The sequence below is a fragment of the Mixophyes fleayi genome, chromosome 2 (genome assembly GCF_038048845.1).
Source record: "Mixophyes fleayi isolate aMixFle1 chromosome 2, aMixFle1.hap1, whole genome shotgun sequence".
Taxonomy (NCBI): Eukaryota; Metazoa; Chordata; class Amphibia; order Anura; family Limnodynastidae; genus Mixophyes; species Mixophyes fleayi.
Genome location: NC_134403.1, coordinates 364,807,453 through 365,046,139, shown reverse-complemented (window position 1 = coordinate 365,046,139; position 238,687 = coordinate 364,807,453). Strand labels below are relative to the sequence as shown.

The window sequence follows — 238,687 nt, the reverse complement described above, 5'->3', positions numbered from 1 at the left end:
CGAAATATGTGGATAAAAACAGATAGGAGAGAAATTGACAGAAATTATTTAAAATAAGAGGACCCTTCAGTGAATGCCGCTTAATAATCTGGGTAACAGGGGCTGAAAAATATGAGTATTAGTAGGACAGTATTGAAATGGGACTAAATTGTCCACATCTGTGAATGTGGAAAATAACACATATGTAGTAACAATTTTTTATAAAGTGAGAGGTAGCATTGATATAAAGGCAGGAGTAATATAGGCTACAAGTCAAAGGTAAATATCCCTATTTGACACAATAGTAATGTATACATCATAGGTTCCTAATGACACAGAAGTCCTGTATAACATATTGGTTCTAAAATATGCAAAATGTGTAGGCAATCTAGATTGATATCTAATAATTTGAAATGATCCATCTAAAGTTGCCCATTCCTGTAGATATATGAAAAATAAGAACCAAGTACAGGTCTAGCACATAGCACACATAATCAGGGCCACCATCGGGGGTACGGCCAGTACTGCTGTGGGGGGCCCGGACAGACCTCTCCGTCTGTCCAGACTCCCTGGACTGTCCAGGCCCTGCAGTCACAGACCGTGCCTCCCCCTTTTTTTTTTTTTTTTTTTAACTTACCTTTTCCGCGATGCAGCAGCTCTGCCTCCCAGACTCTGATAGGCTGGGAGCGCGCCGCAGTGTATCAGTGACCAGGAGGCAGAACTGCAGCATCGCGGAGGAGAAGGTAAGTAAATAAGGTATTATTTTTTTTGAGGGGTGTGGGAAGAGCCCGGGGCACCATAACTGTGGAGGGAGAGGGAGAGCCTGGGGGACCTGATCTGTGGAGAGAGAGGGGGACCTTAATTGTGGAAGGGAGGTTGAGGGGGACCTTAATTGTGGAAGGGGGTTGAGGGGGACCTTAATTGTGAAAGGGGAGAGGGAGACCTTAATTGTGGAAGGGGTGGACCTTAATTGTGGAGGGGGACCTTAATTGTGGAAGGGGGGTTGAGGGGGACCTTAATTGTGGAGGGGAAGGGAGAGGGGAACCTTAACTGTGATTGGGGGGCAGAGGGGGACCTTAACTGTGATTGGGGGCAGAGGGGGACCTTAACCGGGTGTGGTAGAGGGGGATATTTAGCCATGGGGGGGGGGGAGAGAGGGGGACTTTAACCGTGGGACTGGAGAGAGGGGGACATTTACTGTGATGAGGGAGTGGAGGGGAATGTACTGTGATGAGGGATAGGGGGCGCATGTATGGCGAAGATGGAGGGGTGCATATTAATGGGGAGGGGGGCACATGTATGGGGAGGGGGGGCCTCGCCAGGTGAATTAGTACTGTGCCCCACAGTTTCTGAAGGCAGCCCTGCACATAATCAGTGCTGAATTCAATCTGCCAATGCTTCTCTGACTTGTGTTGTTAATGTACTCATGCAGTCAAAAACTACAAAATTCTGACTGAAAATAAAAAATCCTCATATAGTCATGTAGTTCTCTATATAATTCAGCTGTAACACTCATAAGACCAGAGGTTGTGAAATCGCAACTGCGAGATCTAAGGTAAGAGATCTCATCTGGTCAAACAGCCCTCTATATAACATGGCTTAGCCTCAATAATATTAGCAGTATCAATGATTGTGCTGAATGAAACTAATAAGCTCAAGAGGGAATAATAGCCCAGTGATGTTAGAGCAAAGTCGCATAGAGAGGCAAAGAAAAGCCGATAAACGGAGAACTCTCTGTGTCGGCAATCACTTCCGGGATGTGACGTCACTCATGACGTCACAAAACCCGACGTACGTTTTGCCAGATTGATTTTACGAGGGTTAACCCAATCAGCTGTCCGAGATTTCTATTTATGCAGGAGATAGCCAATGATATGCTGTTTAAAGCAACTGACAAGTCTGACAGCCATTAGGAGAAGGATGAGCTAGAAGAGCCCTGATGGTACAAAAAATGAATCACAGCATAAGCTGTTGCTAGGTTGATTTTACCATTCATGTTACAGAGCCAATACTGTTTATTGTGCATAAGAAATAATGCTGACAGTATAAGGGAAGATAATAATTATTGTAAATTAAATATTATTGTTCTTGGAGGATGTTTTGGTACCATTCTTTATTTATGGCTGTGTTCTTAGGCAAAATTGTGAGTAATCCCACTCCCACCAGTGCAGAGCTTGCTCGGGAATGGCAGCAGGCAGGTGTGAGTGCATCTGCATGCAAACTGAGGCAAAGACTTTTGGAGGATGGCCTGGTGTCAACAAGAAAAGAAGTCACTTCTCTCCAGGAAAAACATCAGAGACAGACTGATATTCTGCCAAAGGTACAGGGATTAGACTGCTGAGGACTGGGGTAAACTAATTGTCTCTGTTGAATCCCCTTTCAGATTGTTTGGGGCATCTGGAAAAACGATTGTCCAGAGATGGAAAGGTGAGCGCTACCATCAGTCCTATGTCATGCCAACAGTAAAGCATCCTGAGACCATTCAGGTGTGGGGTTACTTCTCAGCCAAGGGAGTGGGCTCACTCACAATTTTGCCTAAGAACCCAGCCATGAATAAAGAATGGTACCAAAACATCCTCCAAGAGCAACTTCTCCCAACCATCCAAGAACAGTTTGATGACGAACAATACCTTTTCCAACATGATGGAGCCCCTTGCCATAAGGCAAAAGTGATAACTAAGTGGCTCGGGGACCAAAACATTGAAATATTGGGTCCATGGCCAGAAAACTCCCCAGACCTTAATCCCATTGAGAACTTGTAGTCAATACTAAAGAGGCGGGTGGACAAAACAAAAAACCCATAAATTCTGACAAACTCCAAGCATTGATTGGGCAAGAATGGGCGGGCATCAGTCAGTATGTGGCACAGAAGTTGATTGACAGCATGCCAGGGCTGTAACAACCTGCCTCCTGGACTTTTGGACTTTATTATTTGTATTTCTTTTTATGTGTTGCTGCAGTACCTCTATTCACCAGAGGTGCTGTAATTGTGCCTTACTTGTTTGTATCAGGGTTTAACCTGCCCTGTAATTATTCCTTGCACCTGGGTGTGTCCCTTCTTAAACCTGTCTCTCCCAGCATTCATTGCTGGTTATTGTTGTCACATCCTGAGGTTATACTCTGTGGTCACTTCCTCCTGTTGTGCTCCTGGATTTATGCTGCTGGAGATCTTTCTCAACATACATTCTGCTGACCTGTTTCTTATGTGAACCTGGGACTTACCTGTGCATTTCCCTGTACATGCTGCCTGGAATCTTTCCTCCCCTCCCATTTACCTGCAACTGCTGTATATCTGGTAATTTCTGCAAGCTCATTATTTCATCATCTGTTCATACTCTCCAGCAATAAACATTGTTTTGTTTTTTCACCCTATCCATGGCTCCTTAGCTGTATTTCTACATTGATTCGTGACAAGGGCGAATTACATAGGTCTTCAAAAAGAACGTTGAACACTGCAAATATTGACGCTTTGCATAAACTTAATGTAATTGTCAATAAAATCCTTTAACATTTATGAAATGCTTGTAATTTTACTTCAGTATACCACAGCAACATCTGACAAAAAGGACTAAAAGCATTGAAGCAGCAAACTTTGTGAAAACCAATATTTGTGTCATTCTCAAAACTTTTGACCATGACTGTACTGTGTAGCACAAATCATTATAGTTTATCGTAGCCATTTCCAGTAATACAATACCCATTTATCACTTTCACAAAATCCATGTTTTTCATATTGTTGGTTAGGATATCCATATGCACAGATAGGTGTTTGCATGAATATGATAAAGGAGACTTTGTAGTTTGGCAACTCATTCATAGAGAATTGTTTCAAAGTAGTTCCTGAACCAGTTCATCAAACTGCTTCTAAAGTTTCACAATTTGCAAAAAAAATCTGTAATTCTTTAGATGTATTAAAGAATTGGAGCTAAAGTACAGCAAATAAATAGGTTTAACAATGATCAAGCCAGTTTGAACAAGTTCAAGCTTAAATAGCAATGCTGTATAATATTTTGAAAGTTTTTTCGTAAGATTGGCAAATTCAAACTTTAAATTTAAACTTGAGACACCGTAATGTTCTCTGTGCAATTACAAAAACATTAACGGGGAGATTCAATTAGGACAAAACATGCACAATGTCTCTCCGGAAAGGCCTGGCGACAGCTTGCGCATATTTTTTTCGTAAAATATCTGCTGATTTCTGCTTGAGCCCCATAGAGCTGCGAGCAAAAATGAGCGGATATTTTTACCATGCTAACGATAAAATGAGCAGATCAGGAACATCGGAACCAATTGAATCTCCCCCATAATATACTAAGCATAGACGATTAATCTCAAACATGGAAAAAAGGCAACATTTTATAATTTATTTTAGTCTTTAAGCTGCAAACATGGACTTCAAAGATATACACCATGAAAATCAACCAAAGCTCGAGATCATCAAAGTGAGCTGTTTTCATTGAGTGACTCAAATCCTGTGCGCATTGTCTCAGCTTTTACCATTTTTGGTTTAAGATTTCTTTTACATTAACAATGGGATTTGTTGTCTTGGCTCTCAGTATCTTCCTCTGACACCCGAGTTTCTTGTGGATCAGTATCTCGAACTGCAGAAGTGTCCACAGGACCTAAGTAAAGTAAAGTATAGTATTATTATATTTTATTTATACAGTATAAAGCCAATAGAATACTTGTTTGCATAGGTATAGGTATTAGTAGGTGGAAGAGGTAAGTTATATTGCCATTCTAGAACAATGGGACACACTTGGAGGGAGGAAGACTTGTAGGTAACACAAGAAATAACTTTACTCAAAGACTTATAGTTCCATTGAATAGATTACTCGTACAGTATAAGAATTGAAGATTAAAGTGATAAACATCTGGGGCCTGATTCATTAGTGATCTTATCTTGTGCAAAAGTTAAGATGCTTATTTTAAGAAGAAACGGGGAGAGAAGAGTGAAGTTAAGATGGATTTTCATCTTAACTTAAGAAATTCTTCACTTACGCAGTGGATTTTGCTTCTTATCTCTCTTTTCTGGGCATGCACAAAGTGGATTTGCTTAAATTAAGCAAAAAAAACGGCAGATAAGATCACCAATGAATCAGACCCCTGGTTATTGCTAAGACAGAGATAGAAAACAGCAAGAATAAGAAACTCTGACTGCCCCTCTCACTACCCTCAAAACAGACCCACACCAAAGAGGGCAGATAGAAAAGACTTTTGCGGACTTATGCAGCGGAAAAGAACCTACAGATCAGCATAATTTTGCTTCTAACATTTAGACATAATCGGCCTGATTCAACTTCGGACGTAAGTACCTTTGCGTGTCGTATCTTCGTATCTGAGCTTGCTTTGTACATGCTCAGAAATTAACTTTACGCCAGTGAACACAATTGCTCCCAATTCAAGTACAAACTAAAATGACTGTTCTGACTGACTACGATTTGAAGGTCGGAACAGGGGAGGGAAGTGGTGGACGTGTGTAGGCAATGTATAGTAAGGGCATGCCGTGGTTGAGCACACGCACATTCTTCCGATTCAAGCTCTGAGCATCTCTCAGGTACGTGTCTTTTTTAGCCGTATCACTTGCACCAGCTTCAGGGCAGGTGTAAGTGCTGAGTGATAGTGATAACTAACATGTATTCATGACACAACATGTGTTTGCAAGTATGAGAAACTGTAAAAATGCAGTTTATGTACAGAATGCTTGAAGAGCATCCTGATTATGTATTTCATGTTTAAAAAAACATTAAAATGTATTTTTTTTACTGAATATTCTATTAAGAGCAGTTAATGTATTTAATAGATTTTCATATGGAAAAGTTTTTTGTGATCCGCTTGTACTTTAATACAGGTATATGTTGTGTTCAATTTAAGTCTGATTTTTAAAAAAATGTAAATTGCGTTCACATTGTGTTCCAAGATGAATCAGGCTCAATATTTAACTTAAATTGCTTTAAATAACATATGTATAAATGGTTCTATAATTGGGTTCCATGTCCATATTTAACTCAGGCTATGTTCAGTGAGTGGGTAATGTCACCCCAGACCTGTTTGTAGGTTCCAGTTACCGCCTGCAATGTTAGAGCAGAGTGCAGGGCTGGGCTGCTAAGTCCTCCAAACAGGAAACAAAGGAAGAGACATGGGGCAAATGTGGGTGACGGGGACCCAGAAGAGAGTTTTTGCAGCCTGTCCCCGCACTCACTGACTGATGTTATCACTTTAATACTCAGGAAAATTTCTGTGTTATGAGAAATAAAAAGCTTCATAGTGTTCATTATATTGGACGTCACCTCATATTATCTGTTTTATTATTAGCACTACAACTTGTAATAATAATAGCCCACAAATTACTCCACTTACTTTGTGTACAGCACTGATATTTCCACAAGTGAAAGAATCCCAGAGTAAGCAATAAAGTTGCGAAAACCACAATTCTCAGCCACCAAATGTAACGTACGTAGATATAATCTAGAAAGAAAATGATTATTAATAATGAAAGTGGACCTGTCATTCAGGTATGCACAATCTAACATAGTACAGCCTGTGTAAAAGCCTAATTGCAATGTACAATCGTTATTATACATACCATTCTTGAGAAAAAACAAGCTATAAAATTGTGTCCTTCTTTCTCTGTGACATAAATGCCATACAGAAGTTCCTGTGACACTGATATCATGTGATCATTCAGAGCCAATGTGGTGAAAGCTGGCAGTTTGATGATGTCATGGGGAGTTTGTCACAGGGGTTATTTAATTAACCAAAATGATCACTTTAATTTAAAATTAAAGTGAGAAATGAATGTATGTGTAATAACATAAATGTAATACAAGATGTTAAGATGGTCTCTTGTATACTAAGTTCCACGACTGTCTCAGCAGTGCTTACCCGTGTCCCTGTGATCCACACCACTTTAGACCTGTTTTTCTGCTTGCTTCAACTCATTTTATAATAATTTGCTGAGTGCTTCCAAATTCTCCTGGTGACCTCCCCTTTTTACTTATTTAAATATTATGGTCGTAAATCTGCAATATAGGCTTTGTGATTATGCCCTTCACAATGTACACAACGTGTGCCCTGCTACTTACATATTTTAAAAATTCACTCCAGGAGCAAATATGTATCATAGATTTCACTTTCATTATGGTGACATCTCCATTATAACTTACACCATGTACATAACATTGATTATCGCAGGGTCACTCTTAGGGCTAGATTTACTAAGCTGCGGGTTTGAAAAAGTGTGGATGTTGCCTATAGCAACCAATCAGATTCTAGCTTTCATTTATTTAGTACGTTCTACAAAATGACAGCTAGAATCTAATTGGTTGCTATAGGCAACATCCCCACTTTTTCAAACCCGCAGCTTAGTAAATCTAGCCCTTAGACTTCATGCTATGGTCACTATAATTTCCACCCTTTCTCCCATTGAGGAAATTGTTATTGGGGGAAAAAAAGCATTGGCTGTGTTGATGTTGGCTGTACTACCTGGTCTTTGGGTATACAAACTATTGTTCTATTGTTTGATTATCCTGTGCAACATAATATTGTCTCCCCTTCTGCATAAACCTTTTTTCCCTGTTACCAATGTGCTCTTCTGTGCACACTGTCCTCCCTTCCAGTGCTCCTCAGTACATTGATACAGGATGATGTACTTGCTGATTGTGTCACTCATACCAGGAGGGATTAGGGCGTGCCTCAGCAGCTATGTTAACATGGCAGTCTGAGCATTGGGTTTCCAGATCATTGAGTGCCTTACAGTGTCTAGCGTTCTTGGTGATGACCTACAGTGTACTGAATTCCTGGCTTGTCCTTGACCACAATTACTGATGTTTCGTAGTGTCCATATGTGTTTAATGTTTGGCATTAACCGTGACTGTGCCTGCTAACACACCTTTGTTCTTAATATGTAAAGAATCCTTGGCTTCAATCCTGACTGAGGCTACAGATCATTTTCTGGCTGTTCTGTGTATCGAACCTTGACTACATCTACAGATAACATCTGGGTATTAACCCTGACCACAGCTACTTATACTCTTCAGATTCCACTGGCTGCTTAATCCTTGGCATTGACCCCAATTTTATCTACAAACTTGTCATCTCTGTACATAGCTTGTGCTTCACCAGGACCTGTCTGACCTCCTCTGTCCACAGTGAGGAACTATGACTCCCCTCAACATAGCCCTTTACCCTGATCAGGAGAACCACCTGCTGAGAACAACCCTCCATAGGAAAATCCAACTCTACTCTGATAGCAGTTCATTACAACATTCTTGAAAGTGAGTGTTGTACAGTGATATTGACAGACTGTGTATGAGCAACAACATCAGTGTGCCCCACTGTGTTGGCCGACTCAAGTTGGCATGTACACAGTGGAGGTTTTCTGCCAGGGGTGATGACATCATCACCCCTGGCCAACGTACAGCATCCACATATGTATTTGTGGTGAATCCTCACAAACTCCTGGTTGCTTGGAAAGTCGGGAAATTAAGGGTCTGGACTATAAAAAGCCAGACCCGAGACCCCCACGCTCTCTCTGCCACTGATGCTGGATCTTTTTCAATGTGAAAAATTGTTTTAAAATAATATGTGGCACTACTGGTCCCAGCAAGCCCTTGTAACCATTGATTTATTGGGTAAGCTGGTGCTGTAGAACTTACTTACAACCAATATTTCCTAATACTATTTATTGGCAATGTTCTTACCTTTATTCTTGATGCTATTTGTGATCTCATGTCTGACTTATTATCAATTTATATTTCACACTCCTCTTCCAGTTGCACACTTTCTATTATTCACCTTGGTTTACTAAAAACCTTTCTACTTTTTAGTGAATATTATGTATAACTGTTTACTCCTTTTTCACTCCTGCTTGGCATCTGTTTACAGGTGCCACCCCCTCACTGTCCAGTCCTACTTGATTTATGCACCCCCATGCAATCCCTCCACTCTCTTCCCTCATACCACATAGCTTCTTATCTCTCATCATGCCTCTATGCATTCTTAATGCACTTTCCTCCTACTTACCTCCACCTCCCCTTTCTGAAACATCTCAGGTTAACCATTTCCTTCATTACTTACTAACACAACCCCATTTCACACGTGCCTCTACCTACCTAATGCTCTGCGCCAGGCAGCATCCTTTACTACACAAGCTGGAACAACCTCACACTTACATATCACCTTACTTCATCATCTTTCTCATCCACCTCCTCCTGGCTGCTGGTGACATCTCCCTGAACCTGGGCGCCTCAAAATCTCCCCTATTAACTCGTGCTCCTTATTACACCATATATCTCCAACACTTCCAACCTCATGAACATCTGCTTCCTTCGCTCCCATTTCCCTGCACACTCTGGAATGCTAGGTATTTCTACAATTAACTCACATCTATCAATGACTTATTCCATTCCAATTCCTTCAGCCCCTTTACCATTACTGAAACTTATCTTGCCCTCAATTACACTGCTTCCCTTGCATCTCTCCTATGCATGTGTCCCCTTCACTCTCACTTAAAGTCATTCCACCATAACTCTCTTTCTACTCCTTTTTCATCAACATACCCCCCCACCCCACACACATACAAACACACACACACACACGTTCTCCTGCGAGGCCCATTCTCCTGATTCATCATTAGCAGACTGGCTTCCTTACGTCCTACCCACTGACCTACCTACTTTCATTTTTGGGGACCTCAACATCCCCATTCACAACTCTTCTCACACTGCCACCTCTAAACTCCTCTCAATTACTTCGTCCTTTAGTCTCGACCAGTGGAAGTTATCTCCCACCCATTGCAATGGAAACTTCTTGGACCTCATGCACTTCCATCTCTGTTCTGTTCCAGTTCCTCCACCTAATCCATCCTGCTCACCAACCTCAACCTCTTTACCTTCTGCCTCACATTGCCTCCAGCACCCCTTCACCGAAATCTGTGCGTACATTATGAGACATACACATCCTTGACCAATCCTCAATTCAACCTCACAGTCTTTTTCTACAACACTACTCTCACCACAGCCATAGACGTAGCAGCTCCAGCCATCTCACATTGAATGAGGTGATCCAAACCCCAATTTTAGCAGTCCAAACAGACCCGCCCCCTGTAAAAGTGCACCCATACCACTGAGTGGCATTGGATACAATCTTTCTCCTCTGCCATCACTATTGCCCCCTCCTTCTTCTTTTGCTTCTTCCCTCCTTTATCTTCCTTTAGTGCACCTACTTCAAAGGCAAAATTTACATTATCCATCAAGAAATCTCCTGTTGTCAGATCCAACACCCCACACTCACCTTCTCTTCCACTCTCCTATCCACTCTTAATTTATTCTCTCCCTTTGCTGAGCATTAGATTTTTGAACTCCTCACTTTCTCTTCCCCCTTAACCTGTCCCCTTGGCCCCATTCCATCCAAAGTCCTCCATCCCCTCACCCCTAACACTTGCCCACATCTAGCTCATCTCTTCAACCTGTCCCACCCAACCTTCCCTTACATCTTCAAGCATGCTTTAATCTCTCCACTACTCAAGAAACCATTTCTTGACACTACAGGGTAAATGTATCAAGCTGCGTGTTTCCAGCGGGTTTGAAAAATGGAAATGTTGCCTGTAGCAACCAATTAAAATCTAGTTATCATTTATTTAGGGAATTCTACAAAATGAAAGATAAAATCTGATAGGGTGCTATAGGCAACATCTCCACTTTTCAAACCAACTGGAAACTCGCAGCTTAATACATTTACCCCTATATTATTGCCCTGTCTTTCTTCTCCCCTTTGCTTCCAAACTATTTGAGAGGCTTATATGACCATTTAACCCACTCTCACTCTCCCCTCAACCTCTACACGCCACCAAACTGCCCTTACTAAAATAATCAACCTTCTGCTCATAGCATAGTCAGACTAATTTCTCCATAATCATTCTCCTTCACCCCTTTGTCACTTCTGATACAGTCAACCACCCTCTTCCCCTGCAATCTCCATTGGCTTTTGGAGCATTGAGCCTCCCGGTTTACCTACACTTCAGTGGCTCTATTTCTGGCACATTTTCCCCTCCAATTCTTCTATCTGTTGAGGTCACTCAAGACACTTGTTGACCTTCTGCTTTTCTCTCTTTTTCCTATTTTCTCCTTCATCCTCCACTACCATCTCTATGAGAATGACACTTAAATCTACCTCTCCATTTGGATGTTCCAACTGTACTCAAAACTCAATAAATCGAAAACTGAGCTCATCATCTACTCCCCCTTCTAGTATCCTTCACAGTTGAAAACATCACGCTCTCCCCAGTCCCTCAGGCCATTTCTTTTGGTGTTATCCTTTACTTCATACTGAGCTTTATTCCACACATTCAGTCCCTTGTGTTGTCTTTTCACCACCTCCTTAAAAATAATGCCAGAATACACCCTTTTCTCACTTAGGATGTTACCAAAACACTTATTTACCAAAACACTTATTTACATCGTCTGCCTCCCTCTGCAAATCCATACATGGGGTCTCCATATTCTCCACAATCCAATGCAAGCATCTCAGCCTTCCTAACCATCACCAGCACTTCCTCTGCCTACATCTCTGACCTCATCACAAGATATTTATCTGACCATATCTCCTCTCTCATACCTACCTCTCACTCCTGCTTCAAATACTCCTCCAATGCTTATCCCCACTTATCGAACTCCCTACCCTACCTGACCAGACTCTTCACCAACCTTCAAGTGCTTTCTTAAAACCCGTCTTCACCATAAACTATCTTGCCTGATACAACTCACTTTTTGCACTACCAGCTGCCATTCTGTCCTTCTGGCTTCTAATGTCTCAGCATTGCCCTTTCTATCTAGACTGGAAGCTATCAAGAGTAGGACCCCTCTATTATCACTGCCAATCTTGTATGTCTTTGTTCGGTGTTGTATGATTTGTTTTTTGTATTTTTTGTTATACTGACTGTCCGGCACTGCAGAGTTTTATGATGCCTTATTAAGAAACAGTGATGATAACTGTACAACAGCTTTTCTTCATATGAAACATCCAATCCTGTTTGCAATTGCCTGTGATATGCTTACACCGATGTACTGGTTCTGATACAGGTCACATCTCATTGTTAGTTAGGAGAACACTTACTGTATCTACCAGGTACTGAGATGGATTTCTCCTGGGAATACATAAATGTAGGGTGAGAAACAACACAGGTGACTGATGTCACATTGTCTCTCTTCTCACAGTATGTACTGATCACTGTCCAGGTCTGATCCGGATTTTCAGCACTTGTTGTGGTTATATCATGTGAATGTGGGATCCAGGAGATTTCTGCAGCTGGATACCCCCCAATGGCTCTGCACTCAGGAGACCCCTCACTGTTTAATTCCAGGGTCACAGAGGGCTCAGCTGGAAAAATAAAGATCTGTGTTACATGTACAGATTAATGCAAAATTTTCATCAAATGGTTAAAATATTAGGGAAATATATCTATTTATGTATAAATATTTCCTAGAGGGCTCCAATAATATCCCAGCAGCCCAGATTTCATCAAAAGGACAAACCACCCTCCTAGATACCGACAATACAAAAAAAGATAAAACAATAGGCGCTAGATATGAGTCATATATATAGTCCCAAAAACACCTCAAAAGGCCATACATGAACAAATGGGGAAATGTCTCTGGCTTCTGATTCCTCTTTTTTTTCTTCTTTTTACCTTTTCATCCTCATCAGATAGCCATACCAATAGGAAAAAGGGAAATATAACAATAGTGAAGTATGTCCGAGCAGGGTTACATAAGGATCCAAAGCACAAATACCTCACCAAGTGGGGAAAAAAAGGGGGACCACCCCAATCTTTATAAGTGTAGATATAGATAAGGTAAATCACCATAGGTTTCAATACCCCCTTTATGGATAGATGCTTGCATCAAACTTGGATAATAGAGGTATAATTAACATCCTTTCAGAACGAATATTCACACCAGTGGATTTGAATCTTCTCTTATATCCTTTTCCGGATCATATGCACTGCTCGTGAAGAAGTCCGTAATTGTGAATATTCGTATATATATATATATATATATATATATATATATATATATATATATATATATATATATATATACATACATATATATAGTCTATAAATGTTATATATTTGTTTTTATTATTACTTTTTTAGATGTGATTGATCATCAAATATCCATAACTATTAACTGTACTGCACAGGATTGTTTTGTTATCTGAATTAGTGTGGTTGCTTGTAGGAAAAATGTTTTTATACATATGTTATTCATGTATTAGTTCTGTATAAGAAACTTTGTTTAAGTCATTATAATCTGCTCATGTCAAATATGGCCGCCTTAATTAATATTCATATATTTATATTGGGAATGGGCTGATAGCCCATTCTATATATGGTATAACAAATCGTTAGATTGGCAGCTAAATATATTTAATTATAATTCATATTTAGGATCTATTAGGGATTGGAGATTCCTTGTCTAATTGTTATGCACTGTATTGAAATCGCGGCTATTTTGCTAGCCGAGCATTAGGAATCTCCTACTGAGCATGCACAAAATGGTGGCCGCCATTACTATAAATATGCAGCATTTGTTTCTGTTTGCAAATCCTCCTGATGAAGTCTATGATAAACGAAACGCGTCGAGGTTTGTTCTATATACTGTGAATAGTTCTTCTCCTTCCAATTTGGTTTGTTTTTAACTCGATTGGATCATCATTATTCTAAGTGGTGGTTCCTGATCAAGGGAGCAAGGAATATGAACTGTTGCACATAGTGATTTTGTATCTGGATTACAGATAAGCTTATCAATTTTTAACTTTGTGTGAGTGTGAAATTTATATGAGAACCTATATTAAATCTGGTTTTAAAGAAAATACTACACTATATGGTATCTTCATTCTTTCGCCTTCTCTGTAAACGGAGTGAATTGAATGTATCTCTGTGGTAACAAGATTCAGTACAGATAAGCAAACATTTATTTTATCTCTGGTATGCACATATACCTGTGGTCTGGTGTGACATAATTCACTTATTGGTAGAAAATGACTATACTGTCTTTGGTATCCTAGCAGTTTACCTGATACATACAGTGCACTGATAAATGCTCTGGAAACTAGGCCTGATGCAGGACTCACACTTGATTTTGTGACTGCAACTATCAGGACCTCCCAGAACATTAAAAAAGGGTTGAAGATCAGGGACCTAGAAAGCAAACTGTTTAACTCTTCAGCATCCAAGAACTTGCCTCACCAATTATTGACCTTTACAGCGACATATTGGATTATGAAATTAATATGTCGGAGTCTGCTATTGAAGCTATTCCCCCTGAATGGATAAAACCACCTCACAATTCAACTTCAAATGGCAAAAAGAAGAATCAAATATCTCATGGTCTACATTATGCATTCCTCTGTGCCTTTTTGTTAGAATTATGATTGATTTATATTCTCATAATCTCATGGCTGGGCAAGGTCATTGCCATCAGAATGAATACCGTCCCCAAGCTTCTATATTGTTTCCAAACCCTACCAGTCAGAGTCGCACACACCGAACTCACAGCCATCCAAAAACGAGGGGGCAGAGTATTCTGAGATCTTAAAATATATTACTGGACAACCCAACTAATACAATTTGTGACTTCCTTCACCTCACGTGCTTCCCTATATTGGCTGGACATAGAAACCAATTGCCTCATGCTAGACTCCCCTTTTTGCATCTGGGATCCCCCAAACCTAACAGAACAAACCTCATCATTTATTCCCAACCATGAATTGCCCAGTTAAGATCTGGGTGATCTGCAAACCCCCTCTTATCTATTCAATCATCTGGGGTAACCTAGACTTCCCACCAGGCCTCTCCCACACCTATTCCTACTTGTGGCTTAGGTCAGGAATTTGGTTTGTCTGTGATCTCTTGGATAGGAAGATTTCGCTCTCCCTTGAAGACCTACAATATAGCCAAACCTCCATCCAAAATGTTTCAAATACTTTCAACTGAGATATTACATAGGGATTCTCCCAGGGGGTGAGGTTTCCAGAGACCTGACTGCATTTGAGGAACTGTGTATCTCCTCAGCTCTTACAAAAATAATTATTTCTTTATGGAATCATTCTGAAGTTTTCGAAGGCAGGTACAAGAGAGAGAGAGTGGGAAGGGAGTCAAGTGCCCCACCCCCAAGGAGGATTATTGGGTGGTAATCAAAGAAAATGCCACCAGCTCAATTTTTAAACTTATCAGAGAAAATGCATATGAAGTTTACTGTAGATGGTAATTTACTCTTGACAAGCTAGCCATTATATACTGTTCTTCTTCTCTGCATTGTTGCTGGGAATACGGTCACCCAGGCACTTTCCTACTTATCTCGTGGTCTTACCCCAAGAGTTCCCCATTCTGGGACAAGTCCTCTTCTCCTTGCTCCTCCCATGTCATGTCCATAAGGACCCTTGGTCCTTTCTCCTTTGATATCCCCCACAGGATGCTGACAGGTCTGCAAACTGAGCCTATCAGATCCTGACTGTGGCCATATGCTTAAGACTTGAAATCTCAGAGAAACACCCTGTGTTTTTTCCCTGAAGTCCTACATATTATTTATGACCCATATGTAGAACATAACTTACCATCTACATGATAAGGACAAAAAAATTACATCAGGTCTGGGTCTTTCTTCAAAGCCAACCCTAACAGTGGACTTTGAGCTCATAAGTATTCAACCTCCCTCTCCGACCCTGTACTTACTCTGCCATCCCATCACTCACTCTAGTCGGAATTCTACATCTTAACACCATAGATTACATTACAGAGTTCTACCCCACTCACCTCTTAAAATATCATCTCCACACCCTTGGACACCTAGTTGATGACCACTGAACCCCCCAAAAACCCTACCCCCATCTCCCACACATGTAATCAACACAAGACTTGTTTCTGTTTTTTTATTCTTTTACCCTCCTGATGGTTTTGTTAAACTTAAATCTTCTTACATTTAGATTTGCCTTTGATAGTAATTTTTCTTCACAAATCTTAGAAGCCTGTACTGATCAATGTTTGTTCTCTGCTTGCATAAGGCCAAATGTCACCAGAGAAGTGTGCAAAAATTCCGCTCCAAAGTATGATATGAGGTGAATATTCCACAGAACAATTTTCACTCTTTTCCAGTTGATTTTATGCAAGACATAGAAACCCAAGATGATTTCTAATATATTTATTAATTTACATTAGGGTTGATTATATTCCTTATTCCTTAGAAAATTAGTTGCAATGGTATGATACCACAACTAATTTTTTATACACATATTATTTACAGAAATGTATACGTATGTTAACATTGCTTGTGCATTATAAGAGATACAAATTGTTACTTACAGAATACTTGCAATGTAGTTACATTGATGAATGTCCCACTATAAGCAGTTGCAGTTTCACACCTGTAGTTTCCTCCATCAGATATTTGAGCGCTATCAATTGTCAGTGATAAATCACTGTATTTAATTCTTGCACTACAGTTGTTGTATAATGAATCATTTAAATTGTATGATGAGAATAAACATTTATAATTATTTAGAAGATGAATCTTCCATATGAGCGCCACCATGGTGTGTGTGACATCACCTTCACATTGCAGAACAACAGAACTACTGATTCTTGCAGACATCACAAATCCAACTGAAAAACATGAAATAATACACACATATTAGTTGAGTCACTGTTTGTTTAATGTAAGCATCATCTGATTCTGGCTTTGCAAATGGTGAGTGACTGCAGTATGGGCCTTATGTGGAGTTGGATACAATATATGCCAAAAACGTACCGTATATACTCGAGTATAAGTCGACCCGAATATAAGCCGAGGCACCTAATTTTACTACATAAAAGTGGGAAAACGTATTGACTCGAGTATAAGCCTAGGGTGGAAAATGGCGCTAATTTAAAAACCTAAATAAAAATGATAGGTTCAATCTATGAAATAATTTTTAGCTATATAAAATGATTGGGGAGAGAGAGAGAGAGAGAGAGAGAGAGAGAGCCGAGGACCGGACACCAGGTAAGTTCACCCGTGTATAAGCCGAGTGCCCTTTTTCAGCATACAAAAGTATGCTGAAAAACTCGGCTTATACACGAGTATATACGGTAGGTATAAATTGCATCTGTGAAAATTTGCATAGTACGCAAATTGTGGAGATTAGAGTAAGATACGTGTAGAATATGCTAAAACATATAATACCCACAGTCCTAGACAAAGACTGAATTATCTAGGGGGATAGGGACCACCAAAAATGCCCCCCCTAGGAAAATCCAGCCGTGTGCTGAAACCACTTGGACCTTTCTCACACCTCAGAAGAAGAGAGGACCTGGGGGTAAATGTATCAAGCTGAGAGTTTTCTGGCAGGCTTGAAAATTTAAGATGTTGCCTATAGCAACCAATCAAATTCTAGCTATCACTTTGTAGAATGTACTAAATAAATGACAGCTAGAATCTGATTGGCTTTTCAAACCCGCCGGAAAACTCTCAGCTTGATACATTTTCCCCCTGTTCTCTACAGAGCCCAGGATTTTCATTCCCCTGATTTTGCAGTTTTTTTTCTTAAATTATGATTTTGTTTTTTTAATGCTGGGGAAACATATCTTTCCCCCAATGGTGAAAAAGGCACAACTGATCTTAAGAGATGTATCTAAAGATAGAGAGCTGCAGCGGGCAGATACGTATGCAGTAAGGAAAATCACATTTTGCTCTTAAGAGTTGGACGCACATCCAAACTGTACACGAGGCCATATATGTGGCCTCTTTGCGCTAACATTGAGCAAGGGACTTTGTTTATATTATTGGAAAAGTACTTGTTTGTATTACCTCAAAGTGTGTGTCTTGTTGCCTCACAATATTGGAACACATTTAAATTGTGCAACCTTCATTTCAACCTGCTCTTTTAGATACCTTGTCCTACAAAATGATATTTTGTTTTTGTGGATAGAGTGCATAGACTAACATATAATTGTACCTGTCATGCAGCAGTGAGGAAAATCCTTCCCCTTCCACCTAAGCGCATCCATCATCAATTGCAAATCCACAAGCAGCCTCTAAAGGGAAAGGGCCCCGGTCCCTGAAGCCATAAGGGGCTTCGGGTCCCCCTTTGCTGAGACTAGGGGGGTGGGAGGGCCTTGAATCACTGACCCCCAAAGACATAAGTCCCCTTAGGGGCAAGGGCCTTCAGGCTCACCTTTACCTCAATAATTGGGTGGGCCCCTTCCCCCCCTAGGTAGGCCGAAGCTTTCCATAGGGGAAATGACTCTTCAGTTCCCCCATAGGGAGGGAACCTCCAAAATCTTGGGGAGCCGGTGGCCCGTAAGGATTTATACCTAAAACCCTCAAGACGTAAGATAAGAAAACACACAAACTAAAAATGTGGATTAAGTGTAAAAAAATATAAAGTGCCTGTTGGCCCCAACCTAATGTCTGGTGGAGTTAAAAGGACTGCAAAGACATAGTTTGATGAGTTCGGTGTGGAAGAACGTGACTGGCCCTCACAGAGCCCTGACCTCAACCCCATCGAACACCTTTGGGATGAACTGGAACGGAGATTGTGAGCCAGGCCTTCTCGTCCAACATCAGTGCCTGACCTCATAAATGCTCTACAGAATGAATGGGTACAAATTCCCACAGAAACTCCAACATCTTGTGAAAAGCCTTCCAAGAAGTGTGGTAGCTGTTATCACTGCAGAATGGAGACCAACTCCAAATTAAAATATATTTATTTGAATACAATGTAATTATAGTCCCTGTTGGTGTAATGGTCAAGTGTCTGAATTCTTTTGTCCTTATAGTGCATGTCTCTTTTACAGACATTTTGAGTGCATATGAGTCCACTTCTAAATAGTTAGAATTACATTAAAAAAACATTAGGGTAATACTAGGACTTTATTATAAACTAAAATCATTCATCTACCTATTTTCTTGAGTGTCCCTCCATTTTTTCAGACAGACACATATGTACGTGTCTACATAACATATGCTTTTAATAAAATTAATTTCTAACACTAGTTAAAGCATGCGAATGGGTATGGGCATGGAACACATTGGTTCCAATGAGCCCCATACCCAATAGCAATTGAACTTGCAGTCAGGGCATTTGCATTGTGGTGCTGTTTTTTGGACAGTGCCTGCTCCTTTTACTTGCAATTACCCCAAGTGAATACACTGGGGCAGTGCCGTAACTAGAAATTTTGGTGCCCTGGGCGAGACACACACCGGCGCCCCTCATCTAAGTGGGAGTGGGATTTGACAAGTGGGTGTAGCCAACCTAATGTGGGTGTGTCTAGCACTTTACTGAAAGAATTCTTATATATATATATATATATATATATATATATATATATATATATATATATGCACACACTGTGGTGGGATTCCAATAAATTAACAACTGACTGTCTGCCCTAATGACCATTTCAAGTATGGGAAAAAATATATAGCGATAGGTATTATAATATTTTATGCAGTTAATATGTGTAGGTTTAAGTGAGTTTAATATATTGTGACAAAAATTGTGATATGTTATCATTGTCTCTCAAACAAACATGAGAGAGAGAGAGAGAGAGAGAGAAAGAGAGAGACTTCAGCCCTTTAACTTGCGTTCCAAATGCCGAACTTCCTGTCAGTGGAATGCACATGCGTTCCACTGCGGGACGGACTTAAGGGTTGAAGCTTTAAACTCTTGTAAGTAAATGTCTCTCTCTCTCTCTTCAGCCCTTAAGCGGAACTTAAGGGCTGAAGGTATGGAGGCAGGTAACGGGCGGCTGCTGCGCCTCCTTGGCCTTGCGCCCTGGGCGATGGCACCGCCTGCACCACCCTCGTTATGGCACTGCACTGCGGTACCACACCATCTCTGACCTCAAGTGGAGTTTAACTGAACACCAGTGATAAACCAGTCTTAATATGCTCAAAAGGGACACCCCAGAGGACATCACCAAAAAGACTGGAAGAACGGTGCTTTTGTCTTTAAGTATGTAAAGTGTTCTTTGAAGAGTAGTATAGTTGTAAAATGCTCTGTTTAGGGCAGTAATAATTTTAAAAGTGTTTGAATAACTTTCTAACCAAATTAAGAGCATGGGGCTACCGATTGCTCACGTTCTATGGTGTATTTTTGTTTTACATTTACAGAAAAGGAATTATCTCCTCTGCGGCAAAATTGGAAATAACTTAAATGAGATTTCTTGACTTCCTCTGGATGTAGAATGTAAGAATGTCAGAGATGAGAAGTGAGCCACCCTTTTTGCTGGTTTTAGTTTTGACAAAACCAGATTAGTGTTCTGTTATTGGTTTTCAATTTCAGCAAAAACAAAGCTTGATGAGAAATGCTAAAAAAAACACATAAAATGATGTTATTTTGAACTGTTTTTTTATTCCTATGTTCGTACTTTTTAAGTACTATTTGGAGAGACTTTTCTATTATTTGAGTGATCTCCAACACAATTTCTTGCATTACATTCTGCTTTCTTGGTGGAAGCAGCCATTTAGTGTAGTAGTCCCACAGTATATACATTTGTGACTGTGTTACTCTCTATGTATAATCTTTTCCTATCTTTTTCATATCATCAGAAATATTTAAAAAATCAGCATTATAAAAGCATATTTATTCCAGTCACTTACATTCCCATTACACTTTCCAATTCGCCCACTGTTTCAATTCATTACACTATTTAAGGTATATGAGGGTAATGGCAATATGCCCAAACACTAAATGAATGCAGAATGAATTCTAAAGAAGAAAAACACCCCCGAAATCCCAGAACTGCATAAAACAACAGATCCATGATCAACATTATACACCGTTCCAGTGTATGACAAACTATACAAACAAATGAACCTCCCTACAGTAGTAGTTCATGCTTCTAGTATACCATTACACACAGAGACTCAAGTATGGATACAATTTTGAAAAAATCAGAATCCTGGGACGACAGCAACCAAATTTCACAAGATTCCATATCCAATCGTGTAAAAATGTCATTTTGCTTTGTTTGCACAAACTGAGGAGTGTGGGCAATTTAGAACAAAATAAGTTAATTAAAAAAAGAAAATGCTGTTTGTCGGAGAAGTGTGTTTGCTGGATCACTCAACATCTGTACAGTACCCCGTGTAAAAAAAAAGAATACACAAAATGTGACAGTGAGTCTTCCTCAAAATCTTCACCCTAGAATAGCGCAAGACAACATGGGCTGGTTTTGACTATGACAAGGGAGCTACCAGACTGGAGTCCCAGGCTGGTTAGAGCAAGTCTGTTGCCCTGTGGCATGGAAGGGACATGAAAAACAGTGTGCCATCCCCTTCCTTGAGTCTATCAGCATTGTACTAAAAAATGCTGGAGCTCTTCCTGACTGCCACTAAATTATCATATTGGTTTTTTTTCTTAATTGCATTAGGTTTTGTTACTCTTCTGGTATAATGAGCAGGGGCCTTGATCTGTGTTGATAATGACCTGGCACCCACAGTTGTACTTCTGAGGTCCAAACACGCACACACACACACACACACAGGCATCTATCTAGCACTGACCAGGCTGCGGCTGGATTTCACACTAGCAGAGGCATCTTGAATTGGATTTGGGAATGCAATGAGTTGATCAGTGTGGTTGAGAGGCGATGGTCATTGGCTGTGCGCAGTGAGTAGGAGTGAGTGTGAATAGAGAGGAGGTTGGAGATATAAGATGCAGTTGAGTTGGAGAAGGCCTTGTAAGTAATGGTGATCAGCAGCAAGGACCTTTCAAGTGTGTAAAAATAAATAAATATAAAAAACAGCATCCCTGCTGTGACAGGACCGGGCCACACTGCCAGGATAACATTTCCCCCCAGCCCGTCAACCTGCAGGGTTCAATGGACTTTCACCCTGGGCCAGTTCTTAAATTTCGCTCGGCGGCCCGGGGAAGAGCTTTTTGCTGACACATGGGGGATGAAGAAAGAAGGGACAGGAACTGCTAGAAGCCTTGGCATGTCACAAAAGCGTGGGAGCATTTAATACCAGGAGGGACTGGGTGCTATGCTAGATCTGGAGGTGAGGAAGGCCAATTGATATCCATTGACTTCGAAAGGACTGATCCAGACATATTTATAAGGACACAGCAGGGGAGCCACTGTGGATGGACAGCTCAGTAAGGGTAGAGTCTGAGTCAAGATATTTCTTACATGCTTCTATACGTTTCTCATGCTGAAGCACCTGTACATCTATAGTGACCTTATCGTTTGCACCTACAACGAAACCGAATAGATTTCAACTTTACATCGATATCAACAAGTATGTGAGAAAACTCACTTTGAAACGACATTTTTCTAGGAAGGATCATGCTGTGACATCTAATTATGAGAATAATTCCAAATCTGGTTTAAAAATGTCCTCTAAGTTTTATATAATTGAACCTAAAAGTAGTTCTTTAAATATATTTGAAGAACTGGTTATTCAGGATTTATGCCAACAGGACTATAGAAGTCCGTCCTATAGGAATCTAGCCAAATTAGAAAGAGGCTCTTAAAAATTTACACGGTAACAAAAACTTTTAGTTAAAAAGCAGGCAGACAAAGGGGGAGGTGTGGTGCTTCTCAACAGAACAGATTATATAAAAGAGGCTAAGAGACTCTTAGAGGACAAATTCTCTTATATTGTATTACGTGGGGATCCCACAAATGAATATGTCCATTTGTTAAAAGAAATTCTTTTTTTTTAAATGAAATACATAAATCATGATGTTCTTAATGTGTACTGTAATACAAATTTACAGTTTCTCTTACTTCCAAATACATGTTCTGGCACACATATATGTGTCGTTCATCTCTATCTATCAGATGTCCTGTAGCTCGTGCAAGTGATACGGCTAAAGAAACACGTACCTAAGAGATAGCCAAAGCTGGAATCAGATTAATGTGCTCTACTTTGCCTAGGTTAGTCCTCCACTTCCTACCCCCATTCCGCCGTTCAAATCATAGGCAGTGAATTGCATGTAATTGGACATTCCTAGAAGAATTAGGCTCTAAGTGAGCAATTTGATAAGTTGGATGAGAACGTTGATAGGACAGTGTACTTAAGACCTAGGAAATGTAGAGTTTGTATGAGGAAAGAGTGGTCAAAAGTGTCAAATGCAGCAGAGGTCCAGGAGAATTAGAAGTGAGTAATAGCCTATATAGCAGTGATCAAAGGAGAAATAAAGAAGATGATATTAAATGTGTGAGCTTTTATTTTCTGTTGACAGGATGAGGATGTTACAGTTACGGAATACAGATAGGAAAAAAAGTTAATGACTGTTAATTATTCTAATTGTGGCAGGATGGACCACCTATGCCACCCTGTCTGTTGTTGCTGGGAACCGGCTTGGCTTACTTTAACACCGTTCCCATTTGTCATCCCAAATGCGCCCTCTTGCTGCAGTAGGAGGGGCTTACAAATGTTGCCACCACTGGACTCCTTACCGGCATCCAGTACCAGGTTTCTTCTGGGTAACTGATGTTGCGAGTGTACCCCGTTACTATTGTACCTGGGCTGGTACTCCTGACCTCTTACTATGGATCAAGGTTGCTGTGGATAGATCCCCCTGGCCTATCACACTGACCAGGACTGCTGGGTAGCAGGCAGAGCGGTGGTACCGGAAAAGCTTGGTCCAAACCTCAGAAACAGCCGGGAATGGATTCGATTTTGGGTCTAATCTTTAGGTCACAGGATTTTCAGCATGGAAGATATTTTCAAGCAGGTCTTTGAAGCAAGTGATGTTTATTTGCAGTCACACTAAATGGAGGTACCAGTGCTCAGGCCAAAGGCCCTCTGGGCATTTGACACTTCATCAAAAAACTTAGCATTTCCTGCTATCAGACTCCCTTCCCACATATGCCTAATTGAAGATTTCCTCTAGCAACCATACAAACCCAAACAATGAAACTTCCATACAAAACACATCCCAATGTAACACATACTTGCCAACTCTCCTGGAATGTCGAGGAGCCACCTGCATACTGGAACTTACTTGTCAAAATGAAGCAATTAACGGTGAATCGCGTCATTTTGGCCCCGCCCCGCCCAACAAAATTACGTTTTTGCTGCAGTGGTGTGGCCAAAATGATGTGATTGACCACGCCCCGCCCCCTCCCACACTCCAACCACGCCCCCTGCCGGAATTCACTTTTTAAAGGTTGGCAAGTATGATGTAACAGGATAACTGCATTTCAAATTATACATTGGTGCCTGCACCTCTGATTGAAATACATTTCTACAATAAATTATTTTCACATGATCCAGCCACAAATAAGCTATTTATCAGTGATCCAGTCACACTAATCTAATTGAAGTGTTATTAGAAGTCACCTCATATTTCCGGATTTCTGAGATCTGCAGCCTTGTGGTTTCATGTAGTCACAGAACTCCTTAGTGACGCCCACTATTCTCATTTACACAATGGGATACATTATCAAAATATGTATTGTTGTTTTTTCTTTCTATCGCTGGCTGAGTTTTACTTTCAATTGGATCTGAAATTCTGGCAAGGTGCATGAGTGTGCCTACAGATGCAAGCAAAAGCATTTTTGCATTGCTAAAATTTTACCCAGTACCTCATCGCTACCTTTAGTTTACAACACATCTCTGCTTTAGTACCATTTTTACACACTTTTTATACATATGTCAGCTAACCTGAAGCAGAAATATTTATTGTTATTACAAGAAAACATAACTTTGAACAGGTTACATGTTAAAATTATTAAAATCATCTAAATAATAAAAAAAAATGTTAACAAACATGTTTGTGAAAAGACAACTTACCTGTCACAGGAAACTGTATTACAAAGGCGACCAGCAGCTTAAATATAAAGCATACACAGCCCTCAACAGAACGAGTCATCTTGCAAGAACTCAATACTTGTATGATGAATGACTAGCTGACCATCTCTGCAGAATCATATTTCCTGCATGCATAGTAAATTACAACAAATGACCCACCACATAAAACTGCATTTTCACAGGAAGCTAGCATTGTGCTTGAGTATTTGTTTTCAGCAGTCACACTAATTGGAGGTACCAGTGCTGATGAAATCAGAAGAACAACTTTTAATATAAAACAGTGCTGTTTTTATAAACATTTGAGTGCCGCCTCACTGGATAAGCCAGCCCCCTTGAGGTCTGAGTTATTTTTTTGAATCAGGATGCAATTTGATTACCCAAACAAGGATTTACATGCAATTCAAAGCTAACAATATTTACACTTATCTGTGATATCCTATAACTTGATGTGATTTCCTGCATCACTTGCTGTTTACAATGTTCAAAAAGGTTTGAACACTCTGGACAAAAGGCCACACAGTAACGACCCACTGCTGGGCCTTCGGCCTGAGCAGGCATTTGACACCTCATCAAAAAACTTAGTTAGCATTTCCTGCTATCAGAATCCCTCCCCACATATGACTAACTGGAGATTTCCTCTAGTAATCTTACAATCTCAAACAATGACACTTCCATACAAAACACATCCCAATGTAACAGGATAAGTGCGTTTCAAATTATACATTGGTGCCTGCATCTCTGATTGAAATGCATTTCTACAATAAATTATGTCCACATGATCCAGCCACAAATAAGTTACTTATAAGTGATCCAGTCACACTCCTCCACCCTTGTCCATGCGACAACCAGCGTGCCATGTCCCAACGATTTGGCTCCTGGTCCGCAGATCTTGGGGCTACCAAGGGTGACCCGAAGGTTTCGGCTCTTCCTGCCGAGACTGTCCATCCGCATTGCTGTGAGCCTTTCCTTGCTTGTGAATTATGTCAAAGTCATAAATTTGAAGGGCAATGTTCCAGCGCAACTGTCGGCCATTATCCCCTGAGGTGTGTTGTAGCCACTTTAAAGGATTATGATCAGTCACCACAGTAAAATGTCGTCCATACAAATAAGGTTGAAGTTTTTTCAGTGCCCACATAATGGCCAAACATTCCTTCTCTATTGTGGCATACCCCACCTCCCGCTTTAACAGTTTTCTGCTCAAATAGGCCACAGGGTGCTCCTGCCCATCTGGCCCCACCTGGCTAAGTACTGCTCCCAGTCCATCAGTTTGCACAATAAAGTCCTTGTCATAATTGGGCGGCAACAGTATTGGAGCACGAACCAGGGCTTCCTTTAATGACTGAACTGCCAGCTCACAAGCGGGTATCCAGTCAACTATTTGAGGGAATGTGATGGAATTCCCCCAACTGTAATGCTCTAACAATATTGGTGGTGTTATCAGAAGTCACATATCCTCAGGAGAGTCCAAGCAGGATAAGCCATGTTGCAATGACATTCCTTAGTTTTTCAAACAAATTGTCAGCGGTATTACTTCTGACTTGCGCCTTGTCTCGTCTCTGATAACCACCTCTCACTCCCGCCTTCAAGACTTGTCCCATACTGCTCCCCACTTATGGAATTCCCTACCACACTCAGTCAGACTTTCTCACGGCCTTCAAATCTTTAGATGCTCTTTGAAAACCCATTTTTTTTTTAGAGGTGACCTTATCCTCGATATTCACACTAATACACCCTCACAACTATCCCAATCTCCACTCTGAGCCACACTCGCTCCTCTTGTTTCAGCTGTGCCCTCTTCCCTTTAGGATGTAAGCTCTCTAATGAGCAGGGTCCTCCATACCCTTTGTTTTCATGTCTCCATTCATTTTGTATTCCTTGTCTGTTCTTGTTTTACGTATGTCTTGTTTTATGTATGTCCTTGTTTTCCCTACTGTACGGCGCTGTGGAGCACTGAGGTGCCTGACAAATGTACGATAATAATAATAATAATAATAGTAATAATAATAAAAATAATATGCCTCTTAGTAAAGCAGATGATACACAGAGTAGCCTGCCTCTGAAAATTGTGGCGTACTTGGGTACATGCTGCTGCTGTTCCGGTTGGTGAAGGCGACTCACCAACCCAGTGGGCTGTAACAGTCATATAATGTTTAGTTTGCCCACTTCCTCTTGACCACATATCTGTGGTTAAGTGTACAGTGGGTAGAATTACATTTTGTAGCCCAATAATTACATTTTTTCTTACCTTTTGGTAGAGGTGAGAAATAGCTTTTCTAGTAAAATGGTGTCGTGATGGAATTTGGTAACCTCAAGTAAATGTCTAACACCAGCTGCATTAATAGTGGATATTGGATGCAGATCTAATACAAGCATAGTCACCATGGTGTCTGTGATCCGCTTTGCGACTGGGTGACAGCTTTCATACTTGCTAAGGGTTGTTTAACAGTCAATTGTTGTAAACTACTAGTAGACTTATTCTTGGTCTGCTTTTGGGTTGAAAATCCACCCCCAGCAGCAGCAGTGGGCCTAACACTCAAGGATTCTTCTGAGGAGTCCTGGATAGAGGAGGAGTCATCTCGCATTAGCAGCTTGGATGCAGGACTAACTCCAATCACTTGTGAGGATATTGATGATGAAGGTGTTGGGGGAGTAGATTGCAGGTGCTGGGATCTAGATGAGAGAAGGGAGGTAGATGATGCTGGACTGCTTGCTGTTATTTTTTTAGCATAAGTTTCTGATTTTCCCAACAGCTTTCCATGAACTCGCTTGAAATGCCGTAACATGGATGAAGATCCTAGATGGTTAATGTCACTACCTCTACTGAGTGTGGCTTTACAATGCTACAAATGGCTACACAGCTGTTGTCAGAATGTGGGTAAAAATAATTCCACACATAAGAGGTGGATTTTTTTGGTCTGACAATGGCCTTCTTATCAATGTCAAGAACTGCTGCAGTCTTTGCTTGAAAGTGTATGAAATTAATATTGTGACCTGTGAGGTGGTCAAAATTAACTGCAAATGACTTGAAATAAGTGTTATTGAGGTTAATAATAATGTAGGAAGAAAAAACAAGCAAACTTATGTGATTTTAACATATTATAGCTATTTTTCTAAAAAATACAGATCCAAAACCAAAACCAAAACACACAAGGGCGGTTTTGCCAAAACCAAAACCAAAACACGAAGTTAATCCAGATCCAAAACCAAAACCAGAAAACGGGGGTCAGTGAACATCTCTAGTTAAAATTATTAAAATCATCTAAATAATAAAAAAAAAATGTTAACAAACATGTTTGTGAAAAGACAACTCACCTGTCACAGGAAACTGTATTAAAAAGGCTACCAGCAGCTTAAATATAAAGCATTCACAGCCCTTAACACAACGAGCCATCTTGCAAGAACTCAATTCTTGTATGATTAATGACTAGCTGACCATCTCTGCAGAGTTATATTTCCTGCATGCATAGAAAAAAACACCGAATGACCCACCACATACACGTACATTTTCACAGGAAGCGAGCATTGTGCTTGAGTATTTGTATTCAGCAGTACTTGGAACAAGTTAAATGTGTCACTTGTTTTCTAAATCTACCCTTTTTCTTTAAACTGAACAATAATACAAAGCGCTTTAACACCTAAATGGCATCCTTCCCAAATTACGTATCTGGACATCAAAATAACCAAAGATAAAGATGATTTGTACAACACAAATTTTTAAACTAAATTAGCTGAGATACGTTCAGATCTTAAAAGCCTGCAATTGAAAAACTTCCCTTGGGTGAGGACAATTAACTTAATTAAAAGAAACGTCCTACCCAAAATATTATATTTCATGTAGACTCTACCTATTCTTATCCCACCCAAGTTCTTCAAAGACATTCAGAAAGATGTCAGGGGCTTTGTCTGGGGAGGAAGGAAACATGGATTTAAACATAAGATACTTTATAGAGGTAAACTTGGACTCCAGACTTACCACCTATACTACACCCAACAATTACACCAAACTTGATGTGGAGCGGTGAGAGAGGAAGATCAGTCTTGCAGCAGCATTTATGATGTATTGAAGTGTGGATATATAGGTGTCAGGAATGCCAGATAGCAGGAGGTTGCAATAGTCAAGACGGGAGTTGATGAAAGAATAGATAAGAGTTTTGGTAGCATGTTGAGTAAGAAAAGGGCCTATTCTGGCAGTGTTTTTAAGGTGGAGTCAATAGGACTGAGAGAGAATCTTGAAGTCAAGTGTGACACCAAGGCAGCGGGCTTGGGAGACTGAGGAATTTGTGGTGTTATTGACAGTGAGGGAGATTTCAGGGGAGGTGTGACTCTGGCAGAAGGGAAGTGATAAGTTCTGTTTTGGACATGTTGAGCTTTAGGTAGCGTTGAGACATCCATGTGGAGATAGCAGAAAGACAGTTGGTTACACAAGATAATATAAAAGGAGAGAGGTCAGGGGAAGAGATATAGATTTGGGTATCATCAGCGTAGAGGTGGTATTGGAGGCCAAATGAGTAAATTAGTGACCCAAGAGAAGAGGTGTACAATAAAAAAAATAAAGGGCCAAGAACAGAGCCTTGTGGGACCCCAACAGATAGTGGGAGTGGGGGGGAGAGTGTACCAGAAGTAGAAATATTAAAGGAGTGGTTTGATAGGTAGAAAGTTAATCAGGAAAGAACTGTGTCACGAAGGCCAATGGAGTGAAAATGTGTATGAGGAGAGCGTGATCAACAGTGTCATATGCAGCAGAGAGGTCCAGGAGAATAAGTAAGGATAAATGACCCTTAGACTTTGCAGTAAGTAGATCTTTGATCACTTTTATGAGAGCAGTTTCAGTGGAATGTTGGTGGCAGAAGCCTGATTGCAGAAAGTCAAAAATGGAATGAAAGGAGAGAAAGTGAGACAGGCGTTTGTAGACTAATCACTCAAGTAGTTTGGAGGCAAAGGGGAGGAGAGAAATAGGGCGGTAGTTGGAGAGAGAGGCTGGATCAAGAGATGGTTTCTTTAGAAATGGTGAGATGAGTGCATGTTTAAAGGAGGATTGAAATGTGTCAGAGGAGAGAGACAGGTTGAAGAGGTGAGATAGAGGTGGGCATGCAGTGAAGGAGAGGGACAGGTTGGGAGAGAATAGGGTCGAGGGGACAGGTTGTATGGTGAGATAATGAGATGAGTGCTGAGACTCCATCTTCAATTACTGGAGAGAATGAATTAAGGGTGGATTGGGGAGTGTAGGTAAAGCAGGGAAGAGTGTGTGGAATTTGGTATGAGGAAATATCTTGTCGAATCGTGTCAATTTTGACTTGGAAATAGGTGGCAAAATCATGGGCTCTGAGTGAGGAATGGAGGAGGAGATGCAGTTGGGCAGAGAAGTGAGTTCAAAGTGGCAAAGAGGCGACATGGGTTAGTAGACTGGGTGGATGTTAAAGATTTGAAGAATGTTTGCTGTAAGATGAAAGGATGAATTTATAGTGAAGGAAATCAGGATAGGAACGAGATTTTCTCCTGTGGCGCTCTGCAATGCGGCAGCACTTTTAGAGGTAGCGGGACTGTCTGGTGTGCCATGGTTAGGGTTTGGATCATGTGGTAGCTGGAACTGCATTGTCTAGGGCTGAAGTGAGTGTGTTGTTGTAGAAAGAGGCAGCTTGATTAGGACAGTACAATGCAGTCATTTGAGAAAATAGTTGTTGTAGTGAAAATGAGAAGTCGATTGGGTTAAGAGTACTTAGGTGTTGTTGTGTATGTGTGGATTTGGGTGCATGGGGGAGGGCAAGAGGTAAGGTGAGGCTTAAGGAAAGGAGGCTGTGGTCGGAGAGTGGAGACGGAGCAGTAGCAGAAGAAGACAAGGTCAAGGGAGTGTCCATCACAGTGGGTAGGAAATGAGGTCCATTGGAAGAGACCAAAGGAGGAAGTAAGTGAACGAAGTTTAGTGCCAGAAAAGACACTGGGATTATCAATGGGAATGTTGAAATCGCCTAGTATGAGAGTAGGCAGATCAAAGGATAGGAAATAAGTGAACCATTTTGGGAAACGGTACCGGGGAAGGGGGGGGGGGAAGCGATAAATTACAGCAACGCGAAGGTGGGGAGGATAAAATAGACCGATAGTGTGGACTTCAAAGGAAGAGAATGAGAGGGAGGGTTTAGAGGGTATGACTTGGAAGGTGCAGCTTGGAGAAAATAGAATGTCTACTCCAAGACATTTTCTGTTTCCGGGTGTGAGAGTGTGACAACATCCCCCATTGGACAAAGCAGCAGGGGATGTAGTGTTAGAGAAGGTGAGCCAAGTATCTGTAACGGCAAGGAGGTTGAGGGATTTAGAAATTAATAGATCATGGATGGAAGTTTGTTACAAACAGATTTGGCATTCCATAGTGCACAGGAGAATGGAAGAGAGGGTAGTGGAGAAATGTGAATATGGTTGGCTGGATTGCAAGCGTGGGGTGGATGGAAAGGTTTTGGGTGGAGCGAGGAGCGTGAGTAGCTAGTGGGGATTGTACAGGCCCAGTGTTAGGTGAGATATCACCAGCAACCATGGAAAGTAGCAGGTTGAGAGAAAGAACTTGCAAGGAGGATTTGTGGGTGTGATGTTTATTTCTGTTTATGTAGGCTGGTGAGTGTGGTGGGTGCAGGAAACAAAATAGTACAGACTAGTGAGAAGGGGAAGTAGTGAAGGGGAAATCATAATCAGGGAGGGAGAAATAGGATGATGGAGAAACAAGAGGAGTTTGAAGAGAATTATGGTGACGGTAAATAGGATTGCTTATAAATTGCTTATTAAAACAAGTGTTTTAGGAGAAAAATTGAGAGTTGAAATTAATGAAGAGGGCGCTAATAAACTGATAGTAAGAAAGACTTTGAAGATACTGTTTTTACTTCTCCAGCAGGAACATTCCAATCACAGCCAGCAAGCCCACAAGTGGAGGCATTTCTATGGGGTAACTTCCCAAAGCAGGAAGTGGACCTGTTATATGCCCGGTGGACAAATAAACCCATTTGCTCAAAATTAAATAAGCTACATTTTCCCATATTGTAGGGAGAATCACCAAGTAGACAAGAAGGCCTGGCCGAGAGACTTCCAGACAATAACTGTTTACTAACCCAAGTTGGTAGAGAAGAAAGTTATACCCACAATGGGCCTTTTATTCACTCCATACTTTATCTTATTCCTTAGTATAACAATAACCTTAAGTTAATATTTACACCCATAAGATGGAATTTCCCTGTGTGCACTTCAGGTTTTTTTCCCAGGTTTTCATCAAATAATCTTTCATCTTTTCCGCCTTGAGAGGGGCCCCTTTATCAGATATAAATAGGGTTTCACATAACCTGGCATTGAGAGAATCTTTTGTCCGTAGCGTAATTGGAACACCAGTGTTTCTCTACTCTGTTATGCAGATGTAAGCACCGGCATGCAGTGGCTGAGATCAGGAATCATACAATAACCAACTAGTTCAGTTATATTATTATTTTTTATATGCTTTATTCATTTTGAAAACTGAAAATATATTTACTGGGAAGATTGTAGTGAGCACATTAACTACAACATGCTCCAGAATATAGGTGTGAAAAGTAGACTACAAACACCATTATTGATTAAATAAGCTATAAAACGATGCCCTTTGCTCAATTTTCTTATGTCAATGAAGATTTATGTAAGATCATGTGACTAATGTCACGTGACCAGTCAGAGCCCATCAGGAGCCTGTGTGGAAAAGTGGTAGACTTGGTACAGCTTGATCTTTTCCAGGAGCACAGTGAGCATGCTCCTGTCAGTACATGGGCTGACCACACTGTCCTTAATACCCCAGACTAGTTATACCTGCCCAGAAGATGGCTGACTTCACACAGATATGTCAAAGGGTGAAAAATTAAACACAAAAATACAAAGATCATGAGAATGGTAGTCTTTATTGGTTTAAAAAATGTATTGAATATCATTACATTCACAAGAGACAAAATATGGTGTTAAGAGAATAAATGTTTGGTTATATATATATATTCACATACGCACAAATACATATACTGATGTGTTAATCAGTATACCTATATATTTTATATACATATGTAAAAGGAGAAGAGTTGTCCAACATTTCTAACCTACCTGGTGTATTACAACTCAAAGTAATATAGAGATAGGTAGGTAATCCCAAATTGGCTTATATTATTCCTACAATCCCCTATGTTTTTATTCCTTATTTCAATTTGATTTATTTAAATGCACTACACTGCTTTTATTGGGCTTTACATCGTTTTATTTCTATAGTTTGGATATGTATGTAATTAACACAAGAAACAATCAACATTAAGCACTGCAGGCCTCATTTAATAATGTAATTTTTTTCCAATGAAGAGAGATCTTCTTAATTGTGTCATTATTGTTATAATGTCATTATACCTTCTAATCGGCCACACCCACTATTTAACACAAGTTTACAAAAATAACATTTATTCTTCGTGAATTCAACATTTCTTTAACAAAATTCAAAATAAATGAAATATCAGAAGATATGTGAGAGTGTGTAAGACACAGTAAATAGTACATAACATAATATATATGTTGTCTGTTCTAATATCTGTATAATGTATGTTTCAGTAAGAAGTCCTAATTAATATCTATTCAAAAGTTGCTATATTGTTGTGCAGACCTTTACTATATACTGTAATAATGTACAATTTGTATGCTAAATTCTGCAGATCTGAAGAATATTGCCCGGTGTCAGGGGCGCACATATAGCAAGAGCTGCTGCGCATACGGCCGCGCATGCGCAGCAGCTCCATTTTGGCGACACTGCACTGAACTGCAGCTGCGGCGCTGTCAAAGAAGCATCCGCGGCGGTGCTGTATTGTACAGTGCTGCTATGTAGGGACACTGTTCTTCGCGGAGGGGTTTCTGGAGAAACAGAAACCCCCCCTGCGTGCGCCCCTGGGTGTCACCTATGACAATTTATTGGATTTCTAAACAACTTGCAGCAAATGGGAGACTTATGAAAACTGATTGGTTGATAAGTGTCATCGCAACTCTTTCCTGTGCCCCAGTTTTCATAAATGTACAAAAAATAAGATGACGGCAGCACAAATATAAATCTCATTAAAAAAAAAACGACTTATGTAGTGTTACAGCAGATAGAAAAATAGATAATTTGGTATTACAATCTAGCATATAATACCTAATAATGTAATATAAAATGGCACAAAAGTTTAATATAGGGCATCATATATTAGCATGCTAGCATATAACAGCATGTTATATTAACATTGGACAATATAAAATGCATACCAATAAGTCTATACAAATAAATACACACATTATAACACAGGTCAATAAACATAACATTTGCATAATCACGTAAAGCAGTTAAATTGCTTCATAGAAACAGTTTTGATGCAGGAGTTTGGGGGAGGACACGTTGAATGAACCAGTGAGGGAGAAAAGGAGAGATTACAGGATTAAATAGAACTACAGGAGAAGAAAACAGAAAATGGAGTAGAGAGAGACAGAGAGTCGTCAGTCAGTCCAATAGACTTATTCAGCATGTCAGGATTAAGTTACCCTTTTAATTTACTGACAATCAAATACAAGTAGAGACTACAGGACAAGTAGAACTGGCTCTCTTTAGAAGTTTGTGTTACTTTGCACTTGAAATCCTTTTAAAAAACGAAGCTCGCCATTGTTGGGATAAAGTCACCCTCCAAAAATGCTTGGAAAAAAATTTAATACCAAAGAACTTAAGAGTTTCTCCCTCAGATGAGGTTTCCCTTTTAGATTAATTGAATGAAATTCTGGGTCATTGCTCATATTAACTTATCCATTATATATTTAATATATAGTGGTAATCCTTATGGTTTATATTAATTACACCTGTGTGTATGTTCTTTCTGCAACTCAACTATCTCTTCTGACCAACTTGTCATTGTCAACCACTAAAATCCATCCTAAAAACTGCCAATTCATTTGGAGTCATACTCTTGTTGGGGTCTCTGTGCAGAGGATTTCCTTTCTGGGCAGAGCGGATCGTAGAACAAGGACTTCGGGATGTCGCACATTAAGGAAGTGTCTTCTATTGCAGTTATCTTTCTTGGAGCTTGATTCTTTTCTTTTTGTTGCCAAAATTTGTTGGATTGTCTAAAAACCAGAAGAATCATTCAATTTAAAATGCTGAAAACAAAGAAACAAGTCTAAGGGCTAGATTTACTAAACTGCGGGTTTGAGAAAGTGGAGATGTTGCCTATAGCAACCAATCAGATTCTAGATTTCATTTATTTAGTACATTCTACAAAATGAAACCTAGAATCTCCACTTTTTCAAACCCGCAGCTTAGTAAATATACCCCTAAGAGTTCACATAGTTGGTCCCTACCAGAAACATATGTTAATCACCTTAAAAAAATGTTTACTTTCTCTTTACGCCAAACTGATCTGAATTTTAATATTTAGTCATTCTTTAGAAAAGACCAAAGAGAACATTCACCTTGGTGAAATGAAGGCTTAGCTCAAAAGCACTGATGTTTGTCAATACTAGTCTATAAAAACGATAAACTTTGATAGAAACTATAGATTGCAAGACCTACATTACCAAAACAATTACAAGGATTATACCACCACAAAATGTTATTCATTTGATCTATTTCAATAATTAAACACTATTGCATTTGTAGACTTTTTAAATGCATGTAACGTGCAGCTGTTACAAAGAGCAAGTGAGAGTATTTTTAAAAACAATGTATAAACAATGTATAAAAGAATGTATAAAAGAAGGCTAAAATATGCCTCTCTCATCCGTTCCCCTGAACAAGGTAGCAAATTGCTAACAGCAAGACATGATATTACAGCCACAAGACCTAATTGCTGCTTTTTCCCAGTAGAGACTCATACACACAGATAGAGGTCTACCGGGATAAAATTTAGAGGTCATCACAGTGGATTGGGATATCCCTCGTCTAACCAGTGCTTACTGCAGCTAGTTACATTGGGAATTAAGAAGGAACAAATTTTGACCTTGTCAGCCAGGGGACACAACAGTAAATATAAAAAAAAAGGTGTCAGGTGCAAAAGATCAAATGAGACAATATGAGTGGTGTACACTACTATAGGTCTTCAGCTGGTCTGGCAAAGTCAACATTACAAATGTAGAAAGGATGTTGATTCAGCGCTCCCTATACCTAAGGATCTGTATATATTGCAGCCACAAGGGGACCGGAGGGGAAAAGGGGATGGGGAGGGGGAAGGATAGAGGGTAGCTCAACCCTTAGACAAAGTATTGATAATAGTAGTTGGTCCCTGGGCGCATAGACAATGTATCTTGTGTAAAACAATTTAATAAATCATTGATAATATAATCAAACAGTGCTGTACATAACCACATATATAACAGTAGAAATGGACTTTAAATGTTATATCAATATGATCCCCTAATAGGTATCAACCATAGGTAACACCTATACAAAGCCAATATTGGACCTAGTACATGTGTGATAGTTATATAACAGCTGGTAGCCAAATGAGCTGGCCGTGTGTACAAAAACACTGTATAGTAGTCCAAAACAATGCCTTATATTATATTAGTCACACACAATGTCCAAATATAATTTCCATAAGTTCATCCCTCCTGAGTGAGGATATATAACAAATAAAAATGATGATGAAAAACGGTGAATGATCCCCAAATAGGTAGAGTTCAGTTCCGAAACAAATCCTGGTATATGAGTGTTATAAGCCAGATAGGTCCATCGGGTGAGCCCAATTAGGAGACTGGTTGAAGGACTTACCCTTAGTGAAGCAGATTGCGAATCACAGAGTTGTGGATAGTCCTAACCTGATAACGCTCCTTTGTGTGTTGGGCCCGTTGCCGTGGCGATGTTCCTCATGTCCTGTTGTCTGGCGGAAGTGTCCGTCTCAGAGTGAGTGTTCTTGCGCATGCGCATGCGACTGTACTATCCCCGCTCGTAGCGGTGGTTGAATGTGTTTGTTCTCAGCAGTAACTGCGGATAGCTGCACCGCTGAGTTGTTGTGTGGCTTCAATCCAACGCGTTTCACCTTTGGGGCTTCCGCTACGAGCGGGGATAGTACAGTCGCATGCGCATGCGCAAGAACACTCACTCTGAGACGGACACTTCCGCCAGACAACAGGACATGAGGAACATCGCCACGGCAACGGGCCCAACACACAAAGGAGCGTTATCAGGTTAGGACTATCCACAACTCTGTGATTCGCAATCTGCTTCACTAAGGGTAAGTCCTTCAACCAGTCTCCTAATTGGGCTCACCCGATGGACCTATCTGGCTTATAACACTCATATACCAGGATTTGTTTCGGAACTGAACTCTACCTATTTGGGGATCATTCACCGTTTTTCATCATCATTTTTATTTGTTATATATCCTCACTCAGGAGGGATGAACTTATGGAAATTATATTTGGACATTGTGTGTGACTAATATAATATAAGGCATTGTTTTGGACTACTATACAGTGTTTTTGTACACACGGCCAGCTCATTTGGCTACCAGCTGTTATATAACTATCACACATGTACTAGGTCCAATATTGGCTTTGTATAGGTGTTACCTATGGTTGATACCTATTAGGGGATCATATTGATATAACATTTAAAGTCCATTTCTACTGTTATATATGTGGTTATGTACAGCACTGTTTGATTATATTATCAATGATTTATTAAATTGTTTTACACAAGATACATTGTCTATGCGCCCAGGGACCAACTACTATTATCAACATTACAAATGTGTTTAAAATTAATGAGGTGTTTCAAATATTATTGAATGTATCACATACATGTAGGTGTGATGGGTAATATTTCATCAACATCATCTATTTATTTATATAGGGCCAGTAATTCCGCAGCGCTGTACAGAGAACTCATCTGCATCAGTCCCTGCCCTATTGGAGCTTACAATCTAAATCCCCTAACATACACACCCACACAGACCGAGAGAGACAAAGGGCAATTTGATAGCAGCCAATTAACCTACCAGTATGTTTTTGGAGTGTGGGAGGAAACCGGAGCACCCGGAGGAAACCCATGAAAACATGAAGAGAACATACAAACTCCACACAGATAAGGCCATGGTCGGAAATCAAACTCATGACCCCAGTGCTGTGAGGCAGAAGTGTTAACCACTAAGCCATCGTGCTGCCCGGTGCACGGTGGCTATGTGTCAAAAAAGCATGTTAGTGAAATGAAAACGGGTGTTGATCCTACTTTCTAGTACAGTGGTGGCCAACCTGTGGCTCTTTGAGCTTTGAAATATGGCTCCTGGGAGCAGCAACAAAGTCTGGTTGTCCAGATGGAAAACATTCAGCTGCTCGACTGACTATGAGAAGCCGCATCTTGTGACCTCTTCTGTGTAATGCAGGAAGCTCACAGTGTCACAGGCAATCTTATCAGTGAAGGAGGAGGACAGAGTGTAGTGCGCTCTTTCTCCTTCCTCCACACGGCCAAGTAAGGGGCATGTGAGATCTGATAGCATGTGAAGAGGCTGAAGGAGATGTGATGGCATTTAGGAAGATCTGATGGAATGTGTGTAGACATGTTGGGAGGTTTGACTGGCATGAATGGAGTATGTGGGGAACTTGGATGCCATGTATGGGGAATTTGGGTAGATCTGGTGGCATGTGGGGAGGCTGATGGGCATGTAAGGGGCATGTGGGGAGGTCTGATGACATGTATGAGAAATGTGGGTTGATCTATTGGCATGTGGGAAGATCTGATAACGGGTAAGAGGCATGTGTTGAAATCTGGTGGCACGTGGGGAGGTCCGATTTGCGTGTGGAGAGGTATAATGGCATGTAGGGAGCTCTAATGAGCATATTAAGGACATGTGGGGAGGTTGATGGCAATTGGAGAGGTCTGATAGGCATGTGGGTATATCTGACAGGCATTTCAGGGCAAGTTGGGAGGCTGATTTGCATGTGGGGAGATCCAATGGGCACGTAAAGAAGTAAAAGGGGCACGTTAAGAGGTCAGAGGGATTGTAGATGCAGTACTTGTGTGAGCCGCTGTGAAGAGACTATTAGTAGCTCTTTGAACCCTCCTCTAATGATTTGACGATCGTTCTGATCATTTTGGCAATGTTGGATATTTTCTTTTTTTTGCTTAGCAAGATATTGTAAATTATGTTATATTTTCAATGTATATGTGTATGGTATATATGCGCATGTTTATACTGGGTATATGTATATGCGCAAACATATGAAAGGTAAAGTTGGCTCTTTGCATTACCTATACATTTTTTGGCTCTTGGTTTCTGACTGGTTGGTCACCTCTGTACTAGTAGAAAGGTGTGAGCATATGATGGTTCACGAATAGTGAATGGTGGGTTACCACAGCAGTCACAAATAATTAGGCTAGAGCAGGTTATAATATATTAGAATTTTTTCTTTTGAGATTTGAAAAGACTTTAATTTATCATGTTTTGTTCCTAAATACATTGATATATCTATAATGTTTGAATAGAAAACTATGTTCATCATCATCACCATTTATTTATATAGCGCCACTAATTCCGCAGCGCCGTACAGAGAACTCACTCACATCAGTCCCTGCCCCATTGGGGCTTACAGTCTAAATTCCCTATCATACACACACACACAGACACAGACTAGGGTCAATTTGTTAGCAGCCAATAAACCTACCAGTATGTTTTTGGAGTGTGGGAGGAAACCGGAGCACCCGTAGGAAATCCACGCAAACACGGGGAGAACATACAAACTCCACAAAGATAAGGCCATAGTTGGGAATTGAACTCATGAACCCAGTGCTGTAAGGCAGAAGTGCTAACCACTTAGTCAACGTGCTACCTAATGTTGAATGTTGAGCAATCTCAATGCAAATTAAAAATGTTGATTATGGGCACATACGACACATCACAGATCATTATCATCTGTGGTCTCCCAGCCTTTCTGTAACCACCAGTCTCCATCTGTCAGAATTGGGGACAATACAGCATGAGCCCCTGATTCAGAGCACTATTACTAATGTGGCTAAACCCTTAGAATATTTCATTGTTGCTTTTTTATACTGACTGAGCGGCTAAAAAGATCACTTTCAACTAAGGGCTTAATTTAGAATTAGGAATAAACCCTGGTATGTACACATTCGCACCTGGACAGTTATTTGCATGCAGGCGCCCTTCCAACTAAATCTATCCACCCTCCTGCAGTGCAACATGATTTGGCCAAGGTGCAAAACATGATCCTTGAGAAGACGTCTAGTAGAGACACAGGTCCACAGCACTGTGAATGGTGAGTGCTTCCTGGCAGTGATTAGCTGGCTGGATACGGGGTAGATACAGGTATGGTGACCAGGGAAGGTCAACACAATACTATCAGCATCCAGTTAGGATAGATTAGGGTGCATGCACACAAGCTCTATTTCAGGCTGTTAATGATCCACTTTCCAGCAGGTAACTTCTACTTCATTGTTCATTACCTGATGGGAAATGTATACAAACACTACAGACCTTGCATGCATGTAAAGCCAGATTAAATACAACTATCAGACTGGTAAGGCAGCCATAGGCATAAATTTAAAGCCTGCATTTATCATCATTAAAATTTATATGTAATTACTGTTCATCAATATTTCCCCTTTAGGTCAGGGCTGTACAAAGTTGCATATAGCAACACAAATATTCTGCAACTTGTTACAAAGTATCTGATATTTCAGACCCAACACAATTATACTTACTTTCTACGTAATCTGTAGTGTGCAAAGCAAAAAACTAGTCCTAGCACCAATACTGCAACAAATAATGCAACAAAGATGATGACTAAAGAGGTAACTATAGAATATTGAAGTTCATCCAAAATATGCTTTGCAGTCTGTGAGTCACCTAGAAGAATAAAAGAGACATAGGCAATTAGGACACAACATAATGCTGTATAATCAGTGTGAGAATATGCTGCATTGTCTCTATCTTTTGTCTCTTGCTGGATAATAAAAATGACTCCTAAAGTCATTGAATAAATAGGAAATTCACACTAAAATGGGAAAAGCACCACCACTGCCCGTTTCCATCAGGTAAGTGGTAGCAGGAGAGAGGGCGCCCTCTGCTGGACCATAACAGGAATTGGTGGAACACGCCTCACCGGGCTGTTGTCAGAGCACATGTAAGATTTAATATTTTATCTCACTTCCTTTCACCCAAAATGAAACATTTGCCCTCTTTTTTAATAGGACATGTATATTGTCAGATATGTAGAAAATTACAATATTATCTACATAATCATAACCTGACATATATAACATGACACTCTCACAAAATAAAAACAACTGGGATATATGAACTTTGTTCCATATAGCGGAACGTTTCACATGTACCTCTGTATGCAATGCAGTGGAGGTGGGCAGTTGTAGGGCTCCATTTAATTCAGTGATTGGAGACCTACTTCGCACATAAAAGGTACAATTGAGTTTTATAGGCATTGATGCGCTAAGTAGAATTCCGTTCTTTGAATCAAGTGCTGGAGGAGGAGGATAGGTTGCCCCCAGAAACCATAAGCTTGGAGATCAGCTAGCTGATCCGTGGGAGAGCCGTGAATAGTCCTGAGTCTACAAATCTTACAAAAAACTGTAAGTGGCTTTAATTCATTTTAATAAATATTTCCGTTCTTGATCTATTCTGGCACTGCTGTTTTGCAAATATATCGAAAGTAGTAATCTACCCCCAAACTGTAAGTGCATTATTGTACAACATTTATAATTCTTTGATCTAGTTGAGGAAATCAGTCTTTTACCAATTGTTCTTCAGTCTACTGCACCTTATATCTCTAACCTCCTCTCCATTCACACTCCCGCCCGCTCCCTGCGCTTGGCCAATGATCGCCTCCTCTCCTCCACTCTGATCACCTCTTCCCAGTCTAGAATCAAAGACTTCTCCCGTGCTGCCCCCCTTCACTGGAATGACCTCCCTCGCTCCATCCGTCTCTCACCCAATCTGTGCTCTTTCAAATGGGCACTTAAAACTCACCTGTTCCTTAAGGCCTACTAACCATCCACTTAACCTTCATCTCTTCTGCTCGTTCTCCCCTGGCCCCTCTTTTCTCTCCTCCTTTGCTTCACTGGCCCCCTTTTGTGCCTGATTTTGTCTACCCTCCCTTAGGATGTAAGCTCGTATGAGCAGGGCCCCTCTCCCCTCCCGTCTCCATACCTGTTCTTCCGCTCCGTCTCTACTGTATTTACCTGCCTGGAGTTTCTGAAGTATTGGTACTTTGTGTTTATTGGTCTGTACTGTTTCACCCTGTATAGTCTACTGTTTGTACTGTATACGGCGTTGCGGAAACCTTGTGGCGCCCAACAAATAAACGATAATAATAATAATTGCGACATAGGTGAGGGTAAGCAGTTCGAATTGTATTCTGGAGGTGATGGGGCCAGTGGTGGACTTTTTAGAGAGGCACAGCAGAATAGGAACGGTGGGAGAGCAAGATTAATTGTGACATTGCATTCAGGACAGACTGCAGGAGGACAGGCAGGCCACAGAAGAGATTGCTGTAATCAAGGCGGGAGTTGAGGGTCTTGGTGACATCCATGGAGAGGAAAGAGTGAACCTTGGCATTGTTGCAAAGTTGGAGGCGACAGGTACTGGATGTGAGGAGAGAAGTTGAGGGACCCTAGGCGGCATGCATGGGGAACACAGGTGAAAGTAACATTACTATTTGTAAGAGAAACGGGAGAAAGGTATGTGACATTGGGCGGTGGAACGATGACAAGATCAGCTTAGGTTAGGGAGAGCTTGAAGTATCTTTCAGCCATCCAAGTGGAGATGGCAGAGAGGCAGTTTGACACACAGGAGAAGAGAGGTCACTGGATGAAATGTAGGTTAGAAACTTCACAAACAGTAGCCTTTATGGTTGGCACCTTTATAGAAATAAACATTACCTTTGTGGTTTATATGGCAGGTGATTAAGTCGGAGGATATTGAAGACATGTAGTAGTGAAGTGTACTTGTGACCGTGGTAATATTGTTAGTTGTGTTCACCTTGTCTTCTCTACTAATGATATTCTCCTCATTGTCCCAGGTAATTACAGGTCTCTGCCTTCCTGATGCGCTGCACTGTGTGATAATAACTTCATCCAATCCTTCTGTTGGATTCTTGTGGTTTCCTGGAAAAATATCAGTAAAAGGGAAATTATAATGAAACAATATTCTATTTTCTTGAAACAATATTTATTTTGATTTTTTTATTGAAAGATTTTCCACACATAAAACAGGTTGGTACAACTACAGCACATACCTTCCAGTATAAGCTAGCAAAATATGCACTACAGCAACAATATTGTAACAAGGTTGTGGATGGGTAAGTAAATAATAAAAAAATAGAAATAACTAAAAATAGTAAATGTAAATGATAAATTGCAAATAGCGATAACATGTTTCTTACAGCGCGTGTCTCCCATTCTCCATTTAACACGGCAAGCATTTGTTAGTTATGCTTTGTTCAAACTGTGTGAGGGTCGAACCCAAATTGACCCCCCTTTACCACCAGAACAGCCAGAATTTTTCATGCCATTGATTCAAGAAGATGCTGGAAACATTCCTTAGATATTAAAGTCCATGTTGACATGAGATCATCACGTTGCTGCTGCAGAATTGTCCACTGCACATTCATGCTGCAATTCGCCCGTTCCACCAAAAATGTGCTCTATTGGATTGAGATCCGTTAACTGTGGAAGCCATTGGAGTGCACCAAACTCATAGTCATGGAGCCAGCTTGAGGTGACACGTGCTTTCCGTGACATAGCATGCTATTTTTATGGCAGTGGCATGGGTAGACTGTGGCCAAAAAGGGATGCACATGGTCTGCAACAATATTCAGGTAGGCTGTGGCATCTACAGGATGCTCAGTTGGTATCAAGAAGCCTAATGCGTGCTAAGAAAACATTCCACACACTATTCCCTTACCACCACCATCCTGTACCGTTGACACAAATAAGGATGAATCCATGGATTCATGTCATCTACGCCAAATTCTGACCTTACCATCTGCATGTCATAGCAGAAATCGAGACTCACAGAGCAGGCAACATTTTTCCAATCTTCATCTGACCAGATTTGGCGAGCCTGTGCCCACTGTAGCTCAGTTTCCTGTTCTTAGCTGACAGATGTGGAACCGGGTGTGGTCTTCTGCTGATGCAGTCCATCCACTTCAGGTTCGATGTGCTGTGTGTTCAGAGATGCTCTTCTGCATACCACTGATGTAACGCATGTTTATTTGAGTTACTGTCGCCTTCCTGTCAGCTTCAACCAGTCTGGCCATTCTCCTCTGACCTCTCTCATTAACAAGACATTTACGCCCACATGACTGCAGCTCAGTTTCTTGTTTTGTGCATCATTCTATGTAACCTCTAGAGACTGCTGTGCGTGAAAATCCCAGGAGATCATCAGATCCGGAGATCTCAAACCACCCTGACATTCACCAACAACCATTCATTGGTCAAAGTCACATTTCTGAACAACAGAAAATGGTCTGAACAACAACAACTGAACCTCTTGACCATGTCTGCTTGCTTCTATGGATCGAGTTGCTGCCACATGATTGGCAGATTAGATATTTTTCTTACAGGTGTCCATATGTACCTATTAAAGTTGTCACTGAATATTTACATATATATGTAAATATAGTAACCAGCTTACGGGAACAGGTGCCATGTCCTGGGGAGTGGGTGGTAGTGTAAAGCAGCCGAAAAGTCACACAAGCCCAAGGATTCCTCAGCCAGTTTTATTACACAAAAAAATAAAGAAAACTTCAAAATAAATACCTTGCCTGTCCGGCACATCTAAACACATGTCGTTCCTGACTATCAAAACTAAACAATAACATAAGAGGTTCCAACATGTATAGTTTACTCACAGCAAGTATCAGGCTCTCTCTCTTGATAATCTGCAGTCCCTTCCCCCAGACAGGGCAGAGAGGATGTCTAGCCGGTCTGTTCATTTAACACCTTCACACAGGTGCAAGTACTAATCAGCCTACTTAAATCTTATATCAGTGTTATGAACTTTATAATGTTAAAATCAGGACAATCATCATAAAAGACTGTAAATGATAGACCTGTAGCGATACTTATTTTAAATAATGCAAATATTTAATGTTGATTAAAAGATGGGTACTCCTTTGTCTGATATTTTAAAGGGAATGTCCACATCAAACAAAAACTGTAACTACGTAACATCAGTTTAGTTATCCATTAAGCTGGATACTGAAGGACTGAACATCGAAATGCAGTTCAAACAGCACCTTGTGTTTCCCTCCCAACAGCGGGGGAAGGGGAGCCATACACAGGAACTGGATGTACAGAGGCACTGGAGTTTTTGGACGCCACAGGGCTTCACTAGTTGCATTATGGGACACACCTTAGTAAATACCTGTGACTAACCAAAAGGTTGGCAATTACTGCAGAAAGTCAGAAATATTATCCATTGTTACTCACCCTGGATTCCCCTCTTCTTCCTTCTTGCTCCCTGTAACTGGAAAGTGCAGGCTGGTTGTATAGATCCATCCTTCGGCACAAACGTCAATATCTGTGTGTTGCCCTCAGTAGACCGACGTGCCATCATCTCAGTGGCATTTAGGATAATGAGATGTTTTCCATTGGACAAACATATAATTTCATTGCCTGCAGCTAAAGGGAAATAGAAATAGGAAAGCACACATCATTTTAGACCACTGCAGAATGCAAAATGAAATTATATAACCTGTTCCTAACCATCTACCTCCAACTGGATCCATAGTAATGCCATCACAAGCAGTGCCATGTGAGGTGAATGAGCATATGCAATTCATTTGCTTTGAGTTGTCTCCATCCAGCAGAAAAACATACATGTGGGATAATGCACCCCCTACTGTGAATTATATGGACATGAAAAGTCTTTAAGGGTACCAAAGAACAATATGAACAGTTTTTGCTCACTTGACCCATAAGGGTTTGAATATTAGACCTTTACATAAACCATCTCTGACATCTCCATCTCCTACTTGTTTGCACTGATGAGGCCTCTAGGGCCCTGATTCATTAAGGATCTTAACTTGAGAAACTTCTTATTTCAGTCTCCTGGACAAAACCATGTTACAATGCAAGGGGTGCAAATTAGTTTTCTGTTTTGCACATAAGTTAAATACTGACTGTTTTTTCATGTAGCACACAAATACTTGATAGCTTATTTGTACACTGAAATGTAAAGTTGATATTTGTGTGCTACATGAAACAACAGTCAGTATTTAACTTATGTGCAAAACAGAATACTAATTTTCACCCCTTGCATTGTAACATGGTTTTGTCCAGGAGACTGAAATAAGAAGTTTCTCAAGCTAAGATCCTTAATGAATCAGGTCCCAGGACTGAACTTTAAGAAGACATCATTAATCATTTTCTTCCATAAAGCATTACTCCCCAGATAATACCACTCTTATCGCCCAGCAACTTTGGAAGAGTTTACTCAAGCTATTAAAGTTCAAAAAACAACTAATACCATAACCCAGATGGCTTCTTTACAGCGTCCTATAAAAAAAATTGCAGAAACCTTGGCTCCCACCTTCACTCCAAGTTTAACGTTGTGCTTCAGGGAGCTGCTTTCTCCAAATCCATGTTGGAAACCAAGAAAGTTGTTATACATAATGAGAGCAGACCCCCATGATTGTGGGAGTTATACACCCATTTCACTGCTTAACAATAATATTAACTTTATGCCAAGATCCTGGCTCATAGGGTCCTCCCAGCAATGGTTCCCTATGACCACGTAGGATTTGTTTCAGGGCATCAGGACATAGATAATACAGACATCATACAAATCATTAATGAGCAAAACACCAGTGGTCATTGCATCCCTAGACGCAGAGAAAGCATTTGATAGAATATCTTGAAAATGTATGTTCTAAACTCTGAGAGCCTATGGTATCTCAAGTAAAATCCTCAGGGGAATCACAGCTTTCTCTGCTTCTCCATTGGCTAGGGTAAACATCAACGCAATTCCATATGATACATTCTCTATATCTAACGGGACCGGACAATTTTGTCCCCTGTCAGTTTTGGTCTTCATTCTTGCAACAGAATCTCTTCCAGCATTGGTCAGGCACTGACAATCAATACTTGGGGTGCAGGTGAGTGGCACACTATTTGTTGATGAGATCCTCCTGTCTCTCACCCATCCCTAAACCTTCATTCCTGCCCTATATGAATTGATAGAGGTATAGTTATACAGTGACCTTTCTGGCTACAGAATCAACTTTCCATATCAGAGGCGATGTTCATGCATAGCCCACGGCATATCAAAAGAACACTAGAGCCAATACTACACTTAAGTTGCAGAAACATACAATAAGATCCCTGGGTGTATTTAGCACTTCCTTCTATGAATACCTATATCAGTAAAATGACCCTCAATTAATCAGCAAAATCATATCACGGGGTAAATGTAACAATATGCGGGTTCTTCAACACCCGCGTGTTCAGCCTCTTCCGCGATTAAATTTCAAGCGGCGCTGCATTGTAAAGGGTTAACTTCCCTTTACAATGCAGCGCCGCTTGAAATTTAATCGCGGAAGAGGCTGAACACGCGGGTGTTGAAGAACCCGCATATTGATACATTTACCCCCAGATCTCTTTATCTGGAAAAATACACATTATATCATAGCTGGGAAGGACAATTAAAATAAAAATGAAATGAATCCCCAAATTACTATACTTATTCAGACAGTGTCGGTTAAAGTTCCAATTTCAATATTTAAAGAATTGCAATCTGTTTTTCTTAAATTCAAATGGAATTATAAGCCCCTAGAACCTCTGTCTGTGCTCAAGAAACCCAGGAATAAGGAAGAATTTAGATTGAATTATTTAGCTTTACACCTGAGCTAAGTCCTCACATTTGTCCCACCCACTATTGCATGGTTAGACATTGAATCTAAACTTTTCAGATTAATTTTTTTTGCGTCTAGCTGGGAACTACTTAAAAAGAGTAGACTGATCTTTATTTAGCAGAGGGGCCTGTTACCACGCACAGTATGATACACTAGGTATAATGCCAATAATAATAATAATTGAAATAGACAGGACAAATAAAGAAAAATAAAGTTAAATATTTGTGACAATGACAATATTTGTCAATATGAGGGCCCAAGTAACCCACTATCTGTAAATTAGAGGAAAACCATGTGCTAGGTAGCCAGAGATCCTTTTAGGCCAATACAGAAGATAAAGGCTATGTCACGAACGCCCAGCCTTTCCCAGATGCAGCTGGCCGTGACTGGCGTCACCTTAGTCACTTAGCAATGAATACACCTTTTCTGCCACCACAAAGGATTTATTATGGTGTCCTTACGTTCAGCAGAACCACTTATTAATGATTCACACTTAAATCACATACACATGTAGCATGAGTCTCTCTGGACTTCGTAAGTTCACAAAGAATCACAGAGAACACGTTAGATTAAATGTATTTAATCTGAAAAATGTTTCCAAGGCTTAGTTACAAAAAATTAATAACAAGACATACAATAAGTTGCTCAAGTAAGTTTCAGAAAATAAAATAGGAAATAAAACCAGAGTCACTACTTACTAGTTAAGACTTAGCGTGAGTGTGAGGGAACACAATTGAGAAAATGGAACATTTCAGTCTTGATAGATCCCCTCATGAAAATGCACACGTTACTGTCTAAGGCAGAAGATTTTAAACATTTTTCCAAATAGCTCCCCCCATTTGGAGTTTAGCTGTCAATAAGGACAGATTGATTTCCCAAATGTCACAGGGGTTTCGAAGTGAGCTAGGGATCTCCTGAGATCTGGAATGTTCACAGCGCCTGACTTCTCACCTCTGCTCGCTCGGCTTGGCTGGTCAGGTCCACATCCTCTGCATACCAAAAAAACTCCTCAGAGATGCTTATCTAAAAAGATTATTGACACTTGCATAGGTTCAGACTCATGTTATTATCAAAGCACACATTGAGATAACATTACAAGGTTACATACAATATACATTGTCATATCTGATTATTAAGGGAAAGTAACAATACATAATCGTCACAGGCTACTTATGCATATATGTAGGAAATATTAACTTCAAAGAACATACCTTCATATTTCATGTTTTGGGAAATCAGTGTGTCACTCTGTATTTAGGGGCAAAAAACATCCAATATTTGTGAAATATAATTAGCCACTGTAGAAAAACCACAGTAGTCACGTGTCTTTCGGTAATATTTTATATTGTTGTAATTCCATCATATTTGATATGCAAATGTGTGGGAGGTTATGACTGGCTTATTGAAGGGGGAGTTATGTCTCTGGGATATGTCTGAGAAAAGTTATGGAGGGTCAAACATGTTGGACTTATTTTGGACAAACCATAACTGACACCCAGGGGACATTTCCTCCACCACACTAGCATATACACTGCCCCTTGATTATCATCCCAGTGAAACCTGAGGGTATAAACCCTCCCAGCGCTGAAGTCCATTTAAAGATGGCTGCCGCACGAGTAGCCAAGAGCTGACAATTTACCCTCTCACACACAGGGTATTTAAGCAGGTTTAGCTCGGGAGGACATTTAGAGGAGCAGTGTATATGCTAGTGTGGTGGAGTTACATCACCGGTGCCGGGCACCGTATGTATATGATTAATTTTATTAATGTCTGACAAATTGAAAAATGTAATTAAAATGTCCCGCAACGCCGGTAGAGTAATACTTGGCGCTGCATCACTGAGGGGTTAAACCTCGGTGCTATGTGCGGGGGGTGTACAAGCATATTTAATTAAATGAATATTTAATGTATGTGAGCGCTGCAGTACTGGTAGTTAACCGGCACGCAGCGCCAAAAAGAGTAACTCAAAGTCAGTAAAATGTAAAATATAACGTATATAATAAAAATGTACTTACACAGTCTTCTGCAGCCTGAGTTTTCAGCCCCGGCAGCCAGCTTGAAGAAGCTGCTGAGGGGTTTGCAGACTAACCTCCTGGATTCAAATCAATCCAGGAGATGCAGGGCCGCCTGGGGATACCAGCAGGCTGAGCCGCATACTGGCGCCCAGAGAGCTCCAGGAGCAGCAGGCCAGGGACTGCTGTCCTGGGATCTGGTCCATCTCCCTCTGGTACTATTTTTCACAATAGGGAGGACCAGACCTCGATGCAGAGTCCTAGGAAGCATGTTAGGCAGGAGATTTATCTGGCACCAGGGGAGGAGAGGTGGCTGAGCCCCCCTCTCCCTTGCAGCTCATGGATAGGGGGAGTACATTCAGGAGGGCCTCTAGCAGCAATGTAGAGAGGATTAATCCATCCAGGCTTTCACACACAGGCTGCATGAATAAGCCTGGATTGGTTAAAGGGCAGGAGGCTGAAATACCTCCTGCCTGGTTAGGTCTCTAAAACTGTATAAAAAGAGCCCTGTTTGACCACGTATTTTATTATTCCATATCTACTTCTGGACGATCACTGGTAGATCTAACTAGTGAGAAACGGTCCTTATTAGGACCTCTGGCGCTAATATAACACCACTGCTTCAAGATCCTGCTTTGACGCCTACTTATCTATGCTGTAATTCCTGTGACCTACAATTTAGACTAATCTAATCCGTTATCTGGCTGTTCTGAGGTTTGGACCCAGCATCTAGTAACAACGCTCTGCTTGCTACCCTGCAGCTCTGGCTAGTGTGATAGGCAGGGGGAACCATCCACAGCAACCCTGATCTGAAGGAAGAGATTAGGTGTACCAGCCCAGGTGTACCAGCAAGATGGTACACTAGCATCTAGTGTTACTCTGAAAAAGCTGTTCTAGGTGCCGATGATGAAGCTTACTAGTGGCAGCAGGCCCCTCCTACTGCATTTAGAAAAGAGCAAATGGGATACTGAAAGGGGACGGTGGCAAGGCAAGCCGGTCCCCAGCAACACGACAGGGTGGTATATAAAGTCCATCCTGTCACATGACTATATTGCATTTATTTTTTGCATGTAATTTATTATAGCTTATTTTTTGATATATATAAATGCCCTGCATCTTTGTATATTAAATCTAAAATGTAATAAGTTTTGTCCTTGATACTCTAATGAATCCATTTGCCTTTTATGAGGAATAATGCATGTTAACTCTTTGAATGCTGGTGTGTGAATTGTTAATCCATCTGACTAACAAGTCTAGTGTGCGCCTGCGTGTAAAACAAAGTTTTGATGTGTTAACCCTTTGATTGCTGGTGTGTGCAGTGCTAACTAGTGCATAACAAGGGGCATAGGGTGTGCCAGCTGGTACATTTGTGTGACATTATATTGGGCTACTATTGCCCAGATACAATAGATAGTGGCAGGTCATAGGTGTGTATGGGTTTGAGAGCACTGTTTGAGGGCTATTCAGCAAATCTGTAACCTGTGTGATAGGTGAGGGAAAGACTGAATGCTGGAATCGTGTGTAACCCCTTACAGTAATCATCCAAGTCAGGGACTCAGGAAGCGCGTTCTGGCAGATTGGTGGCATAGCCAGGGTATAGTTTTAATTTTTTAGAGCATTAAGTGCATGGTCTAAGAACTGGTAGTATCCTATCAAGGAATACAACAATTTTACAAGGACAAAACTCAGGGCTTATTATTTTTTTATTACGACATACGTACAAAACAGTTTTCTCTTTCTCTTGTAATTCTATCTTTTATTTTGCAATGTGACTGAGGGAACTGAAGTTGCTTATAAAAGACAAGATAAAGCCTCTGTGAGCGGAGAGGTCTAGATGGTACCAATAAAAACAAAAAAGGTGCTGATCTATATATTAGTGGAAGAAAACACAAGACAGCGAGGTGTCACAGTACCTGAGCAGTGGACTAGAACAGCACCAGAAGAGCCTGCAGTGGACATTGTTCAAGGACTACCTGAAGCAGAGCATGCCAACAATCACTGTTCTCAGGGCGCTTGGGACACTTTTTTGTCAATGATTCTCCAACAGATGTGTGATCCTAATATGCCTATACAGTTTATTTTACAAGAAAGACAGGCAAGAGAGAACTTCAACTAGAGTTGGCATGGCTCCATAGGCATGGGGAACAAGGCTGTAAGTCATACTTGCTAACTATGGAGATCTCTCCTCTAAGAGGGGAGATAGCACTGCTGCATGTAGCACACAAATATCAACTTTAAATTTCAGTGTACAAATAAGCTATTAAGTATTTGTGTGCTACATGAAAAAAAAGACAGTATCTAACTTATGTGCAAAATAATAAACTCATTTTCCCCCCTTGCATTGTAACATTGTTTTGTCCAGAAAACATGATCAGTTTCTTGCCTAAGTTCCTTAATGAATCAGGCCCATAATGAGGAGCTCAGGGATGCACAGCACATCATATATGATTACCAGACCAGACATATATGATTACCAGACCAGACATATATGGTTACCAGACCAGACATATATGGTTACCAGACCAGACAGGCACTTTCATTAGTCACACGAATTACAGTAGGTGGAACTAGGGAGTTTTGTACTTCCACTCTTCCCCTCTGGAAGGTTTTATGTCAGGCCCGTCCTCACCACACACAAGGCCATGACTACATAATAACTGCAGTTACAGGGAATAAGGTGTGAAGACAATCAGCATTAGAAAGGCTGCTGAGCAATGTATAGATTGTTATTAGGTTATATAAAGAACGGGGAAGTGGAAACCAGGAACAGGGTTATGAAGGACAATGAATCCGATGCTGTATGTTAGAGAGGAGTCTTGTGTGTAGGAGGCTCCACTGCATTGTACGCAAATAACTTCCTCCTACTGCCCAGAGCCTGTTAAATTCCGATTAGTGGATTGAAGCCCCGCCCCTTGCACAGATACTTATTATATTTTCTTTTACAATTCTGCATTTTGCAATTCTTTTACAGTTTTTGCATAGGTCACATGCATCCTGCATAGTACATGCTACAGACATGTAACATACCGGAGAAGTCATTGCAGAGCAGTCACGTCTAATCCACCCGAGTTACACGACGGGCGGTGTCAGATAATCCTGGATACACTCTACACACACAGCACATACACCGTACACTGTACATACACCGTACATACATTGTACATACATGCACACAGACAGCTGCACTCACTTGTGGTTGCTGACAGCACTAAGGATAAGAGGATCAGTGATATCATCTGTATACAGGATGTAATGTTCTCCTAATAGTTACTGTTATATCTTCTCTGTATACGGAACACACTGTGGGCTGGTAATAGAAAGTGTATTTGTGCATGAGACTAGCCAATCATAGATGAACAGCGCAGCATCTTGTGGACAACTCCGTGTCTGTGATATTTTCACTTTCGTTTTTGTTATTCGAATATATACGGTAAAAGTTGCTGCGGGACAGACTGATAAATAGCATATAACATGGCTGGGTAATGTCCTCCTCAGTCTAATAAGAAGCCTGGGTGTTATTTGTATCACCACAGAGGTTAAGATGGGAGAGGGTAGGCACTATAATGCTACCAGAAATTGGGGGGTCTGATTTTTTCATTATCACTTTCTTTCAGGCTGCTCACTTGCTGTACACAGACTGCTAGCAAAATAACCCTATTGAACTGACTTCATTTGCCTGATTGATTAGATTACTGCCACTTATCTCACAGACTTCTCTGGCTCTAGCAGCAACAGGATATGTCACAGGTCAGACAGATCAGTTTAACAGAATTGATATATATCCTAAGACCTGTTAATTAAGTAGCTAGTCCTCTGAATAAAATAACAAGTTGAAGTCTACAGAAGTGAATCTAGCATTAGCAGACAAGTGATTTGCAGTCTATGGGGCATATTCAAAACTTTTTTTTTTGCGCCGCGAACAAACTATTACCGTTAATACGGTAATAGATAGCTGGATTTCAGCTCGCGGCTCAGGGAGCTGCAAGCTGAAATCCAGCGAGTAAATTACCGTATTAACTTTTTTTCCGCGCACGATTACCGTAATACAGTTTCTGCCCAGAATTGAATACGCCCCTATAATTGATAGCTAGATGCTGTACCAAACAAGAATGCTGTGCTTATAATCTGATGATCCTGCGATATAGGGAATCAGGTTACATGCCTGAAAAGTCCAGCATTGGCAGACCAATAACCTATGGAATGTACTTTGTGGCTGGATGCTGTACCGGTAAGTCAAATAAATCTTTTCAGCTAAATATCTACACTCTAGGTGGAGTTTGTGACTTATACAGAGCTTACTAGATACACTATGTCAGGATGAGGGCCTCAATAAAATATCAAATTGATAAATAGAAATAATAAAACATAATTTTCCTTCGAATAAATGTTTTGGCTTTTTTACTTTAAAACATTTGGTCAAGTAGCCTATTAGGAGGTAATTAGGTTCAGCAGACATTCTGTCAGGAAGCTAATCGAGATATGCAGACCACATCCATGCATTTGTCTTTGATCCTTTGTTTTTTATTTAGAGGAGATGTAACCACTAAGGGGCATATTCAATTAGCTTTTTGATTCGCGGTAACGCGCGTTGCCGCGAAAAGTGCGCGTTCTTGCGGGTATTACGGTACCGCATTAACGCGGATTTTCGTTCGCAACCCTATGGGCTGCGAACGAAAATCCACGTTATTGCGGTACCGTGTATTACGTTTCGCGGCTGTTCCGGCGCGTTACCGCGAATCTAAAAGCTAATTGAATATGCCCCTAAGTGTAAATTAGGGAAAGCTATAATATAGGTGAGAACCTCATAGACAAATTCAAAACATGAAGTCTGTCTATGCAGGTATACAAAAATATAAACTTCAAAGAACATGCCTTCATCTTTTGGGAAATCAGTGTCCCACTCTGTACTTGGGGGCAAAAACCGCACAAGGGTTGTAAAGTATAAATACTAATTGTACAGGGAGACATCAGTAGTCACATGTCTTTCAGAATGACCTGATAATGTTGTAATTCTATCATATTTGGTATTGACATGTGCATGAGGTTATGACTTGATTATTGAAGGGCTAGTTATGTCTCTGGGATATATCTGAAAAAAAGTAAAGAAAGATCAAATCTTTTGGAATGTTTTGGAGCAAACCATAGTTTACACCAAGGGGACATTTCCGTCTCCCACCTTAGTATCTACACTACTCCTCTGAATGCCGCCCCATTTGAGTTGACTTAAAATGCCTGTATGTGAAGGGACAAATTGTCAGACATTTGGGAAATCAATCAACATTGATAAACTATCATCTTTCTTGGCGCAGATTATACAACTCGTATGTAGTTTATACTCTGAAATTTATCATTATTTTACATGTTATGCTGTTATGTTATGTCATCTTTTCTTTATTGTTTTAATGACCTATAAGCATTGCACTTTTTTGTATATTCAATCTAACATTTAATAAGTGCTGTCCTTTTTGCTCTAAACGAATGTACTGCCTGTTTAGAAGAGGTTGATTGCTTGGCTGTGTTAACCCTTTAAATACCAGTGTGTGAAGTGTTAACTATCTTTGCTATCCGAGCGCAGAGTGTGCACAATTGGGTAATTAAGTCATAGGATTGCTACAGGCCTTATACGTAGCTGGTGGCAGTTGGTGAGAGGTGTGGAAGTGTGAGCCTGTGTGGGGAAAGGGACCAGCTAAATCTGCAGCCTAAGAGATAGGTGAGAGTGAGATTGAGACTGGAATCCAATGTGTTCCCTTACAGTAAGCTTCCTAGTCACGAGTGCGCAGAGGGTGGTTTGAAGTGGGATAGAGATGAGATAATGTTTGACCTTTTGAATATATGATAAAATATTAAATCAGGGAGCTGATAGAGTCGGCTATTCCTGACACACTATTACTAATATGTGCAGTAAAGTGGTATACCTTTGTATTGTTGTGTACTTTTATTGGGATTTAAATTATTTAAGTGCTGACCTATTGATACATGCACTCTGGTCAACATTTTATCCCTTTACATGGCCCAGCACAAAAGTTTACTTCGCTTATGTTAACGTTACCTATTGTTTTTATTTCATATGTTTGTTCAATCTCACTGTTCTTTGATAAACCTTTCAGATGCTATTGATAACGTTTGAAATTGTTTTTCTTTCTATAAACTGGAGCTATATAATATGTTCCTGGGTGGGATCAGGTGGCGGTGGGGCTGGATTAGATTATGCATCATGGCAGAATAATCTAGAATATATTTTTTCTTTTGAGATATATTACGCTGTTTCACAATGTCATGAGTTATAAGGAGGATCATTATCCAGGTACATTTTTAAGATATTTCAAGAGAAAGATGGTTATCCCGGCTCCAAAACTACCGCTACTAATACACGTACTTAGTATTTTTTTTATTACTGTAATGGAGCTTAAATTTGTATCAGAAATTCTCTCCAGACAAGTACTTCAACAGGCAGATTATGGACTATTTCCACACTTGGAAATACTTTAGGAGCTTCCTATTCCTTATTTTGAAATCTGTCAAATAGAAGCAAAGTGGAGCTATTCCAGGCGACAGTGAATAATTATTATTATTTTTAAATTCTGTTAAATTAACATAAATAATCATCAAAAAGACAAAGTGCACAGCAAAATAAAAACTCTCCTGTAATCAGCAAATCCCATCTTGAGAAAGCCATGGATGAAATGGAGGTTCATTACCATTCACTTTTTATGTGCAGTTTTTCTTGTATTTTGTAAACTAAAACACACCATTCTTGATTCTATACTATACATAATACTGTGTTATCCCCTCAGTCTTGTTGTTTTCTGCAACAATGCCTTATTCTTTAAATTAACAATTTGTGTAAGATCGTCACTAATGTCACGTGATCATTCAGACCCCATCAGAAGTCTGTATGGAAAAGTGTTAGACAGTGAGCGTGCTTCTGCCAGTACCTGGGCTGACCACACTGTCCTTAATACTCCGAACTATTTATCCTGCCCAGAAGGTGGCTGACTTCATGCAGACATGTCAAAGGGAGATAAAATAGAATAAAACACAACCACTGGCGTAATACATGGAAATAGAATTGTTTATTTTTTTGAGGTTAAAAAAAGAAAAAAAAGATTCTAAACCCTAAATCTCATTCTATTCACAAAAGAAAAATATGTTGTACAGTACATATACTGTATAGAAACCGCCCACGGAGCAGAAGGGCAATACAGTACATGTTTAATTTCTCACATTTCATAGTGATGATGTCAAAACTAAAACCTTGAATTTTATTAAGATATATTTCCCAGAGTGTACTAAATTACTTTAAAAAGGTAAAAAACCAAATATATATTTATATACAGAAACACATATTTATATCTCCTCACGCCGAGACAGAGAGAGAGAGAGAGAAAGTGTGAGACAGACAGAGAGAGAGGGGGAAGAGAGAGAAAGAGAGGAAGAGAATGAGGAAAAGAGAGGATGAGAGAGAGGGGAAGAGAGGGGGGGGAAGAGCGAGAGAGAGGGGGAAAGAGGGAGAGAGAGAGAGAAAGAGGGGGGAAGAGAGAGAGAGAGGGGGGGGAAGAGAGAGAGAGGGGATGGAGAGAGGAAGAGATGGGGAAGAGAGAGAGAGAGAGGGGGGAAGAGAGAGAGAGGAGGGGAAGAGAGAGAGAGGGGGGAAGAGAGAGAGGGGGAAGAGAGAGAATGGAAGAGATGGGGAAAAGAGAGAGAGAGAGGAAGATAGAGGCAAAGAAAGATAGAGGCAAAGAGAGCAAGAGGGAGAGAACGACAGAGAGAGAGAGGGGGAGAGGGAGAGAGTGAGAAGAAAGAGAGTGAGAAGAGAGAAAGAGAGGGAGGAGAGAGGGGGCGAAGAGAGAGAGGGGGAAGAGAGGTAAAGTGAGAGAGCGAGAAGCAGAGAGGAAGACAAACACAGAGAGAGAGGGAGAGAAGAGAGAGGGAGAAGAGAGAGAGAGGGAGGGAAAAGAGAGGGAGGGAGAAGAGAGAGAGGGAGAAGAGAGGGAGGTAGAAAAGAGAGAGAGGGAGAAGAGAGAAAGGGGAAAAGAGAAAGAGAGGAGGGAAGAGATAGAGAGCGAGTGGGGAAGAGAGGGAGAGGGAGAGGAGGGGGAGAGAGAGAGGAGGGGGAGGGAGAGAGGAAGAGATGGGGAAGAGAGAGAGAGGGGAATATAGAGGCAAAGAGAGAGAGAGGGAGAGAGAAAGATGAGAGACAGAGAGAGGAAGAGGAGAGAGAGGGGGAGAAAGAGAGGAGAGATTGAGTGAGTGAGAAGAGAGAGAGAGAGGGGGAAGAGAGAGAGGGGAGGGAAGGAGAGAGGAAGAGATGGGGAAGAGAGAGAGAGGAAGAGAGAGGGGGGAAGAGAGAGAGGGGAGGGACGGAGAGAGGAAGAGATGGGGAAGAGAGAGAGATGGAGAGAGAGGTAAAGAGAGAGAATGAGAAGCAGAGAGAGGGAGAGAGAGAGGGAAAAGAGAGAGAGGGAGAAGAGAGAGAGGGAAGGAGAAAAGAGAGGGGGAGAGGAGAGAGAGGAGGGGGAGAAGAGAGAGGAGGGGGAGAAGAGAGAGGGAGGGAGAAAAGAGAGAGAGGGGGAGAAGAGAGAGACGGAAGAGAGAGAGTGGGGATGAGAGAGAGAGAGAGCAAGTGGGGAGGTGAGAGTGAGAGGAAGGAAGAGAGAGCGAGAGAGGGGAAGAGAGAGAGGGGAGGGATGGAGAGAGAAGGAGATGGGGAAGAGAGAGAGAGAGGAAGAGAGGGGAGGGAGGGAGAGAGGAAGAGATGGAGGAAGAGAGAGAAAGATAGAGGCAAAGAGAGATAGAGGCAAAGAGAGCGAGAGGCAGAGAGAGAGGGGGGAGAGAATGACAGAGAGAGAGGGGGAGAAATAGATGGAGAGAGGAAGATGAAGAGAGGCGAAGAGAGGGAGACAAGAGAGAGAGGGAGAAGAAAGAGTGTGAGTGAGAAGAGAGAAAGAGAGAGGGAGAAGAGAGAGAGAGAGGGGAAGAGGGAGGAGAGAGAGAGTGGGAGAAGAGAGGGAGGGAGAAAAGAGAGAGGGAGACGAGAGAGAGGAGAAAAGAGAAAGAGGAGGGAAGAGAGCGAGTGGGGCAGAGAGAGAGAGAGAGAGAGAGAGAGGAAGAGTGGGGAAGAGAGAGGGGAATATTGAGGCAAAGAGAGGGAGAGAGGAACATGAAGAGAGGCAGAGATAATAAGAGAAGAGAGGGAGAGAAGAGAGAGGGAGAAGAAAGAGAGAAGAGAGAAGAGAGAAAGAGAGAGAGGGGGGAGAGGGGGAAGAGAGAGGGAGGGAGAGCGGAAGAGATGGGGGAAGAGAGAGAGGAAGAGAGAGAGGTAGAGAGAGAGAACGAGAAGCAGAGAGAGGAAGAGAGAGGGGGAGAAGAGAGAGAGGGAGCAGAGAGAGAGGGAGAAGAGAGAGAGGGAGAAGAGAGGGGGAGAAAGAAAGAGAGAGGAGGAGAAAGAGGGGAAAAAGAGAGAGGGGGAAGAGAGAGAGAGCGAGTGGGGAGGAGAGAGTGAGAGGAAGGAAGAGAGGGAGAGAATAAGAGAGAGCGATAGAGGGGAAGAGATAGATAGGGGAAGAGAGAGCGATAGAGGGTAAGAGAGAGATAGGGGAAGAGAGAGAGGGGAGGGAGGGAGAGAGGAAGAGAGGCAAATAGAGAGAGCGAGAGGCAGAGAAAGAGAGAGGGGGGGGAGAGCGGGAGAGAGAGAGGGAGAGAGGAAGATGAACAGAGTCAGCGAGAGGGAGAGAGAGGGAGAAGAGAGAGAAGAAAGAGAGGGAGGCGAGAGAGGGGGAAGAGAGAGCGAAAGAGGGGGAAGAGAGAGAGAGCGCGAGTGGGGAAGAGAGAGAGCGAGAGAGGAAGAGAGAATGGTGGGAGGGAGATAGGGGGGAGGGAAGGAGGGAGAGATAGGTAAGAGAAAGAGAGAGAGGAAGAGAGATGCAAAGAGAGAGAGCGAGAGGCAGTGAGAGAGAGAGGAAGTGAGAGGCAGAGAGAGGAAGAGAGAGGAAGAGAAAAAAGAGAGAGGGGAGAAGAAAGAGAGAGAGAGGAAGAGATGGGGAAGAGAGAGAGAGAGGAAGAGAGAGGCAAAGAGAGAGAGCGAGAGGCAGACAGAGAGAGGAAGAGAGTGACAGAGAGAGAGGGGGGAGAGAAGACAGAGAGAGGGAGAAGAGAGAGAGAGGTATGTTATTTTAGAAATCAATTCAGCCGATGGATTTGGGTATTGCTAAAAGTGGAGGCTGCAGACCATTGGAAGTGCAAGTGCAAGAAGGCATTTAGAGGATTCCTTTGCAGAGAAGCATTTCTAGCAGCTGAAGATTGGCTTGAACTATTGTTTGACACTTATGAGAGCGACTTCACTTATTGGTGTGCTTATATACGCACTTAGTTTGGGAAATAGAGCGTACAAAGTTTTGTGGTTTTTTTATGTATATTTAAATAGAATGTCCTGCACTTCTAACCTTCCTGTGTACTACAACTCAAAATAATACAGAGATAAGTAGGTTAGAGGCGCAGGACACCTTTCCTCTTATGTAACCATAAGTAGCTTACTTTGTTCCTGCTGTCTCCTGTGTTTCTATTTCATATTTACAATTGATCTATTTAAAAGCACTACAATGATTTTCTTTGGCTTAAGAGAACCGTTTCATTTCATATATTCTGGATATGTATATAATAAATGGAAAAATCAAGATTAGACTCTGCAAAGTTAATTTAATAATATTTCCTTTTCCCCTCTATGTTTAGAAATTTTGGGTCATTATACATTGTATCGGGCCACAGACATTTTTCAACTCTAATTTTCACCCGTCTTGAACATAACATTTCAAAATCTTAACTAACAAAGTTGAGGCTATGAGAGGGTCACTTCTGACTGTAACACAGTAAATATAACATAGGATAATATAAATGTTGTCTGGTCTAATGTCTGTATTATGTGTAAGCACTAAGTCCTATTTAAAATCTATTAAAAGTTGCTGTCTTGTAGTGCACACTATTACTTTATGCTGTAATAATGTGCAGTTTCTATATATTCATTTCTGTAGATCTGCAGAACATTGCCCCATGCCAACAAGGGCTAATTATTGGATTCCTAATTAACAAACAGCAAATGGGGGACCTATGAAAACTGATACACAAGAAAAAATGACCAATTGCTACTGAACATACATAGACAAACATTTATACATATACAATATAAATATAGAAAAATATATTGTGCAAATGTGCATGTGCACATATTATATATCAACATTTTATAAAAATGGTTCATTAGATCTCTTAAACAGATCATTATATATCACATAATTCCGCATATAATACATCGGAATACAATTTAAAATTTCTTAACACACACAGACAGACACAATAGTGTTAATTTTGTTAGCAGCCAATTAACCGACTGGTATGTTTTTGGCGTGTGGGAGGAAAGTGGAGCACCTGGAAGAATCCCACGCAAACACGGGGAGAACATACAAACTCCAATCCTGTTTGTCTTCTGAAAAAAGTCTTCTTTGGCAGTTGCATTTTGTGCTGTTGGTCATTTTGTTTCTGAATGTACCGACTGAAAACCAGAAAGAATTATTCCATTAAAACGCTTTGAAATATAGAAACTAATATACAAGGTCAGAATGTGAAATATCATTTATCACCCTAAATAATATTTAATATCTGCTGAATCCAATCTGATGTACATTCCGCTATTTAGTAGAAAAAAAATAAAAAATAAGGCTATAGAGGAAGGCTTAAGTCAAAAGCACCGGAGTTTGTTAATACTGAGCTATATAAAATGACTAAACATTGTGAGACCTATGTTATTAAATGTTAAATTACCATTTTGTACAAAAAAACGATAATTATTGACATAGATCAAATTAATAAGTACCATTGTGTTTTTATTATTTTTCTAGATGCCATTATAGTGAATCTGTTACCGGGGTGAATGGAATGTTTTGTTTCTCATACATGTACTCTAGAAGGGTAGGGACACATATAATAAAACAATAATGATACATACGGGAGATCCGGGGGAGAAGTAATGTGACATGGGTAAGGGGAGGGCGTGGTGGCATTGTCGCGTCACCATAGCTTAATTACGTGATTAAGCCCTGCCCTCTCCATTCACTGCCGTGGGTTTCAGAAAATGCGGGAGCTTTGCCTACTTTTCCGAAAGTCGAGAGCCTCCAGGGAATTCCGGGAGAGTAGGCAAGTATGTAATAATAATCTTGTCTGAAGGAGGCAGCACATGTCTTACAGCAAGCTAATATGTTCCACCGGCAATCCTAATTCCTGCACATGCTCCCTACATACTAATACACACAGGACGACCAGGACATCTGGTGCACAGAAAGTAGGAGGCAGGCCATTTATTTTATTATATGTGCTCCAAAGACTTATTAAAATTCAAAAAAAAAAAAAAAACAACAAAGAGACAGTAAGGAAAAATCATTAGGAGGTGCAGAGTCCAAATGACCAAAAATCAAATAAAAGTCCAGCTTCCTCCCCCTTTAAATTACATTACTTAGTGGTCTCCTCATTTGCTCCTCCGGCATCTCATGCATGGGCAGACTTGGAGGCTGCCTATCTTTCCATACCCGGCCTGTCTGGCCTCTGGGGAGTTCCCTCTGTTATTCGGAAGGCCCTAACCAAACGTTTTCCAACTCGAGTTTGCGGCTGGGATCTGGGAGACCTGCAAGGGCCATCTCTCTATCTTTCCTAACCCTCTGCACATTATACCCCTTTGGCATAACCCCACCTTCCCTCCGGGAATGTCCAGATCTTTCTCTCGGCTATGGACCAGGGCGGGATTCCGTTTTGCAGGAAGCCTTCTTGAGCGAGGAAGGCCTATATCCTATGACGCCCTCTGTTCCAGAGTCCCTAACTTTCACCCGCCTTTCTACCAATATCTGCAGGTTCGGCACTTCCTCCTGTCACTCCTGTCGGACAATTCACCTCACTCCCCCTCCCAATTTGAATCTCTCTGCCTTTCTTCCCCTTTGCGAAGGGGTATGATCTCGTTTTTGTATAGTCTCCTACTGGGGAAATTGGTGCCTTCCGGGAACGCACATGAGAGGGAGTGGGAGAGGGATCTGGGCCCTCCCCTGGAGGAGGACTGCTGGGAGACCATCAGGCTGAATGTGGCTTCTAGCTCCATCTCCACATTAATTTAGGAAAATGCATACAAAGTTTACTACAGGTGGTATCTCACACCTGACAGGCTCGCAAAGATGTACCAGTCAGCCTCTCCCGATTGCTGGAGAAATTGTGGTCAGCGAGGCACCTTTGTGCACATTTGGTGGTCATGCCCTGTTATTTCCTCCTTCTGGGACAGGGTTTCGAGACTTCTTTCCTCCCTCCTCCAATGCCCTATTAGGAAGAACCCATGGTCCTTCCTACTGTGTTATCCTATACAGGACCTAGACACCCACTCTGCAAAACTTGTTTCACATGTCCTGGCAGCCGCCAGATGCCTGATTGCTAAATTTTGGAAACAGGTGGACCCCCCCCCCCTGAATCTCTTCTCTTAGATCATATATATGGTTCATTGCCAACATGGAAAAAATCACGTCACTACTGCGAGACAAAGAAGACAAATTTCATCAAATTTGGGCCCCCTGGCTTTATGCCTAGGATCCCCGCAGTTTTCTCTTCCTCCAAATAATCTCCCCCCACACAATTCCAGATAACATCGACCCCCTTACTACATTAAAGTGCTCCCATGCAGACCTGATAGCGCTCCCTTCTGAAGGTGAACATGCTTTTCTTAGTATACCCTACACCCCCTTCAATGCCCACTTCCTTTTCCCTCCGCCCTTTACCCATCACTATCTTGTTATATTGCAATACATTTGACTGTTTTGTGAGTGACATTGCTGGATACCTACTCTGCTCTGTGATTATTTCAATCAAAATGCTTGTTGTTTTATGTTTATGTCATTCATACTTTATTATGCAATAAAACTTTGAGTTAAAAAAAAAAATTACATTACTTCAGTTTATTCCTAAAACTCTGCTTGGTTTAGCCATAAGTAGGGCTGAAATAAATTATGAGTGAAGGTACATCAGGACTGTATTATTAGGTGTCATTTTTGTGCATTTAAAGCTTTTTATTATATAGTTTGTAGTAGGAGAAGTTAGCATGCTGAACTTTTAATGGGACACCTTTGGTGGAGAATCCCATCAGCACGGAGTAATGTACAGTAACACACGTCACACAGAAAAACTGACACCTGTAATAAACAGTCCACATGCACAAAGTATGGTTTAAAAGAAAATAAACAGTCACTAAAACATATAGAGCGGGCGGAGGTCCAATTCAGCATGAGCAACAGCAACACAGTATCTGAGGCGATGCGTCTCCGTGGACTATTCCGGAGGCACATTGCGTTGAATTAAATCTCCCACATAGAATTATATAATTAAAGACACGGACAGTGTATCCCCCTACCCAGATCCTCAATTCGCTCCAGTGCTAGACAGCCGGGGCTAGTTTAAGCTACAACAGGGAGACATAGTGAAAACCAGCAACAGGTTGGTCAGCGGTGGACTGATGTTTTTGGAGGTAACTACAATGGATTAAGACTATTAACAAGACTTTTATTCAGTTAATTACACAATATATCATGTCTTTCTTGATCTGGCCCCTTTTATGGTGCAAGCTGCTGCTTATCTGCAAGTGGTGCAATCTTGCAGAGATCTGGGAACATTTGTGGAAATCTAAGAAAAAAGCTGTGTTTGAGCTGCAGAATCACCGCTTCACACTCTGTAAATAACCTCTATAATGTACACGCAAGGACTCTCCTGACCACTCCCCTATGTGACATAATCTTCGTAGACAACCCTCCAGTACGTGTTTAAAAAACAACAAGAGGAGTACAACAGGCAGTTTATTTCTGGCAGCTCCCACTGAACAACGGCTTGACATTTAGTAACTTACCCCGTCTTTTTTGCACTATTATTTGGCGTTTCAGCAGCTTAAAGGAGTGTGTCGCACTCTATATTTAGGTTCTTGCCTGACCTGTAGGGGTAGAAGAGAATAACCTAAATGAATACATAATCTAGTATGACTGTGGGTAATACCGCTACTTTAAGAAAAATAATATTACATGTTATTTTTTAAAGATTCTAAAACATTATTGATCAGTTCCATTTGATTAGACACCATTTGATGTTTCAATACTAGGGTTGTGGGCAACATTGAGATTATGTCACTGTACAATAAGGACAAGTCAAAGAAGCACATAACAGCAGATGACCCAGGCCCGACACCAGTTTGTACTCGCATTAAGAGAATAAAACAAACAAAAACACACAGTATGAAGGTGGAAAGTAGAGTTATTGGAAATTTAAAATGACAAATCTGTCAGATTCTGCAAGGCACACGTGGTAGTCCAATTCTTGCTGAAATATGAGCTTATGGGTGAACCAAGTGAGAACCACCAACTTGGCGCTACTAGGGGGGTATTCAATTGTTGCTTTTAACGCGCTAAAACAAAAAAAAACGAGCGCTCTAAAAATATTAGCGTTAATACGGTAATATGCGCGTAAATACCGTTAATACGGTAGTTTACTCACTGAATTTCATCTTGCAGCTCAGGGAGCTGCGAGATGAAATTTAGCGAGTAATTACCGTATTAACGCTAATATTTTTAGAACGCTCATTTTTTTTGTTTTAGCGCGTTAACGGCAACAATTGAATACCCCCCTAGAGTCCTAAAGGCAAATTCACTAATGTATCACTCACATTGGCTTCTTTCTTGTAGACAAGTAGTTACTACAGTCTGTTACCAAATCCTCTATCCCATCACATGGTCTTCCTACAATCTACTTTAGTTGTGATATAACTCCATACAACACAGCACCTCGTCAATAACGTTTCAATGATTACTAACTATCCAACCCTGAGTCACAATCATATCTAAACCAACCTAGAACTGGTTACTTTGACAACAGCTCTAATGACACTTCTACCAACAAGATGATGCAACTTTAAGTCAACCACAAGGCGAACAGCCCTTCAAACTGCCTCAAGAATAATAATAAAAAAAAACACAATACCAAACCACTTTTGGTACAAAATCAAATAACCAACTTAAGAAAAAGAAAACAAAACAATAAAACCAACACAACTATGAAGAGATCCAGGGAACTATGAAAACCAAGAGGGGAATGGCAGTCACTGACTGTAGTGTAAAAGTTGTGATTAATTTTGGTAAATGGAATTTCCATCTAAACTAAAGTGAACAAAGTAGGCAAAATGCTTGCAAATTAGGTTTGTAATCAACAGACCTGTGCCTGCATCAGTTTCTATAAAAAGGATCTCCCAACATCCCAACCTTCTACAGAAGACAGTAACAAAGTCTTAGAAACTGCATCCTAAAGAGAAACTGCTCGCAGACTTAAGAGAACTGTGAGTTTGAAACAGAATCAGGTGAGTTAGAACACAGAAACAGGTGCACATATATTGGCGCTACACTTAACATCTGATACAATGTTTGGACTAGTGCAGTGGATGTAAAGCTTTTGTTTTGCAGGAAACATTCTGGAAACTCAGCTATTGTCCAATCTGTAGGCAATTTTCTTTGTTGCGGGAGGAGATAGCCAAACTGCAGACTGAGGTATATAGGATGTCTGTATCCTTGAAGCCACCACTGCCTCAGAGAGCTCCCAGAAGACAGGGGCCTGGACTACTGTGAGATCTGAAAGGGGGAAATATCCAGAGGGACACAGGAACATCCCACAAGCTGTGACAATTAAAAAACTCATATGCTGCTCTTACAGGGCTGGAATGTACAAATAATATAGGAAATACACAACATGAGGATATGGGGACTTCTACTAGCTATAGGAATAGGGAAATTAAATCTCCAAAAAGGACTACACTTCTCTTGGGGGGATCCCATCATAAGAGGCATACATCTGGGAAAAGCTACTGAAGTACAGAAACAAGTCAGGTGCTCATCTGGAGTCACAGCTTCAAGGGATAAAGAGCGCATGATAAGAATTGTGAAAGCAACAAGAACAGATGGGGAGGTGGATGTCATTGTCACCTAGGGACAAGTGACCTGGCTAATGCTGAAGTCATGGCAGTAAAAGATGAATTTAGAGAGTTAGGGACTGCTCTAAAGCAGGTGGCCACCACTGTAACTGTTTCAGCAGTAATACCAGTGCAAAGAGGTGAGGACAGAACTTTCTGCATCAGAAACTTCAATGTGTGGTTAAGGAAGTGGTGTTATGAAGGGAGATTTGGATTAATAGACCACAGTCATGCCATTTGGCAAGATAGGGGACTATACAAAAGTGATGGCCTGCACCCAGGGCCGGACTGGGACTAAAAATCAGCCCTGGCATTTCAAGCTACAGGCCCATCTCTGTTGATGAGCAGCACAAAACTGTGTGCCGCTGCGCAGCAGCGGCACCACCGGGGGCATACCCACATTATGTTGGGGGCATGGTCAACATGGGGCATTGATACATACATTATAATAAAACATTACATTTATCAGGCCCTCCCTATCATGCCACCCCCCACCCCAGAAACACATTACAACACCCCCAGCCCACTGCACTTATCTATGCTTCTGATGCTGCTGACATTCATCAGGGTGGGAACTTCCTGTAGAGTGAGCAGTGAAGCTCTTAGTCTCACAAGATTAATAAATCTCATGAGACTTAGAGGTCCTCGGCTTCCTCTGCAGGCTGTGTCCTATCCAGGAACTGGGAGTAGCTATCCGCTCCCTCCTGCTAACCAGAGCTGGATTTAGGCTCAGGGGGCCCTAGGCACTTAAGACAGGGGGCTACTATGATGTAATATGGTTATTAGACACATTTTCAACAAATACACATGCAATACTGTGAGCACTACTATTAGGTGCACACAGTTCTGCCTTCACAAGCAGTACAATGTGAAGCAGTACATACCTCCCAACTGTCCTTGTAGTCAGACCAAATCCTGACTAAGAGGGACATTCACCCACCAAATTCAGGACAGTTGGCAGAATGTCCTGGTCTCTCTTACCTGTCTTGTCATTGTCTCCACTTGTGGCTGCTGGTGTCTTTAGATCAGTTGCTGCTTGTCTGGATCCTGGAATGTTAGGGGCCCTATTTGGGAAAAAAAATGGTTACATGAAATTTAGAAAACTCCAACCAGCAGCGGTGTTAAATCAATATAACACCTATGTTTTAAAATTAGGCCTTACTCAAGCCCCAACATTAAAATGATAGTATTCACATTTGATAAATACATCTATTTCCCTCCAACTAGCCCTGACATTAAAAAGTATATACATGTAATAAATAGACCTATTTCCCTACAACCAGCCCCAACATTAAATAGTATTCCCATTTAATAAATAAACTGCTTTCCCTCCCTCCAAACAACCCCAGCAAGAAATTAAATAGCATTTATATTTAATAAAATTTCCCACAACCCTCTCAGGCATTAAATAATTCATAATTTCATTTAATAAATATACCTAATTTTCCCCAAACAGCCCCACATTCACTTAATAGCACACATTATAGTCATATACTGTCCCCCACACACATTACAGTCATATACTGTCCCCCACACACATTACAGTCATATACTGTCCCCCCACACACATTACAGTCATATACTGTCCCCCACACACATTATAGTCATATACTGTCCCGTCACACACATTATAGTCATATACTGTCCCCCACACACATTATAGTCATATCCTGTCCCACACACACACATTATAGTCATATACTGTCCCACACACACACATTATAGTCATATACTGTCCCCCACACACATTATAGTCATATACTGTCCCCCACACACATTACAGTCATATACTGTCCCCCCACACACATTACAGTCATATACTGTCCCCCACACATACATTACAGTCATATACTGTCCCCCACACACATTACAGTCATATACTGTCCCCCACACACATTACAGTCATATACTGTCCCCCCACACACATTACAGTCATATACTGTCCCCCACACACATTACAGTCATATACTGTCCCCCACACATACATTACAGTCATATACTGTCCCCCCACACACATTATATTCATATACTGTCCCCCCACACACATTATAGTCATATACTGTCCCGTCACACACATTATAGTCATATACTGTCCCCCGACACACATTACAGTCATATACTATCCCCCCACACACATTACAGTCATATACTGTCCCCCCACACACATTACAGTCATATACTGTCCCCCACACATACATTACAGTCATATACTGTCCCCCACACATACATTATAGTCATATACTGTCCCCCACACATACATTACAGTCATATACTGTCCCCCCACACACATAACAGTCATATACTGTCCACCCACACACATTGGCCATTTTTTATTTTTCCCCTCCTACAGCCATTGCCCCCACATTTTCACCCCCAATACCCCCTGCAGACATTGTCACTCACCCCCCCAATCCACCTGCAGACATTGTCACTCACCCCCCCCAATCCCCCTGCAGACATTGTCCCTCACACCCCCCCTGCAGACAATTTCCCTCACACCCCCCTGCAGACATGTCCCTCACACCCCCCCTGCAGACATTTTAAATCACTTCTCCCGTACAGTCTCCCGTGCAGTTATTTTTACTCATCCCCCCTTCCTCCAGTACCTGTCACTATCCCCGGACACACCAACTCACCTCAACACCCCTGGCTGCTCAACAGACCGACGGCTCCTGGACGGCTGCGTGACGTCATGATGTCACATCGCGCGGCCGCGCGGAAGTTAAAAAAAAAAAATGGACTGGAAGCGCAGGGAGTGTGAAGCTGGCTGGTCCCGGAGGAGGGGCCAGCCATCAGCGACTGCCCCCTTCAGAGGATCTTAGACCTGACATAGAGGGGTTTGTGCCCCCTTCGCATGGTAACGTATGTGCTGCCCGGTGGGGGAAAAAAAAGTGCTGCCAGGAGGTGCTGCTGCTCGGGTGGACAGAGCGGCCCATCAAGCCATCGGCCCTTCTGGCATTTGCCAGAAGTGCCAGATGGCCAGTCCGCCCCTGCCTGCACCCATCTTTAAGGGAAACCAAAATACTAAGTGAGAAGTTTGGAAGCTTCATTGGGAACTATTTAAACTAGCAGAGGGGGCAGTGAATTAAACAGGAATAAAACAATCTGCTTCCCAAACCAGGAGGTATCGTTTCTGCAGAATAATAGTGCAGGAAACATAGCCACAGCAACAGAAGACAATGCAGGTCAAAACAAAACAAACATACATAAAGAGAGAGAGATAAACATAGAAGATAGCAACAGAAAATGCACAACAAAACTCTTAGAGCTATGTGAGCTAATGCTAGAATCTTAGGTAATAAAATTCCAGAACTAATTGCTTTAATGAAAAGGGATGACCTGGCTATTGTGACTATTACAGAGTCATGGTGCAAAATCATGACTGGGACTTCATACTGGGATGATTTATAGACCACCAGGTCTGGAAGAGGACCTGGACAGGAAGTTATTGTAGGACATCAATTAAATGGCATTAAAAGGAGGTAATAATAATGGGAGACTTTAATCTACCTGATGTGAACTGGGAGGGGTCTTCTGCAAATTCCACTAGGAGTAGGGACATTCTGAATTCCTTGCAGGGAGTATCCCTCAAGCACATGGTGAGGGAGCCCACCCACAAATAGTACTTAATTCTTATAAATGGTGACAGAATATCTGATGTAAGTGTGGGTGAGAACCTAGGATCCAGTGACCATCAAGCAGTATGGTTTATTATAGAAACAGAGGCCAGCTCATACTACACAAAAACAATGGTGTTAAATTTTAGGAAGGCTGACTCTGTAGAGATATTATTCACTCAGAGGACTGGAAAACAGTGAATGTAGTCCCACTGCACAAAAGTGCAGCCTTACATCAGTAGTAGGGAAATTGATGGAAACATGCTTAAAAGAAAGAGTTGTAGAATATCTCAAATCCAGTAACTTACAGGATTCCAAACAGCATAGATATACTGGGGGGAGATCATGTCAAACAAGACTTTTTTGACTGGGTAACTAAAGTAATAGATCAGGAGGGGGGGGGGGTGTAGATGTAGCTTATCTGGATTTTAGTCAGGCTTTTGACACTGTCCCACATCACAGACTGTTAAATAAACTTGAATGCTCGGGATTGGATTAATGGAGTGCATTCACAGAGGGAAATGTTACCAGTGGAGTATCCCAAGGATCTGTACTTGGACCACTGCTTTTTAATATCTTCATTGGAGGCATTGCAAATGACATTAAAGGGAAAGTATGCCTTTTTTCAGATGACACAAAGATATGCAACAGGGTAGACACACCAGGAGGGGTAAAACAAATGATTGATGATCTAGGTAGATTAGAGGAATGATCAAGAGAGTTGCAACTACAGTTTAATGCCAAAAAATGCAAAATCATGGACATGGGTCTGAAAAATCCAATAGTGTTAAGGGAAAGGGGGGACATGATAGAATATATCAAGGGTTTGAACAATATACAGGAGGAAAACATTCTACAAAGGAAGAGAAGTATTAGAACACGAGGACATGTACTGACACTGGGGGGAAGAGAAGTATTAGAACACGAGGACATGCACTGACACTGGAGGGAAGAGAAGTATTAGAACACGAGGACATGTACTGACACTGGAGGGAAGAGAAGTATTAGAAAACGAGGACATGCACTGACACTGGAGGGAAGAGAAGTATTAGAATACGAGGACATGCACTGACACTGGGGGGAAGAGAAGTATTAGAACACGAGGACATGTACTGACACTGGGGGGAGGACATGTACTGACACTGGGGGGAAGAGAAGTATTAGAACACGAAGACATGTACTGACACTGGAGGGAAGAGAAGTATTAGAACACGAGGACATGTACTGACACTGGAGGGAAGAGAAGTATTAGAACACGAGGACATGCACTGACACTGGAGGGAAGAGAAGTATTAGAACATGAGGACATGCACTGACACTGGAGGGAAGAGAAGTATTAGAACATGAGGACATGCACTGACACTGGAGGGAAGAGAAGTATTAGAACACGAGGACATGCACTGACACTGGGAGGAAGAGAAGTATTAGAACATGAGGACATGCACTGACACTGGAGGGAAGAGAAGTATTAGAACATGAGGACATGCACTGACACTGGTAGGGAAGAGAAGTATTGGAACATGAGGACATGCACTGACACTGGAGGGAAGAGAAGTATTAGAACATGAGGACATGCACTGACACTGGTAGGGAAGAGAAGTATTGGAACATGAGGACATGTACTGACACTGGAGGGAAGTAGGTTCAGAGGAAATATGAGGCAAAACTAGTTTACAGAACGGGTAGTAGATAAGTGGAATAGCCTCCTATCAGAGGTGGTAGAGATTAATACAGTAGAGCAGTTTAAACATGCTTGGGATAGACATAAGAATATCCTTATAAAGAATAAATAGTGTTTAAGGTACCATAGGTTAATAAAAAAAAAATGGGCAGACTAGATGGAGCAAGCGGTTCTTATCTGCCGTCAAATTCTATATTTCTATGTTTCAATAGCCACTGGTAACCCCCCTCTAATACATCATCTCTTACTGTCCCATGGTCAGAAACAGAAATCATAACTTTACTTGTGACATCACAAATTCCTTTCACATACCTACAACAAATAAATAACCCTTAACTTCACTCTATATATGATTGTTTGACCCTCTCCTCTACTCTCTCATGCACGTTATAAGCCCTTATTGTGACTATTCGAAAATGCAGCAAAGATCTTACTGAAGACCAATTGCACTACTCAATACAGACATAAAAATATTTGCTAAACCAGTGTTTCCCATCCCTAGTCCTCAAGTACCCCTAACAGTGCAGATTTTCCAGGTGACCAGTGATATAATTATACCACCTGCGGATCTTTCAAAAAGTTAAGATGCTTATTTTAAGAAGAAACAGGGAGATAAGAGTGAAGTTAAGATGGATTTTCATCTTTAACTTAAGAAATTCTTCACTTACGCAGTGGATTTTTATTGTCATCTCCCTTTTCTGGGCATGCACAGAGTGGATTTGCTTAAGATAAGCAAAAAACGGCAGATAAGATTACTAATGAGTCAGGCCCCAGAAGACTACTCAACCTAGTATCATTCCCTTCTCTAAATAAACCCCATATGTGTTGACATCACTAAATGTGGGCAAACACCTTTGATAAACTCCATTGGGCCTATATAGAACTGTCAGGAAGGGGCTTTAACAAAGCAATCGCTCTAAATTTTTGTTTTCAAAGCTCACAAGATCTCAGGAATCTAAAACATTGCAGAGGTCAGATTAGCCCAACAACGGAAGTAGAGAAAAGGGAGAGAATGATCACAATATTTTACACAATATACTTACTTACCCCGTTTGTTGAGACTCCTCCTGAGCAGCAGAATTGGTAGGCCTAAAAAAAATAAACAAGTTCAGCAATAGTTTGATAACTTTAGTGTGATTGAATATAGGTCAATTTCATATGAAAACAACCTGTTTCAACTTTTATGTGAGGTATGATGGCACCCTACTGTCCTGATTTTGCCAGGGCATTACCGATTTGGTGCCTGGAAAGGGACGAGACTTACATGAAAGTGGGAGGAGTGCTACCTAAAAGTGAGCAAGTCAGGACCTATTTTGCACCAATTTTGTGTGTCTAAATCTGGGGAGGTATCAGGTATGACTCAGAAATAAGGAGAGAGCAGTAGGTAAGTAAGACCTCCATGTACTCCTCTCCACTGTAATATGATCCTGTATTACACATAGAGATGTATGCAGGTATCAGACTGTAATTAATGCTCAGAAGGATATCCTAAACCACTGTGATGACTCCAAAATGTTAATGATATAACAAGTCCAGCAATTTAAATGGAGAAGAATAACACAACATACCAAGATGTCACAAACAAGTTATACAGAGATACAACTGGGAAGAATGTTAGTAATTGTGTCTGTACAGGTTGTAACAGAGATTGTTTCAGTCCCGCATTATGGAACAGAGTCCTGTAACCGGTCACCTGGAGAAAATAGACATTTTGCTAGATAACCCTTCCTTTAATAGGTTTCTTCTAAGGCACCCAAATACCTTGGGCCTGATTCATTAGTGGTCTTATCTGCCGCTTTTTCTTATCTTAAGCAAATCCACTTTGTGCATGCACAGAAAAGGGAGATAAGAAGCAAAATCCACTGCGTAAATGAAAAATTGCTTAAGTTAAGATGAAAATCCATCTTTACTTCACTCTTATTTCCCCGTTTCTTCTTAAAATAAGCATCTTAACTTTTGCACAAGATAAGATCACAAATGAACCAGGCCCCTTGTGACCTAGCCTGGCCAGAATTAACACATTGGTCCATAAAAGGCCACCTCCTTGTGAGACTCTGATGACCATGTTTTTCTTAAACAAGATAATTAACACGTTATAAAGTAGGATGCTGGACTTGGTGTCCTTGTAACATTAATTATAAAGCTAAAACGTTGATGAAAACCTGCAGTTCTGCCCTCTGACCTGATCCACTGAAGGCACCGTGGCCGCAGCACTCTAAGAGACTGGACTCTATGCGGTCTATGTACTGGGGGAAACATCATCATCATCATCATCATTTATTTATATAGCACCACTAATTCCGCAGCGCTGTGCAGAGAACTCCCTCACATCAGTCCCTGCCCCATTGGGGCTTACAGTCTAAATTCCCTAATATACACACACAGACACAGAGACAAACAGACAGAGAGGGAGACAGACAGGGAGAGACTAGGGTTAATTTTGATAGCAGCCAATTAACCTACCAGTATGATTTTGGAGTGAGGGAGGAAACCGGAGCACCCGGAGGAAACCCACGCAAACACAGGGAGAACATACAAACTCCTCACAGATAAGGCCATGGTTGGGAATTGAACTCATGACCCCAGTGCTGAGAGGCGGGTGTGCTAACCACTAGGCCACTGTGCTGCACATGGAGGAAAAAGTGGCGCATTTTCATTTGTTGCTCAATCTGCTGGGGAAAATGCCTGGACGAGTCAGAGAGTGTAGCAGTAATGAGTTTTATCATTCCCATGCCTACTCGCTGCATGCCAAAATCCTCTGTCACGTCAAAGGTGGCAGATATCAGTTCTGCCCCACTCTCTAGTTGCCCTGTCCTGGGGTCACTTTATATACTGCTGCTGTTTATGCTGTCACAATAAACAGAGGAAATGTATTTTGCACATTCGACTTGTGGGTTTTCTTTGTCGGTGAATCACACAGCGCGACAGAGACCCTAGAGAGCAGTGCGACAGGTACAAGTCTCGTCCTTCTACAGGACAGATGATGGGACAATAAGTAGAATTAGAGATATTATGCTAATAAAGTGGACAGATGAGTAATCTCATGTTTGGGGTTTAGTGGTTCTCTCACCGAAGCTGTACAACCAACACATCAGCAACTAAGTCACACACTGGGCCTGATTCATCAAGGTACGCAATCGCATACTCATCTGCTAAATGGGACTTGAGCTACGTAAAACACCACATACGCAGCGCAACAGAGCAGATACGGCACTCAACTCAAGTCAACTCAATCTCAAACTCCAACGCAAATATAAGGGTTTGCGTCACTCAAAGTATGAAACATGAGTTTGTGTACCTTGATGAATCAGGCCCACTGACACAACTGGTAGTAGCTTTGCATTTGTCTACACAGCAATATCAGACACATTATAAGTGGCAGCTGGTTGTGTGCACTTTGCACAAATACATCATTTAATTCAGGTGTGAGTATATGGGTTGTACAATATATTTATGTTCAAGTCTACAAATGACCAGTTCTCACTGACAGGACGGGGCTTTAATAATCTAAACACTGATTTCTTGTTTTCAGAGCTCACAGGATCCCAAAACACTGCAGAGGTTATATTTCTCCAACACTGGAGGTAGAGAAAAGCAGAGCTCACATATAAACTGGGCAATATTATACACTATGTCCTGTCTTACCCCGATTGTGGAGGCTCCTGGAGTGACACAGAAATGTAATCCCTATTTAAAATAATAAAAACAAAAATATTCAGTAATAGTTTGATAACTTTAATAAGTGTAATTCAATATAATCATTTCCAGATAGACACAACCTCAGCTTCAACTAATTGTTACATGAGGTAATTCCCATGTCTGCTCCCTGCCTTCTGTATGTTGAAATTCTCCTCCATATCAAGTTGACAGACATCAGTTCTTTTTTATTTTCCAGTTGCCCTGTCCTGGGGTCACTGTTTATACTGCTGCTGTTTATGCTGCTACAATAAGCAGGGTAAATGTATTTTGCATATTTGTCTTATAGGATTTTTTGGCCTGTAAATCACACAGCGCGACAGAGACCCTAGAGAGCAGCGCGACAGGTACACGTCTTGTCCTTCTACAGGACAGATTATGGGACAATAAGTAGAATTAGAGAAATGTCTAAACATTGAACTATGCTAATACAGTGGATAGTTGAGTAATCTCATGTTTGGGGTTTAGTGGTTGTGGGGAAACTAGGTATTAATATTGCCTCAACCTGTCTGCACCTTGTGTCTCACAAACTGCAGACTATAAAAACATATACTTTTTCTAGCCCTCTGGTTCCCCATATTTCTCAGTCGTATTTAGACTTGTCTATATTCTATTTTGAAAGTAGTAAAATGTCTGACAGCATGTATCGTTATCTTGAAGACTAGTCCATTGTTTCAGTCTAGGCAAAAGGGTTATTGTCCACCAGTCCTGTATGAATGTACATCACACCACAGAGTCTCCTGACTTCGTTTAGCCATGGGTCTCTGTGTGCTAGCATAAGAAAAGGCCCACAGACAGAGCTCTATGTTTAATGGCAGAGGACTGCATTGTGTTTTTAAATGTAAATTTGTCTGGCTCCTGATCTCTCCTGTTTAAACAAACTCTGCTGTATAGCCACAGAACAAACACTGTCCCTAATTAAATCAGGAGTGGCTCATCTGCTATCCCTTTGGCTGGATGTTTACCTGTGAAAAGGTAAACACAGAAAAGGACCAGTCAGACAGGTCCTGAAATTTCTGATGAGGTAATTTTTGGGCTTAATAGAGAGCTCTAGAGGACAGGAAAGTGGCATTCACTACCAAGTGATAGCTGAAATCAGATGGCGTTGAGATATAGATCTCTGCCACTGAGAGGGAAAGGGACAATCGGTCCCCGGAGTACTGCCGTTGCCCTGATCTAGCTCTCCAGGTCTTGGGGAGCTGTGTGTCCGCCGAAAGCAGAGTGACAGTGACTTAGTGCCGCCATCTTTGCTGGTAGCCTTAAAGGAGAGAGAGGGAGAAGCTTGGATTGATAGACAGCAGTCCCTGAAGTGACAAGGATACTGATGAGGTATTTTCATTATACCCTGTATGTTGTCTGTGCCAGACTGTAGTGTTATTTGCTGCAAGTTATTATTTAAATATGTTTATCGCTGTTTTGTGCTACCATTTTGTTAAATAAACTTATTTGTTTAATTTTGGATATTTGCCTGGGGGATTTTGAACCTTGGATAGGTATCGTGTAGGCCAGCTGTGCGGCACAGAAGGTTACGTTAAACCCGGTATCCTCACAGTGGTACTTTCACTGGAGCTGTACAACCAACACATCAGCAACTAAGTCACACACTAACACAACTGGAAGTAGCTTTGGATGTGTCTATACAGCAATATCAGACACACTATAAGTGGCAGCTGGTTGTGTGCACTTTGCACAAATACATCATTTAATTCAGGTGCGAGTTTATGGGTTGTACAATATTTTTATGTTCAAGTCTACAAATGACCAGTTCTCACTGACAGGACGGGGCTTTAATAATCCAAACACTGATTTCTTGTTTTCAGGCCTCACATGATCCCAAAACACTGCAGAGTTATATTTCTCCAACACTGGAGGTAGAGAAAAGGATCACATAGAAACGGGACAATATTATACACACTGCGACTCCTTACCGTAATTCTAGCGCTTCCTGGGGTTCAGCAGGATTGGTAGGCCTATTACAACTAAAAAGAAATATGTTCAGCAATAGTTTGATAGCTATAATCAGTATAATTCAATATAGTAATTTCCATACAGAAGTAACCTCAGTTTCAACTAATTGTTACATGAGCTATAAGATAGTCAGCAAACACCTCCGTATATTCCTCTCTTCTATAATATGGTTCTGCATCAGAGAGTGCGGGAGTCCACAGTTATAAGATACTGTATCACAGAGGAGAGGTGTCTGCAGGTATCAGATACTGCATCACATATAGAGGTGTCTGCAGGTATCAGACACTGTATCACATATAGAGGTGTCTGCAGGTATCAGATACTGCATCACATATAGAGGTGTCTGCAGGTATCAGATACTGCATCACATATAGAGGTGTCTGCAGGTATCAGATACTGTATCACATATAGAGGTGTCTGCAGGTATCAGATACTGCATCACATATAGAGGTGTCTGCAGGTATCAGATACTGCATCACATATAGAGGTGTCTGCAGGTATCAGATACTGTATCACATATAGAGGTGTCTGCAGGTATCAGATACTGCATCACATATAGAGGTGTCTGCAGGTATCAGATACTGTATCACATATAGAGGTGTCTGCAGGTATCAGATACTGTATCACATATAGAGGTGTCTGCAGGTATCAGATACTGTATCACATATAGAGGTGTCTGCAGGTATCAGATACTGTATCACATATAGAGGTGTCTGCAGGTATCAGATACTGTATCACATATAGAGGTGTCTGCAGGTATCAGATACTGTAACTAGCTGTAGTAAATAATGCTCAGAAGAGTGATGTCCTAAACATTTGTGACGACTCCTAAATTGTATTGAAGTCCTTCAGTTTAAATGGAGCAGGATAAGCCACTATACGAAGATAGAACAACCAAGTTATACAGGGATACAACTGGAAGGTATTTTAGTATTTGTGTTTATACTTCAGAGATGGGTACATACGCTGCACCAATAACTGAGCACCGCACTGAGGTGTGAGCAAAAATTAGGGTAGGTGAGCCCTATTATTTCGAAGCACTATGAGCATCACAGGTCCCAGAAGTTGAAAAGTTCCCCTGTCATTTGGCGACTATAAAGGACATGTGAAGCAACTCTCGCAGAATTATCCCCCCTCCCTTACGTATGTTACTGTAATAGCTGCCTATATAAAGGCAGCTGGGCCTGACATATGGAGCCAGATTACTCAGTACTTACCATGCTTTCTTGTATTAAATGGATCCTGTGAGGAGATCCTGGCTCTGCCAGATTACTTGGTGTACTGACCCTATTATTATAATGAGGACGCGCACTTTGTGTGACCTTACGTCTGACTACCAGCTCTGTGTACCAACTAGCCCGAATCAGCAGTAATCTTACTAGTGCACCTTCTACTTGTAAGTTTTCTTGATCTGTATATTATACAGCGCATCAGAGAACATAGAGGGAAATCATAACAGGTAGATAGGAGTATTTATCCAGACTCAACTATAGCTCAAACCCAACACATGAGTTTTACTTACCGTCTATGTAATTTGTAGATTGCGAAGGAAACAGCCACTAGTAGTATTACTGTTACCAATACTGCTGCAATAAAGATTCCTACAATGGAAGGTTGATGTTTATCAAACACCTTCTTTGTAATCTGTGAGTCACCTAGAAGAATAAAAGACACAGACAATTAGAACACAACAGGATGGTACATAATCAGTGTGAGACTATGTTGTGTTGTCTCTAACACTTGTCTTATTTCTGGATAATAACAATTTGCATAAATGAAACTACTCTTAAAGTCATCGCATAAATGGGAAATTCACAGAAAGGAACAAATACAACACCGCTGCCCGTTTCCATCAAGTAAGAGGTAGCAGGAGAGAGGGCGCCCTCTGCTGGATTATAAAAGGAATCGGGGATCCTGCCTAATCGGGTTATCGCAGGAGCACAGGTAAGAGTCTCCATTCTATCTTTCTTACTTTCACCCAAAATTTCTCATTTTTTGGTAATATGACACTATCTACATAATCAAAATCTGACACATATAATGTGGTCCGCTTGCTGCCATAAGTGTAGTGTGCGAACTTTGTCCCATATACTGGAACGTTTTATATGTACCTCTATATATAACGCAGTTGGGTTGGCATTGTGGCTTCAAAAAATGTAAACAAAACAAAATTTGGAACATTCAAAACATTAACCTCAGATTACACTTTGGTATAATGTGCCTAAAATCACATATACATTGGATAGGTTTGGAATCTCTTGTGCTTTGTTTTTTTCACATCTCCTTATCTTGAGATACCCCCATATTTCAATACACCAACAGCCAATCAGGGCAGCTTCCTGACACTCCAACCAATCAGAGGCAAGCAGCTCTGATGGGCTATTCTCGTATAGGCTCCTCATTATTTTGCAACGCAGCTCTGAGCAAGGTCACGACAAGATCTAACCCAGGCTGTATAAAAGTAAAAGTTACCTTCATGTGTTATGTTACAGGTGATTGTGAAGTTGGTGGATAATGAAGACACTGAGAGGTGGATTGTACTTGTGACCGTGGTAATGTTACCAGTTATGTTCTTTTTTTGTTCCGTACTGACATTCTCCTCTTTGTTCCAGATAAGTACAGCTCTCTGCCTTCCTGATGCGCTGCACTGTGTGATAATAACTTCATCCCATCCTTCTGATGAATTCTTGTGGTGTCCTGAAAAGAGGTCAATAAAAGGGATATTATAATGAACTAATATTTTTCATTGCTTGTGACTGGTTCACTTATAAGTAACTTATGATATAAATTTATTGAAAGGAAATAGCGCAGGGCGCTTATTAATATGATTGCAAATGCACTTATTTTTGATATTGTGTTTATGTCGGTAAAGGAGATACCTTTACTTCTGAGACCCGGGGAAGAAATTCATTTGTTTTAGACTTTGCCAGAGGAAATGCATTATTTATCTGATACCTTTGTGGAGGAAGTCTTTTGTGTATCGTAATGTGTTGAAATGACTTATTTGGGGATTTGTATCTTTCTTTGGGAATGTGTATTCTGCAACTATCTGAAGAAAGGACATATGTTAATTTCATGTTAATTATACCTTTTGATGTGTGAGGGTCTAGCACCTGAAGGCATAGGAAGATTTGATTAGACTGCTGTTAGATTTTCTCTGTGTCTGAAACAAGATCTAGGAAATCACAGCAAGTGTTAGGATATCACAGAGTAGTGTAAATATTGTTAGCTTTGCATTCCATGTAAATCCATGTTTGGGTAAACAAATTGCATCCTGATTCTAAAAATAGCTCAGACCTCAAGGGGGCTGGCTTACCCAGTGAGGCTGTGTTCAAATCTGTAGGATGTCAAAGTACAGGAAAATGTCCAAGGAGGACCTCGAGATACTGTGCCAAGCAAAGGAGTTAGAAATTCCTTACACAGCAACAAGGAGCAAAATGAAAAAGGCGCTGAAGGCCTGGAATGCGCAGTACGGGTCAGCAGATGAGGAAGTTGACTGCGACAGTGACCGGGAGGAGACGTTAACTCCAAACCTAGAGGTACCTGCAGTAACATCCCAGAACACAGCACCTGTTTCCAGCGACAGTCACCCCTCACAGAGTGAACCAGTAGCGCCAGTTCAACTGCGTGATGAGGGTAACTTTTCTGTACTAATGCAGCAGCTGGGGTCCCTGGGAGACAAAACAACTGAGGCGGATCGGTTGCTTATCATCAAGTTGTGGGCAATTGGTGGGCACCGCCTCCTGCAGCGGCCCATGAACTGTCATCTGCTGCACCCAGATTGGGCTCTCATCACTTTACTAAATTTAATGACACTGTTGCAGATATAGATGGACATTTTCAGGTGTTCGAAATGTCTTGTAGCCTCCATGACTTGCCCAAACAGGAGTGGGTAAAGTATCTGGTTCTCACGCTACAAGGATGTGCAGTGGAAGCTTATCACGGTGTGGCCCCAAATGAGTGTGCGGATTACAACGTGGTAAAATGGGCAAGCCTTAATCTCTATCTTATTACCCCAGAGACCTACCGGCAGAAGTTATGGGACTTGGCAAAAAGCACCCATATCAGTCATGAGGAGTTTGCCAACCAGTTGCGACACTTGGCAATAAGATGGATTAATGAATCTGACGCCAAGTCCTGGGAAGAATTAGTGGACTTAATTTGCAGAGAGCAATTTCACCGCCGGTGTACACTGGAGGTGTAGGAGTGGGTATTGGACAGTAGCCCAGCAACCTGGCGCAACAGCCAACCCCAAAGGACTGTACAATCAGGGGACACCCTTCTTCTACTCACCCACAAAAGCAAGTACCTAACCCTTCGGGTACCCCTCGCCAGCCACTGCCCCGCCCTGTCCCTGGGAGTTATCAGAGACCATTGGAGACCAGGCTGGAGATGAAGTGCTAAAACTGTGGGAAAACCGGTCATTTAAGGATGGACTGTCAGCCCCAGCACCTCAGACTCGTGCCCCTAATCTGAGTCCTGGGGCTCAGGGGACTTGCTTAACTAGTGAAGGTGAGCCACTAGAGACTGTTTCCACCCCTGCCAGCCCAATGGAGTGTCGCGTGTCTGAAGGTAACTCAGTGGAGTCACTTGTTTGTCCAAAAGTCCCCTCAAAAACATGTGGAGGAACCTGTAGCCTATCCAAGAGGGATGCCTGCAGGGAGCAGGGCTGAGAGACTCAGGGGCATTCATAAATGTAGTGAGCCCTCATCTTATTGATCCTGCAACAGTATTGAAGGGTCGCACTGCCAAAGTTACAGTGGCAGACAGACTGAACAAGGAAGTGCCTGTCGCAAGGATGTATCTGGACTGGGGAGATGGCCAAGAGTTGCGAGATGTTGCCGTTATGGATGGCCTCCCAACTGACGTGATCTGGGGCAACGATGTTGGGGGTGGAATTGTGATCGCATTTCTCAACTCTATTAACCGGAGCCAACCTGATAAATTAGTATTTAGCATCTCACCTGCACAACCCAGCCCAGAGGAAAATAGCACAGCTGCTAGACAATAGCCGTCACCAGCAACCACAGTTTCAGCTAGCCCAGAGGAAAAGACCACATCTGCTATTTCTTCAGGAAACAGCCAGCCCTTTGTCTCTGGAAAGACTACGTCCACTAGCCATGCAACGGACGTTGTCTCTTGTCAATCGTGTGGGGATGCCCGGAGATGCTCCTGTCCCTAGCAGTATGCCAGCTCCAGCAGTGAGTATAGCTGACTACAGTGACCCCCCTTTGACTGACCCCACTTTGACTGACCCTAGTCACTTCAACATAAACCCCCTGCAGCGTATCCTGACTTAGACGATAGTGAGGGCCGCAGGGAAGAGTTCAGGGCAGCTCACCTCTCTGATCCCTCACTAGAAGGCATGAGGCGCCAGGCTGGCGGCAGCCTTCAAGCGTTGGATAAAAAAAGAAAAATGGGCGCTAATAAACCTAATAAACAATGAGATTACAATTATTATGGTTGATAAAGTTGCAGCTCTCAAATCAGGCTCTGGAACCTGTATATCTGAAAAGTCAAAAAGAAAAAAAGGGGAAAGAGAGTCCTAAACTTTTAACAACACTATTATAAAATAAAAATAAACATTTAATACAATATCTGGATTTACAATCCCAAAATAAAACAATTGACATTCACATGAAAAATAAAAAAATATAAGATATAAATCCCAGTTGGTAAAAGGACTGTTATTGGAATGAAAATAAATATCTCAGTCCAGCTCCATACATGAATTAAAAGCCACTTTCAAAAAGACAAATGCAAAACTAATGTGATAGCAATGGATCCTATAAGCAATTGAGACATCAAACCTCAGACGATAGCTAGGTGTAAAACGGAGAGGTCCAATTAGGCACAGCTGGGTGTACAACTGGTAATAATACCACAAAATGAGTATATCTCGAAAACACATCCAAATAAGCACAGCTATGTGTGCACCTGATAGTAGATACATGAAATAAGTATATCTCAAAGACACATTAGTATGTCAATATTAGTGGACGATTGTAAATCCGTATCACATTATATTAATGAAAATATAGGCAAAGTGTCACCACCATCTCATACTGAAGAACAGATTAAACACAGCTGCGTGTGCATATGTCTACGAGAAAAAGAAAATTGATCTCAAAGATTAGAGATGAGCGCACTCGGATTTCCTGAATCCGAGCCCACCCGAACGTTGCCGATCCGAGTCGGATCCGAGACAGATCCGGGTATTGGCGCCAAATGAAAACTTGAAACCGAGGCTCTGAGTCATAATCCCGTTGTTGGATCTCGCGATACTCGGAACCTATAAATTCCCCGCTAGTCGCCGCCATCTTCACTCGGGCATTGATCAGGGTAGAGGGAGGGTGTGTTAGGTGGTCCTCTGTCCTGGTAATCTCGTACTGTGCTGTTTAGTTCTGTGCTGTGCTGTGCTGTGTTCTGCAGTATCAGTCCAGTGGTGCTGTGCTCTGTCAATTTTGAGTTCAGTGGTGCAGCTGGGTCCTGTTCAGTCCAGTGGTCCTGTGTCCTGTGCTCTGTGCTTCTAAGGGCATAGTTATTTCCCCTATATTCCCAAGTGTTTAAAAAATTAAGAAAAAGTAAAACTGCCATTTCTAGTACTACCTTCTTTCTTTCTCTATTTAAAACAAAAACAAAAACTGTCATTTCTATTACTACGTTAATTGTTTGTGCAGTCACAAAAAAGAGGAACTGCGCCCTTAACTGCTATGTTGGTTTTAGACGTCCATCCGGTATCCGCCATCTGTTCCCTGGAATTCGGACCAGTTGAGGGTGTATTTATTATATTGTGGCCCCGGTATCAAATTGGGTACCGGGGCCACCCCACTACGCAGTCCAGATACTTGTTTGGTGGAATTCTGACCAGTTGAGGGTGTATTAATTATATTGTGGCCCCGGTATCAAATTGGGTACCAGGGCCACCCCACTACGCAGTCCAGATACTTGTTTGGTGGAATTCTGACCAGTTGAGGTTGTATTAATTATATTGTGGCCCCGGTATCAAATTGGGTACTGGGGCCACCCCACTACGCAGTCCAGAATTTTTTGGGGGGGAATTCAGACCCGTGGAGGGTTTTTTATTAATTATATTGTGGTGACCACTCCTCTACGCAGTCCAGATACATTTATTGGTGCGATTCATACAAGTTCAGGGTTTTTAATTGATATTGTGGTGACCACTCCTCTACGCAGTCCAGGTACATTTTTTGGTGCGATTCATACCAGTTGATGGTTTTCTTATTATATTGTGGAGACCACTCCTCTACGCAGTCCAGATACATTTATTGGTGCGATTCATACAAGTTCAGGGTTTTTAATTTATATTGTGGTGAGTGACCACTCCTCTACGCAGTCCAGGTACATTTTTTGGTGCGATTCATACCAGTTGATGGTTTTCTTATTATATATATTGTGGTGACCACTCCTCTACGCAGTCCAGATACATTTATTGGTGCGATTCATACCAGTTGATGGTTTTCTTATTATATTGTGGTGACCACTCCTCTACGCAGTCCAGATACATTTATTGGTGCGAATCATACAAGTTTAGGGTTTTTAATTTATATTGTGGTGACCACTCCTCTACGCAGTCCAAGTACATTATTCGGTGCGATTCATACCAGTTGATGGTTTTCTTATTATATTGTGGTGACCACTCCTCTACGCAGTCCAGATACATTTATTGGTGCGATTCATACCAGTTGATGGTTTTCTTATTATATTGTGGTGACCACTCCTCTACGAAGTCCAGATACATTTATTAGTGCGATTCATACAAGTTCAGGGTTTTTAATTTATATTGTGGTGACCACTCCTCTACGCAGTCCAGGTACATTATTCGGTGCGATTCACACCAGTTGATGGTTTTCTTATTATATTGTGGTGACCACTCCTCTACGCAGTCCAGATACAATTATTGGTGCGAATCATACAAGTTCAGGGTTTTTAATTTATATTGTGGTGACCACTCCTCTACGCAGTCCAGATACATTTATTGGTGCAAATCATACAAGTTCAGGGTTTTTAATTTATATTGTGGTGACCACTCCTCTACGCAGTCCAGGTACATTATTCGGTGCGATTCAGACCAGTTGATGGTTTTCTTATTATATTGTGGTGACCACTCCTCTACGCAGTCCAGATACATTTATTGGTGCGATTCATACAAGTTCAGGGTTTTTCATTTATATTGTGGTGACCACTCCTCTACGCAGTCCAGGTACATTTTTTGGTGCGATTCATACCAGTTGATGGTTTTCTTATTATATTGTGGTGACCACTCCTGTACGCAGTCCAGATACATTTATTGGTGCGATTCATACAAGTTCAGGGTTTTTAATTTATATTATGGTGAGTGACCACTCCTCTACGCAGTCCAGGTACATTTTTTGGTGCGATTCATACCAGTTGATGGTTTTCTTATTATATATATTGTGGTGACCACTCCTCTACGCAGTCCAGATACATTTATTGGTGCGAATCATACAAGTTCATGTTTTTTAATTTATATTGTGGTGACCACTCCTCTACGCAGTCCAGGTACATTTTTTGGTGCGATTCATACCAGTTGATGGTTTTCTTATTATATTGTGGTGACCACTCCTCTACGCAGTCCAGATACATTTATTGGTGCGATTCATACAAGTTCAGGGTTTTTAATTTATATTGTGGTGAGTGACCACTCCTCTACACAGTCCAGGTACATTTTTTGGTGCGATTCATACCAGTTGATGGTTTTCTTATTATATATATTGTGGTGACCACTCCTCTACGCAGTCCAGATACATTTATTGGTGCGAATCATACAAGTTCAGGGTTTTTAATTTATATTGTGGTGACCACTCCTCTACGCAGTCCAGGTACATTTTTTGGTGCGATTCATACCAGTTGATGGTTTTCTTATTATATTGTGGTGACCACTCCTCTACGCAGTCCAGGTACATTATTCGGTGCGATTCAGACCAGTTGATGGTTTTCTTATTATATTGTGGTGACCACTCCTCTACGCAGTCCAGATACATTTATTGGTGCGATTCATACAAGTTCAGGGTTTTTCATTTATATTGTGGTGACCACTCCTCTACGCAGTCCAGGTACATTTTTTGGTGCGATTCATACCAGTTGATGGTTTTCTTATTATATTGTGGTGACCACTCCTGTACGCAGTCCAGATACATTTATTGGTGCGATTCATACAAGTTCAGGGTTTTTAATTTATATTATGGTGAGTGACCACTCCTCTACGCAGTCCAGGTACATTTTTTGGTGCGATTCATACCAGTTGATGGTTTTCTTATTATATATATTGTGGTGACCACTCCTCTACGCAGTCCAGATACATTTATTGGTGCGAATCATACAAGTTCATGTTTTTTAATTTATATTGTGGTGACCACTCCTCTACGCAGTCCAGGTACATTTTTTGGTGCGATTCATACCAGTTGATGGTTTTCTTATTATATTGTGGTGACCACTCCTCTACGCAGTCCAGATACATTTATTGGTGCGATTCATACAAGTTCAGGGTTTTTAATTTATATTGTGGTGAGTGACCACTCCTCTACACAGTCCAGGTACATTTTTTGGTGCGATTCATACCAGTTGATGGTTTTCTTATTATATATATTGTGGTGACCACTCCTCTACGCAGTCCAGATACATTTATTGGTGCGAATCATACAAGTTCAGGGTTTTTAATTTATATTGTGGTGACCACTCCTCTACGCAGTCCAGGTACATTATTCGGTGCGATTCAGACCAGTTGATGGTTTTCTTATTATATTGTGGTGACCACTCCTCTACGCAGTCCAGATACATTTATTGGTGCGATTCATACAAGTTCAGGGTTTTTAATTTATATTGTGGTGAGTGACCACTCCTCTACGCAGTCCAGGTACATTTTTTGGTGCGATTCATACAGGTTCAGGGTTTTTAATTTATATTGTGGTGACCACTCCTCTACGCAGTCCAGGTACATTATTCGGTGCGATTCAGACCAGTTGATGGTTTTCTTATTATATTGTGGTGACCACTCCTCTACGCAGTCCAGATACATTTATTGGTGCGATTCATACAAGTTCAGGGTTTTTAATTTATATTGTGGTGACCACTCCTCTACGCAGTCCAGGTACATTTTTTGGTGCGATTCATACAAGTTCAGGGTTTTTAATTTATATTGTGGTGACCACTCCTCTACGCAGTCCAGGTACATTATTCGGTGCGATTCAGACCAGTTGATGGTTTTCTTATTATATTGTGGTGACCACTCCTCTACGCAGTCCAGATACATTTATTGGTGCGATTCATACAAGTTCAGGGTTTTTAATTTATATTCTGGTGAGTGACCACTCCTCTACGCAGTCCAGGTACATTTTTTGGTGCGATTCATACCAGTTGATGGTTTTCTTTTTATATATATTGTGGTGACCACTCCTCTACGCAGTCCAGATACATTTATTGGTGCGAATCATACAAGTTCAGGGTTTTTAATTTATATTGTGGTGACCACTCCTCTACGCAGTCCAGGTACATTATTCGGTGCGATTCAGACCAGTTGATGGTTTTCTTATTATATTGTGGTGACCACTCCTCTACGCAGTCCAGATACATTTATTGGTGCGATTCATACAAGTTCAGGGTTTTTAATTTATATTGCGGTGACCACTCCTCTACGCAGTCCAGGTACATTTATTGGTACGATTCATACAAGTTCAGGGTTTTTAATTTATATTGCGGTGACCACTCCTCTACGCAGTCCAGGTACATTTTTTGGTGCGATTCATACCAGTTGATGGTTTTCTTATTATATTGTGGTGACCACTCCTCTACGCAGTCCAGATACATTTATTGGTGCGATTCATACAAGTTCAGGGTTTTTAATTTATATTGTGGTGAGTGACCACTCCTCTACACAGTCCAGGTACATTTTTTGGTGCGATTCATACCAGATGATGGTTTTCTTATTATATATATTGTGGAGACCACTCCTCTACGCAGTCCAGATACATTTATTGGTGCGAATCATACAAGTTCAGGGTTTTTAATTTATATTGTGGTGACCACTCCTCTACGCAGTCCAGGTACATTATTCGGTGCGATTCAGACCATTTGATGGTTTTCTTATTATATTGTGGTGACCACTCCTCTACGCAGTCCAGATACATTTATTGGTGCGATTCATACAAGTTCAGGGTTTTTAATTTATATTGTGGTGAGTGACCACTCCTCTACACAGTCCAGGTACATTTTTTGGTGCGATTCATACCAGTTGATGGTTTTCTTATTATATATATTGTGGTGACCACTCCTCTACGCAGTCCAGATACATTTATTGGTGCGAATCATACAAGTTCAGGGTTTTTAATTTATATTGTGGTGACCACTCCTCTACGCAGTCCAGGTACATTATTCGGTGCGATTCAGACCAGTTGATGGTTTTCTTATTATATTGTGGTGACCACTCCTCTACGCAGTCCAGATACATTTATTGGTGCGATTCATACAAGTTCAGGGTTTTTAATTTATATTGTGGTGAGTGACCACTCCTCTACGCAGTCCAGGTACATTTTTTGGTGCGATTCATACAAGTTCAGGGTTTTTAATTTATATTGTGGTGACCACTCCTCTACGCAGTCCAGGTACATTATTCGGTGCGATTCAGACCAGTTGATGGTTTTCTTATTATATTGTGGTGACCACTCCTCTACGCAGTCAAGATACATTTATTGGTGCGAATCATACAAGTTCAGGGTTTTTAATTTATATTGTGGTGACCACTCCTCTACGCAGTCCAGGTACATTTATTGGTGCGAATCATACAAGTTCAGGGTTTTTAATTTATATTGTGGTGACCACTCCTCTGCGCAGTCCAGGTACATTTATTGGTGCAAATCATACAAGTTCAGGGTTTTTAATTTATATTGTGGTGACCACTCCTCTATGCAGTCCAGGTACATTATTCGGTGCGATTCAGACCAGTTGATGGTTTTCTTATTATATTGTGGTGACCACTCCTCTACGCAGTCCAGATACATTTATTGGTGCGATTCATACAAGTTCAGGGTTTTTCATTTATATTGTGGTGACCACTCCTCTACGCAGTCCAGGTACATTTTTTGGTGCGATTCATACCAGTTGATGGTTTTCTTATTATATTGTGGTGACCACTCCTGTACGCAGTCCAGATACATTTATTGGTGCGATTCATACAAGTTCAGGGTTTTTAATTTATATTATGGTGAGTGACCACTCCTCTACGCAGTCCAGGTACATTTTTTGGTGCGATTCATACCAGTTGATGGTTTTCTTATTATATATATTGTGGTGACCACTCCTCTACGCAGTCCAGATACATTTATTGGTGCGAATCATACAAGTTCATGGTTTTTAATTTATATTGTGGTGACCACTCCTCTACGCAGTCCAGGTACATTTTTTGGTGCGATTCATACCAGTTGATGGTTTTCTTATTATATTGTGGTGACCACTCCTCTACGCAGTCCAGATACATTTATTGGTGCGATTCATACAAGTTCAGGGTTTTTAATTTATATTGTGGTGAGTGACCACTCCTCTACACAGTCCAGGTACATTTTTTGGTGCGATTCATACCAGTTGATGGTTTTCTTATTATATATATTGTGGTGACCACTCCTCTACGCAGTCCAGATACATTTATTGGTGCGAATCATACAAGTTCAGGGTTTTTAATTTATATTGTGGTGACCACTCCTCTACACAGTCCAGGTACATTATTCGGTGCGATTCAGACCAGTTGATGGTTTTCTTATTATATTGTGGTGACCACTCCTCTACGCAGTCCAGATACATTTATTGGTGCGATTCATACAAGTTCAGGGTTTTTAATTTATATTGTGGTGAGTGACCACTCCTCTACGCAGTCCAGGTACATTTTTTGGTGCGATTCATACAAGTTCAGGGTTTTTAATTTATATTGTGGTGACCACTCCTCTACGCAGTCCAGGTACATTATTCGGTGCGATTCAGACCAGTTGATGGTTTTCTTATTATATTGTGGTGACCACTCCTCTACGCAGTCCAGATACATTTATTGGTGCGATTCATACAAGTTCAGGGTTTTTAATTTATATTGTGGTGACCACTCCTCTACGCAGTCCAGGAACATTTTTTGGTGCGATTCATACCAGTTGATGGTTTTCTTTTTATATATATTGTGGTGACCACTCCTCTACGCAGTCCAGGTACATTTTTTGGTGCGATTCATACAAGTTCAGGGTTTTTAATTTATATTGTGGTGACCACTCCTCTACGCAGTCCAGGTACATTATTCGGTGCGATTCAGACCAGTTGATGGTTTTCTTATTATATTGTGGTGACCACTCCTCTACGCAGTCCAGATACATTTATTGGTGCGATTCATACAAGTTCAGGGTTTTTAATTTATATTCTGGTGAGTGACCACTCCTCTACGCAGTCCAGGTACATTTTTTGGTGCGATTCATACCAGTTGATGGTTTTCTTTTTATATATATTGTGGTGACCACTCCTCTACGCAGTCCAGATACATTTATTGGTGCGAATCATACAAGTTCAGGGTTTTTAATTTATATTGTGGTGACCACTCCTCTACGCAGTCCAGGTACATTATTCGGTGCGATTCAGACCAGTTGATGGTTTTCTTATTATATTGTGGTGACCACTCCTCTACGCAGTCCAGATACATTTATTGGTGCGATTCATACAAGTTCAGGGTTTTTAATTTATATTGCGGTGACCACTCCTCTACGCAGTCCAGGTACATTTATTGGTGCGATTCATACAAGTTCAGGGTTTTTAATTTATATTGCGGTGACCACTCCTCTACGCAGTCCAGGTACATTTTTTGGTGCGATTCATACCAGTTGATGGTTTTCTTATTATATTGTGGTGACCACTCCTCTACGCAGTCCAGATACATTTATTGGTGCGATTCATACAAGTTCAGGGTTTTTAATTTATATTGTGGTGAGTGACCACTCCTCTACACAGTCCAGGTACATTTTTTGGTGCGATTCATACCAGATGATGGTTTTCTTATTATATATATTGTGGAGACCACTCCTCTACGCAGTCCAGATACATTTATTGGTGCGAATCATACAAGTTCAGGGTTTTTAATTTATATTGTGGTGACCACTCCTCTACGCAGTCCAGGTACATTATTCGGTGCGATTCAGACCAGTTGATGGTTTTCTTATTATATTGTGGTGACCACTCCTCTACGCAGTCCAGATACATTTATTGGTGCGATTCATACAAGTTCAGGGTTTTTAATTTATATTGTGGTGAGTGACCACTCCTCTACACAGTCCAGGTACATTTTTTGGTGCGATTCATACCAGTTGATGGTTTTCTTATTATATATATTGTGGTGACCACTCCTCTACGCAGTCCAGATACATTTATTGGTGCGAATCATACAAGTTCAGGGTTTTTAATTTATATTGTGGTGACCACTCCTCTACGCAGTCCAGGTACATTATTCGGTGCGATTCAGACCAGTTGATGGTTTTCTTATTATATTGTGGTGACCACTCCTCTACGCAGTCCAGATACATTTATTGGTGCGATTCATACAAGTTCAGGGTTTTTAATTTATATTGTGGTGAGTGACCACTCCTCTACGCAGTCCAGGTACATTTTTTGGTGCGATTCATACAAGTTCAGGGTTTTTAATTTATATTGTGGTGACCACTCCTCTACGCAGTCCAGGTACATTATTCGGTGCGATTCAGACCAGTTGATGGTTTTCTTATTATATTGTGGTGACCACTCCTCTACGCAGTCAAGATACATTTATTGGTGCGAATCATACAAGTTCAGGGTTTTTAATTTATATTGTGGTGACCACTCCTCTACGCAGTCCAGGTACATTTATTGGTGCGAATCATACAAGTTCAGGGTTTTTAATTTATATTGTGGTGACCACTCCTCTGCGCAGTCCAGGTACATTTATTGGTGCAAATCATACAAGTTCAGGGTTTTTAATTTATATTGTGGTGACCACTCCTCTATGCAGTCCAGGTACATTATTCGGTGCGATTCAGACCAGTTGATGGTTTTCTTATTATATTGTGGTGACCACTCCTCTACGCAGTCCAGATACATTTATTGGTGCGATTCATACAAGTTCAGGGTTTTTCATTTATATTGTGGTGACCACTCCTCTACGCAGTCCAGGTACATTTTTTGGTGCGATTCATACCAGTTGATGGTTTTCTTATTATATTGTGGTGACCACTCCTGTACGCAGTCCAGATACATTTATTGGTGCGATTCATACAAGTTCAGGGTTTTTAATTTATATTATGGTGAGTGACCACTCCTCTACGCAGTCCAGGTACATTTTTTGGTGCGATTCATACCAGTTGATGGTTTTCTTATTATATATATTGTGGTGACCACTCCTCTACGCAGTCCAGATACATTTATTGGTGCGAATCATACAAGTTCATGGTTTTTAATTTATATTGTGGTGACCACTCCTCTACGCAGTCCAGGTACATTTTTTGGTGCGATTCATACCAGTTGATGGTTTTCTTATTATATTGTGGTGACCACTCCTCTACGCAGTCCAGATACATTTATTGGTGCGATTCATACAAGTTCAGGGTTTTTAATTTATATTGTGGTGAGTGACCACTCCTCTACACAGTCCAGGTACATTTTTTGGTGCGATTCATACCAGTTGATGGTTTTCTTATTATATATATTGTGGTGACCACTCCTCTACGCAGTCCAGATACATTTATTGGTGCGAATCATACAAGTTCAGGGTTTTTAATTTATATTGTGGTGACCACTCCTCTACACAGTCCAGGTACATTATTCGGTGCGATTCAGACCAGTTGATGGTTTTCTTATTATATTGTGGTGACCACTCCTCTACGCAGTCCAGATACATTTATTGGTGCGATTCATACAAGTTCAGGGTTTTTAATTTATATTGTGGTGAGTGACCACTCCTCTACGCAGTCCAGGTACATTTTTTGGTGCGATTCATACAAGTTCAGGGTTTTTAATTTATATTGTGGTGACCACTCCTCTACGCAGTCCAGGTACATTATTCGGTGCGATTCAGACCAGTTGATGGTTTTCTTATTATATTGTGGTGACCACTCCTCTACGCAGTCCAGATACATTTATTGGTGCGATTCATACAAGTTCAGGGTTTTTAATTTATATTGTGGTGACCACTCCTCTACGCAGTCCAGGAACATTTTTTGGTGCGATTCATACCAGTTGATGGTTTTCTTTTTATATATATTGTGGTGACCACTCCTCTACGCAGTCCAGATACATTTATTGGTGCGAATCATACAAGTTCAGGGTTTTTAATTTATATTGTGGTGACCACTCCTCTACGCAGTCCAGGTACATTATTCGGTGCGATTCAGACCAGTTGATGGTTTTCTTATTATATTGTGGTGACCACTCCTCTACGCAGTCCAGATACATTTATTGGTGCGATTCATACAAGTTCAGGGTTTTTAATTTATATTGCGGTGACCACTCCTCTACGCAGTCCAGGTACATTTATTGGTGCGATTCATACAAGTTCAGGGTTTTTAATTTATATTGCGGTGACCACTCCTCTACGCAGTCCAGGTACATTTTTTGGTGCGATTCATACCAGTTGATGGTTTTCTTATTATATTGTGGTGACCACTCCTCTACGCAGTCCAGATACATTTATTGGTGCGATTCATACAAGTTCAGGGTTTTTAATTTATATTGTGGTGAGTGACCACTCCTCTACACAGTCCAGGTACATTTTTTGGTGCGATTCATACCAGTTGATGGTTTTCTTATTATATATATTGTGGAGACCACTCCTCTACGCAGTCCAGATACATTTATTGGTGCGAATCATACAAGTTCAGGGTTTTTAATTTATATTGTGGTGACCACTCCTCTACGCAGTCCAGGTACATTATTCGGTGCGATTCAGACCAGTTGATGGTTTTCTTATTATATTGTGGTGACCACTCCTCTACGCAGTCCAGATACATTTATTGGAGCGATTCATACAAGTTCAGGGTTTTTAATTTATATTGTGGTGAGTGACCACTCCTCTACACAGTCCAGGTACATTTTTTGGTGCGATTCATACCAGTTGATGGTTTTCTTATTATATATATTGTGGTGACCACTCCTCTACGCAGTCCAGATACATTTATTGGTGCGAATCATACAAGTTCAGGGTTTTTAATTTATATTGTGGTGACCACTCCTCTACGCAGTCCAGGTACATTATTCGGTGCGATTCAGACCAGTTGATGGTTTTCTTATTATATTGTGGTGACCACTCCTCTCCGCAGTCCAGATACATTTATTGGTGCGATTCATACAAGTTCAGGGTTTTTAATTTATATTGTGGTGAGTGACCACTCCTCTACGCAGTCCAGGTACATTTTTTGGTGCGATTCATACAAGTTCAGGGTTTTTAATTTATATTGTGGTGACCACTCCTCTACGCAGTCCAGGTACATTATTCGGTGCGATTCAGACCAGTTGATGGTTTTCTTATTATATTGTGGTGACCACTCCTGTACGCAGTCCAGATACATTTATTGGTGCGATTCATACAAGTTCAGGGTTTTTAATTTATATTGTGGTGACCACTCCTCTACGCAGTCCAGGTACATTTTTTGGTGCGATTCATACAAGTTCAGGGTTTTTAATTTATATTGTGGTGACCACTCCTCTACGCAGTCCAGGTACATTATTCGGTGCGATTCAGACCAGTTGATGGTTTTCTTATTATATTGTGGTGACCACTCCTCTACGCAGTCCAGATACATTTATTGGTGCGATTCATACAAGTTCAGGGTTTTTAATTTATATTCTGGTGAGTGACCACTCCTCTACGCAGTCCAGGTACATTTTTTGGTGCGATTCATACCAGTTGATGGTTTTCTTTTTATATATATTGTGGTGACCACTCCTCTACGCAGTCCAGATACATTTATTGGTGCGAATCATACAAGTTCAGGGTTTTTAATTTATATTGTGGTGACCACTCCTCTACGCAGTCCAGGTACATTATTCAGAGCGATTCAGACCAGTTGATGGTTTTCTTATTATATTGTGGTGACCACTCCTCTACGCAGTCCAGATACATTTATTGGTGCGATTCATACAAGTTCAGGGTTTTTAATTTATATTGCGGTGACCACTCCTCTACGCAGTCCAGGTACATTTATTGGTGCGATTCATACAAGTTCAGGGTTTTTAATTTATACTGCGGTGACCACTCCTCTACGCAGTCCAGGTACATTTTTTGGTGCGATTCATACCAGTTGATGGTTTTCTTATTATATTGTGGTGACCACTCCTCTACGCAGTCCAGATACATTTATTGGTGCGATTCATACAAGTTCAGGGTTTTTAATTTATATTGTGGTGAGTGACCACTCCTCTACACAGTCCAGGTACATTTTTTGGTGCGATTCATACCAGTTGATGGTTTTCTTATTATATATATTGTGGAGACCACTCCTCTACGCAGTCCAGATACATTTATTGGTGCGAATCATACAAGTTCAGGGTTTTTAATTTATATTGTGGTGACCACTCCTCTACGCAGTCCAGGTACATTATTCAGTGCGATTCAGACCAGTTGATGGTTTTCTTATTATATTGTGGTGACCACTCCTCTACGCAGTCCAGATACATTTATTGGTGCGAATCATACAAGTTCAGGGTTTTTAATTTATATTGTGGTGACCACTCCTCTACGCAGTCCAGGTACATTATTCGGTGCGATTCAGACCAGTTGATGGTTTTCTTATTATATTGTGGTGACCACTCCTCTACGCAGTCCAGATACATTTATTGGTGCGATTCATACAAGTTCAGGGTTTTTAATTTATATTGTGGTGACCACTCCTCTACGCAGTCCAGGTACATTATTCGGTGCGATTCAGACCAGTTGATGGTTTTCTTATTATATTGTGGTGACCACTCCTCTACGCAGTCAAGATACATTTATTGGTGCGAATCATACAAGTTCAGGGTTTTTAATTTATATTGTGGTGACCACTCCTCTACGTAGTCCAGGTACATTATTCGGTGCGATTCAGACCAGTTGATGGTTTTCTTATTATATTGTGGTGACCACTCCTCTACGCAGTCCAGATACATTTATTGGTGCGATTCATACAAGTTCAGGGTTTTTAATTTATATTGTGGTGAGTGACCACTCCTCTACGCAGTCCAGGTACATTTTTTGGTGCGATTCATAGCAGTTGATGGTTTTATTATTATATATATTGTGGTGACCACTCCTCTACGCAGTCCAGATACATTTATTGGTGCGAATCAAACAAGTTCAGGGTTTTTAATTCATATTGTGGTGACCACTCCTCTACGCAGTCCAGGTACATTATTCGGTGCGATTCACACCAGTTGATGGTTTTCTTATTATATTGTGGTGACCACTCCTCTACGCAGTCCAGATACATTTATTGGTGCGAATCATACAAGTTCAGGGTTTTTAATTTATATTGTGGTGACCACTCCTCTACGCAGTCCAGGTACATTTATTGGTGCGAATCATACAAGTTCAGGGTTTTTAATTTATATTGTGGTGACCACTCCTCTGCGCAGTCCAGGTACATTTATTGGTGCAAATCATACAAGTTCAGGGTTTTTAATTTATATTGTGGTGACCACTCCTCTACGCAGTCCAGGTACATTATTCGGTGCGATTCAGACCAGTTGATGGTTTTCTTATTATATTGTGGTGACCACTCCTCTACGCAGTCCAGATACATTTATTGGTGCGATTCATACAAGTTCAGGGTTTTTAATTTATATTGTGGTGACCACTCCTCTACGCAGTCCAGGTACATTTTTTGGTGCGATTCATACCAGTTGATGGTTTTCTTATTATATTGTGGTGACCACTCCTGTACGCAGTCCAGATACATTTATTGGTGCGATTCATACAAGTTCAGGGTTTTTAATTTATATTATGGTGAGTGACCACTCCTCTACGCAGTCCAGGAACATTTTTTGGTGCGATTCATACCAGTTGATGGTTTTCTTATTATATATATTGTGGTGACCACTCCTCTACGCAGTCCAGATACATTTATTGGTGCGAATCATACAAGTTCATGGTTTTTAATTTATATTGTGGTGACCACTCCTCTACGCAGTCCAGGTACATTTTTTGGTGCGATTCATACCAGTTGATGGTTTTCTTATTATATTGTGGTGACCACTCCTCTACGCAGTCCAGATACATTTATTGGTGCGATTCATACAAGTTCAGGGTTTTTAATTTATATTGTGGTGAGTGACCACTCCTCTACACAGTCCAGGTACATTTATTGGTGCAAATCATACAAGTTCAGGGTTTTTAATTTATATTGTGGTGACCACTCCTCTACGCAGTCCAGGTACATTTTTTGGTGCGATTCATACCAGTTGATGGTTTTCTTATTATATATATTGTGGTGACCACTCCTCTACGCAGTCCAGATACATTTATTGGTGCGAATCATACAAGTTCAGGGTTTTCAATTTATATTGTGGTGACCACTCCTCTACGCAGTCCAGGTACATTATTCGGTGCGATTCAGACCAGTTCAGGGTTTTTAATTTATATTGTGGTGACCACTCCTCTACGCAGTCCAGGTACATTATTCGGTGCGATTCAGACCAGTTGATGGTTTTCTTATTATATTGTGGTGACCACTCCTGTACGCAGTCCAGATACATTTATTGGTGCGATTCATACAAGTTCAGGGTTTTTAATTTATATTCTGGTGAGTGACCACTCCTCTACGCAGTCCAGGTACATTTTTTGGTGCGATTCATACCAGTTGATGGTTTTCTTTTTATATATATTGTGGTGACCACTCCTCTACGCAGTCCAGATACATTTATTGGTGCGAATCATACAAGTTCAGGGTTTTTAATTTATATTGTGGTGACCACTCCTCTACGCAGTCCAGGTACATTTTTTGGTGCGATTCATACCAGTTGATGGTTTTCTTATTATATTGTGGTGACCACTCCTCTACGCAGTCCAGATACATTTATTGGTGCGATTCATACAAGTTCAGGGTTTTTAATTTATATTGTGGTGAGTGACCACTCCTCTACACAGTCCAGGTACATTTTTTGGTGCGATTCAGACCAGTTGATGGTTTTCTTATTATATATATTGTGGTGACCACTCCTCTACGCAGTCCAGATACATTTATTGGTGCGAATCATACAAGTTCAGGGTTTTCAATTTATATTGTGGTGACCACTCCTCTTCGCAGTCCAGGTACATTATTCGGTGCGATTCAGACCAGTTGATGGTTTACTTATTATATTGTGGTGACCACTCCTCTACGCAGTCCAGATACATTTATTGGTGCGAATCATACAAGTTTAGGGTTTTTAATTTATATTGTGGTGACCACTCCTCTACGCAGTCCAGGTCCATTTTTCGGTGCGAATTATACAAGTTTAGGGTTTTTAATTTATATTGTGGTGACCCACTCCTCTTCGCAGTCCAGGTACATTATTTGGTGCGATTCAGACCAGTTGATGGTTTACTTATTATATTGTGGTGACCACTCCTCTACGCAGTCCAGATACATTTATTGGTGCGAATCATACAAGTTTAGGGTTTTTAATTTATATTGTGGTGACCACTCCTCTACGCAGTCCAGGTACATTTTTCGGTGCGATTCATACAAGTTTAGGGTTTTTAATTTATATTGTGGTGACCCACTCCTCTACGCAGTCCAGGTACATTTATTGGTGCGATTCATACAAGTTTAGGGTTTTTAATTTATATTGTGGTGACCACTCCTCTACGCAGTCCAGGTACATTTTTCGGTGCGATTCATACAAGTTTAGGGTTTTTAATTTATATTGTGGTGACCCACTCCTCTACGGAGTTCAGGTACATTTTTTGGTGCGATTAAGACCAGTTGATGGTTTTCTTATTATATTGTGGGGACCACTCCACTACGCAGTCCAGAAAGATACCTCGTTGCAACGTTTTGGACTAATAACTATATTGTGAGGTGTTCAGAATACACTGTAAATTAGTGAAAATGATTGTTATTGAATGTTATTGAGGTTAATAATAGCGTAGGAGTGAAAATAAGCCCAAAAACTTGATTTTTGAACTTTTTATGCTTTTTTAAAAAAAAATCCGAATCCAAAACCTTAAATCCGAACCAAAACCTTTCGGCAGGTGTTTTGCAAAACAAATCCGAACCCAAAACATACGAAAATCCGAATCCAAAACACAAAACACGAGACACCAAAAGTCGCCAGTGCACATCCCTATCAAAGATACACTTGCCAGTCATTGAAAATGGAACTCCTCCTTTTTTCCAGATAACCGGTGATAGATGAAAATCCGTCTCAATGTGTGTCCAATATCCAAAGATCAAAGGCTGGTAATACAAAAATAACCTTAGTGTTAAAAGAAAATGATCCGCACCAATCTCACCAACTGGGATTAGAAATAGCCTGACGCATTTCTCGGCACTCTCTCTTCATCAGAGTCATTATGCTATCAGTAGCCAACTCAGATAATCACATGTGACCCGATTCACCAATGGAATGTCCGGTGATCACATGATACTAAGCAACCAATCGAAATAGGTTGAGGAGCAATATATATTGGATTCGGGTTTTGGGGCGAATCTGGTCCTCTATGGCAGATACATAGACGATCTCTTTTTTATTTGGGATGGGAAGCCTCACTCTGTTTCACTGTTTATTTCTCATATCAATTTGAATAACGTTGGCTTGAAATTTACCAGCACTCATCATCCGACTACTATCAATTATCTAGATATTACTCTAAAAATGATCCAGGGCGTAATTGTGACAGATAATTATTCTAAAGAAGTTGATATGCTGAATTTTCTACATTATAAGAGCAGTCACCATAAGCCCTGGTGTGACAACATCCCTAAGGGTCAATTTCTCCGTATCAAGAGAAATTATTCAGATGATAATGATTTCAAAATGCATTCTGTCAAACTTTATAAATCATTTCTTGTACAGGGTTAGCCCAGATTTATCCTGGATAAGACTCTTGTTGAAACAGAAAGGATAGATAGATCGCACTTACAATCTTCCACTAATATTGACATACTAATGTGTCTTTCAGATATACTTATTTTTTGGATATACCATCAGGTGCACACACACAACTGGAATTTATATCTTATATTTTTTTATATGAATGTCAATTGTTTGATTTTGAGTTTGTAAATCCAGATATTGTATTAAATGTTTATTTTTATTCTATAATAGTGTTGTTTTCAAGTTTAGCAAACTCTTTCCCCTTTTTTTCATTTTGACTTTTAGCGTTGGAAGTGGGGGGTGTGACCCGGTGTAAAGGGGGGTTGTACCGTGTAGCTAGGAAGGTAGATGAGGATAGACCAGTCTGGGAACAAGTTCAACTGGTGATACCACGGGGCTTTCGCGCACAACTATGTCAGTTGTCTATGGCGGGACAGCAGGGAAGGGAACGAATACTGAAGTGCCTGACACAGAACTTTTTCTGGCCTGGAATGTCGGATGACGTCCGGGCCTACTGTAAGTCCTGTGATGTGTGTCAGCATCTTGGGCGCCAAAGTGCTTGTGCTCCCCTCAGGTCCTTGCCAATAATTGGGGAACCTTTTCAGCAAGTGGCTGTGGGCATAGTAGGTCCCCTGCCTGTGCAGAGGCTGTAACTCTGTCCTCTATAACTGCAGAAATGGTAGCAGAGGAGCAAGCGAAACAGAAGACTGGGTATGATCAGGGCGCACGTGCAAGAGTTTTTGAAGCAGGGCAGAAGGTCCTTGTTCTAATGCCCACACGCCAGAACAAGCTCCAGGTTGCCTGGGCTGAACCGTACACGGTCTCAAAACGCCTGAGTAACATCGCTTACGTGGTGTCATTTGATAGTGATGGTAGGCAGCAGAGGACCTACCACGTAAAAATGTTGAAGGCATTCCACGAGCGTGTGGAGTTGGTAGCAGCAGTTTGCTGCTTACCCACTGAGGAACCAGGAAGTGACCCACTACCTGACCCCCTTGCGGATGCCAAAGGTGAAAGTGGTGTAGAGGAAGTAGGCTGGGATGAGCAGTTGAGAGCCCGCAAAAGGGAGCAGCTTGAGGCAGTGCTGTGGCCCCTTGCAACTCAGTTCAGTAGAAAGCCCGATCGGACTTACTTGGTGATGCACCATGTTGACACTGGTGAACATAGGCCAGTTAGGCAACCCGCGTATCGGGTCTCACCAACGGCCAAGGAGATTCTATACAGGGAGATGGGGGTGGTTGCTTGAACTAGGTGTGATCCAGCCATTGCGTAGACCATCTGCTTCCTCTGGTTTATTGTTTCCCACAAATGATAAAGCAACGCGGTTTTACTACGGGCAGTTGAATAATGTGCCCATGTCTGACACCTACCACTTGCCCTGTATTAACGCTTTTGTAGATGAGTCGGACAGAGTTCAGGGTTACCTAGAAGACATTTCCATTTTCAGTAAGATTTGGGAATATAATCTGGAACAAATAGGACTGGTGTTAGTGAAGATTGGGTGGGCATGTCTGACTGCTAGGGCAGAGAAGTGCCAGATGGGGATGGTACAATACCTGGGTTATCGTGTGGTGGGAGGTAGGGTTAGGTCAGAACCAGCTAAGGTAGAGACAATCCGAGACTGGCCTCAGCCCACGACCTAGTTACATGTACTGGCATTCTTAACGACTGCAGGGGACTACAGACGTTCTGTCCCAGACTTTAGTACTGTAGCAAAGTCCCTGACAGTTCTAATAAGAAACTCCTCAAAGTAAATGACTGGACACCCGCTTGTGAGCTGGCATTTCAGTCATTAAAGGAAGCCCTGGTTCGTGCTCCAGTACTGTTGGTGCCTAATTTTGACAAAGACTTTTTTGTGCAAACTGATGCATCACAGGATGGACTGGGAGCAGTACTTAGCCAGGTGGGGCCAGATGGGCAGGAGCACCCTGCGGCCTATTTGAGCAGAAAACTGCTAAACCAGGAGGTGGGGTATAATTGAGAAGGAATGTTTGGCCATTATGTGGGCAGTGAAAAAACTTCAAACCTATTTGTTTGTAAAAAGACATTTTTATGTGGTGTCTGATCATAGTCCTTTAAAGTGGCTACAACACACCTCAGGGGAAAATGGCAGATTGGTGCGCATGAACCTTGCTCTTCAAATTTATGACTTTCACATAATTTACAAGCAAGGAAAGGCTCACGGCAATGCGGATGGACAGTAACCCTAAGAGACTGCGGACCAGTAGCCAAATCGTTGGGAGATGGCACATTGGTTGCCCGCACAGACTAGTCTTATTTCAGTGTTGTGAACTGGATTCTATGAAAGCAGGAGAATTACAATTATAAGATCAGAATTATATATGCCTGTAACATACTTATATATGTTACTTATAACATACTTATAACTGTTCTAAGAAGATCCTCTTATAAAAGATGGGTGTTTTAAGGGTTTTTGCCCAGCTTAAACAAATAAATTTACTATGCAACACTTTTGGTCTGTTCACCAAGCCACATACAGGGTCAGTTGTTCATCTCAAGATCATACCACATCTTGCTGTGCTTCCTTCCTCACAATGAAGTGCAGTGATACACCAGAGCTGGTGACTGAACGAACCATATTGGATAGCTGAGGTGAGTAATATATTTTTACTATATATTGGACACATTCACTACATAGGAAATTTTTTAGTTTTTAAATGGACAACCCCTTTAACATTTGACTATGGACTGCACAGCACTTCTCTAGGTGCAACAATGGACATAATGTTTGAGAGGATTATGGAGCTTCACTTATTTTCTTAGTAAATACCTGTAACTAACCAGAAGTTTGGCAATTACAGCAGCAACTCAGAAATATTATCCATCGTTACTCACCCTGAAGACTCCTGTTTTTCCTTCTTGTTCCCTGTAACTGGAAAGTGCAGACTGGGTGTATAGATCCATCAATATATATGCCCTTAACTGAGGGCTCTTCTGGGTTGCTCCTAATGCCCTGGGCAGACTGGCGTGTCATTATCTCTGTGGGAGTCATGATGATATTGAGGTTCTTTCCTTTGCCCAAACATGTAACTTCATTGCTTGGTACTAAACAAAAGTAACGAGAATTAAGAAAACACTGTAGAATGTAAAATGAAATGATATAACATGTGCCTAACAATCTACCTCCAACTGGATCTTTAGTGATGTCACCACAAACAGTGTCATGTGAGGTGAATTAGCTTTGAGTTGTCCCCATCCAGCAGAAAACCACACATGTGGGATAATGCACCCCCTACTGTTATATGGACATGAAAAGGATTTTAAAAGGTACCAAAAACAACAATATGAACAGTTTTAACTCAGTTGAACCATAAGGATCTGAATATTAGACATAAACCATCTCTGCTGTGTCCATCTCCTACTTAGCTCTACTTATTTATGATGAAGGGTTGATCTCCATGGTAAGGAGACAGTAAGTAACAGCGTCCTACACGCTTCTAATGTACATCCCAAATCCTTGATACCAGGAATCCTGTTGAATTATTTCTATGATTACACAGGAACTGCTCCAGCAAAGTCTTATTGTTTCAGGTAAGCGTGCAGTGTCATTCCCTACTGTAATATTGTAACCCCATGTTTAGTGTATCCAGCCAAAATAGCTAATTGAGTCAAGCCATTCTATTGTATAATCAAGGTACCAGTGACTGTATCTCTAACAGCTAAAGTGTCCACTGAGAGACCCCTGAGAGACCCCTGCTGTAAGGTGAAGGTTTGAAACATTGGACCCTTTGAGACATTTGACCCTACTTCCTGTGTATACAGCAAAGAATATAGGGAGAGTAGAACGCCAGGGGAGCTATTGTAGCTTGGAGGATCCCGGTGTACAAGACATCAGCGAAAAGGACTCTGGGCCAGGCATTGTGGTGTCGCTGGAGGAAACCCTACCAGGACAGGGTCGGTGTGAGCCAGTAACCCAGACTGGACGACACCATAACTGTTTTGCTAAGCGGGAGTCGTAATATTGTGGGAGGATAAGACCCTGAGAGAGGCAGAGATTATTACTTTGGAGTGCTGACTGCAAGAGGCTGCTGGAGGATACATGCTACCATTTCCCCTTTAACTTGTGAACGTCTTGTGGTGTTGTGCTGTCGTAATAAAGCCTTATTTTGGATATATTCTGGTCTACCCGAGTGAGTTGAATCCCACAGAAGGTAACTGCCATCCCAGCTAAGGGTGGTATCCTCACAGCTTTATACAACCAATACATTTTATTTGCCCTTTCAAGTCACCATGGTACTGTGTGGGTCTGGTACTGTTTGTTCTGCATAGTGGCAATATTCTGAAAAATAGGTCAGAAAAAAAAATAAACAACACAAAGAGGTAGGTGTTTGGAAACTAAACAAGTGGAATTCAATTGACCGCGTTGTTTGTGAGAATAATGTGGCCCGCGCACAAATACAGTTACTACAGTAAAAGTGGGCATTTTTACAGTCAGTATGGTAATTTCAACGCTGATTTTTTTCTTGCAGCTCTGAGAGCCGCGAGCAGAAATCCGCGTTAAAATTACTGTATTACTGGTAATAGTGCGCAGGCTGAGTTATTTTCACGAACAACTTGATCAATTGAATTCCCCCCCAAGAGGCTCTTAGTGAACATAATTAGCTAAACATAAAATAGAATACCGATCTTAAAGCCAAAATAAATATATAGCCATAATATCCAAGCCGCAGAGCTAAAATGAATTGTGAAAGAAAATAAAAAAATAAAAATCAAACCTTCATACTTGATGTATTATCAATTTGTGATAAATTACTAAATTCCTGTATGGATTCTATATTCACATATGGATTTCAAAATCATGAATTACAAAATCTTTGACACATTTTTCAGGCCTAGGGATGAGTCTGAGAAGGCTTGTGCTGTCACTTAGGGGCATATTCAATTGTTAGAATATCCCGCCGCGTAAAAACTACTACCGTTATTACGGTAAGAGTTAGCTGGATTTCAGCTCGCGGCTCAGGGAGCTGCGAGCTGAAATCCAGCGAGAAAAATACCGTAATAAAGTTTTTCCGCACACTATTACCGTAATAACGGTAATAGTGCGCAGAGCACGAGATTTTTGACGTTTCCGCCGACAATTGAATATGCCCCTTAATGTCAGTAATTTAGAGAAAAATTTTACTTTATAGATAATTTAATAAGATAGAAGGTATCAAACATCCATCTCTTTGATGTTTTGATTTTGATCAAAATATGAACTAATACCTCACGTTTTTAATTTGCTAAATACACACAGATATGTAGTGCAAAGGATAAGCGCTGACAATTGTCTTTTTGTTTTGTATACATATATGGGCATTTATATTGCCATGCAGCTGGTACCATATATAATATGTGATATACCGAGCACGGGCTTATTGCCAAGCAGCTGGTACCATTGGGTTTTTTTGTTTGTTTTATTTTCCCTCTATCTCTTTGAAATTGACCTGACCAAGAGGATACTAAAAACCTACTGAGACCCTGTGATGCTCAGCATAAGATGAGTCTGCATAACCTTCCCGTTCAAGCGTGTCTTTAGCCCAAAATGAACTGGTAGCTCAATCACACGATCAGACCGTTCAAAAGCTATCCAAATCCAGCAGGAACCCAGCTGAGAAGAGGCACTGGATCTCTTCTCATGCCATCAAATGGAACTAACAGCACCTGATTCCTGGACAAGTAAATGCATAGCCAGCACACCATATCCAGAGACTGAAATGCTATCTTGTAGGATTCTAAATGATACAGGCTCAGATATGGCACAGTCAAATCTTTGTGGATGCAAAATATGGAGACTAACTTAGGCTAAAATGAATGCAGTGTTTGTGTGTATAGGGACCAGTGCAAAAGGGCTTTCAGATTGAAGAACATGCATAGAGGTGACAACGGCCAGGAGAAAGATTTGTTTTCATGCGATGAAGGACAGGAAAAAAAAAAACCGAAGGGGTTCAAAGGGAGTTTCCTGTAGAGCCTTTCTGAAAATTTTGAGGTCCCATGGCGGGAAGTGGAGAACAAAAGGGCAGCTCAACGTTGGCTGCTCCTTGCAGTAACAATACTAGGTCTGGAAGCAGCTCTTACTGTAGCGGAAATTAAACAGAAAGAAGAAACGTGCAGCTTCAGAGAAATTAGAGCTATACCCTTCTCCAGACCCCAGCGGACAAAATTAAATAGATGGGAGATGTCAGGCAGAATACCGCATTCCTGGCATCGGAAGTGCGTTCTCCAGACCCGGTGATGGATACAAGAGGTATGGAAGCTTCCATGCCAACAGTATAGTCTGAATCAGGGTCAGAAAGATTCTCTTCCACCAGACTGATTACAAGGGACCCCTAACAGAAAGTGTGCCCACAGACAAAAATGCAGAATCCAGACAGATATGTCAAGCAGATTTATGTACAAGGATCATCTGCATCAGTCTGAGGTGAAGAACAATGCCTCCACCCCTTACTGGCTGGCCTCAACAGGACCTGAGGAATTAAAGGTGTCAAGAGAAACAAGTAGATGAACTGAAACCACTTCTGTGCCCGACTGATTGGCCCTTGAGAAGGAAAGTCCTCATGCTTTGAGCCAAATAAATGGCTCCAGGACATTGGTTAATAGAGTCTTCTCCTACAGAAACCACACCCCCTGGACATGACTGTGAAGGTAAAGGAACACCCAGCCCAAAGGTGGAAGCAAGCATTTCCAGAATAAACATCTAGCACAATATAAATTAGATTTTTTTAAAGGGATTTACAGTGTTTAATTCATGACAACAGATCACTTTAAACTACACTTACCAAGATTTTCCAGGCAAACTTCTCCGGTAAAAGCACCATCGGGATAGGTGTTAAAGATGCAAAAATAACAGGCTTCATCTTCTTTCTCCAGTTTAGTAATGGTGATGGACAATCTTGTTGTGTTAGTTTGCAGAACTGAGATGAATTTTTGAAATGGCTTGGAAATGTGGAGCCCATACATTTTACTACGAGTTATCATGTTTTCATGTAAGGTGCCTTTGTGCTTATCCAAGGTCACTTGCGTAACATCCAAATGAGATGAGAACTCACAAGTCAGGGTCACATTGCCTCCCAGTACAGCAGGACTTGTACTCGTGCACATCACCTTAGGCTCCTCTGCTGGTAATAAGAATATAAAATATCACTCTCAGCTTGATAAAACCAAAACCAAAACACTGTATTCTATCAGACAAATAAATTAACAAGCAGTAAAAGTAATGATCATTGCATCTCATCGCTTTTAACAATCTAAATTTGTACTGCATTTTCTAAATAACGAAGATGTTTTAAATAATCTGCATCACCATTTCTGAAATGTAGCAAGTGAGACGGCTGGATGCAAACAAGAGGGAGCAGGAGCCAATCAGGAGACAAGCCCACTGTCGGACTGGCCTGCCGGACTATTCACTGGTGGGCCCAGCTGCTTGATAGCCCCACCTACTTCGTTGGTGGGGCGGAGCAACCAGGCTAGTGCAGAGATTTTAGTGGCACCAGGATGATGTGTCATGCGGCATGACTCATGCCCCATCCCGCTCTCTATGCTGTGAATTATGTGCACCGCACAGTGCTATTTATCATCTGCAGGGGCAGCAGAGTCGGAAGTGCAGAGAGCATGGATCGGAGCAGCAAAAAGAGCAGGAGGAGGTAAGTGCAGTGAAGGGTTACTGAATATTATTATTAACTACTTGTTCTCTTTTGAAATTTAGCTGCACAACCAGATCATTGTGTTTAGGGATGTGCACCGGCGACTTTTGAGGTCTCGTGTTTTGTGTTTTGGATCCGGATTTTCGTTATTTTTGAGGTTCGGATTTGTCTCGCAAAACACTTGACGAAAGGTCTCGGTTCGGATTTAAGGTATTGGATTCGGATTTTTTTTGAAAAAAACATAAAAAGTTTAAAAATCAAGTTTTTGGGCTTATTTTCACTCCTAGGCTATTATTAACCTCAATAACATTCAATAACAAGCATTTCCACTAATTTACAGTGTATTCTGAACACCTCACAATATAGTTATTAGTCCAAAACGTTGCAACAAGGTATCTTTCTGGACTGCGTAGAGGAGTGGGTCACCACAATATATATTAAAAACCCTGAACTTTTATGATTCGCACCAATAATTGTACCTGGACTGCGTAGAGGAGTGGGTCACCACAATATATTAAAAACCCTGAACTTTTATGAATCGCACCAATAAATGTACCTGGACTGCGTAGAGGAGTGGGTCACCACAATATATTAAAAACCCTGAACTTTTATGAATCGCACCAATAAATGTACCTGGACTGCGTAGAGGAGTGGGTCACCACAATATATTAAAAACCCTGAACTTTTATGAATCGCACCAATAAATGTACCTGGACTGCGTAGAGGAGTGGGTCACCACAATATCTTAAAAACCCTGAACTTTTATGAATCGCACCAATAAATGTACCTGGACTGCGTAGAGGAGTGGGTCACCACAATATCTTAAAAACCCTGAACTTTTATGAATCGCACCAATAAATGTACCTGGACTGCGTAGAGGAGTGGGTCACCACAATATATATAATAAGAAAACCATCAACTTGTTTGATTCGCACCAATAAATGTACCTGGACTGCGTAGAGGAGTGGGTCACCACAATATATTAAAAACCCTGAACTTTTATGAATCGCACCAATAAATGTACCTGGACTGCGTAGAGGAGTGGGCACTGGGCACCACAATAAAATATATAAAAAACCTTCAACAGGTCTGCATTACACTACACATACGGCTGCTCCTCCATCCTCTCCATCATATACATGTTGGAGTTTTAGCGTGTGACAACCTCTTGTTTTTGATAATGTCAGTGCATTTTGAATATTTTTCAATTTGCCCCACACCACTGAATGTACTTTATCTATGATACGCATCTATCTATCTTGACTGCGTAGTGTGGTGGCCCCGGTACACAATTTGGTACCGGGGCCACAATAAAATAAATACACCCTCCACGTGTCAGAATTCCACCAAACAAGTATCTGGACTGCGTAGTGGGGTGGCCCCGGTACCCAACTTGATACCGGGGCCACAATAAAATAAATACACCCTCCACGTGTCAGAATTCCACCAAACAAGTATCTGGACTGCGTAGTGGGGTGGCCCCGGTACCCAACTTGATACCGGGGCCACAATAAAATAAATACACCCTCCACGTGTCAGAATTCCACCAAACAAGTATCTGGACTGCGTAGTGGGGTGGCCCCGGTACACAATTTGGTACCGAGGCCACAATATAATTTAAAAACCCTCCACGTGTCGGAATTCCACCAAACAAGTATCTGGACTGCATAGTGGGGTGGCCCCGGTACCCAATTTGATACCGGGGCCACAATACCTCCTCAAAACATGCTCCAGACAATTCGTCATTGACAGACCCCAGACAGACAGGGTCGTAGTGTTATTGTTTGACTTTGTAAACCCAAAAAAATGTCCCTGTTGCACTTGCACATAGTCGTGCAATGAAGACTGACTTTTTCATTTAAAGGCACGATCTTTCAAGTGTAGTGTTTGTAAGTCTAAGTCATATTATACTTTTGGTAAAATTGGTTTTTTTTGTTCCTCTTTATGGTAATTAATTAGTAATAGAATTAAAGTAGGAAATAGAATTAAATAGAATTAAAGTAGGAAATAGAGTGGTATAGAGTTGTAGTGTGGTATAGATAGAGTGGTCCACACAATATAATAATAAAACCCTCAACTGGTCTGAATTCCACCAAACAAGTATCTTGACTGCGTAGTGTGGTGGCCCCGGTACACAATTTGGTACCGAGGCCACAATATAATTTAAAAACCCTCCACGTGTCGGAATTCCACCAAACAAGTATCTGGACTGCATAGTGGGGTGGCCCCGGTACCCAATTTGATACCGGGGCCACATTACCTCCTCCAATTTCCAAGTGTAGTGTTTATAACATCTTAACACTACACTAATTCTAGCACGTCAAAACCTCTTGTTTTAAATAATGACAGGGCATTTAACTTTTGATTTAATTTATTGAATTTGTTGGCATTTTCTTTTACTTTTTGAACATGGCAAACGACTGTTGAATGGTCACATAATGCCAAAAAAAAGGTGCAAGATGGAATTGTCCTTGGGCCCTCCCACCCACCCTTATGTTGTTGAAATAGGACATGCACACTTTAACAAACCAATCATTTCAGCGACAGGGCCTACCAAACAACTGTGGCTGAAATGATTGGTTTGTTTGGGCCCCCACACCAATAAAACAATTCATCTCTCCCTGTACAAACTAAACAGGCTCTACTGAGGAAAGATGTCGTCCTTATCCTCAACCTCTGATTCCTCTCCCCCTACAGTGTGTACTTCCTCCTCCTCACACATTATCAATTCGTCCCCGCTGGACTCCACAACCACAGTCCCTCTGTACTGTCTGGAGGGCAGTGCTGTACTTCATTGAGGAATTGATTATTCATTTTTATAAACATCATTTTTTCAACGTTGTGAGGAAGCAACCTCCTTCGCCGCTCACTGACCAGGTTCCCCGCTGCACTAAAAACTCTTTCCGAGTACACACTGGAGGGGGGACAACTCAGTTAAAAAATAGAGCCAGTTTGTACAGGGGCTTCCAAACTGCCTTTTGGAGTTCTACCACGTCACTACCTCTAGTTAATTTAGATTGCAAGGCTTGTAAATATAAATACTTTGAAGATAAAAAAAAGCAGGCTGCACAGACTGTGGAGCTAGAAAGTGAAATTAAATGGACCACGTTACTTTGGTGGCTATCTATGCCCCCCCCCCCCCCGCCCTACACTTGTAGTTGAATATAAATAAAACAGCCTGCATAGACTGTAGAACTAGCAATTCAAATATACAAAGAAATGGACAAAGGCAGTTTGGTATCTGTCTGCATCAGATCCCCTCTCCACTAGGAGTAAAACAGAAAACTTTTCAGCCGTTATATAATCTAGAATATAAATAGAAATTGAGAAATGCAATTTGGTATCTGTCTGCATCATAATCATCAACATCCTCCTCAGCGCCAGCTACATCAATATCCTCCTCCCAGTGCACAACATTCACACCTTCATTAGCCAAATCTGTAACTGGACTGTGGGTGATCCTTCCAGCATATGCAGAGGGCGTGCTGCAAATGCTGGATGGAGTCACCTCTTCCCGTACAGTGATGGGAAGGTCAGGGTTCACAACCAACAACACCCTTGGACTCGCCTTGGGGATTTGTGATGTCATCTGTTTAGAAGGCAGAGTTCTTTGCTGTTTTGTTGTTGTTGCTGACAGCATAACTCTCTTAAATTTTTTGTAGGGGGGGGGGAGGAGGGCTTTGATCCTTGGGTGAAGTTGGACCACTAGTCATGAACACGGGACAGGGCCTAAGCCGTTCCTTGCCACTACTTGTCGTAATTGGCATATTGCCAACTTTACGTTTCTCCTCAGATGATTTTAAGTTTCTTTTTTTGCTGTTTTTTGAGAACTTGGGCTTTTTGGATTTTACATGCCCTGTACTAGGAGATTGGGCATCGTGCTTGCCAGACGACGTTGATGGCATTTCATCGTCTATGTCATGACTAGTGGCAGCAGCTTCAGCATTAGGAGGAAGTGGGTCTTGATCTTTCCCTACTTTATCCTCCAAATTTTTGCTCTCCATTATATGTAGCACAAGATACTGCAGAATGTGTGAACTTGGTAATATTGCAGTACCAATGGACTTATAATGCTGGATTGGTTTTGCAAATTTGGTTATAATTATTATATATTTTTTTTTTTTTTAATTTTTTATTTTTTTTTACTTTTTTTTTAATTTTTACAAACTTGGGAATAATGGGGAAATAACTATGCCCTTAGAAGCACAGAGCACAGGACACAGCACCACTGGACTGAACAGGACACGGCACAGGACCCAGCAGCACTACGGAACTCAGCAGGACAGAGCACAGGACACAGCACCACTGGACTGATACTGCAGAATGTGTAAACTTTGTAATATTGCAGTACCACTGGACTTTTACTGCTGAATGTGTGAACTTGGTAATATTGCAGTACCAATGGACTTATAATGCTGGATTGGTTTTGCAAATTTGGTTATAATTATTATATTTTTATTTTTTTTTTTAATTTTTTATTTTTTTTTACTTTTTTTTTATTTTTTACAAACTTGGGAATAATGGGGAAATAACTATGCCCTTAGAAGCACAGAGCACAGGACACAGCACCACTGGACTGAACAGGACACGGCACAGGACCCAGCAGCACTACGGAACTCAGCAGGACAGAGCACAGGACACAGCACCACTGGACTGATACTGCAGAATGTGTAAACTTTGTAATATTGCAGTACCACTGGACTTTTACTGCTGAATGTGTGAACTTGGTAATATTGCAGTACCAATGGGCTTATACTGCAGGATTGGTTGTGAAAATTTTGTGGTAATTAAAAAATATTAAAGTAGTTTTTGGTATTTTATAAAAAAAATTTTTTTTTATTTTTTTAAACACAGGGGAATATTGGGGAAATAACTATGCCCTTAGAAGCACAGAGCACAGGACACAGCACCACTGGACTGAACAGGACACAGCACAGGACCCAGCAGCACCACTGACCTCAGAAGGACAGAGCACAGCACACAGCACCACTGGACTGATACTGCAGAACACAGCACAGCACAGCACAGCACAGCACAGCACAGCACAGCACTAAACAGCACAGAACTAAACAGCACAGAACTAAACAGCACAGAACTAAACAGCACAGAACTAAACAGCACAGAACTAAACAGCACAGAGGACCACCTAACACACCCTCCCTCTACCCTGATCAATGCCCGAGTGAAGATGGCGGCGACTAGCGGGGAATTTATAGGATCCGAGTATCGCGAGATCCGACAACGGGATTATGAGTCAGAGCCTCAGTTTCACTTTTGAATTTGGCGCCAATACCCGGATCTGTCTCGGATCCGACTCGGATCCGCAACGTTCGGGTGGGCTCGGATTTCAGAAATCCGAGCGCGCTCATCCCTAATTGTGTTGTCTGTAACCGGACACTGGGTTCCACTTCACTGAATATTTCAACCCTGAATTTATGTGGGTTATCTATTACGGGCTGCACTAAAGATAAACTTACTTTTTTTTTTTTGTTACAAACGGCATGTATGAATTAGCTGACCAGTGATTTATTCATCTGGTGTATAGCCTATTTTGTGGCAGCTATACCTGCATATAACTGCTTTGAAATCATTAGCTGAAGATTGGGATTTAGAGCCACAGCATGGCATAGCAATTATTTAACTTGTGTTGTAATCACTATTACATAAATAAATATAAAGTTACTTTATTAGTTCAATTCATTTATGTATTAATACAAATTATGAAATGTTTTACGTCAGCACCATAGATACATTTATTTAACAAGTTTAAACATTATTCTATATCATTTATATTTTAAGCACTTCGATCAGTCTTTTGTATGCATTAGATGCTTTATCTAATAATGTATTATCACTGATTGGTTACGACCTGTTCAAATTGGGATTGGACATTCTCTTTTTCACCTGATGAAAGTGCTACACACACAGAAACATGTCAATGTTTTATTTATCTCCACACTGAGCATATTCTCAAGCTTCAATCTAAAGATCTGTGGACAATCTTCAAGATCAGCAATGGATCCAATTTAAAGACCTCTATAAAAGTTTACATCAAGAAATAATTTATTTCACTTCACCCAGAGAGATCTCTGGTTGGCGAACAATAAGGTAGGTGGTGAGGCACACGTCCTTCTAAAAAGGCCAAAACACGAGTAACCTGGAGGAATAATACAATAATTTTGCTCACTTATATAAACTGCCTTTTCTCCTTGAGCTTCTGAAATATATTATATGGTACACCTGGTACAGTGAAGGGCATATGCAGGTACACTGGTGAGATATTTGGATATTATGGTGTCATAATGATAAGGTATCAAAGAAATCATCAAAATAAATGTCTGTTGCTGTCTTATTGTGACAAGCTTTCTTATTGCTTTTTTCCGAAATCTAACTTGAAAACTCCCACTCTAGAAATCCTGCTTTTGCTCCTGGGCAGCAGTAGAGTTTGTACAGCATTCTGCATCAGACATCCGTGCATCTGAACTACAACCTTGCCAGCCAGTCAGCAAGGAGGAGGTAAGAGTTATAATTTTTACATTACAAATCTCAAATGTGAGAGGGGCTGGGAAGTGAGTATAGGGGGTGTAAAGTTAAAGCTATGCTAGGGCTCCGAGAACCCTTGCACCAGCCCTGGGAGCAGCAGAAGACCGTTCGTCCGAAGCGATTTTACTTGCAGAGAGCCGAGACACTGCACCTTGTTGTCGGCAGTGACGTGTAATGTGGAAAAAGACCCGCCCTCGGAGGAGGAGCTGCCGCCCAGAGGAGCAGGACAAAAGACTCAGGAGCCAGCCATTGTTGTTTTTGGCCACAGGTTAGCACAGCGGCAGCCTGTCATTGTAACAGTGAGGGATGAGGGGAGAGGGATGAGGAGAGGACATTAAATTGAACTGAGGCACTACTGTGTGGCATAATCTGACTGTTTATTTGTTGGTTCCATTGCTATTAATAATAACATTTTATATATATATATATTTTTATAAATATATATATATATATATATATATATATATATATATTTATATATTTATTATCTAATTATCTATAGCTATCAATCTAAATGCACCACTGGTGCCTATAGTATAATTTAATGCTGGGGTAGTTTTGGGTCTAATAATGTAATGTGTGGCTGAGTCTGGGGAGAAGGGTGGCTTTCGTTCACGGAGAATGCTAATATTTAGTGTTGGAGCTTTTTAGGGAGTGTAATAGGTTTAATTATTACATGCAAATACTAATTATTGTGTGGGCTGCTTGGGCGGGGGGGGGGGGTTATGTGTATTTATTAAATGTACATGCTATCAATTAATGTCTTTGGGAGGAATATGTTTATTTAGTAAATGTGAATACTATTATTTTATGTCAAGGCTGTTTGCAAGGAGTGAGGCCTAGTTATTAAACGTGAGAGTTATTGATTTAACATTGAGACTGGTTGCGGAAGGGGGCTAGAGTGTGTCCTCATTGCGAGGCTTTGCATATTTAATGTACCAATCCCTTTTTCCAAACAGGACCCCAACATTTCAGTGTCCAGACAGCAACTGAGCTTAAGACATCAGCAGAAGGTAGTGAACGCTGCAAGAACAGGTAGGAGAGAGCAGGACTGTCTGCCAACCGTTCTGATTCTAGTGGGGCAAGACTTTGTCTCGCTCTAAGGGGTGGGGCCCAGACTATGCACTCTTTATATACACTGCATTCTTTATATACTACACTATGCACCTAGCCATGTCCTTCATGGGCTGACCACTCCCCCTCTAGTGTCTGATCTCGCCTCTATGGGGGCTGGCCACACCCCCTCTGGTAGGCCCCTACCGTTGCAGTCCCCCAGTGGGCCCTTCATGCCCCAGTCCGACACTGGACAAGCCTAGGCGAGTAATGACACAATGTAACAAGGTCAGCAGAGGGGGTATTTGTTTCACAGTCTGTCAAGTTATTTAACGCCATACAAACATTGCACTGACATCACATACACTGCATTAACAATAAAATACGTAATGGCTGCTTTAAGTGGACATAATACAGTTTGGTGCACACTGTAAGACAAAGTACAGACTTTACAGAGTTCTCGAGCCATTAAGCAGAGCAGCGAGTGGCTCTCTACATGGCCGTAGCGTTGAGCAAGAGTAACAGGTGGTCCGAGACGTCTGTGAGAGATTAAACACCATCCGCACCGAATAATATTCTTTTTTTATGTAAAGTGATCCAGTCCCTATTGTATACATGCAATAAGGGAAGTGCTGCCACCTGAAAACTAGTAATAATGATTGCAGAAGGAAACCAACCAGCTTTGTGTTTCCAGTTGCATTGGGTCAAATTTTATTACCACATTTATATTTAAAATTCATTAATTCCGAGATTTATACAATTTACAAATAGTGAAATAAGATATATGCACTTAAATCATTTGTTTAATCCTTTTATTCAATTATTATTATTATTACCATTTATTTATATAGCACCACTAATTCCACAGTGCTGTACAGAGAACTCAGAGTCCCTGCCCCATTGGGGCTTACAGTCTAAATTCCCTAAAATACATACACACACACACACACACACACACACACACACACACAGACTAGGGTCAATTTGTTAGCAGGCAATTAACCTACCAGTATGTTTTTGGAGTGTGGGAGGAAACCGGAGCACCCGGAGAAAACCCACGCAAACACGGGGAGAACATACAAACTCCTCACAGATAAGGCCATGGTTGGGAATTGAACTCATGACCCCAGTGCTGTAAGGCAGAAGTGCTAACCACTGAGCCACCGTGCTGCCCAATAAAGTTTGTTTCAGATGAAGACTGAGCTTTGCGTGCCCAGGAAGTCACCACCGCCATTTATAAAGTGTGCCCTTAGACCTGCCCGTTCTCCTTATAAGCCTTTGCAATGACATCTCTGAGTATGTTTGGGTGGAGCATGCATTATACAGGTTCATACATGGAGGACAAAAACAAATCTGTTTTCCTGATCTCCCTTGTTCTGGGAGATACATGGAAGACTTTACAAGGTCAAGGGTATGTAATTTGTTGTGGACAAATGGTCAGAAGTAAGATTTCTTGATTAATGTGAAAAGAGGAAACTACCTTAGGAAGTAAAGTAGGATTAGTTCAACACTACTTTGTCCGTATAAAACTTCAGATAAGGCTCCTTGCAACATATGGCATGTCATTTAATCAAATGACGCGATTGGCCTCGTCCCGCCCCCTCCCGCCCTCCAAAATGGCGGCAATCACCGAGAATCGCGTCATTTGACGCGATTCTCGGTGAAATCCAGGATGCGGGAGAAATGCCAACGAGCCCGGGAGACTGAACCGAATTTCGGGAGTCTCCTGGACATTCCGGGAGAGTTGGCAAGTATGCACTTGCCTACCCGACCCCATCCTAAGACATTAAGCTCCTCATGCTCAATCTGCCCCTTTCATTCCACCTCTGTCATCATTTACCACCCTAATCCTCTTAATGTTAACACTCACAAGTTTCGCCCTCTCTACCTCCTATCTCCTCATCCGCTTTATAATGTTTTGTTTGTTCTAGTTGTGTCTTCTTATGTATTTGCTTTCTCTATAGTCTCTTGCATTGATTTTTACGGATTATATTTTTTTCTTGTTCCTTACTTATCTGTTTTTTTCCTATTTTTTGCTGATTGTGCGGCGCTGAATGTTCTGTGGCACCATATAAATTAAGAGGATGAGATGATGATGATGATGATGGATCAATAAATGAATCTAAGGACTAGACATCATCCAGGTCTACACTCCATTGTCATCTGGATTTCTTCAAGCTTTGCGTGGCTTACAGAAATCATGCTTCGTGACAAAAGGTGTACTGCACTGATCTCAGCAGTAAATTAGCTGCTTAACCTAATCAGGAGAACATAGAACAGCACCCTTAAATAGGGGCACACCTATAACGGCTGTTCTTAAGTTTTGAGGGTGGATTCAGGCTCCATGAATGTAGTTTTTGCCCCAGGAGATCCTGACTGCTACCGGTATGATAACAGCAACTGCCAGAATCCAGGCTTTCAAGCTGCAGAAATGCTTCCCCACCAGTCTACACAGCGTATGACCTGGAAGTGACATCGGGGCATCAGCGTCATGTTCACAGCATGCGTGTGCAGAAGTGAAGGGCCCAGTCTCAAACCCCGTGTTTGGTAGAAACAAGCATCCCACAAGGAGCCACCTCTGTCACTGCTTGTACTCCCTGAGATGCATTTCATGGACCCTCCAGACTACTAAGAAAATGCAATGCTACCTTAGTTAGAAAACAGTAACACTCCCTTTACTTCTCAGCTAAGAAACGGGAAAAGACACCAGGAGTAGGAGGTCACATTATATAACTTTCTGAGGTGTTTCTTTTCCAGTGTATACTCTGCTGACAAGGGAGTCAACGTATTCATTAAAAGTAGATAAATAATTATACAGGGGTCCACATATTAAATTATTTTTTTCATTCTGTAATTGTATTCGCCATGTACCGATGTCCATTTACAACATTGTATTGCATTATAAGTTAATAAAATAACCCAAGTGTTTATAACTTTTGTACAGGGTGAATACCTTAGCTATGTCTTCAGGGACTATAACTGCAATGACAGAGCTTCACTGACAGAGATTAGGAGATGGGTGATGAAATCTTGTAGTGCAAACATTCTATGAATGATTAACGCCTATTGGCTTTAGTTCGGCAACACCGCTTACTGTCCTATTGACAAATTTAAGAAGCACCAAAACCCACGCTCCGAATATTTATCAAATTTTCTGCATTTAAGTCTGACCCCACCTGTACCTGATCTGTGTTTCCCAATATGACATTACCCACCCCCCTCTCCAACATCCATGGCCCCTACTGCCCACCCCCAGTCACACCTGCTGCATAGATGTACTGTCAGTGGCTAACATGCAGCCTGCATAGTACATGCTACAGACATGCTGAATACTGAATAAGTCATTGCAGTGCCGTTATGTCTAATCCACGCGTGTCCGGAGTTACATCCTCGGCGGTAACCGATAACCCTCTATATTGTTTTTTTATTTTTATTGAAGCCCAAGTTGCGGTGCTCCATAACACCCAGTGCTGTGCAAAAATAAATAATAAAATACAAACTGTTCTGGGGGCTTGGTCCCATTACTCCCCATCCCTTTGAGCCAACAGGCCCCTTATGGAGATAAGGCTCTTCTGAACCTCAAGGGTAGGGGGGGGGGGGGGGGGGGTGGCTTTACATCCCCGATCCCCAGAGCATAATGCCCCTTAGGGAGAAAGGGTCTTCAGGATAAGCATTATTAGAGAATTAATGGCGCTGGGAGAGTGAAAACTACCAAGTATATAATATAAATGATTTAATACATATAATAAAAACATGGATAAACACAAATCAAAAAGATGTAATAACTAAATTCCTCAGTAATAGCAATGCTTGTAGTATAAAGAATACACTGTATTCAGATATATCTGGATCCAAAATAGGAAAATTATATAGAGAGAGACTGTCCAGAGTAACAAAGTACAGATCCACGTTCCAATCTCAGGGAATAGAGACAATGCTCCTGAAGGGTTAAATAGACACAGTTTTCAATAAGCAGATGGCAGATGCAGGGTGAAGCTTCCCCGCCCAGTAGGTTAAAATCTTAGAAAATTCCCCCCCTCCCATAAGAAGTGAGACTACATCAACAAGGGGAGAAGGCAGCCCATAACGTGCAAACCCAAACTCAAACCCAAAACGTGCAAACGAAATCCAAATCCACTGAAATTCATGCACAACCTGCTTTGTGCTATAAGTGCTTGTGTTACTTCAGAACCTTTTTCACCTTTCTTTGTATTGAACTTGTGCTCTCCAGTCTATTCTCGCCTGTTTTATATTCCCCAATACATCATGCTTCCTCCCTCCTAAAGAATCCTATAAAGCTAATCCCTGCCCTCTGTCAGGTGACATGCTAGCCTGCGCCACACACAGAACACCAGATCACACTTATACACTCTGGGCCTGATTCTTAAAGGAACGATTTGAAGGGCGGAACGGAGCATATGGATGTAAACAAGGTACAGTAAGGTTGAGCACACGCACATCCTTCCAATTCAAATTCTGGGCCTCTCAGGAAAGTGATTTCTAGCCATCTAAGTTGCACCAGTTATTGGGCAGATGGAAGTGCCAAATGATAGTGATGACTGTCTCGAATGCATGCTAGAACATGTGTTTGCCATTAAGTGCAACTTTATTAATGCCTGCTGTACATAAAATGCGTTTTTAAAGTGAAAGGACCTTTAGGTTCCTCAGCATTACTGGTAATAATGATATGTGAAGGAGTTAAAAATGTTGGTATTGCCTTAAAAATACATTCAGCATAATCACCAGCTCCAGCCTTGAACTATCTTAAGGACCCTGGATGAAGGCCTAGGACAGGGGATAACGGATGATGACATTGGGGGCACTGGCGCCAGCAGAAACTGATGAGAAGAAACCATAAACGTCACAAGAAGAGAACTATCTAGCTTTGTCAGAAGCTTTATATTTACTCAGGAAAATATCAATCATGTGCTTCTATCCTATAACCAAATCAAACGCTTTCTCATGTATAAATGTAACCCACTAATAAATGAGCATAGCTCAGTATCAATCTTGACATTGGCATGTTTGTGTCTCGATTACTGATCTCCTGGTTCACCAGCATCTTAGCTCACTGATATCTGAAGGGACTTGATAAAGGAGAGGAAAATTACCCTAACAATAACATCCTCATAAATGTATTTCATGTAAAAAACATCTTTTTTTCAATGTATTTTAATAGTGATTATATTATTAACAGGTGTTAATGTACTTAATTTTTTTTTATCTGTGCATTCTGATGGGACTTTAAATATACATATGCATTGTGTGTATCCTGCAGTGTGTTGGGTCTGTCTGCATACAGCAAGTATATTTAGACCCGTATTCAACTAGAAGCGTTTCTTCAGATCCTCTCATTGTTAAATACGGGTGTACCTGCGTGTAATTTCAGTCCAATTTAAAAAAACAACAAAGCAAATTGCGTTCACTTTGCGTTACTTGAATAATCAGGCCCTCCATGTACTTTAGTCTCATTGGATCCAGTGACCCAAGGATACCAGCATAAATCTCTCCACCCTCCAAGCCTCTTACTATAAAGCTGGGTACACACCTATGCAATTATTGTGCAGATCACACAATTCACGACCATTTCATCAGATATTGCAAGAGTGTGTACGCTTCCACGATCATGTCTTTTGGTATCAAAACAAATCGCATCTGTGGAGTTGGTTTAATAAGCTTCTTAAAAATCATGATAAACAATAAAAAACAATGTCTTTTGAGCAGATGGTTATGAGGGGTGAAAATCACACATCTGAAAGAAAATCGTGTAGGTGTGTACGCATGTATCAGCACAGAATTTTCAATCGTTGATGAAACATACTAGTAGGTTAATTGGCTGCTAACTAACTTGACCCTAGTCTGTCTGTCTGTCTGTGTCTGTCTGAATGAGTTCTCTGTACAGCGCTGCGGAATTAGTGGCGTTATATAAATAAATGGTAATAATAATAATAATCGTTAGTCATTGCATCTGAGGTATGATTGCACAGGTGTGTACCCAACGTAACTCTCCCAATCCTGCCTGCAGTGTTCTTTGCACAACAAGGTGTATATCAGAACTTGTGAGGGACTGGATGTACATGTAAAGTTGCAGATAGGGTTTTGAGGTGGGTTATCCTCATAATGTGGTACTCGGGGATGCACAGCACATCATATACGATTACTACTCCAGACACTTTCATTAGTCACATATGAATTACATATAAAGAACCTTTAATTATTGAATGCCCGGCATGGTTCTCTCGAAAACCACAGTGCTCCAAAAAACTGCAAAAACACAAAAAGGTGCACTGGAGTGCGATACTTCAGGCCCTCTTCAAAAGAGGAAGGGCCATATATCCCCGACCCCATAGAACCAAAAGTCCTCACAGGGGGCAAGGGTCTTCAGACCACCCATCGTCGCAGAGCTAGGTGGGATTCCTTTTCACTGAGGCTTCACCCAGGAACATCTTCTGCCTCCCCAAAAGGGGAGACCTCCAAAGTTTAGGGGAGATTGAAGCCACTAGGAGCACACCGCCTCCCCTAGGGTCATAAGGGTCAACCACACCCCCTCAAATCCAAGTGTAAAAACACAAAAAGTGAAAGTGACTATCACGAACACCCCAGCCTGTCTCAGATACATAAATCTTAACAGCTGGTCGTGATTAGTGTTACCTTAGGTACTTAACAATAAATACACCTTTTCTGCCACAACAAAGGATTTACTCTGGTGTTCTTACGTTCACCAGAACCACTTATTAATGTTTCACACTTAAATCACATACACATGTAGCATGCGCCTTCCTGGGCTTCATAAGTTCACAAACAATCATGGAGAATACGCTGATGGATGTCCAAAATGACACAGGGCTTTCAAAGTAAATTATGGATGTCCTCAGGACCGGAGTTCTCACCTTTGCTCGTTTGGGCTGGCTAAGTCTAACTCCTCTGTATACACAAACTACACAGAGATCTTATCTGTCTCTGGGCCTGGCTGCTTTCATAAGACCATTGACACTTGCCTAGGTCAGACTCAGGTCAGTTAACAAAGTACACTTTGAAAGGTTACATAAAATATTCACAGTAATGTACATAAATTCAACAGAAAATAACAATCAGTTATTAGATATGCTACATTTCTTCACAGTGACATACAGTGAGAGAAAACAAATAAGTGACTATGAATACGGCCCCAGCCTTCCGTACAGATTTGTAAACATGTTCCAGCCCAACCAAAATGCCAGGGCAAAGGAGCGAGTGCAACAAAAAAGTGAGACCAGTGCTGTGCGCCCTACTCTTACCATGTGGGGGTCACCACTCTGTGATTTTTCAGGCACCCCCAGGTCGCTACTCCTGGGGCACTAACATCCTGGGCTTTCTTCTTGGCCAGAGAACCAGGTGACTGTCCATTGCTTACAGGGGGCGCCTTTAATCCCCATTGCGTACATGGGCATCTACACCTGACATTAGTCAAGAGGCCAAGAAGCAAACTTTTGCTCTCTGAGCACAGAGTTTTGTACTTCCACTCTTCCCCTCTGTAAAGTTTTATGCCAAGCCCGTCCTCACCACACACAAGGCCATGGCTACATAATAACTGCAGTTACAGGGAATAATTAAGGTGTAGACATTCTGCATTAGAAAGGCTGCTGGGGAAGTGGAAACCGGGAACAGGATTATGAAGGACAATGAATCCGATGCTGTATGTTAGAGATGAGTCTTGTGTGTAGGAGGCTCCATTAGGGACATGTTAACTGTATAGTGCAAACAGCTGTATTAACTTAATACTACCCATAGTTTGTCGATCTCCAATTGGTGAACGTACTGTCTATCCCTAGTCACACACGCTGCATATATGTACTGTCCTTAGCTCACATACAGCCTACATAGTAGATAGTACAGATATACTGAATACCGCAGAAATCACTGCAGCGCTGTCACTTCTAATCCACCCGATTTACATGACGGGCGGTGACAGGTAACCCTACATACACAGCACATACACCGTACACTGTACATACACTGTACATACACAGCACATACACCGTACACTGTACATACACTGTACATACACAGCACATACACTGTACACTGTACATACACAGTACATGCACCGTGCATACATTGTACATACATACACTGTACATACACTATACATTCATGCACTGTACATACATTGTACATACATTGTACATACATGCACACAGACAGCTGCACTCACCTGTGGTTGCTGACAGCACTGAGTATAAGAGGATCAGTGATTCCATGATTGCCATAATCTCCCTGCGATTTCTGTTACTTGGTGCACCTGTGGGGCTCAGTCTAAAACTAAAGTTTGAACGCACCCCTACCATGGATCGAATTAGCCGTGAAGGCCGGGATAAAAAAACAATTTTAAGTTTCACTTTCGTATGTGGCCACCGCCCTGATTTCTTAATAGGAATCATTTTAATGTTTATTTTAAACTTTGTGGCACAAACAGTTAGGACAGAAGCGTACACTAGGAGATCCACACTCCAGGATTACTTTTACTTTCAGCAGTACACATAGTGTATCCAAAATGCTAAATATTTTATATTTACTTGCCAAAACACGATTTAGAATTTGTAAAGTAATTGTGTGGTTCTTAAAAGTGGTGTTATTATGATAGTATTTTTAGTATTTTTTGATGTTATACATTTTTATAAAGGGTCTTAATGTATGCTTTGCATTTTTTCATTCCATATTACTTCTATCATTGGGTTGCACACTGGTTTGGGTGCATTTTAGGTGTTCTAGCTTGCAGTTGTCTTCAGTGGTCTGGATGGTGGTCCTGTGTAACAGGCTTTGATTCAGCTCTTGGGGATAGTGGGCAGCAACAAGGCCGCCCCAGCAAAGTTGGTCACACTTCCCATTACACTGGTAGTGGCCCTAGTGCTTTGTATATATACCCCCCCAGCACCCAACTAGGCGGCCACATTGAATAGTATGCAATGCGGCCGTCTATGCACAGACTGTCTGTTCTGCATTTCTGTAATGATTAGTGTTACAGGGCTCCCCCCCTAGACTACCAGAGCCCTGTAGCACCAAATTACTGTGTGAGTGACCCAGCCGTGCGGCCACGATCACCACAGTAGTGATGGGCCAGTGTGTCAGACTGACACCCAGTGCCCTGGCTCCAAGGGGTGGAAGACGATTGGGACGATCCCCCACGCCACACTGCCGCCCTCAGTGACCACTTCTCCTTCCTCATCACTGACTGTCATCATCGCGTCCCGACGCTGTCAGTGAGGACCTGTGCTGAGAGGACTGGGTGCAGAAGAGAAGACAAAAGGTAAGTAAAGAATTGTATGTATGTAGGGGGACAGTGTGATGATTATTTAAGATTTATCATTTATAAAGTAAAGTAATAAACTATCGATGGGATAAGCAACACTAAAACAGCCTCTATTTATAGTGATAAATATATATTGTACCGACAACCACCCTTTAAGCATGGGCCGCTGCTTATGGGCCAGTGCTGTGTGCACTGCCAGCCAGCCCCTGTATATAGGTATATCTGTCTTGCTTTGGACACCTCTGTATGTATTGTTTTTACATTCATTCTCACACTTCATGAGAGGGCCTACATGGGCATTTATTATGCAGAACCATAACTAGAAATTTTAGAAAGGTGAAGACAGTGGACAGTTGTTACTTTAGCTTAATTTTAGATTGAAAGAACAAAGGATATAACACAGGGGAGGTAGCTTTCATATTAAATATATGATTTTATGAATTCTCTGGCCGTAAGATTAGTCACCCTCCTGGACACTTGTGGAGTAGAAGCATAATGACATGATCGTGCCATTAAGCCCCACCCCCGCTCGTCGCTAGTCAATGAGACGTCGCCACCACGCCCAATCCCCCACCACCTGCACTTGTCACATGACATCTCCCAGGGGTCGAGTTGTCAATTGGGATTTTCTAATATAAGGAAATTTGACTCCGACTTAGGTTGTGGACTATCCTCACTGTGTCACAATTGAAATTTGTGTCCAGTCATATGGGGGGGGATTCTTCACAACATATACAAACATACAGAGAGAAAGGTTGAAAGGGGAAGCACTCCAGTCCATAATCTAAATGTTGTGTAGTGATTAAAACTAATTTTTATTGGTTTCTAATAAAAAATGGCAATAATCATAAGCGAATTTCTAAAACAAAAACATAAAGAAGGTGAAAAAGAAAGAATAAGTGAATTAAAACATATTATGGACCCTAATTAGGGGTTGGTCCTATATCATCAATCACCATTACGTTGTCTGTTGAGAGTTATAAATCCTCCTTAATCCCATAATAGATTAAAGTATACACATGACAAATTGTATTGATATCTATTATTGGGATAGGCACAAGAAAAAATGGCTCAATGGGTAAGTTCCCCAATAGTGAAAAGGTTTATTATTATTATCCAAACTATTCAGTTGCCTAATTCCCCATATTAGCATAAAAATAGTTCCAAGATTGTAATATGCATGTGATACATTTATCAGGAGAGATTATTTTAGTAATTGTGTATATATCAGCTTAATCGTTTGATGATACATTTAATGTTCCATCTACATTGACCAAGTTTATCATTATTATGAGTAGAGATAAGCGGGCTCGGATTTCGCAAATCCGAGCCCACCCGAACAGTGCGGATCCGACGGGATCCGAGCACTGTTCGGGAACTTCCGGCCGCCAAATGCATCCAAAACGAGGCTATGACATCCAAGTCTCGCGTTGGATCTCGCGAGACACGGTTCTCATAAATGCCCCGCTCGCGGCCGCCATCTTCATTCTTCCTGTGGTTACTGAAGAGGGAGGTTGATGGGCTCTGTCCTGCTGATAACTTTACAAAAGTGGTGCTTTGTCCTGCTGATTGAATTAGTACTTTGTCCAGTGCTCTGTCCTGCTGATTTATTTAGTCTAGTGGTGCTTTGTCCTGCTGAGTGCAGTAGTACTTTTCCCAGTGCTCTGTCCTGCTGATTCCAGTGGTGCTTTGGCCAGTGTCTGTGCTGCTGAGTCCAGTGGTGCGTTTGTCCTGTATTTGTTTCTGATAAGTCCATATCAATTTGTTAATTAGCCAAAAATCTTTTAAAAAATTAAAAAAAAATCTCCAAAAAAAATATAAAAAAAAAATTGAAAAAGTATAAAAAATATTATAGAGCAATATATTCTTGCAGACCTGCCATTTCTATTACTACGTTCATTATTTCTGTAGTTCCAAAAAATAGGAACTGCCAGTTCTATTCCTACGGTCATTCTTTATGCAGTTCCAGAGAATAGGTACTGCAATCTATATTACATTTACTACGTTCATTCTTTAAGCAGTTCCAGAGAATAGGTACTGCAATCTATATTACATTTACTACGTTCATTCTTTAAGCAGTTCCAGAGAATAGGTACTGCAATCTATATTACAAGAGAAAGTGAGGGAGGAGCTGGTAAACCATTGCGATTCCACCAAGCTTGTAGCTCTTGTGGATGAAGCCCTTCGTACACTTTGCCAGGATCCGAGGGTGGTCACTCTTTTAAAGTCAGAGGAATACATTCTGGCCACCGTGCTCGATCCTCGGTTTAAAGCGTATGTTGTGTCTCTGTTTCCTGCGGACACAAGTCTACAGAGGTGCAAAGACCTGCTGGTCAGGAAATTGTCCTCTGAAGAGGACCGTGACATGCCAACAGCTCCACCTTCATTTTCTTCCACACCTAAGGCTGCGAGGAAAAAGCTCAGTTTTCCTAAAAGACCCGCTAGCGGGGATGCAGACAACATCTGGTCCGGACTGAAGGACCTGCCAACCATTGCAGACATGTCTACTGTCGCTGCATTGGATGCTGTCACAATAGAAAAAATGGTGGAGGATTATTTTTCTAACACCTGTAGAGATGTGCCCGGTGCCCGTGAAGAGGGCGAAGACGTCCGCCAGCGCTGTGCCCCTGGAGGGGCTGAAGAGGTCCCTGATGGTGCCCAGCAGGAAGAAAAAAGAGGAGAAGAACTTACCCGTCCATCGATCCAGCGGTGAGTATCGTGGCTTCTTCTTTCCAGGTCCCGTCCCCGGAGAAAGGATGAGCCAATCAGGGCTCATCTTTCCCCGCTGGCCTATCAGCGGCCGGATACGCGAGCCAATCACGGCTCGCGCCCGGTCATTTGAAAGATTGGCGCCGCGGCGAGCCAATCAGAGCTCGCCGCGGCGCCTGCTGATGACGTCGTGCCGGCGACTATATAATTCGCCGGGCGGCGCCATTTTCTCAGAAGTCCGTCGGCAGAGAAGAGGGAGGACGTCTTGAAGAGACGTCCAGCAACAAGATCAGCGGCAGCAGCGGCAGGGGGCCCTTGTGAGGGCCGTGAGCTACCCTGCCGCCCGAAGACTACAATCAAGCCGCCGGAGCATTGATCGCCGGCGGGGAGCCCTTGTAAGGGCTGAGAGCGCCCCCGCCAAGCAGCCCTCAACAGCGCCGAAGAGGAGAAGAGGCGCCGCCGGCTGGAGGGTCTGGAAGAACCGGAGAAAGTAGGCAGAAGACGGCGTGGCAAGTTGAGATTCCTGCGCAGAGCAGGTAAGTACCCTCAATGTTAAATTCGGGCACTAGGCCCGTGGCCATGGTCGGGCACAAGGCCCGTGGGAACAGAAAATTAGGGGCACAAGGTCCAGGGACTTGGGCACTAGGCCCGATCAAGTAGTGGGCCAGTAGGCCACAATATTCTTAACGGGCACAAGGCCCTGTTAGTTAGTTAGGTGAGGGGAGGCTCAGAGCCCCCAGGTACAAGGGCACAAGGCCCTTATGTAGTTAGTGGCCTAGAGGCCTTAGAAAGGCCACAGGGCCTGAGTAGAGGCTGGTAGCCCATAGGCTATAAAGGGCACAAGGCCCTAGTAGATGGTCAGGGAGGCCACAGGCCTCAGTAGGCAGGGGCTAGTGCCCCTAGGTAGCAGGGCACAAGGCCCTAGTTAGTGGGCTCAGAGCCCTGAGTTAGAGAGGGGGCTGAGACCCATTAATCAGAGCACAAGGCTCTGTGTGCAACTGGGCAAGAGGCCCATGGTGTGAAGGGCAGACGGCCCTGGTGGTCGTGTGATAGAGGCGTGAGAGCCTCGTGAGTGTAGGCGCGGTCCTGTGTGAGGTGAGCACACGGAGTTAGGAGATACAGTAGAGCGGAGGCTCCTGTGGGTGCTGTAGCAACCGGCTGGTTGGCTAGCAGCGGTGTGCTCGGGTGAGTAGCATGTAAAGTACTGTATACTGCATTTATTTGGTCTGTGCGGCGAGTATTGTTTGTATTACGGTATTTTGGGGTGTGCTACACAATCATGTCCAGGGGCAAGACGTCAAGCCCCCATTAAAGGTAGGCTCTCGTTCCTGTGTTTTCCTGTGCTAACCCGTGCTGTGGGGACAAGTGTAGTTACCAGCGTACACATAATCAGGGAAGAACACACGTAGTTTTCCCGTCCCTTAGGTCCCTGGGGTCGCACTGGTTTCCAGAGGGGGTGACTGAGTGAGTCAGTGGCAGGACAGCACAGCTCAACGCAGTTCCAGGGGGCGTCCCGTGGTTCAGATTGAGTGTCCCAGTCCTCAGTTCCGTGCAGGTTACCTGGCGGTTCCGGAGTGGGACACGTGTTCGATACCTGGGTGCAGGCAGTCGGGCGGTTCAGTTTCGATCGGCTGTTTCGGGCGGCAGTCTGTACGCGGGTTAGCGTGCTGTTCCAGTGAGCCTCAGTCGGGCCTCGTGCAGCCGGTCCTTAGGATCCGTGGGTGACCCCATAGCAAGAAGGCAGCTTCTTGGTACGGCCTGGGTGAGGGGGTTAGGAACCGCCCTCCGGTTTAGTCCGTGAACACCGGCTGGTGTTCCCCGTAGTGTGTAGTGAGCAGTTCCGTTAGTGCACCACACCTAGTTAGTCATAGTTATTTGACTTAGTTGCGTTGCCGACCATTAGAGTGTTGTTAGGGTCGGGTCGCTGTTGTAGTCAGTTTAAGTTTTGTGGGTGCCATCTTAGTCTCACTGAGAGTGCAGAGGGAGGCTGTGTGTTCGTTGTCATCCGCAGGTGTCGGGAAGGTGCAGGAGAACCAGATCGGAAGTGGGAGTGTCCCGGTGAGTATCACGCTCGATTCCCCCTTTCGGTTAGGCCCTCACCGGCAGGTGTGCGAGGTATTTGTGGCGGGACTAGTCCTGGTCTCAAGTGCCTGTAGTCCCCCGTGCCTTGGCAAGAGCAAAGGGAGGAGGCGGCAAGTGAGCTTGGACTACCGTGTCCTCGTTCTTTGCCGAATTCTCGGACAGCCCTTACCTGGTAGGCACGGCCGTAATCTTTGTCTCTTTCTTAGAGGGACGTGGATGGAGGTGACAAGGGTTGCGGCTGCGGATCTGCTGGGATCAAATCACAGCTGGGATATCGGAGGCGGATTGGAGGTGACCATCGTTTACAAGGTAAGTTCTTTTAGGGTTGCGTCTGTCCTGTTCCCTGCAGGCGCTACACACCATCCAAATAGACATGTCAGACAGTCCATATTGTTACTGGCAGGAAAAAAAGGCAGTTTGGAAGCCCCTGTACAAACTGGCTCTATTTTACCTGAGTTGTCCCCCCTCCAGTGTGTACTCGGAAAGAGTTTTTAGTGCAGCGGGGAACCTGGTCAGTGAGCGGCAAAGGAGGTTGCTTCCTCAGAACATTGAAAAAATGATGTTTATAAAAATGAATTATCAATTCCTCAATCAAGTACAGCACTGGCCTCCAGATACTACAGAGGGACCTGTGGTTGTGGAGTCCAGCGGGGATGAATTGATAATGTGTGAGGATGAGGAAGTACACACTGAAGGGGGAGAGGAATCCGAGGATGAGGATGAGGACGACATCTTGCCTCAGTAGAGCCAGTTTAGTTTGTACAGGGAGAGATGAATAGCTTTTTTTGTGTGGGGGCCCAAACAAACCAATCATTTTAGCCACAGTAGTTTGGTAGGCCCTGTCGCTGAAATGATTGGTTTGTTAAAGTGTGCATGTCCTATTTCAGCAACATCAGGGTGGGTGGGAGGGCCCAAGGACAATTCAATCTTGCAACTCTTTTTTTGGCATTATGTGCTCTTTTGGGCCTAGTTCTATCTCCATCAGAGATATTCCTGCAGGCCATGTCACCGGCACAGCTATGTTGGTGTTAGACGTGTGCTGCATACTCTGTCTGATTTAGCAGAAGCTAGGCATTGCCCTTGATAAGCAGATAGGCTTTCCCTGATATTACATTGTCAGGGATTAGGCTAAACAGAGTGTCATGGTATTTGAGATCCCTACCTTACCTACACACAGCGTATACAGCGCTGCAATTTGTTCTATCATATTAATGTTTAGATAGGGTCTCTCCATATTAACACACTCCGCTTGCTCACATCACCCAGTGAAGCAAGCGCTATATAAGTGCCAAATTTTAGACACGTTAGGCAGCGTCTTTAATGAGAATACAGTCTCTATATAATTGTGAGTGCTTTAAGATCTTACATGACCTTTAATCAGGTCCCTCTATATGCTGCAGAGGATGGAGGAGCAGCCATCTGTGCAGTGGAATTTAGACCTGTTGAGGGTGATATATTTTGGCCCCGGTACCAAATTGGGTACCGGGGCCACTCCACTACGCAGTCCAGATAGATGCGTATCAGATATTAAACTACATTCAGTGTTGGGGGCAAATCCCCAAAAAATTTAAATGCACTGTCATGATCGCAAACAAGAGGTATTGACAGGCTAGAACTCCACCCTCTATATGCTGCAGAGGATGGAGGAGCAGCCATATGTGCAGTGGAATTGAGACCAGTTGGAGGAGGTATTGTGGCCCTGGTACCAAATTGGGTACCGGGGCCACTACGCAGTCCAGAAAGCTACCTCGGTGCAACGTTTTGTACTAAAAAGAATATTGTGAGGTGTTCAGAATAGACTGGAAATTAGTGGAAATGATTGTTATTGAATGTTATTGAGGTTAATAATAGCGTAGGAGTGTAAAACAACCAAAATAATGTATTTTAGCGCTTTTTATGCTTTTTTAAAAATAAATCAGAACCCAAAACCCTAAATCAGAACCAAAACCTTTCGTCAGGTGTTTTGGCAAAACAAATCAGAACCCAAAACCTCAAGCTAATCAGAACCCAAAACACTATAAGTGCCCGGTGCACACCCCTAATTATGAGTAATTCTGTTTATCAAACAGGTAATTTAAACCGCTATAACTTAGGATGCGCTATTCCCTCTCTATTGATCCATATGTGCACTCAATTGTCTCAACTCAGTAGATGGACGTTGTCGCATAGTTAATTAAGATATCATATAGGGAAAGGGTAATGCCTAATCCTCAATCAAATTTCTGGATTTCAGGAGCGCTATGTTTGATACCTATTAGACCTATGTGGTTATTGTTTTAGCCAGATTGAAATATATAGGCACGTAGCTATACTACCTTACTGCAGCCATAAGTATTGCGTTGATATTATTAGTGGTTAGATATGTATGGTAACATTCTACTTCATAGCAGCGGTTCCGCGCAGACCGTTCCCACCTCTTCTGGGTCTGATGTCACCTAAAGTGACGTGTTGTCCGACGCATGTTTCGCCTTTGCAGTTTAATCATGGGAATTACTCGTCTATTGTGCAGGCGTCTATTTTGTAGTACAGGTGGCCATTCATATCAGCGCGTTGTGATTGACACCTATCCTAGCCAATCACTCGTCTCCAATGTTATCGAAGTGTCCATCTATTTATCCTGGGAACAAGTTGTTTATTATCTGTTACAGAGAGATTGTCTCCTTATACTTGCAACATATATTGGGATGGAGACAAAATTAAATTATCTTCCAAACCCTCTATTGTAATTGGGTATATAGGGAATGTACATTATGTTGTTCAATTCACTGTCAGGCTTACAATAGTTATTTAGAAGGTATTGGACAATCTCGTGGCGCCAAAATAACAAATAGTGAAGATGTAGGAAAACCACTTTATTGGTGCAAGTGGGTACAAAGTTCGATATTAAATTCAAACTATAGTTCAATAAAAATAGACAATAAGTTGCTAAACCTGTTTGATAGTAGTAGTCATAAATCAATGATAATGCTGGTCAGGACAAACCAATGTGTGGACTCTGAAAGTAGAGAGTTCAATCACCACAAAGGATATGGATAAAGGTCGTAGTCTTTGATTTTAATCCGACAATAACAAACGCCAATATGAAACAATTGTTCTGTATCGAAGTAGCAACATATAGTTCAATACGTAAAGTTGCGATGTACAGATGTATACCTGTTGAATGGCATATGTCATAGATGAACGAAACATATGTATCAGTATGTGAGCTCCAATTGTGGAGAGTTCAATTGCCACAGGCAAAACAGGTAAAGGTCATGCATCTTTAACATCAATAATAGAGATAATAGATCCCAATAATGTGGAATCGATGTCAATATATAGAAACTACACCGATAAATATCGTTCCGTACGTGTCTCGCAAATATGCATATAGCAGTTTCTTGCTGGTGCAGATAAACAACAGCCGGGTAAGGAGAGTCACCAATCGTATTGTGCAGTACTCCATTCAGCGATGGTGTAGATATAGTGGCTGGGAAATATCATCCAGCTATATATATATATATATATATTACACACATCTATTATAAATAAAATCGAATGAAATACAATATATATATATATATATATATATATATATATATATATATACACAAGTTAACCCGTGCATGATACTCATGCATTCTAGTCAAATCAAGCTACTTAAGGTGTTAAAAAGGTTCTTGTCATGCATTTGGGCCATAGCCCAGGCCTCAACCACCAACCACTCCCCACTGTCACCCCCGGCAACCACCAACCACTCCCCACTGTCACCCCCGGCAACCACCAACCACTCCCAACTGTCACTTCTCCTTCAAGAAATATATATATATTTTTTTTAAATCTTTATAAACACTTTTAACAATTAACAAATTAAATTAACAAATTAAAAAAATCTTAGTATACCAAATTTCAGCCCTTTCTGATTTTTTTTTTCCACACACACTAAGAATTTAGTAGGTCGGTGTATAACTCCGCCCAGCAGGTGGCGCTGCAGCTTGGTTTTATTTTTTCCACACACACACAGACAGACTAACACACGCCACTAGACATTTATATTATAGATATATATATATATATATATTCTACAATATCAAATAGACAGGGGCGCTTCCATGGTGTATTAACCAAGTAAAATGTTTTATTCAAAACAATAAAATGCACGTACCAGAATATAAAAGTTTTCAGGCATTGAACATTAACACGGCAGGCATCAGCTCAGTATAGCTCTTAAATGTATCCACCGTCACCTCTACGCGTTTCATCACAAGGACTTCGTCAGGAGGTATGAATCTCTATACAAAGGTTTACCTATTTAAAGGTTATTACTAATTCATTCACAGGTGGAACAACTTCCACTCATTTGCAAAACAAAGAAGCACATATTAACAACCTGTTATCCATTAACAATTCAATTTAAATGTAGGTACATATATACATCAGTCTTTATACAAAGCATAACAAAGTCTTTATATATAAGCAATTTGTAAGAAGCTTGTAAAAACAATTTATAAAAATTTAAAAAAAATTTTAAAAAAATTTAACAATTTCTCTATAAAAAAGGAGTAATCTCACATCCCTCATTTAAACCCCAAGGGACAAATGTGTTTAAAGTATAAATCCAAAAAGTTTCCCTTTGAGCCAGTTTTAACAATCGATCTCCTCCTCTTTTATCTAGCTCTATATATTCAATCGCTTTAAAACGTAGGGATTCAGGATTAGCATTATGGCAAGATGAAAAATGTCTCGGGACACTATGATTTTCTATCTTGTGCTGAATATTTCTAAGATGTTCAAACACCCGTATTTTAACTGGTCGCTTTGTCTTCCCCACATATTTTTTCCCACAACCGCATTCTAGCAAATATACTACATGGGTGGTGTTACAATTCATAAATGACTTTATAGTTCTCTCTTTAGTATTAGACACATCAAAAAAAGATTTATGTTCTTTATGTACATATTTGCAGGCTTTACAATGTCCACATGAAAAAAAGCCTTTTAGCGGGGCTAACCAACCATTATTCTCAGGTACAGATTCCTTAAGATATGAGGGGGCTAACATCGATTTTAATATCTTAGGCTTCTTAAAAATTATACGGGGTTTCGCTGGTAACAAACTGGTCAAAGATGAATCCAATTTCAATATAGCCCAATGTTTCTCTATAGTTCTTTTAATTTGTTGGTTAGCTATATTGTATGTAGTCACAAATGCACAGTCTAATTGCATGGGTTTAACCTCTTGTTTGTTTTTATATACAAGAAGTTTGCTCCTATCGCATTGTCTAGCTTTTGTTAGACTATCTGCCAAAATATTATCCGGATAACCACGTTCTCTAAATTTCTCTATTAACACAGCAGCTTGTATTTCAAATGTATTAATATCCTCACAATTCCGTCTAATTCTCAATAATTGTGAGGCAGGTATATTGTCTTTCCACCGTCTCTGGTGGCAGCTCTTATAATCAATATAGCTGTTACTGTCTACTTTTTTAATATAAGTATATGTATCAATCTTACATTTCTCTATAAATAATTGTGTATCCAACACCAAGTCCAAAAATTCTATTTTATCCTTATTGATCACAGATGTAAATTGTAATTCATATTCATTGACATTAATCTCTTGAATAAACGATTGAAATTCTAATTCTGATCCTTTCCAAATTATTAGAATATCGTCTATATAGCGCTTAAATAAGACAATATTATCCATAAACCTACTATTCATATAGATCACTTGATTTTCCCAGTGACCCATATATATGTTTGCATAACTGGGTGCAAAAGGACTGCCCATCGCAGTCCCTCGCACCTGGTGGTAAAACTGATTCAGAAAGATGAAAAAATTGTGTTCCAATATATATTTAGTACATTCTACAACAAAGTTGCATAACTTAATATTGAGTTTTTCATCATTATTCAAACATTCTCTAATTGCCTGTATACCTTTAGAGTGTGGAATGGCGGTGTACAGAGACTGTACATCAATAGTACACCAAAAGTAATTTGTTTGCCATTCCACATCGCCCACAATTTGTAGTACCTGAGTAGAGTCTTTAACATAAGACTTTAAACCAGATACATATTTCTTTAACTGAAGATCTATAAATTCAGACAAATGTGCCGTTAAAGAGTCAACCCCTGAGACTATAGGACGTCCCGGAGGATTGACTAGCCGTTTATGTATTTTAGGCAAATGATAGAGGGTCGCAATTCTAGGATGTTTGTTCAAAATATAGTCAAACTCACTTTTGTTAATACAATCATTTTTTAACCCCTTCACAAGTAGTTCTTCTAATTCTTGTAAAAATATATTTGTTGGATCTATTGTTAGTTTTTTGTAAAATTCACAATCATTCACCAATCTTAATGTTTCATCAATATAATCTTTTTTATTAAGAATCACCAGGCCACCTCCCTTATCCGCTGGTTTTATTATTATTTCCTCATTACTGATAAGGGATTCCAAAGCAATCTTTTCATTTCTTGTTAGGTTAGATTTTATTCTTATTTTATTGTTAACTAGCGTCTTAAGGTCTCTTTTTACCAATTCTCCAAACATATCAATGTATGTTCCTCTTGATTCGACTGGGTAGAATATAGACTGTTTTCTCAAATCAGTTTTACACACTTGATCGTTTGGCATTACCAGTATCTTGTCACCTAGAGTTTTATCTGCTTTAAGAAAGTGCCTTTTTAGGGTTAACTTTCTAATATATTTATTGATGTCAATGAAAAGATCAAACCCGTTCGGTGAACAAGTTGGAGCAAATGATAGACCTTTAGATAACAGTTTCAATTCGTCAGCTGATAACACTTTATCTGATAAATTAAAAATTCCTTGTATTGGGGTATTTATAGATTTTATCTCTTTCTGTGATCTCTTTTTTGCTCTCTTTCCTCTGCGTCTTGTCGATATCTTTTCCTTGGTGACTGAACCATATTTTCTAACATAGGACTTTTGAAGTCCATATGTTTGTTCCGCTGTCCTAAAAAAGCAGCTGAGGTGGTAGGAGGGGTAGTACCTCTTGTATCAATTTCTATATTTGTCTCATCTAACACTTCAAATCTATTGCCGGTATCAATAGAAAATTGAGTCTCTGACTTATTTAGTTTTCTAGGAAATGTTTTCTTATATGGGACAGTGTTCCACTGCTCTCTGTGTTCATATCTATTTGTCTGTTGTGCCTTTTTGCGCTGAACATAACCAAAATTACGCTGATCTTTATTAGTTGTAAATTGGTTAGTATTGGATGTATTCTTTAAATGGCCAGAGTATTTACTCCAACTACGTACTTTGTTGTTCAAGTAATCAATTTTGTCCCTCTGAAATTTTTTCTTTTTAGACTCTATGACTTCATTTTCAATTTTATTAACTTTCAAATCCACCTCATTTTTAAATTTTTCTATTTCAAATGGGATTTTAAAAGTCTGAAGTGTAAGTTCCGCCTTTTTAAGTTCTAAATTGATATCTTCCAATATCTTCTTTTTCTCAGATATAATTAGTTTCATTAAACCACATGAACAATCATCTAACAAACGAAACCATTCCTTCAAAAACACCTCATTTGTCTGTCCAAACGTAGGCATTTTAAGTAATCTTAACCCTCGGGGTATTCTATTAACTTTGAGGTAATTTTCAAGACCTGTGATTTCCCACCAGGCTTTTGTTTCTTTGACTAGTAAACTTTCAATATGTGCAAGCAAATCTTTAGGTAACCCTTTTTGTGATTCAGGGCTAGGCACACCTGTGTGTGTCAATCCCTCGTCAAACACATTAATACATTGTTCTAAACGTTTAGAGTTTAAGCCTGACAATCTGAATAACATATCCATATTGCAATACCGGCAGCAACCGTAAAAAGAGAATAAATCACATAAACAGTACAATCGGTGCGCACAGTTAAAAAGTCAATTTAGTTCTTCCACGTGCTGACAATAGATCTTGTATTCCACGATAATTCAAACACCAGTAGAATGTATTCTACGCGTCCTTCCCTTCTTCCACCCGATCTCCACGGGGGAACAGCAACAATTCTACAATATCAAATAGACAGGGGCGCTTCCATGGTGTATTAACCAAGTAAAATGTTTTATTCAAAACAATAAAATGCACGTACCAGAATATAAAAGTTTTCAGGCATTGAACATTAACACGGCAGGCATCAGCTCAGTATAGCTCTTAAATGTATCCACCGTCACCTCTACGCGTTTCATCACAAGGACTTCGTCAGGAGGTATGAATCTCTATACAAAGGTTTACCTATTTAAAGGTTATTACTAATTCATTCACAGGTGGAACAACTTCCACTCATTTGCAAAACAAAGAAGCAGGTTGTCAATATGTGCTTCTTTGTTTTGCAAATGAGTGGAAGTTGTTCCACCTGTGAATGAATTAGTAATAACCTTTAAATAGGTAAACCTTTGTATAGAGATTCATACCTCCTGACGAAGTCCTTGTGATGAAACGCGTAGAGGTGACGGTGGATACATTTAAGAGCTATACTGAGCTGATGCCTGCCGTGTTAATGTTCAATGCCTGAAAACTTTTATATTCTGGTACGTGCATTTTATTGTTTTGAATAAAACATTTTACTTGGTTAATACACCATGGAAGCGCCCCTGTCTATTTGATATTGTAGAATTGTTGCTGTTCCCCCGTGGAGATCGGGTGGAAGAAGGGAAGGACGCGTAGAATACATTCTACTGGTGTTTGAATTATCGTGGAATACAAGATCTATTGTCAGCACGTGGAAGAACTAAATTGACTTTTTAACTGTGCGCACCGATTGTACTGTTTATGTGATTTATTCTCTTTTTACGGTTGCTGCCGGTATTGCAATATGGATATGTTATTCAGATTGTCAGGCTTAAACTCTAAACGTTTAGAACAATGTATTAATGTGTTTGACGAGGGATTGACACACACAGGTGTGCCTAGCCCTGAATCACAAAAAGGGTTACCTAAAGATTTGCTTGCACATATTGAAAGTTTACTAGTCAAAGAAACAAAAGCCTGGTGGGAAATCACAGGTCTTGAAAATTACCTCAAAGTTAATAGAATACCCCGAGGGTTAAGATTACTTAAAATGCCTACGTTTGGACAGACAAATGAGGTGTTTTTGAAGGAATGGTTTCGTTTGTTAGATGATTGTTCATGTGGTTTAATGAAACTAATTATATCTGAGAAAAAGAAGATATTGGAAGATATCAATTTAGAACTTAAAAAGGCGGAACTTACACTTCAGACTTTTAAAATCCCATTTGAAATAGAAAAATTTAAAAATGAGGTGGATTTGAAAGTTAATAAAATTGAAAATGAAGTCATAGAGTCTAAAAAGAAAAAATTTCAGAGGGACAAAATTGATTACTTGAACAACAAAGTACGTAGTTGGAGTAAATACTCTGGCCATTTAAAGAATACATCCAATACTAACCAATTTACAACTAATAAAGATCAGCGTAATTTTGGTTATGTTCAGCGCAAAAAGGCACAACAGACAAATAGATATGAACACAGAGAGCAGTGGAACACTGTCCCATATAAGAAAACATTTCCTAGAAAACTAAATAAGTCAGAGACTCAATTTTCTATTGATACCGGCAATAGATTTGAAGTGTTAGATGAGACAAATATAGAAATTGATACAAGAGGTACTACCCCTCCTACCACCTCAGCTGCTTTTTTAGGACAGCGGAACAAACATATGGACTTCAAAAGTCCTATGTTAGAAAATATGGTTCAGTCACCAAGGAAAAGATATCGACAAGACGCAGAGGAAAGAGAGCAAAAAAGAGATCACAGAAAGAGATAAAATCTATAAATACCCCAATACAAGGAATTTTTAATTTATCAGATAAAGTGTTATCAGCTGACGAATTGAAACTGTTATCTAAAGGTCTATCATTTGCTCCAACTTGTTCACCGAACGGGTTTGATCTTTTCATTGACATCAATAAATATATTAGAAAGTTAACCCTAAAAAGGCACTTTCTTAAAGCAGATAAAACTCTAGGTGACAAGATACTGGTAATGCCAAACGATCAAGTGTGTAAAACTGATTTGAGAAAACAGTCTATATTCTACCCAGTCGAATCAAGAGGAACATACATTGATATGTTTGGAGAATTGGTAAAAAGAGACCTTAAGACGCTAGTTAACAATAAAATAAGAATAAAATCTAACCTAACAAGAAATGAAAAGATTGCTTTGGAATCCCTTATCAGTAATGAGGAAATAATAATAAAACCAGCGGATAAGGGAGGTGGCCTGGTGATTCTTAATAAAAAAGATTATATTGATGAAACATTAAGATTGGTGAATGATTGTGAATTTTACAAAAAACTAACAATAGATCCAACAAATATATTTTTACAAGAATTAGAAGAACTACTTGTGAAGGGGTTAAAAAATGATTGTATTAACAAAAGTGAGTTTGACTATATTTTGAACAAACATCCTAGAATTGCGACCCTCTATCATTTGCCTAAAATACATAAACGGCTAGTCAATCCTCCGGGACGTCCTATAGTCTCAGGGGTTGACTCTTTAACGGCACATTTGTCTGAATTTATAGATCTTCAGTTAAAGAAATATGTATCTGGTTTAAAGTCTTATGTTAAAGACTCTACTCAGGTACTACAAATTGTGGGCGATGTGGAATGGCAAACAAATTACTTTTGGTGTACTATTGATGTACAGTCTCTGTACACCGCCATTCCACACTCTAAAGGTATACAGGCAATTAGAGAATGTTTGAATAATGATGAAAAACTCAATATTAAGTTATGCAACTTTGTTGTAGAATGTACTAAATATATATTGGAACACAATTTTTTCATCTTTCTGAATCAGTTTTACCACCAGGTGCGAGGGACTGCGATGGGCAGTCCTTTTGCACCCAGTTATGCAAACATATATATGGGTCACTGGGAAAATCAAGTGATCTATATGAATAGTAGGTTTATGGATAATATTGTCTTATTTAAGCGCTATATAGACGATATTCTAATAATTTGGAAAGGATCAGAATTAGAATTTCAATCGTTTATTCAAGAGATTAATGTCAATGAATATGAATTACAATTTACATCTGTGATCAATAAGGATAAAATAGAATTTTTGGACTTGGTGTTGGATACACAATTATTTATAGAGAAATGTAAGATTGATACATATACTTATATTAAAAAAGTAGACAGTAACAGCTATATTGATTATAAGAGCTGCCACCAGAGACGGTGGAAAGACAATATACCTGCCTCACAATTATTGAGAATTAGACGGAATTGTGAGGATATTAATACATTTGAAATACAAGCTGCTGTGTTAATAGAGAAATTTAGAGAACGTGGTTATCCGGATAATATTTTGGCAGATAGTCTAACAAAAGCTAGACAATGCGATAGGAGCAAACTTCTTGTATATAAAAACAAACAAGAGGTTAAACCCATGCAATTAGACTGTGCATTTGTGACTACATACAATATAGCTAACCAACAAATTAAAAGAACTATAGAGAAACATTGGGCTATATTGAAATTGGATTCATCTTTGACCAGTTTGTTACCAGCGAAACCCCGTATAATTTTTAAGAAGCCTAAGATATTAAAATCGATGTTAGCCCCCTCATATCTTAAGGAATCTGTACCTGAGAATAATGGTTGGTTAGCCCCGCTAAAAGGCTTTTTTTCATGTGGACATTGTAAAGCCTGCAAATATGTACATAAAGAACATAAATCTTTTTTTGATGTGTCTAATACTAAAGAGAGAACTATAAAGTCATTTATGAATTGTAACACCACCCATGTAGTATATTTGCTAGAATGCGGTTGTGGGAAAAAATATGTGGGGAAGACAAAGCGACCAGTTAAAATACGGGTGTTTGAACATCTTAGAAATATTCAGCACAAGATAGAAAATCATAGTGTCCCGAGACATTTTTCATCTTGCCATAATGCTAATCCTGAATCCCTACGTTTTAAAGCGATTGAATATATAGAGCTAGATAAAAGAGGAGGAGATCGATTGTTAAAACTGGCTCAAAGGGAAACTTTTTGGATTTATACTTTAAACACATTTGTCCCTTGGGGTTTAAATGAGGGATGTGAGATTACTCCTTTTTTATAGAGAAATTGTTAAATTTTTTTAAAATTTTTTTTAAATTTTTATAAATTGTTTTTACAAGCTTCTTACAAATTGCTTATATATAAAGACTTTGTTATGCTTTGTATAAAGACTGATGTATATATGTACCTACATTTAAATTGAATTGTTAATGGATAACAGGTTGTTAATATGTGCTTCTTTGTTTTGCAAATGAGTGGAAGTTGTTCCACCTGTGAATGAATTAGTAATAACCTTTAAATAGGTAAACCTTTGTATAGAGATTCATACCTCCTGACGAAGTCCTTGTGATGAAACGCGTAGAGGTGACGGTGGATACATTTAAGAGCTATACTGAGCTGATGCCTGCCGTGTTAATGTTCAATGCCTGAAAACTTTTATATTCTGGTACGTGCATTTTATTGTTTTGAATAAAACATTTTACTTGGTTAATACACCATGGAAGCGCCCTTGTCTATTTGATATTGTAGAATTGTTGCTGTTCCCCCGTGGAGATCGGGTGGAAGAAGGGAAGGACGCGTAGAATACATTCTACTGGTGTTTGAATTATCGTGGAATACAAGATCTATTGTCAGCACGTGGAAGAACTAAATTGACTTTTTAACTGTGCGCACCGATTGTACTGTTTATATATATATATATATATATATAAAAATATAAATGTATAAAAATATATAAAAATAAGGTGAACATTAATTGTGAAGGTGAGTTGTAACACGTATATAGGGTTGAATATTTAAACTTCCATAGATTCCAAACACTGTTATTGAAACTCTATAAGTTAGGGTATTTACTATAAGGATTATATAAAATTATATATAAAAAAAAGTTGTTCTCATATGTGCTCTATCCCATAGAGTAATAGTGTGCTTTATTATAGAATCTCTAATAGCTATTTTGTAGGTTTGAATCAGTTAATGAAGCCAGAAGCTATGAGAATACCAAAGAGATCATTATAAGATAAGCCTAGGAAACTCACATAACTCGTATTCTCATTAAGGCCATTAGGCATCACTGAATTTAGTAAAAATAAAAACCATTTACTTTCTCTCTGCAGCAATTATTTATATCACCTCCTCTTATGTTAGTTTTCACTTTATCTATACCATGAGCCTTCATATCTCGTGGGTTACTACCATGTTTTTATAAGAAGTGGCGTGCTACAGAGGTAAGTTGTTTAAGTCTACTCTTATCAGTTTCAGCATTGTTTATTGTACTGGCGTGTTCCAATATCCTCTGTTTGAGCATTCTACTCGTCATGCCCACGTACACTTGATTACAAGAGCATGTGAGGGCATAGATGACCCCTTTAGTGTTGCAATTGATAAAGTGGTCAATTATGTGTGTATATGACCATACACATCAGTAACATCCACAGTTTTAATCATGTGTGAACACGCTTTACAGTTTCCACACATGAAAGATCCTTTTGCTAAATCTGCTCTTTTGCTTGAGGGAAAAAAAAGCTTTTTACAAATTTGTCACCTAAATTTGGTGCTCTTCTCCAACTGAAGGAGGCTTTAATATCCAACTTTTGGCAAGTGTTATGTCTGATCTCAGAATATGCCAGTGACGTTGTTTTGCACTTTAGATATCCTTCCACTCTAGGCAAAAGTCACCAACAAATCTAATTCTATTGTCATTAAGGGTTTCCCTCTTGTCATAAATGAACTCATTCCTTTTCTTCGTTGATACTTGGTTATAAGCTTTTTTGACTAGTCTTTTGCTGTAACCGCATTGTAATTATATATATATATATATATATATATATATATATATATATATATATATATATATATATATTTATATACTCCCTCATGTGCAGATCTACAAATATTCTGGCTTGTTCAGTTAGGTCTACCTAGTGGTGTATCAAGATTTTTGTGGATTTTTGGCAATAGGTATAGGGTAGGTATTTTGGGGTAATTCACTGTTAGAAATTCTTATTCAGATTTAGTGATAACCCCATTCTCCACAGCTCTGTTTATCAGCTGATTGTCACGGGCACTAGGAGTCTTTACCCAGGGATCACCAGGTGATAGGCTTACCAGAGCAGTATAGGTGGTAATATGGTACTCTGGTAGCAGGGTGATCACGGAACAGGAAATAGCAGATGATGAGATGCTCAGGAAAGTCTATGACTAGCAGCACTGGCAATATGGAGGTAGTAATACACGAGGAACTGTATGGACAAAGGACACGTGAAGGTAGTCAGTGGTCTGCGGTAGCAAGTTGTACCACTGCTATAGTGAGGAGGAATGTCCAACAGAAACGAGGAGGTGATGAGAGTCAGCGGTCTGCGGATAGCAAGTTGTACCGCTGTCTGAGTGAAGGAATGGAATCCAAGTGGAGGTATCCGGGGAGTCAGTGGTCTGCGTTAGCAAGTTGTACCACTGCTATGTGAGAGGATACTGGAGCAGGTGAAACTGGAAACAGGGGTCAGTGGTCTGCCACTAGCAAGTTGTACCACTGAATATATATAGGTGAGGAGGTGCACGGGGAGAGACTGCAACACAATATATACACGGGCACCTTGACTTTGATCCACAGCAATATGCACAATATAAATGTATAAATGACTGAACAACACTGCCAATATAGAAAGTCTCTTGAAGTAATCCAGCATGAGATAACACAGTCAATGATGGCAATAGACTCAGCGGATAGTACACTCCAGAGGAGAACCAACACAGTCCAGCAAGGTATGCAATACACAGCACAGTCAATGGGAAGTATGCATACCGTGGTTCAGGAGAAGGCAGTCAGACAGAAGTGCAGAGATACCTGAACGGCAGGAGGCCGGCAGGATGCAAAGTCCCTGGATGGGTGAAGCGGTGGTCTAGCAGGTGCAGCGCACAGGTAGGTAGACCAGCAGGGAACCCAGGAAGGCGTGGAGAGCGGATCAGCAGTAGATGGATGCGTAGCGCTGAGAAGTAACAGCAGCGGGTCTCTGCGGGAACACGGAGGTAGCCAATAGCAACCAGCAGGTGCAGTAACGATGGGACACCAGAGCAGAGTTGAACTGGAACAGTTGATCACGGAGAGTAGCGGGTAGCAATAGTGGCAGCAGACTCAAGGAAACACGGGAGAGTTGACAAGGGCTGAAGACTGAAGCGCACAGAGGCGGCGGATAGGAATCAGCTAAACAGTCACGATGAAACACAGACGGGTTGCAGGTTGAAGACTGTAGTGCACGGAGGCAGCGGATAGGAATCAGCTAGCAGTCACGATGATGAAACACAGACGAGTTGCAGGTTGAAGACTGTAGTGCACGGAGGCAGCGGATAGGAATCAGCTGGCAGTCACAATCATGAACAGGTGAGTGGATGTGAATGAAAGACTGTAGTGCATGGAGGCAGCGGATAGGCATCAGCTAACAGTCCCAATGATACAAGGTAGAGTTGAAGTGGTTAGAAGACTGTAGTGCACGGAGGCAGCGGATAGGAATCAGCTCACAGTCACGATGATACAGTAGATGGTAGAAGTGGTATGGGAACCACAGTAGTAGAAGTGGTTTGGAAACCACAGAGGTAGAAGTGGTTTGGAAACCACAGGAATCAGCTGGGCTGAATAAACGAGGAAACACAGGAACACCTTCAGAGACTCATGGGGAATGAGACTCCAAGATCAGGCCATGTGGTGATGACCACAGGTGCTTAATATAGGGAGGTTGCCTGATCTGCCAATTAAGTTAAAGGAACATACACTGGAGGTATAGAAAGGGCTGCGCATGCGCAGTCCCTCAGGATGGAGGACGGCCACGGTTCCTAAATGTCCGGGAAGAAGCACTCACAGTCCGGTGAGTGACAGTACCCCCCCTTTTAAAGGTGGGCACAGAACGCCTGGAACCGGGCTTGTCCGGATTTTTGGAATAAAACTTCTTCAGAAGGGCAGGAGCATTAAGATCTTCAGCTTTGATCCATGAACGCTCTTCAGGACCAAAGCCCTTCCAATGAACGAGGAAACGGAGGACTCCTCGCGAAATTTTTGCATCCAATACCTCAGTAATCTCGAAATCCTCCTCCTGATGAACTTGAACTGGCTGCGGTGCTGAGGGAGGAGTCGAGAAACGGTTGATGATGAGAGGTTTGAGCAAGGACACATGGAAGGCATTGGAAATCCGAAGATTCTTAGGAAGAAGAAGTTTAACACATACTGGATTGATAACTTGAATGATCCTATATGGACCAATAAAACGAGGGGCGAATTTCATAGATGGAACCTTCAAACGAATATTTTTGGTAGATAACCAGACACGATCTCCAATTTTTAGTGGTGGAATAGCCCGCCTCTTCTTATCTGCGAAAGACTTATATTTATTAGATGTCTTCTTTAAACAGGTTTTGACCTGAGACCAGATATTCTTGAAGGTTTGACAAGCAGTCTCCACAGCAGGAACTTGGGTGGGCGGGAGGGCAGGAAATTCCGGAAAAGACGGATGGTGACCGTAGACCACAAAGAATGGAGTTTTGGATGATGACTCATGGTACATGTTGTTATGGGCGAATTCAGCCCAAGGGAGCAATTCTACCCAGTTGTCTTGGTTGGCTGAAGAGAACATCCTAATAAAAGTCTCAAGATCTTGATTGACTCGTTCCGTTTGTCCGTTAGATTGCGGATGGTAAGACGATGAGAGTGCTAATCGTATGCCCAAGGTTTTACAAAGGGCCCGCCAGAATCTGGAAACGAATTGTACTCCTCTATCCGACACAATCTCAGACGGACATCCATGGATGCGGAAGATTTCTTTAATGAAATGTTCAGCCAGAGTAGACGAGGAAGGTAAACCGGACAGAGGGACGAAATGGGCCATCTTCGAAAATCTGTCTACCACTACCCAAATAGTATTGTGATTCTTACTTGGTGGCAAATCAGTAACGAAATCCATACTAATATGGGTCCAAGGCTTGGACGGAATGGGTAGTGGTCGCAGCAACCCTGCTGGAGTTCTGCGGGAGGATTTGAACTGAGAACATAAATCACAGGAAGCAATAAACTCTTTGACGTCTCTCCTCATTGAAGGCCACCAGTAACTACGAGAGAGAATCTCAAAGGTCTTGTGTTCACCGGCGTGTCCAGAAAAACGAGAGGCATGGAACCACGAAAGGATTTTCCTCCTCAGAGTAGGAGGCACAAGGGTCTTCCCAAATGGTAGCATTTTGGTGGATGAAGCAGCCAGAGAAATACATTTGGGGTCTAGAATAGCATGGTTGGGAACCTCTTCTACATCAGAGGACGTCACAAAAGCTCGAGATAGAGCGTCAGCTTTCTTGTTCTTAGCGGCTGGTTTGAAGGTTATAATTAATTCAAAACGGGAAAAGAAAAGAGACCATCTTGCTTGACGAGGGTTCAAGCATTGAGCAGATTGCAAATATGACAAGTTCTTATGATCCGTGAAGATCGTCACCGGATGGCGAGCTCCTTCCAACAAGTATCTCCATTCCTCTAATGCAGCTTTGATGGCCAGCAACTCCTTGTCCCCGATAGTATAATTTTTCTCTGCGGGCAGAAGACCCCGAGAGTAGAAGGCACAAGGATGTAATTTTTGTTGCTCCGAGCGTTGGGAGAGAATAGCTCCTAAGCCCACATTAGAGGCATCTACTTCTAGGAAGAAGGGGAGTGTCACATCAGGCTGTCGCAGAATGGGAGCAGACGAGAAGGCCTTTTTGAGGATTTGAAAGGCTTGGAGAGCCTCAGATGACCATTGCTTAGTATTAGCCCCTTTCCGAGTTAGGGCCACAATGGGAGATGCAATGGATGAAAAGTCTTGAATGAAGCGTCTATAGTAATTGGCAAAACCTAAAAAACGCTGGATGGCACGAAGAGTAGTTGGCTGAGGCCAATGTAGTACAGCATTTACTTTGTCTGGATCCATCTTCAGGCCAACTCCGGAAACTATATACCCCAAGAATGGAATCTGGGGTAACTCGAATGAACATTTTTCCAATTTACAGAACAACGAGTTTTTCCGTAGTCTGGAGAGGACCTCTGCCACATGTTGGTGATGAGAAGGCAGGTCCTGTGAGAAGATCAATATGTCGTCTAGGTAGACAACGACACATACATATAATAAGTCCCGAAAGATCTCATTGATGAAACCCTGGAAAACAGCGGGGGCATTACACAGCCCGAAGGGCATTACTAAATATTCGTAATGCCCATCTCTGGTGTTAAACGCGGTCTTCCATTCGTCACCGGAACGGATTCTAATTAAATTGTAGGCACCACGAAGATCCAACTTAGTAAATATCCGAGCTCCCTTGATGCGATCAAATAGCTCAGTGATCAGCGGAATGGGATACCGATTCTTGATAGTAATGGCGTTGAGTCCACGAAAATCTATACAAGGGCGTAATGATCCATCCTTCTTTTTGACGAAGAAGAACCCAGCTCCAGCGGGAGAGGTGGAAGGTCGAATGAACCCACGCTGGAGATTCTCCTGTATGTACTCAGATGTGGCTTGAGTTTCAGGTAACGAGAGAGGATAGACCCGACCCCTGGGAGGAGTCTTGCCAGGTAGAAGGTCGATCGGACAATCCCAAGAACGATGAGGAGGAAGACGTTCAGACTGAGCTTTATCAAACACATCGGCAAATGAAGCATACTGAGGAGGGAGTCCCGGGGAGGAAGATGAGATGGAAGATCGCTGTACTTTAAGAGGAATAACTTGAGAGAGACAACGATGGTGACATTCAGACCCCCAAGACGTAACTTGAGGGGTGCGCCAGTCAATCTGGGGAGAGTGACACTGAAGCCATGGAAGGCCTAAGACAATCGGACTTGTCGTAACTGGAAGAATTAAAAACGAAATTTCTTCATGGTGTAGTACACCAATCTGAAGGGTTACTGGAGACGTACTCTGGGTGATGAGACCATTGATGAGGCGTGATCCATCTATAGCCGTCACAGTAATGGGTGTTTTTAAAGTGATCACTGGTAGAGACCATTGATTCACTAGTGATTTAGAAATGAAATTTCCTGCTGCTCCGGAATCAATCAATGCCTGTGACTCAAAGGATTTGGTAGCAAAGGAAATCGTAACATCAAAAGCGCAGACTTTAGATTTCATAGACAATGGAGAGGACTCCAGGGACCCTAACTTCACCTCTCCAGAACTAGTTAGGGCCTGGCATTTCCCGATCTCTTAGGGCAAGAGCTGAGCATATGCGTGGAATCAGCACAATAGATACAGAGTCTATTCTTTACTCTTCGTTTCCTTTCCTCTAAAGATAATTTGGAACGTCCTATCTCCATGGGAATCACAGAGGATGGAGCTGGACGAAATTGAGGGTTTAAACGAAGAGGTGCTTTGACAGCTGTTGTTTTCTCAGACTCTCTTTCACGAAATCTCATATCTACACGATGGCAAAGAGAGATCAAATCTTCTAGTGACGAAGGAAGCTCTTGGGTAGTCAGTGCATCTTTAATTTTATCGGAGAGCCCCTGCCAGAAGGCGGCAACTAATGCTTCAGTGTTCCACTGAAGTTCAGAGGCTAAGATCCTAAATTGAATGACATACTGTCCTACTGTATGGGAGCCTTGTCGCAAACGAAGAATGCTGGAAGCAGCGGAGGTCACACGACCTGGTTCATCGAACACACTTCGGAACGTGGAAATGAATTTGGCACTATCTTGTAGAATTGGATCGTTTCTTTCCCACAGGGGGGAGGCCCAAGCCAGGGCTTGTCCCGAAAACAATGAGATAAGATAGGCCACTCTGGAACGATGGGTAGAAAAATTTTGAGGTTGGAGTTCAAAATGGACTGAACATTGGTTAAGGAAACCTCTACAAGTTTTGGGGTCCCCGTCATATTTTGACGGAGTAGGCAGGTGAAGCGTAGGAGCTGTAGACACCTGGGATGGCACTGGGGAAACGGAGGAAAGCACAGGAGCTTCAATATTAGCTGTAACAGTCTGTCCAGATGTTCCTTGGGAGGTTAATGATTGGTAACATTGAAGTAACAGCTGTTGGCGAGCATCCTGTTGCTCCACACGGCTAACCAGATGCTGCAGCATCTCTTTAGCGGTAGGTTCCGTATCTGGGTCTGTCATGGCCTGATCTTACTGTCACGGGCACTAGGAGTCTTTACCCAGGGATCACCAGGTGATAGGCTTACCAGAGCAGTATAGGTGGTAATATGGTACTCTGGTAGCAGGGTGATCACGGAACAGGAAATAGCAGATGATGAGATGCTCAGGAAAGTCTATGACTAGCAGCACTGGCAATATGGAGGTAGTAATACACGAGGAACTGTATGGACAAAGGACACGTGAAGGTAGTCAGTGGTCTGCGGTAGCAAGTTGTACCACTGCTATAGTGAGGAGGAATGTCCAACAGAAACGAGGAGGTGATGAGAGTCAGCGGTCTGCGGATAGCAAGTTGTACCGCTGTCTGAGTGAAGGAATGGAATCCAAGTGGAGGTATCCGGGGAGTCAGTGGTCTGCGTTAGCAAGTTGTACCACTGCTATGTGAGAGGATACTGGAGCAGGTGAAACTGGAAACAGGGGTCAGTGGTCTGCCACTAGCAAGTTGTACCACTGAATATATATAGGTGAGGAGGTGCACGGGGAGAGACTGCAACACAATATATACACGGGCACCTTGACTTTGATCCACAGCAATATGCACAATATAAATGTATAAATGACTGAACAACACTGCCAATATAGAAAGTCTCTTGAAGTAATCCAGCATGAGATAACACAGTCAATGATGGCAATAGACTCAGCGGATAGTACACTCCAGAGGAGAACCAACACAGTCCAGCAAGGTATGCAATACACAGCACAGTCAATGGGAAGTATGCATACCGTGGTTCAGGAGAAGGCAGTCAGACAGAAGTGCAGAGATACCTGAACGGCAGGAGGCCGGCAGGATGCAAAGTCCCTGGATGGGTGAAGCGGTGGTCTAGCAGGTGCAGCGCACAGGTAGGTAGACCAGCAGGGAACCCAGGAAGGCGTGGAGAGCGGATCAGCAGTAGATGGATGCGTAGCGCTGAGAAGTAACAGCAGCGGGTCTCTGCGGGAACACGGAGGTAGCCAATAGCAACCAGCAGGTGCAGTAACGATGGGACACCAGAGCAGAGTTGAACTGGAACAGTTGATCACGGAGAGTAGCGGGTAGCAATAGTGGCAGCAGACTCAAGGAAACACGGGAGAGTTGACAAGGGCTGAAGACTGAAGCGCACAGAGGCGGCGGATAGGAATCAGCTAAACAGTCACGATGAAACACAGACGGGTTGCAGGTTGAAGACTGTAGTGCACGGAGGCAGCGGATAGGAATCAGCTAGCAGTCACGATGATGAAACACAGACGAGTTGCAGGTTGAAGACTGTAGTGCACGGAGGCAGCGGATAGGAATCAGCTGGCAGTCACAATCATGAACAGGTGAGTGGATGTGAATGAAAGACTGTAGTGCATGGAGGCAGCGGATAGGCATCAGCTAACAGTCCCAATGATACAAGGTAGAGTTGAAGTGGTTAGAAGACTGTAGTGCACGGAGGCAGCGGATAGGAATCAGCTCACAGTCACGATGATACAGTAGATGGTAGAAGTGGTATGGGAACCACAGTAGTAGAAGTGGTTTGGAAACCACAGAGGTAGAAGTGGTTTGGAAACCACAGGAATCAGCTGGGCTGAATAAACGAGGAAACACAGGAACACCTTCAGAGACTCATGGGGAATGAGACTCCAAGATCAGGCCATGTGGTGATGACCACAGGTGCTTAATATAGGGAGGTTGCCTGATCTGCCAATTAAGTTAAAGGAACATACACTGGAGGTATAGAAAGGGCTGCGCATGCGCAGTCCCTCAGGATGGAGGACGGCCACGGTTCCTAAATGTCCGGGAAGAAGCACTCACAGTCCGGTGAGTGACACTGATCATATAATGATTTGTAGTCACTGACAGGGTTAGAGTGGAAAGCATATTTTGGTCATTAAGCTGTTTGTATACTACTTTTTATACATAGAGGTTGGCTATATGACAATGTTTCCCCCCTTGTCTAATGGTTTGATGACTACATCATCCCAAAGTTGTCTTTCCTTCATTGCCTTTCTTTCATCCTTGATGAGGTTATCACTTTTTCTTTTCCATCCAAACATTAGTTTATCTAGATCATTGGATACCAAATGTTCAAAAACCCTTATTTGGGGGCACATGTTATCGTTTGGGTAGAAAGTTGATTTTTTTCTACATATAGGTCTTGATCTTTGAGATTCTTGAATCTCTTGACTAGTCTGTTCATCTAATAATTCTTCCAAGATTAGAAGAGATTGTATCTCTTCATCCTCAATCTGATCTTGTTGTATAGGATTATGTCCATCCATAGAATCCGGGTCATTCCTTTCGAAGAATTTTTTGAGGTGTAACTTTCTCGTAAACAGGTGAAGGTCTTTTTCCCATTTGAAACGTTTAAAATTAACAGATGGAGAGAAGGAGAGGCCTCGTCTCAGTAATTTTATGTGTGACTGTCAAAATTTTGTCCAATAAATTGATTATTTGTAAAATTTGGAGGTCACTTATTTGCCCCTGTATTTTTTGTTGGATTGGCGGTTCTCCCTCTAAGTTGTTTGTTGTTTGTCTCGTTAATTTGTTATGCCGCCTCCTGATTCGTTTCCATCTGTACCTCCCTCTCCCGGGGGTTTCTGTGTTTCCCCTTAAAAAATTATTTCGATTTCTCCTGCCTCTATTGGATGATCTATTCCTACTTTGGAAGCTATTATCCTCTTTATCATTATCTGAGGAATCAATCTCCGATGATTCGATATTAGTTGATGAATAACGTCCATCCCTATTTCTTGTAAAACTCTTTCACTTAAAAACACGACCTTAAGCATAATCCTTTTTATCCCAGAAGAACTTAGATTTCTTCCTCTCCATTAGGATATCTTCAAATTGTTCAAGATCTTGTTTTCTCATAAGTTCTTTGAAAAGAGTCAATTGATTCTAATTCTTTGAGAAGAGCAGTTTCCCCACTCAGATTTTAGGTCTCCGGTAGCCAAATCATATGTTGGGAAGAGATTGGGTCTTAAACCTCGTGGTGTGATGGATTGCATAATATAATTCTCTGTTGGGATTATATTCCACCATGTCTTACTTTGTTTATATAATAGTGTTTTTAGCTTATTTAAGTCTTCCAACCATGTGCCATTGGTATGATTTTATGTATGTACCCCAGCGTTTTAACTAAATATTTTGATAGGGAATTTAAGCGTATATTTTACCAGGAATTTTCAGGGAATTTGAGTTTGATGAGTAGAAACACCGGTCTATATGTATTATGCTCTTTCGTAATTTGGGGAACGAGGGGTCTGTTATTAATAATTACAAGAAAGGGGTGAGCTGCATTATAAAGCCACCAGAGAGCTGGGGTCTGATTTTTGTCACCACAATGAGTAGGCATAGTTGCCTATTCTCCCGGAATATTAGTGACTTCGGGCTTGAGAGGTAAAGGACAGATTGTGTGGTAAATCTGCCTGGCATTTTTTTAAATGTATTTTTATTCGGCTGTATTGTATAATAATAAAAGTACAGTTGTACTTGATAACTGCTTTGCCTGAATGATTGGTGAACCCATAGAAGGTACTGGTATACTTCCCTTGTATAGTAAGGCATGGCCAGTGCGAAGTGTGTATAATTTGGCCAGATAATCCTGGTATCTTCAGAACTGGTGTCATATACATAGAGAAGAGAGTTAGCATTGGCAGTGGTAATAGTTGATGTTTTTATATAACATATCTATTTCAGTCTCCACTAAATTAAAAAAACACATTTTTATAAATAATTCATTAAAATATTTATTTAGAAGAATAAAGTCTAAAAGTTTCAGCAAGAAGGTATTGAATTCTTGGTTAGTTACCATATGCAAAAAAAATATTTTCTGTTGCTAGAAGACCTCTGTCACGAACACCCAGCCTGTCCCAGATACAGCAATCTGAACAGCTGGCCGTGACTGGTGTTACCTTAGTTAATTAACAATGAATACACCTTTTCTGCCACCACAAAGGATTTATTATGGTGTCCTTACGTTCACCAGAACCACTTATTAATGTTTCACACTTAAATCACATACACATGTAGCATGATCCTCCCTGGGCTTCGTAACTTCACAAAGAATCGTAGAGAAATACGCTAGATTAAATATGTTTAATCTGAAAAAATATTTCCAAAGTTTATTTACAAAAAGATAATAAACAGACATACGATAGGTTGCATATAAGTTTCAAAAAATAAAATAGGAAATAAAATCTGAGTACTACTTACAAGGTATTCTTGCTGTTTGTGAGGGAACACAAAGAAAAGGATGGGACATTTCAGTCTTGATAGACCCCCTCATGAAATGCACACCTTATGGTCTAAGGCAGAAGATTTTAAACCCTTCTTGCAGGCTCTTCACCCCCACCTTAGGAATTAACACTTTTAATTAAGTCAGATTGATTCCCAAAATGACAAGAGTTTTCCCAAAGTAAATTATCTATCTAAGATATATTTTTGGGCACCTCAGAGAAGCTCTCACCTCTGATCTTTCTGCTTGGCTAAGCCTAACTCCTCTGCATACACAAACTACTCAGATATCTGTCTCTGGCCCTGGCTACTTTCAAAAGACCATTGACACTTGCCTAAGCCAGACTCAGGTCAGTTAACAAAATACACTTTGAAAGGTTACATAAAATATTTAGAGTGTTATACATAAATTCAAAAGAAAATAGCAATCAGTCATTAGATATACAACATAATCGCCACAACCACTATCATGATTGATGCTAGTATATAAGGTTTCGGTATCACAGCTAACCAGCCAAGTGTCAGGGCCAAGAAAAGTGTCTGGCTGTTTGGTTAGTGGAGGGTAGAGCATTAAAGCAGCTTGTTGAAAATTCTGGCTTAATTATGCACTAAATAGATTATATATTATCTATACACATGACTGAGTATTTCTGTAAGATCTCAATAAGCAATAGAAAGGTAAACCTTGCTCCAGATATATAAATTAGATTGGAACTACTGTATAGGTAGTCCTTAGCCATTCCTCCAAGATATTCTGTATGTTCTTTCAGCAAAATAAAATATATAAGAGTGTATGAATGACTATGATTGGATCAAATATATAATAGATTACTCTGTTACATCAGAGGGGTTGTAGCGGTCAGTATGTTCATAAATTAAGAACACTAAATAGTCAGGCATATCATAGACAGGCATGTCATTGTTTCCCGCTTCTTCTCAGACCACAGGGCCATTCCGTTTGAGGGGGTTCTGGGCCACGGTTTTCCTCCCGGCCCTTGCTCCGGGAAATTGAATTGTGCTCTGCTGGAGAGGGAGGATGTGCTGGAGGAGCTGAGGGATGCCTACATCCCGTGGAAGAATGATAATGTTATTTTGATTGTATGTCTCATGGGAATATTTTGTCCTCTCTCATTGGAACATAGACCCCATTACCCAAAGCTGTATGCTAACTGTGCTGATTCTCAGCGCTGGTGGACTCACTCAATTCATATCTCTATTAAGGAGCTCTATGGAGCTAGGACTAAGGAGGACAGTGTGTAATACGCATATGTTATCCTGCAGGGAAAATGATAAGTATTTGGCACTGTCCGGCACAAAGCTTCAGGTAACATAGGTAACGGGATGCAGGCTTAAATGTATTGCTCAACATATGAACCAATACCAAGTTTTCATTTTGCTAGATACACACATATATGTAGTGTTAGGGATAAGTGCTGACAACAAATATCTTTTTGCTTTGTAAACATAGGAAGTCCTGACTGATGAACCCCCACACTTGCGGTACATGAGAGGGTATGTATTTTGTAAATAGAAATCCTTGACTTACTTTTTATATTGGTTAGATACACTATACTAGAGAGTGTATCTGACAGACCTGTTCGGAAAGATTCTGAAGAGTCTTCTCTCTCCAGGGAGATGGGGTTGTATAAAGTCTTCTGCATACATTCAGCCCCCACTGCTGCAACATCTGCCTGACCGTAGGAGATTAGAAACCACAAGTGCAAATAGCTATTCTCTGTAGGGTGTTCAAACCCACTGATATCAGGCAGATGACGGTGATGAAGGCCAATGTTAATCATTATGCAAGCAGAATAATCTAGAATACATTTTTTTCTTTTGAGACAGATTACGTAGCTTCACAATGTCATGGGTTCCATCTGACTTATAAGGGGAATTATTATTCAGGTACATTTTTAAGATATTTTAAGAGAAAGATAGTTATCCCGGCTCCAAAACTACTGCTACCAATACACGTACTTTGTCGTTTTTTTATTCTTTTAATGGAGCTTAAGTTTGTATCAGAGTTTGTATCAGAGTGTACAGCTTGATGTGTCTCAGAACCACAGTACATGGGCTGGGCACACTGACCTTAATACTCACGATTATTTATACCTGCCCAGCAGGTGGCTGACTTCAGACATGTCAAAGGGGGATAGAGAAAGATAAAACACAAACATTGAGCGTAATACTTGAAAATAGAATTATTTATTTTTCGAGGTTTCAAAAAAAAATAAAAAAATTCTGAACCTTAAAATCTCATTCTATTCACAAAAGGAGACACATGTTGTTAAGGCATCAGCAATACAGTACATGTTTAGTTTTTCACATTTCATAGTGGTGCTGTCAAAACTAAAACCTTGAATGTATTAACATATGTTTTCCTTTCCTTTTTATTTATATACATACAAACATACTTTTAAAGCTCCTAACATTCTATAATATATATATATATATATATATATATATATTTATGTTTGCAACAGACATCTAAGAGAGGAGATAGTTGTTCAACTGACAGTCTGCAGGTAAAGGGCTATAGCAGTGCACCTAGGTTAAACTGTGCAGGGCGTGTACAAAAGTAAAAATGTAAAGTGTGATTTACCTTGCATGGTGGAGGTGGTATGTTTTCTTTTACAGCTGACTGGGTGTGTCTGCACTGAGACAGATCAAACAGTACCTGCATAAGACCTCTTACTCTATGGACCATGTGGGAGTGTCACCTGTCAATCAAGCTAAGGCTGTGGAAGGAGTCTAAAGTATATTAAAAACAGTTTTGTGCATTTCAACAGGGTGACCAATGGCAAATAGTGGCCGGTGTCTAGCCAGGAGAATTATGTCTAGTCAGTGTTTGTCACACTAAAAAATGACAATATTGTGAGGACAAAACAATACATGTTTTGTTCTCTCGCACTTCATCAGGGGTCCTCACAATATTGTCATTGTTTAAAGTGATTTTTTACTGCCAGTGCAATATTTGTGAAACAGTTACACTTGCTGATCCGGACAGCTTCAAGTGTTCCTCCTTGGTATCACCAGCCCCGTGGACTCAGATAAGCACTGTTTTTATGCTACCTTTTGTAAGGGTCTTTAACCTTGTTTAAAATAAAAATTGGCTGTTTTAAAAGGTTTCACAAATGGATGGTTGTCGTCTTGATGTGTATTTCCTTCACAAACAATGAAGTGATTCTAAGTGAGAGCCGAGGATTCTGCCCGTAGTACATCCATTGAGCATTTGACAGATAAGCTTCTTCAAACGTGCACTGAAAACCCACCTCTTCCTCAAAGCCTATCAACCATCCGCATAACCCCTTCACCTCCTCCACTCACTCTCTCCCCTTGCCACATCTGGCTCCCCTTGTGCCTGTTCTGTTTTCCCTCCGTTAGGATGTAAGCTCACATGAGCAGGGCGCCCTTCCCTCCTGTCTCCCTACCTGTTCTTCTGCTCCGTGCTTATTGCATCAACCAGCCTGGAGTTTCTGAAGTATTGGTATTTTTTGTTTATTGTTTTGTACTGTTTCACCCTGTATAGTGTACTGTTTGTATGGTGTACGGCGCTGCGGAAATCTTGTGGCGCCTAACAAATAAAGGATAATAATAATAAGCTTGATCTTCACTTGAAAAATGTACGCTGCTTTCATTCAATATTTTCATTGATTGCACATAAATTACTACACTATGGGTGCCCTTTCTCCCTATGTTTTTTGATTATTTATATATATCTTGAGATATATCCGGAACTACGTACAAGTTCCATGCTCTTTTTAAATACGGATCTTATAAGCAAGTTGCATTCGGATGTGGATCAGGCACTATTTGTCTTCTGCAAAAAAAGTCTTCTTCGGCAGTTACATTTTTTGTTACTTGGTCCTTTTGTTTCTGCTCGTTGCGACTGAAAACAAGAAATGATCATTCCATTAAACACAATGAAACATAGAAACTAGTATTGAAGTTCAGAGTGTGAGCCTTAAATAATATTTACTTTCTGTTGACTCTAATCTGATGCACATTCTGCTATTTAGTAATAAATTAAATAAGGCTGTACAAAGAAGAGCATTTCACCTTACTGAAATGAAGGTTTAAGTCAAAAGAGTTTGTTAATACTGGGCTATATAAAATGTATATACATTGCAAGACCTATTGTTATTAAATGTTATACCACTAATCTGTACAAAAAAAAATATTAAATTGATCTATGTAAATAATTAAATACCATTGTATCTTTATTCCTTTCTAAATGCTTTTATAGTAAATCTGTTACCAGGGTGAAGGGAGTGTTTAGTTTTTCTTAAATGTATTCTAGAAGTGTTTGGGGCACATATAATAAAACAAAAAACACAGTAAGTAGGAGACAGGCCATTTATTTTATTATATGTGCTCCAAAGACTTCATACAATACGTAAACAAAGAGAAAACACCCCCCCCCCCTTCCCCCCAGACAGATTCACTGTAACTCTTTCCATATTGTTTTCATTTAAAATATAATTCAATCTGAATTTATTGGACACTGCTGTTTGTGGCAATTTATATATGTGTCCCCACGTTTCATTATTATAGTTTCTTTTAGCTTTCTCCCACAAAACGGCGCCACGCATCTAATTTAATGGTAGAGCAGGTTATTTACGACACACAGCTGGTGTAAACTGCAAAAAACTATTTGGATTTGCACAGTTGCGCTTAGATGGGCCGCCCAGCGCACATTAAGTTGCTCACCACTTTTACTCCGCATTCGGGAGCAGCAAAGTAAAAGCTCACCCTCAATGGGGGGAGGTGTGGGAAAATCATTAGGAGGTGTAGTGTGCAAAAGACCAGAAAACTCTGAGTGAAGGTACATCAGCACTGCTTATTATTAGGTGCCATTTTTTGTGCCTTTAAAGCTTTTTATTACATCATTCAGAGCGGGAGCAGTCTCATCCTATACTTTTAATGGGACACCTTTGGTGGAGAATCCCATTAGCAGGCGCACGGAGTAATGTTACACACGTCATACAGTAAAACTGACACCTGTAATAAACACAATCCCCATGCACAGAGCATGGTTTAAACTAAAACAAAGTATAGAATTCAAATATATAAAATATGGAGTGTACCCCCTATCGAGATCCTCAATCAGCCCCAGTGCCGTGCAGCCCGGACTGGATTACGCTACAACAGGAAGACAACTAGAACCAGTGGTTTTGGGGTGGGGTAACTACAACAGATCAGAACTATTAACAACTATAATTCAGTTAATTAAATATATAGGGTCTGATTCTTAACAGAAAGTACAGCACACAAAAAAGTAGTAACTGCTCCTGGACAAGCCATGTTACAATGCAAGGGGTGCAAATTAGTTTACTATTTTGCACGTAAGGAAAATACTGGCTGTTATTTCATGTAGCACACAAATACTTAATGGCTTTATTTGTACACTGAAATATAAAGTTGATCTAGGACATGCCCTGCCCCAACTATAAATCTTCCATCACATTTTATATTTACCTTCCCCTCCAATGCAACATGGTTTTGCTTTACTTTTTGTTTTTCTTTATCTGTCACAGTCCAAAATGGGAAAAACAAACCCTTGCAAGAACTGGGGTGAAGGGGAGCGCAATCCCTGGGCAACCAATCACACAATGTCAGCAAAGAAAAAAACACTTGCAATTGGCTAGCTGGCGAGTCCCAGCTATAATCATTTTGCATTAGTCATCAGTAGCATGCGGATCGCTTTTTAAATATATATATTATCCAGAAAGTTTTCTGCAGAAGCACAGTCTAGGAATGCTCAGATATTTTGTATATGTATATATATATATTTATTTTTTTATTTTTTTCAAAATGAGAAGGTGATGAATGAGGGTTCTGTAGAATGTTATTTATAAAGTTTAAAATGGTGAGTTTTTCTCTCCTGGTATGATTTTTACATTATACTAGGACCACTGGCCTGAAAAAATAGTTAACCCACGTGTCCTAATCTTGTAGATTTCTCCTCACAGCCCTGGGGGTTGGTCCAGAGGACCCCAGCACTTTTTAGTTTGGGGCTGGTAGATTTTTGAATACCTCCCCTTCCCCATAGAAGCACCAGCTCTGTGCTGGTATTCACTAGGACTTCTCTGGATCATAGTGGGAACCAGACCAAGCTGTCTAGTATTGGGATTGGTGAGAATTTGGGGAAGGGAGCATGTTGTCTTTTTAAAAATAAATAAATAAAATAGAACATTGTGCATGTATTGTGAAGTGGGATTGGCCATGCATGGCAAGGAAACCCCCAGAAAATGCACCATCTCCCCTTGATCTCTTGCTCTTTACTTTACTCTGAACATCTTCACTCCGCCTCTTTACTAGTGGTGCCATCCTGCGGGAATCTAGGAACATTAGTGGAAATCTAAGCACAATACTGTATTTGCACTGCAGTTCCGTCGGTTAACGTTCCGTGAATGACCTCTATAATGTACACACTAGGGGGTTGATTTACTCAACTGCGTGTTTTTAAAAGTGAGATGTTGCCTATAGCAACCAATCAGATTCTAGGGCCTGATTCATTAAGGATCTTATCTTAAGAAACTTCTTATTTCAGTCTCCTGGACAAAACCATGTTACAATGTAAGGGGTGCAAATTAGTATTTTATTTTGTACATAAGTTAAATACTGACTGTTTTTTCATGTAGCACACAAATATCAACTTTAAATTTCAGTGTACAAATAAGCTATCAAGTATTGTCCAGTTTGTATGGTTTTGTCCAGGAGACTGAAATAAGAAGTTTCTTAAGTTAAGATCCTTAATGAATCAGGCCCCTAGTTATCATTTATTTAGTACATTCTACAAAATGACAGCTAGAATCTGATTGGTTGCTATAGGCAACATTTCCACTTTTTCAAACTCGCAGTTTAGTAAATATACCCCCAGGTCTCTCCTGACAACTCCCCCATGTGACATCATTTGCGTAGATAAGTCTTCAGTACGTATATAAGAAACAACAGCCAGAGGAGTACAACAAAAGGCAATTCATTTCTGAACAATGGCTTGCCATTTACTAACTTACCCTGTCTTTTTTTGGTACGGTTTTGTGTGTCGCCAGCCCTCAGGAGTGTGTCGCGCTCTTTATTTCGGTTCTTGAGTGGTGACCTGTAGGGGTAGAAGAGAATAATCTAAATGAATACATAATCTAGTATAACTGATTACAGGTGGGTAATACCACTTACTTTGAGAAAAATATTATTGTATATTAATATTGTAGGATTATAAGATACTATTGTCGGTTTATTTCCTGTAGGCACCATTTGATGTTTCAATAGTAGGGGTTGTGGGCAACATGGAGACTATGGGCTAGATTTACTAAACTGCGGGTTTGAAAAAGTGGAGATGTTGCCTATAGCAACCTATCAGATCCTAGTTCTCATTTATTTAGTACATTCTACAATATGACAGCTAGAATCTGATTGGTTGCTATAGGCAGCATCTCCACTTTTTCAAACCCAAAGTTTAGTAAATATACCCCTATGTCACTGTACAATAGGGACAAGTCAAAAAACACATAACAGCAGATGAGCCAGGCCCGACACCAGTTTGTAATCGCATTGAGAGAAGAAAGCATACAGAAATAAAAACAGTACGAAAGTGGAAAGAAAAGTTATTGGACATTTACAATTAAAAAAGTCTGTCAGATATTGCAAGGCACGTGGTAGCCCAAATTTTGCTGAAATATGAGCTTATGGGTGGTCCAAGTGAAAACCACCAACTTGGCGCTGGAGTCCTAAAGACAAATTCATCTAGACATAATGGAAGCATTAAATTGGTTAATAGAGCTGTACACTTAACTCTTTTAGTAATGCTAATGGGTAACATTTGCATAAGATATGTAAGTTTAGGGGAAATTATGCTCTAATAATTTCCGCTCTTCCCAATAAAGACACAATAGAGGAGAGGGTCAAACAATCCTATAAAGGGAAGTTAAGGGTTATTCCATTGTCGTAGGTTTGTGAAAGGAATTTGTGAAGTCAAAATTAAAGTTACGATTTCATTTTCTGGATAGATAACCCTTCCTTTAATAGGTTTTTGCCCACACACCCAAGTAAGGTGTGAGCTAGCCTGGCCAGAATTACCAGATTAGTCCACAAATGGCCGCCTACTGTCCCTGAACAGTCCATTTACTTGTGAGACTCAGATAGCCACATCTGATTTCTTAAACAAAGATTATTTAAGTCAATTAACACATTATATAGTAATGGTTGTGGACTTGATAACAGCATTGTGGCACCCTTGCCAGGACATCGCTGCAGTTCTCTCTGATCCCCTGGATCAGCTGTAGTACACAATGAACGGACAACTATGCGGTCTATGTACTGAGGGAAATATGAAGGAAAAAGTGGCGCATTTCCATTCTTTTCTCTGCTGGTGGAAATGCCTGGAGGTATCAGAGCGGAGCAGTAATGAATTTTACCATCCCCATCCTTGCTCCCTGTGTGCCAATATCTTCCGCCACGTCAAAGTTTGCATACATTGGACCGGCTCCCTTTTCCTAGTTGTCCTGCTCTGTGAGTCACTCTATACACTGCTCCTGGGGGTTACCGGACATTGGGGTATTTAGTGTATTATAGGAGTGAGGGAACTTTAAATTTAAACATTTACTTGTAGCTCCTCCCCTTCCCCCTCCATACCCCATGCCTGCCGGAGCAATAATCAGTTATCTTTTAACTAAGTCCCACAGGACAGAGTAGGAAAAACACAAAAACAAAGAGAGTAAATCGTAAAAGGGAGGCATCCGGTGTCCCCCAATACATTAATAGAAAGTATTTAACATAAATATCTTATTTTGTCCTCCAGTTGTGTGACCTGGGACATTGGGGACATCACCAAGCTACTCTTATGGGTTTGTTTTACGCTCAGTAGCACCTTCCTCCAGGTTCCTCATAGGCATGGCCACCAGGGGAAATATGTAAATTAGGTGAAATGTGCTCTGGAGACCCAACACGGACCAAAGTCAGAATCACTGTAGCCTGGTTAAGTCGAAATCTAGAAACCACTTTAGGCTGAAAGGAAGGCCTGGTCCGAAGGACCGAATTATCCTTATGGAGTTTAGGAAGAAGAGACTTTTTTAGGACAAATCTGTCAGTTCTGAACCTATTCTCATAGTTGATATGGCCAAAAGGAGAACAGTTTTCCAAGTCAGGAATTTTAATTCAAACTCATCCAAAGGTTCAAATGGTGAATGCTGTAAAGCATCTAACACCAAATGTAGATCTTATAGAGCCACAGGAGAAAAGTAAGGGGAATGAATATGGAGAACCCCCTGTAAAAATGTCTTAACATCTTGCAATAAGGCCAGTCTTCTTTGAAAAAAAACCAGAAAGGGCGGACACCTGAAGCTTCAGAGAGCCAAGGCTCAGCCCGGGATCCGGACCATCCTTTAAGAACATAAGGAGCTTTGGGTGTTTGAAAATAAGAGGAAGAAAACTCATTCCTCTCACACCAGCCAATATAAGTTCTCCACACTCTGTGGTAATGTGGGGCATGGTCTATATCACATTATCTGACAAACCCTTTGCTCTCAGAATCAAGGCTTCAACAGCCACTTGGTCAATACAAGTCTGGTTTGAGAGGCAGATGCCATGACTGACCCGTTGACATGGTGAGGGTGTTTGTATACCAGGATATTCGCGGCCAATCTAGAGACACCAGGATGACCAAAACCCTTTCTCTCACCATGTCAGTGGGACAGTCATGGTATGTATTTTGCACATTCCTTTCTCTGTAAATCATACAGCACAAGAGAACTTAGAGGGGAGTGCGACAGGTACAAGTCTCGTCCTTCTACAGGACAGATGATGGGAAATTAAGTAGAATTAGAAAAAAGTTTAAATATTGAACTATGCTAATAAAGTGGACAGTTGAGTAATCTCATGTTTGGAGTTTAGTGGATATTTCACCGGAGCTGTACAACCAACACATCAGCAGCTAAGTTACACACTGACACAACTGGTAGTAGCTATGGATTTGTCTACACAGCAATATCAGACATACTATAAGTGGCAGCTGGTTGTGTGCACTTTGCGCAAATACATAATTTAATCATCATCAGTTATTTATATAGCGCCACTGTTCCACAGCGCTGTACAGAGAACTCATTCACATCAGTCCTTGCCCCATTGGAGCTTAAAGTCTAAATTCCCTAACACACACACACACACACACACACACAGAGACAGAGAGAGACTAGGGTCAATTTTGATAGCAGCCAATTAACCTACTAGTATGTTTTTGGAGTGTGGGAGGAAACCGGAGCACCCGGAGGAAACCCACGCAAACACGGGGAGAACATACAAACTCCACACAGATAAGGCCATGGTCAGGAATCGAGCTCATAACCCCAGTGCTGTGAGGCAGAAGTGCTAACCACTAGGCCACTGTGCTCAGGTGCGAGTACATGGGTTGTACAATATTTTTATGTGCAAGTCTACAAATGACCAGTTCTCACTGACAGGACGGGGCTTTAATAATCCAAACACTGATTTCTTGTTTTTAGAGCTCACATGATCCCAAAACACTGCAGAGGTTATATTTCTCCAACACTGGAGGTAGAGAAAAGCAGAGCTCACATATAAACTGGCCAATATTATACACTATGTACTGACTTACCCCGATTGTGGAGGCTCCTGGGGTGACACAAAACTGTAATCCCTATGTAAAATAAGAAAGACAAAAATGTTCAGCAATAGTTTAATAACTTTAACAAGTGTAATTCAATCTAGTCATTTCCAGATAGACACAACCTCAGTTTCAACTAATTGTTACATGAGGTATAAGTTAGAGAGAAATAAGGAAACTCCTCCATGTATTCCTCCTCTGTAATATGATTCTGTATCACATATGGAGGAGGCCGCAGTTATCAGATACTGTGCCTGATTCATTAAGGAAAGCTAAGCAAAAATAAGTAAGTAAGTAAGTAAGGCAAAACCATGTTGCATTGGAGGGGAGGTAAATTTAAAACGTGATGGCAGATTTATATTTGGGGTAGGGCATGTCCTAGATCAAATTTACATTTCAGAGTACAAATAAGCTATCAAGTATTTGTGTGCTACATGAAAAAAACAGGCAGCATTTTCCTTATGTGCAAAATAATAAACTAATTTGCACCCCTTGCATTGTACCATGGTTTTGTCCAGAAAACGTACTCAATTTTTTGCCTTACTTTCCTTAATGAATCAGGCCCACTGTAACTAGCTACAGCAAATAAAGTTAATAGATGTATCCTAAACCACTGTGATAGTCCTGTGGTTAAAATGGAGCAGGATAACTCAATATACCAAGATGTCACAACCAAGGTATACAGGGATACAACTGGGAGGAATGTTAGTAATTGTGTTTGTACAGATTCTAACATCATCATTTATTTGTATAGTGCCACCATTTACACAGCACTGTACAGAGAATTTGTCATTTACATCAGTCCCTGCCCCATTGGAGCTGACAGTCAAAATTCTCTAACACACACACAGACTAGGGTTAATTTTGCCAGGAGCCAATTAACCTAATAGTATGTTTTTGGAGTGTGGGAGGAAACCGGAGCACCACGAGGAAACCCATGTAAACTCCACACAGATAAGGCCTGTTCGGAAATTGAACTCATGACCCCAGTGCTGTGACCTGGAAGTTTTAACCACTGAGCCACCTACTAACAGATATTGTTTCAAAGTCACTTCCCACATTATACAACAGAGTCCAGTGAAAATAGACTTACTGTTAGATAACATTTCCTTCAATAGGTTTTTGCTAAGGTCCACAAATACCTTTTGAGCTACCCCGGCCAGAATTACTATCTTGATCTACAAAATGTGTCCTATGGCCCCTCAACAGTCTTCTCCTTGTGAGACTCTGATGGTCATATCCCACTTCTTAAACAAACAAAGATGATTTAAGTCAACACAATATATAATACAATAAATAATATATAGTAGGGTGCTGGACTTGATAACTGCTTTGCAGCCAACAGTGCCCGTGTTCTGTGAATTATGAAACCCACAGAGGCACCAGGTTCTGCTGCGGCCCACAAGGACTGGACGCTACGAAATCTATTTACTAAGGGAAATATGGAGGAAAAAAAACACATTTCCAGTATTTGCTCCATCTCCTGGGGAAATGCATTTTACAATTCCCATGTCTGTCTGCTCCCTGCCCTCTGTATGTCAAAATCATCCACATCAAGTTGACAGACATCAGTTCTTCTCTATTTTCCAGTTGCCCTGTCCTGGGAGTCACTGTATATACTGCTGCTGTTTATGCTGCTACAATAAACAAAGGAAATGTATTTTGCACATTCAACTTGAAGGTTTTCTTTGTCTTTAAATCTCACAGCGCGACAGGTACAAATCTCGTCCTTCTACAGGACAGATGATGGGACAATAAGTTGAATTATAAAACAGTTTAAATATTGAACTATGCTAATAAAGTGGACAGTTGAGTAATCTCATGTTTGGGGTTTAGAGGATCTTTCACTGGAGCTGTACAACCAACACATCACCAACTAAGTTACAAAGTGACACAACTGGTAGTAGCTTTGGATGTGTCTACACAGCAATATCAGACACACTACAAGTAGCAGCTGGTTGTGTGCACTTTGCACAAATACATCATTTAATTCAGGTGCGAGTATATGGGTTGTACAATATATTTATGTTCAACTCTACAAAACCAGTGACAGGAAGGGCAAACACTCTGATTACCTGTTTTCAGACCTCATAAGATCTCAAGATCCCAAAATACTGCAGATTATTTATTTGCCAAAATTAGAGATAATGAAAAAGTAGAGAGGGATCACATATAAATTGGGCAATATTATACACTTTGTGACTCCTTACATTAATTTTAGAGACTCCTTGGGTTCAGCAGAACTGGTATATCTATTAAAAAGAAAAAGAAATATGTTAACCAATAGTTTAATAGCTTCAATCAGTATAATTCAATATAGTCATTTTCATACAGAAGTAACCTCAGCTTCAACTAATTGTTACATGAGGTATAAGATAGTGAGTAAACACCTCCGTATATTCCTCTCTTCTATAATATGATTCTGCATCACAGAGGAGAGGTGTCTGCAGGTATCGGATATTGTAACTAGCCACAGTAAGCAATGCTCAGAAGAAGGATATCCTAAACATTTGTGACGACTCCTCAATTCCATTGGTAAACCGAGTCCAGCGGTTTAAATGGAGCAGGAGAACTTAACATATCAAGATGTCACAACCAAGGTATACAGGGATACAACTGGGAGGAATGTTAGTAATTGTGTTTGTACAGATTCTAACATCATCATCATTTATTTATATAGCGCCACCATTTACACAGCGCTGTACAGAGAATTTGTCATTTACATCAGTCCCTGCCCCATTGGAGCTTACAGTCAAAATTCTCTAACACACAGACTAGGGTTAATTTTTGTCAGGAGACAATTAACCTTCTAGTATGTTTTTGGAGTGTGGGAGGAAACCGGAGCACCCTGAGGAAACCCATGTAAACTCCACACAGATAAGGCCCTGTTCGGAAATTTAACTCATAACCTCAGTGCTGTGAGGTAGAAGTGCTAACCACTGAGCCACCTTATAACAGACATAGTTTCAATGTCACTTCCCACATTATACAACAGAGTCCAGTGAAAAGAGACTTACTGCTAGATAACCCTTCCTTCAATAGGTTTTTGCTAAGGTCCCCAAATACCTTGTGAGCTACCCCGGCCAGAATTACTATCTTGATCTACAAAATGTGTCCTATGGTCCCTCAACAGTCTATCTCCTTGTGAGACTCTGATGGTCATATCCCACTTATACAAATAAAGATGATTTGAATCAACACAATATATAATACAATAAACAATATATAGTAGGGTGCTGGACTTGATAACTGCCTTGCAGCCAACAGTGCCCGTGTTCTGTGAATTATAAAGCCCACAGAGGCACCAGGTTCTGCTGCGGCCCACAAGGACTGGACACTACGGAACCTATTTACTAAGGGAAATATGTAGGAAAAAGTAGACATTTCCAGTATTTGCTCCATCTGTTGAAATGCACAGAGGACAGTAGGGATTTTTATAATTCCCATGTCTACTCCCTGCCTTCTGTATGTCAAAATGCTCCTCCACACCAAGTTGACAGACATCAGTTCTTCTCTGTTTTCCAGTTTCCTTGTCCTGGGAGTCACTGTATATACTGTTGCTGTTTATACTGCCACAATAAACAGAGGAAATGTATTTTGTACATTCAACTTGTAGGTTCTCTTTGTCTAAATCACACAGCGCGACAGAGACCCTAGAACTATGCCAATACAGTGGATAGTTGAATAATCTCATATAATCTCTAGTGGATCTTTCACTGGAGCTGTACAACTAACACATCAGCAACTTGTATCTTGACATTCCTTTTGCTCAACTATCCACTGATGTATATGCCATACTTGCCAACTATCCATGAATGTCAGGGAGACTCCCTGAAATAGGGGTGATCTCCCTCACTCCCTGAAGAGTCTGGCATTCTCCCTGATGCTGAGCCAGTACAAGACGTGGTTGGCTTCGCCATCTGTGGCATGATGACACAGTTCAGAAATTGTCCTATGTCCATGTATTGATGTCTATGGAGGTGGCCATTTTCATGGAGACCAAGCTTTAATCAAAGACTGACAGGTAAGACAACATGACTTTAGTAATGGAGACAGAAATGTAAAAGACACTTCAGTCTCTAGAGATTCATTAGCTGCTTTTCTTTAATGCATAGTTGACTACTCTCCCAGAATGTCAGGGTGACTCCCACATTGCTGGGAGACCGCCCGGGCTCTGGGGAGAGCAGGGCAACCTCCCGGTTCTTGCCCCCGCAATAGATAAGTGGCAGGAGCGGGGCTTAATGACACAAACATTGTGTTGTCTTAGCCCAAAATTATTTGCTTCGTCAAGCCCCGACCCCGCACGCCCACCTCCCCCGGGACCTCCCTGAAGCCAACGAGGAAAAGTTGGCAAGTATGGTATATGCCCGGAGTAGAAGTCGGGTAGGAGCTACAGCACGCACACCTGGTAATCATTATCATTACCGTGCCTGCACACTCTTCTCTTTTGTGTGCAAAAACCCTGCACCACTTTAGAGATGGGTACATACGCTGCACCAATAACTGAGAAAGGCACTGAAGTGTGAGTGAAGAGCAAAAAGATTATAGAGGATGCATAGATGCTCTGGTATTGATAATGAGGTGAAGAGAATTATTACACTCTTGACTTAAACTTACTTTTATTAGCTGTTTTTGGCAGCGAAATATAAAATAAATAAATCTTAAAAACAACTATGTGCTTTAAAATCCGCTGGCTGAACTAATACATCTAATTTATTCTTGTGAGGAAAGCACTGTCAACAGGATAGAAAAAAATATATATAGCTCCATATATATGCAGATATTGCCCAAATGAGGCAGACACTAAGGCTGACTAGTATAATATGTATTGCTAGCTGCCTATCTGTTGCTCCTGCTAATCTCTAGAGCTAATGGAGCAGATCAGATCCTGAATATCTTGTAGTAATAGGCTTTCAACCAGTAACACGCCTGTTAACTGTGCTACTAATGATCTCTGGAGTTAATTAAACAGATTAAATTTTTGCTTCTTGGCATAGGCTCAATGGTGGAGAAATATATAGTGTCTTGCTGACTACCTGTCTGCAGCTCCTACTAATCTTTGGGTCTAATGGAGCAGTCAGATTGCTTAATTTCCTCTTATTAGTAGGGATGTGCACCGGCGACTTTTGAGGTCTCGTGTTTTGTGTTTTGGATCCGGATTTTCGTTATTTTTGAGGTTCGGATTTGTCTCGCAAAACACTTGACGAAAGGTCTCGGTTCGGATTTAAGGTATTGGATTCGGATTTTTTTTGAAAAAAACATAAAAAGTTTAAAAATCAAGTTTTTGTGCTTATTTTCACTCCTAGGCTATTATTAACCTCAATAACATTCAATAACAAGCATTTCCACTAATTTACAGTGTATTCTGAACACCTCACAATATAGTTATTAGTCCAAAACGTTGCAACAAGGTATCTTTCTGGACTGCGTAGAGGAGTGGGTCACCACAATATATATTAAAAACCCTGAACTTTTATGATTCGCACCAATAATTGTACCTGGACTGCGTAGAGGAGTGGGTCACCACAATATCTTAAAAACCCTGAACTTTTATGATTCGCACCAATAATTGTACCTGGACTGCGTAGAGGAGTGGGTCACCACAATATCTTAAAAACCCTGAACTTTTATGATTCGCACCAATAATTGTACCTGGACTGCGTAGAGGAGTGGGTCACCACAATATCTTAAAAACCCTGAACTTTTATGATTCCCACCAATAATTGTACCTGGACTGCGTAGAGGAGTGGGTCACCACAATATCTTAAAAACCCTGAACTTTTATGATTCGCACCAATAATTGTACCTGGACTGCGTAGAGGAGTGGGTCACCACAAGATATATTAAAAACCCTGAACTTTTATGATTCGCACCAATAAATGTACCTGGACTGCGTAGAGGAGTGGGTCACCACAATATATTAAAAACCCTGAACTTTTATGAATCGCACCAATAAATGTACCTGGACTGCGTAGAGGAGTGGGTCACCACAATATATATAATAAGAAAACCATCAACTTGTTTGATTCGCACCAATAAATGTACCTGGACTGCGTAGAGGAGTGGGTCACCACAATATATTAAAAACCCTGAACTTTTATGAATCGCACCAATAAATGTACCTGGACTGCGTAGAGGAGTGGGTCACCACAAGATATATTAAAAACCCTGAACTTTTATGATTCGCACCAATAAATGTACCTGGACTGCGTAGAGGAGTGGGTCACCACAATATATTAAAAACCCTGAACTTTTATGAATCGCACCAATAAATGTACCTGGACTGCGTAGAGGAGTGGGTCACCACAAGATATATTAAAAACCCTGAACTTTTATGATTCGCACCAATAAATGTACCTGGACTGCGTAGAGGAGTGGGCACTGGGCACCACAATAAAATATATAAAAAACCTTCAACAGGTCTGCATTACACTACACATACGGCTGCTCCTCCATCCTCTCCATCATATACATGTTGGAGTTTTAGCGTGTGACAACCTCGTTTTTGATAATGTCAGTGCATTTGGAATATTTTTCAATTTGCCCCACACCACTGAATGTACTTTATCTATGATACGCATCTATCTATCTTGACTGCGTAGTGTGGTGGCCCCGGTACACAATTTGGTACCGAGGCCACAATATAATTAAAAAACCCTCCACGTGTCAGAATTCCACCAAACAAGTATCTGGACTGCGTAGTGGGGTGGCCCCGGTACACAATTTGGTACCGAGGCCACAATATAATTTAAAAACCCTCCACGTGTCGGAATTCCACCAAACAAGTATCTGGACTGCATAGTGGGGTGGCCCCGGTACCCAATTTGATACCGGGGCCACAATACCTCCTCCAAACATGCTACAGACAATTCGTCATTGACAGACCCCAGACAGACAGGGTCGTAGTGTTATTGTTTGACTTTGTAAACCCAAAAAAATGTCCCTGTTGCACTTGCACATAGTCGTGCAATGAAGACTGACTTTTTCATTTAAAGGCACGATCTTTCAAGTGTAGTGTTTGTAAGTCTAAGTCATATTATACTTTTGGTAAAATTGGTTTTTTTTGTTCCTCTTTATGGTAATTAATTAGTAATAGAATTAAAGTAGGAAATAGAATTAAATAGAATTAAAGTAGGAAATAGAGTGGTATAGAGTTGTAGTGTGGTATAGATAGAGTGGTCCACACAATATAATAATAAAACCCTCAACTGGTCTGAATTCCACCAAACAAGTATCTGGACTGCGTAGTGGGGTGGCCCCGGTACACAATTTGGTACAGAGGCCACAATATAATTTAAAAACCCTCCACGTGTCGGAATTCCACCAAACAAGTATCTGGACTGCATAGTGGGGTGGCCCCGGTACCCAATTTGATACCGGGGCCACAATACCTCCTCCAAACATGCTACAGACAATTCGTCATTGACAGACCCCAGACAGACAGGGTCGTAGTGTTATTGTTTGACTTTGTAAACCCAAAAAAATGTCCCTGTTGCACTTGCACATAGTCGTGCAATGAAGACTGACTTTTTCATTTAAAGGCACGATCTTTAAAGTGTCAGAAAGAGAGAGAAGACACAGGAGAGGAGAGTTGTAGCTGGGGACCTGGGGTGGAAGCTCCCAGGCTCCCCCAGCATTGCCTGGAAGTCTGAGCGTGGTGACTGAGCCAGGGCAAGGAATGTGTGCCCTGGATGAGGGGGAGAACTCCATGCCACTATAGTGAACCCAAGAGAGAGTGGGACACTGCACATGGAAGAGGCCCTGGAGTGAGGGCTGCTACAAGAGGCATGGTAGCTGTAGTGTCAGATCCTGAGGCTGAGAGTACACAGAGTGACGTGTCAGAGCACAGGAGACATTATCCCCGCAGAGGAGGGATGAGCTGCAGTTGAGAGGTCTGTTGTTGAAATAGGACATGCACACTTTAACAAACCAATCATTTCAGCGACAGGGCCTACCAAACAACTTTGACTGAAATGATTGGTTTGTTTGGGCCCCCACACCAAAAAAGCTATTCATCTCTCCCTGTACAGACTAAACAGGCTCTACTGAGGCAAGATGTCGTCCTCATCCTCAACCTCTGATTCCTCTCCCCCTACAGTGTGTACTTCCTCCTCATCACACATTATCAATTCGTCCCCGCTGGACTCCACAACCACAGGTCCCTCTGTAGTATCTGGAGGGCAGTGCTGTACTTCATTGAGGAATTGATTATTCATTTTTATAAACATCATTTTTTCAACGTTGTGAGGAAGCAACCTCCTTCGCCGCTCACTGACCAGGTTCCCCGCTGCACTAAAAACTCTTTCCGAGTACACACTGGAGGGGGGACAACTCAGGTAAAATAGAGCCAGTTTGTACAGGGGCTTCCAAACTGCCTTTTTTTCCTGCCAGTAACAATATGGACTGTCTGACATGTCTACTTGGATGGTGTCAGCAAAGTAATCATCCACAATTTTTTCTATTGTCACAGCATCCAATGCAGCGAGAGTAGACATGTCTGCAATGGTTGGCAGGTCCTTCAGTCCGGACCAGATGTTATCAGCATCCCCGCCAGTGCCTCTTTTGGGAAAACTGAGCTTTTTCCTCGCAGCCATAGATGTGGAAGAAAATGAGGGTGGAGCTGTTGGCATGTCACGGTCCTCTTCAGAGGACAATCTCCTGACCAGCAGGTCTTTGCACCGCTGTAGACTTGTGTCCGCCGGAAACAGAGACACAACATACGCTTTAAACCGAGGATCGAGCACGGTGGCCAGAATGTATTCCTCTGACTTTAAAAGAGTGACCACCCTCGGATCCTGGCAAAGCGTACGAAGGGCTACATCCACAAGAGCTACATGCTTGCTGTAATCGCAATGGCTTACCAGCTCCTCCCTCACTTTCTCCAGCTGCTTCTGCAACAGCCTGATCAGGGGAATGACCTGACTCAAGCTGGCAGTGTCGGAACTGACTTCTCGTGTGGCAAGTTCAAATGGCTGCAGAACCTTGCACAACACGGAAATCAGTCTCCACTGCGCTTGACTCAGGCGCATCCCCACTCCTTTGCCTATGTCGTAGGTGGCTGTGTAGGCCTGAATGGCCTTTTGCTGCTCCTCCATCCTCTGCAGCATATAGAGGGTGGAGTTCCAGCGCGTCACAACCTCTTGTTTGAGGTGATGGCAGGGCAGGTTCAAGCTTTTTTGATGTGCCTCTAGTCTGCGGTAGGCACTGGCTGAATGCCGAAAGTGTCCAGCAATTTTGCGGGCCACCGCAAGCATCTCCTGCACACCCCTGTCACTCTTGAGGTAATGCTGCACCACCAAATTAATGGTGTGGGCAAAACATGGGACGTGCTGGAAATTGCCCATATTTAATGCCCGCACAATGTTACTGGCATTGTCTGACACCACAAATCCCCATGAGAGTCTAAGTGGGGTAAGCCACTGGGAGATAATTTCCCTCATTTTCTCTAATATGTTGTCAGCGTTGTGCCTCTTATTAAAGCCTGTAATGCACAATGTTGCCTGCCTTTGCATGAGCAGCCATTTTGTAGATGCTGCTACTGATGCAGCTGTTGCTGTTGCTGCGGAAGGGGATGCATCTACCCAGTGGGCTGTCACAGTCATATAGTCCTTCGTTTGCCCAGAACCACTTGTCCACATGTCCGTGGTTAAGTGGACAGTGGGTACAACCGCATTTTTAAGAGCACTGAGGACACTTGATCGTACTTCTCTGTACATTTTTGGTATCACCTGCCTAGTGAAGTGGAATCTCGAGGGGATTTGGTACCGGGGACACAATACCTCCATCAACCCTCTAAATCCCACTCCACTGATGGCGGACACCGGGCGCACGTCTAACACCAACATTGCAGTTACAGCCGCAGTTATACGCTTTGCAATAGGGTGACTACTATCGTATTTGGTGGTCATGGCAAACGACTGTTGGACGGTCAATTGTTTGGTGAAAGACTTAGCGGTCTTACGACTTCCCCTCTGGGAAGATGACCGACTAACAGCAGCAACAGCAGCAGTGGCAGTAGTAGGCGTACCGCTGCAGGATTCCTCGGATGAATCCCGTATTGAGGAGGACTCAGTCTGGCTGCTGACTTGGGCTGCAGGACTGAATCTGATGGAGATTGTGGAGGAAGTTGACGAGGAGGGTGTTGCTGGTGTGTATCCAACTGGACCACGGGATTTAGGTGTCCCTGTACCGATGAGGGTCCTAGCCCCAGTTCCTGAACTAACCACTGAACTATGAAGGTTATTCAGGTGACGTATAAGGGAGGATGTTCCTAGGTGGGCAAGATCCTTACCCCTGCTTATTTGAGCTTTACATAAGCTACATATTGCCATACATTGGTTGTCTGGATTTGGATAAAAATAACTCCAGACCGAAGAGGTGCATTTTTTGGTCTTCTGACCAGGCATGACGATGGGCTTTTTCATCCCATGGACATCAGCTGTTTCCCCCCCTGGTGCCTCATTTACAATAACCACATCACCATCCTCATCATCAAGTTCCTCCACAGCGCCAGCTACATCATCAATAGCCTCCTCCCGAGCCACCTCTTCCCGTACAGTGATGGGAAGGTCAGGCTTGACAACCACCAACACCCTTGGACTCGCCTTGGGGATTTGTGATAATTTCTCTTTAGAAGGCAGAGTTGTTTGCTGTTTTGTTGCTGACAGCATAACTCTCTTCAATTTTTTGTAGGGGGGGGGAGGAGGAGGAGGGCTAAGATCCGTGGGTGAAGCTGAACCACTAGTCATGAACACGGGCCAGGGCCTAAGCCGTTCCTTGCCACTCCGTGTCGTAAATGGCATATTGGCAACTTTACGTTTCTCCTCAGATGATTTTAAGTTTCTCTTTTTGCTACTTTTTCTTAACTTGGGCTTTTTGGATTTTACATGCCCGGTACTACGAGATTGGGCATCGGGCTTGGAAGACGACGTTGATGGCATTTCATCGTCTATGTCATGACTAGTGGCAGCAGCTTCAGCATTAGGAGGAAGTGGGTCTTGATCTTTCCCTACTTTATCCTCCAAATTTTTGGTCTCCATTATATGTAGCACAAGATACTGCAGAATGTGTGAACTTGGTAATATTGCAGTACCAATGGACTTATACTGCTGGATTGGTTTTGCAAATTTGGTTATAATTATTATATATTTTTTGTTTTTTTAATTTTTTATTTTTTTTTACTTTTTTTTTATTTTTAAAAAACTTGGGAATAGTGGGGAAATAACTATGCCCTTAGAAGCACAGAGCACAGGACACAGCACCACTGGACTGAACAGGACACGGCACAGGACCCAGCAGCACTACGGAACTCAGCAGGACAGAGCACAGGACACAGCACCACTGGACTGATACTGCAGAATGTGTGAACTTGGTAATATTGCAGTACCAATGGACTTATAATGCTGGATTGGTTTTGCAAATTTGGTTATAATTATTATATATTTTTTTTTTTTTTAATTTTTTATTTTTTTTTACTTTTTTTTTATTTTTTAAAAACTTGGGAATAATGGGGAAATAACTATGCCCTTAGAAGCACAGAGCACAGGACACAGCACCACTGGACTGAACAGGACACGGCACAGGACCCAGCAGCACTACGGAACTCAGCAGGACAGAGCACAGGACACAGCACCACTGGACTGATACTGCAGAATGTGTAAACTTTGTAATATTGCAGTACCACTGGACTTTTACTGCTGAATGTGTGAACTTGGTAATATTGCAGTACCAATGGGCTTATACTGCAGGATTGGTTGTGAAAATTTTGTGGTAATTAAAAAATATTAAAGTAGTTTTTGGTATTTTTTAAAAAAACTTTTTTTTATTTTTTTAAACACAGGGGAATATTGGGGAAATAACTATGCCCTTAGAAGCACAGAGCACAGGACACAGCACCACTGGACTGAACAGGACACAGCACAGGACCCAGCAGCACCACTGACCTCAGAAGGACAGAGCACAGCACACAGCACCACTGGACTGATACTGCAGAACACAGCACAGCACAGCACAGCACAGCACAGCACAGCACAGCACTAAACAGCACAGCACAGCACAGCACTAAACAGCACAGAACTAAACAGCACAGAACTAAACAGCACAGAACTAAACAGCACAGAGGACCACTAACACACCCTCCCTCTACCCTGATCAATGCCCGAGTGAAGATGGCGGCGACTAGCGGGGAATTTATAGGATCCGAGTATCGCGAGATCCGACAACGGGATTATGAGTCAGAGCCTCAGTTTCACTTTTGAATTTGGCACCAATACCCGGATCTGTCTCGGATCCGACTCGGATCCGCAACGTTCGGGTGGGCTCGGATTTCAGAAATCCGAGCGCGCTCATCCCTACTTATTAGTATTATACAAAGCAACAGCCAGCGGAACGCCAACGCGCGTTTCGCTGTATGCTTAATCGTACAAGCAAAAATGAGGGTGAGTGTACCCCACTTCCAGGCACGATGAGCATCACAGCTCCGGGAAATTGAAAATCTCTCCTGGTATTCAGCGAGTATAAACGATGTGTGATGAAACGCTTACCGAATCATTCCCCTATGTATGTTACTGTACTAACAGCCTATATAAAGGCAGCTGGTTCTGACATATGGAGCCAGATTACTGAATACTGATTACTTGTTATGCCTGCTTGTATTGAATGGATCCTGTAAGATGATCCTGTTTCTGCACGATTACCTCCTTGTGTACCAACTACTATATATACTATTATGAGGACCTACACTCTGTATGCCCTGGTCTACGTCTGACTACCAGCTCTGTGTACCAACTAGCCAGAATCAGCAGTAATCTTACTAGTGCACCTTCTACTTGTAAGTTTTCTTGATCTGTATATTATACAGCGCATCAGAGAACATAGAGGGAAATTATAACAGGTAGAGTATAGATAGGAGTCTCATCAAAGTACCTGATACTTATCCAGACATATCTGGATCTAAAACCCAACACATGAGTTTCACTTACCTTCTTTGTAATTTGTAGAATGCATAGAAAGCAATCACTAGTAGTATTACTGTTACCAATACTGCTGCAAAAAAGATTCCTACAATGGAAAGTTTATGTTTATCCAACACATTCTTTGTAAACTGTGAGTCACCTAGATGAATAAAAGACACAGACAATCAGAACACAACAGGATGGTACATAATCAGTGTGAGACTATGTTGTGTTGTCTCTAACACTTGTCTCTTGCTGGATAATAACGATTTGCATAATTGAAACTACTCTTGAAGTTATCGCATAAATGGGAAATTCACAGAAAGGAGCAAATACAACACCGCTGCCCGTTTCCATCATGTAAGAGGTAGCAGGAGAGAGGGCGCCCTCTGCTGGACCGTATAAGGGATCGGGGATCTTGCCTAATCGGGTTATCGCAGGAGCACAGGTAAGAGTCTGCATTTTATCTTTATTACTTTCACCCAAAATTTGCCATTTTTTGGTAATATGACATTATCTACATAATTCAAACCTGACACATATAATGTGGTGCGCTCGCTGCCATAAATGTAATGTACGAACTTTGTCCCATATACTGGAACGTTTTATATGTACATCTTTATATAACGCAGTTGGGTTGGCATTGTGGCTTCAAAAATGTAAACAAAACAAAATTTGGGACATTCAAAACATTAACCTCAGATTACACTTTAGTATAATGTGCCTAAAACCACATATACATTGGATAGGTTTGGAATCTCTTGTGATTTGTTTTTTTTCACATCTCCTTATCTTGAAATACCCCCCATATTTCAATGCACCAACAGCCAATCAGGGCGGTTTCCTGATACTCCAACCAATCAGAGGCAAAAAGCTCTGAGCAATTTCACGCCAAGATCTAACCTGGGCTGTAGAAAAGTAAATGTTACCTTCATGTGTTATGTTACAGGTGATACTGAAGTTGGTGGATAATGAAGACACTGAGAGGTGGATTGTACTTGTGACCGTGGTAATGTTACCAGTTGTGTTCTCTTTGTCTTCTCTACTAATGACATTCTCCTCATTGTCCCAGGTAATTACAGTTCTCTGCCTTCCTGATGCGCTGCACTGTGTGATAATAACATCATCCCATCCTTCTGATGACTTCTTGTGGTTTCCTGGAAAGAGATCAGTAAAAGGGATATATTTACATTGCTGAAACAATATTTTTTTTTTATTTAGACTATATATTTATATATCTATACACGCACCTTATTTATATGTTATTACCTAACTTATATAAGGTATATATTTTCACTATACACTGGCCACATTCAGTATATAGGATTTGGTTTTGTTTTAAGTAGACAGTCATAAGAACATTAGATCTTGGACTCCACATGGCTTCTCTAGTTGCAGCACTGGACATAATGTTTGAGATTATGGTGCTTCACTTCACACTTTAGTAAATACCTGCGACTAATCATAAAGTTGGCAATTATAGCAGCAATTAGGAAATATTATCCATTGTTACTCACCCTGAAGACTCCTGTTTTTCCTTCTTGTTCCCTGTAAATGAAAAGTGCAGGCTGGGTGTATAGATCCATCAATATATATGCCCTTCTGAACGGAGGGCTCTTCTGTGTTGCTCTTAATACCCTGGGCAGACTGGCGTGGTATTATCTCTGTGGGGGTCATGATGATATTGAGGTGCTTTCCTTTGCCCAAACATGTCACTTCATTGCTTGGTACTACATAGAGGGAACAGAAGCATTTTAGACCACTGTAGAATTTAAGATGAAATGATATATTGTGTGCCTAACCATCTACTAAGCAGGATCCTTAGTGATACTATCACAAGCAGTGCCAGGTAAGGTGAATTAGCATACTGAAAAAAATTGCATTGAGTTGTCCCCATCCAGCAGAAAACTATACATGTGGGATAATGCACCCCCTACTGTGAATTATATGGACATAAAAACCTTTTACGGGAACCATAAAAAAACCTGTATGGACAGTTTTGACTCAGTTGAACCATAAGGATTTGAATACTTAGCTCTATTTATTTACATTGTTGATGAATGGTTGATCTCTATGGTAAGGAGACGTCTCTAATGTACATCTCAAGTCCTTGACACAGGTGAATCCTTTTGAATAATTCCTACGATTACACAGGAACTGTTCCAGCAAAGAAACATTCCGAGAAAGAACTAAAGAATTAGTTACACTTTTTAAGAAGAAGCTAGAGCAGGTGATCTCTTATTTATTGAGGTAATTTCCTTATTCTTCTTTTCCTCCATGGCAGATACCAAGGGGTTAATCCACCCCTCCGCCTAAGTCAGGAATGGAAAAGAGAATATTGTAGCAAGCGTACACTTCTGGTGAAACACACGCAAACAAATTCTTGCCTTTTTTAGTATGTTTTAATGTCAGGATGGTAAAGTACTTGACAAAATAAATATATCATACAGTTTCTTGTGACCCTAAACACCAAATAGAGAGAGACCAGCTCACTAGACACCAACCAGCTTTTTTAGCATTGGTCATACCTGACACTGCACCCACAGCCCTAGCTTGATAGGCAGGTGATACTCCCACCTTCCTTTAAAAGGGAGTTGTCTCAGCTGCTTCTGTTTGATTTGTCTAACTGCAAACAGGCCCTGCATCTGTGGAGAAATGGCACCTTCAAACCATGTAAGTAAACCAGACTTTAAACTATTAATTTGTTACACATATGTCTTCCATTTGTTTACCTTTAAAATAGGTGCACTGCAGCAAAAATGTGTAACCTCCCTTTGTTACAGTACATAAGGCTACACCTTCCTCCTAAAGAGTTATTGCCTGCTTGTTTTTGTTAGAAGGAGCTTATCTGCAGGTGCTATGTGGTGCCAGGAGGAAGACTCTAATCCTGAATTCCCACCCTTTGCAAAGTCAGTACAAACTAGGGAAAAGGTATGGGGATTGGCCTCTTTTGTTGATAGAAGACGTTATATAGAGATTTTGCAGCACCTTTAAGAAAGTTTGTTGTGCATCTATTAGCCCTGTCAATACACCATGGTCCTGTATGCGTCTGGTACTGTATGTACTGCATAGTAATATTCTGAAAAAGTGTGTGTGTGTGCACAAGTCAGGGAGGGGAACAAGTGCGTGGGTGCACAAGTCAGGGAGTGGCACAGGTGTGTGGGTGCACAAGTCAGGGAGGGGCAGAGGTCCGTTGGAGCACAAGTCAGGGAGGGGCACAGGTGCATGGGACCACAAGACAGGGAGGGGCACGGGTGCATGGGAGCACAAGACAGGGAGGGGCACAGGTGCATGGGAGCACAAGACAGGGAGGGGCACAGGTGCGTGGGAGCACAAGTCAGGGAAAGGCAGAGGTGTGCAGGACCACAAGACAAGGAGGGGCACAGGTGCCTGGGAACACAAGTCAGGGAGGGGTACAGGTATGTGGGTGCACAAGTCAGGGAGGGGCACAGGGGCATAGGAGCACAATCTTTGCTTTGGACGGCTTCATAAATCATTGCCAAAGATGAGAAACTTTCTCCCTATGTGGTAATATGTTTGTATACAGTGATTATTTATTACTCTGGGAAGGGGATGGGTTTGGGTCCATAGATCAGCTGACTTGGAGTCTCCTCACTGTTAGCAATGTGATTTTGTGTCTTCTTTATGAATGCATCCTGTCTAATCAACCCATGAGTGATCTGTGGGTATAACACAGCACTGGGCCTACTATGATGTAGGGTGGGGGTCTCCCATATCTATGGGAGGGGGCAGAGCAGTAACGACGGCGGTTCGGGCGGTGCGACCGCCCAGGGCGCAATGCCTAGTGGGGGCGCAACACCCGCCCGCCCTTTCCATACCATCAGTGAAAAGCAATCTAGTCCTGCGGTGGCATTTTGCTAATTGAAGACAGCCAGCGGCGCAAGGAGTAGGGCGCCTGCTTCCTGCTCTTGCAGCGTCCTGGAACACAGGTGAGGAGGAGCCGGCACAGAAGGAAGATGACAAGAACAGAAGCCCAGGTAAGTAAACTAGTACGCTGCTGTGCGTTCCAGCCGTCCGAACCGGAAGTTCGGCATTTGACACGCAGGTCTGCGCTCCATAGCAGAGAAAGTAATAGAGGAGTTTATATAGTTTTTACTAACTGAGGCTGGCAGTGCACCGTCGTTAGAAGGAGGGAGTCTTCTCTGTTAGTCTTGCCCTATCCAATGGACTTTGGCACCTTCACTTCTTTGGGATATCTTTGGGACATTATCTGTGAGGCAATCTTCATACGATTTTGCCTTCATAGTACACGTTATCGCTGTGTATGCATTCTACGATTTTACAGTGTTTTTTCCACTTATACTTTTTACTGGACTTTCATTCTGATTTTTTCTCTATGGACTATTTTTCAGCTACTATAAATATATTGCATTTTTTACTCCAAATTTGTCTGCTGTAAATTTGTTCTTAACCCCTCCAAACCACTATTATTGGATTGTTATAGAGGGATTTGGATTGGCTCTATTCATAATTTATATTATTTTTATTTTGCTTTACATTTATTTGTGCTTTGGAGAACATTGGGTTGGCTTTGACTATTTCTTATATTACATAGCGCCGTGGGTCATTAGTGATTTTTGTAAGTAAACTATTGGAATGCTGGTCAGAAGAGGGAACAAATGCAAAAAGTGGGGTATCTGCGCTTCCTATGTTCAAGAGTGGTAGGCTGTCTGAAGGGGAAGGTAGAGAAAATGGTGAGCTCCAACCCTCATAAGTTAATACAAAAACAAAAAATTCCCTTGGTGCCAAAACAAATACTGTATAACTATAATAAAGTAGAGTATTATACAATTTTTTTTGTATTGGTGCACTGATTATGTTGTAATATGATTGGGCTCAATACATGACCATTCACCATTATCTGTTGCTTGATTTATTATATCCTATTAATGCACCACCAGTATTTGTTTTGTCGCCAAGGGAATTGTTTGTTTTATGGTCAGAAGAGGGGGCTGGAGAGGACAGGAGCGAGGGCTGGAGAGGAAGGTGTGTGGAGTGAATGGGAGAATGGGGTCTGGAGAGAAGGAGTGAGGGGTCTGGAAAGAAGGAGTAAGGGGTCTGGTGAGCACAGCCGTATCTAGGCAGGTGCGGTTGGTGATGTCGCCCAGGGCGCGCAGCTGCCCGACACCTGCCTCTGTGCCCAGACGAACCACGGCTCTAATCCAGCTCCCCTACAAGCAACAATTCATTCCCGGCATCAAAAGCAGTGGAACGCATGTGCGTTCTGGGGTAAATGCATGGACTGGGGTAAATGCATGTTCCTCTAAGGAACCCACAAACCGCAAGTGCAAATACTAGTTAACCACTGGGTTTGACATGTGGTGCCATTGGTATTTAACCCAGTGCCATATATCTATATAGATATAAATATATATACATGCATTTGGGTTTTCATACATTTGCAAATATGTGTAACAGAATTTTTTCAATAAAGTGCCAACCACACCCCCACATTAGGTTGGCCACACCCACTCAGCAAATGTCACTCCCACTTAGATGGGGGGCGCCGGTGCCCTGTCTCGCCCAGGGCACTAAAATGTCTAGTTACGGCACTGGGAGGGGGGATCAGCCTGTGCCCCTTCACTATAAGCAGAATAATTTTTTAAGGGATTTTATAGATGACAGTGCTAAGTTCTTAGCAACAGGTCTCTATAAACCCCACTTACCAAGATTTGTCAGGCAAACTTCTCCAGTGTAGGCACCATCAGGAAATGTGACAAAGATACAATTATAACAGGCTTCATCTTCTTTCACCAGTTTAGAAATAGCGATGGATGATCTTGTTGTGTCAGTTCGCAGAACAGAGACAATGTCTTTAAACGGCTCAGCAATGTGTAGCCCATACTCTTTAGTAGAAGTTACCATGGTTTGAGGTACGGTGTTGGTTTTCTTTTGCCAGGTCACTTGTACAACTTGTAATTCATATGGGAACTCACAAGTCAGGGTCACATTGCCTCCCAGTACAGCAGGACTTGTGCTGGTACATATCACTGTGGGATTCATTGCTGGTAATAAGAATATAATATGTCACTCTCAGCTTAATAAAAACAAAACACTGTATTCCATCAGAGAAACAAATCAACCGGCAATAAACATAAATATCATTACAACTCCTGGCTTCTTACAACCTAAATCTGTACTGCGTTCCTTAAATGACAGAGACGTTTTAAATAATCTGCATCACCAGTTCTGAAATGTAGCAAGTGAGATGGCTGGATGCAAACAAGAGGGAGCAAGAGCCAATCAGAAGTCAAACCCAGGCAAGTAATGACACAATGTAACAAGGTCAGCACAGGGGGTATTTGCTTCACAGTCTCTCATCAACACCATCTCTGCAAAGGAGCAGATTTCTTTCTAGTCAGTAACTGCGGGACGTACTAAAAGGAATGACAGCTTCAGTCTGCTAAAAGGAATGCCAATAGACTTCTATGATAGAAAATTGTAATTTTATCTATATTTTAAAAAAATCTTATACTTCTTAAATATATCTTTCACACACTTATTGCTAAGGTACTTGGTCATGTTTTACATGTTGAATGACATGGAATGACAGACAATTACTATGGAATGACAGCTGTTTTATACGCCATGTCAATGCAAAAATGTCAAAACAATTGCTCTTCTGTCATGGTAAACACCCCTATTTCTCCCAAATTCCCTAATCCCACACACTAATCCCTTTGCATATGCGCTCCCCCACACCTGTACCCCACCACACAAGTCTCATTATGTGGAATTAGGGACGATTACTGTGGAATGACAGCTGGTTTATACTCCATGTCAATGCAGAAATTTGCTATCATATAAGTCTATTGGCATTCCTTTTAGCAGACTGAAGCTGTCATTCCTTTTAGCATGTCCCGTAATTGCTACCTGTCTGTGATACAAACATGGCACAGACATCACACACACATACACACACAGGGCCGGATTAACCCTAGGGCTAACTGGGCTACAGCACAGAGGCCTCGGGCATCCAGGGGGCCCCCGGGGGGGGGGGGGGGGGCGGCTCGGATCACGGGGGGGCCATCACAGGGGCATGGAGGCCCCCTTAGCCCAGGGGCCTCCATTCCCTTAATCCGGCCCTGCACACACACACTGCATTAACAACAATACATGCATTCATACTCATGCATGACAATTACTTACACTCAGTGGGCCTGAGTCATTAAGGCAAAAAAAGAGTAAATGTTCTCTGGGACAAACCATGTTACAATTTAAGGGGTGCAAATTAGTTTATTATTTTGCACATAAGTTAAATCCTGGCTGTTTTTTCATCTAGCACACAAACACTTGATAGCTTTATTACTACACTGAAATTTAAAGTTGATCTAGGACATGTCCTACCCCAAGTATTAATCTGTCCCAAGATTTTAAATTTACCTCCCCCTCCAATGCAACATGGTTTTGCCCAGGTGCAAATGTTACTCCTTTTTTATGCTTTGCTCTCCTTAATGACTCAGGCCCAGTATGTTCTCTCCTGCTTTATGTTGCCCATCAGATCACACTGCTTTCTCCTTCACCCCCTAAAGGGGTACAGCAAAATCCTTGTCCTCTGCCAGGCATCATACTAGCCTAAGCCACACAAAGATCAGATGACATTAATATCAACCCCCACTCCATGTACTTTACAAGCCTCCACTATATGTACACAGAAGCATCCTGTGCATTGGAGACAGTGCTCCCAGGCTGCAGGATCCCTTACCATGCTATACGCATGCGCACAGCACTTTCTCCATTCACCGGAATAACTAGTTAAACCTGTTCGTGGAGGAGGGGGGACTTTGCCGGGGCTCCCAGCGGTGCTTAAATATGCATCTCTGCGATTTGCAACTATGCGTATTGATTGACATATTCACATATTTTTAATACATAGACCCCTCTATCACTCCACCATCCAAGCCTCTTAATTGCACTTTAATTTTAATTTCTTATCCCAATGATAAGAAATGAAGCCTTGAAACTTCCAAATGTGACAATCACACGAAAACTGCATTTTGGGGGGGATTTAAAACTTTTCGGAGGTTCATAAATAGGCTCCTATAGCTCTTCCACTACTGGCTGGAATAGTAGGTACAACAACACTGGCACTTTAACTCACAGCCACTACTATGGCCACTCAGTACACTGCTGCTTCACCAAGCCCTGTGTGACTATAAGAAGGGAAAATATCTGCTGTGACAGTGACTGAGGTGTAAACACATTTAGCAGTATAACAGGCTGCTGAGCCATGTACACAGTTTTATTAGATGAACTTGCATATAAGATAATATATATCTGCCAGTTTCAGTCTGCATAATTGTCTCCATGATTGTCTCCTGCTGTCTTTACACTTGTGAAATTATCAAGCCTCATCCCCAAAAACTCTGCTTGGATCTATCCGGGTTAAGTACTGGTAAAACAGCCTACTACAATGGATAACATATAGTTAAGTTTACCAGAACAGTTAGTCACATTCAGTCACACAGTGATACCTGTTCCATAGATGTACTGTCATTAGTTCACATACAGCCTGCACAGTACATACTACAGACATGCAACATACAGTAGAAATTATTGCAGCTCAATCGTGTCTAATGCACGCGAGTTACACCATGCACTGTGACAGGTAACCCTACATACACTGCACATACACGACACAGACAGCTGCACTCACCCGTGGCTGCTGATAGCATTAATGATAAGATGGTCAGCGAATTCATGTGTGCGGAGACCGCGATATGCACCTGTCACCTGCAATGTAAGGTATGTACTGAGCTGTCAATCATTGACTATACCGCGCATGCGTAGAATGAACACGGACACTAACTCAGTGGAATAATAGTTTTAATATTGCTACTATTAGTTTTATTAAGTCTTATTTAGTGACTGGCCCCCACGGACAGCCCACAGGGGGCATCCAGCTCTTACATCCGGTATGACGTGCAAAACATGAATGAAATTGACATATACATGTCTCTTGCAGCATTATTAATCCTAATTAAATATTTTATATTAATGAGATGGGCGATTGTCTATTTATGCAGATTATTCAGATGATTATTTGTGGTTCCATTTTATAAGTATTAGAAATTTGCCAGTATTGCACCAATAAAGAATTAGATTCTTCAGGGACGATCTCATTTTAATTGTGGACATTGCTCATTGAGAATGCAGAAATCGATGTACTAATGGATAGTTTTTCTGATGTTATGTATAAAGGTGTTTAATATATGCTTTGCGTGTTTTTCATTCCTTATGACTGCGAACATTGGATTGCACTCTAGTTTGGATGCATTTTAGGTTTTATAACTTCCAATTGTCCTTAGTGGTCTGGATGGTGGTCCTGTGTACTGGTGACAGGTTTTGTTTCAGCTCTTGGCTGTTTTGGAGAAACTAGAGCAGATGTACACAGTTACACTCACTCTCTCAGGCAGTGGCAGTAGTGGGCAGCAGTATTGCAGTAGTGGCAGACTGACAGTGGCACCCACTCTCTGACCCCCAGGTGAGTGTGACACAATCACGAACATGTCTGTAAGGTTCCACCTGAGAGGGCTGGGTAATAGCTGAGTACCCCAGGGAGAGAGGTTCTGGGACCAGAAGAGCGCCCTCCCAAGTTTGCTATCTATAGGAAAATAGGAGTTTAATACATGAGGTTAAGTGTCACATATTGCATATTGGTCCAGATAGATAACCAATGGTGGGAAGTGCATCATGGGGCTTTGTAATCGAGTCACACAGCAAGTTTGCTTTGTGGGTCAGAGTGTTTTTTGAGTGTGGAAGGGTAGTAAGTGTAAGTTTTGAGAGAACTGATTAGAGGCTTGTAATCAGGTAGAGAGCCTAAGAACAAAGTTCACAAACTTGGAGGCTAGATGAATGTCTTGCTGCATGCGGAAAAGAGTTCCATAAAATGGGTGCAGCCTGAACAAAGTCCTCTAACTGGGAAAGGGAGCAGTTAATGAGCTGGGATGAGACACTGATTTTGCACAGAATGGAGCAGTTCCGTTGGGAATTATTTTGAAACAAGTGAAGAGATCTATGGTGCTGCAGTTTTGTTTTTTAAGGTTGGGAAAAGACCAGTATGGAAGGAATTACAATAGTTAATGCAGTAAATAATGAGTGCATGATTTTTTGGTAGTATCAGTCAAGGATGACAGACAGGCAGTGAGTTTCAGGGGTAGGGTTTATTGTCATGTTGTAAACAGAAATAACAATGTTTAGTAAGGAGCATCTCTTGGGGGGAATATTATTAGCTTTGTTTTTGAAAGATTGAGTTTGATTTAGCAAGAAGACATCACTTTGAAATGGCAGAAAGACATTCGGTAATGCGGGTCAACACAGATGGCGAAGCAGTCCGAAGAGGAAAGATATTATAGATATGATCCTAAAATCCCAATGAGCTATTAAAGTAATTCTGTTGTTTTCAAATAAGCATTGCCCAAGCGATTGTATTGTGTTTCCAATGCACAAAGTGATTTATTTTAGCAGATGTAAAAAGTTAACAGTTCAATACATGATTATAGCATAATACAGTACAGTACAGCCAATACCAAAAGATACATACATACCGCTGCACTCACATGGACACCAGTGAACAGTAGTTCACCCTTGAATACTGTGGTCAGAGAATGACTGAAGACTGCGCAGCTATGATTATATATACACTCAGTGTTACAGAGAGAACAATGCAGATGACGTGGCTTGCTTCCATAGGTCCAGACTTAGGGTGGGTCCAGGGTAAACAGGTCATAGGCTAGTTCAAACAACCCCCTCAAAGGCTGAGGTCAACATTCCAGATGATTCTCCGGCCCAGAAATCAGTTACAACTAGTCTATTAGCATTTTATAGTCTGCATCATATTAAAGGTTTATTCCCTAACATCAATAACTAGAGTATGCAATGTGCGATCTCTTCGCCGAATGCACCGGACAGCTGCTGATGTAAAGGGGGTTAATATGATATCAGACATGACACATTTCCTATAACCTGAACCTTAAATAACACTGAAGTGTACATATAATCATAATATATAAAGTAATAATAAACTAAATACTAGCTGCTCATAAATTACTGTGTAACGGAACCAATATGAATATGAATTATATAAATAACTAAATGTTGTAATGCGAGTGTGTACGTGCGTATTTTACCGTGTGATCGCCGTATGGCATGTGCAGCATGGCATACTGAGTGCAATCGACTAATAAAACAATATTAACCAATATACTTTCGTTCATCCAATTATACGACTTCGACATAGCTCATAAGTTAGTTAAAGAGAAATAGTAAAGATAAAAAAGAGCAGAGGACCTAAGACTGAGCCTTAGGTATCTGTAGAAGCTCTAACTACTTAATTCCATAGCAGCATTAAAACTATTATCCATTAATGTATATGACCTAAATTTCCGCTATAGGATAGAGAGACAGAGTTGATATAGTTTACCTACAAGAGACTTGCCTAACTGGAACTCCTAAACAGTTTTGCAAACCTTTCTTGCCTCTGTTGATATCAAAATAAGATGTATTGCAATATTAATACATAATAGAGTTGATCCCAATGGGAAGTATCTTATACTTATTGGTACTCTTCACTCAAATCTCAGTTAGTTACACTTGTCTCAGTAGTTGTCTCAAACTGTTATTCGCTAAATAGTATTTTGGACAAGCAGTGCCATCTTATCCTGGGAGTTGACTTCAATCCAGTCCTCTAATCCAAATAAGATAAATGGTACCCTTGTGTGATGAAAAGGGGAGTTAACTGTACCCCACAATGGATGTTCCTCGTTTCGCGCAAAGTATATACTTCGGTGATAGTGCTTTTAACTCCTTTTGACCCCCATTTTCTCAGGTTAAAGGAGATGAGGGTGCCAGTGTCGAAGTCAGTAAATTGGATAAAGTAATTTCAATTAAAGTCTAGCAAACTTGGTTGTCTTTGTCTGAAAAGAGGCGTACGGTACGCATCGACGTACAAGGGCACGCTACGGCGTGAAAGGGCGTACGCATCCACTACACGTGGCAGCAACAGTAATTGGTCTTTTACCATACATTCGCACAAACACGCATACTTATAAATAGTACACCTTAATGGTAGTTGCAACACATAGTCAGTTATGTCGAAATATAGTAGTATTTATATGTTATATCAGAGTTACATGCATATTGGTGAAATACACGGAACGGGTTAAAGGAATAACATCATGAGTGGTATCATAATGAACCTTGTTACATATCCTACTGTTTGGTTCACTCTGCGAGGGAATCGCAGAGTGCATACGCAAGTTATGAATGATAGGGAATTATGAACTACTTAAGACTAAGGAATCCTGGCGGGAAGAGCAGAGCATACCCCCTGCAGAGATGACCCCCTCCTTTGGATTCCTTAGGATGAACCAGCCAATGATTGACGACCCCTTGGACATTCCTGAGACCCGGACCAATAGATGCAAGCCATACCATCTTCATTGTATTACTGTATTTGATTGTGTATATAAGCAGCAGCTTGTGATCCAGAGTGCAGACATCTTGTCCCCAGACTTCAGGATTGAATGACTGCACTGGATCCAGAGCGCCTGCGATAAGTAACGGCTGTATTTACTATTACTTCGCTTGAGCATATTTTTCCACTTATTGCGAATAAATCTTTGTGCTTTGGAAACACAAATCGAGGTTCGACAATCGTTATTGGTTAGCGACGATACGCACATTAACAATTTGGGGGCTCGTGAGCTTTGGAGGTTTCGTTGCCGATGATACGCAAGACCAATGGATTTCGGTTCCTCAACAAAGGGTGGAGACGCGTCATAAACGGGTAAGAACGCATGGTGTTCAAAACCTGAATTTTACTCTGTGTTGCGAAACTGAATGTCCGTTTTGCATTATCTAGGGCACGCTAACTAGAACCTAGGGACAAAAGAGAAAACTGTTTCTTTTTTTCTGTCATTGTGCGTTTTAACTGTATTGCATTGTTTAGCGTATGTGTACTTCCTGCTGTGCGTACGCGAACTTCCGGTAAACTTGCCACGTGGTTAAACAATCGTTTTGATAGTTATTATACATGCATAGTATAATTACTTGTGAAAGCCTCTGAGACATTATTACTATTGTTGGGAACTTTTGATTTTCTGCGCAGAAAAGGTGTATAGTGTGTGATGTTGTAACGTAGATACACTGTTTTATTGTTGAGGTGCTCAGTTGCTGTCTGACGAGGTGGATTGCCCAACTGAAGGACGGTATACAGGGCAGGTATACCGAATGCGAAAACTGGGTTTTCGCAAAGCGCTACCAATAGATCGCAAGGTTTGCTAATAATTAGTATTGGTAGGCAGTGCGATCCGGTCGCACCGTTAGTGCGAATTGGTGAAGCAGCTAGGAGGAATTATACTGGAAAGGCAGGTTGATTGTATCGACTTTGCGCTCCCAGCGATAATAAACTCAGCAGATTTTTGTGGTTGAGCCAGGCTATCGAGGAGCTGATAGCCCTTGGGGCCCACAGTGATATTTCTGTATTAGGGACCCTCGCCAGGGGCGAGAAAAGCGAGTGAGCGCGGCTAAAGGAAATACGTTCACCGAGCATTATAGATCTCTAGCGGTGAGTATAGCAACAGAGTTGAAATTATTAGGTGGAAAGAACAGAGCATTGCGGTGTGTCTGTATTTCACATTTGGCCGGAAGGAACAGAGCATTGCGGTGTGTCTGTGGTCCGGGTAGAAGGTATATTGTTCAACATGGGTGCTAAGCATACGCTAGAGATGGTCAGTGTACTGCCTAAGGAAGGCCCTATTGGTTCAGCGAGGTTTCTCATGTGTAAGAAATATGGTGCATATGCAACTGTGTATTGTGACACGTGGGTCGGGATGACCAAAGCTTGTGATAGGCCTTTCCCAACAATAGGGAGTTTTAATGCAGAGGTACTAAATACTGTAAAAGATAAAATATGGTTGATCAAGTCAACGAAAAAGAGAAATAGACATAATGATTGTTTAAAATTGTGGCAAATGGAAGGTAACACGTGGCAGAGCAGCGAATGCTAACCGGAAATAGGCGTGGCGAAAAGCGCGCGCGAGGCGGATGTAACCATTGAGAAGCGTGGCGAACTCAGCGCAAGCGCGCCCCCGCCACCTTATGTGGCGGGAGGGGTAAGTACAGCCGTTGTTAAAACTGAAAATAGAAAAATTACTAAGTTGTACCCTGTTTTAAATCAGTTTCAATCAAGTGTATCTGAAAATGAAGATGAACCCACTGTGATTTCGGCCATTGCCCATGCTGTTAATGTACTAGAGGCTCAGCGCAAGTATGAGAAAATGGCTGAGATAGGTGAGAGTAGCGTGATCACTAGGAGTGAAAGTGTTCTAAATCTAGGGCCTGTAAATCCTGTAGCGTCCCCTGAAGTTAGTGTACCAGAGGGTGTGTTCCGGGTCCGCACAATATCAGTTCCCAATGGGAAACCGGATAAGGATGGTGTAGTTCCTTTAAGAAATGTTACAATGCATTGTCCCTGGACTAGATCAGAATTACGTTCCATTATGACTGAATTCCCGGACCCTAGAAAAGAGTTAGCTAAATGTCAGAAATTTGTTAAAGACTTAGGGAATGCTCACGAACCAACCAGTAAGGATTGGCGGGTAGTGTTGAGGGCGTGTCTTCCTCCCAATACTAACATACAAAAATTTATTGGAGATTGTTTGTTGGAGGAAGATGACACCTTGACTGATGAGATTAACCAACGGAATATAGAACAAATTGTCAAACACTTAGCCATCTGTTTTCCAGTAGTGGTAAATTGGAGTAAGATTTTCACCATTAAACAAAAGGATAGTGAAACTGCCTCAGATTACTTTGCTAGAGCTATAACAGCGATCACACGATTTACTGGGATATCCAACATAAGTGAGGACCCACATCACAGAGAGGTAGCTGTAGGGGTACTGATGGATGGCCTTAGGGAAAAATTTTTTTTTTTTTTTTAAATTCTTTATTTTTCATTGCGAGTGAGCAAGAATTATAACAAACTTAACCAAAAAAATGATCCATTAGGAAGAGATACTGTCAGTACATAACATTTGTAACACATGAACCATCAATAGCTCGTAACATTGGCGTAACTCACTACGCAAAAGTTTTAAATTGGCAATAGAACACAGACTTAAAAGGAAAAAAGAACACTCCCCGAAGGAAGGGGAGACAAAGACTGACAGCAAGAGAGGAAAGGGGAAATAAAGTGGAGGGGGGAGCAGAAGACACATATGGAAGGAGGAGAGAGGGGAGGGGAGCTAACAAGCGCAGACAGGTAAAGAACAAACTATCTTGAAATCTTCTGAGTTTTTAAATTCAATCCAGGAAAACCATGTGGCTAAGAATTCTGTGGATTTGTCATTGGCTGAAAGGATAATGTCTTCCATGGACATATAATAGTCAATTCTATTGAACCAGTCCATAATCAGGGGGGGTGTTCGGGATTTCCAGCGTGTAGGTAGAACTGCCCTGGCCGCGTTGTTGAGGTGTTTCAGTAGAGATTTTTTGTATTTTGAGGATTGAATAGGGGAGTATGAGAGTAGCCAGAAGCCAGGATCCTTGGGAACCTCGTGTCCCACAATAGCACTGGATAATCTAATGACCTCGTTCCAGAATGGGGTAATGAGTGGGCATTCCCACCAAATATGGAATAAAGAACCCAGGGAACTGGAGCATCTCCAGCAAGAAGAAGATAACTGGGGATTAAATTTATGTAACAGAGTAGGGCATCTGTACCACCTGGTCAGGAGCTTATAGTGAGTTTCTATTACTGAGATGCTTAGTGAACAGGAGTGTGTATTTGCGAATTTTTTTTGCCAGGATGCCGAGGTTATATGTGGCGCTAGGTCCCGTTCCCATAATCTGGCAAAAGGAGGCGGGGAACTGAACTGGTCCTCCAACAAAATTTTGTAAATTTCAGAGATAATATGGACTGGAGCAGATTTGGATAAGCATAAGTTTTCGAATGGAGTTGGAGATCTGTTAAGAGTTCCGGTTCCTCTAATAGAATTAATGTAATGGAAGATTTGAACATATTTCCAATGTTCAGAGGAGGGAAGCGAGAAAGCTGACTGTAGGTCCGCAAAAGAGAGGGGTCTACCATTCGTCACCAGCTGGCCGAGGCCCTTGATTCCCGCCCGAGACCACCTTCTGAAGTCAGAACCCGATTGGCCCGGTGGAAAGTCTGGATTGAACACGAAGGGGGTGATAGGTGAAGGAAAGGTTGAGATGCTTTTTCCAAAATGGATTTTCTTCCAAACCTTTAAGGTTGGGCCAATGGTTGGGTGAAGGATTCTGGGTATCTTAGATAACCAAGGTACCACATTTAGCGGGGTTATGTTAAATTCATTCTCAATAATCACCCATTGTTTGAGGTCACCCCCTCTGGTCCAGTCCACTATCCTGCTAAGGAAAACTGCCTGAAGATAACCCTGGAGCATTGGCAATTGCGCCCCTCCTTGATGTTTTCGCCTATAAAGAAGAGCATGCTTAAATCGGGGTCTCCTACCTCCCCAGACAAAGTCGCGTATCAGACGCTGGAGACTATCAAGGAATCTTTGAGGGATTATGATCGGAAGTGCTTGCATCAGGTAGAGTACTTTGGGAAGAACATTCATTTTTATGATGTTCATTTTGCCAAACCATGAGAATTTGGAGGACGACCAGGCTGCCAAGTCTTTTTTAATTTTATTTATGAGAGGGGGGAAATTCAGATGGAATAGCTGGTCATTGGACCTTGCGATAGAAACCCCAAGATAACAAAAATGTGAAGGCTGCCATTTAAATGGGAATGCTGATTTGAGGCCCTTTATTGATTGTTCTGGGGCTGAGATGTTAAGGGCATTTGACTTAGAGAAATTTATTTTGAAGTTGGAGAGAGTACCAAATTTAGAGAATTCTAACATCAGGTTAGGTAATGACGTAATGGGGTTTGTGATGATCGCAAGCAAGTCATCTGCAAATAGGGCCAATCGGTAGTTTTCTTTACCGATCTGCAGACCCGTGATGTTTGGGTTAGATCGAATCGCCCTGGCCAGGGCTTCCATACAGAGTACAAATATCAGAGGGGATAATGGGCAGCCTTGGCGAGTGCCGTTATAGATGGTAAAGGAGTCAGATAAGATGCCGTTTGCTCTAACTTTAGCAGAAGGGAATTTGTACAGGGCTAAAATTTTATGTAAACAAGAGGGGCCAAGTCCCATATGGAGAAGTACCCCCTTCATGAAGCCCCAGTCCACTCTATCGAATGCCTTCTCAGCGTCGGTTGACAAGAGAATTGTGGGCAGGTTAACAGAGGAGGCGTAATGTATTAGATTAATAATTTTAGTAGTATTCTCCTTTGCTTCCCTGCCTGGTACAAATCCTACTTGGTCGTTTGTAATTAATTCCGGGAGGAGATTCTTTAACCTGTTTGAAAGAATCTTCGCATAGAGTTTAATGTCTACGTTTAGAAGGGAGATTGGGCGGTAGCTAGGGCATAAAGCTGGGTCTTTACCCTCTTTAGGGATGACTGTAATATGCGCTTCCAGCGACTGTGGTGAAAAACCTTTTGTGTCCGACACTTCATTGAAAGCATCTAGCAGAATGGGACATAGCTTATCCAAAAATGTTTTGTAATATGATATGGAGAACCCATCGGGGCCAGGGCTTTTTCCAAGGGGGGAAGATTTTATAGCTCCCCTTAGTTCTGTAAGAGAAAAGGGAGAGTCTAAAAGATCTTTTTCCTCTTGGGAGATTTTTGGAAAATCAATACCTCGAAGATATTCTCCTATAGCTTCCTCAGCCCGGGCATTATCGTTATCAGATACCTGGGATCTAATGTGATATAGCTTTGCATAATAGGAGCGGAAGGCTTCAGCGATGGACTTATCTGTGTGCTTAGTGGTGCCTCCAGAGTCTTGTATGCTATGTATGTAGGAGCGGTTACGTTGGGCTCGAAGGGCTCTAGCAAGAAAGCGGCTCGGCTTATCCCCCCATTGATAATATTTGTTTCTACAGCACCGCCAGGCCTTTTTCATGCGGTCATTTAGTAGAGAATTTAAAGTTGACCGCTTATTATGGAGTTCAACTAAGGTCTCAGGGGACAAAGTGTTTTTGTGTTTAGTTTCTAAATCCCTGATATCTGACAGGAGTGCTTTGCGGACCTCGTCCTTCTGCTTCTTGAGAAATGAACCTAATTGAATACACTTCCCCCTCAGAACACATTTGTGAGCTTCCCAGACTGACAGCTTGGACGTCTCTTCATTATCGTTAATATCCAAATACTCCCCGATAGCATCATTCAATTGTGATTTACAGTATGGGTCCTGCATCAGCAATTCGTTGAGTCTCCAAGACCACTGTCTGGGGGGAGGAGAAACCAATTTGATAGACAAATATATCGGGGCATGGTCAGAGTCCGTTATGTGTCCTATCCAGGAGTCGACTACCAGGTCTAGGCTTCTGTGGTCTATAAATAGGTAGTCTATGCGAGAGTAAGAGGAGTGAGGGTATGAGAAAAAAGTGTAGTCTCTATCTGCAGGGTGAAATATTCTCCACGCGTCGGCCAGCTGGTGATCGTGAAACTCCCTCCTAACCTTACGGGCATCTCGAAGAGAGGTCCTGGGAGCACCAGACGAGGAGTCAACTTGGGGAAGAAAGGACCAATTCAGATCCCCGCCTAGGACCACCACACCTTCTAAATGGTCTTCAATCTTTGCCAGAATTTTGGTAAAGAACGCAACCTGGGAAGTATTGGGAGCGTATATATTTACTAGAGAAAATAGCTGGTCAAAGATCTTTACTTTAACAAGCAGGACTCTACCTTCTACTATCTCCGTAATGGATATATCGGAGAGACGTAGGTGTTTCGCGAAAAGAATTGCGACACCTCTAGATTTGGATAACGAATAATTGTTAAAAAAACCTGTGGGGTAGTAGTGGTTGGTGAGTGTGGGGGCATGGCTTTTTTTGAAGTGGGTTTCCTGGACAAATGCGATATCTACTTTATCTATATGTAATGTGTGCAAAAGGCGTGAACGTTTCTGGGGTATATTCAGACCTCTAACATTAGTAGAAATAAATTTCAACTTATCCATTGAAGAGGAGGTCAGCAGTCGAGATCCCGACTATGACATCTGGAAATCCAGGTATACACCATGAGGAAGGATTCGCCCCAGCAAATTTGTAGACACTAGAGAAGCTCCCGGAGGGGGGAAGGAAGGGGAAGCACAAAGGGGAGGGGGAGAAGAGCAAGAGAGAAAGAAAACAGAATACATACAAAAAACATATCATTAGTAATCGAAACATAGAAGAAGACATTGTAAACAACCGTCACATAGACCAGGGGGCAATAGGACCCCTGGACAAATCTAACAGGACGGAAAAATCAGGGGTTAGCAGGGGACGTCAGGAGTCTACCGACCAGAAATGAGAAATGAGACTATATTTGTAATTATGGGTTAATATCAAGATATCAAAATAAACTCAAGGGGGATGTATGTGGAATGGCTCGCCTGGGATAACCCCGGTTCAGACCATTCAGATTTCAATAGTATTATTGGTACTAGTGTAAATAATTGTAACTAAGATCAATGGGGGGAGAACGATAAACAGAAAACTTATTATTGAACATTGCTAATAATAGAGAGGCAACTAACAACCTATGTGGGAGGTATGCAACTATAGAATCCTAGTCAGGATCAATGATCCAAGACTGGGACAAGTAGTAGTGGTAAATAGACAAGGTAACTTAAACAAACACAACTTCGATGTCAAGTCCCACTCCGAGAACCAACTGGAACCATTGGGTGAGATCTTCTGTTATTCCTTGAGACCTTCTGCCAGCCTCCTCCATTGGAGGCATGGAGGGGGATTTGCGCCATCACTAGATTGTCCCAATCAGGAATCTGGATTTTAGGCAGATTCAGGTTTTCACAGAAGGATCCAACATCCGAGTGGCTATGGAGGGTCACCGTTTTCCCATCGTGGTTAACCTGGATACTCAACGGGAATCCCCATCGGAACCGGATGGAACGTTGTTTAAGTTCATTAGTAAGGGGTTTTAAAGCCCGTCTTTGTTGCAATGTATACCAGGACAAGTCCTGAAATATTTGAATTTCGTGACCGTTGAAGTCTATACTAGACACACCTCTTGCTTTCCTGAGGATAGCTTCTTTGACTGAAAAGTAGTGCAACCTGCAGATGATATCACGTGGGTTGTCAACCTGAGAACTCTTAGGGCGTAACGCTCTGTGAGCTCTATCAAAGATAATTTGATTGTCTGGGTCTGCTTCCAAAAGCTCATTAAATATTTTGGTGAGAGCATCCGTAATCCCAAGAGGGGGGGATATCTTCTGGGACACCTCTTATTCTCAAATTGTTGCGACGGCCTCTATTGTCGAGGTCGTCTAATCTTCTACGAAATTCACCGAATTGTTGAGTGACCATACTCTGGAGGTTGTCAATTCGTGTATCAACCGTTTCTGAGTGGTCCTCTATGGAAACAATCTTTTCAGCCATCTGAGAAAGATCCGACTTGATTGAAGCAATTTGTGATTGCAGGGCCTCTTGTATCCGGGACTCTAGGGCTTGAAAGTCCATTTTAGTTGGAAGAGATTTCAGATGGGTTAAAATCTCCCCTAAGTCTCCTTTCTCTGACATGATGGTAGAAGATACCGACGAAGTAGATTGAGGAGAATCTGCAGGATCCCGTGAGGGTGTTTGAGGTGTTGTTTGTGGGGGTGTTGAAGAGGCGTTGGAAGTGAAGAGTTGTTGAAAAGCACCACGAGGTGTAGAATCTCTAGTTTTCTTCGGTGCTTTTTGAGCAGGAGTTTTTTTGTCTCTCCCCATTTATACAAAGACTATATATACATCGACATCCCCGAGTACAGGTGGATACCCATGTGGGTGGTACTGATCAGGAGACAGCCGAGTCCCCTCCCCAGGGGGGCGCTCGCTAGTCGGCCATAGTCAGGGCTACATTGGCATGTGGGAGCTTGTAGAGAAAGATAAGTTCCTGGCTGACCTCAACGTGATGGGATATCAGGAGGTTCACAAATAGGAAAGGTCCAAGGGTTTCCAGCAGGGTGTACTGCTTGAGATGATGGGAAACCAGGTTGCCTTCAGTGATGCTGGTTCAACTAGAAGTGAAATCTCAGGGATTTGCTGAATAATAATAATAATAACACTTGTAGTTTGGACTTTTCACCACAAGATGGCGCCTAAGATTCACTGAAAACGAGCTTCGTATATATGATCCTCCTTACCTTCACCTCCCAGAAGGCTCTGCTCCAAGCTAGTCGGAAGAGAAGGAGATAATGGTGGCCTTAACTTCCGGTCCGTCGCTGCTGATGGAGGACTCGAGGGGGGGGTCGCCCACGAGGGCGCATCCACCAGGGATCTCTCAGGGGTTGATCAGCTGGGCTCCCACCCCAGTACACAGCAGGCTGGCGCCAGAGCTGCAGGAGAACACAGCGCGGCTCAGGGCAGAGTTCCTCCACACACGGAGATCAGCGGGAGAGTCGGCGGCAAGGCAGACGGGCACCGGAGGATGCTGTCAAGGTAAGCGCTGATCCGGGGGGGGGGGGTGCAGGGACCCCAGGAGTTGCGGCAAGCTGGTACTGGCTAGCGATTCCGCCGCTAGCTGCTGCTCGCGGATGTCTGTGGCCAGAAGATGGAACAGAAGTGTCCCGGGAGTATGGAGACCAGGTAGAAGTCACCAAGAGGGTGATTAGAGCAGGGGGAAGCCCGGGGAGTATAAATTTGGCCACCGGTTTGCGGGAGCTCACATACCATGCGACTGCACGAGATGGCCGCCTTAGGGAAAATTTAAAGACGAGAGTACAAACCACATTACCTAATTGGAGAGGCGTCACGGTAGACTTCCTTAGGGAGTCTGCTGTGGAGCATGACAAGAACCTTTTTAGAAAAAGGGAAGAGAAAAGTGATAAGTTAATGACGGTAAGTATACAGGCTCTAGAAGGGGTGCACACACGACCACCAGCATACAACCCATATAACAGGAAACCTAAAGTGATCAGGTGTTTCAACTGTAACGAGGAAGGACATTACAGGAGAGATTGTAATAAAGAAAGACTCAATACACATAGGGGTGGGTCACATAGATATCCTCCAAGAAAGGATTCACATAGACTAGAAGACTCACATCTACCCGCGCATATTACAGCAGCAAATGCTGCGCGGGAAATCAATAGTCAGCGCTAGGGGTCAGGTCATACCTGTAGTCTACAGCCAGTGAGGTTAACTGAGAGTCAGAGTGAAGAACCAACAATGATAGTTGACATAGCTGGCAGGAAACAAACTTTTCTTGTAGATACAGGGGCGGCCCGATCTGTGATAACCTCTCCTTTCAATCTACAGGTGACCAGCAAAACTATTCCAGCTATGGGGGTGACGGGAAAAGTGTTACATTATCCTCTAACTAAACCCGCCGAAGTTACTATCGGGCCTCTACATACTAAGCATTCGTTTCTCTTGGCTGCAGCGGCTCCTACTAACTTGCTAGGGAGAGACTTGTTATGTAAAATGGGATGTGTCATATACTGTACTTCAGATGGTGTGTTCCTAGATATACCCGAGAAGGTTGCACATGAGGTACAGGACATATTGGACACCCCTCAAAGGTTAATGTTACACTCTCCCGTTATAGAACAAAGTCCATCTCAAGTAAAGGGGATGTTGCTGGAAATACCAGGTTCCCTATGGACCAGAGATGGACAGGACACTGGACTGATGGCAAACGTAGCCCCTGTCATGGTCAATCTAAAAAGTGGTAGGATAGCTCCAAAAATCCCACAGTATCCATTAAAACCGGAGGTGGAACTAGGGGTATATCCTGTTATTGAGAGGCTGTTACAACAAGGGATTTTAATTCGTACAGCCAGTACAGCAAATAGTCCCATTTTCCCTGTGAAGAAGAGTGGGGGGAGGGGCTATAGATTAGTCCAGGACTTAAGGGGAATTAACAAAGTTGTTGAGAGCCAATTCCCCGTAGTGCCGAATCCAGCTGTCATCCTCATGCAGATTCCACCGTCTGCCAGTCATTTTACTGTCATTGATCTATGTTCTGCTTTCTTTTCAGTCCCTCTTCACCCTGACTGCCAATACCTTTTTGCATTCTCCTACAGGGGAGTGCAATACACATGGACCAGACTACCCCAGGGGTTCATTGACAGCCCCAGTATTTTCTCCCAAGCCTTACATGACTTTTTGCAATCCTTTCAACCCCACAATGGGTCTGTTCTAATTCAATATGTGGACGATTTGTTGTTGTGCTCTGATTCTTTTATGTCATGTTTACATGATACTAAATTGTTGTTGCTTCATCTTTCACAAACAGGGCACAAGGTGGCAAAGGATAAATTACAGCCATGTCAGACTAAGGTCAAATACTTAGGACACTGCCTCACTAAGGGGCTAAGACACCTGACAACCGACAGAATTGAGGCCATACAACACATGACCCTGCCGCAGAGCCAGAAGCAGATTCGTACTTTCTTGGGGATGTGTGGATACTGTAGGTCCTGGATCCCAGGTTTTTCTATTCTGGCATTACCCTTGCAGGAGCTAGTCTCTTCCTCAAAACCAGAACGTATCGTACACACAGAAGAGTCAGAGCAAGCGTTCTTTAATCTTAAAGATAGTCTGACAAGAGCACCTGCATTGGGAATACCTGATTATGAAAAGCCTTTTGAGCTATTTTGTACAGAAGCTGATGGCTGTGCAGCAGGTGTCCTCTCACAGAAACATGGTGACGCTAGCAGACCGGTAGCATACTACAGTGCACAATTAGACAATGTGGCAAGGTCACTCCCAACATGTCTCAGAAGTGTAGCAGCAACGGCCCTTCTAGTAAGTAAGAGCGAGGATGTAGTATTAGGACATAATTCAACAATCTATACACCCCATGCTGTATCAGCTCTGTTAAATTCAGCCCAAACCAGACATGTTTCTTCAGCTAGATTCACAAAGTGGGAACTAGCCCTGATGGCACCCTCAAACATCACCATCAAACGATGTAGCACCCTAAATCCAGCTACATACCTTCCGTATGTGTCTCAAGAGACACAAAGGGTGGGAGGTGAGGAGACCCTGGTTGATGATGAGTTAGGCAAGAATACTGACACGCATGACTGTATGGAACACCTGAATCAGACCTTTACTGCAAGGCCCGACATACGTGACACCCCCTTAGAAAATGTAGATTTTACGTTTTATACAGACGGAAGTTGCCATAGACAGACAGAGACAGGAGAGCTATGTACTGGTTACGCTGTTGTAGACGATCAGGATGTGGTAGAAGCTGAACCCCTTGGTCCACCTCACTCAGCCCAGGTGGCGGAACTAGTAGCACTAAAGAGAGCGTGTGAACTGGCAGAGGGTAAATCAGCCAATATATATACTGACTCTAGGTACGCCTTCGGGGTAGTGCACGATTTTGGGGCCCTTTGGCGTCTTAGAAACTTTACGACAGCAGCAGGTACACCAGTGGCACACTCACAACACATAAAAGGACTTCTGACAGCGATACAGTTACCCAGAACAGTAGCCGTCATAAAGTGCAAAGCCCATACCTTTGAAGAAGACCCAGTGTCATTGGGCAACAACAGGGCAGACGAAGCTGCTAAATGGGCAGCAGGGCAACCTATGACTGTATCGACCGAGACTATGATGGTTTTTCAGACATTAGACACGCAGAAATTAATTGAAATGCAAGATTTGTGTTCCCTGCAGGAGAAGGCGGTCTGGAAGGCGAAGGGATGTGGTCAAGAGTCCTCAGGACTCTGGAGGGATGGACAAGGTAAGCCTGTAGCTCCCCGAACATACTATCCAAGCCTGGCTGAAGCAGCACACGGCCTGACTCACCTGGGTAAAGAAGGTATGTGCAAACTGGTGAGAGCATACTGGTGTGCTCCCGGATTTTCCTCTCAAGCTGGTAAGAAAGCAATGTCATGTCTTACTTGTTTGAGGAAAAATGTTGGGAAAACTATTCCAACTGAGCCATCCCACATCCCTCCTACAGACGGACCTTTTCAGGTAATACAAATTGACTATATCCAACTACCACCATGCAGGAATCTAAAGTATGTGTTAGTGTGTATTGATGTGTTTTCCGGTTGGGTAGAAGCATATCCGGCAGCCACTAATACTGCTGTGTTCACTGCAAAGAAAATTGTACAATACTTTGTGTGTAGGTTCGGTATCCCTAGAATCATTGAAAGTGATAGGGGTACCCATTTTACTGGTGATGTCTTCCAAAATATGTGTAAACTCATGGGAATCAGTAGCAGACTTCACACCCCTTACCGACCACAAGCCAGTGGTAAGGTGGAGAGAGCAAATGGTACTATAAAGAACAAACTAGGTAAGATAATGGCTGAAACTGGGTTGGCATGGCCTGAGGCTTTGCCGTTGGTCCTCCACAGCATTCGAACCACTCCTAGACCTCCTCTTAATCTGTCCCCCTTTGAGATACTGTTCGGACGACAACCTCATTTGATCGTGAGTCCACAAGACGACTTAAAGTGTAATAATGAAGTGACTGCACAATATCTTATAAGAATGAGTAGACAGCTGAAACAACAACAACAAAAACTAAAAATGCTGTCACCTGGTATGCCAGAGACGAACTGTCATGATGTTGAACCTGGAGACTATGTTATGATCCGCAATTTCTTACGTTCAGGTTGTTTAACAGACCGTTGGGAAGGCCCGTACCAAGTGCTGCTGACCAGTACTACATCACTGAAGGTTGCAGAGAGAGACACTTGGGTCCATTCCACCCACTGCAGGAGAGTCCATAATCCGGAGAAAGTGCAAGATAAAACTAAGACCGACGACATAGAGCTGTCACTTGTGAGCCTGTTCCGGGAGACCTAAAGCCTGCAGTCGAGACATCTGAACCAGAGACGTTGCCTCAGAACCTTCTTTCCAGCAATGGAGTGGCGGTTTTTGTTTTTCTTTTGTTCCAGGATTTTCCTTGTTTTTACTTTTTCTAGGACATTCTATTTTTGTGAAGGAGGATGGAGGACGGAGGAGAGTTCTGGGAGTGATACGGATGAAATAGAGGCCAAAGAAAAGTTAATAGGATATCCTGAGCATCCCATTATCAAACTTGGTCCAGGGGTTATGAAAAGGTCTGCTAGCTCAGGAACTCGGAGGCAGTGTGAGGGGCTATTGTCTGATGAGTATTGTATCTGCAAGTTCTGCAACTCCCTAGTTGACGAGAGATGCATCCAACGATGCCAGTCCCCCAGTACTCTGAATATAGGCGGGCATCCTTTGGAGGATTATCACTCCCTGGTGGGTAAGGTGCTAAACCAAACTGAGTGTTGGGTGTGCTCTCACGTGCCTCAAGGGCAGCATAACATAGGACTAGTGCCATTCCCGCTAAACATATCCGAAGTACTCGAATTAAGGGGTGGGAGGCCCATAGAAGGGAGGTACAATAACACTAGGTCCCCTAGTCTGACGCTTCGACAATACTCCATAGGCAGATCTTTGCTGTGCCTAAACATATCTCATGCAAAGCGCCTGGAGAATTGGGAGGCTGACCTATCAGATCAGACAATGGCTCGCCACACTCATTTTAGAGAGAGACTCACAAGGTCACTACTAGGCAGGAATGCTGATGGAAGTCACAAGTTAGGGCGTATAACCAAACATAAGAAGGTATCTATTGGAAAAGTCTCTACAGATAAATGTGAAAATATCATTAATGCCGACACGTGTCTAGAGCAGATGGAGACACTAGGCATGGGTAGTTTTATCAAAACTCTGTGTGATATAATTCATGGGCATACTGTTCCTTATGTTCTCCCTGATGATGTGTATTTTGTTTGTGGAAGGAAAGCTTATTCCTGGGTGACTCCGAGTTCCAAGGGCTTGTGTTTCATAGCTAAACTGGTTCCTGAAATCATGACTATTACTCATGAAGAAATGGTAGATATTCACAAGACTACATCACCACCATACATACACACACAGTATGAACACCGTGGCAAGAGAAATATGATTCCTGGTGAGGAACCCATAGCTACAAAATTGATTAGTGAAACTGCTGGTTTCCAAGTTATGGTTGCTCTAGATCTCACCAGGACCGCTCGGGGAACATTAAACTTTAAATATATCCAAGACCTAGCTAAATTAATAGATAATATCACCGAGATGTATGATGACACTTTCAGGTATACTGGAAGGGAGCTACAAGCGTACAAGAAGCAGTTGGTGCAAAATAGACTGGTACTAAATTATCTTACCTCTATTACTGGTGGGTACTGTGTGACACTGGCCACCCAGTTCGGTGTCAAATGTTGCACGTACATTACAAATAATACGGAAGACCCTAAAGAGGTTATAGACCGGAAGATGGATGAAATTTTGCAGCTGAAATGGGAATTTCGAAAGAGCCATAATTCTTCATTATATGAGGTCGGTGAAAAGGTGGCGGGTTGGTTCCCATGGTTGAACCCAGCAAAATGGTTCTCCGGTCTGGGGGAGTGGGTACAGGAAATGATTGCGAGTGTAGGTAAGCTCCTTCTCCTTATACTGGGTGTCATCTTAGCAATTGGTTTAGTTGTCAAATGTGTTCCTACTGTGTTGAAGTGTGGAAAACGGTCTCATGGGAGTAACACTGAGAAAGAGACTGAAAGGGTGGTACCAGATACCGAGATCATGGTCTGTGGAGAAGTATTGTACAATCCTGAACTTGAAACGGTGATTGGGTGATAGTTTATTACACTATCAAAGGGTGGAACTGTCGAAGTCAGTAAATTGGATAAAGTCATTTCAATTAAAGTCTAGCAAACTTGGTTGTCTTTGTCTGAAAAGAGGCGTACGGTACGCATCGACGTACAAGGGCACGCTACGGCGTGAAAGGGCGTACGCATCCACTACACGTGGCAGCAACAGTAATTGGTCTTTTACCATACATTCGCACAAACACGCATACTTATAAATAGTACACCTTAATGGTAGTTGCAACACATAGTCAGTTATGTCGAAATATAGTAGTATTTATATGTTATATCAGAGTTACATGCATATTGGTGAAATACACGGAACGGGTTAAAGGAATAACATCATGAGTGGTATCATAATGAACCTTGTTACATATCCTACTGTTTGGTTCACTCTGCGAGGGAATCGCAGAGTGCATACGCAAGTTATGAATGATAGGGAATTATGAACTACTTAATACTAAGGAATCCTGGCGGGAAGAGCAGAGCATACCCCCTGCAGAGATGACCCCCTCCTTTGGATTCCTTAGGATGAACCAGCCAATGATTGACGACCCCTTGGACATTCCTGAGACCCGGACCAATAGATGCAAGCCATACCATCTTCATTGTATTACTGTATTTGATTGTGTATATAAGCAGCAGCTTGTGATCCAGAGTGCAGACATCTTGTCCCCAGACTTCAGGATTGAATGACTGCACTGGATCCAGAGCGCCTGCGATAAGTAACGGCTGTATTTACTATTACTTCGCTTGAGCATATTTTTCCACTTATTGCGAATAAATCTTTGTGCTTTGGAAACACAAATCGAGGTTCGACAATCGTTATTGGTTAGCGACGATACGCACATTAACACCAGGCATGTTCAATAAAAGTTAAGCGCATGGGGACCCTGTCTCCCTCTGATAGCCCCTCTCATGTTTAATTGTATATTTACGTTATATATAATGTATTCTTAAACTGTACCTCAGTTTTTGTACTGATACTAAGTCTGTAACAGAGTTGTAGCAGCCCTGGGAATACAGTGACCATGGAAAGACTACTGCGTGTGCAGCCTGCTCCATAGATGGGCTAAGCACTAGCTCAAGCAACAGCTTGTTACCAGAGCTAAGTTAATCATAGAGATTAGGCTTCTTTCGTTCAGAACCATTGTGCGAGCCAGTTACCTCCAGATATTGTGGAGCCAGTGGAGACAGGGTTTGTAGGAGCGAAATGGGCAGCTGTCAGTCAGTCTAGCCAAGGGCAGATAAAGCCTGCCAATGAGTTGTCTAGTAGAGTAGTAGAGTTAGCTCCCTCTTTTAACAAGAAGCCACAAACATTGGGACCAGAGCCAAGATAAAAAGGCTTTGCCCGGATACCAAAGGAGAGACCTGGGGATTTCAGCATAGAGATTGTGAAGCTGGATGTCGGGATTGGTGAGGGCTTATGGCACCTATTGGACGGACCAAAACACTTTCTTTGGTGTATCGATGACTCGTTTATTGATCTCTAGCACAAAAATTTGGGGACTCCATAACAGAGTTTTTCTATATAAACTGTTCTGCAAATGTAAATCCTGGAATACTATGGGAGGCTAAAGACCAAGAGAGCCCTAGACTTGAAAGCCAAATAGTGCTGCTTCTCTCCTACCACAAACAAAATCCCCCTTCCACTTTTAATGACAAACTAATGAGGTCAACATTATCTAGACCATAAACTTTGACAGGGGACATCCTGGACATTAATAAAATCGACTTGAAGACTCAATGGGCTCCATCACTTATGACCCCTGTAAAACAATAAGAGTTCTGTCACTATTACAGCTCGTTATATAACCTTTTCTTTCAATAAATGAATTATACAGCACCATAGACTCTTTTCTCTCTCCAAATTTCCTACCCGAAGCCTCATGCGAAAGCCTAAGAAATGTAAACACTTTTATTAGCATAGAGGAAACATTAAGCCATCAAGTCTTTGAAGTCGGCCCTGATGACTGACTTGGAAATGACACCAGGCACTTTTTGATGCTAAGTGGTGAAGCGAAATTAAAATTTTCTAAAAAGCCAGTTACAGCATCTACTACCTTGATAGTAGGGTGACAGGCCCAAGGAGGTCATCCGTTGCCGGGGCAGACAAATCCCAAAGGAAGCAACACCAGGCCCCTTCAGGGTTGCTCTCCAGGAAAACAGGTAAGCCCATTTAGGGTAAAGAAACAGACTACCTCTGCCTAACTCAACTTTGAAAAGGAAAAAGGTTTAACTACTGCAAACTGACCATAATATCCCCGTCTGTGAGGTTCTCTGATGACTGTCGCTAATGACACTGCCCACTGACACAATTGTACTGAATGTATTCAGGGTTGCTTTAAATGTTTTGTGCAAGTAAATATATTTAAACATTGCATAGTGCTGTAGTCCAGATGTCTTGGATGGAGACTGGTCAGCTCTTAACTTTACAATGAGCCACCAACCACAACCCGTAGAGAGAAGAGAATAACAAAAAACAGGCCATAGATTTTGGGATGATGTTTATTGGATTCGAAAAGGAAAAAGGTTAAGGAAAGAAATGGTGGATGATAGAATTAACATTGGAAAACAAATCTCAATAACAATACTATAAATTTTCAATATTAAACCACTCTCTGATTTATTTTTCAAGATTCAAAAGGCTTAACTAATTACACTTTCTATGCTCTTCTATTATATACATATTTATGTAAATTACTACAAGTACTACTTACTACAATAATTTAATTACATTAAAAAACATTTAATCATCTTATGTACTCAAATATAATTAGGCTCAGTCAATGCACAGCACTAACCCTCTGCTTTGAGGTGTAAATTTCCATCCTACATAGTTGGTTCTTCTTGTTGTAGTCTCTAGTTGGCTATGTAAGCATTTGTAAATAATAATAATACTCTTGTAACCTTAGCCGGCAAATGGAGATATAGGACCTATATGGAGTTCCCAGAGGAAGTAACAGTTATATCTGGGACAGGGGGGGTGCGGAGTGGTATTTGGACAGAGGTCAGGGTGCCGGAGGGAGATAGAGAATGGTGGAGAGATAAGAGATGGAGGAACAGTTACAGAGGAGGCAGAGAGAACAATGGTTTTCCTGAGGTGAGAGAAAACCAAGAGGAAGACATTAAGAGAAAAACTGGGGACCATAACCCCCTTAAAACCTGGCCAGGATCCAACTGGACCACTTCGTGTTGGTTTCATCCCAATCGGTGCAGGGGTGTCCGAATGCATAACCGAATATTAAACTAAAGAATTGGAGCTAAATTACAGCAAGGCAAATAGGTTTGACAATGTTCGACCAAGTTTGACCAAGTTCAAGCTTAAATTGCTATGCTGTATACTATTGTAAATAGTAAATACCACGAATAGCCATTTAATCTCAAACAGGGAAAAAAAGGCAACATTTTATAATTTATTTTAGTCTTTTAGCTGCAAACATGAACTTCGAAGATATACACCATGAAAATCAACCGAAAGTTTGAGGTCATCTAAGTGAGCTGGTTTGATAAACTGACTCCAATCGTTTGAGCTACTCCTTAGCAGCAATTTTTAATAGTCTTAGGTTTTACCAATTTTGGTTTTAGCTTTCTTTTACATTAACACAATGGGATTTGTTGTCTTAGCTCTCAGTATCTTTCTCTGACACCCGGGTGTCTTGTGGATCAGTATCTCGAACTGCAGAAGTGTCCACAGGACCTAAGTAAAGTGTAAAGTATAGTATTATTATCCTTTTTTTATATAAAGCCAGTAGAATACTTGTTTGCATAGGAATAGGTATTAGTAGGAGGAAGAGATAGGTTATATCGCTATTCTAGAACAAGGGGACACACTTCAGGGGTGAACGGAGAATTGTCGGGGGGGGGGGGTTTCCCCCCCTGACTCAAAAAAATCAACACCCCCCGCAAGAGCTGCTGCGCATGCGCAGCAGCTCCGTTTCTTCAGCGCTGTCCTATACAGCAGCCGCGGCGCTGTCTAAGAAGCGTCCGCGGCGGTGCTGTATAGACTACAGCACCGCCGCGGACGCTTCTTTGACAGCGCCGCGGCTGCTGTATAGGACAGTGCAATTATAGCGGCCACTTAGTTAGCGCAGGGGGGGTTTCTGGAGACTCAGAAACCCCCCTGCGTGCGCCACTGCACTTGGAAGGAGGTAGACTGAAGAGTAAAACAGGAAAGAACTTTACTGAAAGGCTTATAGTTCCATTAAGTAGCCTCTGCGGAGTTGTGTAGATGACTCATACAGTATAAGAATTGAAGACTAAATGGATAAACATATGGTTATTGCTAAGACATAGATAGAAAACAGAAATAAAAGTAAACTCTAAAACTATGTTTGCAAGAAGTTTGTTAATGATATCAGTTATAAATAGTTATTAAAATAGGTAGTTAGCATATTTGCCTTATTATTAGACTCCCATTGTTATCAGAGAGCAAATAACAGACCCTTTAACAATACACAAGGAATGTTCATATATGTATAAACTCCTGTAAATAATACCTCTATAAACAGTGAGTTCTGAAGTTGTCACTTTAATTGGTGAGTAATGATGACATCACTTAAGTGTTCATTAGGAAAACTTGTTTATTATAAGAAATAATGTATCTCCTACAGCTTCATACTTTTATATGGTTGCAGAATTCCTCTGTGATTTCCAATATCCTTATAATTAACAGTATGGGGTATAGTATCCCTTATATAAACAGCTTCAAATTACATCTGTATAAATGGTTCTAGAATTGGGTTCCATGTCCATATTCAACCCAGACTAAGTTCAGTGAGTGGGTAATGTCACCCCAGACCTGTTTGTAGGTTCCAGTTACCACCTGCAATGTTAGAGCAGAGTGCAGGGCTGGGCTGCTAAGTCCTCCAAACAGGAAACAAGGGAAGAGACATGGGGCAAATGTGGGTGACGGGGACCCAGAAGAGAGTTTTTGCAGCCTGTCCCCGCACTCACTGACTGATGTTATCACTTTACTAGTCAGGAATATTTCTTTGTTAATAGAAATAAAAAAGCTCCATAGTGTTCATTATATTGGACGTCACCTCATATTATCTGTTTTACTATTAGCACTGCAACTTGTAATAATAATAGCCCACAAATTACTCCACTTACTTTATGTACAGCACTGATATTTCCACAAGTGAAAGATTCCCAGCATAAGCAATAAAGTTGCGAAAACCACAATTCTCAGCCACCAAATGTAACGTACGTAGATATAATCTAGAAAGAAAATGATTATTAATAATGAAAGTGGACCTGTCATTCAGGTATGCACAATCTAGCATAGTACAGTCTGTGTAAAAGCCTAATTGCAATGTACAATCGTTATTATACATACAGTTCTTGTGAAAAAATGAGCTATAAAATTGCGTCCTTCTCCCTCTGCGACATAAATGCCATATGCATTATTTAAATTAGCTACTGGTGTACACAGAAGTTCCTGTGACACTGATATCAGGTGATCATTCAGAGCCAATGTGGTGAAAGCTGGCAGTTTGATGATGTCACGGGGAGTGTGTCACAGGAGTTTTTTAATTAACCAAAAATCACTAATTTAAAATTAAAGTGAGATAAAATGTATGTGTAATAATATACTAGATGTTAAGATGGTCTCTTATATACTAAGTTTCATGTCTCAGTAGTGCTTACCTGTGTCCCTGTGATCCACACCACTGTAGACCTGTTTTTCTGCTTGTTTCACACTCATTTTATTATACAATAATTTGCTTCCAAGTTCTCCTGGGGACCTCCCCTTTTTAATTAATTAAATATCATGGTCGTACATTTACAATATAGGGTTTGAAACTTTGCCCTTCACAATGTACACAACATGTGTCCTGCTACTTACATCTTTTAAAGAGAAACACTCCATCTTCCTAATGCTTTGCACCCTCCTTTATTCCTGGCCTTACTTGTGTCACTCACCGGACTGTGAGTGCTTCTTCCCGGACATTTAGGAACCGTGGCCGTCCTCCATCCTGAGGGACTGCGCATGCGCAGCCCTTTCTAAACCTTCAGTGTATGTTCCTTTAACTTAATTGGCAGATCAGGCAACACTCCCTATATTAAGCACCTGTGGTCAACACCACGTTGCCTGATCTTGGAGTCTCATTCCCCATGAGTCTCTGAAGGTGTTCCTGTGTTTCCTCGTTTATTCAGCCCAGCTGATTCCTGTGGTTTCCAAACCACTTCTACCTCTGTGGTTTCCAAACCACTTCTACTACTGTGGTTCCCATACCACAGCTACCCCTCTGTGTATCATCGTGACTGTGAGCTGATTCCTATCCGCTGCCTCCGTGCACTACAGTCTTCTAACCACTTCAACTCTACCGTGTATTATTGGGACTGTTAGCTGATGCCTATCCGCTGCCTCCGTGCACTACAGTCTTCCATCCACATCCACTCACCTGTTCATCATCGTGACTGTTAGCTGATTCCTATCCGCTGCCTCCGTGCACTACAGCCTTCAACCTGCAACTCGTCTGTGTTTCATCATCGTGACTGTTAGCTGATTCCTATCCGCTGCCTCCGTGCACTACAGTCTTCAACCTGCAACTCGTCTGTGTTTTATCATCGTGACTGTTAGCTGATTCCTATCCGCTGCCACCGTGCACTACAGTCTTCAACCTGCAACTCGTCTGTGTTTCATCATCGTGACTGTTTGGCTGATTCCTATCCGCTGCCTCTGTGCGCTTCAGTCTTCAGTTCTTGTCAACTCTCCCGTGTTTCCTTGAGACTGCTGCCACTATTGCTACCCGCTACTCTCCGTGATCAACAGTTCCAGTTCAACTCTGCTCGCCCGTGTCCCATCGTTACTGCTCCTGCTGGTTGCTATTGGCTACCTCCGTGTTTCCGCAGAGACCCGCTGCTGCTACTCCTCAGCGCTACTCATCCATCTACTGCTGATCCGCTCTCCATGCTTTCCTGTGTTCCCTGCTGGTCTACCTACCTGTGCGCTGCACCTACTAGACCACCGCTTCACCCATCCAGGGACTTTGCATCCTGCCGGCCTCCGGCCGTTCAGGTATCTCTGCACTCCTGTCTGACTGCCTGCTTCTGAACCACGGTATGCATACTTCTCATTGACTGTGCTGTGTATTGCATACCTTGCTGGACTGTGTTGGTTCTCCTCTGGAGTTTGCTATCCGCTGAGTCTATTGCCATCATTGACTGTGTTATCTCGTGCTGGATTACTTCAAGAGACTTTCTATATTGGCAGTGCTGTTCAGTCATATATACATATATATTGTGCATATTACTGTGGATCAAAGTTAAGGTGCCCGTGTATATCTTGTGTTGCAGTCTCTCCCCGTGCACCTCCTCACATATATATTCAGTGGTACAACTTGCTAGTGGCAGACCACTGACCCCTGTTTCCAGTTTCACCTGTTCCAGTATCCTCTCACATAGCAGTGGTACAACTTGCTAACGCAGACCACTGACTCCCCGGATACCTCCACTTGGATTCCATTCCTTCACTCTGACAGCGGTACAACTTGCTATCCGCAGACCGCTGACTCTCACCACCTCCTCATTTCTGTTGGACATTCCTCCTCACTATAGCAGTGGTACAACTTGCTACCGCAGACCACTGACTACCTTCACGTGTCCTTTGTCCATACAGTTCCTCGTGTATTATTCCCATCATATTGCCAGTGCTGCTAGTCATAGACTTTCCTGAGCATCTCATCATCTGCTATTTCCTGTTCCGTGATCACCCTGCTACCAGAGTACCATATTACCACCTATACTGCTCTGGTAGGCCTATCACCTGGTGATCCCTGGGTAAAGACTCCTAGTGCCCGTGACAGTAAGATCAGGCCATGACAGACCCAGATACGGAACCTACCGCTAAAGAGATGCTGCAGCATCTGGTCAGCCGTGTGGAGCAACAGGATGCTCGCCAACAGCTGTTACTTCAATGTTACCAATCGTTAACCTCCCAAGGAACATCTGGACAGACTGTTACAGCTAATATTGAAGCTCCTGTGCTTTCCTCCGTCTCCCCAGTGCCATCCCAGGTGTCTACAGCTCCTACGCTTCACCTGCCTACTCCGTCAAAATATGACGGGGACCCCAAAACTTGTAGAGGTTTCCTTAACCAATGTTCAGTCCATTTTGAGCTCCAACCTCAAAATTTTTCTACCCATCGTTCCAGAGTGGCCTATCTTATCTCATTGTTTTCTGGACAAGCCCTGGCTTGGGCCTCCCCTCTGTGGGAAAGAAACGATCCAATTCTACAAGATAGTGCCAAATTCATTTCCACGTTCCGAAGTGTGTTCGATGAACCAGGTCATGTGACCTCCGCTGCTTCCAGCATTCTTCGTTTGCGACAAGGCTCCCATACAGTAGGCCAGTATGTCATTCAATTTAGGATCTTAGCCTCTGAACTTCAGTGGAACACTGAAGCATTAGTTGCCGCCTTCTGGCAGGGGCTCTCCGATAAAATTAAAGATGCACTGACTACCCAAGAGCTTCCTTCGTCACTAGAAGATTTGATCTCTTTTTGCCATCGTGTAGATATGAGATTTCGTGAAAGAGAGTCTGAGAAAACAACGGTTGTCAAAACACCTCTTCGTTCAACCCCTCAATTTCGTCCAGCTCCACCCTCTGTGATTCCCATGGAGATAGGACGTTCCAAATTATCTTCAGAGGAGAGGAAACGAAGAGTAAAGAATAGACTCTGTATCTATTGTGCTGATTCCACGCATATGCTCAGCTCTTGCCCTAAGAGATCGGGAAATGCCAGGCCCTAACTAGTTCTGGAGAGGTGAAGTTAGGGTCCCTGGAGTCCTCTCCATCGTCTATGAAATCTAAAGTCTGCGCTTTTGTTGTTACGATTTCCTTTGCTACCAAATCCTTTGAGTCACAGGCATTGATTGATTCCGGAGCAGCAGGAAATTTCATTTCTAAATCGCTAGTGAATCAATGGTCCCTACCAGTGATTACTTTAAAAACACCCATTACTGTGACGGCTATAGATGGATCACGTCTCATCAATGGTCTCATCACCCAGAGTACGTCTCCAGTAACTCTTCAGATTGGTGTACTACACCATGAAGAAATTTCGTTTTTAATTCTTCCAGTTACGACAAGTCCGATTGTCTTAGGCCTTCCATGGCTTCAGTGTCACTCTCCCCAGATTGACTGGCGCACCCCTCAAGTTACGTCTTGGGGGTCTGAATGTCACCATCGTTGCCTTTCCCAAGTTATTCCTCTTAAAGTACAGCAATCTTCCATCTCATCTTCCTCCCCGGGACTCCCTCCTCAGTATGCTTCATTTGCCGATGTGTTTGATAAAGCTCAGTCTGAACGTCTTCCTCCTCATCGTTCTTGGGATTGTCCGATCGACCTTCTACCTGGCAAGACTCCTCCCAGGGGTCGGGTCTATCCTCTCTCGTTACCTGAAACTCAAGCCACATCTGAGTACATACAGGAGAATCTCCAGCGTGGCTTTATTCGACCTTGCACCTCTCCCGCTGGAGCTGGGTTCTTCTTCGTCAAAAAGAAGGATGGATCATTACGCCCTTGTATAGATTTTCGTGGACTCAACGCCATTACTATCAAGAATCGGTATCCCATTCCGCTGATCACTGAGCTATTCGATCGCATCAAGGGAGCTCGGATATTTACTAAGTTGGATCTTCGTGGTGCCTACAATTTAATTAGAATCCGTTCCGGTGACGAATGGAAGACCGTGTTCAACACCAGAGATGGGCATTACGAATATTTAGTAATGCCCTTCGGGCTGTGTAATGCCCCCGCTGTTTTCCAAGGCTTCATCAATGAGATCTTTCGGGACTTATTATATGTATGTGTCGTTGTCTACCTGGACGACATATTGATCTTCTCACAGGACCTGCCTTCTCATCACCAACATGTGGCAGAGGTCCTCTCCAGACTACGGAAAAATTCATTGTTCTGTAAATTGGAAAAATGTTCATTCGAGTTACCCCAGATTCCATTCTTGGGGTATATAGTTTCCGGAGTTGGCCTGAAGATGGATCCAGACAAAGTAAATGCTGTATTACATTGGCCTCAGCCAACTACTCTTCGTGCGATCCAGCGTTTTTTAGGTTTTGCCAATTACTATAGACGCTTCATTCAAGACTTTTCATCCATTGCATCTCCTATTGTGGCCCTGACTCGGAAAGGGGCTAATACTAAGCAATGGTCATCTGAGGCTCTCCAAGCCTTTCAAATTCTCAAAGAGTCCTTCTCGTCTGCTCCCATTCTTCGACAGCCTGATGTGACACTCCCCTTCTTCCTAGAAGTAGATGCCTCTAATGTGGGCTTAGGAGCCATTCTCTCCCAACGCTCGGAGCAACAAAAATTACATCCTTGTGCCTTCTACTCTCGGGGTCTTCTGCCCGCAGAGAAAAATTATACTATCGGGGACAAGGAGTTGCTGGCCATCAAAGCTGCATTAGAGGAATGGAGATACTTGTTGGAAGGAGCTCGCCATCCGGTGACGATCTTCACGGATCATAAGAACTTGTCATATTTGCAATCTGCCCAATGCTTGAACCCTCGTCAAGCAAGATGGTCTCTTTTCTTTTCCCGTTTTGAATTAATTATAACCTTCAAACCAGCCGCTAAGAACAAGAAAGCTGACGCTCTATCTCGAGCTTTTGTGACGTCCTCTGATGTAGAAGAGGTTCCCAACCATGCTATTCTAGACCCCAAATGTATTTCTCTGGCTGCTTCATCCACCAAAATGCTACCATTTGGGAAGACCCTCGTGCCTCCTACTCTGAGGAGGAAAATCCTTTCGTGGTTCCATGCCTCTCGTTTTTCTGGACACGCCGGTGAACACAAGACCTTTGAGATTCTCTCTCGAAGTTACTGGTGGCCTTCAATGAGGAGAGACGTCAAAGAGTTTATTGCTTCCTGTGATTTATGTTCTCAGTTCAAATCCTCCCGCAGAACTCCAGCAGGGTTGCTGCGACCACTACCCATTCCGTCCAAGCCTTGGACCCATATTAGTATGGATTTCGTTACTGATTTGCCACCAAGTAAGAATCACAATACTATTTGGGTAGTGGTAGACAGATTTTCGAAGATGGCTCATTTCGTCCCTCTGTCCGGTTTACCTTCCTCGTCTACTCTGGCTGAACATTTCATTAAAGAAATCTTCCGCATCCACGGATGTCCGTCTGAGATTGTGTCAGATAGAGGAGTACAATTCGTTTCCAGATTCTGGCGGGCCCTTTGTAAAACCTTGGGCATACGATTAGCACTCTCATCTTCTTACCATCCGCAATCTAACGGACAAACGGAACGAGTCAATCAAGATCTTGAGACTTTTATAAGGATGTTCTCTTCAGCCAACCAAGACAACTGGGTAGAATTGCTTCCTTGGGCTGAATTCGCCCATAACAACATGTACCATGAGTCATCATCTAAAACTCCATTCTTTGTGGTCTACGGTCACCATCCGTCTTTTCCGGAATTTCCTGCCCTCCCGCCCACCCAAGTTCCTGCTGTGGAGACTGCTTGTCAGACCTTCAAAAATATCTGGTCTCAGGTCAAAACCTGTTTAAAGAAGACATCTAACAAATATAAGTCTTTCGCAGATAAGAAGAGGCGGGCTATTCCACCACTAAAAATTGGAGATCGTGTCTGGTTATCTACCAAAAATATTTGTTTGAAGGTTCCATCTATGAAATTTGCCCCTCGTTTTATTGGTCCATATAGGATCATTCAAGTTATCAATCCAGTATGTGTTAAACTTCTTCTTCCTAAGAATCTTCGGATTTCCAATGCCTTCCATGTGTCCTTGCTCAAACCTCTCATCATCAACCGTTTCTCGACTCCTCCCTCAGCACCGCAGCCAGTTCAAGTTCATCAGGAGGAGGATTTCGAGATTACTGAGGTATTGGATGCAAAAATTTCGCGAGGAGTTCTCCGTTTCCTCGTTCATTGGAAGGGCTTTGGTCCTGAAGAGCGCTCATGGATCAAAGCTGAAGATCTTAATGCTCCTGCCCTTCTGAAGAAGTTTTATTCCAAAAATCCGGACAAGCCCGGTTCCAGGCGTTCTGTGCCCACCTTTAAAAGGGGGGGTACTGTCACTCACCGGACTGTGAGTGCTTCTTCCCGGACATTTAGGAACCGTGGCCGTCCTCCATCCTGAGGGACTGCGCATGCGCAGCCCTTTCTAAACCTTCAGTGTATGTTCCTTTAACTTAATTGGCAGATCAGGCAACACTCCCTATATTAAGCACCTGTGGTCAACACCACGTTGCCTGATCTTGGAGTCTCATTCCCCATGAGTCTCTGAAGGTGTTCCTGTGTTTCCTCGTTTATTCAGCCCAGCTGATTCCTGTGGTTTCCAAACCACTTCTACCTCTGTGGTTTCCAAACCACTTCTACTACTGTGGTTCCCATACCACAGCTACCCCTCTGTGTATCATCGTGACTGTGAGCTGATTCCTATCCGCTGCCTCCGTGCACTACAGTCTTCTAACCACTTCAACTCTACCGTGTATTATTGGGACTGTTAGCTGATGCCTATCCGCTGCCTCCGTGCACTACAGTCTTCCATCCACATCCACTCACCTGTTCATCATCGTGACTGTTAGCTGATTCCTATCCGCTGCCTCCGTGCACTACAGCCTTCAACCTGCAACTCGTCTGTGTTTCATCATCGTGACTGTTAGCTGATTCCTATCCGCTGCCTCCGTGCACTACAGTCTTCAACCTGCAACTCGTCTGTGTTTCATCATCGTGACTGTTAGCTGATTCCTATCCGCTGCCACCGTGCACTACAGTCTTCAACCTGCAACTCGTCTGTGTTTCATCATCGTGACTGTTAGCTGATTCCTATCCGCTGCCACCGTGCACTACAGTCTTCAACCTGCAACTCGTCTGTGTTTCATCATCGTGACTGTTTGGCTGATTCCTATCCGCTGCCTCTGTGCGCTTCAGTCTTCAGTTCTTGTCAACTCTCCCGTGTTTCCTTGAGACTGCTGCCACTATTGCTACCCGCTACTCTCCGTGATCAACAGTTCCAGTTCAACTCTGCTCGCCCGTGTCCCATCGTTACTGCTCCTGCTGGTTGCTATTGGCTACCTCCGTGTTTCCGCAGAGACCCGCTGCTGCTACTCCTCAGCGCTACTCATCCATCTACTGCTGATCCGCTCTCCACGCTTTCCTGTGTTCCCTGCTGGTCTACCTACCTGTGCGCTGCACCTACTAGACCACCGCTTCACCCATCCAGGGACTTTGCATCCTGCCGGCCTCCGGCCGTTCAGGTATCTCTGCACTCCTGTCTGACTGCCTGCTTCTGAACCACGGTATGCATACTTCTTATTGACTGTGCTGTGTATTGCATACCTTGCTGGACTGTGTTGGTTCTCCTCTGGAGTTTGCTATCCGCTGAGTCTATTGCCATCATTGACTGTGTTATCTCGTGCTGGATTACTTCAAGAGACTTTCTATATTGGCAGTGCTGTTCAGTCATATATACATATATATTGTGCATATTACTGTGGATCAAAGTTAAGGTGCCCGTGTATATCTTGTGTTGCAGTCTCTCCCCGTGCACCTCCTCACATATATATTCAGTGGTACAACTTGCTAGTGGCAGACCACTGACCCCTGTTTCCAGTTTCACCTGTTCCAGTATCCTCTCACATAGCAGTGGTACAACTTGCTAACGCAGACCACTGACTCCCCGGATACCTCCACTTGGATTCCATTCCTTCACTCTGACAGCGGTACAACTTGCTATCCGCAGACCGCTGACTCTCACCACCTCCTTGTTTCTGTTGGACATTCCTCCTCACTATAGCAGTGGTACAACTTGCTACCGCAGACCACTGACTACCTTCACGTGTCCTTTGTCCATACAGTTCCTCGTGTATTATTCCCATCATATTGCCAGTGCTGCTAGTCATAGACTTTCCTGAGCATCTCATCATCTGCTATTTCCTGTTCCGTGATCACCCTGCTACCAGAGTACCATATTACCACCTATACTGCTCTGGTAGGCCTATCACCTGGTGATCCCTGGGTAAAGACTCCTAGTGCCCGTGACAACTTGGTCATCTATCTCATCCACCTCCTCTTGGCTGCTGGTGACATCTACCTGATCCTGGGCCCCTCAGAATCTCTACTATTGACTCTCCACATTACACTGCATACCTCCAACCCTTCCAACATAATTAACATCTTTCTGCCACCTTTGCTCCCATTTTCCTGCACACTCTGGAGTGCTAGATATGTCTGCAATAAACTCACATCTATCCATAAATTTTGTGCTCTAATTCTCTTAGCCCTAATGCCATTATTCAAACCTGGCTCTCCCCCACTGACATTGCTTTCCCCGCACCTCTCCTATAGGTGTGTCTCCCGTCTCCCTCACTCTCACTTCTTGACCAGGACACCATCAAGGTGATTTCATAGGCTTCCTACTAGCTAGGGGACGTAGTCTTTCCAGAGGCAATGGGCTGGCTGTTTACTGAAGAAGTAGCAGATGTGGTCTTTCCCTCTGGGCTGGCTGAAACGGTGGTTGCAGGTGATGACTGTTGTTTAGCAGCTGTGGTCTTTTCCTCTGGGCTGGGCTGTGCAGGTGTAGATCCTGAAGACTGTAGCTTAGCAGCTGGGTTCCGGGTAAGAGAGTTCAGAAATGCGGTCACAATTCCACCCCCAACATCATTGCCCAAAATCACATCAGTTGGGAGGCCATCCATAACAGCAACATCTCATATCTCCCAGCCATCTCCCCAGTCCAGAAACACTCTTGCTACAGGCACTCCCTTCTCTAGTCCATCTGCCACAGTAACTTTGGCAGTGCAACCCTGCAATAGAGCAGCAGGATCAATAAGATGGGGACTCACAACAGTAATTGAGGCCCCTGAGTCTCTCAGTGCTTCACCCTGCAGGGGCCCCACTTGGACTGGCTGCAGGTTCCTCCACATATTTTTAGGGGGTCTTTTAAACACACAGGTGACTCTCTCCGCTGAGTCACTTTCAGACACGCCACACTCCATTGGGCTGGCAGGGGTGAAAACAGTCTCTAGTGCCTCACCTTCACCAGTTAAGCAAGTTAGTCGGGCCCCAGGACTCGGATTAGGGGCATGAGCCTGGGGTGCTGGGGCTGTGGGACAGTCCATCCTTAAATGACCGATTTTCCCGCAGCTGTAGCACTTTCTCTCCAGCCTGGGCTCCGATGGTCTCTGATAACTCCCAGGGACAGGACGGGGAGGTGGCTGGCGAATGGTACCCGAAGAGTTAGGTACTTGCTTTTGGGGGTGAGTATAAGAGGGGTGTCCCCCCTGATTGTACAGTCCTTTGGGGTTAGCTGTTAACCTGGCGCTTCTGCCAGTGTGGCCTCACTGCCACATATTGATCCGCTAGCTGTGCGGCTGTTTCCAGGGTGCCTGGCTTCCGGTCCAGCACCCATTCTGCCACCTCCGGTGCGCACCGTCGATGAAACTGCTCTTGGCACATCAAGTCTATTACCTCATCCACGGTCTGGGCACCTGCCCCGTGCACCCACTTCCTGGCAAACTCCCGCAGCAGGTTGGCAAACTCCTCATGAGTGGTGTGGAAGTCCTTTGTAAAGTCCCAGAACTTTAAATGATAGGTCTCTGGGGTAATAGTGTACCGTTTAAGGAGTGCCCTTTGCACTATATCATAGTCCGCACAGTCCTCTGTGGGCACCCCACGGTAGGCCTCCACTGCACGTCCTTGCAGTGTGGGCACCAGATGCTTAACCCATTCCTCTCTGGGTACAGCGTGTAGCCTGTAGGTCCTTTCAAATACTTGCAGGCGCTCATCAATATTCCCAACACAGTCCTCAAATTTAGGGCAAGGTAAAGATAACAGTCCTGATCCTCTAGGGGGCGCCTACCCCCTGGGCTGCAAGGCTGGTGCCCTTCCCTCTTGGTGCCATGCCTCGATGACCTGTGCCCGCTCAGCTGCAGATGCATTGTCCCCTAAAGCCGCCAGCTGGATCTTTAGCCCGGCAGCCCTGCGCTCATCATAGGATAGAGGGGCTGGTTGTACGGGTGAAGTCTGCTGGGTAGAGGTCTCTGCAGGCTGTTGATCAGGGATTTATTCTGTCTGGACGTCTGGGGTACCATGCTGTCGGTGCCATTCCCTCAGCGCCTCTCTCATCTCCGCCCTGTTTGGCGAATGGCTGATGTCAATGCCCTTGGCACTGCACAGAGTCTCCAGATCCGCCCTGGACACGTTGGTGTAATCAGACATCCTGTGCGTTCTCCTGGCTGCAGTTACTCCTCTCTGAATAACTCGGCTCTCCGGATTGGTTCACTAAAAGCCACCTGCGGTTATCCCACCGCTTGCCACCAGAAATCTGTAACAGGATGGACCGCCTATGCCACCCTGTCTGTTGTTGCTGGGAACCGACTGGGCTTACTTTGCCACCGTTCCCTTTCGTTGTTTCGAATACGCCATCCTGCCGCAGTGGGAGGGGCCTGCTGCCACCACTGAGCTCCTTCTATGGCACTCAGAACCACGTTCCTTCTGGGTCACTGACTGCTAGCGTGTCTCCTCGCTGGTGTACCTGGACTGCTCCTCCTGACCTCTTACTATGGATCAGGGAAGCTGTGGATGGATCCCCCCTGGCCTGTCACACTAACCAGGGCTGCAGGTAGCAGGCGGGCGATGGTACTGGAAGCGCTTGGGTCCAAACTGCAGACACAGCCGGAGAACGGATTAGATTTTAGGGTCTAATCTGTATATCACAGGAAACAGCAATATTGAAGATGTTTTCAAGCAGTTCTTTGAAGCAGAGTGATGTTTTATTGCTCAAGTGTCCTGACAAGGACAGTCCCACTGATTTAAGGTATCAGTGGTCAGGTCAGATGAAGTCAGAAGAATGCTCACAGAGCACATCTTTTATACAGTTCAGAAATAGTCTATTTTTAGAAACAGGATATACTCTATTCATACAAACATAAATTTACATACATTGCAAAGCCACTAGTATTTATACTTGGCTTTTAAATTCTTAAAAACCTTGCTGCGATTTCCTGCACCTTTGAGATGCAGGAAATGTGGCAGCACGTTTTAAATTAAAACCTTCCTGTCTCCAAGTTAAACCTCACACATCAAAAGATGTAATTAACACATGGCCTTGCATCAGATCGTTCGGAATTCATATTCACACAACAACAAAAGGGACATACAACAAGCTAGTTTCCCAAGCCACAATACACCAAAGGCTTGGTAAACACAGGCTCATTGTGTCAGATATATGCATCAGAAATAGGCAATTCCTATAGCAAAGTTAGACAAAAGACAAATTTCTTCCCTGGTCTCAGAATTAAAGATTACCTATTCCACAATATAAACAATATCAAAAAATAAGTGCAGATGCGAATACATAAATAAGTGCCCCGCGCTATTCGCTTTAAATAAATTTTTACCAAAAGTTATTTAACAGTGATCCAGTCACAGTACTGTCTTGCTCTTGTCCCCCTGTTACGTTGGTGTGAGGATCCTCTGGGTTCATAGATCACACAGGTAAGAAGACAGGAAAGAGACACTATGAAACAAAGTGCACACACTTGGTAAAATATACAGTATAAACAGTGCTCCTTAAGGAGAAACGTTTTCCCCACCAAAATGAAAACGTGTTAGACAATCACCAGTGCAAGTAAATTCCCCTACAAAGTCCCCAACACAGAGTCCTAGTAGGCACAAATTCACGGCAATTACAGTCCACAGAAGATAGTCAAGTGGGCCAGGGGATCTGGTCTGCAGGTAGGTCCGTGTACCTTGAGGATCCCGGCCGCTCGGCCAACTCTCCACCAGTTTGGTGGAACCCGATGCAAACTCACTATTTCCTCAGAATCTCCCGTTGGAGTGGTGACAGAATCAGTCCTAGAGGTGCACTCTGCTCTGTCTGAAGAAGCTCCTACTATAGCTATACTTTCTGGAACTGAGAGAATACAGTTACTCTTGATCAGTCCAAGTCCTTCTCTCTCAAGATTCTCCAACAACCCCTCTCCCTCCCCAGACATTGCTTTTTATCCGTTCTCAAAAGACACCCAATTCTGGCCCCCACCCTGGGTCAACCACCCACTCATTTTCCCCTTCATATTGGTGGTGTGAAGAGTTTGGGTGGTAACAGTGGTGAAGGTAGAGCATGACATCAGGGGTCTCCCACCTGTGGTGATGGTGCCATCCAGTCTGGGTTGATGAGGTGCTGGAACAATAGCTAGCAAACAGGCAGAGTCCACCTCCTGATTTTATATATACTCCTGACCCTCCTGATTTTAACCCCTTCCACTTTTTTTTATGTCACAGGGTTCACAGCTGTTTCACACTTCCTGTGAGCTGCCTTCCCCCTCCCTCTCCGGACACCACAGCAATGACAGGTCTGGCCACCGGACGGCATTTAATAACAGAGTTGTGGGCCACGGTTGTTCAATTAGACTACTGATGACAGACCGGGTTTGCGCAATATTCCCAATGTACGTAAGGCCTGAATCTGTCACAGTTGGCTATATTGTTTAGTAATTCTCTAGCCTCATCATATGCTGATTTAACAGGTCTCTGTGGGGTAAGAAGCTCCATAGCTGGGGCAAAAGAGAGATTCTAGTATTACAGAGCACATTCTCTTTGGTTTTGGGCTATTAAACTGTTGATAGTTTATACACATATCAGGTTCGTTTACCATTTTAAATAAAGCCTCTTTCCTCCTTGCAATTGCTTGGCTATATAACCAATATATAACCAATACTTTGTGCATTCTTTCTCCATATTAGATGAACGGTCGTTCACCTCCCCCAGGATGACTGGGACTAGCTCTGAGTCATTGGTTAACCATGTCCCTGGAGTAAGCCCCTCCCTCTCCCTTTTGTTCTTTGCAATCCAGTATTACTTGTATTAAAAGCAAAGACTTTCATTTGTCTAATATTTTTTTCTTGTAGACCTTTATTTCCAAGACAGATACAGTTATGGCATATGGATTATAATATACTATTTGTAATCAGATAGATTACTATCAAGTTAAAGGATTCATAGGCAAACCGAGGAGGGGTTTCCTAGTGCCTGGAAACCCCCTCCAAGCCTGGGGCACTGTATAATTGAGGTGGCTGGACCCTGCTCCCACTTAACACGGCTCTGCTTGAAAAGGGAGAGCTGCGTGCAACTTACAGTAGTGCACGCAGCATTGCCCACGTAAATTATGGGGATAGGAAGAGTTGGAGAGCAGCCAAGCACTGTCTAAAATTATAGCCATGCCCACTGGCGGCGTGGTGTGGAAACCCCCCTCTACAAATACTGCGTTTGCCCCTGGGATTGAGGACACTGCAAATGGAACTATTGGTTCTCATGAGCTGAGGGGAGAGATGAATGTGTCCAAAAGGAGCATGTGTAACACTCCTAGTAGTACGTGTTTGAGTGTTGTGCGGATTGCACCTGGTCTTGTGCGGATCACACTCAAACACGTACTACTAGAAGTGTTGTGCGGATTGCACTCAAACACGTACTATTAGGAGTGTTGTGCGGATCGCACTCAAACACATACTACTAGGAGTGTTGTGCGGATCGCACTCAAACACATACTATTTGAAGTGTTGTGCGGATCACATTCAAACAAGTACTACTAAGCATGTTGTGCGGATCGTACTCAAACACGTACCACTAGGAATTTTGTGTGGATCGCACCTGGTCTTGTGCGGATCACACTGAAAAATGTACTACTAGGAGTGTTACACGGATCCCACCTGGTCTTCGGATGCTCTTGTTAAGATCACGACACGGCAGTGGGACAGAGTAGCACAAGTAGCACAATAAAATTAAGTGACGTCAGATTAATTTTGCTGAAACAATATGTCACTGAAATATTTCTGGACAAGGAGCGATTAACAACATATAACATAGTAAATAGTACATAGGATAATATATGTTGTCTGTTCTAATATCTGCATAATGTATCTGTCAGTAACAAGTCCTATTTAATATCTATTCAAAAGTTGCTTTCTTGTTGTGCACACCTTTACTATATACTGTAATAATGTACAATTTGTATGCTAAATTCTATAGATCTGAAGAATATTGCCCGGTGTCACCTTTGATTGCTTATTGGATTTCTAAACACCTGGGAGACTTATGAAAACTGATTGGTTGATAAGTGTCATTGTAAGGCCTTCGGGGAGCTGGACAGACGCACACAAATGTCTTACCTTCTAAACGATAACCGCCTAACGTCCACTTCGGACTATCCCCAGCCGCTCTCCGTCTCGGCACCGTCTTCAGTTTAGGTCTGACTCCTGGACCCTACAGGAAAAAACACTAAAGGAAACAGGTGCATACAAATAATAAACAGTTTGGTATGTTATTTGCTAGAGACCACCTTACCATTGGTCACCAGCTACTTGCCTGGGAACAGACCGATCCCGCTCTTATTTAAGTGCTCTAGGCCACCTGTGTCCGCTGGAACTCATCCGCCCTGCAGGCCTCAGCCTGCGGCCTAAGCCCCGGCTGTTAAGCACGCCTTGTCTTGGAGCTCAGGACTTTAGGTGCCCTTTCGGACAGATGGAGGCGCCTTATATGTCACTCTCAGTAACGTTTAACTAACAAGGGACCAAGTGCCCCCTACACTACCAAGGGCCTAGCGCCTTGCTAAACCAAGGTCTATCGCCTGCTATCAACTATAAGGGCAAACTACCCTACTAACCAGCAGGACCTATTGCCCTCATAAGCAACCGAGGCGTAAGGCCCCTCCCTCAACTCCCTAGCTAAGATCCTTGTGCCCTTATCTGTAACTAAAGGGCCTGGTGCACTAACTATCAGCGAAGAGGGCCTTGTGCCCTAGCTATCCAAAACAGGGCCTGTTGCCCAAGCTATCAGCTACAGGGCCTTGTGCCCTCCAAATAACTACAGGGCCTTGTGCCCTCCAAACAACTACAGGTCCTTGTAGCCTTTCTAACAACTATAGGGCCTGGTGCTCTTTCTAACAACTACAGGGCCTTGTGCCCTTTCTTACTGGCCACGGGCCTAATGCCTGGATTGCAGCAGTGCCTTGTATCCTATTTGTGGTCAAAGAGTGCGGGTGGGGGTCCGGTAGAGATGTTGCCCAGAAGGCCTCTACCTGTCTCCCAGGTCTTCAGAGATCTTCTCCAGGAATTTCCCCGTCTGCAGCTAACTAAATGCTCTGCTGCTGTCTTCTGATCTTGATTCCGCCGGTCTTCAGGAAGCAGAGTAGCTCCTAGCACTGACAAGGGTTCTCTGCCTCTGGTATCTGTTCCACTACGTCTTCTGTCTTCTGCTCTTCTCAGTGCCATCTTCTTCTGTCCGGCGTCTTCTTCTTCTGCTCTTCTTTGCGCCACCTCTTGTCCGACATCCTCTTCTGTTTCTCTCTCTTCTGCATATTGCGCCGACATCACGCGCGTGATATGCTTGCTGCGGTGTCAAATGTTCAAATGGCCAGGAGGTGAGCCCTGAGTGGCTCACCACCCCGGCCAAGCAGGAAGCAGCGCCACAGGATGGAAGGAAGCCGTTGGATCTTCGACCCACAGGTAAGCTCTCCACATCATTGCAACTCTTTCCTGTGCACCAGTTTTCATAAATGTACAAATATAAGATTAGCAGCACATAAATATAAATTTCATTAAAAAAAAAGACTTATGCAGTGTTACTGAGGATACAAAAATAGATAATTTGGTATTACAGTCTAGCATATAATACATCATAATGTAATATTAAATGGCACAAAAGGTTATTATAGAGCATCATATATTAGCATGCGAGCATATAAGAGCATGTTATGTTAACAGAGAGGGAGCCAGTGAGAGGGGAAGGAGAGATTACAGGATTAAAAAAAAAAGGTGCGTAGTTATTACAAACAAACATAAAACATATAAATAAAACATATAAATAATATCCCTAAGGGAGTAGTTGGACTCCTATCAGTTATAGGCAGTAAGTAGGTGAAACAACGTCCTATATCTACAAGAGAAAGAGCTTCCACACCAAATATACATTTTGTAATACCTAGTTCAATATTTCTATTTAATATATATTTTGTCTTCATCTGTCCATCCATCTATAAACATAAATTAACTTGTGAATTAATAACTTTTGTAATATATATCTTCTAACTAGCGGGTGTTACCCAGAATTTATTTATTAATAAAGTAACAGATTCTTATTGGGGCACTCATTATTACAGACCAGGTTCTGTTAAAACAATACTTGACTTTAATTCATTAAAACCATGTTTTTCCTGCGTTCGCAACCATTAGTAAGGTTTATTAGCAAAATATTAAAAGAATAACGTGAGTAAGTGAAACGTGTCTGTGCTCTGTGTCTTCTGAATGAAATTGTTTAAAACTCCCCTCGTTAGTGTCTTATCAATTTATATCATTAGCCTGTTGTTATATTTAATTATAACTTGATCATAAAGGCCTTAGAATATTTCAATAAACAGACGTGATGTATATATATATATATATATATATATATATATATATATATTCTATTGGAGTGACATATGGTGTTTTCAGAGGATTTGTGTTATTACAAATTGGTACATATGATATTTCTGAATTGACAATATTTTCTTCCAAATATATTATATTTGTAATATCGCTCTTTCACCACTTGAGGGCAGTGTGGTTTCAAATGTGTTTTCAGCAAAGTACAGTATACTAATATATACAATTATTCCTATATATCATCAGGTTTGTTGCCACAATTACAGGTAATGCTTTTTCATATATAATCAGATACTCCTATCAATATTTGGATTGCAAATACATTCCTCCTATATGTTTCTTATATTAAGTTACTCTATGGCGTCATTACATGTGTATATTGCTACAAATAAATTGGTATAGTAATCAAGGTACTTTATACGATTAGCAGGGAAAACTATCAAGGAGATGAATGATTATTATTAAAATTCCCCATAAGGAACATTTGTGTGAATGTATTATCAGTTATTATATAGAGGGACATTTGCCTCTATGAATCATATATGCTAAAGCATATTGCTTAATGCTTCACCCTCGAGTGGTGGACTGGCTGGTCTTGCCTTGCCACCGTCCCCTTTCTTTATCCCGAATGCTCCCCCTCTAAATTCTCTGCTGCCACCACCAGGCTCCTGGAACCCCGTCCTTCTGGGTAACTATTGCTGCTAGTGTACCCCCCTTGTTGGGCACCTGGGCTTGTAGCCCTGACCTCTTCCTTCAGATCAAGGCTGCTGCGGATAGTTCACTCTGGCCTCTCACAATGCCCAAAGCTGCCGGTATCAGGCAAAGCGTTGGTACTGAAGTGCTGGACCCCAACCTCAGAACAGCTGGATAATGGATTAAATTGGTCTCATCTGTGGTCACAGGAATTACAGCAGGTAAGTAGGTTCTTGAAGCAGTGATGTCTATTGGCTCAGAAAGGGTCTTTATAAAAACCGATCACACTAGTTGAGGATACTAGTGTTCATCCAGAAGTTCAGATGATATACACACATTACATTACAGAGCTCTTTAAATACTCTTTTACATACCTAACCTAGCAGGAGGTAATCTCGCCTCCTACCCATTTAACCAGTCTAGGCTGATTCATGCAGCCTGCTTGTGAATCAGCCTGGATGGATTAACACCTTTCACATTGCTGCTAGTGACAAGAAGGAGTGTTCTTCCTCCGTGTCCATGAGCTGCCAGGGATAGGGGGGCTCAGCCTCCTCTCCAAACCTGGTGCCAGTCAGTCTAGGAGATTCATCTTTAAATCTGCCTCCTACAAAAACTTCCAGGGACCCTGCCTTGGGGTCTGACTCTCCCCCCTGGCCAAGTTTGGCTCCAGAGAAGGCAGCGAGTCCCCAGCCTGCCAATACCTGGAGCTCTCTGATGCCGCAGTGCCCATACATTAGATCTTTAATTTATTACTAAAAACATTTCAAAATACACATTTACACTCCCCTGCGCCTAGTGCCAGAGTTCAACCCATTGAATGCAGCGCACAGTTTAAAATACATTTTTAATTAATTTAATACATTTAAACATTCATTTTATACATGTGGCGTTGAGTGCCAGTGATTTAACCACATTTAAAGAACTCGGGACTCGGTCACACAGGGAAATTCCAATATGAAGGTGACTAATTGATTACAAAATTATTTTGTTTGTTCGATTTAAGATGCGTAGCTGTTATGTTTTGAAAGATTTTCATTTTGGTACCAACTTGATAAAGACTGAATACAGGTCTAAACGCATTGGTTGATGTGGGAGAAGACTGTTCTATGGGAACATGGACTGATGAACAAAGGACCATGGACTGATGAACAAAGGACTTTGTTAACCTACTTATCACGTAGATCAGGTAGGAGTCCAATTACTCCCTTAGGGGATATTTATTTAAATGTTTTAAGTTTGTTTGTAATAATTATACACCTTTAGATACATATATTTTTTATATTTTTATACCCCTTGATAGAGGTTTATTTCTACATTCTTCTATCCTACGGAGTTCGTAGGTCTATGTCATACCTCCGTTATATTTCACATGTGATATTTTTCACTGCACTCCTTCCATTTGGAGTATTTCACAGAGTAATCATTATATTGACCTGCAGAAGACACTTTCATCTGCTTGAGAATTCATCACCCAAGTTTGTGAAATGTTCATTTAGCAATGATATCACGTGAGTGCAGTTCAATCACTTTTTTAATTTTTTTATGGATATATCACAGAACTTAACTATATCCGTATATTTTTGCTTTTTTTGGATTGAAGACATGCATTTAGCATCTGGAGCCATATTTGTGCAAATATGAAATGTTTTCATTGTGTTATTTGAAATATAGGCTCAGATTATTTGAGTTATTATAATTGATTTTGTATGGTTTGTGTTTTTTTTTTATTTTCATATCCATACTTTGTTGGAGGAATTTATTTTCTTCTTCATTCCTTGAGGTTAGCGCCATTGCTATGTTCTTTGTTTTGTCAGTGTTAGGCTGCTTTTCACAAGGTTGAGTGCCTGGAGATTCTTTTTTATTTTTTGTTTTGTTTAAGTTTTATATGGGATTTATGGCCCAAACTGAGTTAACATGGATATAATGATGTTGGTGATGGTGAAGAATCTGTAGCTCGGCCCTTTTGGAATTTTGTAGAACACCTAGAGAGCAGTAAAAGTAATATATTGTCCCTGGACACAGTCAACTGACCACATATCTGTATTTCCATCGGTATATCTGTCATTCCCAAAACAATACGGATCAAAGAAATGTGAAATGCACCGTTTCTAAAGCTATCCTTTTTGCTAACTGCACATTTAAAGAGAGTGCTCTAGGATGCCACCTACTGTACTTTCCCCCCTACTTAGCACTTGCAGCAGTAATAGTTATCGCCCATATCCATATCTGATCTAGTGTTTTCCCATGGAATTACTACAAACATTAAGTGATGACGACTGAGAAATTACAAGTTAAGCTTCACAATTATCATCAGATGCAGCTTCCACAACAATCAATATGATCATATCATCACCCTGACCTGCAGGAAGGATAACAATACTAAATCTATAAATAACATTTTCATGTGGAACTGCCGTAATGTTTGTCAAAATCAGACATATTAATTCCTCATCTCTAGTCCAATCTTTAGACTGACCAAAGACCAACAGGTGGCAGCAGTGTGTATTTTCCTATGGACTATGTCTGGACACTAAAGGAAATGGCTCAGAGAAGTATATAAAACTTACAATGAGCTGGAAGGTAAGACATGAACCGCATGTGTTTCTTTTACTAACCTTGTTTGTGGTCTGAATTTGTCCTTTGTGCATTTTTGCTATATTTTAAATTATGGTTAAGAAGCCCCCCATATGTGTTTATCATAATAATTGCTATAAATGTGGGAATATAATATACCCATTAGTGACGTAATTTGCTTAAACAATGAATTGCTTTACTAAATCAAACTTACACACATGGTCACAGTTCTTTAGTTTATTTTCTTTCTTGTATCTTTATATATTTTGTGACTAATCTAATTTAATTCACGAAGGTGATTACAGATGGAAAAATAACAATAAACTAATTGGCTAAATAAATTTGGGACGGCTAAAGGTGATTTATCCAGATTTCTGCTTAAGGTTGTTTTTTAGACTTTTGTCAAAGTGACGTAAAGGAATTTCAGATATGATCCTAAGTTTACTGACATTTCTTTCCGATATGACGCTGTGTATTGTATGTGCGTTCTCCAATGCAGGATACTATAATTACAAGAGACGTGTCTGAAAAGTATAATAATGCCTTATAAATCAGATTAAGACCTGGGACTGGAGTTATGAATAGGATATATATTTGTCCGATGTGGAGATTTGAAATAGTTTATTTATAGATTGATAGAGAACTCGTTTAAAAATGATCTGTTTCCTGCAGGGAATTCAGTTTCCTCACTGCAATCATTAGCTGCAAGTTCTTTTTCCACACTTTCATTTTGTTCCCTATAAATCTCTTTTTATTGCAATATCTATACAATAAAACTTGCATGACAATGAATTGTATTCATCAATGTTATCTACATCGGTTTATATTTTGTATGTGAACTAAACTTGTATTCAGATAACTTAATATACTGTAGGTAAATGATAAAAGTATTATCAGGTTGACAATTTCTAACTGTGATCAGCAACCTATTCAGTGTGTGAATGTAACATTTTACCTTAATAGAGGGACCAGGTTTACTGTCAAATGCTGGGTATTTCAGCAACTTCCAGCCTTATTATGATTAACACAGTGGTTGAAGTGGACATTTAGAAGTGGCCATATTAAATATGTAAGTGACTGGAATGTGATAGTGTTACAATGAAGGCAGTAGGAGAAGAGGTGGTATGACATACCCCTGTACAGCCTCCACTTCCACTAATATATATAATGTAAGTGACTGTAATGTGATAGTGTTACAATGAAGGCAGTAGGAGAAGAGGCTGTATCATACTCCTGTATACTCCTCACTTCCACCACTGTATCTATATATATATATATATATATATATATATATATATATATATATAATGTGAGTGACTGGAGTGTGATAGGGCTACAATGAAGGCAGTAGGAGAAGAGGTGGTATGACATACCCCTGTATAGCCCCCACTTCCACCAATATATATAATGTAAGTGACTGTAATGTGATAATGTTACAATGAAGGCAGTAGGAGAAGAGGCTGTATCATACTCCTGTATACTCCTCACTCCCACCACTGTATCTATCTATATATATATATATATATATATATATATATATATATATATATATATATATATGTAAGTGACTGTAATATGATAGTGTTACACTGAAGGCAGAAGAAGTGGCGGTGTGACATACCCCTGTATACCCCCCACCTCCACCAATATATATATATATATATATATATATATATATATATATATATATATATAATGTAAGTGATTGTAATGTGATAGTGTTACAATGAAGGCAGTAGGTGACCACTGATTTAACGGCAATATGGTACTAGCTTCATGGGAGTTGTTTAGTCTCTGAGAATAACCACGTACAAAATACAAGATTCTACAAAACTTTGTGCATTTAATTTGCAAGAAATAAATAATCCCCAAGCTGTAGGAAATATCCTATGTCCTTGCTGTCAGTTTCCCCAATTGGTCCTATCATGTCAGCATTCCACATTACAAATGTCAACAAAGCATTTCCTTTGCAAACAGAAAGCAATGGCACCAGTTATAACAGTTATTTTCTCAAAATTGTTTTTGCAATACTCCCAAATTAACCCTCTGTAACATGTTATTGGTTCGTGATATCACACAGATTCCGGATTAATTATGGCAAAAATGGAGATCTGTATATCTGTGGTGCATATTGTCCCTTTATTTAAAACATACATTTTATTTAATTCTTTTAAAATTATTTCTCTTTTATTTTAATACAGTTTTATCACTGCATTAAAAACCAGAACAATATAAAACAATAGAAAAACGGTGTCGAATTTAGTCTTAAAGTTACCATTTTGTGAAGCTGCTGTTCCTTATCATTCTCAATCTCACTTATCACTAAAGCTTCTTGTTTCACTAATCACCTATGTAATATATTTCCTTTATTAAGGAAATTAATGCATACTTACCTACTTTCTTCAGCTCTCTTCCGGGAGCCAGCCAGTGGAGGGGGGCGTGAGGGGGCGGGGCGGCCAAAATCGCGTCATTTCGGCCCCGCCCCCTGTGACGTCATGACGCAAATTGCGTCATTTGACAGCGGGGGGCGGGGCTAAACGCCGCGATTCATCGGGAATCGCGGCGTTTGGGATCTAATTCTGCCCACTTCACTAGGAAGTGGGCACTTCCTAGTGAAGTGGGCAGAATTCGGGAGATTGCCACACTCGCCCGGGAGTCCGGGAGACTCTCGCAAAATGCGGGAGTCTCCCGGACATTCCGGGAGAGTTGGCAAGTATGAATTAATGTGGAAAGAGAGGCACCTTGACCCCCCCTGAAACGTATTGAGGAGTATATGTAATATTATGGAGGTGTTTATTGACAATCTATTATTCACATCAATTGATTCCACATTCAAGTTCCAATAAAGATACAGCAAACAGCATAACATTAGACATAGAGTGTGTTAGCAAATTGTTCCCTATTGCTAGTTTATATATCAAACCTTGAATTTTATATTTATTGTGGAACTGAAGCTGAAACATTGCTTTAGTGGACATTAGATTGCATTATTTTTGCTTTCGTTTGAGTGTCAGAACAATTTTGTTTATATAATTTGGAAATTGCTCATTGCAACCAATATCTCTGATGGCTGCTTTTAATCAACAAATAGTCTGTTATATTAGCAGAAATGTTTGATGTAACCATCATTCAGAAAGGAATTGGACCATCATGGAATGTTACATTGTAACATGTAATACTTTTTTTCAAGTTTCAAGGTTAAAGTGCTCAAACACAAAAGTTTGGTTTTGTATCTGTTTTAAAATGCATAGGCAAACCTAGTGCCTGGAAACCCCCCTCTAAGCCTGGGGCACTGTATAATTGAGGTGGTTGGACCCTGCCCCCGCTTCACACAGCTCTGCTTGAAAAGGGAGAGCTGGGGTCATGAGTTCAATTCCCGACCATGGCCTTATCTGTGAGGAGTTTGTATGTTCTCCCCGTGTTTGAGTGGGTTTCCTCCGGGTGCCCCGGTTTCCTCCCACATTCCAAAAACATACTGGTAGGTTAATTGGCTGCTACCAAATTGACCCTAGTCTCTGTGTATGTTAGGGAATTTAGACTGTAAGCTCCGATGGGGCAGGGACTGATGTGAGTTCTCTGTACAGCGCTGCGGAATTAGTGGCGCTATATAAAAAAATGGAAATGATGATCTTGATGATGATGGGTACTTATCAGCCTCTCTCATATCTCTCAAAGCAGTCAGCTTATAATGTCTCCTGTTATAGCACTCTCTCTTTCTATGCAGCGCTGGTCTCTCTCATCACCGCTGTATCCCTTGTTCAATACTGTTACGTCTCCTCTCCTCCATACTCCTTCTCCTCTTTCAACTGCTACACATCATCTGCCAGTATCCAGTCATTCCTCTCACCTGTCACTTTTTTCTGGCTCCTTTGGTCTCAGCGATGTCACTGTGAGCAGATCTTTATCAATCCCTGACATTAGTTCCAACCATCATGTCCGCCGGCACTACATAGACATACCAATGCCACATTACTCATTGGCTGCCAGACCATGCTGGCACTTGTAGAACTACAAGCACCTGCATTCTCCAACATCCAGGGCCTGCTGGGTTCTCTAGTACACCTGTACACTGAAGTAAACACGAAAACTCCTTTATAAGAATATAAAGAATTAGGACTAATATATAAATACATACATGTATACACAAAACACATAGCAAACAGAGGACATGAAATCTACATGTAGGTTCTTGGGACAAAGTTTTAATCATTGGGGGAACTGCAGCATGAAAAAAATTGTGAGAGAAGAGGGTGTAAAGGACAGGTGGTTAAGCGGGAGCTAGATTGTAATTTAGCTACTCACTCAGGTGTAGCAGGATCAAAAGAAGAAAGTAGTCAGTGTGGTGAGTTGTGGGTAAGTGAAAGTTGTTGTGACGAAGTCTCAATTCTTATTGTGTCAATTTTGCCTTTGAAGTGGTCGGATATGTCTTGAGCAGTGAAGGAATTAGTAGGAGGAGGTGGGGGAGGTTGGAGTACACAATCGAAGAATAGAAAAGAGGTCATGGGGTTTAGAGTAAAGAGAGAATTAACAGGAAATGTAAGATAGGTTTGTATAGAGGGATATACTGTAATTGTGATGGGCAGTTTGGTAGAGAGGCCAGATCTAAATTTATGCTAGTAGCAAGCAAGAGAACGGCAATGTTTCTGGAGGCTCCCAGGACTAGCTCTTTTCATCCCAAAGGTGGGGTTGGTTTTGCTGTATTGGGTGGAATGTAGCAGGAGCTAGTTTATCAAGGGTATGAAAAGGTGCTTGAGAAGAAAAGGGATTCAGGCTTAACAGTCATCAAGGACATGTAAGATAGACCAGGAGGGCATTAGATGATATCTACACAAATAGTCACAAATAAGTGTCCGAGAGTCTGGACCTCAAAAGAGATGAAGCAGAGAGTAGGTGATGGACACAGAGCTTAGACAGGAGGACTCCTTGCCATGTCCTGGGTCTAGATGTGTGACTCCATTGTAGACCACCACAGAAAAGTGCAATGGGAGAAGCAGAGTCCTGCTCAGAAAGATAGGTGTCCTGAGAAGGAGTTAGATATAAAGAGGTATAAAGAGATGAGTTATTATACTTGGAGCTCTTTTCCAGAGAGCACATAAAGACGAAGTGCTTGGGGAAGCAGAGGGGCTAAAACATGGTTTTCTAGGTCGCAGCTCAGAATCTTTTAACAATATAGGGAAGTCCAGGGGTTTGGTATATGTCAATCAGAAAGAAAAGGAAGAAGAGATAGTAAATGAGATTGAGATTAACAGGAATGAATATTTCTTTCACAGAGATATGGCCCTGGGATATGTGATTTAAGAAACGGACATAGTTGTTGCAAGGAAGGAATGAAGTAAGCACTGCGGGGGAGAGGTATGGGCCAAAGTAAGGTCTAAGAGTAATTTTTTTATGCCGGCATATCAGTGATTTACCAGTTTGAACGGAGTGGAAATGGCTGTGTGACCTTCTGTGAAGCAGGAAACTGTCCTAAAAATGTACATCCCTATATCTCAATTTATCAATCTTGTATGATTAAATCTCATTTTTGCCATCTACATGGGGCATTTTATTATCTGCTGAATCTTGTCCGAATTAGGCCAGATTCTTGAAATGATTCAATGGACCAAAAGTTTAGCACTTCATACCAACATTAAATTTGGACTACTTGATTCATTGAACTCTATTAACCAGGAACTTTGTGCCTGTTGCCATAGTGATACCACTATAAACTTTTAACCCACAAAATAACTGTCTATCATCATCATCAACATTTATTTATATAGCGCCAGCAAATTCCGTAGCGCTTTACAATTGGGAACAAACATTGATAAGACAACACTGGGTAATACATACAGACAGAGAGGTAAGAGGGCCCTGCTCACAAGCTTACAATCTATAGGACAATGGGAGTTAGAAACACAAGGGCACGTGCTACATCATAATGCACAATGGACCAGCCAGACTGCAAAGGTAAAAGTACTGAGTGGGCTGTGTGTGTGACAATGTTGGTCAAAAGGTTGTTGTCTTGTGTTAGCTGTGTAGAGGGTGGTAATAGGGTAATCTAGGGAAATTAAGATGATGGTTGAGGAATATCATAACCTTGTCTGAAGAGGTGGGTTTTCAGTGAACGCTTGAAGGTTTGAAGACTAGAGGAAAGTCTTACTGTGCGAGGGAGGGAATTCCATAAAGTAGGTGCAGCCCGGAAAAAATCCTGTAACCGAGAATAGGAGGATGTGATGAAAGTGGAGGAGAGACGTAGATCTTGTGCAGAACGGAGGTGTCGAGTAGGGAGATATTTCGAGACAAGTGAGGAAATGTATGTTGGTGCAATTTTGTTGATGACCTTGTATGTTCGTTGAAATATAGTGTAGGCATCATTTAAGTGTTTCATTAAGGCTCATTAATTGACTTTAAAATATGGGGATATACACTGCATTTCATTTTGTCCAGATGCCCTCTTTGTCTGCCTTAAATACTACATAGGTACAAACCAAATACTGTATATGAGATGCGTCCCCATGCAAATGTTTTGAGCAAACACATGCAGAGTTGAGCACATATAAATATATATATATATATATATCCCTATAAATGCAGCCTTCACCACTTGAGGCTCCTTTGAATACACTTTCAGCAAGTTTTGCCCCAATCCAATTAGCTAATCCGGTGAGGAGACACAAAGTCTTTCACCGATTCACTCCCAGGTGTACCTCCATAATAAACATGCTAAGCCATGCTTTTTCCCATACAATCAGCCACAATAGTACAGAAATAGACTCATGACATCAGAGAACATCATTTGTGCAGCTTCCTAACTAACCTTTCATAAGCATAATTTTTGTTCTAAAAAATTTAATTTTAGTGCATTTTTTATTTAAACATCAGAACAATGATCTATTCTATCTAAATGAGGATTTTTATTTACAATCAATAGAAACAGATACAGAAATATTTAATGAGACATACATGTATTTGGAATACATTTTACATTCCATGTATACCTAGCAAACGTTTGCATTTAGCTTTAGTTTCCTTTTTTTCTTTTGCAGGAAGCATATTTCCACATTGTCTGCATGCTCTGTTCGGCCAGGGCAGTGATGGGCTTTGATGGTAAGGAATATAAATATAAATGTGGAAACAGCAATGGTTTCTCAAAGTATTAAATAATCTGTTCACATATAGCGCTGAACAGACGCTGTGCATGTGTTGCAGTTTGCTTGTGCTTAAGTATCATGATGCCACTGTGCCCAACAATTTTCATA

The 238,687-nt window shown here is 41.8% G+C and overlaps 6 protein-coding genes and 1 long non-coding RNA gene across 10 annotated transcripts in view; 1 reads left to right on the top strand and 6 right to left on the bottom strand.

Moving 5' to 3' along the window:
• Positions 1-3,480: 3,480 nt before the first annotated feature.
• LOC142140529 (cell surface glycoprotein CD200 receptor 1-B-like) lies at positions 3,481-28,193 on the bottom strand. Of its 3 annotated transcripts, none has more exons than XM_075198249.1 (5): positions 28,098-28,193; positions 16,343-16,642; positions 12,094-12,357; positions 6,340-6,447; positions 3,481-4,601 (listed from the first exon to the last, which is right to left on the bottom strand). In XM_075198249.1, exons 1-5 carry the CDS (start codon positions 28,174-28,176, stop codon positions 4,504-4,506), a joined length of 849 nt encoding a protein of 282 aa, XP_075054350.1. In that variant the 5' UTR covers positions 28,177-28,193; the 3' UTR covers positions 3,481-4,503. The 3 variants fall into 3 exon arrangements, with proteins under 3 accessions (XP_075054350.1, XP_075054349.1, XP_075054351.1); XM_075198248.1 differs by lacking the exon at positions 28,098-28,193 and adding an exon at positions 24,768-25,040; XM_075198250.1 differs by lacking the exon at positions 28,098-28,193 and adding an exon at positions 24,768-25,040 and having other exon boundaries at positions 12,103-12,357.
• A 4,474-nt stretch (positions 28,194-32,667) lies between these two features.
• Positions 32,668-53,037, bottom strand: LOC142139591 (uncharacterized). The gene is made up of 5 exons (XM_075197324.1): positions 52,860-53,037; positions 45,235-45,426; positions 42,682-42,906; positions 40,489-40,633; positions 32,668-34,901 (listed from the first exon to the last, which is right to left on the bottom strand). The coding sequence occupies exons 1-5, from the start codon at positions 52,903-52,905 to the stop codon at positions 34,727-34,729; spliced, it is 783 nt and encodes a 260-aa protein (XP_075053425.1). The 5' UTR covers positions 52,906-53,037; the 3' UTR covers positions 32,668-34,726.
• A 3,686-nt stretch (positions 53,038-56,723) lies between these two features.
• On the bottom strand, positions 56,724-61,617 carry LOC142139983 (uncharacterized). The gene is made up of 3 exons (XM_075197846.1): positions 61,585-61,617; positions 58,989-59,876; positions 56,724-57,533 (listed from the first exon to the last, which is right to left on the bottom strand). Exons 1-3 carry the CDS (start codon positions 61,615-61,617, stop codon positions 57,027-57,029), a joined length of 1,428 nt encoding a protein of 475 aa, XP_075053947.1. The 3' UTR covers positions 56,724-57,026.
• On the bottom strand, positions 59,865-124,343 carry LOC142139592 (uncharacterized). Of its 2 annotated transcripts, none has more exons than XM_075197325.1 (9): positions 124,161-124,343; positions 107,507-107,845; positions 103,584-103,793; positions 80,121-80,345; positions 77,609-77,659; positions 75,630-75,671; positions 73,032-73,073; positions 64,587-64,667; positions 59,865-61,214 (listed from the first exon to the last, which is right to left on the bottom strand). In XM_075197325.1, exons 1-5 carry the CDS (start codon positions 124,291-124,293, stop codon positions 77,616-77,618), a joined length of 951 nt encoding a protein of 316 aa, XP_075053426.1. In that variant the 5' UTR covers positions 124,294-124,343; the 3' UTR covers positions 59,865-61,214; positions 64,587-64,667; positions 73,032-73,073; positions 75,630-75,671; positions 77,609-77,615. The 2 variants fall into 2 exon arrangements, with proteins under 2 accessions (XP_075053426.1, XP_075053427.1); XM_075197326.1 differs by having other exon boundaries at positions 107,507-107,842.
• Positions 124,344-156,916: 32,573 nt separating this feature from the next.
• LOC142139590 (uncharacterized) lies at positions 156,917-178,301 on the bottom strand. Its single transcript, XR_012688235.1, has 5 exons — positions 178,040-178,301; positions 167,270-167,311; positions 165,051-165,092; positions 161,458-161,540; positions 156,917-158,327 (listed from the first exon to the last, which is right to left on the bottom strand). It is a non-coding gene; the product is annotated as an uncharacterized LOC142139590 (long non-coding RNA).
• A 334-nt stretch (positions 178,302-178,635) lies between these two features.
• LOC142140528 (nectin 1b-like) lies at positions 178,636-186,762 on the bottom strand. Its single transcript, XM_075198246.1, has 4 exons — positions 186,690-186,762; positions 183,700-184,038; positions 179,530-179,742; positions 178,636-179,169 (listed from the first exon to the last, which is right to left on the bottom strand). Exons 1-4 carry the CDS (start codon positions 186,733-186,735, stop codon positions 178,844-178,846), a joined length of 924 nt encoding a protein of 307 aa, XP_075054347.1. The 5' UTR covers positions 186,736-186,762; the 3' UTR covers positions 178,636-178,843.
• Positions 186,763-231,112: 44,350 nt separating this feature from the next.
• The window catches only part of LOC142139589 (OX-2 membrane glycoprotein-like), a 16,206-nt gene continuing 8,631 nt past the window's right edge, over positions 231,113-238,687 (top strand). Inside the window, exons 1-2 of the mRNA XM_075197323.1 lie at positions 231,113-231,452; positions 238,475-238,535. Coding sequence (XP_075053424.1) covers positions 231,441-231,452; positions 238,475-238,535 — 73 coding nt within the window. The 5' untranslated portion in view covers positions 231,113-231,440. The remainder of the gene's footprint in view (positions 231,453-238,474; positions 238,536-238,687) is intronic.

Coding starts and splice junctions, on each gene's coding strand:
- LOC142140528 (XM_075198246.1), bottom strand. CDS start 186,735: ATGAATTCGCTGACCATCTTATCATTAATGCTATCAGCAGCCACGG. Junction 184,039..186,689: donor AATGCTATCAGCAGCCACGG/GTGAGTGCAGCT, acceptor TCTTATTACCAG/CAATGAATCCCACAGTGATA. Junction 179,170..179,529: donor GAAAAACAGGAGTCTTCAGG/GTGAGTAACAAT, acceptor ATCTCTTTCCAG/GAAACCACAAGAAGTCATCA.
- LOC142140529 (XM_075198249.1), bottom strand. CDS start 28,176: ATGGCTCGTTGTGTTAAGGGCTGTGAATGCTTTATATTTAAGCTGCTG. Junction 12,358..16,342: donor AACTACATTGCAAGTATTCT/GTAAGTAACAAT, acceptor TTATTTTTCCAG/CTGAGCCCTCTGTGACCCTG. Junction 6,448..12,093: donor CTCAGTACCTGGTAGATACA/GTAAGTGTTCTC, acceptor TTTTCTTTCTAG/ATTATATCTACGTACGTTAC.
- LOC142139983 (XM_075197846.1), bottom strand. CDS start 61,617: ATGTATGAGAAACAAAACATTCCATTCACCCCG. Junction 59,877..61,584: donor AAAACATTCCATTCACCCCG/GTAACAGATTCA, acceptor CTCCACTTTTAG/CAATACCCAAATCCATCGGC. Junction 57,534..58,988: donor TTCTCGTTCTCTCTCTCTAC/CTCTCTCTCTTC, acceptor CTCTCACTTTAC/CTCTCTTCCCCCTCTCTCTC.
- LOC142139591 (XM_075197324.1), bottom strand. CDS start 52,905: ATGATATCACTGATCCTCTTATCCTTAGTGCTGTCAGCAACCACAA. Junction 45,427..52,859: donor AGTGCTGTCAGCAACCACAA/GTGAGTGCAGCT, acceptor ATTTCCCTTTAG/CTGCAGGCAATGAAATTATA. Junction 34,902..40,488: donor CACTACAGATTACGTAGAAA/GTAAGTATAATT, acceptor TCTGGTTTTTAG/ACAATCCAACAAATTTTGGC.
- LOC142139592 (XM_075197325.1), bottom strand. CDS start 124,293: ATGGTAGGGGTGCGTTCAAACTTTAGTTTTAGACTGAGCCCCACAGGT. Junction 107,846..124,160: donor AGTGCTGTCAGCAACCACAG/GTGAGTGCAGCT, acceptor TCTTATTACCAG/CAGAGGAGCCTAAGGTGATG. Junction 103,794..107,506: donor AGTTTGCCTGGAAAATCTTG/GTAAGTGTAGTT, acceptor ACTTTTGTTTAG/TACCAAGCAATGAAGTTACA.